The sequence below is a fragment of the Muscardinus avellanarius genome (assembly GCF_963383645.1).
Source record: "Muscardinus avellanarius genome assembly, chromosome: 3".
Classification (NCBI taxonomy): Eukaryota; Metazoa; Chordata; class Mammalia; order Rodentia; family Gliridae; genus Muscardinus; species Muscardinus avellanarius.
Genome location: NC_137788.1, coordinates 108,584,509 through 108,832,617, shown reverse-complemented (window position 1 = coordinate 108,832,617; position 248,109 = coordinate 108,584,509). Strand labels below are relative to the sequence as shown.

The window sequence follows — 248,109 nt, the reverse complement described above, 5'->3', positions numbered from 1 at the left end:
GTGTCTGGTGGTAGCTGGGACCGCGGCCCCAGTGCAGCCCACTGTGAGCGCAGGAACAACTGATAGGCCTCAGTCAGTCAGACTTGGGTGCTTAGCACTTTACGGGAAAAAAGAAGCCCCGAGAAGTCAGATGGAAGCTCTAAAACCCAAATTAGAACTTGGGAGTTTGTATCACTTCCGGCTTCCCCCTGACTCAAATCAGTGAAAAGAGCTAAAACATGGGATGGATCTTCGCTAGGTAACTGCCTTCTGAGATATTTTGCTTGACTTCTGGAGTATTCTGCAGATGAGTTGAAGAGTTTGGCAATGTTAATACAGATTTGGTTGAAGATAGGGATAACCGAATAGTGTGGACACATCACAGATATTGCTATCATGGGTCTATAATGGTGCTATAGTACTAATGATATTAAAAATTTATTAAGCCTTTGTTATGTCCAAACACACTGCCTTGTACCTTTGGTGACTTTCCAGTCCTTTGGAGCCCACAGTATATCTGTCACGTCACACACAGTGTACAGACGCACAGCTGACTGTACAGTGGCATTGATGCAGGGCAGCTGGCCTGGTCCACGGGTTCCACAGATTCAGCTCCTTCCAGCATGCTTTGCTCTCCTCCTGCATGTCTAGCCAGCCATGCAGAGGAAAGGATCTCCCCACTCTTGTCTATAGCCATGTGCCTTTTGGAGATACATCTAGCCCTTGACAACCCCCTAACCCTCAGTCCATGAAGGCAGCCACGTGATCCTGTTGGCTCCAGCCCATGGAAATGGTGTATTTTACTTTTTGTGTTTTGTTTGTTTGTTTTTGACAGAACTCCAAACTTGGCTGAAACTGGGCCCAGGAGCTTCTCTGGGGAAAAGTGACCTGCCATATCTTTTGTCTACAAACTGCCCTGCTTTGTGTTATTTTCTCTAAAGCCTTGTGATTCCAACCTTGCTTAGAATTGACAGGGGGCTACTGAGTGTCTTCGCTACCTGGTTTTGTTATTTGCTTGTTTGTTAATGATTTGTTATGCCAGCTCAAGGTAGTTTTTGCTACTGGAAATCCTAATAAATACCTTACTCAGACTGCTTATTATTATAAAAGCACAGGTAAGAGAAGGTACTGAGAGTGATTCGAGGGACTCCGTCTCAAGTAAAGTACCAGGGGGTGATTGCTAAAGGTGTAGCAAACAGCTGCAAATATCCCTCCCACCTTCCTCATCCAAACGTCAAACCAGCAACGCGTGCCGTAGTGTGAACAGATCAGTGATTCTTACTCTGTAATGAGTCTATCCATAACGCCTCAATTGATGGACTTTCTATCCAGGTTCTTGCACCTGCCTGCTCTTCTTCCACCCATTACAGACCAACATTTCTTTATGTTGCCTGTGGCTCTTTGCTTGAGTTCTCCCTGCAGCTGCAGGAAGGGCTTTGGCGGTTCCTGAGACCCTCTGGGCCAGTCCCTCCACTCAGCTGTTGCAGGCCACTCCTACTTGCTTCTTGCCTTTCTCAGTGACACAGCCACCTACCCCAGGCCTCTCCATCCTCCCGAGAAAACACACCTGATAATCCTGGCACGAGGATATAATCCCAAAGAAAACGAAGTGCCTGCCACCCCCCGCTCAGCCAGGGCCCAGCCCTTTGCTGTCCTGGGCATGACCGCGAAGCCTACAGCAGCCCCTCCACTCTGAAGGTGGCCTTCAGTCACTTGTAATCTCTCAAACTGCCTTTCCTCCTGCAGTTTCTCATGTCTGGGGACCAGCCCGGAAGCACATTGCTTTTGGAGGGCTTCACAAAGATCTATTCAGCCCTCTGAGGAGTTACCCGCATGTGGGGAGGGGAGGCGCTCTCAGCTGTGAAGGCATGGGATGTGTTTCGTATGCTCGAGCAACTCAAAAAGGACTTTGTTTCCAAACTTGGCATGTGCGAGGCCCTGGATGCAGACCAGGGCCTTTGACGAGTTTGAAGAAATGGATTTGGAAGTAACACAATGAAACAGGGGCAGCTAACCACGTCCCTGCCCCTGCCCCTGCACAGGCCGTTTTCCTAAATCTGCGAGGAGTTCTCAATAAGTCATCCCTGGCGTTGGCAGGCTCCCTTCTCGCAGAGGCACATATTGGTTAACCTTCCAAGGACACACTTCCCTTTGATCTGGGACACAGGACTTCTCTGTCTATGAACCACAGTTGCGTCCACACCATGCCTTCAGTACATATACGGAACCCTGCGAAAACCATGAGATACCACTGGCTGAGGACACATTCCAGGTCACCCCAGAAAGGCGCAGCGGCCCTGATACCTAACAAGTGGCCTGCGGCCAGGCCCCAGACAGCACTGCACTCTGGGGATGGGTTATGGCACCTGCACCTGCTACTTGAGGATTAGTTGATGTGCTACAAAGGCGTGTCCTCTCCCGCAGGATCCTGGGCCTGAGGCCCCAGCAGGCCCACAGCAGCAGAAAAAACTGTCAAACTGAAGAGACTGCTCCGTGAAAGCGAACGGAGATGAGCCGGCGGAGGGAGAGAAATTCATTAATCTAAGTGAAAGGGTATGCTCTTAAAGTTAAAAGGAAAATCTACTGAGGCACAGAGACAAGAATTTCAATTTTCAAAATCATCTCACATCTTGAAGTGGTATGCCTCACACAGTAAAAACAAAACAAAACAAAACAAAACACATAGACAAAAGTTATCGGGTTAACACAGTTATGTCTGTAGCTTCTCCCCTGAGCAGGCCATCTGCCTTGGAGATTTTTGTGTTTGTGGCTTTGGCTGTACTTCTCAGAATCAGGCCTCCTTTTAGGTATCTGAGTAAACACCAAGCCCCGGCCGCGTGGGTGTAAAGTGTGTTTGGAAGCGGGACCCAGCAGGACACATGCAGAGCGCCTACCTGACGTGCCCGGCTGGCAGTTGCACTGGTAGCCATTCACCAGGTCGATGCAGCGCCCGTCGCTCAAGCAAGGGCTGCTGTAACACTCGTCGATCTGGTCGCTGCAGATGGCGCCCATGTACCCGGGGTTGCAGATGCAGGTGTAGGAATCAATCCCATCCTGGCACTGACCGTGGTGGCAAGGATCGGGGTCACAGTTGTCAATGTTCTCTTCACAAAGCACACCAGTGAAACCTTCGGAAGGAATTGTACCAAGGACTCTTCAAAACCAAGGCAGATACTGCGCACCGCACTCAAGGGCAATTATCCACACACCCCGCATGTCCCAGATCTGACCCATTACAACTGCTGGCCAGGAGCAGTGGGAAGTGGCTGTTGGCCTTGCTTTAGAACACAAGCCTGGGGAGCTGTGCGAAAATTAAGATTCCTGACCCAACCTGCAGGAGTAATCAGGCCTGTGTGACTGAAGACTGTTTTCACTACAGTGAGAGGCTCTAACGTCAGCCTCACTTTTCTGTAACTTCTCATTGTTTTGTTTTTAATTTTTTTTGTGTGTGTGGTTGGGGGTAAACCCCGGGGCTTTTCTACCTCCGGGCTATACTCCCAGACCTATTTTTACTTTATTTGGAGACAGGGTTTCACTAAGTTGCTGAGAGCCTCACTCGGTAGCTGAGGCTGGCTTGGAACCTGTGCGGTCCTCCTGTCTCAGCCTCCCATGTGCAGGGATTACCTGCATCGCCACCATGCCCAGCTTAATTTCTCATTGTGATTTGTGTGTATGCTGTACTCGAGCTGGACCCCAGAAGCACTCTACCACTAAGCTATACTCCCAGTCTCCATGTTTATATTTGATTTATTTACTTTTGTTATGAGACAGGCTCTCCCTAAATCGCTGAGGTTAGCTTCCAACTGACCGTCCTCCTAGGCAGCCTCCCAGCACTGGGATCACAGGGGCATCCACTGCACCCAGCTTCAGTCTCACTGGTACTGAACTTCAGGGAAAACCGCTCAGCGTCTTCCATTTATACGCTTATGTCTGAATTCTTTTACTCCAGACCCAATATACACACTGGCCAATGGTTTCATGCATTTTGTCTTCCCAGTTCTGGTTTTGGAGGACACAGAACTTTATTCTGCTCCATACCTTCCAAGTGCTATGTGTACATGCTAGGTTTTTCATGGATGCTTGTGGAATGAAGTAAGGGAATCAGTTAGAGGCCTTTAAGTGAAAAAGACAATAAGAGTGCGGACGTTCAAGGCTTAACTAGACCCACATCCACCTCTTCCTGAAAGGCTCCAGGAGGCTTCGGCTCCCTTTGAAATGTGAGGTCAAGGCTGTTAGGCCTCTAGTGAGGCTTAGGCTCCACCAGAACAAGATGGCCAGGGAGGATATCATGGAAAAGCCTCCCCAATGAGAAAGAATGGGAAGTTCAGTAGAGCTGGCCTCATCTAAGTAGGTCTAACAATGCAACTATTCATAGGCTACATGAATTCTGTAACAAATTTTGCTTTTTGATTGTGATCAGAAAGAAACCACTTGTTCAATGCTGACAAATCTTACAGAATTCATTTTCTAAAACAATGTCTTTAATTAGTCGTGATTTCTTAAGAAGTCAGATAATAAAGTGGTTCATCTTTTAAAATAATTCCTAGGCATTCTCCACCTGTGAACCTATGTAGAGGAAATATGTAATGGGGACATTTGGCTTAAAGAAATGCATTCCCAGGTGAGAAGTGGACAAGGCTCACAAAGGCTGAACATGTGGGAGCAGATGCTTTGGGACTCTCAGAGGACGTCAGCAGTGAAGTCCCGCTCTCCTCGCAGTTACAAACCTGGGACGGCAACACCTGTGTCTGAGGTACAGAGGGGCCTGCGCCTGAGCACAGACTCTGCACTCACACCAGGACTCCTGGTCTCAGGAGACAAAGGCAGGCTCCCGCAGAGCAGCCCCTGTGAGCAGCAGCTTTCCCTGGATCCTTCTCAGTGAGGCCCTGTCTGTCTCAGAAGGACACGGACACCAGTGGGATGTCCAGCCGGGGATATCCAGCCAGGCCAGCAAGGAGACGGAGGAGGTACAGGCCCTAGCAGGGTACACAGAGCAGCAGAGAGTCCCCAGCCAGCACCGCTCGCCCTTCCCTGTGGCCACTGACTGTGGAGCACTAGCAGAGGACAGCGCCCCCGCCCATGCACAGGCTTCCCCAGGGGTGGAAAGCCAGCAGGCACTCACCGGTGGCACACTGGCATTCGTAGCCATTCGGGTGGTCGATGCACTTGGCCCCGTTCAGGCACGGAGTACTGGAACAGTCGTCGATGTCAATCTGGCACACTGGCCCTGTGAAACCTTGAAGAGGCACAGTGGTGACACAAGTCAGACACTCTCCGGGTCTCATTGCTGGGAGGAGAACACCCAGGGAGGGTGAGGGCATGCAGCTGCTGGTGACCAAGGAGAACGGTTCTCCCCCAGGTGACTGGGTCAGAGGTGCTTGTGGCTCCCACACCGGTCTTCAGACCAGAGCTCACTCTGGAGGAAGCTAGAGGGATTCGGAGTCCTCATGCAGGGCGCTGTCTCCAGAGCAAAGGGAAAGACCCTTGCAAGAGGAGGTGCACAGGCCGCAGCCCGGGGGACACAGCCGGCCACCTCCCACGGGACTGAGGGGAGCAGCTAGCCAGAATCCTGCACATGCCCTGTGCGTCCTGCCTGTCCACACCGAGGTGAAAGCTCTAACGTCTGTCTTCTCACACAGGAGCTCAGAGCCTGAGCCGCGGGGAAGTGCGCTCCTGAATGACCTTCAGCACAAGCTTCTGTGACACGTGGGCCGCCAAAAAACGCAGGCAGAGACAGAGGGCTCGGGGCCACGCAGGAATAGCCTCGGCCCGCTGGCCACAAGCACTTGGGAGACGGACGAGATGAAACAATCCCCCAACTCCTCACACCCCTGTGCTCCCCAAAGGGGCTTTAATGATTTCCTCCTGCTCAGCCCACACAATCCCCCTTCTTGTGGTCGGCTGGCTCTGGGCTCTGGAAGGAAACGGGCAGGTGGTCACACTCACCAGGGGGACACAGACACTGGAAGCGGTTGACCTTGTCCACACACTGCCCGTTGTTCACACAAGGGTTGCTCTGACACTCATTAATCTCCAGTTCACAATGCACACCTTTGAAACCTGCACAAAACAGACCACACACGCGGCTCAGAGAGAGAGAGAGGGGAAGAGCCACCGCCAAGGAGGCACAGTGTGCGGAACAGCTACGTTTCTATAAGTGTGGACGATTCCACAGAGACAAAGGGACTCTGCCATACTGGGAAGTAGTCCCACACCAGCAGGACAGCGCAGAGGGTGAGGGTCCTTGTCCCTGAGAAGGGGGTGGTCACCTCCAAAGACACTGTGGGACCTGGCAGGCAGACAGAGCCTGGCCCACACTTTCTGGACAGTGCGGGCCCCAGCGTCTGCAGCTCAGCTGGAGGCCCCTGCTCCCAGCTCAGGCCAAGGTCAAAGTCTAAGGCAGCACGCAGGCACCCTCCGGCCGGCAGCCTCAGTGCCACCTCCAGCTCCAGTTACTGGGCCTCTGAGCGTTCGAGAAGGGCCTCTAGAACAATTCTAGCCTGTGCCTTGCTCCGGAGCCAATGGCTAGTTTCTGTATAACTGCAGTAAAATGCAGTGCTACAGGTTGACTGGAATGGCCTTATATCACGACCCAGAAAGTGTGGTAGTGAAAGGATTCCTATGGTAAAGGGTCTCTCAAACTTCCTGCCACGTGCATCTGGCTTTGACTCAAGGAGCTGACTGCTTAGGTCTACCCTGCTCTTCCCGCGCTGCCTTCCTCTGGAGATTAAGATGTGCAGACACTGATTCGTGGGCCGCTGCTGTCCTGCACTCAGCACAGGGGATTAAATGCTCACACTGCCCTGAGGGTTCCCCTGGGAGAAGCCCGAGTCCTCAGACCCCGCCCACGGCCGCTCACCTGGCATGCACAGACAGGTGAAGCCCCCGATCTTATCCAAGCAGGTGGCGTCATTCTGGCAGGGGTCTGAGTGGCACTCGTTGATGTCCATCTCGCAGCGGGGCCCTGCGTAGCCCCTCAGACACTCACAGTGGAAGGCGCCGTCTGTGTTCACACACTTGCCTGCGTGCTCGCAGGGATTGCTGTTGGCTGCAAGACACAGGCACCAATTACGGCGCTCCAGGCTCGCGCCAGCTTCCACAAATACTGAAGACACAGGAGAGCCTGGCGGCCCAACGCCAGGCCACGCCTTCAGGAGGCTCACCCTCTATTTGCCCTTTTCTTCTTTGGCTTAGAAAGGAAATAGGACCACGGTAATCTCCATTCTTGTGCCCTGCTCTTCTTTGGCCCTAATGGTCAGAGACGCAGGGCTTTATATTGGGGATGAACCTAAGACCTTCTATCTATAATTCCCAGAATGGAAGACAGGGCTAAGCGGGCAGGTTAGCTGTAAACCATGGGCAGGTCAGTGACGCCTGAGGCCAGGCATCGCACGCTCCTGAATAGGACATGCTTCTGACGAGCTGCTGCTGTCCCTGCTCGCCCCACTCGGAAGCTCCCACTCACCCATGGCACACTCGTCCACGTCTTCTGTGCAGTCGGCCCCCTTGTAGCCCTGAGGGCAGGTGCAGATGTACTGTCCATTCAGGGGGTTGGTGTTGCACAGCGCCCCCTTGTGGCAAGGATTGCTGATGCAGGCATCGTCCAGATGGCACAGGAGACCTGGAAGAAGGGACAAAGGGACAGGGTGTCCAGCTTGCTAGAGGAAATGGCTAATGTCAGGAGAGGCTGCTCAGACCCAACGGGAGGGAAGGTTTAGAGGCGGCGTGCTGGTCGGGGTGCGCTGCAGTCAGCACAGTGGTGCTCCCAGGACCACAGTGCTCTGTCCCCCCACCCTTGGCTAGACCTCAGCTCTAGGCAGAGAGATGTAAAGGCTTGAAAATCGGAAGAGGCGCTCCAGTAACAGAGTTTCTCATAGGGTTTCCAGACATAGCAAATAAAATAGAAGATGCCCAGTTGAATCTGAAGTTCTGATGGGCATACATTTTAAAATAAATATTTATCAAATATTTTGTGTATCTCTTATTTTATCTGACATTCTTCTTTTCCAAAACTGTTTTTATACATTAAAATGGACTCTTCCCAGATCTGTCTTGTGCTCACAGCAGTCTAGGTTATCAGGGAGGAATGACTGTGATCCTTGCTAAGGGAATTTCAGGTCCCTGCCTCTACTGTGTTCTAAAATACTCTCAGTCCAGTGCTGTGACCATGTCTAAAAGCTAACTAATATTTTTTCTTTATTCTTCTAAACCTGTTTTTGTGTTGCCTTATAAGAGAATGTCAGCCCAGTGTGGTGGCTCATTCTTGTAATCCCATTATTTAGGAGGCTGAGGATTCAGCAGTTTCTTGGCCAGCCTCTCAGCTGCTTAGCGAGGCCCTTTGCAACTCAGTGAGACTCTGTTTCAAAATAAAGGATAAAAAATAGGACTGAGGGTGTAGCTTCGAGGTAGAATGCCCCTGGATTCTATCCCCAGTACCACAAGAAAAAGAAAAAAAATGTCATTTCAATTCATCCAGTTGCAGTTTGATATTTGGGGGCATCTCAACCATTTCTTCACATTCTCTTTCCAGATTCATTCTATCACAGAGTCCTATGACCTCTACCTTTCCGTTTTTTAGGAGTGGGGCGGGTGTTAGGGATTGAACCCAGGGGCATTCTCTCTCTGAAATATACCCTCAGCCATTTTTATTTTGAAAGTGTCTTGCTAAGTAGCTGAGGCTGACCTTGAACCTGCAATCCCCCAGTCTTAGCCTCCCAAGTTCTGGGATTACAGGTGTGCAACACCAAGCGCAGCTGTGACCTTTACCTAACAACCTCTTGATTACACCCATATTGCCATCACCTGTAGTCCATTATTTCACTTGTGAAGGACAGACCTTTTAAAATGGAAATTGAATTGGACCACACATAATTTTAAAGCGGGATTTTAAGTGTTGTCATTGTTATTCATATGTGTGGCTGATATATCTATAAATTGTTCTCCTGTGATTGCAAAATGAGGTTCAACTGTTTTAAAAGATTTTAAAAATTACTCAAATACCTAAAAAAGCATTTTTTTTTCTTACCTAAGACGTGATTTGGGGTATGGCAAACTAGGAGCGACTCCCACACAGGGGCAGAAATATCGGACACTGAAAAACAGGAACAGGTTAAAGGGTTACTTTATTTCCTATTAAGGGTTATGCCTAGGTCCTAACACCCATGTGGTCATAGTGCTCTCTCTAAAAGCAGAATATGTCTTGTGTGCACCTGGCTCCGTCCCAGATAGTTATTGACATCGCCTGATGAGGGTGAACTATGGTCTAGAACTGAACTTCGGAGCATCGAAGCTTTCTGAGGACAGATGGACTGTGACAAATGATGGCATAGTCTTACTGTCTTGGCTAATTCACGATGGAAAATAGCCACTACTCCTTGCCTAGGCAGAAGACATCTAGCAGATTTGAACAAAGCCCTCTGTCTCTAAACCCAGGCCAGTGAGGAAAAAGGTTTGCAGAAGGATTTCTTTTTTTTTTTTAATTTTTTTAATCGGTGCATTATACTTGTACATCATATTGGGGTAAAAAAAAAAACTTGTGTATACATACCTGTATACATCACTGATTTAACCCCTACCCAATTCCCACCCCATTCCTTCCCCGTCCGTCCTTCCCTTGCTCGGCTTAGTGGTTGACTTCGATATGTTTAAGTACATTGTGTGTTTTAGAGATTTTCCTCTTCCCCACTCCTTTCTCCTCCTTTAGGTTGCCTTGTTTAGTTTTCTATAGGATTTCCTTTTTCATCTAGAGTTCCTCCTATGACCCATTTCTCCCTAACTCTCACATATTAGGGAAAGCATCTGTTTTCTTATATTTTGTGACTGACTAATCTCACTTAGCAAAATGTCCTCCAGTTCCATCCATTTCCCTGAAAATGATGTAATTGAGTTTTTTTAATGGCTGAGTAAAATTCCATTGTGTACATATCCCACAGTTTTGTAATCCATTCATCTGTTGATGGACATCTTGGCTGGTTCCATAGTTTAGATATGGTAAATTGTGCAGCTATGAACATAGATACACATGCATTAGTTTGGTAGTTTGGTTTCCTATCTTTTGGGTAGATACCCAACAGTGGTGTTGCTGGATCAAATGGTAGATTTGTTCCCATTCTTCTGAGGATTCTCCATACTGTTTTCCAAAGTGGTTGCACTAATTTGCAATCCCACCAACAATGTCTTAGAGTTCCCATTTCTCCACATCCTCGCCAGCATCTGTTGTTGTTTGTGTTTTGAATGATTGCCATTCTAGTTGGAGTTAGGTGAAATCTCAGGGTAGTTTTGATTTGCATCTCTCTGATTGCCAGTGATGTTGAGCATTTTTTCATACAGATATTGGCCATTTGAATTTCTTCTTTTGTGAAGTGTCTATTTAGTTCGTTTGCCCATTTTGTTATTGGATGCTTTGTTTTCTTAGTGTTGAGTTTCTTGAGTTCTTTGTATATTCTAGATATTAGTCCTCTATCGGAGGGGTAGGTGGCAAAAATCTCCCATTCTGTTGGCTCTGGATTGAGGTTCTTGATAGTTTCCTTTGCTGAACAGAAGCTCTTAAGTTTCATGCAAACCCACGTATTGATTCTCCTTTTAATTTGTTGTGCCCTTGGGGTCTTGTTGAGAAAGTGTTTATCTGTGCCTGTGTGTTGCAGTGTTGGACCTATGCCCTCTTCAAGGAGCTTCAAGCTCTCTGGTTTGATTTCCAAGTCTTTGATCCATCTTGAATTGACTCCTGTACAGGATGAGAAAGTGGGATTAATTTCCAATTTTCTGCATATGGTTAACCAGTTTTGCCAGCACCATTTGTTGAAGAGGCTATCTTTTTTCCAGTGTATGTTTTTGGCCCCTTTGTCAAAAAGCAATTGGCTGAAAGTGTGTGGACTTATTTCTAGGTCTTCTATTCTGCTCCATTGGTCTATGTATCTTTTTTTTTTTTGCCAGTACCATGCTGTTTTTATTACAATGGCTTTGTAGTATAGTTAAAGTCAGGTATTATGATTTTTCCGCATGGTTTTTGTTGCTGAGAACTACCTTGGCTATTTTGGACATTTTGTTTTTCCAGATAAATTTAAGCACTGATTTTTCTAAGTCTACAAAGAATGATCTTGGTAGTTTAATGGGCATTGCGTTAAATCTGTAGATCACTTTTGGAAGGATGGACATTTTAATGATATTTATTCTGCCAATCCATGAACATGGAAGATCCTTCCATCTTCTAAGATCTTCGATTTCTTTTTTTAGTGTTTTATAATTTTCTTTGTAGAGATCTTTTATCTCTTTGGTCAAGTTTATTCCTAAGTATTTTATTTTTTGTGGGAGATCCTGAGTGGAAGCGTTTTCTGAATTTCTTTTTCAGTGGATTTATGGTTGGTGTACAGGAAAGCTTCTGATTTTTTAAGATTGATTTTGTATCCAGATACTTTGCTGAATTTGTTGATCAATTCTATATGCCTTTTGGTTGAGTTTGTTGGGTTTTCTAAATATAGTATCATGTCATCTGCAAATAGTGAAAGCTTGAGTTCATCTTTTCCTATTTGTACTCCTCTGATTTCCTTTTCTTGCCTTATTGCTCTGGCTAGAGTTTCTAGTACTATATTGAAGAGAAGTGGTGATAATGGACATCCTTGTCTCGTTCCTGTTTTTAGGGGGAATTCTTGAAGTTTTTCCCCATTTAATATGATGTTGGCAGTGGGCTTATTGTAGATTGCCTTAATAATATTGAGATATGTTCCTTCTATTCCAATTCTCTGCAGTGTTTTTATCATAAATGGATGTTGAATTTTATCAAATGCTTTTTCAGTGTCTATTGAAATGATCATGTGATGTTTGTCCTTGGTTCTGTTTATATGGTGAATTATGTGCATTGATTTTCGAATGTTGAACCAGCCTTGCATTTCTGGGATGAACCCTACCTGGTCATGGTGTATGATTTTCTTGCTGTGGTTTTGAATGCGTGTTGCTAGTGTTTTGCTTAATAGTTTTACATCCAAGTTCATCAGAGATATAGGCCTGTACTTTTCCTTCCTTGAATTGTCTTTATTCAGTTTGGCTATTAGTGTGATGCTGGCTTCATAGAATGTATTTGGGAGAGTCCCGGTTTTTTCTATTTCACGAAATAATTTGAGGAGTATTGGGGTTAGCTCTTCTATAAAGGTTTTATAGAATTCACTTGGGAAACCATCTGTTCCTGGGCTTTTCTTTGATGGTAAGCTCTTTGTTGCTTTTTCAATCTCTTTGATTGTTATTGGTTGGGTTAAGTGTTCTATATATTCTTGACTCAGTTTAGGAAGGTTGTATTTATCTAGGAAGTTGCCAATTTCCTCCAGATTTTCCATTTTGTTGGAGTATAGTTTTTCAAAGTAATTTCTGATAATCCTCTGGATTTCTACACTGTCAGTAGTAATGTCTCCTTTTTCATCCCTTATCTTCATAATTTGGGTTGATTCTCTCTTTTTTTAGTTAGGTTGGCTAGTGGCTTATCTATCTTGTTAAATTTTTCAAGAAACCAGCTTTTGGTTTTGTTGATTTTCTGTATTGCTTTTTTATTCTCTATTTCGTTAATTTCTGCTGAAATTTTAATAATTTCCTGATTCTATTGGCTTTGGGGTTCAATTGTTCCTGCTTTTCAAGGGCTTTGAGGTGTGTCATTAGGTTATTTATTTGAAGATTTTCTCTTTTTCTTATGTGAGTACTCAGTGCTATAAATTTTCCTCTTAATACTGCCTTCAAAGTGTCCCAGAGGTTTTGATATGTTGTATCTTTATTTTCATTTGTTTCTGGAAATTTCTTGATTTCACCTCTTACATCTTCTAATACCCATTCTTCATTCAGAAGTTTGGTGTTCAGTCTACACATGTTTATGTTGTTTCTCTGAGTCTTCTTATAGTTGATTTCTAGTTTCATTCCATTATGGTTTGAAATGACACAGGGAAGTATGTAACATTTTTTAAAATTGCTAGTGCTCATTTTGTGTCCCAGGATGTGATCTATTTTTAAGAAGGTTCTGTGAGAAGCTGAGAAAAATGTAAACTCTGCTGTAGTTGGGTGAAATATTCTATATGTGTCCAACAGGTCCATTTGGTTAATGGTGTTCTTTAGTTCTGAGGCATCTTTACTGACCCTTTGTCTGGAAGATCGGTCTAGTGTTGTGAGAGGTGTGTTGAAGTCTCCCACTATTATTGTATTGAGATTTATGTGTGACTTCATGTCACAAAGAGTTTGATTTATGAAAGTAGCTGCACCTATGTATTGTTATTTCCTCTTGCTGGATTATTCCTTTTACCAGTAAAATATGACCTTCTTTGTCTCTTCTAATAAGTTTGGGTTTGAAGTCTAACTTGTTTGATATCATAGTTACTACTCCTGCTTGTCCTCGAGTTCCATTAGCATTGATTACCTTGCTCCAGCCCTTTACCTTGAGTTTGTTCCTATCTTTACTTGTAAAGCATGTTTCTTATAAGCAGCAGATGGATGGATTCTGGTTTTTAATCCATTTTGCCACTTTATGTCTTTTTATTGGGGAGTTGAGGCCGTTTACATTCAGTGTGATTATAGAGAGATAATTTTTAATTCCTAACATGTTAAGATTTTATTTCTGTTTGAGATACTGTTTATTCTTCTTTGCTTAGTCGTCTGCTGGATGGAAAATCTTGTTTCTTTGGTTCTGGCGTGTATTATCTATTTCTTCTTTGCAGTTAATCTCCTTGAGTATTTTCTCTAGCGCTGGTTTTGAAGACATAAATTCCTTCAGATTCTGTTTGTCATGGAAGCTTCTTATTTCCCCATATAATTTGATAGTTTTGCTGGGTAGGAAATTTTTGGCTGGAAGTTGTTTTCTTTCAGAGTTTGGAATATGTACTCCATGCCTTTCTGGCTTTCCTGACTTGGTTTGGGAAGCCTGGAGTGATTCTAATTGGTTTGCCTCTGAATATCACTTGGCCTTTTTTTTTTTTGTTGCCTTTAAGATTCTCTGTTTGGCTTCCACATTAGTCATTTTGACAATTATGTGGCGTGGGGATCCTCTTCTCTGATCCTGTCTAAAGAGAGTTCTTTACGTTTCCTGGACCTGTGTATCGATCTCTTGCTCTATGTTTGGAAAATTTTCTTCTATTACTTCCTTGAAGAGATTGTTGATCCCTTTGGTTTCACCTTCTTTTCCCTCCTCTATTCTGATTATTCTTAGGTTAGCTCTCTTAAAATGGGCCCATATTTCTTCAATGTCAGATTCCTGCTGTCGGATTTTTTTTTTCTAAATTAGAGACTATGCATTCATTTTTGGAGTGATCATCTTCTAGGAGCAAGATTCTAGTCTCCATGTAATCTAGTCTCCATGTGGTCTAATCTGTTGTTTATACCCTGAATTGAGGCCTTTACTTCAATGATTGCATCCTTTATCTCTTTTTGACTCTCTCTGAATTCTGTTCAAAAGTCCTCTATTATTTCTACAGTTATTTTCCTGATTTGGTCTTCTAGAGCTCTCTGGATTTCTGTGTTATCAGGTTCTGATGTTGTGGGGTTGTGGGCATTCATTGCTCCATTGTTATTTCTCTTTTCATGATTTTGGAAGTTTGTGTCTTCTCTGGGTTCTTCCCTGGGTCACTACGACTTCACTTAAAGTGCTCTGGATCTCGAGTCTGTGGTATCTCAGTCCTCACTACTCCTTTACTGGGTTGTATCACAAAGTCTCAGACCCAGGGAGTCAATGGAGGCTGCTTTAGACCATGAGGGTGCCAGACTGGGTGTTCCCCCATGGGGAGCTGCACTATGGTATGATATCTCTGCCGCCACCACTCCCCCACTGGGTTGGACTGCAAAAATCTCCGACCCAGAAAGACTATCTGCACAAGTCCCTGGGAGTGCAGTACTGGGATTTCTCCTCTAGGGGCCACAATTTGACTCACATTTGTGAGTGCGCTGATGGAGCTGTAGTGGACTCGGTGAACTCGCTGCTGCCACTGCTGGCAATAATTGCCGCTACCACGCCCTCGGCCGTGAAGCTGGTGTATTTCTTCTCTGGTTTTGAGCTCTGCTCTGAGTTGCTGCAGAGTGTGCTGAGCCCGGCCCCTGGAAGCTTTAGACGCCTCTTGCGCTGAAAAAACTGCTGAAATCTGCCCGCCTGTTCTGCAGCTGCTCACCTCAGCTCATTATCCACCCCTCCTCTCTGGAACCTGGTGGTTTGTTGAGTGTGCTGATCTAGAGCCGTCCAGTGAATTCACTGCTGCCACCGGTGGTATGGCGCTGCTGCCACATCCTCAGCCGTGAAGTTGGCGTATCTCTTCTCTGGTTTTGAGCTCAGTTCTGAGTCCCCCTCCTCTCTGGAGCCTGGTGCTGCAAGGGAAGATGGCGCCGGTGCGGCTCCTTGCCGTGGCTCCTGCCGCGGCACTGTGGGCTGGTTTCTTTTCTGGTGTCTGGTTGTTCTTCTAGCCCTCTTTTTCTCTGTCCCTTGTATTTACAGTTTTTATTTCTCTGCTGATGGTGTTTTCTGGCTATGAAAGGCACTGATTTTGTGGTAATAGAGATTGATTGTTAGCAGGACTCGTAAACGCCACTTTTCTCCGTCGCCATCTTCCCGGAATTCCAAGGATTTCTTAAACAGAAACGCTGAGTTTAATTAACATCCTCAGCACAACCACATGGGTCCCTCCAGGATAAATGGAGTGAGTTTGGCATGGTCAGGGGAGAAGCGTTGCCATGGATTCGTTAGCATTCCCATTCACATAAGTAAGTGGAATTGTAATCAGGGCCCTGGGAGGTTAAGACATAAAATTTTTTTCACTGAGAACTCGAATTTGAACATTACTTTCTAACAGAAATGTAAAGGCATTTAAATTCTGAATGGTTGTTAAAAAGTCAGACTATTTAGTTCTTTTTATATGGTAGGTGATTTTTTTTAATCTGAAATCTTTTACAATCTTTAATGCTTGGTGTTCTGAAATATGAAGATAATGAGTTTAGTTGGAAAGAATTTAACTTTCTTCCAAACAGACATCCAGTTACCATGACTTCATTTATTATGTAATATATCCTTTTTCCCATTGACTTAAAATGCCAAATTTATCGTATTTTTGGTTCCCATATATTTCTATTTGATTCTAAAACATTTATGCCTTGGTAATGTTCTATTTAATATTCTTCTGTCAACAACACAGTATTTTGGATAATGTAATATACATTTAAAAACCTGATATGGCATATTCTCTGTAGTATTTTTCCATGTTTTGTAAAGATACTATTTCTTCATAATTATCACATTTTTGAACAGCACTCTAGATCCAAGAAAATTTCATTTAGAATTACATTATTTCTACTTATAGCCCGGGAAAGGGTTGATATATTATTAATATCATGTTTTCCCATAAGGAACATGACCTATCTTTCCATTTAGTTAAATATTACTTCAAGTGCATATTGTATATATTTTCTTATTATAAGCATCCGTACTTGTTGAATTTATTTTTATTACTCAATATTTTGTAAATTTTATTAATGAAAGATTTTTCATTTTTAACCATTAGTGATTGTTGCTATATACTGAGTTGCTACTCATTTATTATACTTCCTTTAATCATTATTTTATCAAGTCTCAATATTGAAGAACATATGATATTTTCTGAATTAATTAAATTAATATGAAAACAATGATTTCTCTATTTGGTGGCACTATTTATATCATATTTTGTTTTTATTATTATATTAATTAAACCTTTACAAAACAGTAAATACTTAATATGTTAAGGCACACTTTCCATTTTTTAAATTTATTTTTATGGTCTTTTAATAGTGTATGGTAAATACTCTTATTATTAAGGAGTAGTCTTATACATAATATTCTTTATCAAAATTATGAGTATTAAATTTTTAATATTTATATACACAATCATAGTATTAGTATACTGTGACAAATTATACCAAAGCATGCCTTAAAGTATAAATACCCTTAACATATTGAATAAATTTGAACTTTATAGATTTAATTTCCTATTTTTTGTGTTTGCTTAGGGAGTAACATTACTGATTAGCTGTGTAACCATGGTAGTTTCTTAACTTCACTCTACCTTGCAGAGTTATTTTCAGCAGTGAGTACGTTCATACATAAGAGGCTCTTAGGGCAAAAGAACTCTCAACCGTGCAAGCCATCACTAGTGCATAGTTGTGACTCGATGTCCTTGGTGATTTAGGACATTTTCTGGAGATTGGTGACCTTGATAAATGTTTGGAATTATGAAAATCACAAAACTCTGTTATCTTAATTTTCTCCTAAGAGCGAAATGAGTCCCCAGACAGTAGTCCAGCAGGGCCGACCTGCACTGAGCTGTCCTGCATTGATCTCAGCAGAGCCTGATGGAGAAGGAGCAGGACTGGCCATCCAGTGAGCTACAGTGCTGCCTGGGAGGCAGGGGACACGGGGCAGGGTGGGGACAGGGGTCTCAAGCTTAGAATAAGACCCAAGAGCTGGGGCTGACTCAGGGCTGGGAGGGGAGGGGCATCGCACCTTGTAAGTCCTCCTCACCTCCCAGTCAGAGCCCAGGGCAAGGGAGAGGTTTGGAGACAGAGACAGGGAGGTCCTTGGGACTGACAGGCATCCCTGGTTCTCCTCTGTGGCCCTTGGGAGTGTGGCAGTCTTAGAGCCAGGTGTCCCTCGGCACCCCTCCAAAGACCTGTTCCTCCACACAGATGCCCAAACACAGACTTGTGAGCAGTTTCTCCCCGGACTGCTCAGGGTCACCGTCATCTACAGGTTGTGCAGCAAAGCGGGTGTCAGACAGCTGGTGTGCTGACCCATCAGAGGGGACCACACTCACTGAATCAGAGCCTGAGTGACCAGAGGGACCAGACAGGGAAAATGTTTTGCGTGTCTTCTATCTATAAAAAGTGCTGTCACCATTGAGGGTACAGTGGGGGCTCTGATGCAGACATCAGCATTGATCAAGTTGAGGGCAGCAGAGGCAGAGCCCCACTGTCCCTCTGTACCCGGGATTCTAAGCCAGGGCTGCACTTTAGAAACACAGAGGGCTAAAGACACAGGTCTGTGGCAGAGCACTTGCCAGCATGCACTAGGCCCTGAGCCCATCCCCTCACTAAAAAAAAAAAAAAAGAGAACCATGGTAATCCCAAGGAACTGAACACATTGTGAGTTGTAGTATTGAGGTATACTACTAGGACACTCTTCAGCTCACCCAGAACCTGATCACAAACTGCAGGGCAAATAAATACTAGGGAAATAAAATGCACCGATTTGTTTCCAAAACAAGAGTATCATTTATTAGCTGATCAAAGGGTGCTTTTCTCTTAAGTACAAAAGTATTGGGAGAAGAATGAGGAGCTGTTTGGATAAATGATACACTTGTTAGATAACTGAGCCTAAGAATGACAGAGCATTGCCTGGTCACTTTGCTGCTTTCTTGACATTCTTTGCTTTGGTTTGTTTGATTGGATTCATATATGGTTTATTTTTCTCTTCATAACCTAAACACTTAGCTAACATTTTCCTGAAAAACACAAGAATCACTGAGATGACAAGTAAAATAACACACAATAACACAAGAGACCTAACCTGGATTGCTGCAGGTACCTTGCTTCTCCTGAGTCCCGGGGGCCCACTGTCCACGCTCCCTCCATATCCCACATCCTCACAGAGCGGAGGGGCCAGCCATACATGCAGTGGCAGTGTGTTTTATTGTTGAAAATGCCTCGACCATTGCATTTCTCGAACGAACAGCCAAACTGCAGGACTGAGCTATTGACACAGATCTGTTAAAACATACCCTGTTCAAGGCCTGGCGTGGTGGCACACGCTTGTAATCCCCGCACTTGGGAGGCAGAGACAGGAGGATCGTGCAGGTTTGAAGCCAGCCATGCTGGCTTAAGTGACCCTATTTCCAAATAAAAATTATAAAATAGGTCTGGGAGTGTAGCCTGGAGGTAGAAGGACTTCCAGGAACCCCAGTACCACAAAAAAAAATAAATAAATAAATACCCTGTTCTGGCCACAGGAGGTGCCATCATTTATCACTCCCAGGTCAGGGGTTTCATGGCTAGATGGTAGCCTCTGCCCCAGCACATGACATTCTCCTCCTTCAGATAAGTGGAGATGATGGTCATGGGGTCGGGCAGACGTTTATACATATTGAATTTGCCTTGTTGCACTTTCTGTTAAGTGCAAGACTGTTACAAGGGCCCTATTGAGCTCCCAAACTGTAACCGAGAAACGTAGCTGCGGATTCTTCTTCTGAGCTATGTGTAGAAAATAATAGCCTGAGCTTTGTAAACTTAAATAATGATTTTATTATTACAAAGTCAGAAAGATAGGACAGAGTTGATAAAGCCCAGTACCAGAGGTAGTATGGGGGGGGTGACTTGAAAAGAAGTCATTGGAGGTTTCTGGACCCAGAACATTTTATACCAAGTCTTCGGACCAGACTAGATCAGCCCTTTCCCTGTGGGGGTCCTTTGATGTGGGGATTCCTTCCTATAGACCTGCCCTGTCTCCCACACAGACCCCAAGCCTTTTGTTATACCCCAAAATTTGTCAATTGATTATTGGCATCTAGGATCTCTTGAAGGCTCATGGCACCCCCCTCCACATCCTTGGGGAAGTTTGCTTCTCTTAGAAATGTAAAAGACCTTGGGCTTCCTCTATTTTGTTGTTGTTGTTGTTGTTGTTGTTGATCACCCTTGACACTTGGAACTCTGAAGCCCTTTCCCAATACTGGCACATCAATACATTTTGAAGCCCTTTCCCAATACCAGTACATTCCTCCCTCTTTCTATGAACTTCCTGACACCTGTCAGACCAAAGGTAAGCAGGGTTTTTTTTTTTTAATTTTTACAGTTCTTATTAACAATCAATATAAGCTCAATCCCCATCAATCTCCTCCTACTTTTACTACTTGCATGCATCCATAGCAAAGGAATAAGGATGCCAAAATATCTGTCATTAACTCTTTTCTTTTTGGTGGTACTGGGGTTCCTGGAAGCCCTTCTACCTCCGGGCTACACTCCCAGACCTATTTTTTATTTTTGGAAACAGGGTCTCTTAAGCCAGCGCGTGGCTGGCTTCGAACCTGCGCGATCCTCCTGTCTCCGCCTCCCAAGCACAGGGACATGCGCCACTACGCCCCGCGTCATTAACTTCTTCCATGCTGAGAAGGGATGGAGTAGGGACCCAGCTTTAGGATGTATGTAAGCAGTTTGGCTTTGGGGGGAGTCAGATGAGTGTCTTGAGTCTCTCTGGCCATTCAAGGGGTTTTGGCAGATGTTCATCTGGGATTTTATCTGGAGCATTATCTGGAACTTGATGGATTTTGACTCTGTTGAAGACAAGCTTAACTACATAATTTAGAAACCATGGGCCAAATATAAGTATGAAGAGAATGCCCTTCGTAGGTCTTAAAAGAGGTAGGCTTAATAGAAACTTACTGTCTTTTAACTAATAAAACCTTCATCACATATGCAAACAAACATCCCACAAATGCTTTCTAATATGCGAGTAACCCAAAAACAATACCATTTTACAATGTTGTTCTTATACCAACAATTTAGAAACCTATTTAAAGGACTTAAGTGTTACTTTAAACCTTATGAAGACAAAAGCATTTTAAAGTATTACATTTTACATTTCCCAACTTAATAATTGCATTACAGATTATCATAGAAAATTATGACATTAGGTAAACATCATTAGCACCTTAGAACATTTTTTTCCAAAGAAATAAAACCAAAGGCAATGCATATTGTATTTGATCACATAATAACTGTATTATCGATTACCACAGAAAACTAAGACATCAGATAAGCATCACTAGTGTCTTAAAACATTAATCCTGCAAAAAAAAGAACTTTAAAGGCAATGCATATTGTATTTAATCACATCCCAAAGAGGTCTAAGTTTTACGATGGTCTGGACAGCTTTCTGGAAGTCGACCTTTTAGCAAGGATTGGTTGAGATTAAAAAAAAAAATCTCAAATAGCAATTTGTCTTAGTACAGCTAGAAAAAAAGAGAGAAAATAACGGCTTAAGTTTTTTTTTTTTTCTTTTGGGGCTTTTCTGGATGGATGAGATAAAACATGGTATAATTTCAAATAAGTCCAAGGGAGAGGCTTGTGCCTAAGTTAGTTGGTTTCCTGACATTATATCTCCTTTTAATAGAGAAGCTGGAGTCTCAAATATAACTAAGAATGGGAGAATTGTAGATCACCCCAGGAGCAGGCAAAATATCGAATAAAGAAATGCTTTAGGGGCTAGCCTAATATGCCCAAATATAGCCACATTTGGACTTTGGGCTAGGAGAGAAGGGTAACGCCTTGAAGCTAGCCCCGGTGTCGATGAGGAACTGGACAGTCTGAGATCCCACTGTGATTGCCTAAGGCTCTTTAGTCTTAACTCAGGTGATGGGAGCCTGAAGGAATGGCCCTGGAATTCATCACTGGGAACCTGGTCTGTGGACCCCAGGTCCCTCTGGACCTGAGGGCACTCAGACTTTTAATAGTCCCCCTTGCACTGTGGGCAGGGCCTTGGAGGGCCTTTCCAGCCTCCTGGTTGAGGGCACTCACACTGGAGATGCCCTGACTCTCCACACTTAAAACTGACTTGAGCTCTGGCTTTTGTGGAATTAGTGTTCAGCCACAATTCTTTCATGGCATTTGACCATTTTGCTTCCTTTCCAAGTCCCTATCATTATAAACTGAGCTAGTAACCTGCAGTAGTGATTTTAGATTAAATTTATTGACTATGACACCAGATTTTGGAGTTTTGTTTCTGAGGATGGCCTCCCCTTCTACCAGCTAAAGAATTGAGCAACCTTAATGCCATCGCCTATTGTTTGAGGTTAGTGGTATAAATAAATACCAACATCCCTTTTAATTTCTTTAAGCTCAGCCCGTAAAAACGGCTTACGGACAGACTGAAATCCAAACTCCCCCTTCCCACTTTGTACAGGAGGTCAGTAGGCAGAGCTGATCGGAGGCTAATCTGGCAGCAATAGGACCCTGAGGATCCCAGGAGGCTGGAGAGCAGTAGGCTAGCTGTGCCTGGGATGGCCGGGCTTTATTGTGGCCAGGTTTGAGTGCAGAAAATAATGAGAGCTTTCTTAATGGAGGTCCGGCTTCTTCCATTTGGATTGCTGGGATCCCCTCTAAGAGAAAGAGAGGGTGTGACTGGAGAGTGCGCAGAAAGTTGCCCTCCTTCCTTACACCCTGTTAACCTGAGTGTCCTAGTTGGGGGCATCCAGCTGGGTGCCTGTGCGCATGGATGTGGTGAGAGTGGCCTCACTGTCCACCAGGAGGATCTCCGTGGGCTTGAGGCTTTGCCACTCTTACCCCTGCCCCACCTCATTCCTCCCCCTGCCTGTGTGTTTTCTCTCTACCTGGATGCAGTTCTCTATAATTGGGAAAATACTGCAGTTCTCAAAAACACTCTCATTAATTTGCCTCTCTGACAATGTGCCACAACTCTGGTGGGGATTCAAATCCAAGGCTTGTACCAGTATTGAAAAAGGGCTTCAAAATGTATTTAAAAATAGCTTGGGGAGCCGGGCATGGTGATGCACGCTTATAATCCCTGCGCTTGGGAGGCTGAGACAGGAGGATCGTGCAGGTTCGAAGCCAGCCGTGCTGGCTTAAGGGACCCTGTTTCCAAATAAAAATATTTAAAAAAATAGGTCTGGGAGTGTAACCCAGAGGTAGAAGACCCCTGGGTTCCAAGCCCAATATCACACACACACACACACACACACACACACACACACACACACACACACACACCAATAGCTGGGGTATTAATGTGCCGATATTGGGAAATTGTTTCAAAATGTATTTGAAAATAACATCGGTATTTACCAAGTCTTCTGACCAGACTAGATCCACCCTGGGGAAGGTCTTTTGATGTGGGGATTCCTTCCAGTAGACCTGCCCTGTCTCTGGCACAGACCCCAAGCCTTTTGTTACACCCCAAAATTTGTTAATTGATTATCAGCATCTGGGCTCTCTTGAAGGCTCATGGCACACCACCCCACACCCTTGGAGAAGTTTACTTCTCTTAGAAATGTAAAAGACCCTGGGCTTCCTCTATTTTCTTGTTAATCACCCTTGGCCTGGAAATCTGCAGCCCTTTCCCAATACTAGCTCATTAATATATTTTGAAGCCCTTTCCCAATACTAGCTCATTAATACATTTTGAAGCCCTTTCCAAATACTGGTACTCTTTCTTTCTTTCTTTCTTTCTTTCTTTCTTTCTTTCTTTCTTTCTTTCTTTCATCTTAAGTAAATTTTATTATTACAAAATTAAAAAGGAGAAGCAGAATAATAAAGCACTGCATCAGAGGGATGCAATGGAGTACCTTGAAAATACAACACTAAAGTTTTGAACACAGAACAGCTTTTATAAGGATTTATTATTTCCCATCCTGCTTAACCAATAGTCTTTCTTCCCCTGACATGATGCAGGTGTGGGCCTACCCATTATCTCTGGTGCAAGCCTTTTGGTATGATTATTAAGATTCATCTCTCATCCTGCTTGACCAATAGATAGTCTTTCTATCTGCTCCTGACCTGATGTAGGTTTGGGCTCGCCTATTATCTCTGGTGAAAGCCATTGTTAGCACCAAAATGTGTTACTTAGTTAATAAAGTCCCTCTTCAAATCTATGATCCTCCTGTCTCAGCTTACAAAGTACTGGGATTACATGTATGCATCACCACACCTGGTTTTATTTAATTTAAATTTAAATTTAAATTTACTTAATTTAAATTTAAAATTAAATTAAATTAATTAAATTTATAAGTTAAATTTAAATTTAATTTAAAAAATTAAATTAATTTATTTAATTTAAATGTAAAATTAAATTTATTTAATTTAAATAAATTTAATATTAAATAAATTTAAAATAAATTTAAAATTAAATTTATTTAATTTAAATTTAAATTGGCACAGATACAGAATGCCCGTATTCCTATGATCTTCCCAGCACTGTATAGCTTTAATTTACATTTAATAGAAAAAAAAGATATTTTAAATTTCTTTCTCTAAGTATTAGTGAAATTGGGCACATTTAATAGCTGAAAAATCTATGTATTTTTTAAAATAAAATTTTCTGTTCATATCCTTTGTTTATTCTTTTTTTATATTACTTGCTCAGCATTATTGATTAGTTGGAACTATTTATATTTATGGCACATTAACTTTGCCAGCACATTAAATGTTACTAGCTTTTATACTATCTTTTTTTTTTTTTTTTTTGCGGGTCTGGGAATGGAACCCAGGGGCATTCAACTTCTGAGCTACTCCCCCTGCCCTATTTTTTTATTCTTTATTTTGAAACCAGGTCTCACTGAGTTGCGGAGGGCCTCACTAAGTAGCTGAGGCTGTCCGCGAACCGCGATCCTCAGGTCTCAGCCTCCCGAATGCTGGAATTATAAGCATGCGCCACCACGTCCAGCTAATATACTATATTTTATCTTACAGGACAGTTTAAGTGGCTCTGGTTTCTGACTTTAATGTCACTTTCTGGACTCCTTCATTCTAAGATATTGTAAAAATACCTGCCTAATATGTTCTTTACAATTTTCTTTTAGAATGTCTATGATTTTTAAATAAGGAATACAATTCTATTTTCTATGCTTCTGTCTTATTATTGGAGAACATATATATATATACATATATTTATATATATTTATATATTTATTTATGTATTTATACATATATTAATATATTTATGTATTTATACATATATTAATATATTATATTATTTCTTTATGTATTTATAATATATATATGTATATATATATATATATATATATATATATATATATATATATTTGCAGGTCTGGGAATGGAACCCAATGGCATTCTACCTCCAAGCTATACCTCCAAGCCCTATTTTTTAGTCTTTATTTTGAAACAGGGTCTCACTAAGTTGCAGAGGGCCTCACTAAGTAGTTGAGGCTGGCCGTGAACCATGATCTTCTGGTCTCAGCCTTCTGAATACTGCAATTACAAGTGTGCACCACCACGCCCGGCTGGATCAATATTTTGAATAATCCTATAATCAACAAAAGGTACTATAAATGAGTCTGGTAATCAATAAGAAAGCCCAGACAATCTCATACAAAAAAAAGGAATAAAAATCTCCAAAGGCAGATCACAAAAGAGAAAATCCAGATTTCCAATAAACAAATAATGAGAATGGAAACTGGTATAGCCAGTTGGCAGTTGTTTACAAAATTAAACACATTCTTACCACAGGATCTAGCAAGCGCACTCCTTGCTATTTACCCAAATGAGTTGAAAACTCAGGTCTACACAAAAACCTACACAAAGATGTTTAAAATGACTTTTTTTTTTTTGTAATTGCCCAAATTTGGAGATCACCAAATTCAACAGGTAAAGGATAAAGTGTGGTACATCCAAACAACGGAAGATTATTCAGTGATAAAAAGAAATGATCACATCATAAAAGGATATGGAAACTTAAATGTATTTTTCTTAGTGAAAGAAGTCAGTATGAAAACGCTATATACCATATAATCCCAGTGATAGGACATTGTAGAAAAGATAAAGCTATAGAGACAGTAAAAAAGGCCAGTGGTTGCCAGAGTGTAGGGGGGAGGGATAAATAGATAAAACTCAAGGGTTTTAGGACAATGAAGCTATTTTTTATGATTCTCTAATGGTGCAATAGGTCCTTTCACATTTGTCAAAACCAATATAAATGTACAACACACTAATGCAAACTACAGACTTTAGTTGATAAAAATGTATCAATACTATTTCAAGAATTTTTTTTTGTGTGTGTGGTACTGGGGTTTCTGGAAACCCTTCTACCTCCGGGCTATGCTCCCAGACTTATTTTTATACTTTTTTATTTGGAAACAGTGTCTCTTAAGCCAGCGCGGCTGACTTCGAACCTGCGCGCTCCTCCTGTCTCCGCCTCCCAAGCGCAGGGATTACAAGCGTGCGCCACCACGCCCGACTTTCGAGAATTATTTTTAGAAGGAAGAGAAACTTAACAGACCAGTAGCATTTGGTTATTAAGGTGAATATCCCAAGTAATGTATCTTTCAGCCAGAATGAGTAATATATCATACAAATAATTGCTACAACCAAATTATGTTTGTTCCAGGAATGGAAGAATATATAAATATGATATCTATTCATATACTTAAAAATTAAGAGATTGAAATAGAAATTTCTGTAAAAAGTAAGCCATGATGCTCATGTCTCCCATGGCGGATGTCTTTCCCTCCAATGGTCACAACTTCCAATTCGCAGCTGTGTGGGTCCTCGCAACCATCTGGATGCTTCAGAAAGTGTCCACTTAATAGATCTGAAGCTAGGCGTGGCATGCAAGCAAGGGAGCTAAGGAGATGCATTTGGGGGGCAGACCTCGATGGCACAAACCAGGGCAGAGATGGGTAGAGAGTGGCCCCGGGGAGGTGGGGGAGTATTGTTGAGTGTGAGAGGAGGGCATCAGCTGATCCCATCAGGAGCACTGACACCACACTGGGCAGTAGGTTCTACTCACTTCACGTGTGCTTAATGGGTTTTTTGTTTGTTTGTTTGTTTGTTTGTTTTTTGTGGTACTGGGGTTCCTGGAAGCCCTTCTACCTCCGAGATAAACTCCCACGGGCTACACTCCCAGACCTATTTTTTAACTTTTTTATGTGGAAACAGGGTCTCTTAAGCCAGCGAGGCTGGCTCCGAACCAGCGCGATCCTCCTGTCTCCGCCTCCCAAGCGCGGGGATTACAAGAGTGCGCCACCACGCCCTGCCCTGGGTTTTATCTTCATAGTAATGCTCCACTTTAGTGCTGTCAGTATCCCTGCCTCAGTGGAAAGAAACTGAAGTTAAAACTCCTCCAAACCCTGCGCTCATCTTCAGAAAACAAAATTCAGCATAAAGCTGAAAAGCAAGAGTTGAGAGGTTGGATTTTTAACTCCCATTGCAACAGATGTAAAGAGCCAGCTTGGGTCACGCACTTTGAATTTGACCCAAAATGTCAGGTGGCCCCGGAACCAGGGAAACCGTGTTCAAGTATGTATTAAATATTCAGAAACTGCTGAGTGAAGAGAAGAATCAGCAATAGATGTCCAAAGAGGTGGCTGTGTCTGCCTCAAATGTCTGCTCATTTTGACCCTTTTTCCCCACGCTGTACAAGCTGCCTCTTCATCTTTTCAACAAACTCGCTTGAATTTGAACTTCACTACAAACACAAATCTTAACTGAACAGCCTTCTAGGTTTGTGACATGGCCTGTCAGGCCCGTTCCTGTTACAGTTCCACCGTCTCCTTATAAGATGAGGAGAAGGTGCTGGGCCCACCCCCAGATTCTCCTCTGATTAGGACACTCTGTAATTCTGGTTGCTTTTCGACTATGTTGTTTTTGGAAGCACATATCCTAAAGTAACCAGTTAGACAGCCTTTGTCTGTCAAATCCAGGCATTCCCAGGGCTATTTCAGATAAGAGGCTCTTGGGTTGCCCTACTCTCAAACACTGAGCAAACTCTAAGACCATCTGTTTCCTGGCCAAATGTTTGCTCTTGTGGTATGTACATAGAGGGAGGAGACAAGACAGCAAGCTTCCATATATAAATTATGTTATCTGAAAAGGGACATGAAGGCAAGATTTTACAATAACACCATAAGATTTGTTAATTTTAAGCCTTATCCAATTAAGGATGCCCATAAAATTTTTATCTAAAGAATGTTTTAGGGGTCGTAGGGTGAGAGACAACATCATTCGAAAAGTCATGAAAAGCCAGGTCCATGGGCTAGATAACAGAGGAAAATAAACAAAGATCCCACCTCTGCCCTGGAAAAGCCAATGGCCACACCTTCCAAAAGACTCCCAGGACTTTTTCTTTCTTGTGGTATTGGGGATTGAGCTCAGGGACCCTCTACCACTGAGATACCCTCCCAGCCCCTTTTAATTTTTGTTTTGAAACAGGATCTCATTCACTTACCACACTGGCTTGGAACCCATAATCCTCCTGCCTCAGCCTCCCAAGTACTATGATCATAGGCATGCACTACCATGCCTGGCTGACTCCCTCTATTTGACTCTACATCTTGGCCTACCAGCTCAGATTTGACAACACTCTTCTGGGTTTTGGCATAAGCCCTGCATTCCCAACTATTAAGTCTTACCGAGACCTGAGTCTCTCCAGATATGATAATTATTTTATTTGACCATCTTTATCTTCAAGGGCTACCAACAAAGAACACCTGTGCCCCATGTGCACAGGGGTCCTGACTCACCAATAAGCCCCCTCCCTCTCAATGAGCCCTATGCCTTGATCATGTGAACACATGTGTGTCTTACAGCAGCTCATGCTGGTACCAAGATTCCTCACACGGCCTTCCTTCCTTCCTTCCTTCCTTCCTTCCTTCCTTCCTTCCTTCCTTCCTTCCTTCTTTTTTCTTTCTTGTGTGTGGTACTGAGGATTGAACTCAGGGGCATTCAACCTCCAAGCTACATAACCCCACCCCTATTTTTTATGTTCTTTTTTTTTTTGAAACAGGGTCACATCTAGGTTGCAGAAGGCCTCATTAAGTAGCTGAGGCTGGCTGTGAACCTGCAATCCTCCTGTCTCAGCCTCCCAAGTACTGGAATTACAAGCCTGTGCCACCACACCTGGCTGAGTCTCCTCCCTGAAGCCTGAGATCATGGTGGGGGGTAGTGAGAGGTAGCCCTGTATCCCATGTTCATCCCCTTAAATTCATCAGCTACATCCCCAACTAGGAAAAATGTACACATACATAGAGAGGCCCCTTTGGAAATAGGAAAAGCTTTTTCCTTTCTTAGTCATTTATGGTGGGAAAAAGTCAGGCAGATTCTTATAACACTAAACCACTACCTATTCTGGCAAAGTATTTATCCAAGAAAAATGAAAACATAGTCCCCCAAATGATTTATACAGAAACATTCATAACAGCTCTCTTCTTAATAGCAGAAACTGGAAACATTCTGGTACCTGTGAGTAGGAGAATAGAATAGAAAACTGATACAATCATTCCATAGAGTTAAAAGAGGCTCACTGTTGATACACAGAACTTTTTGTTTCTCATAGATGCATCTTAAACACATTCCATTGAGTGAAAACAGCCATAAGTAAAGAGTATATATTTTTAATTTCATTGATAGAAGTTCTGATCATACAAAATTAAGTTATGGTGGGAAAACTACAGAACAATATTGCTTTGGCTAGGTTAGGCGTTGCCTGGGAAGGAGCCTGAGGAACTTTTTAAGGTGAGAGCTTAGTTTACATGCATCTATGTATATGCAAACCTAGCTAATGTAAACTAGTAATTTGCACATTTTTTTTGTGGTACCGGGGTTCCTGGAAGCCCTTTTACCTCTGGGCTACACTCCCGGACCTATTTTATATTTTTAATTTGGAAACAGGGTCTCTTAAGCCAGCGCGGCTGGCTTCGAACCTGCACGATCCTCCTGTCTCTGCCTCCCAAACGTGAGGACAAGCGTGCGCCACCACGCCCGGCTAATTTGCACAATTTGCTGTGTGTAAACTTTACCTCAAAAAGAAAAAAACCCTGTAGATGTTGAAATTTAGTAAAGGATGAGAATGCTAAAGTATTATGAGGCAAGTGTACTGCTGTCTGTAACTTTCTTTGAAATGAATGCCTCAGAAAACTGAGATGGCCAGACGTGCTGGTACACACCTGTAATCCCAGTACTTGGGAGGAACAAACAAGAAGATTGTAATTTTGCAGCCAGCCTCAGCAATTTAGTGAGACCCTCCACAACTTCGTGAGACCCTGATTCAAACTAAAAAATAATAATAGGGCTAGGTGTGTATCTCAGAGGTAGGATGTCCCTGAGTTTAATCCACAGTACCTAAAGAAAACAATACAGAAAACCTGGGATGGACTGATGGGTGCACTGGGAGATGGGTGAATGTGTAGATTGTGGAAAAGCAAGATAAGCAAATGTTAATGGTAGAATCTGAGTGCTAAGTATTTCAGTTAAATAATTCTATTTCCATAAAAGTTTTTCAGTTTTGCTTTATGTTGGCAAGTGTTTGTAGTAATAAGATACTTCATCCAGGTGTGTTGGCATACACCTGTCATCTCAGTACTTGGGAGGCTGGGACAGGAGGATCACAGATTCAAGACCAGCCTCAGAAACTTAGTGAGACTCTGTTTCAAAACAAAAAGTAAAAAGGGCTGAGGTGTAGCTTGGAGGTAAAACACCCCTGGGTTCAATCCTCAGTTCCAAAAAAAATGTTTTATAAATAAGATACTTCAAGCATTTGGAGCCCCCACAAGAATTGCCATCCACATCAATTGCCAATCACATCAAGGACTGACCATGTTCGTTCGAAAGACTTCTCAGCCAGAATAAAATCATCATTTGTAATGAGTTTGAAAATGAACTGCCAAAGTCAGTGGAGAAGTAGCGAACTATATGCCAAGAGAGAGCCCTCCCTGGCGTGGCTTCTGTGGGTCAGGACGGAGCTGAGGGCCCCCTTCAGTTGCCCCATCAGTTGCCGCCCCCTTTCTGAGTGGAGCGAAGCAAAATCCTGTCTCCGAGTTTTATATGAAACTGCTCTGGCTCGTGGTGCACCAGAGAATATGGCAGCTGATTACTTCTAGCCTTGTCTTTTTGCAAAAGAATTGGATTTGTCTCCATGGCCGGGTGGGCCATTGTTGGGTCAACTATTCCTCCTAATGTCTGATGTCTCCGTAGGGGGGATCCCTATGGAGCAGACTACTCGAGCTAGCTCATAAACACACTGGTCCTCACCCCCATCCCCCATCATACTCAGCAAATGTCTATCAAGCCTTTCCCACATGCCAGGCACCGTTGGGCACAGCAGTGAGCTGCCGCCGCCGCCGAGCTCACGATGTCGGCCTTTCTGCTCCACAGCCCGTCCTGACCACCACGTCCACATGCAAGAATGTCTTAAACTTTTCCTTTCTGGCTCTGGATCTTCCAGGCAGGCTTACCAAGATGACTGCAGCAACCGGTGGGTGCTCTGGGACCTCAGGTGGCACACCACATCCCTGTCATTTGAACTCACGGACCACAAAACCTACCTGTCAGCACACAGGACTGGGTGGTGTGGAATCGAGTTCCCTGAGTTCCTAAAAGAGCACGATCCTCCCTTTCATTATCACAACCAGGGCCTCAGTTCTTACCTCAGTCAAAAACCACGCAGTCAACTCCTTTGTTGACTTTATTAGTTTTCAGAGATGTTTGAAAGCATAGGAATTAAATTTATATGACTCCATCTTTCAAAATAAGCTGTTGAGACATCCCACGTAGTGTATGCATGTATGTTTAAATCACTTTGAACCTCACTCTGGTGTATAATTACAGTGCACCAATAAAAGCATAAAAACTGCGGCTATTCACTTTTTTTTTGTGTGTGTGTGGTATTGGTGATGGAACCCAGGGGCATTCTACCTCTGAGCTACACCCCCAGCTCTATTTTTTGTTCTTTTTTTTTTTTGAAACAGGGTCTCACTGAGCTGCAAAGGGCCTCACTAAGTAGCTGAGGCTGTCCAAGAACTGGGATCCTCTGGTCTCAGCCTCCCGAATGCTGGGATGACAAGTGGGCGCCACCACACCTGGCTCACTTCTTATTTTAAGATGTGTCTATTGTTTATGCAAAAGATAAGACATCTTTTGAAATTCAAAATTGAAAAGCCTGAATACATTCGAGAATATGAATACTTTTTATTTTTTATTTTTTTTGTCGTACTGGGGGGACCTTGGAGGAAGGCTTTGTCAAGGGAGGTTGGAGGCTGACAGATTGCCTGGGCCTTGGGTTAAGCCACACCTCTGCTCTCGTGCATAAATTCTGTATATGAAACAACTTTCTGTTCCACCTAGAACCAGGGCTCTTGGCAGCACATGATATTTCACTTTTCATTCTCAGCTTCTTTATTTTGTCAAGAAAGATCGGGGCATCTTCTTTGGGTAGTTCTCCCCCAATTTTAAAGATAAACATAACGTGAAATTTACAAACGTAATCACTTTAAGCACACAATTCGGTGGTATAAATACCTGTATAGCAAACATATTGCGACCACTGCCACCATAACTCTTTTTGTTTTTTTAAAACTGAAACTCTGTACGTTTTTTTTTGTTGTTGTTTGTTTGTTTGTTTGTTTTTTGTCATACCAGGGATTGAACTCTGAGTTATATCACTCTTTTATTTATTTTTATTTTGAAACAGGGTCTCACTAGTTTGCCGAGAGGCTCACTACTTGCTGTGGCTGGTTTTGAACCTGTGAGCTCCCTGTCTCAGCCTGCCAAGTACCGGGATAACAGGCATGCGCAACCATGCCCTTTAAACAATAACTTTCCTTTCCTGCTCTTCTCAACCCTCACAAACTACTATTCTATTTTCTCCCTCTATTTTTTTTCCTGGTTCTAAAATTTAAACCCAGGAAAATCCTTTCTCAGAGCTATCTGCCCGGCCCTATTTTATTTATTTATTTTGAAACAGAGTCTAGCTAATTTGCTGAGGCTAGCCTCAAACCTGCGATCCTCCTGTCTCAGCCTCTCAAATACTAGAATTACGGGAGTGTGCCACCATGCCCAGCTCTGTCTTTATAATTTTCACTTCTTTATGAATGAGATCATATGAATGAGATCATACAGTAATTGCCTTTCTGTGACTAGTTCACTTTGCTCACCATAATGCCCTCAGGATTTATCTATTGTAAAGTATTCTATAATCACTTTCCCTTTTATGACTGAATAATATTCCACTGTATGGATATATGCTACATTTTGGTTATCCATTCATCTGTTGTTGGATACTTGGCTATGTTAGTGATTTTAGCTATTGTGAATAATGATTTGAACATGACTGTACATATATCTTTTCAAGACCCTGCTTTTATTTCTTTTGAGTATATTGCTGTTGTGGTATGGTTTGGATCTCAAGTATCCCCCAAAGTCCCACAGGCTAAAGGCTTGGCCCCAGCCCTTGGCACTATTAGGAGATGGCGGAGCCTTTAGGAGGCGGAGTCTTGTGGGGAAAAGTTAGGTCACTGGTGGTATGCCCCTGGAGGACGTTGGGCCTCTCTATTCCCTCTGTCTCCTTGCCTCTGAGAACACCATGAGGTGGACACACTCCTTCATCACGTCCTCCTGCTGCCATGATGTTCTGTGCTATCACGAACCCACAGCAATTGGGCCAAGTGAGCACAGCCTCACTGAAACTGTGAGCCAAAGTAAACCTTTTCCTCTTTTAAGTTGTTGAGCTCAGGTATTTTGTCACAGCTGGAAAGCTGACTAACACAGATGGCCATTCTATGCTTAACTTTTTAGAAACGTTTTTTATGGGTGCATTGTAATCACGCATCTGAATGAAGTTTGGGGGTACAGAGGCATGCAGGCACACAGCACTTGTTTATCCCAGCCCCTGTTCCCGCCCATCCCCCGCTCCCCTCCTTCCTGGCTCAGCACAGTGGTTGACTCTGAAAGCTTGCGTGTCCCTCCCCCTCTCCCTCCGTGAGGCCTCCGCCTCCACTCCTCTCAGCTTTCTCCTTGGTCTGGAGTCCCGCCTATGTCCTGTTTTCTCCCTAGCTCCCACATATTGCGAAGAGCACCTGCTTTTCACTTCTGTGATTGGCTAATCTCACTTGGCATAATGTTCCGTTCTGTTTTCCACAGTGGCTAGACCATTTCACATTCCCACCAGCCAAGCACAAAAGCTTATGTGGGGCCCTGGAACAAATTTCCAACAGAGAAGGCCACATTTCACTGCATGAGTATCACGTTTTCTTTATCTCTGATGGACACTTAGGTGGATTCCATCTATTGTCTGTGGTGAGTAATCCTGCAGGAATGAGGAGGTGCAGATGTTCCTTTAACACGGGCCCTTCGCTGTTTTCCTCTTGAGTTTTAAGCATTCTCTATAGTTATAGAGTCTGGAAATTACTCTTTTATCAGACACGACATACAGATATTTCTCCCATTCTGTGGGTTGACCTTTTCCTCTTTTGTAGTTGGGCAATTTCTATACCCAAACTTTGTAGTAAGTTAGCACATGAAATACGTATTTTACTTTTTGAATTATAGCAAACAGTATTAAAAGACTAAGAATACTATGTATTACCGATGATGTAAAGTATTTATAATATTCGTGCACATTTGGTGGGGGTGTAAAATGCTTAAAACACTCAGTTTTTCTGTTTCTAATAAGTTTAAATATACATGTAGCCCATGACAGAAGATCCTGGTCCTACACATGAAATGAAAACATACGGCCTTAAAAAACTTGTACAATAATGTCTACAGCTGTTCTAGTCAAAAACGGAAAGTGGCCAAAATGTCTATTAACTAAGATAATAATAAGTGACGTGTAATAGAATACTACTTAGCAATATAAAAGAGCAATGATGCCGGCAACAATGTGGATTAATCCCAGATACATTGTGTTGAGCTAAATCATTGAGACATAAAGAATAATTGTTTTATTCATATAAAATTCAAAAAATGGCAAAATTAATCTATGGTGAGAGAGACCTACATAAAGTTATAACCTATGAGGGGCTATGGCTGAGAAGAGGCAGGAGGGAACGCTCAAGGGCGATAGAAACGGTCTCTATCTTCATCTGCATTATCTTTGCACAAGTATAAAGAAATGTCAAAGCCCTTTGGGCTTAGTTCTCAAGAGGTGTGCTTTCTGTTCTATGCAAATTACACCTAATAAAGTAATGTTATAATAAAAATATGTATTTTTGCCAGGCGTGGTGGCGCACGCTGTAATCCCCGCGCTTGGGAGGCTGAGACAGGAGGATCTCACAGGTTCGAAGCCAGCCTCAGCTACTGAGTGCGGCTCTCAGCAACTTAGTGAGACCCTGTTTCCAAATAAAATATAAAATAGGTCTGGGAGTATAGCCTGGAGGTAGAAAGCCTCTGGGTTCTACCCCCAGTACCACAAATATATATTGATAACAGGGACATTCTATCTCTGAGCTACACTTCAGCCCCTTTTATTTTGTAATACATTCTTACTAAGTTGCTATAGTTCTCACTAAGTTGCAGAGACTGACCTCAAACCTGTGATCCTCCTGTCTCCACCTCCCAAGTACTGGAGTTACAGGTATGTGCTACCATATCTAAAAAAGTTTTTTTTCTTGTGTGTGTGCCGGGGATTGAACTCAAGGGCATTCTACCTCCTAGCTACAACCCAAACCTATTTTTTGTTTTTTTGTTTTTTTTTTTTTTACTTTTTAGTTTAAAACAGACTCTCGCTAATTTGTGGAGGCTGATTATGAACCTTGAATCCTCCTGTCTGAGCCTCCCAAGTACTAGGATTAAAAGTGCACCAAGCTGGACATGGTGGCACACTCTTATAATGCCAGCATTTGGGAGGCTGAGACAGGAGGGTTGCGATTTGCAGACAGCCTCAGCTATGTACTGAGGCCCTTTGCAACTCAGTGAGGCCCTGTTTCAAAATAAAAAATAAAAAATAGGGCTGGGGGTGTAGCTCGGAGGTAGAATATCCTTGGGTTCCATCCCCAGTACAGAAAAAAAAAAAAAGTCGAAGTGAAATAAAAAGAAAAATCAGAGAAAGTACCAGGTGTGATGGTGCACACCTGTAATCCCAGGACTTGGGAGGTTGGCATGGGAGGTTCACAGGTTCGAAGCCAGCCTCAGCAAATTAGCAAGACCCTGTTTCAGAATAAAAAATAAACTAGGGCTGCGGATGTAGCTCATCGCTGGAATGCCCCTGAGTTCAATCCCTAGAATCAAGGAGAAAGAAGTAACCCAAATCACAGGCTCTGTCCTCTGGTTAAGTACTTTTCTCCTGGAGAGAATAGGTATGGCAAGTTTTCAACTGATCCTCATCATTAAAGATGTTTACAGGCATCTTATGGCAAGCAAGGAAACTCAGCCAACAACAAGGACATCTGCACCCTTGGTGCTGGAGAGCAGCCCTCCCTGAACCCAGGCTGGACCATCTCCCACGGCAAAGCCCCAGGAGGAGGAGCAGGTGGACTGGAATGTGGGGGGCCGGATGATGGACAGAGACAAACCACAAAGAACACGAACCTAACAGGAAGGAAGGAACCATCTGACAGAGACATGAAGAGCCAAAATCATGGGGTAATTTGCTCAATGTCATAAATAATTCCTTATGTGCATATAGCATGTCTGAGTTCATAGGGCATTTTATAATTTTATTTATTTATTCATTTATTCATTCATTCATTCATTTACTGGGGGATTTGACTTGGGGACATTCTGCCTCCAAGCTACACCCCTGGCCCTTTTTATTTGGAATCAGGGTCTAAATTGCCAAGCCTAGCCTCAAACCTTCCTTTGATCCTCCTGTCTCAACCTCCTAAGTACTGGGATTATAGACATGCACCACCACACTGGCATTTTACAACTTAAACTGAGTTTCACAAGGCTGGGCGTGGTGGCACATGCTTGTAATCCCAGCATTCTGGAGGCTGAGATAGGAGGATCGTGATTCGGGGCCAGCCTCAGCTACTTAGTGAGGCCCTTTGCAACTCAGTGAGACCTTGTTTCAAAATAAAGAATAAAAAATAGGGCTGGGGTTGTAGCTCAGGGGTAGAATCCCTCTGGGTGCCATCCCCAGTACTGAAAAAAAAAAAGTTTCACAGAAATTATCCTGCTGGTTTCCAAGCAGCTTGGTGAGGTTAATGAGAAAGGGGTCATTTCATTTATTTGTTGGTTTGGCTGAGGACAAAAGTAAATCATGTATAAATCATATTTTGACAACATGGATTACATAAAAATGACAGTCCATCAAATAAAAAGTAAATAAAATGTACTCCCATTTTGTTCTCTAGGGAGATAATCACAGAAATATGATTTGTGTGTTTTTCTATGCACATAAATTAAGAACCACATAAAAATCCATATAGCTTATTCTTTGGCAGAAAAAACGGAAGAATAGTCTACCTTTATTACTGTAGTTTTCAATCAATATTACACCATGAAATCCTAATATAAAAATAAAATAAAAGCAAACCCAAAACGCCAGTCTCACAAGACCTTTTTGAGTATGATAGAATTCATATAACTCTTAGAGATCTGGCTGAGGTGACGCACACCTGTAGTTCCAGTACTTAAAAGGCCAAGACAGGCCGGGCGTGGTGGCGCACGCTTGTAATCCCCGCGCTTGGGAGGCAGAGACAGGAGGATTGCACAGGTTCGAAGCCAGCCGTGCGCACTGGCTTAGGAGACCCTGTTTCCAAATAAAAATGTAAAAATAGGTCTGGGAGTGTAGCCCGGAGGTAGAAGGGCTTCCAGGAACCCCAATACCACCAAAACAACAACAACAACAACAACAACAACAACAGCAACAACAACAACAACAACAACAAAAAGGCAAAGACAGAAGGATCACAAGTTCAAGGCCAGCCTCAGCAACTTATAGCAAGACCTTGTTTCAAAATTAAAAAAGAAAAAGGTTGAGGGTAAAGTAGCTTGGAAATAGAATACCCCTGGGTTCAATTCCTAGTGACAACATAAAACGTCTTAGGAAATGTAGAAAAGTTTACAAAACAGTGGGAAAAAATGAATTTTATATTAGCTGAGTGAGCGTTGAGTGCCCTTTAGCCGCACCATGCTTCGCCTTTCACTCTCCGCTCTGACACCTTGCCTTTGTGAACCCTTCCACCCCTTTCAAGTCTGTTCTTCAAAATCAGAACAGTTCAGGAAGTGGCTTACTGTTACTGTTTCACATTCTCCCAATCAATACTCATGAGGGTCTTACTTTTAACTGTAATTTCTCTATCAGGTATTTTTCTTATCAAGACAATCCCCTCAAAAAAAAAAAAAAAAACCAAAACAAAACGACAGTATCAGCTCTTGTAACAATCTTTCACACCTCAGCAGATGCAGATGTCAAGTGCATCTAAATTACCAAGATAAAAAGACCAATTTGGTCAGCAAAAAGCTTTACAGGAAACCATAGAAACTGGAAGCTAGTGTGTTTTGCAACCTTCTATGAGGCAAGCACTGCTCCAGACATTTCAAGATATCAAGGTTGATCTAACAAATAACAACTGACCATCGCCTAAGTCTTTCTTTTCTCCCGCTGGTAGATGTACAGATAAGGATGGAAAGCCGCATCCCTGGACTTGAGAAGATTTCCATAAACTCCGGGAAATGTTACTTCAAAGGAAGGGCTGGTGTAGAGCAGGGTTCATGAAAGAGCTAAAGCCTAAATTGACAGTCTTGAAGGATGAGAATTTGTCACTTTGTAGCTTGGTGGTGGATCTTAGGTTATGCTTTTTTGTTATTAGTTTTGTGGTACTGGGGATCGAACCCAGGGACATTCAACCTGCAAGTTACACACCCAACTCTTCTACACCCAACTCTTCTTTTTTTTTTTCCCTTAAATTTTGTTTTGAAACATGATCCTGCTAGGTGGTGGAGGGTCATGCTAAGTTGCTGAGGCTATCCTGGAACCTGTGATCCTCCTATCTCAGCCTACCTAGGCCTGAGATTATGGGCATTGACTTGGTTACGCTTCTTGAGCCAGTCACCGGGAAGTTTTCTAGCCGGAGAGATTTACATGAATATAAATAATTGGATTGTCTGTGAAATGAGGGAGAAGGGCGATAACCGTCTGCCACCATCTCCCACTCTGCATCTGTGGTCCTCAGTACAAGAGTTGCTTCCACCTGGTTGTAAAAGTTAATGAACACCTCCTGAGTGACTCATTTCCTCTCTCCTGCTGGTAGGATTTCTTCAGTATCAGAGGATGTTGGAGGAGTGTTTACATCATCGTCAATATCATTGTTAACTATGAGAGGGTGAAGTCCAAAGCCATGAAAATGTGTACCCTCAGGGGACAGACAGAACTCTCAACAGCTTTTTTTTTTGGGGGGGGGGAAAGTGTACTGTGAATTGAACCCAAGAGCATTTTACAACCCCAGCCCTATCTTACTTTTTACTTTGAAACAGGGTCTGGCTGCTAACGGATGGTCCTCTTGTCTAGGCCTCCCAGGTGCTGGGATTGCAGACATGCACCACCAAGACCAGCCAATGGCTTTTTGAAATAACGAGTAATCCATGATGTTTTCTTAGGGTTCAGGAATGGAAAAAAAATTAAGACTTACTTCTCCGTTATGTAGTCACTTCAGAGCCTCTACAAATCCTTCTAACATACTTCATTTTTACATATTCTTCTAAAATGTGACATTTTTCAATCTCTTTCTCACATTTACCATTCTGTCACTTTCTACATCACTGTCACTACCTCGATGAGGTTCTTCATGCTCCTCTAATATTTAGATGTAACGAATTAACACTTTATGCTTTCAAAATACTTAGGACAGGAACCCATAGTAAAAGAGAGACTGTTCTTTAGGTGAAATGGAAACCAAGTGATTGCTAACATAACCATGCTAGAGACAATTTATCCTTTACTTCAAATGAAGAAACAGTGAAAGTGCCTACTATTTGGTTCAAAATGGGGATTGTTGATCATTTAAAGAGGAAGTCAAAGGGATTGTGGCTAGCCAAGCTTTAACCGGGAAAAGTGAAGTCAGAAAAATATGGTGCAAAGGCTGAGACAGGATGATCACAGGTTCAAGACCAGACTTTGCAACACCTTGTTTCAAAATAAAAAATAAAATAGTGCTGGGGGTGTGGTTCAGAGGAAAAGGCCCCTGGGTTCAATCTCCCAAAAGAATTGTTTTTAAAATTTAAAACTTTAAAAGAAAATTCCCAAAGAGAAAATTCTTAAAAGGTTAAAATGGTGCAGGCATGACAGACAAACTCAGGACTCAGCCCATGACATCACAGGCAGTGACAAAGACTTCTCACCAAACTGTACCCATGTGCTGGCTGTATCCATCTCTGGACTGTAGGAGATATAATTAAATTTGGCTCTAATGCAAGTTCCACAGATTCTCCCCTTCCCCTTGTAAAATAAAAACAACTCCCACAGTTCCTTCAAGTCCTTCGGACTTACTAGTAGGATTTGCCTCTGTCTCTAAGCTTCCCCTGCACACAGGAACAGTTTTTCTTTTGTTCCACATCTGCTCATTTCCACAAGAAGTCTGTGTTGTCAATATGGCAGCCCCTCGCTGCTGTTAAATCTCACTAATTAGAATGAAGTGAAGTGCACAATGCACTTCCACCTTCTCACTAGTCACATTTCAAATGCTGGAGGAGCATGTGCGGTTGGTGGCTACTTGTGGCCCCCACGGGTCAGGGCTTGTCCACAAACACAGCGGTTTCTACTCGAGAATTGTACTAGTGGGCCATGAGTTGATGAGGGCTCACTGAGTATTTGTAGAGAGATCGCATTTTTATCTTTCATCAGAAAATGTACTTGGAGCTAAGCTTTTTTTTTAAGCCGCTAAGGATCAAACCCAGTGTCTTGCCCACGCTGGGTAAACTCTCTTCCACCAAGCAACATCCCTAGCCCAATCTAACCATTTTCAATCACCTGCCTCTTTTCAGGAATGCACCATCCACGGGTTGAGGCATACCAATGTGTATGTTCCCATTTGGAGGGGTTTTTCAGGAGGCCACGTGGAATGACTATGTTGATAAAGTTAAAAGGCTTCAGGTGGGCTTAGAGTAGGAGTTCTTCCAACAGAGGAAATTGGCATGGAGCCACTATCTGACATAACTGTACCACTCCCTCGGTATCTTTCCAAAGGAATTAAAGTGAGACTACTGTAGTGATACGTGCCTACCCGTGTTTATAGTAACACAACACATGATAGCCAAATTATGAAACTAACTTAGGTGTTCATCAACAGATGAATGGATAACAAAACTGTGTCTATATACAAAATGAAATTTTATTCAGCCATGAAGAAGAAAAATTAGGAAGTTATTACTATTTGCAAAATTAGGGACTTATTATTATTTTCAGGAAAGTGAATGGAACTGAGGAAATTTATGCTGAGCGAGATCAGCTCATCTCCAAAAGTTAGGCGTCAAATGTTTTCTCTCATGCGAAAGCTAGAAGGAAAACAGGAAATATGAGGGACTTTAGATAATTAAGGAGAAAGACCAGTAGAAGAAAATTAGGGGAAGGAGATGGGAAGGGGGAAAAGAAGAACTGAAGAAAGAAACAGTTCAAATAAAGCTATGTCCACATATGAAGGTATCATGGCTCATCTCACTAATACATGTGAGGAGGGGTGGGTATTGGGGTAGGACCTGAAGGGAAACACGTCAAGTGCTGTGGGCGTGTTTGGTTGTATCGCGTTGAACCTACGATGTGTAATCATAATTCACTAATAAAAGTATTTAAGATAAGCCAGGGCATGGTGTCGCACACGTGTAATCCCAGTACTTAGGAGGCTAAGACAGGATGAGCGTAGGTTCGAGGGCAGCATCAACAAGTAGTGAGACTCTCGTCAACCTAGTAAGACCCTGTTTTAAAATAAAAATTTAAAAAATAGGACTAGGGGTGTAGCTCAGAGGTAAAATGCCTCTGAGTTCCATCCCAGTAAAACACACACACACACACACACACACACACACACACGTATTTAAGAGAAATTGAGAAAAAATAAAATATTCCTCCCTGAGAAAGAAGTGAACATCTCCAAAAAATAAGTGGTGCTTTCTTCTGTGGGGAAAACAGAAAGCCACGAAGGCAGGCCTGGAAGCAACTGTCTTCCTTGTGTGCCTGCTCAGCGCAGCCACGACACTTGCTGAACACATGCATTAGAGACAAAGGACTCTGTTTCTTCACTGGGAGTAGCTTAGAGATTTATTAAGAAGACAGGTCGAATACAGAAACTAAAAATCCAAGTGCAGAGCATATTGGTAGCAGGGAAGGTGAAGAAGAATCTGCCAGAAAGAAACTGTAAGCCAGAGCGAGCTGTCAGGGCTCAAAGCTCCCACAGGACAGGAATGCAAAGTGTTCAAACGTGTCCCGCTCCCGCTGCCTCACACCTGAAAACCCACACCCTGGTGCGCCATCACGTTCAATGTCCATTGAATTTATTGAGAGAAGAATCAACATGACCAGACAGAGACAGGAGAAAGGCCTTGTGAAGACAGACAGACATGAGAAAAGGCAGAGGACTGGGCCTCATGAGGGAGAAGTCAATATGCAGTGCTGGGGGAGAGAAATTCAAGAATACGGCCAGAAGGCTGACGTCATTGTAAGGGCTTCTTCTGCTGTGCTAAAAGTCTGGGTGAGGGTGGGGAGCGCAACTGTAATTTTTCATTATAAATGCAAAAACATTAAGTTCAATTTAATAACAGTACCCTGACAGCTGGGGGTAGTGGTACACACCTGTAATCCCAATACTTGGGAGGCTGGGACAGCAAGTTTTGGGGTTTGAAGCCAGCTTCAGCAAGTTAGTGAGACTCTTAGCAATCTAGCATGATCCTGTTTCAGTGTAGAAAGGGGTAGAAGATAGAATGCCCCTGGGCTTAATGTGCAGTGCCATACAATACAGTACAATACAATACAATAGTACCCTGACAATACATATACTCAAATTAACATTTTTTCTAATAGTCTAATCAGCATCCGATTTTAGAACATTTTAACCTTCTTCCAAATTCTTTCTAACCTCAATTGTTATTGTCTGGTATTTTGGTTTCCGATTGTTCTAAAATTATGGCAGAGGTAGTGCCGCTTTTATTCTAAGCGACATCATAATTATTCATTCCAGTCAACACTTTCCTCTTCATTGTACCACATTCTTTTCTTCTAGGATCATTTTAGTTTTTTTTTTTTTTGCCAAAGGACATACTTGAGCAATAAGTTAAACAAGACAACAGATAACAGCCTTTTAAGTTCTTATGACTTAATATATCTTTTTCTGTGTGTTTGGTGCTGAGGATGGAACCCAGGGGCATTCAACCTCTGAGCTACAACCCCTGCCCTATATTTTATTCTTTATTTTGAAACAGGGTCTCACTGAGTTGCAAAGCGCCTCACGAAGTAGCTGAGGCTGTGCGCAAACCTCTCTCCTCCTGTCAAGTACTGGGATAATTATTAATTATTAAAAGTGTGCGCCACCAAGCCCGGCTGATTAAATATGTCTTTATTTCACACTCACCCTTAATGATTGGTTGACAAAGTACAGAATTCCCAACTATTTCCTGCTGCACTTTAGAGATCATGTCCTCAAGCTGTCTGGCTCCTCTGTATCTCCATATGGTGCCTGACCCACGGTACTTTGTAGGCAGCTGTTGCTGATTTGTGGCTTTTAGGGTTCTTGCATCCTAAATTTTACACACGGTGTGTCTTCGTGCAGACTTTTTAAATTTTAATTTAATTTAATTTAATTTCGGCGGTACTGGGGTTCCTGGAAACCCTTCTACCTCCGGGTTATACTCTCAGACACCTATTTTTTTATATTTTTATTTGGAAACAGGGTCTCTTAAGCCATCATGGCTGGCTTCGAACCTGCGTGATCCTCCTGTCTCCGCCTCCCAAGTGCGGGGATTACAAGCATCCGCCACCATGCCAGGCCAGACTTTTTTTTTTTTTTTAACTAATTCTACTTTGTATTCTGTGGACCTTTTTGATTCAGATATTTCTCTGGCCTGCTTTTGTCATCCCAGTACTTGAGAGGCTGAGACAGGAGAATTGCAAGTTCCATCGAGGTCAGCCTCAGCAATGGAGTGGGACTCTGAGCAGTCTAGCAAGACATCATCCCCAAAACAAAAAATTTGCCTGGTGTGGTGGTGTACACTTGTATTCCCAGCACTTGGAAAGCTGAGACAGGAGGATCACACATGTTCGAAGCCAACCTCAGCTACTTAGTGAGGCTCTCAGCAACTTAGTGAGACCCTGTTTCCAAATAAAGTATAAATTAGGTCTTGGAGTATAGCCTGGGGGTAGAAAAAGTCCCTGGGTTCCATCCCCAGTACGCAGAGACACACGCACAAAAATTAAAAGGCTTGGGGATGTAGCCTAGAGGTAGCATGCCCTTGAGTTTAATCACCATACTAAAGGGGAGGGGGGAAGGAGAAGCTTATATTAAACAGGCATAAAATAAATAATAATCATTAATGGTAAAATAAAATAAAAGAATGCTTAAAATAAAGTTTATCCAGTAATTCCATTCTGCCATATACAGATTAGGAAACTGAACTGAAAAGTTTCAGTAGCACACCCAGTGCTGAACATTGAGTGGGAAGAGCCTCCAGGGGACGCTGGACCTTGTGCTCTCCCCACAGGGCATCCTCGGATTGGGAGAGGTCCTCTAAACTGTTCTTTCTAAGCCACAGAAGCACAGCTTCCGGCAATATCATGAGTTGGCACACAGGTTGGAAAAACCCAATGGCAGAAGCTAAGTAGCCTCTTAAAGGCAAAACTAGGCTTGGGCCAGGGAGACCTTCTCTTGATGTCGGCTTCACCAACATTGGTGACGACTCACCATCCTTCTCTGAGCCTCAGTGGGTCCCCAGAACAGGTAAGGAGAGACCTGATCATTACCAGACTGAAAGGGACTTCATAGAGTGAAGTCTGTAGTTCCAGGTGAATGATCTTTGGTACTTACAACATTGTTTAACTCTTTGCCATGTATTCTAGGAAAGAAAATTTTGTTTCTCTTTCCAAATGGCTTCGTGTGTGTGTGTGTGTGTGTGTGTGTGTGTGTGTGTGTGTGTGTGTGTAATACTAAATGTTAAACCCAGGAATATATTTTATCTGAGATACACCCTCACCCCTATTTTTAAAAACATTATAACAGGGTCTTGTTAAGTTGCCGAGTCTACCCTTGAACCTGCGATCCTCCTGTCTCAACCTCCTAAGTGCTGGGTGACAGGCATGTGCCACTACACCCAGCTCAATTATTTTACAACAAGACTATGACTCTGCAGACTGAGCTATATTTGGAGTCAGAGGGCCTGGGTTCTATCTTCAGCCCTGAGCAACTTTGAGAACCTAGTCAGGCTTCCTGAGCACTCTTGATGTTGGCTTTCTTGAATATCTAATGAAGAAGCCTGTTCTACATTTTATTAGAATATTATAAGGATTTTATTAGGCTGTCATTTGATGATCTAGAAGAAAACACTTTAGTATAAACTAGTCTATTAGCCAGGCGTTGTGGTACACGCCTGTAATACCAGTACTTGAGAGGCTGAGACAGGAGGATCGCAGGTTCGCGGGTAGCCTTAGCTACTTAGTAAGGTCCTCCACAACTTAGTGAGACCCTGTTACAAAATAAAGAATAAAAAGGTAGGGCTGGGGTGGAGCTTTGGAGCTCTGAGTTCAATCCCCAGAACCATAAATAAAATAAAATAAATAAATAAATATAAACAATTTTTACATCATCGCCACACATTAGACCAAGATTTCACAGGCCTGTCCTAAAATAGTAGAAATCTGAGAAACCTGATATGGGCTGGGGACAGGGGATTGGAACTTTCAGGAGGGAAGTCTGTAAGGAGACTCCAAGTTAGACCAGGCACGTCAGCTCGGCAGCAAAGCCCTACTGTGAGGATAGGAACAGGAGTCTTCAGGGTTGAAGTAGGACTTCTCTGTAGAAAAGGAGAAATAAAGGCAACCTGAAACACAGAAATAGGGAGACCAGTTTTTTTTTTTTTTTTTTTTTTTAAATGGACTGGCATGATAGTGCAGGCCTGTAATCCCAGTATTGGGGAGACTGAAACAAGATCGCAGGTTCGAGACTAACCTTGGCAACTTAGTGAGGCCCTATTTCAAAATAAAACATAAAAAGGACTGGGGATGTGGCTCAGAGGTAGTTTCCCTCGGGCTCAGTCCCCAGTAACACACACAGAAGGAAAGAGAGAGGGAGATGGACTGCTAACAGATTACAGAGCACGAGAGGTTTTTATAAGGTGAACATAAAGGAGAAATTCTGTGTGCACACAGGGAGAGGTCCTGTGCTCTATTAAAAGCAGGACCTCCATCCGTTCTTAAACAATCACCACATGGTTCATTTTCTTTCCTTTTTTTTTGTCCATAGATAAGGGTTATTATCGGTAAATAGTATTATTGATCTACGATAAAAAAAATACAGGTTATTAAATCCTGGGGCAAGAAGATAAAAGAAGTCAGAAACATTGCCCGGGACGTCTGGAAACGCTGAAGAAGGCTGGTCCTCAGAGCCTCGGCTCCACCAGGTAATCCTCAGGCATCTGCTTTCCTCTGCCATCTCTTACTTGGACCAGAATTGAAAAGTTATAGCTCCAGTGACATTAGTGGGTTTTTTTTTTAATGCTGTTGTTGCGCAGTTTCATTTGAATTTGCTTTATTTGAATTTTGCTGTGCTGTTTGATTTGAAGCTGGCTATTTTCTCTCTTGTCTCATTGTAAAGAGCGTGGGCCTTGATAGTCAACAGTGTGGAGTCAAATCGTGACTCTGGAGTCTAGTAACCAGAAAACTTTGAGAAAATTACTTATGGGGGTTAAAAACCATGATGCAGACATTCTGTGAATATCTACAATTCTAGGAAATCAAGATGCTGGGCCCGCCTTGCCCCCAGTCAGCTTGCCAGGTCGATGCTAACAACTTGCATTTTAAAGGGTTTCTGGACATTGACATCACTCCATTACTTCTGGGTGTTCAGCAAAGGAGTGTGGGTTTGTGCAATTTTTAAAAATAAGAAGAGAGCGAGGGAAGGCACAGCAACCCCTCCATCTTTCATCCTCTGTCAACTCCACCCCAGCGCGGCCCTGTGCACCCCAGGTTAGATGTTCCAGGGAAATCTAAATTGTAGAAACAATTGCAGGTTCTGCCTTCACCCGAAACCATCTGTTACTCGAGAGTCAGACCATGTGTCCTGACTTTTTACCATAAAGTATGGATTCAATAAGAATTCAATAAATTATTGCTCATTTAAATAATTATTTGGAGCCAGGTGTGATGGTCTATGCCTATAATTCCAGTACTAAACGGAGACAGGAAGATCCCAAGTTGAAGACCAGCCTCAGCAACTTAACAATTAAACAATTAAACAAACAAAAAGGGCAGAGGATTTAGCTCAGAGGTAGGATGCCCCGGAATTCAATCCCCAGTACCAAAAAGAGAAACAAGACAAAACAAAACAAAAACAGGAGTGGTGGTATACACCTATAATTCCAGTACTTGGGAGGCTGAGATGGGAGGATCACAGATTTGAGGACAGCCTCAGCAATTTAGCTAGCCCCTCAGCAACTTAATAGGACCTTGTTTCAAAAAAAAAAAAAAAAAAAATAGCCGGGTGTGGTGGCACACGCTTGTAATCCCCACGCTTGGGAGGCTGAGACAGGAGGATCTCACAGGTTTGAAGCCAGCCTCAGCTACTTAGTGAAGCGCTCAGCAACTTAGTGATACCCTGTTTCCAAATAAAGTATAAAATAGGTCTGGAAGTATAGCCGGAAGGTAGAAATCCTCTGGGTTCCACCCCCAGTACCACCAGAAAATAAAAAAAAATAAAATAAAAATTAGCTGGGCGTGGTGGCGCACGCTTGTAATCCCCACTCTTGGGAGGCAGAGACAGGAGGACCGCACAGGTTCGAAGCCAGCTGCACGCGCTGGCTTAGGAGACCCTGTTTCCAAATAAAAATGTAAAAATAGCGCCCGGCGTAGTGGCGCATGCTTGTAATCCCCGCGCTTGGGAGGCGGAGACAGGAGGATCGCGCAGGTTCGAAGCCAGCCGTGCTGGCGTAAGAGACCCTGTTTCAAAAATATAAAATAGGTCTGGGAGTGTAGCCCAGAGGAAGAAGGGCTTCCAGGAACCCCGGTACCACCAAAAAAAAAAAAAAAAAATGTAAAAATAGGTCTGAGAGTGTAGCCCGGAGGTAAAGGGCTTCCAGGAACCCCAGTACCACCAAAAAAAAAAAAAAAAAAAAAAAAAAGAAGAAGAAAGAAAGAAAGAAAAAGAAAAAATAAAATAGGGCTGGGGGTGTAGTTCAGAGGTAAGATGCCGCTGAATTCAACCTCCAAGAGCACAAAAAAGGGGAATGGGGAGAAAATATGGAGCCCAGTCTCATGCTTACACTAAAATAAAGCCCAGACAGATGAAAACAGAAGGGAGTATGGATCGCTTTTTTAACCTTATACAACAGTGATAATAAATACCAATGCTTCTGAAAGAAATTTCAAAAATTATAAGGAAGAACATATATATGATAAGGTAATTTTTGAAAATTTCAGAATGGTAAAAATATGAACTAGAGAAAACTATGAACCCCAAACACTAAGTAACACCTGAAAAACATAGTATACAAAAAAGGTCTCATAAGGCATCATAAAAATAAACATAAAACAGAATATGTGGAAAGCTATAAATTGAAAATACACAAAAGAAATACAGAAAGCTATCTGGACGTGGTGGCACACACCTATAATCGCATTACATGGGAGGCTGAGACAGGATTGCAGGTTCAAGGCCAGCCTCTGCAATTTAGTGAGCCCCTGCTTCAAAATAAAAAATAAAATTGAGCTGAGGGTATAGCTCAAAGGTAGAATACCCCCTAGAGTAAATCCTCAGTAGCACACACAAAAGAAAAGAAATATAAGAAGCTGATCATTATAGAAAAGATGGTAAATTTTATTAGTAATTTTAAGGTAATAACAAAACACTGATGTTTTTCTTAGCAAAAAAAGAAAGAAAGGAAGGAAGGAAGGAAGAAAGAAAGAAAGAAAGAAAGAAAGAAAGAAAGAAAGAAAGAAAAAGTTAGCTGAGCATGTTGGCACAGGCTTGTAATCCCCGCGCTTGGGAGGCAGAGACAGGAGGATCGCGCAGGTTCGAAGCCAAGCCTCGCTGGCTTAAGAGACCCTGTTTCCAAATAAAAATGTAAAAATGGGTCTGGGAGGGTAGCCCGGAGGTTAGAAGGGTTTCCAGGAACTCCAGTATCACACACACACAAAAAAAGTCAACAAAGTTAGGTGTTTATTGGGGAGGTTAGAAAAAACAACATTCCTAAGGTGAAATTTTAGTGAAGTTCTTTAAAACAAAAAATGTGCATATTCTATAATGCTATAGCCCTGAACAGGTGAATTTATTCTAAAGAGAATCAAACTGCATAAAGAAATGCCAGTGCAAGGAAGTTCACTACAGTCAGTCTGTTCCTGAGAAGCAAAACCAGGTTGCAAAACTACTGTTTTGGACCCAATTTACATGAGATTGTACCAGGACAGAGACATAGAAAGATATCCATAGGCTATTCACCAAATTATCTCTGAGAAATGGGAGTAAATTTTTATTTTCTAGTTTTGTATTGACATTTCAAAAATTTATATATTTTTCAATAATGGGGAAAGATAACAAAGGTATTTTCTTTAAAAAAAAAACACAATAAAGTAATGTTAACCAAGTATAAAGAAAAAGGTGTTGAGCTGAAATCAGAAAATGATTTCATAACCACAGACCTCAGGAAAAATGTGAGTATGGGCCATATCTTGGCTTTGAACTTTAACATTAAAATAATTCAGTGTTAACCGTCTTTATAAAGTTGGTAATATTTTTTTTATCATCATGGCTCTGTATTTCCATTGCTTTATTCCCAATGAAGCTTATCTTATAGCAACATACTTTATTCCTAAATTGTCTTGTTAATTGGCAATAAGGGCACACTCATATACAACATAAAATTTGTTATTGAAAAACATTTTTAAGTTTAAAGTCTACTAGTAACCATTATTCCCTATATGCAAGTTTTTTCTTCTAGTTTATCATGACAAGTATTATTACCACAAATTAATAAAAATAAATACAAAGAAGAAAAAAAATAATTCAGTGTTGCCGGGCGTGGTGGCACACGCTTGTAATCCCCATGCTTGGGAGGCTGAGACAGGAGGATCTCACAGGTTCGAAGCCAGCCTCAGCTACTTAGTGAGACTCTCAGCAACTTAGTGAGACCCTGTTTCCAAATAAAATAATTTTTAAAAAAGGTCTGAGAGTATAGCCCGGAGGTAGAAAGCCTCTGGGTTCCATCCCCAGTACCATAATAATAATAATAATAATTATTATTATTTATTAATAATTATCGTTAATTATTATATTAATATTTATTAATTATTATATATTAATTATTATTATTCAGTGTTGAAAACATTTTATTTGATTTAATTTCTCAAAGCCTATCACCATCTCGTCTGTGCGAAGCTTGCCTTTGTCGCCCTCTTCTGGCTTTCTCAAAATAACAGGGGCAGGCTCTAGTAGTTTTCAATTTCCTTTTATTCAAACTATGTAGTTAGGCCCCTAGAGTTGGTCCAGGGGGGGTTGGGGGAAGGAAGGAAGGAAGGAAGGAAGGAAGGAAGGAAGGAAGGAAAATCGTATAAGTTAAAATTCCCAGCCGGGCGTGGTGGCACAGGCTTGTAATCCCAGCATTTTGGAGGCTGAGACTGGAGGATCGTGGTTCACGGCCAGCCTCAGCTACTTAGTGAGGCCCTTTGAAACTCAGTGAGACCCTGTTTCAAAAGAAAAAAGAAAAATAGGGCTTGGGGTGTAGCTCCTGGGTTCCAATTCCAGCACCACAATAAAATAAAAAAATAAAAATCCCTAATCTTGACATTGAACTTGATATTTGACATTGAACACTGAACTTCATTGTAAAATCTGAATTTAGCCAGAAAAATCTTCTTTCCCTTCGAATGTAGTTTGGTGTCCAATTTCCTGAGTCCTTCTCATGGGTGCAAATGTGTTCAGGTTGCAGATTCCAGGAGATTCAGAGAAAAACTGACAAGGGCTTCGTGGTCTGTGGAGTTGAAGTGTCAAGGTCCGGCGTCTCCAGGGGAGGAGAAAGATGGCATCCAGAAGTCTGCGGCTCCTTCTGCTTCTGGGCTGCGTGGCCAGTCCTGAAGCCGTAGGTGGTGAGTAGGGGTCTTAGCTGGAACTGAGCCCATGGTCCATGATCGCACAGGGCGCCTGGCATAGCCATCCAACTCCACCGCCATACCCCAGCAGAAGTGCAGGCACTGTAGAAAGACTTGCTTGTGTGTGTGTGGGGTGGGGGTAAATACAAGGGCATTCTGCCTCCTAGCTACATCGCCAACCCTTTTTATTTTTCCTGTCTCCGCCTCTCAAGTACTGGAATTACAGGCGTGGGCCACCATGCCCAGATGTAAGACTTCCTATTTATTCTTAGATTTTAGGGGAACTTTCCTTGTGACATATCTTATATATTCTTTGGGCTATCGCTTATAAGAAAAGACTAATCTTGTACTTAAAAGAAGTATAGAGACTTTAGAAATCAAATTTCTTTCTCAGCAGGACCTAGTGGTTAAGACTTTGATGGGGTGGGAGGATTTGGAATTGTACCCAGGTGTTCTGCCCCCAAGGCCTTTTTACTTAATTTTTTAAATTCTTCTTCTCCTTCTCCTTCTCTTCCTCCTCCTCCTCCTCCTCCTCCTCCTCCTCCTCCTCCTCCTCCTCCTCCTCCTCCTCCTCCTTCTTCTTTGTGGTACTGGGGATTTTCTACCTTTAGGCTATACTCCCAGACCTGTTTTATACTTTATTTGGAAACAGGGTCTCACTAAGTTGCTGAGAGCCTCACTCAGTAGCTGAGGCTGGCTTCGAACCCACGCGATCCTCCTGTCTCTCGGCCTTCTAAGCGTGGGGATTACAAGCGTGAGCCACCACACCCAACAATTTTTTTAAATTTTGAAATAAGGGCTTGCTAAGTTGCTGAGGGCCTCGCTGAGTTGCGCAGGCTGGCCTCAAACCTGTGTTCCTCCTGTCTAGGTCTCCCAGGTGTACACTGAGATTGCAGGCGTACACCACCACGCCCAGCTAAGATGACAACTTTAATTGCCTCCACAGTGATTTCTTTGTTCTGGCCCGTGTCTGCCCTTCAGCTGGAGTCGCACAAGCCATGGATTGAATGGGCGGGGAGCCACAGAGCAGAATGATTTATGAGGCTACAAAACACTTCATCTGGTTAATATTTTCAAAAATATTATACTGGCTATAGTAATAAACCCCTACGATTCTAACAGCCGCTCTTATCGAACAATTACTATACTAGTGTCTGTGCTAGCAACCCTTTACAGCCATTAACCTGGTTAATCCTCCCAGCAACCCTGGGAAGAAGGTATATAGCGATAGTCGCCAGTGCAAGGGCCAGGGCTGTTGAGCGGGTGCTGAGGGGCTCCGCATCTGGTGACAGAAGGCCGCTCCCCTTCGCCGTCCTGTCCCTTGGGAGGGTCTAGTACTGGAGACAATCTGATAAATGTGGTGAGCCCAGCTGGGTTTGTTGTTTTGTTTGTTTATTTTCATACTGGGGACTAAATCTAAGGGCTTCCTACCTCTGAGCTACACCCCCAACCCTATTTTATTTTATTTTTTGTGATACCAGGGATCGAACCCAGGGGCCTTCCACCTCGGCGCTACATCCCCAGCCCTATTTTTTTAATTCATTATTTTGAAACAGGGTCTCACTGAGTTGCAAAGGGCCTCACTAAGTAGCTAAGGCTGGCCTCCAACACTGATCCTCCTGTCTCAGCCTCCCAAACGCTGTGATTTCAAGAGTGTGCCACCGTACCTGGCTTTATTTTTTATTTTTAAACAGATCTCATTAGGTTGCTGAGAGTGTCACTAAGTTACTGGGGCTGGCTTCAAACCTGAGATCCTCCTGTCTTAGCCTCCCAAGCACTGGGACCACAGGCGTGCGCCACCACGCCGGCTCCATCCTGGGTCCTTTCTTTCTTTCTTCCTTTCTTTCTTTCTTTCTTTCTTTCTTTCTTTCTTTCTTTCTTTCTTTCTTTCTTTCTTTCTTTCTTTCTTTCTTTCTTTCTTTCTTTCTTGTGGTACTGGGACTGGAACCCAGGGGCATTCTACCCCCAAGCTCCACCTCTAGTCCTAATTTTTATTCTTTATTTTGAAACAGGGTCTCACTGAGTTGCAAAGGGCCTAAGTATCTGGGGCTGTCTGCGAACCGTGATCCTCCTGTCTCAGCCTCCCTTCATCCTAGGTTTTAAACCCTTGAGCGCGTTGTGGTTGATGGCTGGGGCTCCCACTCAGAGTCAGACTGCAGGGCCAAATCTCGGCCCTGTCACTTGTTTGCTGTGGGATCCTGGGACATGACAACTTCTTTTGCTTTTTGTTTTCTCACCTAGAACATGGAGATGACATTAGTCCCTCCTTCATAGGGTTTTTACGGGGATGGTTAGGATGTGTGTAACTGCCGGGAACAGTAAGCCCAACTGAGAAACTGCTCAAATGCGGCATTTCTAGGAGCCTCCGTGTGTCCACCAGGGGGCGCACGGCCATCGCCGCCGCCGCCGCGCGGGGCCCAGGGGTGGAGAGTGAAGACGGGAGGAAGGAAACTGGGAGAGGAAGGGCAGGAGGCCGACTCCGAATCCCAGAAAGAGAGGCGCCGAGGCGAGAGAGAGAGAGAGAGAGAGAGAGAGAGAGAGAGAGAGAGAGAGAGAGAGAGAGAGAGAGAGAGAGAGAGAGTTGATTCATAGAAAGTCACAGAGACGCACAGAAACAGCGGCGAACAGAGCGGAAGAAGGGTTAGGAAGGAGAGGCCTCAGAAGAGCAGACAGGAGACGGAGGGGGCTCTTTGTCCTCAGGCTGAGATTGAAGATGGGGGCTCCTCCGGCCACTTCTTCAGAACACTCTCAGCAGTACTCAAAAGTTCCTAAAGTCTCGCGTGGCCTCCCTTCCAGACGTCTGAGCTGTTTCCTTATCTGTCTCTTTTGGAATAGTAATCAATACTCAGCCTCCTTCTTAGATCAACTTTTGCTTAAGGAATTAAGGAAGCCAGGGAGTTGAGCATGTTGGAGGACGCCTGTAATGCCAGTCTTGAGATGCTGGGACAAGAGAATCACAGGTTCGAGACCAGCCTCAGCGACCTTGTGATTCCCTCTGAAGCTAAGTGAGCTCCAGTTTCAAATATATTTATAGGGCTGAGGGTTTAGCTTAGAGGTAGAATGCCCCTGGGTTCAACCCCCATTCTCCATAAAAAAAAAAAAAAAAAGAAGAATTAAGGAAGTCAGGCATAGTGGTGCACAGCTTTAATCCCAGTACTTGGGAAGACGAGATAGGAGGATTGCTGTTCGAGACCAGGCTCAGCAACTTAGTGAGACCCTGTTTCAAAATAGCTCAGTGATAGCCAGGCGTGGTGGTGCACGCTTGTAATCCCAGCGCTTGGGAGGCTGAGACAAGAGAATCGCGCAGGTTCAAAACCAGCCTCAGCTCCCTATTTCCAAATAAAGTATAAAAAATGGGTCTGAGAGTATAGCCCAGAGGTAAAAAAAAAAAAGCCCCTGGGTTCCACCCCAAGAAACACACACACACACACACACACACACACACACACACACACGGGAGTCAAGGATCTCCTTTATTTTCTTTTCTCCTGATAAAACAAGTGAATCATTCCAGCTCTCTGTTTTTGGGGAAGGAGGGAGAGAGAGAGAGAAGAGAGAGAGAGAGAGAGAGAGAGAGAGAGAGAGAGAGAGAGGAGGGGAGAGGAGGGGAGGGGAGGGGAAGGGAGAGGAGAGGAGAGGAGAGGAGAGGAGAGGAGAGGAGAGGAGAGGAGGGGGAAAGGGAAAAAGAAGGGATATGTATAGTTCTGGGGACTGAATCTAGGGGTGCTTGCTAAACTGCTAAGCTTTTTAAAATGTATGTATGTATGTATGTATGTATGTATGTATGTATGTGTGTATCTGTGGTACTGGGGTTCCTGGAAACCCGTCTACCTCCAGGCTACACTCCCAGACCTATTTTTTAAATTTTGGAAACAGGGTCTCTTAAGCCAGCACAGCTGGCTTCGAACCTGCATGATCCTCCTGTCTCCGCCTCCCAGCGGGGATTACAAGCGTGCGCCACCACGCCCGGCTTAAAATGTCTTTATTTTTGAAACAAGGTTTTGCTAAGTTACTGCTCACTGGTCTCCAACCTGCAAGCCTCCTGTCTCGGCCTCCCTAGTACTGGCGCTGCGGGCCTGTGCCACCCGGCCTGCTTGGGACCTCTACGCTGTAGAGCTGGCTCTCAGGGCAGTGCTTCTACTGCACAGGATGCGCTTGGGCTGGCAGCCACCTTAGGCCGGCTCCACACTTCTGTAGATTATAGATTATTATGGTAAACCAATTTGCAGAGTGTCTGACACCAAATAAGAGCTTTCTTTTTCTTTTCTTTTCTTTTCTTTTTTTTTTTGCGCAGTACTGGGGATGGAACCCAGGGGCATTATACCTCCGAGCTACACTCCCAGCCCGGTTTTTTATGCTTTATTTTGAAACAGGGTCTCACTGAGTTGCAGAAGGCCTCAGTGAGTGGCTGAGGCTGTCCAAGAATTCAGATCCTCCTGTCTTAGCCTCCCAAATGCTGGGATTACAAGCGTGCACCACTATGCCTGGATCAAATAAGAGATTTCTACAGGAAAGCTGGCAATGAAGGCTTTCTTTGTACTTAACATAGAATTATGTTCAGATCCCATGGTGTGGCCGGGAACAGGATCCTGGCCGGCTTTCAGGCAGCCACAGGGGCGGGAGTGAGCGGCCTACAGCAGAAAGCCGGCCAGGATCCTGCTGTAGGCCGCTCACTCCCGCCCCTGTGGCTGCCTGACACGTCCTCTGTGCCTACGGCAAAGCTTAGGTGCTGGCTCCTTCTGTGTGTGCCCTGCCCGTTCCTCCACGGTCCTCTGTCCAGCCCCCCTCAGGAGGCACAGCCACCTGTGCTCGCACCGGCCCGGCCAGTGTGCCCACACCAGGACTGCTTCCTCGGCCAGTGCCCTGTCCCCTCCTGTGCCGCCCTGAAAAACAGAACTTTGGCCTCACTGTTGGTATGGGATGGGACCAGCCGCAGAGCGCCCATTCCGGTTACGCACTCCAGATCTGATGACATAACCACAAGGGGACTCCCTGCGAGACAGACCCCAGCCCAAACTCCGACGGTCTCCCGACCTCCCTGACGCTGGGCCCCAGTGCCACTCTGGTCTCCTGGAAGTAGCATCAGTTCTGAGCCAGTGTCCGGTGGTCCCAGAGAGCTCGGATCATTTCCAGGGCATGGCCATGGGGTTCCTTTGAGGAAGGCTGGGAGAAATATCCATAGCATGAGTGTCTGACACCCCAACGGGTCCTTCCTGAAGGGCCCGCTCTTCATCGGAGGGGTTCTAGAGCCAGCGGCAGCATCAACTCTGGGCACTGATTGTTTCTGCGATCACAGCTCGTAATTGCTCATCTGTTCACATACAGACATCCTCATGAGACCCAGCTGTGCTACCGGGTGGTTTTACTACAAGTCCAACTGTTACGGATACTTCCGGAAGCTGAGGAACTGGTCTGATGCCGAGGTAAGAAATGTGATCACTCGGCCTCTCTAGAGCAAGGGGGCAGCCAGAGCCCCAGGTCCCGCCTGGCCCAGAATCAAGGGTCTTTCCTTGGCGCCCTGAGGTGAAGCCCCCGGCTGGTGAAATGGAGAGAAGAGGGTCATGTGTTCAGCTCCTCTGACTTCCTAAGCACCCATAAAGTGGGTGCCGTCTGCCCAGGCCTGGGTGGGCTTCAGGGACGTGAGAAGGGACAAGAAATTGCCTCTGCCTACAAGGAGCTAGAAATACACAGATCAAGGGCAAATGAAGGATGAGGAATCTGGGAGGCGTGGTGGCACGCGGCTGTAATCCCAGGACTTGGAGGCTGAGACAGGAAGATCACAGGTTCTGGAACAGCCTCAGCAACCTAGCAAGACACTGTTTCAAAACAGAAGAAACAAACATGTAAATAAAAGGCTGGGGCAATAGCTTAAAGGTAGAACATTCCTGGGTTCAGTTCTCTAGCGCGCACACACACACACACACACACACACACACACACACCCAAATAAACAAAAAAGAGGAACTCGCAGACAGAAGAATTGAGTCCCATGAGAGATTTGCCAGGATGTGTAGACAAAGAGTGAACCAGAGAGAGGCCTCCAGGCTGCCTAACAGAAGTGAAGCAAACTGAGAAAATGGGAGTTTGTTGTTTACACAATCCAGAGCATATTGGTTTTGTCTCACTGAGGCTTGTTCTAAGGACACCTAAAGAAGCAGTCCTACTAAGCAGTGTTGGGGAGGCTGAGACAGGAGGATTGCAGATTTGAGGCCAGCCTCAGCAACTTGATGAGACCCTCAGTAACTTAGCGAGACCCTGTTTTGAAATTTAAAAAAGGACTATTCAAGCCGGGAGGGGTGGTGCACGCTTGTAAGTACTGAGATTACTTGGGAAGCTGAGACAGGAAGATCACAGGTTCATGGCCAGCCTCAGCAAGCAGTGCGACTGTCACCAACCTAGCAAGATCCTGTTTCCAAATACAAATAAAATAGGGCTTGGGGTGTAGCTCAGAGGTAGAACACCCCTGGGTTCAATTCCCAGTGCCACACACACACAAAAAGGAAAGACAGAAAATTTCAGTGCAGTAGGAACATAAATAACTTTCCAGATTCTACCTAGGATGCTGAGTGGGGCGACCCCAGGGGAGTGTCCTATCAGTGCTCTCTGAGCTAGTCCTGGACGATGAGGAGGAAGAGACAGAGGAGCGTCCCCGGCCCTGTAGCACGAGCAGCTGAGCCTCAGGGAGGGGACTTGCCGTGGTCACAGACGCACTAGAGAGGACCCGGGCCCTCCTCCCTTGTCCTCCCTTGGCTGCCTTTCCCGAGGAGAAGTCTCTGTGGCTCTGAGTCTTCCCTGGCGGCGGCAGGACAGCCTGTGGGATGTAGGACGGGAGAGAGGACCGCGCTGGAGCCCCAGGGGGCCCAGAGCTTCGAAGCCTCGGGCGTCATTAACAGGACTCTCCCTGTGCGCAGCTTGAGTGTCAGTCCTACGGAAGCGGAGCCCACCTGGCGTCTATCCAGAATCCCAAGGAGGCCAGTGTCGTAGCAGAGTATATAAGAGGCTACCAGAGAAGCCGGCCCGTGTGGATTGGCTTGTACAACCCACAGAAGGTAACCGGGACTCCACCCGCGAGCGCAGCCCCGCCAAGGCCAGGATGCGGCCCCTCCCGGGACCGGCAACTGGTGGAAGCCAGGGCGACCAGTCAGAGAGCCAGACCTGGCCCTCAGCGGAGAATCCAACTTAAATAGCACTTCTGAATCTTAGAATATTAAATTAACACCTTCTCAGAGTCTTCCAAAAGAAAAAAAAAAAGTTGACACAAGCATACACATGTGTGCTTGTGTGTGTATGTATACATATATCTACATATATGCAGACCTATTATCAGATTAATTAATTCAGATTTATTCAATCAGATGGAAGCCAGGTATTGGTGGTGCACACCTGTAATCTCAGTTCTTGGGAGGCTGAGACAGAAGGAGCACAGGTTCAAGGCCAGCCTCAGCAACTTAGGGAGACTGTCTTAAAATAAAAATTAAAATAGGATTGGGGGTGTAGCTCAGAGGTAGAATGCAGTTGAGTTCAATTCTCAGTATTACACACACACACACACACACACACACACACTGTGGTTTAGTTATTAAGGCAGGTTAATTAAACCCCTTGGGTCATGGATTCAAGTTGAAAACTTTCAGCTAATCTTTTTCTTGGAGGCTGTCACTTTTCTTTTTATTACGCTTCATTTTTTACCCTCACTGAACTCTCACTGTGCTTTCCCTCAATACCTTATTTATTTATTTTTTTGTTTTTATTTACCGTCACTGGGGATTGAATTAGGGGCATTCTACCTCTCTTAATTTTATTTTGAAACAGTCCTGCTGAGTTCTGGAGGGCCTCGCTAAGTTCCTGAGGCTGGCTGCGACCCTGTGATCCTCCTGTCTCAGCCTCCTAAGTACTGAGATTTTAGGCGTGTGGCACTGTGCCCAGCTAATCCCTCTTTTAAATAATGCCGGTTGCCAGGTGTTTTGTGGAGGTTCTCTACTGAACCCCAACATAGGGAACCCAGGAGAGAACCCCAGAACTTTCTGTTTCTTGTCAGCACTGTTGAAGGTGCCGCTCCTTCATAGATCACCTGTCGTGAACCTGTGTTTATCTGCTCATAGATACCTGGAAACATCTTTATGCTTTTGCTCTTCTTGAATATTATAGAAAAATAAGTTTTTGCCATGGTTGTTACAAATACTTCATGCAGTTATTTGTGTCTTTTTTGCTACATAGCCTAGCCTTTATTTATTTATTTATTTATTTATTTATTTATTTATTTATTTATTTATTTATTTTTTGGTGGTACTGAGGTTCCTGGAAACCCTTCTACCTCTGGGCTACACTCCCATACACCTACTTTTTTATATTTTTATTTGGAAACAGGGTCTCTTAAGCCAGCAAAGATCCTCCTGTCTCCGCCTCCCAAGCGCGGGGATTACAAGCGTGCCCACCACGCCCGGCTTTTTTTTTTTTTTTTTTTAACAAACAGGGTCTCACTAAATTGCGGAGGGCCTCACTAAGTTGCCGAGGCTGGCTGCGAACCTGCGATCCTTCAGTCTCAGCCTCCTAAATACTGGAATTGTAGTCGTGTACCACCCTGCCCGTTTATGATGATTAAACCTCAAATGCTGTTTGACCATGGTAAATTTTACATCTAATCTATTTATATTACTACCAAACGTGACTCTGTCCTTCAGAAACGGGATAAATTTACATGTGTTTTTACCTGATATCCTTTGTAGTTTAATTTTTTACGTTCATAACTGAGCAAATCTGTTGTAAGTAGACATTCTAAAAATTGAGTAATGTCTCTTAATAACCCAAGACATGCAAATTATATTGCAACGTAATTTGATATAAATTCAAAGAGCAATACAATTTGACTTCTCGGATTATTAACCTTTTGCTCTGTTTCCATGAATAATATTTTTGAGAATATGGAGAAGTGCTTGCACCCAGTTGGCAGCAATATAAATTTCTAGTAGAGTAATGTTTTTGGAAAGTACTTTGGCAGGGTATATAAGTAATCTCAAAATATTTATACCCTTTGACCCATTAATTTTACTTCTAGGATTTTGTCATAAGGAAATAATTTTAGATACCAAAACAGCTTCATGAATTAAGACGTTCATAACAGTATTCTTTATAATAACCGTAATTTGAAAACAAGATGCCTATCCGTCAACAGAAAAAAAAATAAAGAAAAATTACAATACACATCTCAGAGAGCAACTTACAAAGCCGATATATATCTTAAAGATCATAACATTTAGGCAAAGGATTTTTTGGATAGGACCCCAAGCGCACAGGCAACAAAAGTAAAAATGGACAAAGGAATCATATCAAGCAAAGAAACTTCTACGCAGCAAAGGCACCTGCAGGCAGAGTGAAGAGAGGACCCACAGAATGGCAGGAAATGTTTCTAAAGCATTTGTCAGACAGAGGGTTAATCTTCACAATTTACAAGAACTCAAGAACCCTAAGAGCAAAAACCAAACAATTCAATTTTAAAAATGGGAGAAAGATCTGACTAGACCGGTCTCAAAAGAACGGCCAACGAGTACATGAAAAGATGCTCGCATCGCCAGTTGTTGGGGAAGTGCGAATCAAAGCCACAGCAAGGGCAGAGGCTGGCAAAACGACAGCAAGGAACGGGTGCTGCTAAGGCTGGGGGTCCTCGCGCTGTTGGTGGGAACATAAATCAGTGCAGTCATTACGTAGGTAGTGTGGAGATGTCTTTAAAAAGTGAAGATCTATGATAAGAAGCAGAAATCCCACAGCTGAGCCCAAGGAAAGAAAAGAAATTCTATCAAGAGATAGAATTACTTCTGCCCTCCCATGTTTATTGCGGCATGAGTCACATCAGCCAAGAGAGTGAATCAGTCAAGGTGTCGAGCAACAGACGAGCGGATACGGATAGTGTGGTATATTCACGATAGGATTTTATTCAGCCGTAAGAAAATGAAATTGTGTCCTGTGCAGCAGCATGGGTGGAACGGGAGGTCATTGTGTTACGTGACATAAACCAGGCACAGAAAGACACGTTCTGTCATGGTGTAGTTTGGTACTAAGAAAGTGGTCTCCAGAAGAGTGCAGTGGGGTAGGGGTTACTAGGGTCAGAGAAAAGCAGCCTCCTCGCCCCACCCAGGGGAGACAGAAATGAGGGAGGAGGAATTAGTTCTGGTTTTCTGCAGTACAGTAGAATATTACCTTCAGCAATCTCTGATACATTTCAAAATAACTAGAAGAGTATGAATATTCCCAACACATAGAAATGATTAGTGTATGACATGGAAGTGTTTATTACCTCGATGATCCTTATACATCCTATGCATGTATTGAATTATCATAAATATGGACAAATAAGCTGGGCGTGGTGGCACAGGCTTGTAACCCCAGTACTTGGAAGGCTGAGACAGGAGGATTGCAGGTTTAAGGGCGGCCTCTGCAAATAGTGAGACTCTCATCACCCTAATGAGACCCCGTTTCAAAATAAAAATAAAATTGGTCTGGAGATGTTGTTAGGAGGTAGAATACAATCAATCTCCAGTATCACAATAAATAAATGAATAAATAAATATCAACAAATATTATGTCCCAATAAAAAAGTATAAAACATACAAATGCAATGATCCATGAAAATGTTCACACAAAGTAAATATGCTAAAATGCAGACGAGTTGTCCTCTTAGTGTTTGAACGGAGTGACTTTCTGTTTTTCATTCTTTACACCTTTCTGCAGCTTTCTGGTTCTGGCCAGTATTCTTTATAATAACTGTAATTTGAAAACAAGATGCCTATCCGTCAACAGAAAAAAAAATAAAGAAAAATCACAATACACATCTCAGAAAGCAACTTACAAAGCCTATATATATCTTAAAGATCATAACATTTAGGCAAAGGATTTTTTGGATAGGACCCCAAGCGCACAGGCAACAAAAGTAAAAAAAAAAGAGCACTGCATCTCAGGGAGGTCTGAGTGGACTTGGGGGTCCAGCTGAAGGGCTCATCCCCTTCTCTCCGGTCATTGCAGGGGCAGCAGTGGCAGTGGCTTGATGGAGCATCGTACCCGTACAGACCCTGGAGTGGCAGGTCCCTGAGTGGGGACTCCCACTGCGCTGAGCTGAGCTACAGAAAGAGTAAGTTCTCCTGCCCGCCCTCACCTCCTCCCAGCTCCCAGCTCCCTCCCTCAACCTGCTGAGAGCCAAAAAGGACATCCTCCCCCTCCTCCTCACCTCTCCCCTCTCTTTCTCTTTTGTACTAGGGATCGAACCCAGGGGCATTTTACCTCCAAACCCTCAGCAATATTTATTTTTTTATTTATATATTTATATATTTATTTATTTATATATTTATTTATTTATTTATTTATTTATTTATTTATTTATTTACTTGGTGGTACTGGGGTTCCTGGAAGCCCTTCTACCTCCGGGCTACATTCCCAAACCCATTTCATATTTTTCTTTGGAAACAGGGTCTCTTAAGCTAGCCAGGCTGGCTTCGAACCAGCACGATCCTCCTGTCTCTGCCTCCCAAGCGTGGGGATTACAAGCGTGCGCCACTACGCCCGGTGCGATTTTTATTTTTTATTTGAAACAAAATCTTGCCAAGTTGATGAGAATGACCTCAAACCTGCAATCCTCTTGTCTCAGCCTTCCAAGTACTGGGACTATTACAGGCCTGTGCCACCATGTCCCATTCCTTCCATACCAACAACGCTGTTTTCCTACAAGACAATGGCCTCATCAGGCATGGTGGTAAGCCTTTCTGTAATCCCAGGACTTGAGAGGCTGAGGCTGGAGGGTCACAGGTTCAGCGATTTAGCGAGACCTTTACCAATCTCCATCCTCTGTGACCGCCTCTCAGTCTTTGCCTTGTCATAATGAACAGCTTTGAACAGCTGAACTAGCTGTTTAGCTATTTGCTCTCTATTTTTTAATCTACTCACTTTTTCTTAAATATGTTTGTTTTTAAATGCTATTTTAGACAGGCATGATGGCATTTGCCTGTAATCCCAGCACTTGGGAGGCTGAGACAAGAGGATCATAGGCTTGAAATCAGCCTCAGCAACTTAGTGAAACTCTCTGCAACCTAGCAAGGCCTTATTTCAAATTAAAAAGTAAATAAAATAGGACTGAGGATGTAGCTTGGAGATAGAATGTCCATGATTCAATCCCCAGCACCACAAAAAAAGGAGAAAGAAAGCATTATATCCCATGAAGGGGAACATGTGTCCTCTATGGGAAAACACAGGTCACAGGGAATAACTATATAAAATCAGATGACTTTCTCCAAGCTTCCTTGAAACCAGGGCTCCTCTTAAGCCCTGGAAACCCAGTCGTAGCCTGGGTTCTTCCTTCCTGATTATTTCCCTGAGTCCTGTCCTCAAATCACAGTGGCCAGAACCTCAGCCGTGGCTGTATGCAGTTGCTTGAGCCTGCCTGCCTGCCTGCCTCCCTCCCTCCCTTCCTTCCTTCCTGTCTTGCTAAATTGTTGAGGCTGACCTCAAATCTTTGATCCTCCTATCTCAAACTCCATAACACTGGAATGACAGGTGTGCACCGCCAGGTCCCCTCTCTGCCTGCTTTCATTCCTTGCCTTTTGTGTTGGGAACTCAGGGCCCTTGACCTCAGTGCTGATGGGAGGGGTGAGTCCTTACTGAGGGAGCAGGGGTATCCTGCAGATCGTGGGAGGTTCAGCAGCAACTCTGGTCTCTACTCAGTAGATTTCAGTATCGCCTGCTTCCCAGGATGTGACAAATATCTCCAGATATGGCCATATGTCCCCACGGGGTCAGATTCACTGGCCCTTGACAACCACACACGGCTCACGAGCTATGTGGAAGAACACAAAGTATTGAAATGTAAGGACGCTCAGTGCCGGAGGCTGTGCACTTGGTAAGAGCCCCATCTACCCGGCCACAACAGTGACACGGACCCCTCTCCCAGCCAAGAAGCCACTGGCACAGGGCCTGGCCGTGACTCCGGGACTGGGTCTGGGTAGAAGGGGACGGGCTGCTTCTGTCCACTGTTGTCTGGGGAACAAAACTCATAAGAACAGAGGGAGGAGCTAGGAGTAGTGGCCCATGCCTGTGATCCCAACTCCACGGAGGCCGAGACAGGAGGATCGCAGGTTCAAAGCCAGCCTCAGCAACTTAGCAAGATCAGGCAAACACCCAGGTAACTCTGGAAAGCTCAGCACTAAACCAGAGGGACTTCAATGTCTATCTGTTTCCTTTCAGAGTTTTTAAGTTGGGACAAAAATGACTGCAGTGAGCGCCACCACTTCCTGTGCAAATACCAGCCCTAGAGCAAGAACCAAGACTCTGTAGCCCTCACGAAAGCCCCTTCCTCTCCCTTCTCTGCCACGCTGGCCAACCCGGACTATCTGAGACAGTGAAGCTGGCGATGAGGTCTCCATCATGCTGACTCTATCGGACTTGGAGACGGAGGTCTCAGCTTTGGTGCACCTCGGTGTCCAGTGCTAACTGCTCACCCAGGATGCCCTTCCCACAGCCCTCTCCTCCGCGGGCTAGGCGTGCGCATGCCCAGTGAGCAACACCCGGGCTTGAAGCCAGGAAGCAGAAACTAAAAAACGAGCTTCTTGAGCTTTTAGCATCTTCGTCCTTTGCTCTCTCTTCATTGCCCACATCCCTTTGCTTTCTTCTTCATTCAAAGGGTCCGGGATCCATCAGTGAACCAAACAGACTCAATTCTTTGCCATCGTGATGCACGCATTTCAGCAAGGCTAGGGAGTCAAGGTAGACCAAAAATAAACAAGATCAGTAAAGAATCAAGCAAAGGAGCCGGCATGGTGGCACACACCTGCAGTCCCAGTCCTTGTGAGGCTGAGGCAGGAGGATTGCAGGTTTGAGGACAGTGTGTGGTAATTTACAAAATCCCGTTTCAAAATAAAAAATAAAAAAGGCTGGGGTATAGCTCAGTGGTAGAGCACCCCTGGGTTCAGTCCCCAGGAGCCCACAGGAACTGGAAGATGGAAAATGCTGTGGTGAAAATATAAGGCGAAGCAGGAGCACAGGGGATAGAAATGTGTTGAGGTGTGCATGGAGAGGTAGTGTCAGCCAGACTGATCTCAAACAAGAGGGAACTGATGGTTCATGATACTCAACAATCTATAGGTAGATTTGAGCTTTAGGTATAGACTAATGGCTCAGTGGAGTCACCAGCATGGGATGGGGTTTTCTCCTCAGTCTGGGGCCTTGATCATCATCATCATCATCATCATCATCATCATCATTATTATTATTATTCTTGTAAATTGGTTTCATTATTAGGCTCCATCCAGTTACAAAATGGCTGCACCAGCATACACCCACCACTCCCAAGAAGGAGGTCCACAACCTTCAAACAAAAGCCTCTAAGTGAAGTCTGATTGGCCAAGAATGAATTGTATGTTTATCCTCTAGCCAATCACAGGCCAAAGGTAGAATGTGATGTTTAACTTGGCTTAGCATGCAACACCTCTAGGGTTGCAGGGAATTACTCTGCCTCACCTGATAGCCCCTCCCAGCCCATAGGGTGCCCTGGTAGAAACTGAAGAAAGGTTGCTCTTTTTTCACAGGAAGACACAGTTGAAATGAGGTCACCTAGAAGAAATATGAATAGGTGGAAAAGAAAACAGGGAAGGAAAGAGGGACTATGGCTTTAAATCTAAAAACTTCCTGATCACCCTCCGCTCCACTCCTCAGCCCTGCTTTCCTCCAGGCCTGCACTTGTAAAAGGTCCAGTAAGTCTTAGAGTACTGTATGTCCAGGCAATTAGTGCCTATATGCCTTGTTATGTTATAGAATGTATTTTTCAGACTAATTAAAAGAAGCCTGATGGGGAGGAGGAAGAGGAGGAGGAGGAAGAGGAGGAGGAGGAAGAGGAGGAGGAGGGAGAGGAGGAGGAGGAGGGAGAGAGAGAGAGAGAGAGAGAGAGAGAGAGAGAGAGAGAGAGATTGTTACACCATGATATGAGTACAAGCCAAGTGTTATCTATTAACTAGATAGCACCAACATGAAGATTCTGAGAAGAACCAGACCACCATGTCCAGCTCTGGGCTCCATGAGCAAGAGGTGAGCTCACTAGCAAATACCACCTGCGTGCTTATCATGTGACATTTACAACATTTTCTTTAGAAGAGGAGCCCAGGACCACAAAGGTGCATTTCACCCTCGAGGGCCCGTTCTCCCTCTCCCTTTGAGGATGGATCCTTCAAATCCTTAAGGATGGACACCTTACTTTCCTGAATACATCCCTGCTTGTGCCTCTTGATGTGTCCTGAAATTCCTTTCTGCAGTATAAGTCAAGAAGCTGAGTTGAGGTCCCCCCACCCCCATCTGGGACACCAACAGGCTCACTGAACCAAAGCAGGCTGCCTTCCCACCACCATTTTCCCCCTTAGCTATTGTCGCGGCCATAGCCCCGTTTGTGCCAGGGCAGTGGGGTAGGTTGCACACAGGCACCCAGACCAAAGAATGTGCCCAGAGACAGCATGGGAGACGTATGGTTTGTTGGAGAAGGCGATTGGTGGAGGGTGCCATGGTGACGGGCTGACAGCACCTCCCTCCTTCACAGCGCTTTGCCAAGCCGTGCCTCCTCTCCCTCATGGTGTAGCCAGCGCTGGCCTCTGCACAGTGTCCTCGGTGCTGTGCCACTAGCTTTCTTGGTTTGCCTGTGTGCCCTGCACCCAAGGAGCCGCCATACTGGGGTCCATGCAGGAGACTAGCTCTCTACAGATAACACTAGCTCGCCTTCAATCCCAGTGGGCAGGGGGAAAGCCAGTGACCTCTAACATAACACATATCTGGACTTTCCCATCAGGCTTACTCTCATTCTTCTCTTTACTTGGCTAGGTTTGGGGGAACATTCGGGGGGCATCCAAGTACAAGGTGTTTTACTGTCTACCATCCCCTTAGGATGATACGGCTGTGAACTCTTGTGCGGTGCACAGACTACACAGCCCTACTTTGTGCTCCCCTGACAAGCATAGGCAGAGTGATTTTCTACCCCCAGTAAAGAGCAATCCTTTCAGAAATTCTGTTCCAAGACCCCACTCACTGGAAGACCATAGAATCAGGGGTCTAACCTGAGTCCTAGAGAAGCAGCGGTGAAAGAAAATTCAGGTAGGTGTTATTGCCTGAAGTATGCCCACTTGTGAAGACTCCAGCCATGACCTAGGGTATTTATTGCAATAGGAAGAGCAGAGGGTTCGGACTTAAGCCCCTCTGGATCTGCCTAAGCTGGCTATATGACAGTGCGCCTGTTCTCTCAACCTTTGTCTTCTCTTGGGGATTTGGAGCTTAAATTAGTTAAAATATTTGAAGCTATTTTCAACAAATGTCATTGTCCTCTATGAAAATCACACCAGCTGTCACAGTCAGCTGCTCGACAGCTCTGTCACAAATTGTAATCCAACATCCTCCTCTGGAGCCTGGGAGGACAGAAACAGGAGCAACCGTGGGCCCGGGAAGGTTCTGTGTGGGTGCCTGCCTAACACAGAGAAGGCACAGCAGATGCAAGACACTGAAGGAGGCGCTTACTCAAAATCGAGCCTGCATCCATTTGAAAAGCTGGGTGCGTTTCCATCACGCATAATATATGTGAAGTCTTTGTAGTCAAAAAAGAGTAATCTGAGTTCATGAAGACTGGTCACAGACTGTTTACTTTTAGGCTTAAATGTGGGAGGAAACCTTTGTGTCCTCGAGTTAGATTTCTTAAGACAGAGAAAGCACTGAGCCATAAAAGGAAAACATTGGTAAATTTGGCTTTGAAATTGAAACTTTGAGCCAGGCAGGCACTGTGGTGCACGCCTGTGATCCCAGTTCTTAAGAAGCTGAGACAGAAGGATTCCAGGTTTGAGGCCAGCCCCTGCAACTTAGTAAGACTCTCAGCAATCTAGGGAGACCCTGTTTCCAGATAAAAAATAAAAGGTAATAGAGGCTTGAAGGTTGAATGCTTCTGGGTTCAATCCCTAGTACCACACACACAAGAAGATGTACTGTTAAAAATCTAACAGCCATGGACATATTTGCACAACTTATGTCTGATTGACCAGGGACTTTGACCAATGAAAGAAAACTCTAACTCTGTAAAAGTCTGTCCAGTTTGTGTTGGGTACCTCTCCATCTCATTTCTTTTTTAGTGTGTGTGTGTGTGTGTGTGTGTGTGTGTGTGTGTGGTACTGGGGGTGGAAGCCAGGGGCTTTCTACCTCCGGGCTACACTCCCAGACCTATTTTATATTTTATTTGGAAACAGGGTCTCACTAAGTTGCTGAGAGCCTCACTAAGTAGCTGAGGCTGGCTTCGAACCTGTGGGATCCTCCTGTCTCAGCCTCCCAAGCGCTGGGATTACAAGCGTGCACTGCCACGCCCGGCTCTCTCTCTTTTTAATGGTAGCTATCTTCTTAACTAAAATACCAAGGCACTTTCTCCTGTGAATACTTCAAAGGATCCCAGTAAAGTAATCCCTCTCCCTCACTTTAAACACATTGGGACTTTTATGGGAACCCCTAGAACTGCTCTTGAGGGGTTCAGATGGAGTCTCCCTTCCTCTAGGCACCTGCCCGCTTCTGCTCCCAGAGTACATTGCCTAAGTTTTATTGCCATTTTAAATATCTGTGAGCCAGGCATGGTGACATATGCCTGTGATCTCAGTACTTGGGAGGCCGAGACAGAAGGATCATAGATTCAAAGCCAACCTCAGCCACTTAGTGAGGCTCGCATCAACCTAGCAAAACCCTGTTTCCAAATAAAAAATAAAAAAAAACCATGGTTGGGGGTATAGTTCAGAGGTAGAACATCTCTGGGTTCAATCCCCAGTAACACACACACACACACACACACACACACACACACACACACACACGTGATTACAAACATGTCTCTTTTCCAGATCTTGGTTTCTTTATAAAATGAGAGTATTGATCTCAACTCCAGTGCTCACAGGGTCTAGTTAGATGTAGGTATGTGAAGGGGTCTGGTGTATGGCAATAGGAACTGGAAATAAGCATTCAAATTAATTTCTTTCAATTAATTTTTTTGTTTCTATGTGTGATGGAAACAGAGCAGGCCTGCTGAATCCCTGCCCACAGGGGCAGGTTGATAACCCTGAATCAAACAATACCTTCCTGTTGGACAGCTTTTTGTACGGAACAAAAATAGCTTGTATTTTCAATCATATAGTTCCCTAAGTCAGGGACAAGTCTCTGAAGTCACTGAGAACCTGTACAAAAGAAGCCATTAAATAAAAGAATGTGCAGCCGGGCGTGGTGGCGCATGCTTGTAATCCCCGCGCTTGGGAGGCTGAGACAGGAGGATCACGCAGGTTGGAAGCCAGTCTCAGCTACTTAGTGAGGCTCTCAGTAACTTAGTGAGACCCTGTTTCCAAAATAAAATATAAATGGGTCTGGGAGTATAGCCCGGAGGTAGAAAGCCTCTGGGTTCCATCCCCAGTACCACAAAAATATAAAAATAAAAAATATATATAAAAATAAAATAAAAGCATGTGCACATTTGTGATGGATGGGTATATCCTTCTCCAGGACAGCCACACTAGACTGTGTTGCAAACAAGAGACAGACATAGTTGCGGATCAACAGATTATTAAAGCAGATGTTTGTTTATGCTCAAGACCAAGGTCCTGCCTTGCAGCCCAAGGTCCCAAGAAGGCAATGGGAAAGGAAGATTTAGACACAGAGTTCAAGTAAAAAGAAACCCGCAGCTAGGCATGGTGGTGCACTCCTGCAATCCCGGAACTCGAAAGGCTGAGACAAGAGGGGACCGCAAGTTTGAAGTCAGTCTCAGCAATTTAGAGGCCCTCAGCAGCCTAGCGAAACCCTGTTTCAAAACAAAACATAAAATAGGGCTGTAGCTTGGAAGTATGGATGCCCCTGGATTTACTCTAAGGGAGGGAGGGAAGTAGGGAGAGAGAGGGGGAGAAGAAGGAGGAGGACGAGGAGGAGGGAGACAGAGAACGAGCATCTGTGTTTGAGAGCATTACTTTTTTTGTTTTTTTGGTGGTACTGGGGCTTTCTTCCTCCGGGCTATACTTCCAAACATATTCTTTTTTATATTTTATTTGGAAACAGGGTCTCACTAAGTTGCTGAGAGCCTCACTAAGTAGCTGAAGCTGGCTTCGAACCTGTGCGATCCTCCTGTCTCAGCCTCCCAAGCGCAGGGATTACAAGAGTGTGCCACCACACCTGGCGAGAGTATTCCTTTGAATTGAAGCCTGTTTATGTTTCTAGAATATAGTACCACACCACAGTAAATACATGGTAAATACATGGTGGCATACACTTGTAATCCCACATGTGGGAGATTGAGACAAGAGGATCACAGTTTTTAGACAGGCTCAGCTACTTAGTGAGGTCCTTTGCAACACAGTGAGAACCTGTTTCAAAATAAAGAATAAAAAATAGGGCTGGGGGTGTAGCTCAGAGGTAGACTACCCCTGGATTCTATCCCCAGTGGTGAAAAAACAAAAAGATAATAACTGCCTGATTAACTGATCACATCTAATTTAAAACTATTATTGCTTAAAAAATTCTGAGGATGAAATGAAGACAATGAACAGGTCTAGAATCTCATAGCCCAGAGGGTACATTATAGGCAATGCATAGATTTTTTTAATTGAAACACAAATTATTTCTGTTCATAATTAAAATGAAGCATAACAATATTATAATATTATAATATTATAATAGATAATGCAGAAGTAAAATGGAGCTTAACATAGAAAGAAAAAGTGAATAACAATCTTGATACTTTTATTTTAAAATGCTTTATTTGATCGAATCCCATATCAGTAAAATCATTCCCATCTTCCCCCACCTGTATGTATATTGAGAGCTTTTTCAAACTGTGTTTGTATTAACTATGATTGTTTTTTGTTTTTGTTGTGGTTGAGATTGAAATGAACTTTTAACATTTACTTTCTTTGAATTTTTTAGAATTAAGTTTTTATCTAGCTGTGCATGACAGTACATCCTAGCACTTGGGTGGCTGAGACAGGAGGATCGCAGGTTTGTGGCCACTACTTAGTGAGGTCCTCCACAAATTAGTGAGACACTGTTTTGAAATTAAAAAAAAAAATTGGGCTGAGGATAGAGGTCAGAGTTAAAATGTTCCTGGATTCAATCGAGAGAGAGAGAGAGAGACAGACAGACAGACAGACAGACAGACTGACTGACTTACCAAGCTGCTGAGGCTGATCTCAGATCTGGGATCCTCCTGTCTCAGCCTTCCAAGAACTGGGATTCCAGACATGTATGCCACCATATTTGGTTTGGAAGGTTTTTTGCTTTTTGTGTGTGTGTGTGTGTGTGTGTGTGTGTGTGTGTGTGTGTGTGTTACTAGAGATGGAACCTAGGGGCATTCTATCTTCAAGCTACACCCCAGCCCTATTTTTTATTCTTTATTTTTTGAAACAGGGTCTCACTGAGTTGCAAAGGGCCTCACTAAGTAGCTGAGCCTGTCTGCAAACCACGATTCTCCCGCTTCAGCTGATGGGGAATGTGCCACTATTGGAAAATTGGTTTGGTATTAATTTCAAAATGTAAAAATTAGTCAGGGCCTGGATACTGCACAAACACTCAGGCAGGGAGGGGGAGACAGAGTTCCCAGCACCAAAAGTGATTAGCAAGTACACAAAAGAGTTGTAGCCCAGAGCCTTCATATTTTAAAGACAAGTTTACATAAATAACTTCTAGTAGATAGGCTAAATCTCTCCAAGGATGTGGGAGGAGGGTACAGGCCTTCCTCAAAAAGGGCAGATACCATGTGACTCCTGACTTTGTTAACCAAGTAATACATCTTGGTCTTAACAAAGACTTGCTCCAGAGATAGGGGTGGGCCCACACCTGCATCAGGGCAGGAAGAAGGCTTTTGGTCAAGCAGTATAAGAGATAGTAAATCCTTATAATCATATCAAAAGGCATGTAGCAGAAATAATGGGCGGGCCCACACCTAGTAGGATCAGGAAGACTATTGGTTAAGCAAGATGGAAGATAATAAATCTTTATAAAAACTATTCTATATCCAAAAATCTCAGTGTCTTACCTTCAAGGCACTCTACTACCCCCCCTCTTTCCCTCTCTCTCTCTCCCTCTCCCTCTCCCTCTCCCTCTCCCTCTCCCTCTCCCTCTCCCTCTCCCTCTCTCTGACATAGTGCTTTATAATTCTGTCCCTTCTTTCTACCTTTGTAATAATAAAATTTGCCTAAGCGTCCAGCAGTATAGTTCTGGCTATTTTTTTCTAAATTACCTAAGAACAAGAACCCACGGCTTTACCATCTCACACCATTACATCAGCCTCCCAAAGAAGGTGATTTTTAAAGATCCTAACTTCATCTAAATTTCTTAAAAGATGAATGCTCAGCCTGGCGTGATGGCACATGCTTGTAATCACAGCACTGGGAGGCTGAGACAGGAGAACCACAGTTCGCGGACAGCCTCAGCTACTTAGTGAGGCCCTTTTGTAACTCAGTGAGACCCTGTTTCAAAATAAAATAATAAAAATATTAGGACTCGGGGTGTAGCTTGGAGGTAGAATGCCCCTGGGTTCCATCCCCAGTACCCCCCCACACACACACATGAATGCTCTTCTTGGGACATGAAGGAACGCAGTAGTGGCTGGGGTTGCAAAAGCAGCCCTTTCACCCAAGCCAGGGACAAGGAACAGAGTGAAGAGTGGGCAGGCGGAGAGTCGGGGGAGGCCGCTCAGCAGGACTGGAGTGCTGGGACACAGAAGGATGCCTCCCGTCTGCCCCACGGAAGATATCTTTGTGCCTTGCTGGGGAAGAGGGCTGACATGTTAGGTACAGGAGATATCAGAGAGGAGCGAATGGGTTTCAGTCTCCACAGCTGCGGGCAGTTCTTGGAAGCCCATGAAAGAGCGTTTTGGAAACATCACAGCTACCAAACGGCACTGTTAGAATGTCTCACAGTGCAGAAAAGAGCCCAGCTTTCGGGATTTTGGAGGATTGCCTGAATTCCTGAGTTACATCTCTGCCACACGTGTTCAGGAAGAAAAGACCTTTACGAACGAGATTGCAGCCCAACAGAGTTTTCAGACGAGCTGGGAATGAGATCCTGTGAACGTTGACCCGGCCCACATTGGGAAAATCTGGGATTCACAGAGAAGCATTGTTAATGAAGCTGCCTTCACTGGGGGCTGTGGGGCCATGCACACGTTCAGTTAAGTAAAAACAAGTCAGGAGGAAAGAGGAAGGGTGGCCACACTGGCTGTCCTCGGTCAACAAAAGTCAAAGAGCAAAGCAGCAGGGACATCGTGAGGTCGGACTCTGCCAGCAAGTCTGAGGAATGAGAAGAGATAAACCGCACATTTCTCTGAGCAGAAGTGACGATTGTTTCTCCTCATTTCTAGCCCAAAGGTTTCACAGAGAACTTTTCTTTTTTCTTTCTTTCTGTTCTGGGGATTGAACCCGGAGGCATTTTATCTAGGAGCTACATCCCAACCTTTTTTCTTTATTTATTTGAAATACTGGGGATTGAACCTGGGAGGGGGTTTCTGACTCTGAGATAAACCTCCAGCCCTATTTTTATTTTATAATTTTGAAATAGGGTGTCCCAAAGCTGCTGAGAGCCTCACTAAATTGCTGGGGCTGGCCTCAAACCTGTGATTCTCCTGTCTCAGCCTCCCAAGTACTGGGGTCACAGGGCATGTGCCATAATGTTCCGCTTATTTTTTTATTTTAAATCAGGGTCTTGCTGCCGGGCGTGGTGGCGCACACTTGTAATCCCAGCATTCGGGAGGCTGAGACCGGAGGATCGCGGTTCGCGGACAGCGTCAGCTACTTAGGCCCTCCGCAACTCAGTGAGACCCTGTTTCAAAATAAAGAATAAAAAATTGGGCAGGGGGTATAGCTCGGAGGTCAAATGCCTCTGGGTTCCAGCCCCAGCCCCGCAAAAATAAATAAATAAATAAATAAATAAATAAATAAATAAATACAGGGTCTTGCTAAATTGTCGAGGACCTCACTAAATTCCTGAGGCTGGCCTCAAGCCTGCATGTGATCCTCCAGACTCAGCCTCCCCAGTACTGGGATTACAGGTGTGCACCACCTCCCCAAGCTTGTCTGGTATTTCATAGAAATGGAATCCTACGATATGTGCTTGTTTCTGTCTGGTGGCCTTCACTTTTGTTTGTAAGATCACACATACCACATTCTTGTAGAGTATTCATTCTCGTGCAGTATCACGTTCTGCAAACATCCACATTTTTTTCATTCTTTTGATGACGGGCACTGAAGTAGTTTAACAAGATTTTAGTTTGTTTGCTAGATGATATTCAATACACTTGTCTCTGCTGTCTCATAGAATATTTTTTTGTGGTACTAGAAATTAAACCCAGGGGCATTCTACCTCAAAGCTATACCTCTGGCCCTTTTCAGTTTTTTATTTTGAAACAGGATCTTGCTGAGTTGCTGAGGCTGGCCTCTAACCTGTCCTCCTGTCTTGGCCTCCCAGGTCACAGAATCTTTAATTAGTGATGTAGGATGTGGAGAATTCTGCAAGGTGAATGTAAAGAGATGCCGAGCCCAAGAGTCGGATATCTATGGGATGGTACAGAAGCCATGTGCAAACCAGCCACATCAGGCAGATATTCTGTGTCTAGTGCCTTGAGTTACTCATTAGATTTCTCTCATCAAAAGATTTTCAAGCCACCTACCTGATCAGGATGACAGGAATCTGGCAGGTTTAGAGAAATGGCTCCAGTGGACATCTCTTGTGGTTTCTCTTCTTGAGAAATTCCATACAGCCTAGAGCTGCTAATCATAAAATCCCACTCACCTATCAATGGGATGGGCCTGTGACCCCAAAAGACTAATTAAAGCTTTTTACTCAGAAATTTGAATCAAAATGTGTTGGGAACACAGTTCCAAACATACTGCCATAAGTTTTCAAATGTAGTATTCTTTTCAGAACAAAAATTTCTCAGCCCCCCCCCCCGCTGAGCCCTTCCGCTGTCCCCTTATTTGTATTCAGTGCCCCCAGTTGCACCTACTCTCACCCTCCTGGGTCATTCCAGTGTCCCCCCAGGGGCGGCACAGTCCAGCTTGGGAATCTGTGCCAGATGGCTCTTGAATTGTGCGATTACAAATTGCCAAACGGTCCTGGCTTCTATTTTTCCTAAGCCTTGAATAGCCCTGCTTTCTTGTCTAGAGTTCACTTTGCCACCAAAGAAGCTCAACGGTTAGAGCTCCTCTGAGCAAAAATCTTTCGTTAATACCCTGCTTAAAATTTTTTTGAAATTTCCATATGAGTGATTCCTTATGGGAAATCATACAATAAAAATAGATGCCAGGCCAGGCATGGTGGCACACGCTTGTAATCCCCGCGTTGGGAGGTGCAGACAGGAGGATCGCGCAGGTTCAAAGCCAGCCTCTCTGGCTTAAAAGACCCTGTTCCAAATAAAAATATAAAAAATAGGTGTCTGGGAGTGTAACCTGGAGGTAGAAGGGCTTCCAGGAACCCCAGTGCCAGCAAAAAAAAAAAAAAAAAAAAAAAAAAAAAAAAAAAAAAAAAAAGATGCTATACTATCGCTGGGGTATGAAAGCCTTGGGGAAGTCAGGCATGGTGGCACGCACCTACAATCCTAGTACTTGGGAGGCTGAGACAAGAGGACTGCGGGTTCAAAGCCAGTGAGTAGTACCTTAGTGAGACCTTGTTTCCAAATAAAAAAATAATTTAAAAATGGTTGGGGCTATAGTTCAGAGGTAGAACTCCCTTGGGTTCAATTCCCATTACCACCACCACAAGGGGAAAAAAAAAAAAAACATTGGGAAAGCAAACTCTATTACCCATTTGTCCCATTGTCTCAGATGTGGAACACATTTTAAAATGTAAATATAACACATAACATACAACATTCCGTGACAGGCCTGCTTCTGACCCTGCCAGCTAACAGATGACCTGTTCCAAAGATGCCATTTTCTTCCTCCGTCGTCCCCCTTTCCTTCACCCCTTGTTAACAATGTTCTTACCTATTTACTGACAGCATACTTGATCAGCATAAGAACTGATTCAAGGAAGAGTTAAACATGAATTGTGTCCCTTCTGATAAATGCGCCAGCATGGCCCTGGCCAGTGGCTCCGAATAAGACTTGATTCAAGGAAGCATTAGATCTAAATTACATCCCTGATAAATATATCAGCGTGACCCTGGCCTATGGTTTGGAACTGACTCAAGAAGGATTTAGACATGAATTATGTGACACCAGTATGACCCTGAAGAGCTCACTTTTTTTTTTTTTTTTTTACGTGGTCCTGGGGTTCCTGGAAGCCCTCTACCTCTGGGCTACACTCCCAGACCTATCATATATATATGGCATATAAATAAATATAATCAATAAATATAATCATATTTATATTATTAATAAATATATTTGTATTATCAATAGATATATGTTTATTAATAAATATATTTATATTATTAATAAATGTAATAATATTAATAAATGTATGATATATAAAACATATATATTTTTAAATTTTTGGAAACAGGGTCTCTTAAGCCAGTGGGGCTGGCTTCGAACCAGCGCGATTCTCCTGTCTCTTCCTCCCAAGCGTGGGGATTACAAGCTTGTGCCACCACTCCCGGAAGCCCTTCTACCTCTGGACTACACTCCCAGACCTATTTTATATTTTTTAATTTGGAAACAGGGTCTCTTAAGCCAGCAAGGCTGGTTCCGAACCAGCGTGTTCCTCCTGTCTCTGCCTCCCAAGCACGGGGATTACAAACTTGCGCCACCACGCCTGGCTTGATTATTTTTTAAGGGGAGGATTCAGGTCTTGTTCCTGAATACTTAACCTCACTAGTTTCTTCCAATTTGCTAGCAAATCAGTAAATTTCTTTTTACTTCTTCCCAAAGGCTTGTCCTAATTATTAGATTCAGCAAATTGAGGGCAACTATTCAGTAGTAGATTTGGTAACAATACACTCATATAATTTATAATATATCAATAATAGTATTAATGAAATTAATAAAATATAAAGTCGAGATTATGATTTCCAAATCTATTTTATGCACCTATGTCAATTCTATTGAAATATCTGCCCCATTAAAAGCTTGGGACTTAGTGCCGGGCGTGGTGACGCTCGCTTGTAATCCCCACACTTGGGAGGCAGAGACAGGAGGATCGCGCAGGTTCGTGGCCAGCCGCGCTGGCTTAAGAGACCCTGTTTCCAAAAATAAAAAGTAGGTCTGGGAGTGTAGCCCAGAGGTAAAAGGGCTTCCAGGAACCCCAGTACCACAAAATAAATAAATAAATAAATAAATAAATAAATAAATAAATAAATACTTGGGACATAATGGTTTAAGTTAATATGAATTGCCAAAACATTACTTGGTAAAGATTGAGTGGCTCTCATCTAGGGCCGTGAAGGAACAGAGTAGAGAAAGGATCATTTCTGCTTACCAAGAGGCACATGGCATCACTCCAGGCGGAAATCTCTGGCCAAGGGGAGAAAGTCAGGGGAGTGTTGGAAGTTGCTGATTGAGCAGAAGGAGGCCCCGAAAACAATCATTGTCAACACTGCAGCCGGTTTAGGTTGGTTTAGCTCACCTTGGGCAGTCAGGAGTGTGGCTTCTTATCCAGAATAAACGTCACAGAGAGGGTTTATGGCTTTGTTTTTGTTCCTAGTGATTCTTATGTGCAGCAAGTTTGAGAACCACAGTTACATGACTCCTTTTTTCAAATGCATTTTAACCCATTTGCTAGGCCACAATGCGTCTCTTCTGTCATGTGACATGACATTTTACCCTAGTAATTTTCTCTTGCTCAATTTATACAACATTGGTTTTTCTGAGTTTTGGGAAGGCAATATGAATCAAAGTAGCTGTTCCAATTTTACAGAGCTCACTCTTCTCGTGTTTTTCTGTCATGTTCAGATTCAGCACACAGAGCTGGGCATGGTGGTGCACATCTGTAAGCCCTGTACTCAGGAGGGTGGGACCAGAAGATCAAAGGTTGGCAGTTAGCCTCAGACACTTATAAATTTCAGAGGCTCGCTGCAACTTAGTGAGGTCTCGTTTCAAAATAAAAAATAAAATAGGGCTGGGGGTGTAACTCAGAGGTAGAATGCCCCTGACTTCAATCCTAGTGTTAGGTTCTGCGTGAAGAGGCAGAGTAAAGACACGAGAGGAGATCAGAATGTGTGGTATCAGCTTTTAATGGGATACTACTCCCAGGGATAGGGGCTCAGTCAGCAAAGGGGTCGGTCCCAGTTGATCGGTGGGACCATCCGAGGCTGGAGTAGAAAAACCCTTTCCTTTAAGGGAGAGATCTTGGGGGTGGGACTAAGCTCCTCTCAGGATACTACCTGCAGAACAGACTCTCCTTCTCCTGCAGGGTTCCATCTCCTGAGGGGAAGGGGGGAGGGACCTGACTTGTCACCTGGGTACCATAAAAAAAAAAAAAAGTAAAAGAAAGGAAGTACAATGAACTGTTCTGTGAAATTCCCTGGCCCTACCCCTTCCCCCATGAGGAGAAGGCTGCCTGCCATCTCTTCCCTTTAGTATGTTGTTCTTCTGCTGCTTAGTTTATTATTATTATTATTATTATTATTATTATTATTATTATTATTCCAAGTGGCCAGTGGGAAACCAGACGTGCAAAGGAGGGCTGGCTCTTCCCATGTTCACAGCTGCTCCCACCTGCCAAGAGTCCACTGTGTACAACTCTCCCCGACTTTCTATTCATGCTGGTGACCCGCACTCCACCATGGTGATGGTGTTTACACCATGGGCATCGGCAAGTGCTACCGAGATGGTGGGTAAGCAGTTATCAGCACGCACAGCAGTGGCTGGCTCTCATTAGCACTCTGGTGGGTAGCAGGACTCCCAGGGTGAGCCCCGGCTCCTGAATTCCTGGGCCTGCTCCAGGGGTTCTCACAGGCTGTTCAGGGTTCTCCTTTACTCCAATGCCTTGGACACTTTCTCCCTTGCAGCTGCCCCACAGGTTCTGAGACTGCTGGTTTATCCTCACTCACTTGTATTTTGGGAATTAGAGGGATGCATGTCATATTATTTTATTGCAAATGTTTGTGACAGTGTTATTTTCATAGACCTATTTTTTATAAGGATCGAGGGAATCAAAAATTACATCACTCAGTCAGGCATGGTGGTACATGCCTATAATCCCAGTACTTGGGAACCTTAAACAGAAGGATCATGTTTGAGGCCAGCCTCCACAAGAAGGTGAGAAGAATCTGTATCAAAATAAAAAGGGCTGGGAGTATAGCTTGGTGGTATAATGCTCCTGAGTTCAATCCCCAGTGAATCTGCGATTCTCCTGTCTCAGCCTCTCAGGGATTTCAGGTGTGTGCTACCACGCCCGGCTCTTCTGTTAAATTTCACAGCGGATACCTCTTCTTAGCTTCTAGCTGTTGGGGTCCTGCTCATCTCTCCTTTGAACTTGTTGAACTTTGCCTGCTATGGGAAGACTCTGATGTTCCTCTGACTTCCTGGTCACTGTTTAACTCAGCAGATACCAAAGTAAAAATAACAAAAGTTGAAAAACAGGGTGTGAAACTGTCACCTTCAAATAAACAGTCACTTTTTCCAAAATAGAACTTCCAAGGATTCGTGGTTTCAGGAAATTTCTCCTCAGATTTAATGTCATTTCTTGCTTTGATAATAAAATAATTTTCCGTTGGTTCTCAGTCTTTTAGCTAAAATCAAGTGAAATAAAATAACTTTCCATAGAATTGGATTAGACCAAAAAGTAAACATGTTTTGAATATTGCAGAAAAGAATACAAAATATAGTGTTTACTTATTTATTTATTTATTTTTTATTTATTTATTTATTTTTGCGGGTCTGGGGATGGAACCCAGGGCCATTCGACCTCCAAGCTACACCCCCTGCCCTATTTTTTATTCTTTATTTTGAAACCGGATCTCACTAAGTTGCAAAGGGCCTCACTAAGTAGCTGAGGCTGTCTGAGAACCGTGATCCTCCGGTCTCAGCCTCCTGAATGCTGGGATTACAAGCGTGGGCCACCACGCCCAGCTCAAAATATAGTTTTTAGATGATAATTTCCATTACTTTATTAGTCAGGTTTCCAGGAAAACAGAATCAGTGTGTGTGTGTGTAAAGGGAGAGCGAGAATGAGAGAGACTTATTTGAAGACACTGACTTACATCTTACGTGATGATGGAAGCGGATGAGTATCAGGATCTGCAAGCTGGAGATGCAGAGGGACCAGTGGGATGCTCTACCCGGCGGCCTGAGAACCAGGGGAGCTGATGGCATAGGTCTGGCCACAGGCCAGCGGGCTGGAGAGTTACAAAGAGCAGACTTCTCACTCTGAGTCCCCAAACAGGAAAAGGCTGAGGTCCCAGCTGACAGATGGCCCTGAGGCAGGAGGAGTCCCCCTGACTCCCTGGAGGTCAGCCCCTGTGTTCTCTTCAGGCCTTCCACTAATTGGATGAGGCTCCCCAGGGAGGGCACCTGCTTTACGTAATCTATGGATTTAAAAGTGACACTTGTGGAAAGTAGTGGTGCAGGCCTGTGATCCCAGCTACTCAGAAAGCTGAAGCAGGAAGATCACATTATAGACCGGGCTGAGCAAATTAGAGAAAGCATGTCTCAAAATAAATTTTTATACTAAGAATTGAACTGGATTTAAAATAAATTTTAAAAAGACTGGCAATTAGTGAGGCCCTTTGCAACTCAGTGAGACCCTGTTTCAAAATAAAGAATAAAGCCGGGCGTGGTGGCGCACGCTTGTAATCCCAGCATTCGGGAGGCTGAGACCGGAGGATCACGGTTCGCGGACAGCCTCAGCTACTTGGTGAGGCCCTCCACAACTCAGTGAGACCCTGTTTCAAAATAAAGAATAAAAAATGGGGCAGGGGGTATAGCTCGGAGGTCAAATGCCTCTGGGTTTCCTCCCCAGACCCTCAAAAAATTAATTAATTAGTTAATTAATTAATTTTAAAAAATAAAGAATAAAAAATAGGGTTGAGGGTGTAGCTTAGAGGAAGAATGTCCCTGAGTTTCATCCCAGGTACCACAAAAAAAAAAAAAAAAAAAAAAAAAAAAGACCGGCGATGTAGCTCTGTAACAGAGAACTTGCTCAGCATGCGAGAGACCCTGGGTTCAATCTCCAGCACTAAAAAAAATGAAATTAAATTTGTCTAAAATTACTTTCACAGAAACACCCAGAATAATGTGTAGCCATATGTCTAGGCACTTCATAGCTCTGTCGGGGGCACAAAAATTAACCACCACAATCAGTAGCATTTTCCAGGTGTGGCTGTGCACACCCATAATCCCAGCTACTCAGGAGGATAGCAGGTTCCAGGCCAGCCTGGGCAGCTTAGCCAGACCCTGTCTCAAAATAAAATGTAAAAGGGCTGGGGGTGTGGCTCATTAGTGGAATACTCGTCTCACATGCACAAGGCCCTGGGGTCAATACTCGGTACAAAAAAAATTATTGAATTTCTTCAAGTGTTAATTATGTGTAAATCATCTCATTTAATCTTCACAAGAAGCTCAAAGCATTTTACCTTATTATTCCAATTTTTTAGATTAAGAAATTAAAGGTTAAAAGGTTAAATAAACTGACTGAGGTGGGGTAGCTTTTGAAAAGGACTGAAATCAGAGAACTACAGTAATATGTGCATACTCCTGTTCGTAGCAGCACAGTTTGCAATAGCCAAACTATGGAACCCACCTAGGCCTCCATCAACAGGGAGTGGATTACAAAATTATGGAGTAGCCACACAATGGAATTCTATTCAGCAATAAAGAAGAACAAAATCATGTCACTTGCAGGAAAATGGGAAGAGTCGAAGAACATTATGTTAAGTGAGATTAGTCAGTCACAGAAAATGAAGGGTCATATATTTTCTCTAACATGCGGAAGCTAGTGAGGAATTGGGATACCAGAGGGAGTCCAGATAATGTCGTCCTCAGTGGACTGAGGAAGGTGATTTAGGGAAAGAATAGGGGAAGAGTGAGGATCAGTGAAGGAATTGCTACTACTGGCTTTGTGTACATATGTGAAAATACCACTGTCAGTCCCAGGACCGTGTGTGGGGAAGGGGGCACCAAATACTGTGTGCATGTTATGTCAATGTCAGATGATTTCCATCACGATCTGAGAGCAGAATGCACCAAGAAAAGTATATTGAAAAAGAGAAAAAATTGAGACGGTACAGAGAGTAAACAGCACAAAGCCAATTCCAGGACTTTTTATTCTCCCTCTCCTTTCCTCTCTTCCTTTCTCCTTCCTTCCTTTCTTCCCTTCATCCATCCTTCCTTAGAGCCCTTTTTCTGTGCTTTATTTTTTTTCTTCTGTCACAGACCACCGCCTGAAGAAATGAGCAGGTCTTTCTTCACTGAAAGAAATAGCTCTTTGCGTATGATTTCTACATAGCCATTGTATCTGCTGATTCAACACGGGATGAGTGAGAGTTTCCAATACCATGAGACCGCGAGCTTTCTATTAACCCGGCACCCGTGTTGTGCGCGAGGGAGGTGGCGCTGTTTGAAGGGCTGACACGGCGTCTGGGGTTGATAAATTGAGGTTTGGGGCTACTGAGAAATAGGGTTCTGCCTAGAACAATCAATTCTAGGAGTCAGGGAGAGAAAGGCCAACACCATCTGTGGCAAATCGTCTGGTAGGTGTCTAGTGAACTCTAGTGGACGGGCGACACTGCATACATAGATAAGAGCACGTCTGGGGAGTACGCCATGAACAGCTTTGGTTTAAGAAAGTGAAGAAAAAAATGGCTTTTCAGTCAGGATACAGAGCACACCGGTACCAGAGAGAGTCAATTCACAGTCCACTGTGAGCTGTACATGCCTCCAGTTTCCTGTATTGCTGGGTTTTTTTCAGTCTTACACATAGAAATATTAATCATGCTTCTGACAGGAGCAGGGTATGTTTTCTGTTTGCTTATTTGCATTTTTTAAAATGACTTTTGTCTCTGTATTGAGAAGAGATCAAGTAAGGAAACTTCTTTCTGGGGAAAACTCTGCTCTTTTTTTCTATGTTTTTATTAAGAAGTGCAAATATTTAGGACTAATTTGCAGGCGCCAGAGTGTTCACAGCAGCAGGAGTCCAAAGTCCCGGGCCCGACCAGGTAATCAGACGTGGACATGTGAGCAAAGTGTTTCATTTTTCTGAGCCTCTGGACTCTGTTCAAAGGCTTTAGTACTGACTTTTCCTCTAGATCCTGCCTCCGGATAATCAAACACAGATGGATTTCAAAAGGCAGGGGCACAATGTATTCACGTTTCAAAAGTTTTCCTATAGAGATTTGGTGTAGGTCTTGGTTAAATTAATTTAGAAATACCATACATTTTTTTGGTTATTGTTGCTCTCACTAATTGATTTTCAATCATATTTTCTAGTTGGTTAATGCTAATGGAGGGAAATTCTTCTAATTTTAAAAAATCGATGTTTTCTCTGACAACTCAGGTGAATCAATGGTACATTTACCAAAATATCTGATCACCTTTACTTTTTTCTATATCTAATATTGCATCCTCCTAAATTTGTTTCTCTTTACATTCAGTTTTCTCTCCCATTCTGGCCCTGTGATGAGCCTTTGAGTACATGGGAATGCATTCCTTATCCCCTTTAATTGAAGAACAATTTATTGTGCTATTTCCTTCATCTCTTCAAATATATTTCTTCAATGTCTAATTCAGTCCAGTGCTATTGTTGTATGGAACAGGACAACCTACCTATCTTTCCTCCCTTCTTTCCTTCCTTCCCTCTTTCCTTCTTCCCTCCCTCCCTCCCTCCCTCCCTCCCTCCCTCCCTCCCTCCCTCTTTTCTTTCTTGCTTTCTTCTGTATGATACTGGAGATTGAATCCAGGGTATTCTGCCAGACCTATTTCAATTTTTATTTTGAAACACGATCTCGCTAAGTTTCTGAGGCTGGGCTCTAACCTGCGATCCTTCTGTCTCTGCTTCCCAAGTACTGAGATTCCAAGTGTGCACCACTGCACCTGGCCTTATGTTTATTTTTGTTTGTTTGTTTGTTTAGGTGCTCTTTCTTTCTGAGTTTTTAGAATGTCTTCTTTGTCTATATGTGCTCTGGGCCCTTTGTTCTTCTTAATTCTATTATTGATATTTCTATGTCTATTATCCCAGTGTCTTAGCATTTTTAGAAAAATATCTTTCTTTTTTGTTATTGGTCTTTTTTTTGAGAGTTCTCCAGACAAATATTACTGCTTGATAATTACTTTTAGTTATAATAGTCCTCATGTAGCACATACTTATCCCAGCATTCCATCTGAGTCGTCACATCTGCGATCCTTAGCTATGATTTCTTTTAGTGCCTCACAGAATGAAAGCCCCCTTTGTCTTCTCAAGAGCTCAGACTATAACTACTCTGAACTCTTGCTCTGAGTGTCTAAGGAGCTCTGTGTCAGCTGGTGTGCACCATGCTGTCTTGGTCTCCTGGGTCTCAGGTGTGGGGTCTCATGTTTCCTGCAGGTGATGGCTTTTCTCCCCTGTGATATGTATTGGGGAGCACAAAGGCCTGCCTAACCTGTGTCCCTCAGGGAAAGTTGAAGGGAAGGGGAAGGGATAAGACCCCTTGAAGAGCCCCCAGACACTGCAGAACCACTGCCGACCGTCACTGCTGCCACCTGACCGGGAGCGAAGTGACCAGGGTTCCAGTTCAAGCTGACCAAGGTCACACTTTTTTTTGGACTGGGGATTGAACCCCTGCTTGTTCTTTCTTTGAGATACACCCTCAGCCTTTTTGTGTGTGTGTGTGTGGTACTAGGAATAGAACCCAGGGGCATTCTTCTACCTCTGAGCTATACCCCGAGCCCTATTTTTTTGTTATTGTTCTTTATTTTGTGGTTTAAAAATTTTTATTGGTACATTGTAGTCATACATCTTAATGGGATAAAAGATGGTGGAGACATACATGCACACAGCGCCCAATTAGCTCTTACCCAATGCCCTTCCAGTTCCCTCCCCCTCCATCCTTCCCGTGCTTGGCTTAGTGATTGATTTTGATATGTTTGCTTAAGTACATCATGTGCTTTAGAGAGCTTCCCTCTTCCCCTCTCCATCCCTTCAGTTAAGTTGCCTTATTTGCTCGTCTAAAGACTCTCCTTCTTCATCTAGAGTTCTTCTCATTACCCATTTCTCCCTAGCTTTTGCATACTAGGGAAAGCATTCAATTTCTTATTTTTTGTGACTCATTAATGTCACTTAGCATAATGTCCTCCAGTTCCATTCGTTTCCCTATATATGATGTATTGTGTTTTTCTTTATGGCTGAGTAAAATTCCATTGTGTACATATTCCACAGTTTTGTAATCAATTCATCCGTTGATGAACATCTTGGCAGTTTCCATAGTTTGGCTATGGTGAATTGTGCAGCTATGAACATAGATATGCACATGTTAGTTTGGTAGTTTGGTTTCCTTTCTTTGAGGTAGACACCTAGAAGTGGTATTGCTGGATCAAATGGTAAGTTCATTCTCATTCTTCTGAGGATCCTTCATACTGTTTTCCAAAGTGGTTGCACTAATTTGCAATCCCAACAACAATGTATTAGAGTTTCTACTTCTCCACATCCTTGCCAGCATTTGTTGTTGTTTGTGTTTTGAGTGATTGCCATTCTAGTTGGAGTTAGGTGAAATCTCAGGGTACTTTTGATTTGCATCTCTCTGATTGCTAATGATGTTGAGCATTTTTTCATGCATTTATTGGACATTTGAATTTCTTTCTTTGTGAAATGTCTATTTAATTCACTTGCCCATTTTTTATTGGGTTATTTGATTTCATAGCGCTGAGTTTCTTGAGTTCTCTATATATTCTAGATATTAGTCCTCTATTGGAGGAATAGTTGGCAAAAATGTTCTCCCATTCTGTTGGCTCTTGGTTAAGGTTCTTGATAGTTTCCTTTGTTGTACAGAAGCTCTTCAGTTTCATGCAGTCTCATATATTGATTCACCTTTTAGTTTCTTGTACCTATGGGGTCTTGTTGAGAAAGTGTTTATCTGTGCCTGTGTGTTGCAGTGTTGGACCGATGCCCTCTTCAAGGAGTCTCAAGGTCTCTGGTTTAATTTCCAAGTCTTTGATCCATCTTGAATTGACTCTTGTGCAGGGTGAGAAAGTGGGATTTATTTTCATTTTTCTGTATATGGTTAACCAGTTTTGCTAGCACCATTTGTTGAAGAGGCTATCTTTTTTCCAGTGTATGTTTTTGTCCCCTTTGTCAAAGATCAATTGGCTGAAAATGTGTGAACTTATTTCTGGGTCTTCTATTCAGCTTGGTCTATGTATCTGTTTTTGTGCCAGTACCATGCTGTTTTTATTACAATGGCTTTGTAGTATAGTTTAAAGTCAGGTATTGTGATTCCTCCTGCATGGTTTCTATTGCTGAGAACTACTTTGGCTATTCTGGGCTTTTTGTTGTTCCAATTTAAGATTTTTCTATGTCTGTGAGGAATGATCTTGGTAATTTAATGGGTATTGAGTTGAATCTGTAGATCACTTTTGGAAGTATGGCCATTTTGATATTATTTATGGATTTGTGTGTGACTTAATGTCACAAAGAGTTTGTTTTATGAAAGTAGCTGCACCTATGTTTGGGGCATAAATGTTGATTATTGTTATTTCCTCTTCATGTATTGTTCTTTTTACCAGTAAAAAAAAATTACCTTCTTTGTCTTTTCTAATAAGCTTGGGCTTGAAGTCTAACTTGTCTGATATAATAGTTGCTACTCCTGCTTTTCTTCGAGTTCTGTTGGCATGAATTCTTGCTCCAGCCTTTTACCTTAAGTTTGTTACTATCTTTACTTGTAAGGTGTGTTTCTTGCAAGCAGCAGATGGATGGATTCTGGTTTTTAATCCACTTTTATGCCTTTTTATTTCAGAGGTGAGGCCATTTACATTCAGTGTGATTATTGAGAGATGATTTTTAATTCCTAATATGTTGAGATTTTACTTCGGTTTGAAATACTGTTTGTTCTTTTTTTTACTTAGTTGTCTGTTATATGGAAATTCTTATTTTTCTGGTTCTGGCATGTGTTATTTTTTTTGCAGTTAATCTCTTTGAATATTTTTTCTAGTGCTGGTTTTGAAGACATAAATTCCTTCAGCTGTTTGTTGTGGAAGATTTTTATTTCCCCATCTAATTCTTTAGGGATAGTTTTGCTGGGTAGGACATTTTTGGCTGGAAATTATTTTCTTTCAGAGTTTGTAATATGTTACTCCAGGCTCTTCTAGCTTTCATGACTTGATTTGAGAAGTCTTGAGTGATTCTAATTGGTTTGCCTCTGAATATCACTTGGTCTTTCTAAATTCTTTTTGGAAGTCCTGTATTATTTCTATAGTTACATTCATGATTTGACCTTCTGGAGAGCTCTGCAATTCTGTGTTGTCAGGTTCTGTTATTGTGGGGTTGTGGGAGTTCATTGCTTCCTGGTTATTCCTCCTTCTCATGATTTCAGAAGTTTGTATCTGTTGCTTTTGATAGATTTCTCTCAGTCTCTAGGTGTCAGCTGGTATATCCAAGGACAAGTTGTGTTATATTCAACAGTGAAGGTTGAGTGAGGAGGGAAGTGAAGGAATAAATGGAACAATAGGGTAAAGCCTCAGATAGGAATGAATAGAATGAGAGTATGAGTTTCATAAGTTAGTATATACTAAAGATTACAGATAGTGAAAATATAGTAGTATTCTAGTAACCAATGTAGAGTTTCTGGTATAGTGATGTGAAGTGGATTTAATACAAGAGAGGGGGGAGAGAACAAAAGATAGAAAAGGGATAGAGAGAAGAGAGCTGGTATGTACAAGGGAAGAAGCTTGGGAGAGGGTTTGGGAAGAGGGTAAACAAAAACAGGCATACACATACCAAAAAAAAAAAAAAACTCCAACAACAAATTAATGCAACTTTACAGATAGATGGTTATTCAGCAGACTGGGCCTCTGCAGTCTCTCTCTGGGCAGATACTGAGTGCCGCTGGTACCTTTCTTGCTGTGAGTCTGGTTCTCTGAGTCTTTCTCAGTCTATGCCAATGGCCGGTATCAATGGCGCTGGATCTAGCGTTAAGCATAGGTCACAGTCCATGCCTTTCACAGATTTGGAGTCTAGGTCTCTGCCTGCCTCCTTTGGTGGCATATGCCTCTGAGACCAAACTCAATTTAAGAGTCTCTGTTCTCCACAGCTAGGGCTGGTCTGGTCTGACTTCTCCCCATTCACCATGATTGGGAGGTCTGTGGTGATCTTGGAGAACCTATTAGTTGGATCTAGTGTTAAGTGTAGGTCTCCCCTACACTTTCCATTGATCAGAGCCTGAGTCTGTCTGAGCCTCTGCTATGTCCAACAGCAGACCCCACTCCCACCTTCAGGTTGAACTGCAAAGTCTCAGATCCAGGGAGTTTATTGTAGCTGCGTGAGTCCCTGGGGGCACCGGGCTGGGCAGTTTCCAAAGGGAACCACAACTTCACTTATTATAAGTGAATATTATAAGTTTTTGAGTGCTGCTCTGGATCTCTGGAGGGTGTGGTAATCCCATCTGCCACCACTCCTTGGGGTGAAGTGCAAAGTCTCAGACCCAGAGAGTTTATCACAGCTGCACGAGTCCCTGGGGGCCCAGTTTCACTTACAATTTTGGTGTGCACTGGTCTGGATTTCTGGAGGGAATGGTGAGCTTGGCCTCTGCTGGCAAGATGGCACCACTGTGGCACCCTCAACCATGAGGCAGGAGGGTTTCTTTTCTGGTGTTGAACTCTGCTTTGTATCCCTGGAGGGCATGGTGAGCTCGTCCACTGGAAGTTGTAGCTGGTGTTTGTGTAAGAAAACTGATGAGTTACAACTCGTTGATCTGCAGCTGCTTACTTCAGGTCCTTGTTGTTCTTCTCGTCTCTGGAGTCCGGTGCTGTCAGATAAAATGGTGCTGCTGTGGATCCCTCTGCTGCAAGGCGGCCAGGTTTCTTTTCAGCTCTCTGTTCGGTCTTCTAATCTTTTCCTCTGTCCCTTGTATTTATCATTTTATTCCTCTACTGATAGTACTTTCTGGCTTTGTAGAATGCTGTTTTTGAGGCAATGGAGATTGGGTGTCAGCAGGACTGGTAAGTGCTTCTTCCCTTGGTTGCCACCTTCCCAGAAGTCCTTGTTCTTTATTTTGAAACAGGGTCTCACTGAGTTGCAAAGGGCCTCACTAAGTAGCTGAGGCTGTCCTATCTCAGCCTCCCAGATGTTGGGATTACAAGTGTGCACCACTACGCCTGGCTCACCCCTAGCCTTTTTTATTTTTAAGTAGGGCCTCATCTGGTATAATAGCACATGCCTGTAATCTCAGTACTTAGAAGGCTGATACAGGAGGATCTCAGGTACAAGGTCAGCCTCAACAACTCAGCAAGTCCCTCAGCAATTTAGTGAGACCTTAATTTAAGCCCCCAAATAAAAAGGGTTGGGAGTGTAGCTAGGAGATAGAAGGCTCCTGGGCTCAATCCTTAGTACCAAAAAACAAAAAAACAAAAAACAAAAATATTGAGTCTAAGTTGCTGAGGGCCTCGTTCAGTAGCGGAGGCTGGCCATGAACCTGCAAGCCTATCTCAGCCTATCAAGTACTGGAATTACAGGCATGTGCCACCACACCTGGCTGTGAGGCTGTACTCTGAAGCTGCTAGGCAGCAACAGCACTTGAGTAAAGTGTAGCTGGGTACCATTGGTCGGTCTGCAACTCTTTTTTTTTAATTGGTGCATTGTGGTCATACACTTTAATAAGTAAAAGATGGTAGGGAAATCATGCACACATCACTCACTTAGCCCTTCCCCAATCCCCTCCCTATTCCCTCCTCCTCCCTCCTTCTCATGTTTGGCTTAGTGACTGACTTTTACATGTTTGTGAATGTACATCATGTACATCAGGGAATTTCACTCTTCCCTCTCCCACCTCCCTCAGATAGGACTCCTTATATGCTCATCTCTTTTACTGGCCTCTTATAATGTCTTCTCCCATTGCCCCTGCCCCAGTCATCCTCCAGCTCAGATACCTCCCACCCCCAGCCCTGTCTCTACCCTGCACACACCCACCCCAGGCATCCTTCAGACTCAGAATTTCTCACAGGTTTTTAAAGTAATTGTCCTTCAAATTCAGGGCTGGAGCTGTAGCTCAGAGGTAGAATGCCCCTGGGTCCCATCCCCAGTACACACACACACACACACACACACACACACACACACACACAGTAACACTTTCTCTATCTTTTTTTTTTTTTTTTGGTGGTACTGGGGATGGAACCCTTCTATCTCCAGGCTACACTCCCAGACCATTTTTTAATATTTATTTTTACTTGAAAACAGGGTCTCTCTCTTTTTTTTTAGGTATAGATTACTACATAATTCTTTTTTTTATTCATGCACTGTATTCATACATCATAATGGTATAAAGAAAAACTTTTGTAAACATACATACACACATCACCCAGTTAGCCCCTACCTGATCCCCACCCCGTTCCCTCCCCATCCCTTCTTCCCATGCTTGGGTTAGTGTTTGACATCTAGTTTTATAGCAATTTATCTAAAATTAACAATGATAATCTCACATAACAGTTTCATTTGTCTGATACCAAGCTTTTGATGACTTAAAGATAACGTTTCAATATTTCTTTTTGCTTTCTTTCTTACCAGAGAATATTTTTTCTTTTTTTTTAGGTGAAACTATCACACATTTATTTATTTATTTTTCAGAGAAAATTTATCCTAATATGGAATATGGACGCTAGATACACAAAACGATCTCGAAAAGAAACAAAGCTAGAAGATGTATATTTTCTGATTTCAGACGTTATAAAGCTACAATAATTGAAACAGTGTAATACTGTTCTAAAGGCAGATATATAAACCATTGGAGTTAAATAAAAGCCTAGAGATAAATTCTTCCATATATTGTCAAGTTATTTTTGACAAGGTTTCCACAGACATTTGGTGGAAGAAATAATGATCTTTTAACTAAATATTGTTGAAAAATAATAATTACATGAAGAAGAATAAAGTTGGACCCTTACCTAACACCATATACAAATATTAACTCAAAATAGATAAAAGACCTAAATATAAATCTTAAGACTATAAACTTTTAGAAGAAAATCTAGGTCCTAAAATCTCATGACATTGAAATTGGCAGTGTTTTCTTGGATATGATTTCAATGGCACAGGCAACAGAAGGGTAAACAAACTCCCTAAAAAAAAAAAAAAAATTGTATATCCAAAGACAATGTAAACAGAGTTAAAAGTTACTGATTGAATGGGATCAAATATTTCCAAATGCTATATCTGAAGGTATATTAATATTCCAACTAGAAATCCTAAAAATTAGCAACAATAAAAGCAAACAATACAATTTAGAGATAGGTAAAAGACTAACATAAATAATGAATCTCCAAAGATAGCCAATCTTAGTTGTCTGCTGGATGGAAAATCTTGTTTCTCTGGTTCTGTTGTGAGTTACCTATTTCTTCTTTGTAGTTAATCTCTTTGAGTATTTTCTCTAGCGCTGGTTTTGAAGACATAAATTCCTTCAGTTTCTGTTTGTCATGGAAGTTTCTTATTTCCCCATCTAATTTGATAGAAAGTTTTGCTGGGTAGGAAATTTTTGGCTGGAAGTTGTTTTCTTTCAGAGTTTGGAATATGTTACTCCAAGCCTTTCTGGCTCTCATGACTTGGTTTGGGAAGTCTGGAGTGATTCTAATTGGTTTGCCTCTGAATGTCACTTGGCCCTTTGTTTTTGTTGCCTTTAAGATTCTCTGCTTGGCTTCCACATTGGTCATTTTGACAGTTATGTGGCATGGGGATTCTCTTCTCCGATCCTGTCTAAAGGGAGTTCTATAAGTTTCCTGGACCTGTGTATCAACCTCTTGCTTCTATGTTTGGGTAATTTTCTGCTATTATTTCCTTGAAGAGATTGTTGATCCCTTTGGTTTCACCTTCTTTTCCCTCCTCTATTCCAATTATTCTTAGGTTAGCTCTCTTAAAATGGGCCCATATTACTTCAATGTCAGATTCCTGCTGTCAGATTATTTTTTCTAAATTAGAAACTATGCGTTTATTTTTGGAGTGATCATCTTCTAGGAGTGAGATTCTATTCTCCATGTGGTCTAATCGGTTGTTTATACTTTGAATTGAGGCCTTTACTTCATTGATTACATCCTTTATCTCTTTTTGGGTCTCTCTGAACTCTTTTTGAAACACCTCTATTATTTCTACAGTTATTTTCCTGATTTGATCTTCTAGAAATCTCTGAATTTCTGTTTTATCAGGTTCTGATGTTGTGGGGTTGTGGGCATTCACTGCTCCATTGTTATTCCTCTTTCCCATGATTTTGGGAGTTTGTGCCTTCTCTGGGTTCTTCCCTGGGTCACTATGACTTCACTTAAGGTGCTCTGGATCTCAAGTCTGTGGTATCTCAGTCACCACTACTCTTTTACTGGATTGTATCACAAAGTCTCAGACCCAGGGATTCAATCGAGGCTGCTTTAGACCATGGGGGGTGCCAGGCTGGGCATTCTCCTGCATGGAGTTGTGACTACAGTGTGATATCTCTGCCACTGCCACTCCCCCACTGGGTCAAGTTCCTGAGAGTCAGTACTGTGATTTCTCCTCTAGGGGCCGCAATTTGATTCACTGTTGTTGAGTGCGCCGATGGAGCTGTAGTGGACTTGGTGAATTTGCTGCTACTGTCCCAGTGGCAATATGGCGCCGCTGCCACGCCCTCGGCAGTGAGGCTGGAGTATTTCTTCTCTGTTTTTGAGCTCCGCTCTGAGTCCCTGCAGGGTGCACTGAGCCCAGCCCCTGGGAGCTTTAGATGCTCCCTGCACCAAAAAATCTGCCGAATCCCGTCCAGCTGATCCGCAGTGGCTCACCTCAGCTCACTGTCTGCCACTCCTCTATGGAGCCTGGTGGGCTGTTGAGTTCGTTGGTCTGGTGCCGTCCGGTGAAGTCGCCGCTGCCGCTGGCAGTAAGGTGCTGCTGTCGTGTCCTCGGCCGTGAGTCCAGCGTATCTCCTCTCTGGCTCTGAGCTCCATTCTGAGTTCCCCTCCTCTCTGGAGCCTGGTGCTGGAAGGAAAGATGGCATCCGCACGTCTCCGTGCCGCGGCTCCGGTTGCAGTACTGCGGTCTGCTTTCTTTCTGGTGTCTCGTTTTTTCAGCCCTCTTTTTCTCTGTCCCCTGTATTTACCTTTTTTGTTTCTCTGCTGATGGTGTTTTCTGGCTATGAAAGGCGTTGATTTTGTGGTAATAGAGATTGGTTGTTAGCGGGGCTCATAAGCCCCGCTTTTCTCCGTCGCCATCTTCCTGGAAGTCAAAACAGGGTCTCTTAAGCCAGTGCGGCTGGCTTTGAACCTGCGCGATCCTCCTGTCTCCGCCTCCCAAGCACAGGGATTACAAGCATGCGCCACCACACCCAGCAACACTTTCTCTTTTTTCTAGTGCTTTCCAGGGCAATTTAGGAAGAAGCATTCAGTAGCTTATGACTGTCTGCCATATTGGCAAATGAAAAGTTTTGACAGGATCAGATGCTGTGCAAATATGAATTATGATAATAACTAGGACAAACACATGATAATTATCTGTGAATAAAACTCCAAGATCACGAGAGAAAGGAAAAAAGAAAGAAGAGAGAAAAAGAAAAAAAAGAAGAAAGAAGAAAGAAAGAAAGAAGAAAGGGGGGAATGAAGGAAGGAAGGAAGGAAGGAAGGAAGGAAGGAAGGAAGGAAGGAAGGAGTTGCTTGTGAGGCTGTTTATGCAAACTGGTATTTTTGTAACATGCCATTTGTTACTGACATAAAATACTGTGAATACAGAATTTTCTTCACACTGTTTAAAGGTGTGCGAAGGTGAAACTGATGACAGAGGAAAGATGGCACACAACGCCCTGTTTGCTCGCTGAGAATCACAGGTGCCTGTTCCACCTCTAACCAGGCTTCAGGAGCAAATACTGAGCCTTTCCTGTTTGCGACTCCATATCATCTTGCTAGGTCTGCCCAAGAGGATGTATAACATACACAAGGCACACTTGGAATGAGGAAATTCACATCAAAACACCAGCGCTCATTGTTTGTCTTCGGAGAGATTTCATCAGTCTCCATGCCCTTTCCCCTACTTTCCTCAGGAACTCTGCCCAGATCAGACAGGAATCTAAACACACTACCCATGAGGCTCAATACTTCTCTCGCCAACGCTGGAGGCTCTGGAAAGCAAAGGTCTGCATTTCACCCCGGCTAGTCATAAAAGGCAAGACCTGGCAATAAAAGATTGGGCTAACCAGCCACAAAATCACAAATACTGTTGACTTTCACAGTGGAATCCACATGTGACTGAAATAAAAGAGAACCAGAGAGCTGGACATCCCAGTGCTTGGGAGGCTAAGGCAGGACCAGCTTCAGCAACTTAGCAAGGCTTTCAGCAACTTTGTTGAGATTTTAGTGATTTTTCAGTGAGATTTTGTTCCATAATAAACAGGTCTGGGTGTGGCTTGGAGGTAGAATGCTCCTGGGTTCAATTCCAGGTACAAAAAGAAAAGAAGAGGGAAAGGGAAGAGAAGAGGAGAGGGAAAGCACTCTGGACTTGGAGGGGAGGCAGCCATATCCACTCCCTGCAGCTGTCATCATGCCCTGCGAGACAGAACCTTTGATCTCTAAAAGTCTTGATGTCTTTATCTTCCAAAAGGGGGCCAATAATTCATGTCAATTCCATATAGCTACTTAAGTACACGTTGTGTGTACTTGGAAACTGATAAAACACCAGATATGCTTGTACTGAATTAGAATTATTATGAAATAAACAGTTCATTTCCAAAAATAAAAAGTTTTCTCCCTAAGTCTAGACTTGCCTTCAAAGGAATTTGCCTACTCTCTCTTTCTTTCTTTCTTTCTTTCTTTCTTTCTTTCTTTCTTTCTTTCTTTCTTTCTTTCTTTCTGGAACTGGGGATTAAGCTCATTCTACCTCTGGGCTACACCCTTAACCCCATTTTATTTTTATTTTGAAACAGGGTCTCTCTTAGTTGATGAGAGTCTCAGCACTGCTAAGTCTGTCCTCAAACTTGCAACCTTCCGGTCTCCGCCTCCCAAATACTAGAATTATAAGCATGTGCCACCATGCCTGGCTGGAATTATTATGAAATAAACAGATTTATTTCCAAAATTTTTAAGACTTCTCCCTAAGTCTGGACTTGCCATAGAAGGAAATTGCCTATCCACTTTTGGATACACTGGATTCTGAAAGCTTTTTTTCCTATAGGTCAAAGTGCCAGCCTATGTGGGTGGAGATTCTTTTTATTTATTAGTCATGGGAAACTTAGATAAATGCATTTTAAAAGCACTTCTTGGAAGAAGGACTATAATTCTCTTTCTTTCTCTCTTTCTTCCTTTCTTTCTTTCTTTCTTTCTTTCTTTCTTTCTTTCTCTTTCTTTCTACTGGGATTGAGGATTAAACTCTGGGACAGTCTACCTCCGAGCTACAACCCCAACCTTTTTTATTTTTTATTTTGAGCAAGGTCTCACTAAGTTGCTGAGGCTGGCCTCAAACCTGTGATTCTCTTGTCTCAGCTTCCCAAGTACTAGGATTACAAGCATACATCAAGGCTCCCATTTTAGTACTGTGGCTTTCTGAAGTAGAAGAGATGCAGTTTTTACATAGCTAAAAGAAGAAAATCTAGATGTTCAGAAACATTGTTTGTAAGTGTGTTCTCCTAAATCAACTTTCTTGGCAAAAGTGCTTAAAAATCAAACCCTGTTGTTCTAAGACCTCATACTAGATGCCTAAATATTTAAAACCTCTAATAATTAATTTCTATGATTCCTAATGTTTATCGAATACCTAACATACATTTGGATAAATTCTACTCTTCATCATTGAAGAAGGACCCCAAAATCACAACACAGAAATAAAAATGTTTTTAGGTTTTTTTTTTTTTGGTGCTGGGAATTGAACCCAGGGTTATTCTACCTCCAAGCTACACCCTCAGCCCTATTTTTTATTCTTTATTTTGAAACAGGGTCTCACTAATTTGCAGACAGCCTCACTAAGTAGCTGAGGCTGGCTGTGAACCCGGATCCTTCTGTCCCAGCCTCCCAAGTACTGGGATAACAACTGTGTACCACGCCCGGCTCCTGTGTGCATTTAAGAAGTATCAAAGTGTGGGTTCACCTAAGTATTGAAGAAGTGGGTATTTTTAGACACCATTGTGACCCATTATTTTCTCCTTAAGTACATAGCACAGTGCCTAGTTTATTATATACACTAAAGTTTGTACTGAATTGGATGGTTTGGGTCTTCAAGATTATTATCTTGACTCATCAGGAGTCCAGCCATAATCCTACAGGAGTGTTTGTGCATACCCACTTGCATCCATCTTTCTAGTGAAGTAAGGTGTATGTGAGGACCATGTGGAGCCCTCAAAAACTCAGAGGTCAGAGAGCAGAGCAGCTGTGAAGAGTGAACAGGTATTTGGAGGAAGACTGTGGAATCATGGGGTCTTGAGGGCTAAGTGTAAAAAGGACTTTGTGAAGGAGAGAGAGAGGCCTTGCTGTCTGATTAGCATCCTCAAATTCCTCACCCATGAGACTTGGAGGAGGGTAGGTTCACTGGGGCTGCTGGGTTCAGAGTGTCAGCCCATGAGGCCAGCTCTGAAGCATGAACAGTGCAGGGGTCCTGGAGGGCCACCGCTCTCACACACACAGAGGCGGGGAGCAGAGAGCAAAGGGAAGGAACCAAGTCCACACACATAGTCCCCAAGGCCACACCCCAGTGACCCTCCTCTAGCCATGCTCTGCCTGCCCACGTCACTACCGGGTAAATCCATCAGATTATTAATTCATTGATGGATTCATCCACTGATGAGATTAAAGCCCTCAGGGTCCAAGCATTTTACCTCAGGATTTTTTTTTTTTTTTTTTTTTGCATTGCAAATACATGAGTTTTTCTAGGGGACATTCTAGATCCAAGCCTTAACACTTGCCTTTTGCTCCAGAGAGGCCTAGGAAACTGAATGTTCAGGACCAACAATCAGATTTGGCACTAAGGAATGCACGGTTCAGTCCCCAGCACCCTCCCCCGGCCCAGACCCACACAAAGACAGATGAGAGGTAAAGGATGTGAAAAACCGAGCACAGACATTTGAATGAATATCGCCACACAAGGGAGCACAAAGGTGATGTACTCAGTAAGACAGAAAGGGTCCAAAAAGAGGTGTGTGTGTGTGTGTGTGTGTGTGTGTGTGTGTGTGTGTGTGTGTGTGTTTGTTTGGTTTTTGCGGGTCTGAGGATAGAACCCAGGGTCATTCAACCTCCAAGCTACACCCCCTGCCTTATTTTTTTTTATTTTATTTTGAGACAGGGTCTCACTAAGTTGCAGAGGGCCTCACTAAGTAGCTGAGGCTGTCCGTGAACTGCGATCCTCCAGTCTCAGCCTCCCAAATGCTGGGATTACAAGTGTATGTCACCACGGCCAGCTCCAATGAGAATTTTTAATTTGCACAAGAATAATAAGATAAGAACAATCTAGTAGAAAGAGGAAATTGAACATGGGGAAGAGAAACAATAAATGCACAACAGTCTGGTATTAAAAAAAGAGGCAACTGAATCCTGCAGGAATGGGGACACTGGCCGTAAGCCAGACCAGGGCTTGATCCTCTCCGTGGTAACAGTGAGAAGGCCAAGGATGGGGGATAAAGGTTGCAGCGTGCTGGATGTGTTAGTAGAAAATAGAGCAGCCCTCTTCTGATTAGCACGATGCTCTTATTAATGAAACCAGAGTCAAAGTGATCAGCTGAGAACCAGCTGAGAGGGGCCTGAAGACAAAGGAGAAATCATTATCAACCCTCTTGGGATGGGAAAATGTAATAGAATTTCCAGGCCATGCAGAGGGTGCACTCAAGGGGTACGCTGGTAATTTTAAAAACAAGCAGTCAGTAGGACCTTGGGCTTTTCTTCACCCACGTGTAGCTGCTCAGATGCAGGCACAGAAGAGATCCAGGGCTGGGTTTAACTGCAGTTGAGGGTTTACTAGGTCAGAGAAAATAAATGGCAGAATGTGTACACAGGATTATCGCTGATGATGCACTGTGGGAAATCTGAACTGAGCAAGGAAAGAAATAGGTCAGGAGGTGGAAAAACGGTGGAAAAGCCGCGGAGTGGACGGTGGTCCCCATGGGGGGGAAGGTGGGAAATACGCCAAGTGCTGTGTGCAGGTATGTTCCTGTCTCTTATTTGTTTATCTGTTTCTACTCTTATTGGTGCAGTGAATCTCACAGTGTTAATCTCACTGTGAGATTCACTGCACCAATAAGAGTAGAATTTTTTTTTTTTAAAAAAAAGGAAACTTGGAAAAAAGAGGTTGTTAGAAATTGGGATGCATGAAATGAGACGGCTGGAGGAGGTGCTATAGATTCTGCAATACCAAGGCCAAGGTCAGGACTGTGGAGTGGGAGGCTCAAGTCACGTGGAGGGCAAGAGCGGGGACGAGTGACCTTCGGGGAGAGGCTGAGGCGGGCGAAATGCATTCCGTGGAGACTGATGCCATGGGTGGGGGGAGGCTGTGGTCCATGTGCTTAAATCTTTTAAAATAGATTTAAGGTGCAGTGTAATCATGCATCATAAGATTCAAAGTGATACAGACATACATGCCCACATTACCTGGGTACGTCTCTCCATATTACCTGCCCACGGCCCCCCTTCCTTCCTCACCATACAAGGCAGTGAGATCGCCAGCGAAGCTTATTTGAATCCTTCTCTTCCTCAATCCTTCTTTTCCCCAGCAACTCCCTCCCAACGTCCCCTGCCACAGCTCTACCGTTTTCTTTCCTCCTTTGGCTAAAGTTCCTTTTGCTTCCTATTTTCGTTTTAGCTTCCACATATGATAGAATGTATGACCCTTAACTTTCTGGGACTGGCTGATCTCAGCATAATATTCTCTAGTTCCACATTTTCCTGCAATACGTGTGCGTGGATCGAACAAAGGGGCACCGGGTGGCTCACACTGATGGCATGTGTGCTTTAAGACAATAGGACTTTTTGAGAGGATGGAGAAAAAGGAAAAAAAAAACCCTCTGAAGAATGAGTGGAGAGCTAAGAGGATTCACACCTCGTCCTAAGAGCTGAGGTGCCCTGGGGTGCTGGTGGCCAGGGGCTGGGGGTGGGGGAAGGCAGGGAGCACAACCACCAGTTGAAGGAGCTGCAGGTCATCAGAGACAAGAAGCCATGGGTGTTTCAGAGAAGAGACAGGCAAAGGAGAACTTTATTGATGACAGGACTTGCAAAAGCTCAGTGCAAGGGCCTGAGTGACAGAGAGAGGGGAGAGACTGAGTCAGAGTAGGATGCACCAAGGTGTATGGGGACAAGCATCTGAAGGTCAGAGAAGACCCAGGAAGCTCGGGCTTTGGGGGACGCCTGGAGGTTCTCTGTCTTTGTGAAATGAAGTCAATTTTGCCCCCCTAAGGCAGGAACTGTTCTGGCTGTTCTCTGTGTCCTTCATGGAACCTTGTTAGACAGAGGGGTTAGCTAAAAGAACTGAGAAGTGAATTGTGACATTCATAAAAGACCTTCACGGTACCATGAGAGGGGCGGGGGCTGAGATTCATTTCAGAAAGGGGAACCTTTGCATCTATAAGTAAAAGAACGAAGTAGAAAGGCCAGAATCTAGAGTCAAAACACATGGTGAGTCCTCAGCCAGAAATTCACTCACTGTTGGTCTTTGGGGGGAAGGAAAATCATACTTTTCTACAAATTTCTGACCTCAGTGTGTGTGTGTGTGTGTGTGTGTGTGTGTGTGTGTGTGTGTGTGTGTTACTGGGACTGAACCCAGAGGTGTTCTACCTCTGAGCTACACACCCACCCCCTATTTTATTTCTGAAACAGGGTCTCACTGAGTTGCTGAAGTCCCTGCTGAATTACTGAGGCTGGCCTTAAACCTGCAATCATCCTGTCTCAGCCTCCCAGGTGCTGGGATTACAGGTGTGCGCCACTATGTCCGACTGAAATTCTTAAAGTAAGTCTTTCCTTCTTAGAAGAACTTGAGCTTCAAATAGCAATCCCCTCTTTGGGGTTCTTGTACCTTTACTGCACACTAACTGTGCTCCAAGTAGAAATTGTGTAGAGCTAGACAAACATAATGGTGACAATAAAGGTAAGAGAAATACCTCAAACTCAGTAGATGTTAATACCCAGCCCTTTACTGCTGTGCTAAGTTACTCCCAACTACTTGGAAAACTACTATTAAAAGATTCATTCCCAGCCAGGTGTGGTGGTGCACACCTGGGACCCCAGTACTTGGAAGGCTGAGACAGGAGGCTTACAGATTCAAGCCAGTGAACAACAACTTAGTGAGATTCTGTTTCAAAATAAAAAAATAGAAAGGGCTGGGGGTGGAGCTCAGAGGTGGAACAGCCCTGAGTTCAATCCCCAGTAAAACACACACACACACACACACACACACACACACACACACACATTCTCTCTCTCTCTCTCTCTCTCTCTCTCTCTCTCTCTCTCTCATAAAGATTCATTCCCTTTGGTTTTAAAACATTTCTCCCTCCCTCCCCACCTCTGCTTTTTTGGAATGGTACTAGGGACTGAACACAGTGCTCTACCATTGAGTTTCATCCCCATCTCTTTTTCAATTTTTTGAGACAGGGTCTCATTAAGTTGTTGAGGCTGGACTCAAGCCTCAGATCCTCCTGCCTCAGCATCCTTTAATAGCCAGGGTTACAGACATGCCCCCACGGTGCCCAGCTGGAAGATTTTTCTTGTAATGCACAAAATATTAAAAAGAGTAGCAGGTGACACCACAGAGAGGAACATGGAGCAAAATGAGAGGGACTCAGATGAGGAGTCAGGGTCCAAGAGAGGCCGGTTGGGTTTCTCCTGGTGTTACCAGGAGCATCAGAACACACATCCCCCCTTATGCTGCTATGCAAAAACAAAGCTGCTACGTGAGCCAGAGAAAGGGAGAATCGGAACCAGCCATTCCCACACACACCCAGGAACAAGGCAGCTGTGTGCATTTTGAAGAGATGATGTTTTTCTTTGACCCGCCCATGTTCCGAGCAGGACCTTTGGCCCAGTTTTAGCAGCAGGCGCTGAGCCTCCATAAATGGAGGCGGGGCTTCTGAGTCAGGAGTCCCAGCACTCTATAAAGCTAGGCCGGCCACTGCTGGGCATCTCTTCCTGGGACTGTGATCTGCTCACTGAGTTCTGCCTACTCCCCAGAAATGCAGCGGCTGTTGGCTCCAGCAAGGCGGGTCCTGCAAGTGAGAAGGGCGATGCAGGAGGCTTCCCTCACCCCGGCTAGCCTGCTCCCCGCAGCCCACCAGAGGTAAGTCGCCTGGTCCCCAGGGTCTTTTAGAGGCATTATGGAACCACAGGAAAGCGCACGGCTTCAGAGACGCAGCTTCATCTTCTCAGGGTATCAGCTGCTCCATCTCTAAACAGACAGCCCCCTTTCTGCTAGAAAATTGGAGGGTCCCAAGCCTCTGACACCTGCTGCTTGGGAACTCCAGCATCCTTTACTTTGACAGCTGCAAGAAGCAGCAGGACCCACAGCTCTGGTCTCCCCTCCCTGTGTCTCATCTCTACCCAGACCCGCTCCTGACAAGACCCTGGTATCCTGCAACCGCAGCCGCACTATGACTAACACCAGTGGCTCTAAGTGACTGCAACAAAATGCGCAATGGACTGGGAATAAGACCCTGCATTTCTCTGTGCTCTGGTCTTATGCAAAGGGGGGATGAAATGTAAAGATAATGTGTGTATGTGTGTTTGCATTAATATTGTGTGTGCATGTGCTTGTGTAAGAAACACACACACACACACACACACACACACACACACATCTTTTCTTTGTCAACAGCCCACTCAGTCTGTTCCAAATGCTTGCAGTTCTCCCAGTAATGGTGATGACGACTTAGCTAGCTAGTGTCTTGGGCTCCTGGCCAGCTGTGTGTTATTATCTAGTCTCTAAACCAGGAGACCCTAGGACTAGCCCTATTTTTCCTCTGCACTCCATGAATACTGAATACTTAGAAAAACACTTAGTATCTTCTCTTGCCTTGCACCCGGGGAACCTGGCCCATAGTTGTGGTGGGGAAGGGTTAATGCTTAGTCTTCTCTTTGTTTTTTTCATGACTCAACCGCCTTCCACACGTTCCCACCCCGAGCCAAACCACTGCATGGAGATCAGACATCCAGGCACAAAATTTAGCTGTTTCCATGTTTGTGAGCAAGGGGCTGATGTGCTGTTTGCTTGTTTTGATAAGCAACAGTTGGCCACTAGTGGAGAGACAGAGGCCAGTCCTGGCCAGCAGGCTGACATCTCTGGTTCAAACTCCTGGAAATCTCACTCACATTTCCCTTTTAGCATAGTCATGTTTAATCCCGCCTTCCACCGCCAGAACTAATAAAAAAAAAATGTTCTTTATGGGATCCCTTTTCTCTAGATGTCTATCTCTTCTAATCCACCCAGCATCAGTCTCTGAATCTAAGCGAGATCCTGCCCTCCACCACCCGGGTGTCACCCACCGTACCCCCGGCCCCCTCCCTCGTAGGGTCCCTGGCTGTTCAGTCGCCCCTCTGGTGGCCTCCCAAGGCCCTTTCATCCTTCTCCAACTCTTCTGCAGCAGAAACACCCTCATCCATCAAGGCAGATCTCAATTACAGCTACTGCTCAAAACTCCTGTGGGTTTTGCCCACACCCTGGCTGTGGTGCTCATCCCAGTCGGCCTCACAGTTGGGTTATATGTGTGCCCAGCTCATTCCTCACACAGGTCAAGGACATCTCCCAGAACCTTGCCCTCCTCTTTGCACAATCTTTTCACCCCCACTGCATACTCCCCAGCAGGGTGCCTGGTCTTAATAGTCAGTTTTGAAACTCAAAAAAGGAGGCATGATGGAGTAAAGGAATAAAAGCTTGCAGTAGCCAGGTGTGTGCTGCATTCCTTTAATGCCTTTAATTCCAGGCCCTGTTTCAAAGTAAAAAATAAAAAGCCAGATGTGGTGGTACATGCTCGTAATCTCGGTACTTGGGAGGCTGAGACTGGAGGATAGCAGGTTCAAGGCCAACCTCAGCACTTAGTGAAGCCTTCCACAACTTAGTGAGACTGTGTTTCAAAATAAAAGAATAGAATAGGGCTGAGATGTAGCTCACAGGTGGAATGTCCCCAGGTTTCATCCCCAGTACAAAGAAAGAAAGAGAGAAGGAGGGAGGGAGGGAGGGAAGAGGGAGGGAGGAGGAAAAGGAGGAGGAGGGGGAGGAGGAGGAGGAGGGGGAGGAGGAGGAGGAGGAGGAGAAGGAGAGAGGGAGAGAGGGGGGGGGCATGGAAGTAGACTGTACCTGAGTTCATCCAACCAAAATTGAATCTAATTTAAATAAAGTGGGAGATTAGAAGAATACCGTTAGCTACAGTGCTGTGATGTTTCTGGAAACCTTTACATGTTAGTGTCTTCAAAGCTCTGAAATCATGAAATCCAGAAATTATCCTACCAAGACAATTACAAAGTTACCAAGTGACTGGCTCTTAGAACCTCTCTTGAATCTTAGATTTCTAAGTGGGATGGAGGGAGGGGGCCCAGGGGAGGCAGCATGAGAAGGAGGTGAGGGGGCAGTCAGGCTGGCAGCTCCCAGTGCTGGCTAACCATTAATTAGTCCCCAGTGCTGGGAAGCTCTTCCATAAATATTTGGAAGTACAAACTCCAGTTATTTGGAGGGCATCAAATACATAGAGCAGATTAAATAAACTCCACACCGCTTCTGTGTGGTATGAATGGACACGTGTCCCTCTGCCCACTATCTCGGCATCAGAGAAGCCACTCCCCCCCCCCCCCAGTAGTCTCTAAAACCAACCGTCATGATGGGACAATTGGAGATCCATTCATATGAATGGCAGCTTCTTTGGCTTTGGGACTCAAGAAAGTAAAATATCAGAATGTTTGTAATTCATGAAAAACTACCAGGTTGGCACATCACAACTTCACCATCATGTAGAAAGGGGAGAGGCCACTGCAGGGACCTGCCTGTGGGAGCGCTCGGGAGATGGCATGGTGAGCTCTCCACTAGGGGCTAGAGGAAGAACTCCAGATTTTCAATAGTGAGAGTCAGGGTTGAGCAGGCAGGCTGGCGCACGCATGTAATCTCAGTACTTGTGGAGGAAGGGTAAGTGGAGACAGAATTGCAGGTTCAAGGTCAGTCTCAGCAACTTAGGAAGACTGTTTCAAAATATAAAATGAAGCTGGGCGTGGTGGCGCTTGTGGGCGGAGACAGGAGGATCGCGCAGGTTCAAAGCCAGCCGCTCTGGGTTAAGAGACCCTGTATCCAAATTTAAAAAGTATAAAAAAAAAAAAACAGGTCTGAGAGTGTAGCCCGGAGGTAGAAGGGTTTCCAGGAACCCCTGTACCACCAAAATAAAATAAAATTAAATAAAACAGGTTAGGAGTATAGCTCGGAAATAGAATGCCTCTGATTTTAATCCCAGTCCCAAAAAGCAGAATAAAGTCAGGGTTGATGAGAAGCAGAGAGGGCCACACAGGAAACAGAATTGCTTTCCTCTTCTCCTTACCCCTCCCTCATTTTCTCTCAGCCCCCATTTAGACTTGCTCTTTCTACCTTCTGGGTCCCCACAGGACTGCCTGCTCTACTACAGCCAAACAAATGCTGCCCTGTGGCCCTAGGCTGTCTTGTTCACGCTTGTCTCTCAGCTCTGTGTTGGTGTGCTTGATGATACTGAGAAGCCCCTGCAGAAAACGCAGACAAGAAAGTAGGGAAAGGGGCTTATGTTCTTATGTGGTTATGAGAGAGAGAGAGAGAGAGAGAGAGAGAGAGAGAGAGAGAGAGAGAGAAGATAAAGAGAAGATAAAGAGAAGACTGGGCATGGTGACACATGCCCGCAATCCCAGTACTTGGAAGGCTGAGGCAGGAGAATCCCAGGTTCAAGGCCAGCCTCAGCAACTTAGTGAAGACCTCAGCAACTTAGTGATGCCCTGTTAATAAAAAAATAAAAAATAAATAAAAAATAAAAAGGATTGAGGGTGTAGTTCACAGGTAGAATGACCCTGAACTCAACCCACAGTACCAGGAGAAAAAAAAAGATATTGAGAAGATACTTTAAAAATGAATAAAATTGGCTATTTCCAACTTCTAGAAAAGGACTGTTCCAAAGCCTTTCTCTGGAATAAAACTCTTTATCACAGCCTTCTCTTAAACTGCATCCCCACTTCTCTAAATAAACCTCTTACATTCTCCTAATCGAGAAAAAAGGAATGAAATGTTAAAAATTATGTCTTATAGGGGCTTATAACATATGTAGAAGTAAGATATATAACAGTAATAGCTGAAAATGATAGAGAGGATAAATTAACTTAATGTAAGGCTTTTGCATTGCTCAGAAAGTAATATAAATATTCTTAAGTTTTTAATACACCCACAATTAATTATACTTATATATTATGTTAATTTTATTTATGGAGTACACTGTGTCATTTTAAAGTTTGTAAACAATGTGTCATGATCAGGTAATTAGTGTATCTATCACTACAGTAACATATCAAGTTTCTTGTGTTGGAACATTCAAAATCATCTCTATTGGCCAATTTTGAAATAGTCAATTAATTGTTGTTGACCATAATTATCCCACTATGTGGACATTAGGAGTTATTCCTTCTACCCAACAGAACCCTTTAACTCTCCTTTCTCCATCCCTCCTTCCCTACAAACTTCTTAGGCTCTAGTCACCACAATTCTATCCTCTACTTCTTTGAGATCAACATCTTAGCTTCCATATATAAGTGAGAACATGTAATATTTGTCTTTCTGTGCCTGAGATGTTTCATGTGTGTCACATCCTCCAGTTCCATCTACAATGACGGAATTTCATTCTTTTTTATGGCTAATATTCCACTGTGCGTATATGCCACAATTTACTTATCCATTCCTCTGTGGATAGACTCCTTGGTTAATTCTGTATCTTGGATGTTGAGAATAGTATTGTAGTAAACATACAGGTGTATCTGCCTCTTTGATTTTAATTCCTTTAGAAATATACCTGGTAGCAAGATGCCCAGATCATATGGTAGTTCTAATTTTAGTTTTTTGAGGAACCTTTATACTGAACCTCTATACTGAACTTTATGGACTGAACCACAGTCCCTAAGGGCTGTGTTAAATCTACATTTGCACCAATGGTGAAGGAAAGTTTCCTTTCCTCTGCCTCCTCACCAGCACTTGTTACTCTTTTTGATAACTGCCATTTTAACTGGGGAGGTGGGTGATATCTCATAGTGGTTTTTTGGGGGGTACTGGGGATGGACCCCAGGGGCATTCTACCTAGAAGTGACACCCCAGCCTTATTTTTTCTTCTTTATTTTAAAACAGGATCTCAGTGAGTTGCAGAGGGCCTCACTAAGTAGCTGAGGCTGTCCTCGAACCACAATCCTCCTATCTCAGCCTCCCAAATGCGGGGATTACAAGCATGTGCCGCCACGCCCAGCTCTCTCATTGTGGTTTTGACTTGCATTTTCCTGATGATTACTGATGTTGAACATTTTTTCATAGGCTTGCTGGCCATTTGTGCTTCCCATTTTGAAAAAAATGTCTATCAAGTCATTTGCCTATTTTTAAATGGAATTATTTGGGTTTGTTTGCTGTTTAATTTTTTGGGCTCATTATATACTCTAGAAATTGTTCCCTTGACAGATGAATAGTTTGCAAATACTTTCTCCTATTCTGTAGGTTGTCTCTTTACTCTAATTGTTTCTTTTTCTCTACAGAATCTTTTTAGTTTGATATAATTATATTTAATTATATTTGCCTATTTTTTGTCTTATTGCCTGAGCTCTTGGGGTTACATATAGTTTTTGTTTTGTTTTCTTTTTTTGGTACTGGGGCTTGAACCCGGGGGTGTTTTAACTCTTGAACTATACCTCCAGCCTTTTTTATTTTGAAACAGGATGTCACTGTCCTCAACTCTGTAATTCTCCTCTCTCAGCATCCCACCAAGAACTGGGATTATACACTGCACTCAGATAATTGTTGCTTTTGTATAAAGAAATAAGACAATTGCTGAGTAAAAAGTCAATAAAGCAATCTCATCCAAAATAGCTATAAAATACCTAGGAATAAATTTAACCAAGAAAGTGATAATGTCTATAATGAAAATTATAAAACACTATTTTAAAAAAAGGAAACACATGCACAAAGGGAAGGCATCCATTTTCATACATTAAAAGAATTAATATTGTTAAAATGTCCATACTATCCCCCCAAAAGAAAACTAGAGACCTATATCTTTGATGAACATAGATGCAAAAATTATCAACAAAATACTAACAAATAGAATCTAGCACACATAAAAAAATTATATAGTACAATTAATTGGGATTTAAGCCAGGAATGCAAGGCTAGTTTAATATATGCAAATTCATAAATGTAATACATCACATCTACACAGGAATAAAGCCATATGATCATCTCAATAGATGCAGAAAGCCGGGCGTGGTGGCGCACGCTTGTAATCCCTGCGCTTGGGAGGCAGAGACAGGAGGATCGCACGGGTTCGAAGCCAGCCGCGCGCGTGGGCTTAGGAGACCCTGTTTCCAAATAAAAATGTAAAAATAGGTCTGGGAGTGTAGCCCGGAGGTAGAAGGGCTTCCAGGAACCCCAGTACCACCAAAAAAAAAAAAAAAAAAAACAAATCAATAGATGCAGAAAAATATTAGATAAAACTCAACATCCCTTCATAATAAAACTTCTCAAAAGTTAGGTATAGGGGGAATTACCTCAATCCAATGAAGGCTATCTATAACAAACTCCCATCATATTAAATGGGGGGGGGGAGCTGAAATGATTTCTTTTGATAAGTGGCACAAGTAAAAGATGTCCATTTTTTCTCTCTCTCTCTCTCTCTCTCTCTCTCTCTCTCTCTCTCTCTCTCTCTTTCTCTTTTGGTGGTACTAGGGGTGGAACCCAAAGGCTTTCTACCTCCGAGCTATACTCCCAGACCTATTTTATACTTTATTTGGAAACAGTCTCACTAAGTTGCTGAGAGCCTCACTAAGTAGCTGAGGCTGGCTTCGAACCTGTATGATCCTCCTGTCTCAGCCTCCCAAGCATGGGGATTACAAGCATGAGCCACCACACCTGGAAAAGATGTCCATTTTCACCAGTAGCATTTGATATAGTATTGGAAGTCTCAGTCAGAGAGAGAAGAAAAAAGAGGGAAAAATGTGCATTCACATAGAAAAGGAGGACTTCCAATACTGCATAGAACATCTAAGAAAGCAGCTCCTGGTCCTGAGAGAGTGAGGTAGTAGTCTTCCAGCTAGCCTTCCTTCCAGCCTACAGGCTTTTAGTCAAGATGGGTGATAAGCCAGATTTGCCAGAAGTAGAGAAGTTTGACAGATGAAAACTAAGAAACACTAATACTGAAGGAAACAATATACTCTTCCCTTCAAAGAAATTATCCAACAGGAGGAAGAAAGTGTTCAAACAGCATTAAATGAGAATCTCCTCCCAAGAGCAAATTCTAACATTGCCTCAGAGTTTTGTTTTTAGGCTTGTTTCTTTTTTGTTGTTGTTGTTGTTGTTAAATAAATTTTTATTGGTACATTGTAGTCATACATCTTAATGGGATAAAAATCTTGTGGAGATATACACACACATCACCCAATCACCCCTACCCAATCCCTAATCCTTCCCTCCCTCTCCCTCCTTTCCATGGTTGGTTTCCTGATTAACTTTGATATTTTTGTTTTATTTTTCTTCCATATATGGTCAAGTTATTTTTGACAATGTTTCCAAGAACATTTGTTGAAGGAAATAATAATATTTTCACTAAATATTGTTGAAAAATAATAACTACATGAAAAAGAATAAAATTGGGCCCTTACCTAACACCATATACAAATATTAACTCAAAATAGATAAAAGACCTAAATGTAAATCTTAAGACTATAAACTTTTAGTAGAAAAACCAGGGCCATAAAACTTCACCACATTGAAATTGGCAGTGATTTCTTGGATATGATTCCAAAGGCACAGGCAACAAAAGAATAAACAAACTTTATAAAAAATAGAAAAATATTGCAAATCCAAAGACAATGTAAATAGAATTAAGAGTTACTGATAAAATGGGTTAAAATATTTCCAAATGCTATATTTGAAGGTGTATATATATACATTTTTTTGGTGGTACTGGGGTTTCTGGAAACCCTTCTACCTCTGGGCTACACTCCCAGACCTATATTTATACTTTTTTATTTGGAAACAGGTCTCTTAAGCCAGCGCGCTGGCTTCAAACCTGCGCGATCCTCCTATCTCCACCTCTCAAGCGCGGGAATTACAAGCATGCGCCACCACGCCTGGCTATCTGAGGGTATATTAATATTACAAATATAAATCCTAAAAATTAGCAACAATAAAAGCAAACAACACAATTTAGAAATAGGTAAAAGACTAAAATAGATAATGAATCTCCAAAGATTTTTATATGACCAATAAACACATGAATATCACTCATCATTATCATAATATAACTAATCATTAAGGAAATAAAAATAAAAACTATAGTGAAATACTACTTCACATTTGTTAGGATGGCTACTTAACATGAATTACCTTGCTCCAGCCCTTTACCTTGAGTTTGCTCCTATCTTTACTTGTAAAGTGTGTTTCTTGTAAGCAGCAGATGGATGGATTCTGGTTTTTAATCCATTTTGCCACTTTATGTCTTTTTATTGGGGAATTGAGGCCATTTACATTCAGTGTGATTATTGAGAGATAACTTTTAATTCCTAACATGTTAAGATTTTATTTCTGTTTGAAATACTATTTATTCTTCTTTGCTTAGTTGTCTGCTGGATGGAAAATCTTGTTTCTGGTTCTTGTGCGTATTACCTATTTCTTCTTTGTAGTTCATCTCTTTGAGTATTTTCTCTAGCACAGGTTTTGAAGACATAAATTCCTTCAGTTTCTGTTTGTCATGGAAGCTTCTTATTTCCCCATCTAATTTGATAGATAGTTTTGCTGGGTAGAAAACTTTTGGCTGGAAGTTGTTTTCTTTCAGAGTTTGGAATATGTTACTCCAAGCCCTTCTGGCTTTCCTGACTTGGTTTGGGAAGTCTGGAGTGATTCTAATTGGTTTGCCTCTGAATGTCACTTGGCCCTTTGTTTTTGTTGCCTTTAATATTCTCTGTTTGGCTTCTACATTGGTCATTTTGACAATTATGTGGCATGGGGAACCTTTTCTCTGATCCTGTCTAAATGGAGTTCTCTAAGTTTCCTGGACCTGCGTATCAACCTCTTGCTCTATGTTTGGAAATTTTTCTGCTATTACTTCCTTGAAGAGATTATTGATCCCTTTGGTTTTACTTTCTTTTCCCTCCTCTATTCTGATTATTCTTAGGTTAGCTCTCTTAAAATGGGCCCATATTTCTTCAATATCAGATTCCTGCTGTCTGATATTTTTTCTAAGTTATAAATTATGCATTCATTTTTGGAGTGATCATCTTCTAGGAGCAAGATTCTATTCTCCATGTGGTCTAACTGATTGTTTATAGTTTGAAATGATGCCTTTACTTCAATGATTGCATCCTTTATTTCTTTTAGACTCTTTCTAAATTCTTTTAGAAAGTCCTGTATTATTTCTACAGTTATATTCCTGATTTGACCTTCTGGAGATCTCTGAATTCCTGTGTTATCAGGTTGTGATAATATGGGGTTGTGGGTGTTCATTGCTCTATTGTTGTTCCTCTTTCCCATGATTTCAGAAGTTTGTGCCTTCTCTGGGTTCTTCCCCAGGTCACCACAACTTTACTTAGGATGCTCTGGATCTCGAGTTTGTTGTAATCTCAGCTGCCACTACTCCTTTACTGGATTGTATCATAAAGTCTCAGACCCAGGGAGTTAATCGAGGCTGCACGAGACCATGGGGGTGCCGGGCTGGGCGTTTTCCCACAGGGAGTTGCAACTAGGGTGTGGTATCTTTGCCACCACTACTCCTTCACGGGGTTGGACTGCAAAATCTCAGACCCAGAGAGATTATCAAAGCTTCGCAAGTCCCTGGGGGGTGTCGTGCTGGGATTTCTCCTATAGGGACTGCAATTTCACTTACAGCTATTGTGCGTGCTGATCAGGAGCTGCTGCAGGCATGGTGAACTCACTGAGGCTGCTGGCAATATGGCACCGCTGCCACACCCTCCGCCATGAGGCTGGCATATTTCTTTCCTGGTTTTGAGCCCCATTCTGCGTCCCTGGAAGGCGTGATGAGCTTGGCCACTGGAATTTTTAGACGTTCTTTGTGCCGAAAGAACTGCTGAATTATACCCAAATGATCCGCAGCTGCTCACTTCAGCTCCTTGTTTACCTTTCCTCTCTGGAGCCTGGTGCTGTGAGGCATGATGGCGCTGGTGCAGCTCTGCAATGCGGGCTGGTTTCTTATCTGGTCTCTGGTTGTTCTAGTCTTCTTTTTCTCTGTCCCTTGTGTTTACATTTTTTATTTCTCTGCTGATAGTGTTTTCTGGCCATGGAAAGCGCTGATTTTGTGGCAACAGAGATCAAGTGTTAGCAGGACTCGTAAATGCTGCTTTTCTTGGTCGCCATCTTCCTGGAAGTCCTTAGGCTTGTTTCTTTAAACCTATAGGTTTGTCAAGATTTTAGGCACCTTATGGCTTCTCACCTGTATTCTCTAAGAGGTCAACAGTAGTCATCAGTATTCAACAGTAGTCAACATCCCCCTAAACTCACCTTAAACTTCCCTTGACACACAAATAAATTAAAAAACACAAATGTTGTCAGTAATCTAAAAAGAAAAAAAAAAACAGGAAAGAGAGAAAGAAACAAAGAAAGAAAGAAACAAAGGAAGGAAGGAACAAAGAAAGAAAGAAAGAAAGAAGAAAGCAATCTCATCTAAGTTCAGTGGCACATGCCTATAATCCCAGTACTTAGGAGAATCATAGGTTTGAGGCCAGCCTCAGCAACTTAGTGAGATCTTATTTTAAAATATTACTTTTTACTTTAAAAATAAAATAGGGCTAGGTATATAGCTCAGAGGTAGAATGGCCCTGGGTTCAATATATAGTATAGCACACACACACACACACACACACACACACACACACACACAGCAATCTCATGCACAACAGCTACAAAGAAAGTATAGAAATAATTTTAAGAAAGTGAATGATCTCTATAATTAAAATGATAAAGCAACGATGAAAGAAATTATGGAGACACAAGAATGGAAAGACATCTCATGTCTCATAGATTAAAATATTAATATTTCTTATTTTCCCTTCCTTCCTTCCTTCCTTCCACTTTTCTTTTCTTGTTGTTGTAGTATCGTTGTCTCCTTTTAGCATCAGGTTATACTGTCCTCATAGACTGAATTGGGACAGGCTTCCTCCCGTCAAATATGTTGGGATAGTTTGAAATGAAGTAGTGTTTGTTCTCTTTTGAAGGTTGGTAAAATTTAACAGTGAAGCCATGAGTGGCTTTTCTTTGTTGAAAGAATTTTTGTTTCTTATTTAATTTCATTACTTGTTATTATCTTCTCAGGTTTTCTGTGTCCTCATCTTTCAATAATGGTAGATTGTATATGTCCAGAAATGTATCCATTTGATCTACATTTTCAGATTTGTTAGCATATTTGTTAATAATAATCCCTAATAATTTTTTGTATGTTTGTGGTGTCAGTTGTAATGTCTCCTTTTTCATCTCTGGTTTTATTTTTTACTTTATGTATTTATTTATTTGGTACTGGAGATCGAACCCAGGAGCATTCCACCACCAAGATACTACCCCAGATTATTTATTTTTTCTTTTTTTGGCACTGGGGATTGAACCTAGTGGCATTCTACCTCTGAGCTCCATCCCTAGTCCTATTTTATTTTTATTTTGAAACATGGTCTTGCTAGATTGATGAGAGTCACTACTTACTGAGGCTGTCCTCAAACCAGTAATCCTCTTGTCTCAGCCTCCCAAGTATTGGGATTACAGGCCTGCACCACTATTCTTGGCTTTATTTTATTTTATTTTTTATTTGAAACAGATCTCATTAAATTCCTGAGGCTGGCCTCAAGCCGGCAAGCCTCTTGTCTCAGGCTCCCAAGTGCTGGAATCACAGACGTGCAGCAGTATGCCTAGCTTCTACTAAATTTATTTGGGCATTTTTTCTTGGCTAGTCTAGCTAAAAGTTTGTCAAATTATTTTCCCCAAAAACTCGATTTTATGTATCTTTTTCACTTTTTAGTCCTTATTTCACTTTTTTTCTCTGATATTTGTTATTTCTTCCCTTCTCCTAATTTGGATTTGGTCCATTTTTGCTTTTCTAGTTCCCTGAGTTACATAATAAGATTGATTATTTGAATCTCTCTATTGTTTGAGGTAGGCATTTATTGCTATAAGCTTTCTTCTTAGTCCTACTTTTGTTTTATCTCACAGGATTTGATATGTCGTGTTCTTATTTTAATTTGTTTCAAAAAGTTTGTAAATTTCCCTTTTGATGTTTTCCAATGACCCATTTGTCAGTAGAGGCAATATTGTTTAATTTTCATGTATTTGTACAATTTCTGAAGTTACCCCTTGTTGCTGATTTCTAGTTTTATTCCATTCTGGCCAGAGCAAATATGTGGTATGATTTCAGATTTTTCAATCTGTTGAGTTTTTGTTTGTAGACTAAAATATGACCTAGCTTGGAAAATGTTCCATGCGCTGATCAGAAACATGTGAATTCTGCAGCTGTTGGGTGAAATATTTTTAAATGTCTGTTAGGGTCTCCTGGCCTCTACTCGAGCTTAATTCTGTTATCTCTGTTTACTTTTTTCTGAATGGCCTGACTTGAGGGTGAAAGTGGGGCATTGAAGTTCCTTACTGTGTTACAGTTAATTTCTCCTTTTACATTAATGTTCATTTTCTGCAATTCAGTTCTCCTGCACTGGGTGCATATGTATTTACAATTATTTCTTGTTGCTGAATCAATCCACTCATCATTATATAGAGACATTCTTTATTACTTTTTACCATTTTTAACCTAAAGTCCATTTAATCTCATATAAATATAGCTGCATTTATGTGTGTTTCTTTTTCTGTCTTTTTATTTGTAGTGTATTTACTGGTTAAGTGAGTTTCTTGCAGAAAGCATATCATTGACTTTTGGCTTTTGGTTTGTTTTTAAAACATTAAAATAGTCAATATATTTGGGGGGATGGGTACTGGAGGTTGTGCCTAAGGGCATTCTAACTCCAAGCTACACTCTCAGCCCTATTTTATTTTCTATTTTGAAATAGGGTATCACTAAGTTGCTGCAGATCTTGTTAAGTTGCTGAGCCTGGCCTCGAACCTGCAATCCTCCTGTCTCAGCCTCCCAAATACTAGGATTATAGGCATGAGCCACCATGCTTAGCTGACCAATCAATGTCTTTTACCTGGAATATCGAAACAGTTTAATTTTGTAGTTATTACTGATAAGTATAAGCATATTCCTGTTATCTGTTAATTTTTTCTGGTCATTCTATATATTCTTTATTCCCTTTTTCTTCTCTTCTTTCATCTTTCAGTTTTGGTAGTTCACGTGCTGATGGGGCTTTAGTCTCTTTGTGTGTGTGTGTGTCTGCTCTACTCTTGAGTTTTATCATTTTTGATGTTTTATAGTGGTAGTTATCATCCTTTCACCTCTAGGGTAGGGCTCCTTTAAGCATTTCTCATGGGCCACTGTGTAACCCCCTCAGACAGAGACAAGCATCCTTCTCAGGTGGTGAGAAATTCCCTCAGGTTTATCTTACCTTGGTAAGTTTTATTTCTCCCTCATTTCTGAAGCTTAGCTTTTCTGGGCATACTATTCCTGGTCCGTGATTAATTTTTTTCTTTCAGGACTTTAAATATATTATTCTATTCTCCCTTGGCCTGTCATAATTCTGCAGAGAAATATGTTGTTGGTCTAAGGGGATTTCTTTATATATCATTTGACACACTTTTCTTGGTATTATTAGAATTCTCCCTTTGTCTTACACTTTCGATTGTGTGTGTGTGTGTGTGTGTGTGTGTGTGTGTGTGTGTATGTAATGATTCAACCCAGGGGCATTCTACTTCCTAGCCCTATTTTATATTTTTTATTTTGAAACAGAGTCTCGCTAAGTTGCAGAGGTCGGTCATGAACCTGTGATCTTCCTTTCTCAGCTCCCAAGTACTGAAATTACAAGTGTGCACCACCACACCCAGCTTTAACAGATCTCTTTTAGCCAAATCTATTAGAGCCCATTTGAACTTCCTGAACCTGGATATTCACATCTTTCCAAAGATTTTGAAAGTTTTCAGCATCTATTGTATTGGATAGGTTTTCTATGACTTTCCTCTTCTCTTCCCATTCTGGAATACCCATAATGCAAAAGTTGGCCTGCTTATGCTTCACATAAGGTTCAAATTATTTCTTCCTTATTTTTTATTTTTTTAGACTGGATTATTTAAAAAGACCTGTCTTCTTGAAGCTCAAAAATTATTTCTTCAACCTGTTGTTATACTGTTGTTGATCTTGACTGTACTTTTTATGTCATTTATTGAGTTCTTTAGCTCCAAATTTTATTTTTTTATTTTTTTATTTTTTGCAGGTCTCACTAAGTTGCGGAGGACCTCACTAAGTAGCTGAAGCTGTCCATGAACCGTGATCCTCCGTCTCAGCCTCCCAAATGCTGGGATTATAAGCGTGTGCCACCACACCCATCTTCCAATGTTTTTAAATGAGCTCTCTCTGTTTGCTTTTGTAATTCATTTATTTATCTTCTTAATTTCATTAAATTGTCTGTCTATATCTTTTGCATTTCATTGATTTTCCTTAAATTACTTTTTTATTCTATTTCAGGCAATTTATTATTTATCTTTCCTTTGGGGTTTGTTGCTAGAAAATCATTGTGTTCCTTCATTGTGTCATGTTACCTTGTTTTTTTGTGCTTCTAATGTCCCTGTGTTGGTGTTTCTGCATTTAGTGGGTTGATTACCTCTACCAGTTTTATATTGGTGGCCTTCATTTTTTCCAGCTGATATGTCATGGGTATTTGTTAGACTGCAGTTGAGTTGCTTTCAGATGCGTACTTGAAGGTAGTGGCTGTCACTTCTTCAGATGCAATTAATGTTGGTGACACTTGTGGGGCTTCAGTGGCCCAGGCTATGGGAGTTGTGGGATTGCGCCACCACCTGGGATGAGGCTCTCCTAGGCAAGATAGATTCACTAGCAGCTCCATGTGTGGTGCTTTTTGGGGGGACACCTGTTAGTTTCCATGGATGATATGGGGACACAGAGGCACCTCGGATGACCAAGTGGGTGTGGCACCCCAGATGGCCATGCTTAGTAGTAAGGAGGGTGCCTGTCTCTGTTTGAGGGGTTGAACAGCAGCTGGGCCTCACTAGCTGACCCAGGCAGGGCTCTTGTAAATAGCTGAAAGCCAGGATTGACATTGTGGGACCTCCAGAGGCCAACCTGGAGGGTGGGTTGCCTGTCTGCTTTTCCAGGCCTCAGCAGCTTAAGTTTCTGGGGTGGCCATCTCAAATATATATTGGGGGCTGCAGGAGGATGGATAGGGCCATCTAGCTGCTTCCCAGGACTGTTGGAAGGCTGCTTCCTGGGCAGCAAAAAGTGTGCCTCTGTGATTAAAAGCCTCAGTGTGTCCTGTCCAGCTGCTTTCCAGGGCTATAGGAGGGTAGGCAGGACCACCTGGCTATTTCACAGGGTTGGGTTAGCCAAGCTAATGGGTAAGCAGCACCATGCCTGCTTTACAAAACTCAAGGTTGGCAGGGTATCAAGACAACACCATGTAACAGAACTCAGGATGGGAAAGGTTACAGTGTGAGCTGGGCTCTTTTTTTTGAGACAATGTTGTGGCGTGGTAGACTGGCAGCTCTTCAAATTTTGCTAAGGGCCAACAAAGGCTTCTGACTTTCCCCAAAGTAAATGCCTTTTAAGTATTTGTGGCATGAGTGGGAGCTTCTGGATGCCTCCCTCTTGCCCTTTGCCCTCTCAGAAAAGTATCATTTTGTTCACAATCGATTTTGAGAATTGAAGGGTAGATACTATGAGTTTAGTTCCCTTTTTATAAAATTATGACATATCTCTATGTTCTGCAATGTCTTTGCCACATTCCCACTTAATTCCAGGGCTCTGACTCAAACATGCCAGAGAAATAGCTACAGTTTTTCCTTGCTGTGAAGGGAAACACGGCAGGCACTTCTGGTTAGCCTTCTTGCTGATGTCCCCTCCCTAGTAGAAGTATTAAGTTAGATTATAATAAGTATGCATATTAATTTCTAGGGTCACCACTAAAAGAAAATAAAAAATAAAGTGGAATAACAAATATTTGCTTAATCAGAAATAATTCAAGAAAAGGAGAATAAAGAAACAAGGATAGTGGTGCATCCTTGTAATGGCAGTACTTGGGAGGCTGAGACAGGAGGATTGCAGGCTCATAGCCAGCCTCAGCTACTTAGTGAGGTCCTCCGCAATTTAGCAAGATTGTTTCAAAACAAAAAATAAAATAGGGCTGGAGATGTAGCTGGGGGGGGGTTCAATTCCTGGAAAACACACACACACACACACACACACACACACACACACACACACACAAGCAAAGATCACATACTCATATAAAAATATAAACAAATAAGTGATAGACTTAATTCCAGCTATATCAATATTTACAATAAATATTAAAAAATGACTAAATACTCTAATTGAAACACCCCTGTTGTCAGATTTGTTAGAAATGTGTGTGTGTGTGTGTGTGTGTGTGTGTGTGTGTGTGTGTGTGTGTTTTAATGGTACTGGGGATTAACTCAGGGACATTCTACCTCCGAGCTACATCTCTCAGTCTTATTTTTAATGTTTTGTTTTGAAACAAGGTCTTGCTGTGTTGCTGAGGCTGTCCTCAAACCCGTGATTCTCCTGTCTCAGCCTCCCAAGAACTGGGATTACAGGCATGTGCCACCACACCTGACTGTTAAATGTTTTAAGAGACTCAACTATACACAGTTTATAAGAGATACACGTTAAATATAAAAACTCCGAGATGTTGAAAGTATAAAAGGACAGAAATGTAAAGACTTTTAGTGGTTGAGAGTATACAAGTACGGGATTGCTATACAAACAGTAATCAGGAAGCTACTGTAGATACACACGCGCGCATATGCACGCACGTGGGCACGCGTGCACACACACATGTTACTGGAAATTGGACTCAGGAGCATTCTACCTCTTAGCTAGACTCCCAGCCCTTTTTAAATTTTTATTTTGAAATAGGATCTTGCTAACTTGATGAAGATCTTTTAAGTTGCTGAGGCTGGACTTGAACTTGCAACCCTGTCTCTGCCTCTCAAATTTTGGGATTCCAGGTGTGTACCACCATGCCCAGCTTCTAATGTAGCAATATTGAGAACAGGAAAAACAGACTGTGTGATAAGAGTAGAAGGGTCAATCCAATTAAATGACATAATAATACTAAATTTTTACTCATTTGCTGGCAGCTTCAAAGTATATTAAAACATGAATTAACAGATTGTCATATGACTGTTTTGGGGGGAAACTGGCTCCAGACCAGTTGCAAGATTATGATTGTTATCTGCCCCACAGGTTTTCTACAATCGCTGCTGCCCCCTTGGCCAAAACAGATACCTGGCCAAAAGATGTGGGCATCCTGGCCATGGAGGTCTACTTCCCAGCCCAGTATGTGGACCAAACAGACCTGGAGAAGTACAACAAAGTGGAGGCCGGGAAGTACACCGTGGGCTTGGGCCAGACCCACATGGGCTTCTGCTCCGTGCAGGAGGACATCAACTCCCTGTGCCTGACGGTGGTGCAGCGGCTGATGGAGCGCACGCAGCTTCCGTGGGACGCCGTGGGACGCCTGGAGGTGGGCACTGAGACCATCATCGACAAGTCCAAGGCCGTCAAAACGGTGCTCATGGAGCTCTTCCAGGACTCAGGCAACACCGACATCGAGGGCATCGATACCACCAACGCATGCTATGGCGGCACCGCCTCCCTCTTCAACGCTGCCAACTGGATGGAGTCCAGCTACTGGGACGGTAGGTGCTGCTTGTGCAGTGGGTAAGAAAGGAGCTGGGGCTGGAGGCTGAATCCTATCAGGGTTGCTTCTCAGCTTCCCCATTGCTTCTTAGATGACTTTTTTTTTGTGTGTGTGTGGTACTGGGGGTTCCTGGAAGCCCTACTACCTCCGAGCTACACTCCCAGACCTATTTTATATTTTTGAAACAGGGTCTCTTAAACCAGCGTGGCTGGCTTCGAACCTGCGCGGTCCTCCTGTCTCTGCCTCCCAAGCTCAGGGATTACAAGCGTGCGCCACCACGCCCGGTCTTAGATGACTATTATTTATTTATTTATTTATTTATTTATTTATTTATTTATTTATTTATTTATTTATTTTGCAGTACTGAGGATGGAACCCAGAGGCATTCTACCTCTGAGTCCTATTTTTTATTCTTTATTTTGAAACAGGGTCTCACTAAGCTGTGGGGGGCCTCACTAGGTAGCCGAGGCTAGCGGAGAAACTGTGATCTTCCTGTCTCATCCTCCCAAGTATGGAGATTACAAGCATAGGCCACCATGCCCAGCTAAGGGATGATTTTTTAACAAAAAGTCAGGGAGCCTGTTCTTGGGAGTGTTGTCAGCTTAAGTGTGTCATTTCAAACAAGTAGATTCAGCTGAGTGGCTGAAGATAGGGCTGCAGGGGCATCTTTCTTCCATATGATGTCTTGGTAGAAAAATAAAATATTGACATGTGGATTTTTTAGCTTTGTCTGTAAAATAAAAAGCACGTCTAAGCTTGAGCCCGAGCACACATCAGGCCTGGACTACACGTCTGAAGAGGAGACCAACCACCAGGACCAGAAGAGGCCAGTGTGGATGACCTCTGCTCTGACCTAGCCGGCCTCCACCGGGGACCCTCGGGTGGGAGGGAGGGGCTCTGGAGCTCCTCGGGGAGTTCTGATCCAAAACAGAGAAGAGACAGGGCAGGAGGGGAAGAGAGCGGGACTGGCCCAGACTTGCTGAGAGCTCACATGTTCTATTGTCTTTTTAAAAGTGTAAGTAAATGAAGCTTAGAGTTGGAGGAAAAACACACACATACACTAAAGCGTGTAAAGTAAAGAAAAAGTCCCCTTTGACTCCCATGACCACTTCTCAGAATTGAACACTAAAAGTTTCTATGTATTCTTTCAGGTTATTTTCTATGTACCTGAAAGCATATACTTAGTGATTCAGCTTTAAACACTGTACTTATTATAAAACAGAAGAGCATAATCCTAGAAGTTGAACTGCAGTATATTGATTTAAAGGTTTAATAAAATGTTCCAAATTGCCTCTAAAATGTTGCATTAAATTACACTAAATTACATTTTTACAATACATGTTACCAAGCCTTCTAATTTTTGTCAATAAGTAAAATAATAATGATTTTGTTTTGCTTTGTTTCATTGTAAGACAGTTTGAGTATTTTTTACAATGTCTATTGAGTATTTTCCCATTACATAACTTGTCTTTCTTAGGAGACTTTTATAAATGAAGGAAAATAGATTTTGTTGGCTACAAATATCGTAAATACCCAGTTACCTTTTGACTTTTTTCTTTATACGAGGTTTTGATTTTTATAGTCAAATTTACTGACCTTTCTCTAAATGACTTATAAGGGTTTTTTCTATAGATTCTAATTTTTCACAAATAAACACACACACACACACACACACACACACACACAAAAAAAAAAACACTGGGGTTATTATAATTCTTCTTTTTTTTTTTTTTTGGTGGTACTGGGGTTTCTGGAAGCCCTTCTACCTCCGGGCTACACTCCCAGACCTATTTTATATTTTTGAAACAGGGTCTCTTACGCCAGCGCGGCTGGCTTCGAACCTGCGCGATCCTCCTGTCTCCGCCTCCCAAGCGCGGGGATTACAAGCGTGCGCCACCACGCCCAGCCTGGGGTTATTATAATTCTTAAGAAAAGGTCCTTGGACTTTCATGAATTTACATTAGAATCCCGACTACATCTTTATCTTACTGCTTAGCTATGTAGTTTGGGGCAAGTGACTTGAATTCTTTGGGCCCCAGTTTCTTCCTATGTAAAAAGTTATTACTATATCCGCTATATCGGTTTATCACGAGGTTTAAATTATATGAAAATAAGGCTCCCACCAAGGCTACAGGTGAAGTCCAGGGCTTCCTCACAGGTTAGATGGGACACTAAAATCACTTGCATGTCTCACACAGATTCGAGTTTTGATAGAAGTACTTCTATCAGACTAAAGTGGAACAACTCATAGTCAAGATAATAATTACTTATTGGACAATAGTCCATCAGAGAGCTAGTTACTATGACTCACTTACATTATATGTGGCTACTCAACACTAACTCTTTTCACAACGAGAGTAGTACCAAGCAGCAGTTTGGGATCCAGCCTGAACTTGGTTAGAATTTCAAATCCTGTATTCACAAGGTATGAGACTTTAGACAAGTTACTTAATCCGTTTGGAGGGCAGTGTCTTCATCCGTAAATGTTGACATTAACTACCTCATTGAGCTGTTTTAAGAATTGTTTTATAGCCAGGTGTGGTGGCACACACTTGTGGAAGGCTGAGACAAGAGGACTGCAGGATTGAGACCAGCCTCAACAACTTAGTGATGTCCTCAGCAACTTAATGAGACCCTGTTTCAAAACAGAAAATAAAATAGGGCTGGGGGTAGCTGAGAAGTAGAGTGGGCTTGGATTCAATATCTGCTAACACGAAGGAAAAAAAAAACTGTTCAAGGATAGCTTTTATGTAGTTCCTATTTTAAATGTTGGTTTTCCTCCCTTTTTCTTGGCCTTCTATGATTTGGAAGATATTTCAGGATCATGGTGATTGTTACCAACGTGAATTGTCTATATAAGCACCAGTTAATACATTTGTCATTGATTTCAGAAATAGAATTCTGAATAACTGCATATTATATAGCTAGAATGTGAGTACACTGAGGCTTTTGTTTTTGTTTTTCAGTATTGGGGATTGAACCTAGAGAATTCTACCTCTGAGCTACACCCCCATCCCTTTGTATTTATTTATTTATTTGTATTTATTTATTTATTTATTTATTTATTTTTGCGGGTTTGGGGTTGGAACCCAAGGGCATTTGACCTCCAAGCTACAGCCCCTACCCTATTTTTTATTTTTTATTTTTTATTTTTAAAATCAGGTCTCACTGAGTTGCAGAGGGCCTCACTAAGTAGCTGAGGCTTTCTGCAAACCAAGATCTTCTGGTCTCAGCCTCCCGAATGCTGGGATTACGAGCGTGTGCCACCACGTCCAGCTTATTTTTTTATTTTGAAACAGAGTCTCACTAAGTTGCTGAGACTGTTTTTGAACCTGTGATCCTCCTTTCTCAGTCTCCCAGTTACTGGGATAACAGATTTGTACCACTGGGTTCAGCTAGCATGCTGAGTTTTGACTTTACATTTCAAATCTATCCTGAGGTGTGTTTTGGGGTGTGTGTGTGTGTGTGTGTGTGTGTGTGTGTGTGTGGTACTGGGGGTAGAACCCAGGGGCTTTTCCACCCCCCGGGCTACACTCCCAGACCTATTTTTATACTTTATTTGGAAACAGAGTCTCACTAAGTTGCTGAGAGCCTCACTAAGTAGCTGAGGCTGGCTTCGAAACTGTGCCATCCTCCTGTCTCAGTCTCCCAAGTGCTGGGATTACGAGCGTGCACCACCATACCTGGCTTATCCTGAGTTTTACTAGAGCTCAAGCTCCACAGGGCTGGGATCCCCGCCCCCCTCCATCTCCGGTACCTAACCTTGTGCCAGGCACACAGTGGGCTCTCTATCTCCTCTGGGTTTGACAGTGTTTCAGTGACATCTTGTCTGTCTTGGCAGGTCGCTATGCACTGGTGGTCTGTGGAGACATCGCGGTCTATCCCAGCGGTAACGCCCGCCCCACTGGTGGGGCTGGGGCTGTGGCGATGCTGATTGGACCCGAGGCCCCGCTAGCCCTGGAGCAAGGTTTGTGGTCGGCCAGAAAAAAGAGGCTGTGCATTGTATAGCCAGACACATAGCTGCTAATTCCTACTCAGGTCATCAGCATGGGTTTGCGGATGGTATTGCTGGGGAGGAGAGGGTAGGGCAGAGGGGAAGAGGGCGATCGGAGGCTCTTCTGCACCATCAAGGAGTGGAATAATGATGCTGATGAGGAAATCTTAGAGAACCAAACTGGCAATTGACAGTGGAAGAAGAGAATGGGCATAACGTAGCCTTCCTTGGAGAACGGGGCTGCCATCCCCGGTTTGGTAAGCCCACATAGGTGTGGGAGGAGATGCGAACCCCACTGACATCAGCCAGCCATCGGTTCAGCTCCCGTTGGTGTACCATCAAGGAGACAGAAGGAAACCTGGAGCCTCGTTCCCACACGGCCCTCCCACGTTTGCTGTGGAGGCGCCTGCATCGTGCAGTCAGTCCCTGAACCCCTCTTTCCTCTTTCCAGGACTTCGGGGAACCCACATGGAGAATGCCTATGACTTCTACAAGCCCAATTTGGCCTCGGAGTACCCGCTGGTGGACGGGAAGCTCTCCATCCAGTGCTACTTACGGGCCTTGGACCGGTGTTACGCCACGTACCGCCAGAAGATCCAGAAACAGTGGAAGCAAGGTACGGGGCGCACACGGCGGGGAGGGACTGTGTTGGCACAGCCTGTGGCGAGGGCTACCCCTAAACCAAAGACAGGTCTTCTCTCCTTCCCTGAGAATTGCTGTGTGTCCCCTCCTGAGACACTTGCCTGGGTCTATGCCAAAGTCCATTCAAAAGGCGTCCAAATGCAGGTATAATGTTACCTGTAACACGCTAACAATGACAGCAACAAATCCAGGGCCAAAGCCACCAATATGAAAGTAGCAAGTGTCCCCACCTGGGGAGACAGAGTGTGTGAGGCAGGGTGATCACATCCTACTGCAGCCGGGGCTTGCTTCCAAGTCGTCAGGGTTTGACCCTTAGTTTGTGGTTTGCCATCTTTTAAAGTCTGATTGAAGGCAGGTGCTGAAGGTGACACACACTTGTAATTCTCGTACTTGGGAGGCGGAGACAGGAGGATCGTAGGGTCAAGGACAGCCTCAGCAAGTAGTGAAACTCTTATCAGCCTAGGGAGACCCTGTTTCTAAATAAAAAAATAAAATAAAATAGGGCTGGAGGTGTAGCCTGAAGGTAGAATGCCTCTGTGTTCCATCCCTAGTGCTACACACACACACACACGCGCACGCACACTAAATTAAGACTTACTGATGTTGAGAAATCTCACCTATAATTTCTGAATACTGAATGGTACTAAGTGATTTTTCTCCGGATGACAATATTTTATGTTTGACTTTAGTTTCTAAATTTCTCTGCTTAATAGCAACAATAACAATAGCAGCAGCTAAAACTAAAACTACATACGGCTTTCATAATCAGAAAAGAAGAAAATAAATTTTATTTTTAAAATAAAGAGGAACCCAATATATATACATGTATTTATATATACTGAGAATTGAACCCAGGGGTATTCTATCTTCTATCTCTGAGTTAGACTCCCCAGTCCTTTTTTCTTTCTTTTTTTTTTTTTTTGGTACTGGGGGTGAAACCCAGGGGCATTCTACCTCTGAGCTACACCCCCAAACTATTTTTTAAATTTTTATTTTGAAACAGTCTTGCTAAGTTGATGATCATCTCACTACTTGCTGAGGCTGCCCTCATACCTGTGATCCTCCTGTTTCAGCCTTCCCAGTACTGATACTACAGGCATAAACCATCATGCTGGGCTCCCCCAGTCCTTTTTTATTTTGAAACAGGGTCTCATCTCACTAAGTTGCTGAGGTTGGCCCTTGAACTTGAAGAGGGCTTCAGAACCCCCTTTCTGAGCCTCCCCATGACTAGGATAACAGATGTGTGCCACTGTACCTGGCAAGAAATCCACTTTTAAAAAAAAAAGGCCACCAGGTGTGATGATGCACACCTGTAAGCCTAGTACATGGGAGGTTAAGACCGGAGGATCACAAGCTTGAGGTCAACCTCTACACCGTAGCAAGACCTTGTTTCAAAAAAGAAAAGTGTTCCTACCGCCTGAGCGCATCTGGATGGGCATCAGCAAAAGGCAGGTGTCAGAGTCAGTGCCAGGGCACGGATGCTTTCGGGGTGGCCTTGGAGAACCACCTCCTGCCCCTTCACCCTGGCCTGCAGGGGGTACCTCCTGCCAGAGGTGACCCCGTGGTGGAGTCCGCTCCCTCGCTCTGCCTTCCTCTGTGCAATGGCTATTGGCTAGTTGCTCTGGTTTCCTCTCAATTCTTACATCATTTTAATTTTGCTCCTTGTTCTCATATGAAGTGCAGATGACTGCTGCTTTGAATCGCAGCACTAAGTCCTCAACTCTCCTGAGGCAAAAGTGGAATTTTCTTCCTCTTCAGCAGAAGAGACACTGTCTGTAGGGTATAGGTAAATTCAGAGCTGTCTTTTTTGAGTCGGGTGGCCTTGGACACATAATAATCTGGAGACTCTGTTTCCTCTTCTAGAAAATGGTAGAGCATAAAATTGATTTGCAGACAGCAGAAGCTGGCAAACAATGATGCCTCATTCCCTTTCCCTGATCATAGAGGACACTTAGTAAATGCATGTAAGATGAATGGACAAACTTCAGGTGTTGGTTGGAGGTTGGAGCGAGTTTGCGGGAAGGCCCGGGGTCCTCTGGCGCAGCTAGATCTCAGAGAGCCCACGTACTCAGCACATCACCACGCCACCTTCTTGTCCTTCCCAGCTGGCGTCGACCGGCCCTTCACCCTCGACGATATACAGTACATGATCTTTCACACACCCTTCTGCAAGATGGTCCAGAAATCTCTGGCTCGCCTGATGTTCAATGACTTCCTGTCATCCAGCAACGATACGCAGACCAACCTGTACAAGGGACTGGAGGCCTTCAGGTAAGTCCTCTCTATGGGAGCCTCGAGCCTAGGGAGGAGTGTGCCAGGAGGAGCCTGGACAGCGGATGGTCCTGTGCAGAGCAAAGGGCCATCCTCCCATATGACGGAAGGGATGCTGAGTCCTTATATGGAGGCAGGACGGGCTAAGTCTTTGTGGTCCTTCCTTGTGTCACCTGGCAGAGCCTGCTGAGTTCACCTGTACCTCTGGATTAAGTGGTTATAGAGAATAAGGAAAAGGGGCAGTGAGGACACATGAGTTAGTTAGTGAACATTTTCTGAACATCCGCTACATGCCAGGCATCATGCTAAACTCTCTGGATATTGAAATGAACATGAGTCTGTGATCCCTGCACTGGAAGGCCTCACAGCATACACAGACACAGACACAGAGCCTGGCAACCTGGGAGCACAGGTCCCCTCCTCACTTGCCTTCTTAATGTCTTCTCCCATCTCTAAAAGGAGCATAATTCAGCTGGGCGTGGTGGCGCACCCTGTATCCAGCGCTTGGGAGGCTGACACTGGAGGATTGTAGGTTTGAGGATAACCTGGCAAGCAGCGAGAATCTCATCCACCTAATGAGACCCTGTTTCAAAATAAAAATAATAGGTCTGGGGGTGTAGCTGGGCAGTAGAATGCCCCTGGGCTCAATCCTTAGCTACATACACACACACACACACACACACACACACACACTACTATTATAGGAGACTAGCGACATAGCTCAGTGGAGAGCATTTGCCTAGCATGTGCAAAGTCCTGAGTTTGATACCCAGCACTGTAATAAATACTACTATTAATAATAATAATAATAATAATAATAATAATGTAATAGGGGCTGGGGATATAGTTAGTGTACTTAATATGCACAAAGTTCTGGGTTTAATCCCCAGTTACAAATAATAATAATAATTTCATATGATGGTTTAACACCACAAATATATCTACACACATACATAATGCATGTGTGTGTGTGTGTGTGTGTGTGTGTGTGTGTGTGTCCACGCACAGGTGCACCTACAACTTTTCTCTGGAAATAGGGAAAATGATACAACACAAGTTGATTTGGAGAGGACATCTGTCATAGAGCTTGGCATTAGTGCAAAGATGTTTTTCCCCTCTTTTCCTTGTATGTAGAGGATACTAATAAATGCACATAAAATTAACAAACCAACCTCATGTTTGCTGAATATGTAGGTGCTGAGTTAAGAAGGCATGCCACGCAGAAGTTATAGTTTGATTTTATTTCTGATTTTCTAGTAGACTGTTTAAAATTAGGGACGGAGCTGGGCGTGGTGGTGCAGGCTTGTAATCCCAGCATTTGGAGACTGAGACTGGAGGATCACGATTGGTGGACAGCCTCAGCTACTTAGTGAGGCCCTCTGTAACTTAGTGAGAACCTGTTTCAAAATAAAGAAGAAAAATAGAGCAGGGGGTGCAGCTCGGAGGTCGAATGTCCTTGGGTTCCATCCCCAGACCTGCAAAAAAATAAATAAAGTATGAACGGAGTCTACCAGGAAAACCTGCTCCAGATGGTCTGCCTGGTAGCCCTGTTGCCGCCAGGTTTGCCTTTTCCAGAGTACTGTGATGGAAACATGGGCCCAAAGGCTTCTCTCCAGAAGGCGTTGCTCCCCCTTGCCGGTCCCCTTCCCCTCGCTCGCTCCCATGGCCCCTCACCTGCCCATCTTTGGCCGCTTCCCAGGGGGCTAAAGCTGGAAGAAACCTACACCAACAAGGACGTGGATAAAGCACTTCTCAAGGCCTCTCTGGACATGTTCAATGAGAAAACCAAGGCCTCCCTCTACCTCTCCACGCACAACGGGAACATGTACACCTCGTCCCTGTACGGCTGCCTGGCCTCCCTTCTGTCCCAGTGAGTACCGTCTCCGGCCCAGCTCCTCCCCGGCCCCAGTGTCTAAGAGGCTGACTTCACTTCAGTTCTTCTTCTGTTCACACTTTTAAAAGAAAGGAAGGGAGCCAGGTGTGGTGTCGCACGGAGGCGGGGACAGGAGGATCGTGCTGGTTCGAAGCCAGCCGCGCTGGCTTAAGAGACCCTGTTTCCAAATAAAAATATAAAATAGGTCTGGGAGTGTAGCCCAGAGAAACCCAGTACCACCAAAAAAAAAAAAAAAAAAAAAAAAAAAAAAAAAAAAAAGGAAGGGAGAAGCTACGGCAGGAGAATTCCTAAGTTAGAGGCCAGCCTGGGAATCTTAGTGAAACTCTGTCTCAAAATTTAAAAAAAGCCAGGCATGGTGACGCACACTTGTAATCCCCACGCTTGGGAGGCAGAGACAGGAGGATCGCGCAGGTTCAAAGCTAGCCACGCGCGCTGGCTTAGGAGACCCTGTTTCCAAATAAAAATGTAAAGATAGGTCTGGGAGTGTAGCCCGGAGGTAGAAGGGCTTCCAGGAACCTCAGTACCACCAAAAAAATAAAAAAATAAAAAAATAAAAAAATAAAAAAAATACATTTCAAAAGGGCTGGGGATATAGCTCAGTGTTAGCGAAAGAAAGTTGTTTCAAAGCGCACAGCTGTAATCCCAAAATTTGGCTTGGGAGGCTGAGACAGAAGGATCGAAGGTTTAAAGAGAACTTCAGCAAGTAGTAAGATTCTCATCAACCTACTGAGACCTATTTCAAAGTAAAAATAATATAGGGTTGGGAGTGTGGCTTGGAGGTAGAATGTCTCTGGTTTCAATCCCTAGTATTAAAAAAAAAAAAAGGAAGAAAATAGAGGGTGTATGTATAGGCAAAGTTACTGTCTGTATTAAACAGTGGTCTTCAAGTCAGGAACATGCTTGTTGGGGGCCGTGCAAGACCTACTTGGTACGGCACAAAAATAGTAGAACTTTTGAGCATATTTTTGTTTCATTTATTTTAAACCTCTGTACTTAGTACAGCATGGTGGTTATGCAAGTCTTGCTTCAGAGTTCACAACCTGGAATCAAATCTCTTTACCACTTATTAGCTTTGACCTTGGAAAAATACTTCCTCTGGGTCAGGTGTGGTGGTGAAAGCCTGTGATCCCAGTTGCTGAAGAGGCAGAGGCAAGAGGATCCCTCGAGCCCAGGAGCTCGAGGCCAGCATGAGCAACAGAGACCCTGTCTCAAAGAAACAGACCAAAATAAAAAACTGTATTGTCTGGCTTTTCATACCTGTAAAATATGTGTAATAACAATACCTACTTTCCAAAGTTTTAATGAGGATTACATATGTAAAAACAAGCAGTACTCTCCTGGTGTTCAAATGTTAGCTGTTACTTTTACTGACTTTCTATTTTGTGGGGTTTATAAGGAAATATTACATATAATTTAGGAAAAATATTTAGGGAGAAACTTGATCAAATTATTACTGATAAGGGTTAACTAAAAAGATGAATCACACTGATCGTGGTAGCGCATGCCTGCATCCCAATACTTGGGAGGCTGAGACAGGGGATCACAGGTTCGAAGTCAGCCTCAGCAACTTAGCAAGACCCTCTTTCAAAACAAAAAAATAAAAGGGCTGGGGTGTAGCTCAGAGGTAGAGTGCACCTAGGTTCCATCCCCAGTGAAGCTGAATCCTCCTGGTCACCTGGGGCCTCGGGTGAGTCCAGAGGTCTGGCCTCCTCCTGGACGTGCTCTCAGCCTATTCTTGTGAGCAGTGAGAAGTTCCCGTCACACCATACAATTCCAATGTGCTCCCTGAGCCTTATATATTTTGGGCTTTGTGTGCTCTCCTGTTGGCAAGGTTTCCTACTCCTAGGCCTGTCCCAGCTCTACCCCAAATATCTCTTCATGCAGCGTGCTCAGAGAGAACTTATATTGCATGAGGTGGACAGGACGGCGCTGGGCTGAAGCGTGGAGCATAACACCCGTGTGGTTTTGCTTCTCAATTCTTTCCCTGCAGTCACTCTGCCCAGGAATTGGCTGGCTCCAGGATCGGCGCCTTCTCCTACGGCTCTGGCCTAGCAGCAAGTTTATTTTCATTTCGAGTGTCCCAGGATGCTTCTCCAGGTGAGTTTTAATTGTCTATCAGGTAGGTACAACTGACAAGACTCGTCTGCAAGCAGCTATTTTCTGCCTCGCAACTGCTGAGGTTGTGCTGTTGTAATTAAGAGCAAAGAAAATCACCAGAGATGTTTAGGAAATGAAGTGAATTTTTCTTTCTTTTTCTTCCTTCCCTTTCTTTCTTTCTTTCTTTCTTTCTTTCTTTCTTTCTTTCTTTCTTTTTTTCCTTTCTTTCTTCCTTTCTTTCTCTCTCTCTTTCTTCCTTTCTCTCTTTCTCTCTTTCTCTCTTTCTTTCTTTCTTTCTTTCTTTCTTTCTTTCTTTCTTTCTTTCTTTCTTTCTTTCTCTCTTTCTTTCTTTGTACTAGGATATTGAACCTAGGGTCATTCTACCTCTGAGCTCTATCCCCAGATTCTTGCTAAGTTGCTGAGGCTCTCACTAAATTGCTAAGGCTGTCCGTGAACCTGTGATCTTCCTGCCTCAAACTCCTAAGTGCTGGGATTGCAGGCCTGAGTCACTGCACTGGGCTACCTAACATATTTTAAGCACTTCTCTATCTACTACTTACAAACTAGCCTGAAAAGGAACAAGTTGGGGTTGGGGAGATCAGTTAGATTGTTTCCACAAATAGTCTAGGCAAAAGATAATAATGGTTTGGTGGCAACTAGTTAAAGAGAAGTTGATGGATTTGAGATATTTGAGTATTTGAGTATTTGTTGATTATTTTATGACTGGCTTGATCAAGGAAATACATCTAAGCACTATGTGAAATATACTTTAACTAAATGAGTGTGTCTGGTGTGGTGATGCACACCTTTAACCCCAGGAATTAGAAGACTGAGACAGGAAGATCACAGGTCTGAGGGCAGCCTTAGCAAGGTCTTCAGCAACTCATTGAGACCCTGTTTCAAAATAAAAACTAAAATAGGGATGGGGGTGTGACTCAGGGATAGAATGTCCCTGGGTTCAGTCCCAGCACTAAAATAAACAAAATGAGTGTGTCTGCCTGTAGGTTTTGCTAACATTTATGTTTGCTTATCATTTCTTGGCAGCCTAAGGCACACAGGGAGTACTTTTTCCTGGGGTGGAAGCTCCCACAGAACCCGGCTCTCTGTTGGCAAGAGTGATAATGACCTTGAAGAAAGTTTAACCATTTTGCTTTGGCCTCCCAGGCTCCCCCCTGGAGAAGCTGGTGTCCAGTATTTCAGACCTGCCCAAACGCCTTGCCTCCCGGAAGCGCATGTCTCCTGAGGAATTCACGGAAGTAATGAACCAAAGAGAGCAATTCTACCACAAGGGTAAGAAGTGGTGTAGGAAAAGAGGAGGAGAAGGCAGCTCCTCTCACCTTCCAGACCAGTAGTGACGAGCCAGGGGTTCATCAGAAAGCTATCCAGCATTGGGCCAGGGTCAAGACTTTTGAGAAAGCTGGACATGGTAGTGCACACCTATAATTCCCATACTGGGGAGGCTGAGACAGGAGGATCACAGGTTCAAAACCAGCCTCAGCAAATTATAAAGACTCTCAGCAGCCTAGTGAGACCCTGCTTCCAAACAAAAAAATAAAATAGGGATTGGGGTGTGGCTCAGAGATAGAATTCCCTTGGGTTCAATCCCAGCGCTAAAAGAAAAAAATAATAATAAAGACCATGACATATGACTGGGAGAAGATCTGTTGTCAAAAGGACAAGAGCTGGGCAGGGAGCAAAAGGCAGAGATGGAAAGAGGCGGGAGGCAGCGTAGAGCTTCCCAGCAGAGATGGTAGCTAACCACCCAGCATCAACCGGAGTTGACCTGTGACCGCTGGAAGTACAGTCCTTGAACTATGCTGTTTGTTCAGATTTTGCAAGAACCTAGACGTTAGAGCCAGAGACCCAAATCTAAATGTGAGCCGTGTCGTCTACTGGCTGTTTGGGGGAAATTATTGAACCTACCTCAGTCGTTTCATTTCTAAAATCAAACCAACTTTATAGCATTTCCAAAGATATCAAATGAATTGTGAGGCCCTCTGCAACTCATGAGACCCGGTTTCAAAATAAAGAATAAAAAAAATAGGGCAGGGGGTGTAGCTCAGAGGTCAACTGTCCCTAGGTTCCATCCCCAGACCTGAAAAAAAAAAAAATTACCAGCAGATATTGCCATCTCCTCACAATTACTCCCTTTCTCCACCAAACATTAAAACGAAAGATCATACCCCTTCTAAACAAATAAGAAACAAATGAAAAGAAAACAAAAGCCAAAGTTAGCACCAGAAAAAAGAGACCATTTGTTGGTTGTTGTTGTTGTTTTTTTGTTTGTTTGTTTGTTTGTTTTTTCCAGTAGTGGGGGTGGAACCCAAGGGCATTCCACCTCTGGGCTACACCCCTAGCCCTATTTTTGTATTCATTTTGAAACAAGGTCTCACTGAGTTGCAGAGGTCCTCACTAAGTAATTGAGGCTGTCCTGCAAACCGTGATCCTCCTGTCTCACCCTCCCAAATGCTGGGATTACAAGCGTGTGCTACCACGCTCTGCTCCAGAGACCATTTTTCAAACCACAGTTAACTGTTTATTCTCACAAAAAAACTGGAAGTGGCACATGGTTAGTGATTTGCAGAGTGGTCTGAAAAGAAGAAAGGACATAGGGGATTGGACTGTCCCAGAGGACGGAGAGCTGGTGGTCACTGACCTCAAGTTAGAGCAAAGATAGTAGCTAACTAAATCAATCCAGCACCTGAGATGCACATTAATGAACAGAGTGCTGAAGTGGTGTAATGTATTAGAGATATTCCCGCTCAGAAGGAAGTGTTGATGAGGGAGCAGGATGTTCTGAGACACACCTCCTCCTAGGCACCACTGCAAAGGGGGATGGTGAAGATTTCAGTGAGTGAAGAACGTGTTCACTGTAGAAAAATGTTGAACTTATATGATAAAATGGTTAATAGCCTTAAGCATCAGACCCAGGAGGTCTGCTTCCCTGGTTCCTCTGCTGGTCCAGTGTTCTATTTGGCATATTCATAGTGGCTGGGGATCAGGGGCATTTCATGATAAACCTGTAGGCATTTCTAGTGGTTTTTTTTTTCCTCTTCTTCGATCTCATGTAGCCTTTTGTAAGTATGGTCCCTTTTCCTCCCTCCACAGTGAATTTCTCACCACCTGGTGACACAAACAACCTTTTCCCGGGTACTTGGTACCTGGAGCGGGTGGACGAGATGCATCGCCGGAAGTACGCCCGGCGTCCCATCTAAGGGCGGTGAGTGACACCTGCAGGGTTGGTGAAACCCTGATGCCTTCCCCTGGGTGACAGGTGACCTTCTGATGCCGTCATCAAGTTCTGTCATCAGGCCCATAGCTTGTTAAATGATCAGGGTTTGGGGGATCTATGCCGTGAGGACCAGTGGAAACTCGAGGGGCTCTTTGCCTTGGAAAGGCATAAGCTAGAGTGGGACATGTTCTGAAATCTTCAAATGTGAAAAACAGACTTGCTGCCTGATTTGTAAAGATAAGGAAACCCTTTAGAGGCTTGCCAGAAACAAAATTAGCATCAATAGGGGAAGCAAGCAGTGACCCCAAACTTATGGATCTCACTATTCTAAAGGGTTAATCAGTGACAGAGGTGAATAGCTTCAGAAAAGGTATGCACCACTGTTTTGGGGACAGAGTCAAGAAGTAGTGGTATTAGAGACAGGAGCCAGGCTGCTGGGGGCTGTATGACAATTCTCATGTTGCAAGATTCCTTCTGGGGAAACAGGCTTGGAAATGGTGGGAATGAATGTAGGGAGAGAGAAGAGAGTTGAATAGAAGAGTGAGAGAAGAAATGGAAGGCTTCTTTATTTCAGGACAATCAAAAATTCAGAACTGTAATCCTGTAGTCTATGAATCCAAGTATCTGCTTGGATTCTACCAAATAGACAAGCAGAGGGAATGGCAGGGTGTCTTAAAGCACTGGCTTTTACAACTCCAGAATCTCAGTTAAGACAGTATTCATGCCCAAGGTTTGAAATTAATTCATGCCCAAGTTTTAAAATTAATTTTTCCACTCCTTTGCTAAATAAAGGGAGGAGATTAGAAAGTGTACCCAGGGCAGGGCTTGGGGAAGAAGGGAATGGGAAGGAAGGAGTCCATAAAGGAGATGCACGAATAGCACGAAAGAAAACAGGAAAAGGCAGGACAGGTGTCCTCAGTTTGTCCCTCAACACGGGACATTCAGGTGCTTAGCCTCCTCCGCTGACCCGCTGAGGGGCTCTGCAAGGGGGACACAAGAGTGCACACCAGGCTGCAGGGTGAGGTCGTGGGGAGAGCTTGGCACTGCCAGCAGTGGATCCGTGGCAGAGGCGGCTCCCCGGTGTCTTGGCAGCTTGAGTTCAGTCCTGAGAAGCCCAGAGACAGGAGAGACAGAGAGAATGCTTTTTGCACTTCAACATTCTGTGTATCTACTGGGGTCTTCAAAGGTGACCACCTAAATCGGGCTCCTTTCCTCCCAAGTACTTGTGCAGAGACAGCTAGGGCTTTGGCTGATTATTCTCATGAGCAATGAATTCACAGAAAGGATTTAGCTGAGGGGGAGGTTTGATGAAAATACAAGAGCCGGAGCTGCCCGCCTGCGATCCTATCCTGGGAATCCACCCAGGCCCCCATGGGTCCTGTAGCATCAGGTGCCAGTTTCTCAGGCACAGGCTTGTTGCCGGGCAGGCAGCTGATCACGCCAGACCTCAGGCTGCAGCCCAGGGAGCCCCTCTGTACAGCTTGCCTCAGGCAAGGAGCAGCGCTGGGGGTCCGGGGCCCCGGATGACACTCATGATTGAATCTTCTTCTTTACGTTCTGTAGATTCATGGACCGGTTCCTGGAGAAAGCATGCCAGCAGAGCTCCTATCCACAAATCATATGTTTCAAAATCCATCCTTAGCTGGTAAATAAATTAGAATCCACGCAGTAGCCCTGTGAGCATCGGCCCTGTAGCCAGGCCCCTCCTTGGCAGGTCCTTCCTGCCCTTCCCAGCTTCACTCACTGTTTTGGGCTCAGGGTGCTATGGGTCAGGTCCCCTTTATGAAAGAGGGAGATGGAAGAAAGGAGAGGAGGCCTCTTCCTGAATCGCTGTCCTCCAGAAACCTGGCAGATTGTCTCCCTCAAGATCTGGACAAACCTTCCTGCCATTTGTTACGGCTTTGTTATTATTGTTATTATTAAGCTTCTGTGCTGTGATGTATTTGCTCTTTTCTTAAGGTTCCCTGTGAATTTCTAAATTTTATACTTTGGTCTAACCGACTAGTGACAATTAAAAGGAAAGAAGGAGGAAACGACTTGTATTTCCTGAAACCTAAGACACAAAAAGCAAATGAGCACTTAAGTCCATCAGTATAGACTTGGCCCCTCCCTCTCCCCTGCCAATTCATGTGTGTGTGTGTGTGTGTGTGTGTGTGTGTGTGTGTGTGTGACCGGGGATTGAAATTCGGGGCATTCTACCTCTAAGCCACACACACCCAGACCTATTTTATTTTTATTTTGAAACAGGGTTTTGCTAGGTTAATGAAAGTCTCACTTCTTGCTGAGGCTGTCCTAGAACCTGCAATCCTCCTGTCTCAGCCTCCCAAGTATTGGGATCATAGTCACCATGCTCAGCTCTTCCCTGCCAGTTCTAATCTAATTCTGCCACATGCCAAGCACTATGGTAGAAACAACATAAATGTGGTGAAACATGCCTCCCCAAGTGCTTTCTCTGCTCTGTAGCCTTCATCCAGCAGGAGCCGTAAGTTCAATCTCCTCATCATACCTCGCCAGTGTTAGTGGGATACACATACATGGAGGAGGTTAATAGGTAAAGTTTGAGGCTCCTCCAACCACAAAATGTTTTGACGTAATCCTTTGGAGGCTGAGCTAGGAGGTCAGATTTGAGGTCAGCCTCAGCAGCTTGGGAGATTTTCAGCAACCTTATTGAGACCTTGTTTCAAAATAGAATATAAAAAGGGTTGGGAGTGTAGCTCAGAGGTAGAACATCCTGGGTTCAACCCCCACTACAAAACAAACAAAACAAAATAAAAAAAAAAAAAGAAAAATATTTTGGCACCCAGCAGAAAATGCTCCATTAGAGGATCTTCCCCCACCACCTTTGGATGAGGGCTCTGCTTTCTCCAGGGTTTTCTTATAAAATAACATTGTTCAGGGAGGCAGGGGTGCAGCTGAGAAGGGGAGGGGGAGGAGGGAGAAGAAGAAAAGGGAGCACAGGGTGTTGTTCATTTCCTTTTGGGGAAGCTGTGGAGGAGAGCGTCTATTGGTGGGGAGCCAGCTGGCTGGGGAGCCATAGGGTTATGCGCGCAAATGAGATGCAGGCCCGGCACTATTTCGCTCAAGACTGTCAGGCAGCTGTAAGCAAATGCGAGATAAACTCCAGTCTGAGCAGCTGAGCCAGAACCAGCTGACTCCACCCGGTCCTACAAAGGCGCCTCTGAGATCCTATTCTGCTCAGCTGCAGCCCTTCGGCAGCTCCTCCAGGCTCCCCGCTTCTCCTGTTCCTGCTCAGCATGCTGCTGCTCAGGGGCCTCCAACTGGGGGGCATCCTCAGCAGGAAACCAGCACCCCTCCTAAGATCTGGAGTAGCGTGTCGCTTTGGGGGAGAAAAGCCCCATCCATGGCTCCACAGGCCTTAGTGTTCAGGAGCTTCTCCATCACCCAGTGCCAGGCCTCCACCAGGGGTCATAGGTGCACAACCAGGTGTGTGTGTGTGTGTGTGTGTGTGTGTGTGTGTGTTTTGCTGTGGATTGAACCCAGGGGCGTCCTACCTCTGAGCTATACCCCCAGCCCAATTTTTATTTTATATGTTGAAACATTGTCTCACTAAGTTGCCATGGCTACCCTTGAGCCTGCAATCTGCCTGTCTCAGCCTCCCAAGTACTGAGATTACAAGCGTGCACTACCATGCCCATCTAGGGATGATCTTAAGACTATTCGACAATTGGGCATCAGGCCTCTGGCCAACTGAATGGACACTGCCCAGTATCCCAGACGAATGTCAGCCTTGGGTCCCACTGTGCTGGTCATCACTGTTGACCATCGTGACTATACTTCTACATCCCTTCTATACTCTGCTTTTATACAGAGTCTTAGGTTTACCTCTGGCAGTTCTGGGATCCACTTCATTTAAACTGATGCTTGGCTGGGTGAGGTAGTGCACGTCTATAATCCTTGTATTTGGGATGCTGAGACAGGAGGATCACAGGTTTGAGGACAGCCTCAGCAAGCAGTGAGACTCTCATCAACCTAGCAAGACCCTGTTTCCAAATAAGACATAAAATTAGGCTGGGGGCATAGCTCAAAGGTAATGCCTCTGGGTTAAATCCCCAGTAACACACACACACACACACACACACACACACACACACACACACAAATATATATGATGCTTGCCAGGTGTGATCTCAGCTACTCGGGAGACTGAGGCAGGAGGATCACAGGTTCCAGCCTGGGCAATCTAGTAGACCCTGTCTCAAAATAAAAGGTTGGGAATATAGCTCACTGGTAGATATCTTGCTTAGCATGGAGAAGGCCCTGGAATTAATCCCCAGTTACACACAAAAGAATACACACACACACACACACACACACACACACACACACACACTCAAAATGATGCCTGCCTGCCCTGTACAAGGCTTTTTCCCTGGGACGGTCAGCCCAAGAGAAAATGAGTTTCCAGTCGCCTGCCACCATGTTCACCCCAGGCAGACACAGAACTTCCCTGTGTGGACAAAACATTGCCCAGGGTGACCCACAGCAAGATGGGTGGGTATCAGGCCACTGTGCTCCTCTTAGGGAAGCCTCAGCATGCTTTATTTACTTATTGTGCTGGGGATGGAACCCAGGGGCATTCTACCACTGGGCTACCCCAGACCTTTTCACTCTTCATTTTGAAGCAGTCTCACTAAATTGTTGAGGCTGCTGACCTTGAACCTGTGATCCTGTCTTGGCCTCCCAAATACTGACTACAGGCGTGCCCCACCATGACAGCTAACATGTTATATTTAGACAGATGAGAATAGGCCAGCCAACTGATCAAGAGGCAGCTTGTGGTTTCTAGCGACACACACACACACACACACACACACACACACACACACACACACTTTTTCTAAATCTGAGGGCTCTGGGAGTCAGCACTGAGGCCATCCAGCATTTGTCCCATTCCTCTTCACTGGGCTTTTAAAGAGCATTCTGCTCCCAGTCAACACACACAAGTGAGACTCCAAAGGTAGGTGATACAGAGATGCCAGTTAATGGTCTTCTCCTTGTAGCACTAGCTGGATTTAAAATCTAATCCTGGGGCACTCGGTACGAGTAGCCTTGCATTCATGAGGCCCTGACTTCTATCTCCAGCTCTGCAAAAACAAATCAGGCCACCTTTTAAATTTGGGAGAGGTTATATGAACAGCTGTGGGCCAGGTGATACGGTGAAACACATGTAGGAAGATGTGTGAAGATACTCAAGCCATTTGGGTTTTTGGAACTCTCCTGACCACCCTAGCGTGGGGACTGTGGCTTATCAAGATTTTTTTTTTTTTTTTTTTTTTTGGCAGTACTGGGGATGGAACCAAGGGGCATTCTATCTCAGAGCTACACCCCCGGCCCTATTTTTTTATCCTTTATTTTGTAACGGTCTCACTGAGTTGCAAAGGGCTTCACAAAGTAGTAGCTGAGGCTGTCCACGAACCGTGACCCTCCTGTCTCAGCCTCCCAAATGCTGGGATTACATGCGTGCACCACACCCAGCTTTCCAGCCTATTTTTTAATCTTCATTTTAAAACAGGGTCTCACTAAGTTGCAGAGGGCCTCACAAATTGCTGAGGCTGGCCTTGAACCTGTGACCTTCCTGTCTCGGCCTCTCAAGTACTGGGATTACAGGTGTGCGCAACCATTCTTGGCTCTTATCATGGGATTTTGAGCATGGAGGCTGAGGAGCTATATATTGAGCTCCATTGTTTTCTTTTTCTTTTTTCTTTTTTTGTTTGTTTTTTTTTTTGGTGCTGGGAATTGAACAGAGACTTTCCACCTCTGAGCTACACCCCCAGCCCATCTTTTTTGTTGTTGTTATTTTTGTTTTCTGTTGAAACAGGATCTCGCTAGATTGCTAAATCTCACTAAATTGCCGAGTCTGGTCTTGAACCTGCAATCCTCCCGTCTCAGCCTCCCAAGTACAAGCATGTGCCACCAACCTGGCTTGAGCCACCCCCCCTCAAGCAAAATAGTTTTAAATTAGATGTGATCAGTTAATCAGGTAGTTACTATTATTATTATTATTTTTTTTTTTTCAGTACTAGGGCTGGAACCCAGGGGCATTCTACCTCCGAGCAACACTCCCAGCCCTATTTTTTTATTCTTTATTTTGAAACAGGGTCTCACTGAGTTGCAAAGAACCTCGCTAAGTAGCTGTAGCTGAGGCTGTCTGCAAACTGTGATCCTCCTATCTCAGCCTCCCAAATGCTGGGCTTACAAGCATGACCCACCATGCCTGGCTTGACCCCATTTTTAACTGAATGTTTTAACTTCTCAGACCATAGCTTCTTTTTCCAGCTCTCAGTGAGAGCACATGACCTCAGCACAGTTCCCTCACCCCCTATTAGGAGGAAATGAGTCTAGTCTGGGTTAGTGCCATTGCAGTGGGGGGATGGGAGAATTTTTGGGTCCACAGGGTTCTACTTGAGATTGGGGCTTGCTTGTCCACTCTGAGAAACCTGTAATCCCAGTACTTGGGAGGCTGAGACAGGAGGGATCGCAGGTTCAAGGCTAGCCTCAGCAACAGGGTGAGACCCCCCCCCAAAAAAAAATAAATAAATAAAAAAGGGCTGTGGGTATAGCGTAGAGGTAGAATTCTCCTGGATTCAATCCCTCGAATTACCACAAAAAGGGGGAAAAAGGCACAGAAATAAGCCAGTGCCCACCACATGCCCCAGGCACTCCCCATATGTCACGTTTTAGTCCACTAAACTCTCCCTGCAGCTGAGAGGCATCATTGTCCCTCCCGCAGATGAAGAAATAGGCTCAGAGCCAGGAGCGGTGGGTGGTACATGCCTTAATCCCAGTACTTGGGAGGCTGAAACAAAAGGTTTGCGGGTTTTAGGACAGCCTCAGCAACAGCGAGACTCAGCAACCTAGGGAAACCCTGTTTTTAAACTAAAAATTAAAAAAAAAAAGTGCTGGAGATGTAGCTCAGAGGTAGGATTGCCCCGGATTCAATTCCTGGTGTAACGGAAAAAGAAACAGGGGCTTAGAATTCACTGTGTTCCAGGTTTGGGACACACGGAGCTGCCCATTTGACCTCCTGTTCTCGCCTGGGTCCATCCCCTCCAAGGCCACGGGGCACTCTCCGAGCTCGCTGCCATGCCAGCAGCCTCTGCAGCTGGGGTTCTGTCCTTGCCCATCTAAGGAAGCCAAGAGTGGGCTGACCCCCTTGGAGCCAGGCCAGGAGTGGACTCTCCCCTACAACTGGGAGGAAACGCTCAGAAGGCAAATCTTCTGCAGGAAGGAGTGCTGACCCATTGCTCATGAAAATCTTTTCTAAAAAAAAGTAATTTATTGTCCAACTCAGAGTTTGCTTTGTGAACCTGCCAAATATCCTCCCGCTCACACCCCACACTTTTCTCCCCTCCCTCGTGAAATCCTTCCAAGCTTCTCCTGAGACACCAACATCCCCAGCTCAAATCGCTTCCTTCTTGGGACTTGAGAATCTCTCCACCTCTGCTGTCTCTGGCGCCTGCGTCCAGGGACCTCCGTGTGCTCTGCTCCACCCACCATGAGACTTCAGCTAGAGTGGGCTCGGGTTTCAATTCTTACAGCAAAGCCCCAGCCCAGAGCCCGCACGCACTGCTGTGCACGTGTACTGCCAGGCAGAAGGGATCTGAAATACCCTGAGCTTTGTTCCTGTGAAAATACCTCAGAATAATCTTAGAGAGGAGAGGGTTCATCTTCATAGCTCTTGACACACCCTTTGCCCACCCCAACCTCATGAATCCCTATTCTCTGGCAGCCAAGGTGGCCCCAAGGCTGCCTGCGGATGCCCTCTGGTGGTCCTTTGGGATAACGACAACATGAAGCAGCAGACTGCAGGGGGAGGCTGTTTTTATTGGATGGTTATTGCTCTGCCGCAGGGTCACCACAGCAGCAGCCGGTCTCCGTTCAGCCCCAGGCATCCAGGATCTCCTCTCCTCGTTGACCACAGTCCGTAGGTTTTTTTTTTTTTTTTTTGAGAAGCCCCAGAGGCTGGAACCGGTGAGCCTCCAGGTTAGAAATAGATTTGGAAAGCCTCGGACACATGCTGCTTCCACGTTTCCAGGTTGGGCAGCAGAGAGGAGATGCCCATGACATGCCAGGTCTCCCCGTCAGACACCATCGAGGTCTGGTAGGAGAGCAGCTGCACACCCGCCTCTGCCAGGAGGCCTGGAAGGAAAAAGGAGCCTGGTCGGCCTAGGGTGGAGGAGGAGCAGGGGCTGGAGCAGTCACGGTCTAGCTTCTGTGAGCCCTGCTGCCATGGGGCGGGCTGTTAGCTGGTCTCCACACCCAGGAGGTGGGCTAGAGAAAATGGGGGCCTGCCCAGCACCCCTCAATCCACAGACTCTTCAGGTATATCCTGACATTGCACAGGGAGCTCTTGATTTGCTGAGTGTTGGGCCAACAGCCAGGGAGAAAAGCAGCTTGCGAGGATGGGGAAGTGAGTCCCCTTGCAGTTGGGGACACAATCTCTGCCAAACCCGACAGGCTCCTGAAGCACTGGTAATCCAGGCCCCTGGAGGCTGGGGCAGGCCCAACACGCCACAGCCCAGGGAGGGATGTCCCGACAGGGCCCACAGGCAGGGAGGAAGCCTGTACAGATGGCTTTCCAGGGATACGGCTCTGAGGGAGTGTCTTAGTGCAGACACACTGGTCCACCCCTGCCAGTTGCCCTGGACCTAAGTGCTTTCCCTCTCTGAACCAGGTATGGACCCAGCATTCTGTATCCTGGTACAGCAGACCCTTCTGTATGGGACAGGTCCAGATGCCCTGAGGGATGGAGAGGGGCTGAAGGACGCAGGTCTGGTAGATCCCACCTCTGCCTCAAGGGCCCCCCACCCCACCCCCCGCGCTCCTCACCAATCATGGTAGGCAGCATGGCAGGGTTGGAGGGCTGTGCCCGGAACATGAGCAGGGGCAGGCCGCGGCGCAGGGGCACTTCAGGCTTGAAGATGGCTCCGTTGAGCATCTGCAGCACGGGCATGGTGCCCTGCACCGAGCCCACCGCCTGGTACGGGGCACCTGCCAGGGACACAGTCAGGAGGCATTCGCAGCCGCCCTGCTCAGGTGCGGCAGGGCTGTGAGAGGTGGTGACCTGCGGAGAGGAGGAAGGCGGTCACTCTTCCTGGATGCACAACCACCTGCTCCTCATCCTGACCTGTAACAGGCCCAGCAACTCAAGGCTGAGGCAAAGGGGGAAATCCTGTGCCCCTGAGCTCCAGCTTCCTGGGACAGACAATTCCCTGCTTAGAGAAGGGACAACAAAGATTTAGCAGGTACAGGCTTGGAGGGGAGGCTTGGGAACGGGGAGAGGAGAGACTGGGATAGGAGGAGGACCCAGCCTGGCCCCAACAGCTACAGCTTCCCCCACAGTGCTCTCAGTGGGGAGGGAAGAGGCAGGGACGGGGAGCTCCAGTCCTAGTGATTCTGCCAATTCCCACTGGCTGAAACAAAAGGGGACAAGACGCCAAAGGGAAGCCATGAGAGGCAGCAGAGGGGCTGCTCCTAGGGTTTGCAAGCTCATCAGAAAACTGGATGCTAAGCCACATGCAGTGGCCCACATCTGTGATCCTAGTAACTTGGAAGACTAAGACAAGAGGATCACAGGTTCAACGCCAGCCTCGGTAACTTAACAAGACCCGCAGTTAACTTAGTGAGACCCTGTTTCAAAATTAAAAAAGAGGGCCTAGAGGTATAGCTCAGACTCAAGCTGGGCCTGTTCATGCACACCTGTGATTCCAGTACTTGGGAGGCTGAGACAGGAGGATTACAAGTTCAAGGACAGCCTCAGCAAACAGACACATCAACCTAGAGATACCTTGTTTCAAAACAAAAATAAAATAGGGCTCGGGTTGTAGGTTCAAAGACAGATTGCCTCTGGGTTCTGATGATCCCCAGTACCAGAAACACAAAAAACAAAAACCTCTATAGTTTTTGGTACTGGGTTCTAATTCCCAGTACTGAAAAAAAAATTTTTTTTAAGGGCTAGAAGTGTGGCTTGAAGGTAGAATGTTCCTAGGTTCCATCTCAAGTTCCAAAACAATACCCAAACCAACTGGGCACTACTGGTGGTCAGTACAAGGAGCTCTGGATGGAGTGAGACCAGACGCACTGGGCTTTCTCTAAGCTTCCATGAGGATGCAACCTCGCTTATTCTCCCCAGCTGTGAGATGGGGGTACGGAGCCGCCTCCTGATCACGGAGCACGTATTTATCTATCCATAAGCACTTTCAGGAGCAGCAGTTTGCTCAAGGTACAGATGGAGAAGTTACGGCCTCCTCTCCCAGGTAGACAGGGTGGTGGCGGCCCTTGTGCCAATGAGCGGGCTCTGGGGATGGGACACGTACGTTGAGGCCAGCCTCTTTCACCAGCAGCTTGGCATTCACCAAGTTCACATCCTCGTGCATGGAAGCTTCCTTCAGGAGGCCGACGATGACCGCGGGGCTCAGGCAGCTCCCAGCATTCTTCAGAGATGCTCCTGGGGGCAGAGGAGCCGCCATAAGTCACTGCTCATTGAGAGCTGCAGGAGGGGCAGGAGGTCACAAACAGCTGCAACCCTGAGCTAAACAGAAAAGAGCAACCGAGACAATCGATCCGGCTCCTCGCCTGGTTTTCTCCAGGTCTGGGCACCCTGGCCGGTGGGGGCTCCCTGCCTGTCCTTCCCCAGTACTGCCAATGCTTGGAGTCTAACTGCACCCGCCCCATGACCTCTCCCCAAGTGTCAGGTACCCCAGTCAAGGGGGGAGGACAGCCCCTGCAGGGTTACAGAAAATAAATGCGAGTCCTCCCCCGATCACTCAGACACATCCACACAGTGCTGTGGCTGTTATGAAGGCACCCGAGTCGGCTCCACGCCAGGGACGAAGAGAGAATGAATGCCTCTCCCGTTCTCACTTCTTGGTGGAACAGACACCACAAACTGACTAAGAGCCTGCCTTGGCACAGCACAGCATTCAGACATCCCCCGCCTCACTAGACACGTCCACAACGACTCATTTTTTTTTTTTTTTTGGTGGTGCTGGGGTGCTGGAAATTGAACCCAGAAATGTTCTGCCCTATTTTTTTTATTTTTTATTGAAAAACAGTCTTGCTAAGTTGATAGGATCCTCACTGAGTTGCTGAGACTGGCTTCAAACCTGTGATCCTCCTGTTCTAGTTTCCCAAGAACTGGGATTACAGTATGCTGCCATGCCCAGCTGTATTCTCACTTTAAATTTTACTCAGCCAGTGCACACCTGTAACCCTAGTATTTAGGAGGCCGTTACAGGATGATTGCAGGTTTGAGGTCAGGCTCAACAACTCAGCAAGCCCCTCAGCAACTTAGTGAGAGCTTGTTTCTAGATAAATAAATAGGCAAATAAATAGAGCTGGGGATGTAGTTCAGAGGTAGAATGCCCCTTGGTTCAATCACAACCATAAAAAATAAAAATAAATAAATCGCAAGAACCCAGGCTCACTGGGCGTGGTGGCGCACGCTTGTCATCCCAGCATTCGGGAGGCTGAGACCGGAGGCTCACGGTTCACAGACAGCCTCAGCTACTCAGTGAGGCCCTCCGCAACTCAGTGAGACCCTGTCTCAAAAATAAAGAATAAAAAATAGGGCAGGGGGTGTAGCTCAGAGGTCAAATGCCCCTGGGTTCTATCCCCAGACCCTCAAAAACAAAACAAAACAAAACAAAACAAAAACCCAGGGCTCAGAGGAGGAAAAGTTATCTAGCAGGTACACAACAGCATCGAAGCCAGAACCAAATGGTGCCACTGCTTTATATGATTCCTTCCACCAATCCTGCCACCTCATGCATGAGGAGCCTCTGTGCAGGTTGCCCTGGCACCCCAAAAATGTCTATCCTAAAAATGCAGCATGAATATGGCTTATAAAACCCTTTCCCCACAAATTTTTGAAATACCTACCCTTTGCCCTGACACCCGGTATATGTGAGCTGTACTCCGAGCGAAGCCCAAGTCACGGGGTCTTGCCCAGTGCCAGGGGCCACATGACCTCTTTCCCAGTCGCTCCCCAGACCATGCAAGCGATGAGCCCCAACTCACCCTGTGTCGCCACGTGGATGGTCCCTTTGGGGGAGCCGGCCCAGGCTTGGATCAGTGTCCCCAGAGCTTCTGCCAGGCCGATCCAAGGCTTGGTGTGAGGAGAAAAGGCACTGGTGAGGGCCTGTGCGTTCACCTGCAGAGAATGGGGAGCAAAGACGCGGCGGTCGGGTCGGGTCAGAGCTGGGATCTCAGCCAGCCGGAGGTCTGCTTGCTGAGAGCTGGCTCTGCATAGAGGGAAGGCACAGGGCCAAACATGCTCTGGGAGTGTGCCGGGCGGCAACTTCCATCATCACTGAAAGGAAGACTTAACCCTACAGGTGAGAAGAGCCACAGAGCCAAAACTGGTGGAGACCCCGAAAAACAAAACAGCCAGCGCAGGGCCTAGAGGCCTCTCTGGCTTCACTGAGTACAGCTGGCCTGGCTTCTCCCAGACACGTGCTGCTTCTGTGCTGGGAAAGGGTTTGGACAGCACAGAAAAGGTGGGTCTTTAGCCCAACATGGTGGTACATGCCTATAATCTTTGGGAGGCTGAGACAGGAGGAGTGCAGATTTGAGACCAGCCTCAGCAAATTAATGAGGATCTCAGCAACTCAGTGAGACTCTGTTTCAAAATAAAAAATAAAAACAAGCCGGGCGTGGTAGCGCACGCTTGTAATCCCCGTGCTTGAGAGGCGGACACAGGAGGATTGCACAGGTTCGAAACCAACCTTGCTGGTTTAAGAGACCCTGTTTCCAAATTAAAAAAATATAAAAAGGGTTCCACCCCCCCCCAAAAAAAAAACATGGGCCTTTGATGTAAAATCCTCCAGGGGGAGACACAGATGACTTGGAGGCAGAGTGCTAGCTCCCTCCGGGGTGGTGTTCTTAATTTATCATTATTATTATTATTATTATTATTATTATTATTATTATCATTTTGGTGGTACTGGGGTTCCTGGAAGCCCTTCTACCTCCGGGCTACACTCCCAGACCTATTTTTACATTTTTATTTGGAAATAGGGTATCCTAAGTCAGCACACACGGCTGGCTTCAAACCCGCGCGATCCTCCTGTCTCCGCCTCCCAAGCGCGGGGATTGCAAGTGTGTGCCACCACACCCGGCTTATTTTTTATTTTGATGAGTATTCACCTTATCATTGAACACAATGATAATTATGACAACTTATAAAGCTGGATCCATCCGATTCTTTGCTGTTGTTTTATAGTACTGGGGCTGGAACCTAGAGTGCTTTATCACTGAGCTACACCCCAAGCACTTTTTTATTTTGAAAGAGTCTGCTAAGTTGCTCAGGTTGGCCTCAAACTTGCGGTCCTCCTGCCTCAGTTTCCCGATGGGTGCCCAGCTGGATTCATACAGTTCTTTATTTTGTTACTGGGGATTGGACGGGGGGCGGGGGGTCTCTACCTTTGAGTTATGCCCCTGACCTCTTTTATGTTATATTTTTGAAATAAAGTCTTGAGTTGCCGAGGTTCTCATTAAATTGTTGAGGCTGGCCTTAAACCTTCGATCCTCCTGTCAGCCTCCCAAGTACTGGGATTACAGGTGTGCACCACTATGCTCAGCCTGGATTTCATAGAGTCTGCCGATCCTATCATCAGTGCTTCAAGCGTCGACACACGGCCAGGACGCAATAAGGGCGCCGGCCACAGAACTCCGAGTCTAGAGTCAGCTCAGCTGGGTCCTCCAAACAGGGGCCGGTAACAAAGCTAACCTGTCCCAGGCTGAAATGTCCCCTGTGCCTTGTGGCTCCAGAGGCTGTAGCTCCAAGTTACGTACAGGCCATATTTATTGGGCAACTTGTAAGGAGAACCATCTAGGAGGGATTTTATTAGAAATCTGGAGTTTGATGCAAATTAAACAGGCAGCTATAGGATGAGATGAAAGAAAACATGACGTTTCAATTCTATTCTCATAGCTATCATGGGAGGAGTGTCTTTAAACAGAGACACTGCTAGGCACGTGGCGCATGCCTAGAATTCCAGTATTTAGGAGGCTGAGACAAGAGGATCAAAGCTAAGCCTCAACAACTTAGTGAAACACTCAGCAACCGAGCAAGACTTGGCTTCAAAATAAATAAGCCAGAAGGGTCAGCCGGGAGCCAGCAGGGAGCCAGGGCCCTTTCACATGCACACTGCCTCATTCACTGATTTTTTTTCCAAGTACTGATTCCGTGCTCTGAACCTACCCACATAAGCTGCAGAGTAGGAACTTAAGTTGCTGTTTTTGTCCTTGGAAAACTTTGAATTTAATAAGAAAGAAAGATAAAGCCTGGTGCAGCGACCCATGCCTGTAACCCAGGAATTAGGAAGGCTGAGGCAGGAGGACCGAAAGTTTGAAGTCAGCCTGGGCAACTTAGCATGACTTTGTCTCAAAATAAGAAATAAAAAGTGCTGGGAGCCTAGCTCAGAGGTAGACCACCCCAGAGACCCAGCTCCACCACCCCAGGGGTCGAGCTCCAGCACAACCCAAAAAATAAGAATGGGGAAGAAAGAACTAACAAGCTCATGGAGCCTTAGTAATGAAAGGATGTGGTTAACTAACTACAACAACAAAAAACTGAGATGGAGATGAAGTAGGCATGGTGGTACCTGGCTGTAATCCCAGTACTTGAGAGGCTGAGACAGGAGGACGGCGGGTTCAAGCCCAATCTCAGCAACTCAGTGAGCCTGTTTCAAAACAAAAACTAAAAAGAGCTAGCTAGGGGTGTAGCTCGGAAGCAGGATATCCCTGGGTTCCATCCCTGGTAGTATAAATAAATAAATAAATAAATAAATAAATAAATAAATAAATGTAAAAAGAACTGAGATGGAGCTGCAAAGTCCCCGCAAGTCTCTGTGGAGGAGGTTCACCAGGGAGCTCTGCCTGTCCTTTTCCTCTGAGTCCCCCAGACAATGGCGGTACCTGCCACTCACTAAACTTAAGGAAGAGCCAGGGTTATACTTGACAAGAGAGTCAGGTTAAGCTCTTAAGGGAAACACGTGCCAGGAAGGGCCCATGTGAGCAAGACGAGAGGTAAGATGTCCCTGCACAAGCGAGGGCACAGAGGGCTCACGTAATGGGTGAGGCCTGCCTTGGACAGCGTAGTGCTCCGTGGAACTGACAAGGTGCCAGCACCCCGCTCCTCCCCGCCATCGGGTACAGCTATGTAGCCCCAGCAACACTCCTCCTTCCCCCAAGCATGCGGAGAACAAAGGCCCTTTCTCTAGAGGCCGGAACTGGGCAGGCCAGCGTCTCTGCAGCAAGGCCACGGCGTAATAGCACTGAGGGCTCCCTGTCCCCAGCCTCAGCTACTCCCGTGGACTCCTTCGTCTCGAGTTCCCAGGGCTCCTCCTGCTCCCCCACGCTGTCACGTGGGGGTCCCCCATTAATCTCCCACCCAGCCCCATGCAGCGATACTCACAACCCCCGCTAGAGACTTGCCCTTCACCATGTCCACGAACTGGATGGCGATCTCCTCCCCGCAGCGGCTCTGGGCCTCCCTGGTGCTGGCGCCCAGGTGCGGGCAGCTGATGACGTTCTCATGGTCCACCAAGGCTCGGTTCTGTGGTGGCTCCTGCCCAGAAAGACACCCCCAGCTTGGCTGCTGTGGAATGACCGCATCCCCCAGGCCGGTCCAGGCAAACAGGAGCCACGCGGGAGATACACTCTTATCAGTGGTCTCCGGGCTCAGAAACCATCTTCCTTAGGAATGTTCCGTTGAGCAGTGGATGGAGCAGGAAGTGTGGCTGGATTCCAACCTCACTTCCACCCCTTCCCACACTGGTGCCTTCAGAAGAAACTCTATCTCTCCAAGCCTCTGTGGGTTAATACTATCTACCTTGTAATATTATTGTGAGAATTACGCACCTGTAACCCAGGAGGTTCCCAGGTTCCCGGCAGCGGGAGCTACTGTCGCTACTGGCTTTATCCTGGACACTCACCCCCAGTACATTCTCCTGGTACCTCCCATTGGTATACCATGGTGCCTTTGGGCACCGTGTCCTGCTCTTCACGTCACCTCCCAAGGCACCTGCATCCTGGTTCTCTCTAGGACAGGCTGCCCTCTGGTGGACTCCCGCCCTCCAGTGTCCCTCCCACTCCTCCTCATTGAGCTGAATACTGTCCTTGGGATTGCATCGTAGGCTGCCTTTTTAGCCACTCTCCTGGGGCTCTGTGGGTCCCACTGAAATTTGACCCTGGAACCATGGGAGTCCGAGCCACCCAGTAACAGCGAGCAAAGACAGCAGGCTGTGCTGTGCTAGCCAGAGGATGGTCACACCGGGTGATGTGCCCTGCCTTCACGGAGCTTCTGACTGAGTTGAGAATGACCAGCAAGGGGTGCCAGAGTGCACCTTGCAGTGGGGAGGAGAGGGGCAAAGACAGTAAACGCTACCCCAGCTCAAAAGGCCGAGTCAGCTGAAGAGCCCCCCAACAACAGGATTCAAGGGGAAATGCACTTCTCTTCTCTTTCAGTCTGCAGGAGGACTGCCTGAGGCTTCTGCCCCTCCCGGGAAGACCAAAAAGGAGTGCTGGATAAAGGGTGAACTGTCTTGTTGACCACAGGCTTGCTTACACTTAAACCAGAGACCTGAGCCAATACACTAAGCTCCTCCCTCTCCTGCCCCAAATCCTCAACCTCATCCGTTTGCAGCCTTGTCTTCCCTGAGTTTCCAAGACCAGAGAAGTCTGAAAAGCCCAAGAACAGGAAGGGCATGGGTGCTAGTTGAAACGCGAGATTTGCAAAAGCAAAGCAGGCAAGTGTATTCTTGACGACAGTTTCCTCCACTACCATTAATGCCAGAGACAGTAAGCTGAAGGCCTCCTGCAAAAAGCTGTGCCGCCCCTGCCAGCCACCGGACACCCACGCACTTACTTCTGCAAACACGTCCAGGGCGGCGCCTGCGCACTGACCAGACTGCAGGGCCCGGAGCAGGGCGCCCTCGTCCACAATTCCGCCTCGCGCACAGTTCACCACACGCACACCCTTCTTGCACCGGGCAAAGGTGGTGTCGTTCAGCAAGCCTAGAAGGCAAGATGGGGCTGTGGTAGGGCTGGACCGCAAGGTTCACGTGGCCGGCTCCTGCAGGCCGAAGCTTCCTGCCAGCTCTCTCTTCCCCAGAGGCCTCTCCACCTGCTGGACAGCTGTTGCTGTCGCAGAGGCCGCCGCCGTGTAACCAAGCTCCATGCTCCGCGGGACCTAGACAGGCCCCTTCTCTCACCGATCACCAGTGTCTGCAGAAGGCCCAGACGGCCCCACTCCCCAGCTGCTCTGTGGCCTCACCACGCTACCTGTTGTGGAGGGCAGCAGGGGCACGTGAACTGTGATGAAATCGCAGAGAGGCCAGAGCTCCTCCAGGGACACCTGCTGCACACCAAAGGAGGCGGAGACTTCTGGAAGAACGATGGGGTCGTACCCTATAGTCTGGACAGAAGAAAAAGAGGGAAGAAATGTCATTAATAATGATAAACATTGCCTTTTTTTTTTTTTTTTTTGCAGTACTGGGAATTGAACCCAAGGGCATTTTACCTCTGAGCTACACCCCCAGCCCTATTTTTTATTCTTTATTTTTGAAAAACAGGGCCTTGCTGAATTGCAGAAGGCCTCACTTAGTAGCTGAGGCTGGCTGCGAACCTGTAATCCTCCTGTCTTAGTTTCCCCAGTACTTGGACTACAGGAATGTGCCACCACAGTTGACTGAGTACTGTCATTATTAATAAGAGCAGCTGCTGGGCATGGTGGCACATGCTTATAAGCCCTAGTACTTGGGAAGCTGAGACAGGAGGATCTCGATTCACAGACGGCCTCAGCTACTTAGTGAGGCCTTCTGCAATTTATTGAGACCCTGTTTCAAAACAAAGAATTAAAAATAGGGCTGAGGAGCTGGACGTGGTGGTGAGATTACATGTACACACTTGTAATCTCAGCATTTGGGAGGCTGAGACAGGAGGATCCAGTTCACTGACGGCCTCAGCTACTTAGTGAGGCCCTTTGCAACTCAGTGAGATCCTGTTTCAAAATAAAGAATTAAAAAAAATAGGGCTGGGGGTGTAGCTCGGAGGTAGAATGCCCCTGGGTTCCATCCCCAATGCCACACAAAAAAAGAGCACCCATTTATCAAGCACTTATAACACACCAAGCACCATGCTAAGCCCAATTTAACCCTCCAGTTTTACTCCCATGGCAACTGAACAGGGTTCGTGTTGCTCTTCTGCCTGCTTTAGAGCCAGTGGAAGCAGGGCTTCACGACTAGGAGGGGGCAGAGCCAGGGCGAAGCCTCTACCACACAGATGTGCATGCGGCTGGACAGGGAAAAGCTTGGATGCCCTGAGACAGGAACCCTCGGTCCTGCGGGGATCAATGACACCATGGTAGGAGGCTACCAGGCAACGGAGGAGAGGGCGGCTGCTGCTGGAGGGCTCACAGGTCCAGGAAATCGAGTGAGGGAGGACGGCGTTGGTGGTACGGACAGGATCAGGAACAAAGCCAACACACACCATCAGGGACGTAGGTGAAACACCAGGGCTGACACACTAACAGGAAAAAATGTGTTTTCTTTCTTTGACATTTCTTCTAGTAGATGCTTTGACATTTTAGTAGATGCTTGAACCGAATCTTGGCTTGGAATAACGTGCATTTACCATACAGCTTGTGTAACGTGGTGCTTTATTTACCACACGTCAGGCCCTTCCATCTGGCCCGTACCTAACAGGCACCATTTTATTTCCCCATTTTACAGAGAGCAAACTGAGGCAGAGAGCTCCCGTAGCACAGAATACAGGCCAGGTACTATGACTCCGTAGCTGGCCCTCCCAGCGCCCAGCCTTCAAGAGTGGTGGGAAACACTAGAGGAGGGATGAGGGCAAAGGTTGTGCATGGGCCTGGGGAGTGGTGACAGGGCCCTCCGTCAGCACAGGGCACCCGGTAAGCCACCAGGCATGGAGCATGGAGGCCACAGCCCTGCGTGGGAAGGCAGAGGCACAGCCAGCTGCACACCTCCTACACCGGGCGGCCCTAGGTGCCAGCCAGGCACAGGTCCGCCTCCCACAACAGCAAAGACCTATGTATTTTCTGCCTGGTCTGCCCAAGAGGTGACCATAATTCCAGTACTTGGGAAGCTGAGGACAGAAGGATTAGGTTCAGAGCCAACCTCAGCAACTTGGGAAGACTCTGTCCTAAAAATAAAAAATAAAAAGGGCTGGGAGTGTAGCTCAGGGGGAGAATTCCCTGGGTTAAATCCTCAGTATCAAATAAATACAAACATATATACAGACAGACAGACAGAAAGGAAACACAGCACAGCAGTTGATGTGATGTCTGCAGCAGAGAGATTATGTATCCACCCCCCACCCCATGCTTTCTTTTCCACTTTCACCCCAACCTTTCTTTTACTTGAATTCCCTACTATCCTGTTGTGAATTGCCTTTGAAATCGGGGGAATACCAAAGTTATTTTAGAATATAATAGAAAAGAAGATTTCATTTCCAGTAAAGAACCTCGATGAAAGAAAATGTAAAATCGGGCAGGGAGTATAGCTCAGAGATAGAACACCCCTGGGCTCAATCCCAGGCACCAAAAATAAATAAATATATACAGGCAGGCTCCAGACCACCTTTTTCGTCATTAACCTTGGAATAAGCAGAGCCAAGTGACCCTCTGTCAACTGCTGTTTAGGAAAGACGCTGCCTCCTGGGCCCTATAAGGGCCCCTGCCCAGAGTACCGCTGCCTGTAGGGTCAGGGGCCTTTTTCAGACATTGTCATTGCATGGAGCCTCGTGGTGGTTTTTTTTCCTGGAGGGGGTGGGGAGGATGCCCTGTCTTCACAGCCCTCTTTGTCCACTGCTGCTGGGGCTGGCTGGAACAATGGCCCCATTCATGTCTAATCCAGATGTGTTTTCTTCTCTTGTGGGGCGAAGAGAGGAAGAGGACACCAGCTGAAATGACAAGGTCAAGCCTGACCGAGCAGCGTGGGTCACCTGCTCCACTCGCAGGAGCCAGGACACAGCGGGGGCTGAGGCAGGCTCCCCAGCCCGTGGGGAGCGGCTTGGAGGGTCACAGGAGCCATCTTCCACGGCTGCCAGCGGGCTCGGACTCTCACGAGCCTCTCACAGACCTACAGACAACTGCAAGGGGCAAATTGGCGAGAAAAGCCCCGTTCTCATTTCTCACTCGAGATAACCCAGACAGAGGGAGCTAACTCAGCTGATGGTTAAGGTTTCTACATCAGTAGCATCGCCTGGCAGAGGTTTGGAGAGGGGAAAGAATGACGTCAGGCGCGGAAGCTACCTGCCTGCCCAGTGTTCTCTAGATCCTGAAAAGGGCCAGATGTCCTTCCATGCAGGCACCTGCCAGAGACACGTTGAGAAGAGGGAGCCATGCCGATGTGGCACAGGCTCATCTCCCAGCTCCCAGGCCCTGCTGGCCAGCTGCAGATGGAGGAGAGCAGAGGTCTTCCAGGGCTCCAGCGGGGAACTAGACAGCCACAATCTCCATCCCACAGCCAGATTTGTTAGCTGAGCACTAGAACTCTTCCTACTGCTATACTGCAATCTTTTGCTTGTCTCTTTCTATACTGGGAATTGAGCCCATGGGCATTCTATCTCTGAGCTACACTGCCCAGCCATATGTGTGTGTGTGTGTGTGTGTGTGTGTGTGTGTGTGTGTGTGTGTGTGTGTATAAACAGGGTCTTGCTAAATTGCTGAGGCTAGCCCTGAACCTGAGATCCTCCTGTCTTGGCCTCCCAAGTACCGGGATGACAGGCATGGGCCACCTTGCCCAGTTGCAATAAAATTTTAAACAGGAAGTCTCATCACCCAAAGTCCAAAGATACCTACTGTCTCCCTGGGCCCCCCCTCCTATGTCGCTGTACCACCTTCCAAAACCCGAGGCTCTGGAAAGTTTGAAAATTGCTTCTCTAAGGCAGTAAGAAATCCAGGTACCAGACCTGAAACAAGAACTCCTCTGCTTCCCAGTCATATTATCTGGAGCTTATATGACCTGGCTGGGCTTCAGTTTTCTCATCTGCAAACCTAGGTTATACTTACGATGACCCTACAGACCAGGTCACTGTGAACATAGGAATCGACACAACCAGCAGACCTCAGTAAACATTTGCCGGGGCGGAAGGATCAGTGACAACTGGTACCTCAGGTTCAAAGTCCATCCCTCTGGGCTAAAGTCGGTTCATCACAACACAGGACACAAAGAAACTGAAGAGACATTGATGTCCCAGGAGGTAGGGGATGACGGTACCTGCTGGTAATGCCAGTACTTGGGAGGAAGCTGAGACAGGAAGATGGAGGTTCAGAGCCAGCTTCAGCTACTTAGTGAGGACCTCTGCAACTTAGTGAGACCTTGTTTCAAAATGAATAAAAAATAGGGCTGGGGAAAGCTCAGAGGTAGAATACCCCTGGGTTCCATCCGCAAAAAAAGAAAATAAAGAAGAAAAAGGAAAAGACACAGCTCAGCTCCAAAGTGGCTTAGGCCTTAACACATTTTAGCAGACATGCCGGTCCAAAGGAGTTAGGTTTCTACAGCTATTATTTGACAACAACGCCGAGAAAAAGTTCCACGCAGAAAGAATAGGATGGAGTGTAGGGCCCATAGGACGCAGCTCGGCAGCAGCCTGACAAGTATGAAATGTAAGGAATGTCCCCTCCCTTCCTCTGGATCTGTACTTCTCTTAATCCTGCCAAAAAAGTCACATTATCTTTCGTCCTGGCCATGCCCCTGTTAACCACCACATTGCTCTTTTGTCAAACAAAGCTCTTTTCTCACAGAAAAGCTTTTGACACGTGCACTAGCTCTAAAATTGGTCCAGTTGCTTTTTGGATCCACGTGGAGAGTGCTGAAATGCACTCTGGCTAAATTTCCTGTTACGATGCCCAGTTATTCTAGTCTTCTTATGTTATTTAGGACCTTAGCCTGCATCTTTCTTTTTTTTTTTTTTTTTGTGAGGGGATGGTAGGTACTGGGGATGGAACCCAGGGGCATTCTACCTCCGAACTATGCCCCCAGCCCTATTTTTTATTCTTTACTTTGAAACAGGGTCTCACTGAGTTGCAAAGGGCCTCACTAAGTAGTAGCTGAGGCTGGCTGTGAACCGTGATCCTCCTGTCTCAGCCTCCGGAATGCTGGGATTTCAAGCATGGGCCATCACCCCTGGCTCAACCCCCAGAATTTTTATTTTGAAACAGGGTCTTACTAAGTTGCTGAGTGTCTTGCTAAATTGCTGAAGCTGGCCTCAAACCTGCAATACTCTGGTCTCAGCCTCCCAAATACTGGGATTTCAGGCAAGTGCCACCACGCCCTCGTATTAATACTAACTTTATCTTTGCTTCCTGACACCCATAAATGACACATGGTCCAGACTGTTGTTAATAACAGGAGACAAGGCAGAGCCTTACACTATCATGGGCAATCTTCCCCCACACTGAGACAGTCCATTCCTCAACCTATAATTAATCCCTTTAACAGTGCTAGCATCAAGCTCAGGACTAAGTGCTAGCATCTTAACCCCAAGGGATCATGAGAGAGGGCTTGTTAAAGTCTACATTTGCAAATAATCTAAATGCTCATCCGTGGGAAAAGGACCAAATAAAAAACAATGCACCCACACCATGGCATCCCACACAAAGGTTTAAAATAAACTGGGCACAGTGGCACACGCCTGTAATCCTGGTTCTTGGGAGGCTGAGGACAGGAGGGCAGGAGGAGACTCAAGGCCATCCTTAACAACTTCAGAAGACCCTGTTTCAAAATGAAAAAGTAAAGCAGGGCCTGGGGGGGGGGGGGCAGGGAGTGGTAGCACATGGCTGTAATCCCAGTATTTGGGAAGTTGAGACAAGAAGATCACAGGTTTGAAGCCAACCTCAGTGATTCCGTGAAAGCCTGTTTCAAAATAAAAAATAAAATGAAGCTGGGGGTGTGGCTCGGAGGTGGAGTGCCCGTGGATTCCATCCCTAGTATAGCAAAAAAGGAAGAATACCCATGTGTTCAAAACCCATATTACAAATAAATAAATAAATAAAAGCTTAAAAATATTGTAGATGTAGTTATTCCTAGATATACATTTTTACCTTAATGCCACACACAATACTGTATTTCCCTTGGACCATCCATTGGCGCAGAACTCTGTGCGCTCTGGTAAGGCACAGAACAGTCTGAGGCAAACACACTGTGCCACTGTGAAGAGACAGGACTGGGAAACTAGACAAGGGTTTGCTTATCTATATTTCAGTTCTGATGAGAATGTATTCATGTATTACACGGTTAAAATATCATTTTAACCCATTATATCCCACAGTCCTATATATAGGATACCCATAAAAAAATTAAATTGAGTGACAATATGTCTCTATGATCATCTTGAAATAGTATTTTAGACGGGTGTGGTAGCTCACACCTATAATCCTACTAGCTGACAGGCTGAAACAGGAGGATCACAGGTTCAAAGACAGCCTCAGCAAGGTAGTGAGACTCTCAGCAAAATAGTGAGATAGTTTCAAAGCAAACAAAAAATAAATTTAAAAGGGCTGAGGTGTAGCTCAGAGGTAGAATGTCCCTGTGCTCAATCCCCTCACACATACACACACACACACACACACACACACACACACACACACACACATGGCAAATGATCAGAGCATATGAATATATGGAAATATACATAGTTTTGAAAATATATGTATATTTCCATATATATTTGAAATACTAAGGTTGTTAATAATTTTCAAACACTACTATTTATATTAGCTCTATATTATGATTTCCAAAACATTTTAATGCACCTATGTCAATTTTGTTGAAATATTTACAGAATTGACAACTTGGGACTTAATGGGTTGAACAGTCCAGAAAAAAATGGTATTCTACAAGCAGAGTTCCACGCTCTACCAATTTACTAATAGTTTCCAAAGAAAACAAGGCCAGTTTGCAACAACCCCAGTTTTTAATAAATACGGATCATCGCTTCCTGTCTAGATACTTATAAACACTTTTACAACTTGTTCAAGAATCTTCCCCCCCTTTCGCTTTAGAAAATCTTGCTCTCCAGGTCTGCAGACAACGGAAAGAAGTTGGGATGACATAGGTCAGCATCTTTGTTATTAGACAAAACTCACTGGGCCCCAGAACCGTGTTAGGGAGCATGGTGGAGAAAGCAGCTGAGCACAGAAGCCACTTGGCCCCTGCGGGAGTGACCAGGCCAGGCGCGCAGGAAGTGCCCAGGTGGGAAGGGGACACTGCTAGCCACGTTTCAGAGGTTTACAAAGTGCATGTTTCAAATCAAGACAGCTAAGAGAGGCCCTCCCGAGGCATCCAGACAGGAGAAAGCCCAAGTGAAGAATCTACCCGCAAGGCCACGGCGGGACAACACTGAAATGTGCGGGTTCTAGACATCTGTCAGAATCAAACACATGCCTGAGCGATAGCTGTCGTTTCCTGACCTTGACACTCAAGGCCCCGCACCCCCTGGGCCCCAGAAGCAGCCCAGGGTAGCAGCTAAGAGTTGAATGAGGGCGAACAGACCAGCTTCCCCACTCAGGACACACGCGGGGCTTCGTGGCTGCCGTCAGTCTCGGCCCAGGTCTCCTGGACAAGGGCTGTTCTCGGCTGGAGGATGCTGGCAGGTGATGGCACCCGGGGCACTGGGAATGGGAGTCAAGAAATGGCTGCAAGTCACAGCTTCATCCACTGAATGCTCATCTGGTTGGCTTCCTGCACTTAGTGATACTTAACTCTGGGCCTCTGGACATCAGAATTCCTGGGCTAAAGCTTGACCTTGAACCTCACAGAGGGGGAGGAGGAAGTGCTCTTTTATGATCAAAGCATCCTGGGGGCCATGCCCACCTGTTCTTCCCAGGGCTGAGGTTTAAATAAACATGGAGAGGAGCAGAGGCAGCAGGAGGAGCAAGACACCCATCCCGGTGCAAAGGGACGCCCATACTGGCTCTAGCCTGCATCCATTTGCTTGAGTCCTCAGGCACAAACTTAAAATTCTGGATAACAAATTTAAGGGAAAACCCATAATGAACTTTTTTTCTTTTTTTGTACTACTGGTTATTGAACCCAGGATGGCCTGCCACTGAGCCACATACAACCACGGCTCTTTTTATATTTTTTATTTTGAAACAAGGTCTTGCTAAATTGCTGAGGCTGGCCTCCCAAGTACCGGATTCCAGCATACGCCACCACGCCCAGCTCTGTGACATCCCTTCTAACCCTAATAAGACAAGAGGGATTGGGATGGGGGGATGGGAAAGTTCCACATCAATGCTACGTAAAATCTTCTAGACTCTGATAACCTTGATAATTGTCAAAACACTTTTCCTTAATGTCTAACTTAAGGAAACATATTCTGGCTGCAACTTGACCCACACAACCCCTGTAATTCCCTCAACAGCCATAGTAAACATGTCGGTGTCTGTGAGCACTCAGCTGCCTCCATCTCTGCCTGCCCGACAGCCCTGCAGACCCTCAGCTGCCTTGGCCTCTCGAATAAAGCTCTCTGGGACGGGCCAAGCGAGTGGTACTGACACTGATCACAACCGTCCCTCGGCCAGAAACCTCTTGAGCTCCCAAAGGAGGAAACATTTGGGTCAGGAATGATGTCTGAGTCCAGTCTTCTAAGCACGATAGGCTCTATTCCCAGCGACTCTGGAGGCTGAAGTATAAGGATTGCGAGTTTGAGGCCAGCCTCGGCAACTTACTGAGACCTTGTCTCAAAATTAAAAATAAAAGACTATAGGTCAACACCTATGGGTTCAATCACCAGTACTGCAAGAAAAAAATCTCATTACCATATGCATAACAGCACTTTTAAATCTTTTCTGAAATAGGGAGGGAAACCAGAAGGACAGAAGGACAATTTATACCTCTACTGTAAGCTGCAAATTTGCTGCTGTTTCTTAAGGCATCGCAGGAGAGAAGATACAGCAAACCAGGAGGCCATTGTAGCAGGATAATAAAGGATGGGCAAGACCGAGAACCCTTTCCAGCCTCTGGGACTACGGGCTGATGACTCTCATAGGTCACCACGGAATCCCTGCTTTTGGCCAGGTGTAGTAGTGCACTTAATTCCAGTACTTGGGAGGCAGAGACAGGAGGATCACAGGTTTACAGCTGGCCTCAGTTACTTGAAGAGGAGACCCTTTGCAACTTAGTGAAACTCTGTTTCAAAATAAAGAATTAAAAAAAATAGGGTTGGGGGTGTTGTTCAGAGGTAGAATGGCTTTGAGTTCAATCCCCAGTACCAGGACAAAAATAAAGTATTCTTAGTTTTTTTTCTTTGTTTTTTGTTTAGGACTGGGGATTGAACTCAGGGGTGTTCTTCCTCCAAGCCACACCCCCTCCCCCCGTCCTTCCTTTTCATTTTGAAACAGGGTCTTCCTAAATTGCTGAGACTGGCCTCATTCAAACCCGCAAATTTCCTGTCACAGCCTCTCAAGTACAGGGATTACAGGGTTGAGACACGACATCTTACAAGTGTCCCTATCAGCAAATCTTTGTTCGCTCCCAATCTGGCTTTACCACTTAGTCAAAGGCTCCAAAGACCCACTAGGGTCTTGGCTTCCAAAATCGCCACAGAAAGCACACGTCCGAGGGGTCTGGCCACTTCTTACCTTCATCCCAAAGGACTGCATCCGGGTGGCCACCTCTCTCCCAATCCTGCCCAGGCCAAGAATCCCCAGGGTCTTCCCGTTCAGCTCTAGTCCCATGAACTGCAAAAGGCAAAAGGCAAGATGCAGAAGTCAGCATGAAGCGAGCAAGCCAGGGGAAGAGCAGGGATGCTGAGCCCAGGCAGGGCAGGCGCGGCTCACCTTCTTCCGCTCCCACTTCCCGTTCTTCATGGAAGCTGTTGCCTGGGGAATCTGCCTGCGAGGACAGAAACAGGTTCAGCTGGCGGCCAGCCTCCCCGAGCCCAGGAAGGTGTAGAGGCAGGTCTGCACCCAGCACAAGGTCCTCCCGGCACAAGCTCCGATGAGCCTGGGGGGCCAAGGTTCAGAGATGCGAGGGGGGGTAGGGAGGTGTTGGCAATTCCTGGCTTGGGAACCCTAAGGCTTCAGCCTCCAGCCAGGAATCTGGGAAGAGGTTCAGATCCACCTGTCACTGAGGTATCACTGAGGGACTCCGGGTGAGTTTTTTCCTCTAAGCAATAGCCAGTCCTTACCAGGCATGGTGGCCCATGCCTGTAATCCTAGTACTTGGGAGACTGAGACAGGAGGTTCACAGGTTCAAGGTCAGCCTTAGCAATTCAGCAACTTAGTGAGTCCCTATTTCAAAATAAACAACAAAAATAATAATAATGAGGCTGGTGTAGCTCAGAGGTTGAATGCTGGGTTCAATCCTCACTCAAAAAAAAAAAAAAAGAGAGAGATAATACAATGGCCAATCCTCCAGCATTTGTAGGGATAAATTAAGTACTGGAGGATTCCAGAAGTTCAAGGAATTATCATCTTTGCATCCCATCCCATCAGGACTACAACCCCCTCCCATCTCTTCTACTGTGATCAAGAGCATATCTGCTATTTTATTCTTCCAGGAGTTTCTTAAGCCCAAGGGCCTTAGGCAGGTCCGGGGGTGGTAGGAAACCACGGTCCAGACCCTTCCATTCTGAATGCCTGGTCACAATGCTCCCAGCATCCACACTGCCTCCTACCCCAGCATCACCACCTTAATACATCACAGCCTAGCTCCTGATATTTGTTCATAGGGCGGTCTGGGTCCCCCTGTTTACTGGAGGGGACAGAGGAAGTGGTAATTAGGGCAAAGTTAGAGGTCAAAGAGTAAGGTGAGTTATGTGGGACATAGATCATCAAGGCATCTCTGGAGGCAAAAAGGGGATGAGAAATGCTGGGCATGGAGGTGTACCTGCAATCCCAGCACCTGGGAGGCTGAGACAGGAGGACTGCAGATACATGACCAGCCACAGCAACTTAGGCCCTCACCAACTTAGCAAGACCCTGTCTCAAAATGAAAAATAAGGGCTGGTTGGTATAGCATGAAGGTAGAGTGGTCCTGGGTTCAATCCCCAGTACCAAAAATAAAAAGCTGAGAGAAAGAAGAAAGGCTGTGTAAGGAGCACCTTCTGTTTGGACTCCCTGTGAGAAATGCTTAGACACTTTGGCTCATTGCAAGTTGGCAGCACCTGTGTGGAAGGAGGCCTGGGACTGAACAGCTCACCCAGCAATACCTGGCTGAAAGGTGGTCAGGAGACTCGAGAGCAGCAAGTTGAGAGCCAGGTTTCGCACCTCTTAGATTTGATGCATCTTACTTATTATCTTTCCATTTTTGGTACCTCCAAACTGTACCCTCATTTTTACTTTTTACTTTTTTGGAACCCAGGGATATTCTACCTCTGAGCTATACCCCTAGGTCTATCAGGGTTTCTCTAAACTTCGAAGAGCTTCACTAAATTAATGAGACTGTCCTCAAACCTACGATCCTCCTGTCTCAGCCTCCCAAGTCCTGGAATTACAAGCATGCACCACCATGCCCAGCTTACTTTTTATTTTGAAATAAGGTCTCTTATGTTTCTGAGGCTGGTCTTGAAACTACAATCTCCAAAGTACTGAGATTATGGGCACACAACACTGGGCCCAGCTCTTGATGCATCTTTGATGAAAGGGGTGGTTATGGTTTGGATGTAAAATGCCCCCAAAATTCACGTGCTAGGCAATATGGACCACTAGGGGTGTAGCCTTGAAGGTGGTATCTGACCCTGGTCCCCTCTGCTCTCTTTCTGTGCTTCCTGGCCACCACAAGATGAGAGCGGCTTTTCTTCCACCATACTCTGCTACTGGGCTGTTTGTGCCTTAGAGCTGGGCTTGGAGCCAGCCATCAGGGACTGAAGCCTGAAACCGTGACCTCAAATCAACCTTTCTTCCTCTGTTATGCTTGTCAGGTATTTTAGTCCCAGCACCAAAAAAAGGCTGACTAAAACAAAAATCACATTTGAGGTTTGGGAAGGAGAAGGGACCTTCCCTACAAGCCACAGTACTTTGCCTGCTTTTTAAAATAAAGCTGACCCTAAAATGGGAAAGAAATGATCCTACCTCCTAATTCTTTCCTTCCGCTTCCAGAAAAAAATGTGGAGCAATAATTATTTAGGTACAAATTAATGTGAGAGTCCTCCCTGACGGAAGGAAGGTAGGAACGATGGAAGGAAAAGAAAGAAGTAGCAAATGAATTTAATAGCACAAGCAAAGCCAGAGCTGCAGGCTTCTACACTTCCCCACAGCACTCAGATGCTCTGGGCCAGCGCAGGAACCTTCTGCCGAGCCAACTGCTCCTGCTCCTTCCTCTGTCCATTTTCCCTTCACCAGCTAGTAAATACCTGAGGTCCCAGGTAGGACTCATGGGGAGGAGTTAGAGTAAAGCTTAAATCTCCAGATCTTCCCCCAGAAGAAGGGAAAACAGGTGGAAAAGGGGTAATTTTTAGCAGATTTTAGGCTTGAGTACAGAGTCCTGGCTGCCTACATCTAGGAATCAACAAAGGATCCCGGAATAGCTTCCTGCCCCGTTCACCTTGTTCTTCCCGTGAACCACAGGATTCTTGAAGTACGTGTTCAACAGAAGCACACCGCTTTTATCAAACGACTACCTGCACAACGGGACCCACGCTCAGCTAATTGGGTCAATGGAATGTCCCTGGACTCCAAGGCCCGGTGGCACACATCTGTCACCCCAGGACTCAGGAGGCTGAGACAGAAGGATCACAGGTTTGCAGCCAGCCTTGGCAACTTAGCAAGACCCTGTTTCAAAATAAAATAAAATAAAATTGGTCTAAGGATGTAGCTCAGAGGGAAAATGCCTCTGGATTCAATCCCCAGTACGGGGGGGTGGGGGGAGCCTCTCCAGGACCCTGCTAGGAGAACAAGAGACTGGACCATTGAGTCCATTGCACGAATCCACAGGCAGGCACAGGAATCTGGAGTTAAGTTTATTCCATGTTAGTACAATACACAGTTAGTTATAAGGTCAGTGACAGGGTAATCAGCAAGGGACATGGCTGGTACTAGAAAAACCGAAGTCTCTTGAATGAATTCACGTTTGAGCTAAATCTTGAGTTTATTTTTATTTTATTTTAATATATTTTATTTGTGCTACTGGGGGATGGACTTTCTACCTCTGGGCTGCACTCCCAGACCTATTTTGTATTTTATTTGGAAACAGGGTCTCACTAAATTGCTGAGAACTTAAGCAGCTGAGACTGGCCCCAAACCTGTGCGATCCTCCTGTCTCAGCCTCCCAAGCGCTGGGATTACAAGCCTGCACCATCACGCCTGGCTAAATCTTGAGTTTAAATGCTTAAAACAAGCAGATGTGCTGGATGTGGTGGTGCAGGCCTGTAATCCCAGTACTTGGGAGGCTGCAACAATAAGAGCACAGGTTCGATGCCAGCCTTAAGAATTTAGCAAGCCCCTTTTTTATTTTTAAAAATAACTTTTATTTAGCCGGGCGTGGTGGCGCATGCTTGTAATCCCCGCGCTTGGGAGGCAGAGACAGGAGGATCGCGCAGGTTCGAAGCCAGCCGCGTGCGCTGGCTTAGGAGACCCTGTTTCCAAAATGAAAATGTAAAAATAGGTCTGGGAGTGTAGCTCAGAGGTAGAAGGGCTTCCAGTTACCCCAGTACCACCAAAAAAAAAAAAAAAAAAAAAAAAAAAACCTTTTATTTAAAAAAAAAAAAAAAACGAACTGGAGATAGAATGCCCCTGGATTCAATCCTCAGTACCAAGGGGGGGAAAAAAAGGCCCAGATACATGTGGACAAAGATGGTGGCAGAGGATGCTCCTAGGGGTGCGTAAAGGCAAGTGTGTAAGGAACAGAAGATCCCATTGTGCACACTCTGGATGAGACTGCTCCTAGGTCATGTGCTCACTGCCCCGTGTCCAGCCCTCCCGTGTGCGCTCACTCGTGCCCTGAGATGCCTCCTGACCTGTGTGTGCTGGGACCCAGGAGAATGAATGCTGAGTGGAAGCCGGCTGGCCTTAGAGGGTCTCAGCGGTCTGAGGGCACCAAGCTCAAAGGTTTCTCAGTTTCCTAGGGTCAGCATGCTTGGAAGTCACAGTAACCGACAGGTCAGAGCGTGGCTCCACAGCGAAGTCACATACCTGGCCAGGCACAAGATCATCCCACAGGTGAGCTCCGCCGCGCTGAGGCTGTTCCCGTTAGGGGTGCTGAGACCAAAGAAAAGAGAAAAGTCAGTGCGCGCCGACCCAGTTCCACTGTCCTCCTAGGCCCTGCCTTGAGTTCTCTGAGGCATTCCTGTCTGAAGCCCAGGGCGGGGAGTCCCGTGCAGAAGTAGCTTCATCAGAGAAATGCACCTGGCCTCTGGCAGGCCTCTTGCCTCTCCCAGGCAGAGGAGCGTCTCCAAGGCTGGCACGTGGTCAGCCCTTTCCTCAGTCAGACCTCCCTGTCCACAGAGAGCACAAGTTCCCCGCCCTGCCATCCATATCAGCCCACTGTCCAGAAACCTGTAACAAATCATGTAGCTAGAAGGGCGAGGAGGCACATGCCTGGAAGCTCAGTACTTGGGAGGCTGAGACAGGATGATCACAGGTTCAAGGCTAGTCTCAGCAACTTAGTGAGACCCGGTTTCAAAAGAAAAAAAAGAAAAATAGGGCTGAGGGTGTAACTCAGAGGTAGAGTGGCGCTGGGTTGAATAAGAAAAGGGAAGGTAGGCAGGGAGGGAGGTAGAAAGAAAGAGAAAAAGAAAGAAGGCTTTTATTAGTAACAAAGTATTATTGTGTGTGTGGTACTGGGGATGCAACCCAGGGGCACTCTACCTCCAAGCTATACCCCCAGCCCTATTTTATTTTGAAACAGTCTTACTAGGTTCATGAGAGTCACACTACTTGCTGAGTTGCTGAGGCTGTCCTAGAACCTGCGATCCTCCCATTTCACAATAAAAAGTAAAATAAAAAGTTGGAAGTGTAGCTCAGAGGCAGAATGTCCCTGGATTCAATCCTCAGTACCCAAAGAAGGAAAAACCGAGATCCGTGAACCAAGAGAAGAACAGATGTGGGAACTCGCAAAGCCATTTTTCTTTTCTCAAAAGCTTCTGGGTTTTCAAGTAATTTAACACACATGTTCACCTTTCCTTTTCTTCTTTCCCCCCTACTGGGTCTTTTCTCCCTGGGAAAGCAGGTTGCAGAGAGGAAGTCAAGAGATTCTGTAAAAGATCTGTCTTTGCACAAGACCAGACACCTCCGGCTCCCCTCCAGGCTGTCCAGGGGAGCGCTGGGCGGGCAGCCTCTGGCTCCAGGGCAAGCATGTAGGATGAGTTACACGTTAACATTCCTACCCCTGGATATTGACCTCAGTCAGTGGCCTGGTAAATTAATCCCTACCCTCGGGGGAGGGGGGAGGGGAGGAGAAAGGTCTTAAAAGTCCCCGAGGAAAGAGAAAGGGCTAGGGGTCAGGGAAGAGGACTACTATCTGATCAGTATCTAAGTGCCTCAACAGGTGTAGTCCAGGTGTAGTATCTTTGCCCGTGGGCTTCTGCCAAAACCTCTCTAAAGGGAACCCTTCTCCTCTTGGTTATGGAGTGCTGAAGATAAATCAGGGTCTTAGTTCCAGAAAAGTCCAGGAAAGGGAGAAAGGGAAAGCACATAGAGTCTTTTCACTAGGAAAGTCTGTGCACCTGTCAATGTCCAGCGAGCAGGGGGTGGGGGCAAACTGGGGCAGAGCAGGCGATAGACTCACTGACAGTCTTCTGGTTCCCAAACCAGGCTGCAGCCACGCAAGGGGGGATGTGGAGCGTTCTGAGACTACAGAGCCTCAAGCTCACGAACCCTAAGCTGTAAGTGGGGGTCACTGGCAGCAAGTGCATGCCTGGACCAGTGATCCTTCCAGAAGCCCTCTGACTCAACTTAGCCTCTTCAGCAGACGTTTTCCTCCCTCCCCTTGTCAGACTCCACAGCCAACCCTTAGCCCCCAGGGCTTACTTCATGACCAGGATGCCCTTCCTGGTCGCAGCCTCCAGATCCACGTTATCCACGCCTGTGCCAGCCCTGCCCACCACCTGCAGCTTCCCCGCTGCATTGATGACTTCCGCGGTGACCTTGGTGGCCGATCGGACGATGAGGCCTTCACAGTCCTAAAGAGAAGAAACACTGGAGTTCACAAAGTGGTTCTGCAAGCCCTCCTGGAGCCCCAGAGAAAGACCCCTGAGTGGGGGACAGGCTCTGGAACTCCACTTGGTTACTGGCGAGGACTAGCCTGCTGGTTTTCCTCTAGAATTGAGGAGATTGAACCTCTACTGCACCAGGGGCTTTGCCCTGCTCGCGCCACAAAAGCCATCAGCCTGCAGACTCTGACGCCTGGTTCTCCAGACAGCACCAGTGAACACCTGCGGTCCAGAGAGCGCCCAGGTGAGCCCACCCTGGGCGTGCCCTCAGCGTGCCCAGACACAGGCCGACAAAGACCATTTCCCCGTCAGCTGTGTAACCCCATCATTACTGCACCCTGCTTTGCTCAAAGTGGGAGTCCTAAAGTAGCTCAAAGTCCATGTTACATGGCTTTGCCTAGTCACAGTGAGAAAGGCAATGTCTTTTGCATACACATCTGGAAGGCTCCTCCATCTGTACCGCCTGGGTTCAAATCCAAGCTCTTTCCCTCACGTGTGTGAGAAGGAAATGGGATAGGACAGGTATAGCACCCGGGTCTTCTCAGCGAACATTGCTTCCTTCATTGCACGCTGAATGGCTGAAGGGCAGAGGTGGGATCTAATTCCACTTTGTAAGCCCCTACACCAACCCAGGAAGGACCTCCATCAAGGCTAGTTGGCCGACAGAGTGAATGAAATGAATGAAAAAAAAAAAAAATACAACAGCTGAAAAAAAAACCTTTCCTAAAACAGAGACCAGCGAAAGGGGAACGGGAGTCAGTAGTGGGCATGAATGCACCTGTCATTGCTCAGAAGCCCCAGCAATATTGGACTAAAAATATACATAGTGAAAAATAAGACTCTGAATTCATCATGGCCACTCTCCTAGGGCCGAGTACCCCAAGACACTCTCCCTTAGGCTCATCCAGAATCCTGTGGTATCTGGTGCCTTTCCAGATTGTAGGCATCTCTGCCCAAACACTGAGAATCTTCAAGAGATGGAACAAGTGAGCCAGGTGTGGTGGTGCAGGCCTGTAATCCCAGTACCTGGGAGGGTGAGACAGGAGGATCGCAGATTCAAGGACTGCCTCAGCAAGTAGTTGAGATTCTCATCAACACAGCAAGACCCTGTTTCAAAAGAAAAATAAAAAATAGGGCTGGGGGTGTAGCTCAGAGGTTAAATGTTACTGGGTTCAATCCCCAGTACCACAATAAAAGAAAAAAAAAAAAGAGATGGAACAAGTGGACAAGTCCACTCTCTGTTTCAAACTGGAGGTCCCAGGTTGGTAAAGCAGCAGCAAGCGTCCTCGCAAAAGCACCAAGTCAGGAATCGAGAGGGCGGCCAGGGTTCCAGTGCTGGGACTGCCAGCAACCCAGGTCACCTGGGCAGGTCACGTGACTCCTCACGCCTGGTCCTGAACTGGCATGAGAGTGGGAGCAAAGGCTCCCCGGATCCTTCTCCCCAGAAGAGCTCTCAGCTGGATCCCATGGAAGCCTCTCTTCCCTCCCCATTGCAAGGATTCTGGGGATAGAAAAGCCATGGGAATCCAGCTCCCACACTGTACTGTTCACGAGCCTGGGGCCTTGGAACAGGTCTGGACAAGTGAAATGCAGACAGAACAGAGCTATTTTATCTCCACAGAGGAAAGAGGAAGGAAGCTAAGGGAGAAGAGGAAGAAGCTGAAGCCGCAGCAGAGAATATCCAGGTCTTGAGGGTGTCTTGATGCTTGCAATGACTGTTCAAGAGTGGTTATAGTTTCTCTCGGGTGTTGGTGCTTCGTGGCTCCCCACCGGCTGGACCCTGCCTGCCAGCAGAGAGCTCAGTGCGCAGGCTTGAGAGGCGCTCCACGCCCTTGATGATTGTGGTTCTGAAACAGCCTCGAGGGAGCAGATTCTGGAAAAATATTCGTGAGCATCAGGCCCAGGCCTATTTTTGCAGATGAGAGACTGAAGCACAACAACCAAGGCTGCCTCCTCCCTCCCCCTCCCCGCCTCCTCCAGTTGTTTGGATCCCTGGTCTGCATGAATTGGCCTGGGTCCTGACGGTGCTCAGCGACAGACACACCAAAAGTTGCCAGCCGTGGATTTGCCAACACCTGTCACCTGTGTGACCAATACCAGGTGGCACCTGGTTTCCCCCAGAGCACCCTACTTGACTATTAGCCAATGTCCAGGCTACTGGCTGCAAGGGTGAGGAACTCCCCTGCCTGGCTAATCTCCTAATTTGTTCCCTGACCCCTGCCATTTTAGCTCTAATCACTAGTAATAAAAAATTTCTTATTTATTTTGTGGTACTGAGAATTGAACCAAAGATATTCTACCTCCAAGCTACATCGCCGGCCCTATTTTATTTAAGTGTTAAACCCAGGGGAATTCTATCTCTAAGCTATACCCCCACCCCTACTAGATAGTTAGTTAGTTGTGTGATACTGAGGATTGAATCTAGGGACATTCTACCTCTGATCTACACCCCACCCCAATTTGATTTTTTATTTAGAAACAGGGTCTCTCTATGAGCCGGGCATGGTGGCAACACGCGTGTAATCTCTCAGCATTCGGGAGGCTGAGACTGGAGGATCGCGGTTTGCAGACAGCCTCAGCTACTTAGTGAGGCCCTCTGCAACTCAGTGAGACCCGGTTTCAAAATAAAGAATAAAAAATAGGGCAGGGGGTGTAGCTCAGAGGTAAAATGCCCCTGGGTTCCATCCCCAGACCAGCAAAACAAACAAACAAACAAACAAACAAACAAACAAACAAAAAAGGGTCTCACTAAGTTGCTGACAGCCTAAGTTGCTGAGGCTGGTTTCAAACCTGTGATCCTCTGGTCTCAACCTCCCAAGTGCAGGGATTACAAGAATGTGCCACCATGCCCAGCTTACTTTACTTTTGAAACAGGGTCTCTACCTTGATGAGAATCTCACTATTTGCTGAGAATGTCCTCAAACCTGTGATCCTCCTGCCTCAGCCTCACAAGTACTAGAATCACAGGCATGTGCCACCATGCCCAGCTTTTATTTTTCATTTTGAAACAGGGCCTCACTATAAGTTGCTGAGGCTGGCCTCAAACCTATGATCCTCCTGTCTCGGCTTCCCAATACTGGCAGGTGCCACCACACTCTTGAGGTTTTCTATTTAGATGTCTTCTCCACCTGCACTTAGATCTCCCCAGCAATATTTACATTCCTAAAGCAAGGATTTTGCATAAAAAAATTCTCTTGTAGCTGTACTCTTTATCTTCATAGTATCAGTTTCACCATCCTTAGGGCTGTGCAAATTAGCTGTTTATTGAACACTTACTGGACAGCGAGCATTACACTGGGTGCTTCATTTTCCAGGTGAAAAGGGCTTAGAGAGGTAACCAACCCAAGGTCGCTTATTTTTTATTTTTTAGGCGGTACTGACAATTGAATCCAGAAACACTCTTAACCACTGGGCTATATTCCTAGCCCTTTTTGTTTCTTATTTTATTTTCAGACAGGGTCTCACTAAATTCTCTTGAGCTTGGGATGCTCTTGCCTCAGCCTCCTGTCCCTGGGATGACGGAGTGTGCCGCCCTGCTCCTACATCATTCAGATCGAAAACCAGCCCTAAAAACTGGACAGTCATGGCCCAGAGACTGAGGAGGAGTCTGTGAAGATGTCCAAACTAACTGCTTTTGGCTAAGATCAAGCACCTGTTCTCATCAGTTTAATAGCTGATAGGTCTTCTCTCTGAGGACGACATATTAATGGATTTTTAGAGCAGAGAATGGAATAGGACGTCGGACTATCCTCTCCATGCACCCACCTGCTGTTGCAGTACCTCCGGGAATGGCGCACCCCCCAGGGGACGTTATAAAAAAGAGACATCAACATGGTCAACATGATAAAGTTGAGTCAGGACCCTGGCCAGTTAGGTGCAAAAAGCAAATTGTAAAACTACCTTAGGGTATGGGGTTACCAGAGGTAACAGCTTACATTTTTTGAGAAAATGCATCAGGGACTGTGCTTCACAGCTTCACAACAGTCCTGAGGTGGCTATTATAATGATCCTCAGGTAAGCCGGGCGTGGTGGCGCACGCTTGTCATCCCAGCATTCGGGAGGCTGAGACCTGGAGGATCACGGTTCGCGGACAGCCTCAGCTACTTAGTGAGGCCCTCTGCAACTCAGTGAGACCCGGTTTCAAAATAAACAATAAAAAATAGGGCAGGGGGTGTTGCTCAGAGGTCGAATGCCCCTGGGTTCCATCCCCAGACCTGCAAAAAAAAAAATAATAATAATAATAATAATGATGATGATGATCCTCAGGTGACAGAGACTTGAAGAATTTAGAAAAAAAGATGGGCATGGTGGCGCACATTTGTAATCTTAGTACTTGGGAGGCTGAAAAAGGAGGATCACAGGTGCGAGGACAGCCTCAACAAGTAGTGAGACTTTCATCAACCCTGTGAGAACTAGTTTCAAAATAAAAATAAAACAGGACTGAGGGTTTAACTCAGAGGTTGTATGCCCTGGGTTTCTATCCCTAGTACCCAAAAATAAAAATAAAAATAAGGAATTTAAGTAACTCACCGAAATCACAGAGCTAGGATGTAGTAGGAAAAAAAATCAAGCTCACTGGGCATGTAATCCCAGTACTTGAGAGGTGGATCCAGGTTTCCGGCAGCCAGCCTCAGCTACTTAGTAAGGGTCTCCGCAACTTAGTGAGAACTTGTTTCAAAATAAAGAATAAAAATAGGGCTCGGGGTGCAGCTCGGAGGTAGAATGCCCCTGGGCTCTACCCCAGCACCACACACAGACACACAAAAAATCAAGCTCAAGTGTTTTCAGGGCCTAAGTCTAAATAAATCCTCAGCTACCCCCCAAACGTAGCATTTAAGAACACCTGAAAGAGCCAGGCGCGGTGGCGCGTTTGGGAGGCCGAGACCTGAGGACCGCAGTTCGCGGACAGCCTCAGGTACTTAGCCCTCCGCAACTTAGTGAGACCCTGTTTCAAAATAACAAAAAATAGGGCAGGGGCTATAGCTCAGAGGTGGAATGTCCCTGGGTTCCATCCCCAGACCCACAAACAAAAAAGAACACCTGAAGCTGGCGTGGTGGCACACACTCGTAATCTCAGTACTTGGGAGACTGAGACAGGAGGAACACAGGTTCATGGTCAGCCTCAGCTACTTAGTGAGACCCTGTTTCAAAATAAAGAATAAGAAATAGGGCTGAGGGTGTAGTGTGGCGGTAAAATGCCTCTGGGTTCAATTCCCAGTACTAAAAAAAAAAAAAAAGGAAAAAAAAAAAGATTCACCACCAAAAATTAATGACCTCCTACAAATCAACTTTCTTTTATTTTTATTTTTTCGGAGTTTGGGACTGACCCCAGGCCTTCTGCATGATAGGTAGGCAAGCACTCTACCACAGACCTACATCCCCAGCTCTCAACTCAACTTTTATGCGTGTGTATGGGAACTGAGAATTGAACCCAAGGGTATTCTATCCCTGAGCTGCACCTCTAGCTTGATTTTATTTTTTTCTATTTTGAAACAGGGTCTCCCTAAGATTCTGAAGCTGGCCTCCAACCAATGATCCTTCTTTCTTAGCCTCTCAAGTACTAGGACTACCCTATTAAAAAAAAAATTATATATATATATATATATATATGCAATGATACAAATGGGCAATGCATAGAACTACAAAGCAGCCACCAATTTAGAGACTCTTCAGCGGGTGTGCTGGTGCATGCCTGTGACGCCAGTTCTCAGGAAGCTGAGACAGGAGGATCCCAAGTTCAGGACAATCTCAGCAAGTACTGAGATTCTCATCAACCTAGCAAGGTCCCATTTCAAAGTAAAAATAAAAATAGGGTTAGAGCAATAGGTTAGGGGTAAAATGCCTTTGGGCTCAATCCCCAATATCAAAAATAAATAAGACTCTTCAACACTCAAATATCAAGAAAATGTAAATTTTCCTCTGTTTTTTGAAATGTAAATTTCAAAATATGTTTTTTTTGTTTTGTTTTTTGTTTTGTTTTGTTTTGTTTTGCGGTACTGGGAATGAAACCCAGGGGGCATTCTACCTCCGAGCTACACCCCCAGCCCTATTTTTCATTATTTGCTTTGAAACAGGGTCTCACTGAGTTGTGATGGGCCTCACTAAGCAGCTGAGGCTGTCCATGAACTGCGATCCTCCTTTCTCCACCTCCCAAGTGCTGGGATTACAAGCGTGCACTACCACACCTGGCTTTCAAAATATGTTCTAAAAGCCAGGGATGATACTACACACTTGGAAGGCTGAAGCAGGAGGGTTGCAAGTTCGAGGCCTGCCTCAGCAATTTAGGAAGATTTTGTTTCAAAATTTTTAAAAAAAGTTCAAAATTTTGTTTTCTGTATCATATTGACAAAACAAATCGATAATATTCTACGTGGGTGAGCATGTAAAGATTGACTGTGTGCCTTGTATATAACCTGTGTGAAGAGCGAGTGGGGGGTGTAAGAGCACATTTTTGGTGTGTTTCTTCCAGGCCAGCAGTGACCCTTAGGTAACTGATAACACTGAGGGATTAGACGGCCTATGGAAGTGCTCGTGATCAGCTGAGGACCAAGGGTTAAAGTTCAACTGACAAGCAGGGGCAGGGACCACCCTTTACTAAGCTCCAGGGTCCACAACTTGAGCCCAGCCCTGCACCTTCCCAGCCATTCCCTCTGGCCTCTGGCTCTCCCCAAATTCATCCCCACACTCCCCTAACCTTGAGAACCTGCTTCCCCTAGGAAAAATGAGCTGTCGAGGAAGCAGATTCCCTAGGGAGTCTTCCTGCCCTCGCAGGCCCCGAGGACCAGCATGGAAACACCCTTGTGTTTTCTTTAACAAGCACCTCTCTGATTGGACCCCCATAAGAAAATACTTCTCCCCAGTACTAGGTTTCTTTGACCCTCAAGGGCCTGAAGCATCTCCAATCACGTGGAGACAGGTGTGCATTCAGAGCCAGCCTTTCCCAAGGGCTGATCTGCCTTTGAGACTCCCTTCCCTGGCCTCCTACAACCTCACCTACCACCCTCAACTCTGAGCCTGCAAACCAAGCAACCTCCAGCTCACCAGCAGGACAGATCTCAGCCTTCAAAGACAGCTCCATCCAAGCCTACTCCTCCCCACTACTCAGGCAAACCACAGCCCCATCCAAAGATCCAGAAGGCCTTTGTTCTCCAGTGCCCCAGTCCTCCCTTCTCTGGGATACTCAGATCTGAATGCACCCCACTGCATTCAGCTCGCAGGTGTGGTTTCTGTGTTGGAGTTGCAGCTGCAGCTGAACTGGCATGCCCAGGGCTTCTCTCCTTAGCACTGGAAAACAGCAAGCCTCTGGTCGGCTTGATTTATGGATGCTGCAGACAAAGGATGCTAGCTCAGCAGTGGAAGTCCACATTCCTGTTCCTCAGGTTCCCAGGCTCCCAAGAGGACATGGCTGGCCTTGCAGGTAAAAAGCCAGCGTTGCTCCTGCCTCAGACTTAAATCACAGAGCGAATCTCCATGAAGCTTTCCTGGTCTCATTCCCCAGCAAGACGAAACAATGGTATACCTTGTTTTGTACTACATGTGGGATCCAGATGAACTAGGTGGTTATTTAACATATGTAAAGGCTGGGACTAACTTTTGTATGTGTGTGGGGGTGGGGTACTGAGGATTGAATCCAGGGGGCAGTATTCTACCTCTCACCTACTCCCCCAGCCCTTTATTTTTATGTACTGGAATTACAGACATTCGCCACCTTGCCCAGCTGAGCTTGCTATTTTAAGAATCTTTGAAATGGTGGGCACTTGTCTGAAAAGATCTATCCCTCTCCTTTTTTTTTTTTTTCTAGTGATCGAGATTGAACTCAGAGGTGTTCAAGCTACAGCTCTAGCCCTCTTTTATTTTTTATTTGTAAGCATTTCTAAGTTGCTGAGAGCCTTGCAAAATTGCCAAGAAACTGGCTGCAAACCTGCGATCCTGCTGTCTCAGCATCCCAAGTACTGGTACAGGTGTGTGCCACCCACCATACCCAGCTCATTCCATTCTTAATCTTTCTGAAATCCTGAGATAAAGAGATAACTGAGCCAGGCACAGTGGAGCACACCTGTACCTGGGAGGCTGAGACAGAAGGATTCCAAGTGTGAGGCTAAGCCTCAGCAACTTAAGTGGGCCTTGTTCTCAAAATTAAGGGTTGATGAGGTAGTTCAGAGGTAGAATACCCCTGGATTCAATCCCCAGTAGAAAAAAAAAAAAAAGTAACTCTCATTAGATTAAGGGCATTAGCAGTGTTCAGTTTAGTCACCCTGATCAACATTGTTTTTTAATGATACAGAAGAAAATCCATCATAACTTGTATAGGAATGGGTGAACACATATGTATAGGAAAGTACTGAGTTATGATATAAATTAATTTTTTGTGGTACTGAGGATGAAACCCAGGGGAATTCTACTTTCAAGCTACACCCTCAGCCCTATTTTTTATTCTTTATTTTGAAACAGGGTCTCACTGAGTTGCAAAGGGCCTCACTGAGTAGCTGAGGCTGGCTGTGAACCATGATCTTCCTGTCTCAGCCTCCCAAACGCTGGGATTACAAGCATGTGCCAACATGCCAGGCTGTCAATTAATTTCTTGTTGTGGGACATGGTCAAAAAAGGTTTGAAAACCAACTGATACGTGCCAAGTTTAAAGATTTCCTTACACATTTAGTTTAAGATGTGAGTTGCAGACAAGATGCTTTATTAATCTAAGCCAATATTTTCTAAACTTGTCATGCTGAGGGTTGAACCCAGGGGTCTCACACATGCAAGCACTAAGAACTTATGAAGCTATACGCCCAGCTCTTTCCACATCGTGTGTGTGTGTGTGTGTGTGTGTGTGTGTGTGTGTGTTATTCTGGGGATGGAACCCTGGGGTATTCTGCCTCTGAGCTACACCCTTAGCCCAATTTTGTTCTTTTATTTTGAGACAGGATTTCACTAAATTGAAGTGGACCTCACTAAACTCCTGAAGCCCCATCCTACTGTCTCAGCCTCTCAAGTACTGGGATTACAATCATGCACCATGCCTTTAAATTGTGATCTTTTTTTAAGAAGAATTTTATTTTGGTACTGGAAATTGAACCCAGGGGCATTCTACCTCTGAGCTACACCCCACAGCCCTTTTTATTTATTTTTATTTTGAAACAGGGTCTCACTAAGTTGTTGAGATTGGCCCCAAACCTGTGATCCTCCTGTCTCAGCCTCCCAAGTACTGGGATTACAAATTTGTGCCACTATGCAGTCTCCTAAATTGTTATTTTATAACTCACATGCCACATATACACAACCCTACACATATAATTCATACTACATGCATGAAATAATAATCAGCCTCAAGATCTGCATTGCTGTCTACTTTTTTTTAATGCTGATCATGACCCATTAAACTGACTTCATTGCCTGGTAACGAGCCAGGGACCTGGTTCAAGTCTGAAATGCTGGGAGGTGGGCGGGGGGAATGCTTTCTCATGGTTAAAGATGCAAACAGTACCTCTCCCCAGAATGCAAAGTACTGAAGCCAAAGCAGCAAGACCAGTTCCATCGCTAGGGCTAAAGTTTTAGCACTGAAAGGATTTTTACAGAGAGGGCAGAAGACACCAATGCCCTAGCCCTCTGCGCGTGGAACAGGAGGAGCGGGGATCTAAGGGGCCTTCGGCGGCTGCCCAAGGAGATTAACTGGCCTTGTAAACTGTTTTACCAAGGCCGGCAGGAAGACAGCGCACTCACACAGCCTGACAATTCCCACAGACACCGAGCCAACAGCCACCCCTCGGCTCCGCCAATTATTTTTGGAGCCTCGGAGGCCACCTCCCGTAGCGGCAGCAGCCCCCCACCCCCACCCGGCCACTTCCGGAACTCCAGGAAGCCCTCCGTGTCAGAAGAGGCTTCCCCAGCCCACCCAGCCCTCACCCCGCCCGCCCCCTCAGCGCCCCGCCACTGCTGCAGAGCCCTGCTCTGGCCCGGGGTGCGCGGGCAGAGGTGAGGGCCCCGGCCCCGCGAGGCCGCAGACCCCATTCAGAGAAGAAAGGAGGCGGTGACGTGTGGGAGGAGCCTGCAGCCCATTCAATCCCACCTGAGCTGCAGGGTCAAGTCCCGGGAGCACCCCTCTCCAGTTCAGGGCTGCCCATCGCCCCTCTCTCAGTTTCCCAGCAGGGAGGTGGGCACCGGCCGGGCGGGCTGCCCCGCGTTCTCACTTAGCACTAGAGTACTAGGTCACCTGATCCACGGTCTCACGTGTGTCCCTGCGCTGCGAGCTTCAAGGCCAGGACCACAGGGACTTAGAGAACTGATGGGCTGGGCGCTGGGGTTCGGCGCCAGGGGAGCTGGGGGTGGAGGAAGGACCGGGAGAGCGCACTGGGCGAGGGCAGGTGGGACGCGCGGCTTACGGGGCCTCGCAGGAGGGATGGCGGGCGGAGGGATCTAGCTGAGGCTGGTGGGAGGCGGCGCCGCGCGGGCTGGGATTTGGGGGATGGGAGAGAACAGCTCGGAAGGGGTGAGGTGGAGATCGGGCCGCTGGGTGGATTAGAGAGGTAGGCAGTGCAGGAATTGGGAGTGATGCGTGCACAACACAAACGTCCTGAAATCGGACAAAATTCATCAAACTCGATCGGATGTTTTCCAACAAGGTAAAGATTTGAAGTAGCCTGGTGCTCTATAACAATCGGGGATGCGCTCCGAAGATTCGGAGGAATGGAATTTCCCGAGGGCGTTTGGGACCGGATTCTAGGCTACTCGGGTCACTCCGGACCGGAGAGGGAGCCGAGGGAGGAGGGCTAGCCCGGGGACCTCGCCGCGCCCCCCGCCCGCCCCCTTCCCCGCGCGCTCCCCGGAGGCGGAGGGGCGGTGAAAGCTCCGAGCAGTCTTGCATCAGACGAAAAGGCGTGCGCGGCTGCGGCCCCACGAGGGCCGCCTTCCCCCGCAGCCACGAGACGGCTGGGACTCCGCCAGCGCCCCCCACCAAAGGCCGGGCTCGGCGGGGCGCGCCTGCTCTCCAGCCCCGGGCTCCCCGCGTGGAGGCCGCTGTGGCGCCCCTCCCCGATGCCCCCGCGCGGGGGAGCGGAAGGGGAGATGGCGCCTGGCAGCCAGGGCCACTAGGCGCGAAGGCACCCGAGCCGCGTTGGCGCCTGGCCGGCAGCCTGCAGGACCAGTTGGAGAAGCCTGCACTTTGCAATGCCCACCTGAGGCCGGCCAACCTGAAACACGAGGTTGCAAACTGGACGGAAAGTTTGCATATTTGCATCCTGCAGCTCGCAGCCATTGGTTCCTCCTCTTTTTCCCTCTCCCCAATTTCAGGAGGCCCAGGACTGACGGACACACGGGGAAGGGGTGCGCTGGCCCGGACGCAGCCAGCCGGTCTTGGCGGAGGATGCCCGGAAACCTCGCTTTCCTCCGCTCGCCTTACCTGCAGCTCCGCTATCAGCTCCTCTTGGCTCAGGTTCTGCTTCTCCACCACCTGCAGCCCTCCATCTTGCAGGATCTTCCGGCAGCAAGGGTCCAGGCTGTCACTGATGAGCACTTTGCGCAGACTTGCGAAGGCCATTGCTGGAGTAGGCCTCGGAACCGGCCGCTCTCGGTGGGCAGACGCTCTCAAAGCCAGAAAGCAGCGATCGGGACAGGCTGGCTCGCGTGTAACTGGGCAGGATTCTCCGGCTCCCGCTCCCCTTTATCTCCCCCTCTGGCTCCTACCGGCTCCTTCTGATTGGACAGAAATGCTCAAACTCTGTGACTCCACCTCCTCGCGGTTCAGAGCCTCCCAGGTCCCCGCCCCGTGTACTATCTGTTATCCTGCCGTAGTGGATTTCTCAAGCGCAAGCCCAAGCTCTCTCCCGCACCTGGAGAGCATTTAAAACCCGACTTATGCTGACTAGCAGATACATATCTGAAACCAACGGGAAAATACACGTTCTCACAGTGAGAAAAATGTCTCCACTTCTTTCCTCTTTAGGACTCCTTCAATAATTAATTTTTTTGAGGTTATAAAGGGAAGGCATGTGTTAGAGAAAGAAGCGGAGACATCAGAAAGATTAAGTATGCAAGCACACAGATCTGGAGAGCTAATTAAAAGCCATATGAAACTATTTCTGAAAGCGTCCTTAATGAGTTCCAAATGAAAAATAAAATACGAACTTTATTTATTTATTTATTTATTTATTTATTTATTTATTTGCAGGTCTAAGGATGGAACCCAGGGGCATTCGAACCCCTGCCCTATTTTTTTTTTTTTTTTTTTTTTGTGGGTCTGGGAGGAAAACCCAGGGGCATTCGACCTCCAAGTTACACCCCCTGCCCTATTTTTTTATTCTTTATTTTGAAACCGGGTCTCGCTGAGTTGCAGAGGGCCTCACTAAGTAGCTGAGGCTGTCTGCGAACCGCAGTCCTCCAGTCTCAGCCTCCCGAATGCTGGGATTACAAGTGTGTGCCAACAAGCCGGGCTCAAACTACGAGTTTTAAAGAGAGCCGGGACCCCATACATTAAGAGGAGATAGACTGTTGATATTCAAGTTCTTTTTGAACTTGAACAGATTTTTTTTTTTGTTTTAGTCTCCTCTTCCCCTCAAATTATGAAAAAAAGAAAAATGAGATGTTTGCCTGGCCTAATTTATATATTGACCAGAGAGGTATTTCCTAACTTTTAATTTATTTATTTATTTATTTATTTATTTATTTAGTACTGGGAATGGAACCCAGGGGCATTCTTCCTCCAAGCTACACTCCCAGCCCTATTTTTTATTCTTTATTTTGAAACAAGATCTCACTAAATTGCAGAAGGCCTCACTAAGTAGCTGAAGCTGTCCTTGAACCACTATCCCCCTGTCTCAGCCTCCCAAATGCTGGGATTACAAGCGAGCGCCACCACGCCCTGCGCTGGAGGACTTTCTGTTCCTGCCTTCCAGCATGCTTGAGCATTCCATGTCTCTGTTGTTCAGAGGTGCCCAGCATCTCCAGGAGTCTTGGGAAAAGACAGTAGGCATAGCCTGGGGGAGCTAATGGAGGGAAATGGGAAGCATCTATTTCTGTTACCACTTGCCTTCAAACCTCCTACCCCAATAGTAACTGCTTGCTTTCATTGTAGAATCTAAATGGTTTGCGGGTTTGTTGTTTTGATGGCGCTGGGTATAGAATGCATTGGGGTTTTCAGGCATGATGGCACACTTCTATACTCCCACTATTGGGAGGCTGAGACAAGAGAATGGGAAGTTCAAGGACAGCCACGGAAACCTACTGAGACCTTATTTCAAAACGCTGCTGGCCGGGCGTGGTGGCACACGCTTGTAATCCCCGCACTTGGGAGGTGGAGACAGGAGGATGGCGCAGGTTTGAAGCCAGCCGCGCTGGCTTAAGAAACCCTGTTTCCAAATTTTAAAAAGTATAAAATAGGTCTGGGAGTGTAGCCCGGAGGTAGAAGGGCTTCCAGGAACCCCAATACCACCACCAAAAAGGGGCGGGGGGGGGCTGGAGGTATAGCTTGGAGGTAAAATGCTTCTGGCTTCCATCCCCCAACCCATACCTTTTTTTTTTTTTTTTTTTTGCCGCACTGGCATTCTACCTCTGAGCTACACCCCCAGCTCTATCTTGTATTCTTTATTTTGAAAAAGGATATCTGAGTTGCTGAGGACCTCACTAAGTAGCTGAGGCTGGCTGTGAACCTCAATCCTCCTGTCTCAGCCTCCCAAATGCTGGGATTACAAATGTGCACCACCACGCCTGGCCTTTTTTTTTTTTTTTTTTTTTCATTTTGAAAGAGGGTTTTACTAAGTATCATGCACTAGCTTTGAGCCTGCAATTGATCCTCCTGCCTCAGCCTTCCAAGTCCTGAGATTGCAGGCATTTGCCTTTGTGCCCTGCTTAAGACCTGTTAGTAACCTCACCCCCTCCCCTTTTTGGCGTGGGGATGGAACCCAGGGGCATTCTACCTCTGAGCTACACCCACAGCCCCCCCCCCCCTTTTTAATTTTGAAACAGGATCTTACTAAGTTGCAGAGGGCCTCGCTAAGTAGCTGAGGCAGGCTGTAAACCTATGATCCCACTATCTCAGCCTCCCAAGTACTGGGATTACAAGTGTGTGCCACTATGCCTGGCTTCGCCTCACCTCTGTACCAAGTCAAGGCAACCTTGCTTGGAAGTCCCAGAAGGTGGTTCTCCTCTTCACTCTCAAAGCACTCCAACACATCTGGTTTTTTGTTTGTTTTTATTAATTTTCAGTACTGGGGCTTGAACCCAGGGCCTTATACATGCCAAGCAAGTGCTCTGCCACTAAGATACAACCAACCCCTGTTTATAATTCTTAAGCTATACTTTAAACATCCTTCTTTCTGAGGGAAGAGGCTATCTTTATGCATCACCAATATTCCCAGGGTCAAGCTATAAGATCCAGCTCACAGTAGGTGCTCAGCAAATTAGTTTTTGAATGAAATCTCTTCTGAACAGCTACAATATAGAAAGCCCAGTGCTGGTCACTATTAGAAGGACAGTAAGTCATGTCTCTGGCCTTAATGAAAGCCCAGAGAAGAGCAAGACATGAAATGATGTACATATATATATATACAAGGCTCTGAGATAACATGAAGACAACTGATGGCATAGACATTTAAAAGCTGAGCTGGAGGCCAGGTGTGGTGGTGCACGTTTGTAATCCCCGTGCTTGGGAGGCTCAGACAGGAGGATCGCACATGTTCGAAGCCAGCCTCAGCTATTCAGTGAGGCTCTCAGCAATTGAGTGAGTGAGACCCTGTTTCCAAATAAAGTATACAATAGCTCTGGGAGGATAGCCCAGAGGTAGAAAAGCCTCTGGGTTCCAGCCCCATTACCACCAAAAAAAAAAAAAAAGAAAGAAAGAAAGCCGAGCTGGATATCATGGCACACGCCTGTAATCACAGTATTTGGTATGCCGATGATCGCAGATTGGAGGCCAGCTTCAGCAGCTTAGACCCTCAGCATTTTAGTGAGACCTTACTTTCAAATAAAAAAATAAAATAGGAGCCTGGTGAGGTAGTGCATGTTCGTAATCCCACTACTTGAGAGCTGAGAGCTGAGAAAGGAGGATTGCAGGTTCAAGGACAGCCTCCACAGATAGAGAGACTCATTAACCTAGAGAGATCCAGCCTCAGCTACTTAGTGAGGCCCTGGGCAACTTAGTGAGACCTTATTTCAAAATAAAGAATTAAAAATGGGCTGGGTTGTAGCTTGAAGTCCCCAGCACTGCAAATATAAATAAATAAATAAATAAATAAATAAATAAATAAATAAATAAATAAGGCTAGGGGCATAGTTCAGAGGGAATGTCCCTAGACTCAGTTCCCAATACAAAAAAAAAAAAAAAGAAAAGAAAGCTCAAAATGTTAGAATGTTAGAATGTCCTGGGTCCAATCCCCAGTATCACACAAAAAAGAAAAAAAAAAAAAAAGAGAAGAAAATTCACTCAAAGCAGCCACTCTGAGAGGCCTAAGGATACAAAGATAAGCAAGGCAGCCTACCTCAAACCTGCACATAGCTAACGACTTCGTCCTGACACTGACAGTAAGTAGCCAGCTAGAGAAGAAATGACACTTTCAAAAACTGGAAGATAAGCTGGGGCGTGGTGGCACACGCTTGTAATCCCCGCGCTTGGGAGGCTGAGACAGGAGGATCGCATAGGTTCGAAGCCAGCCTCAGCTACTTAGTGAGGCTCTCAGCAACTTAATGAGACCCTGTTTCCAAATAAAATATAAAATTGGTCTGGGAGCATAGCCCAGAGGTAGAAAGCCTCTGGGTTCCATCCCCAGTACCCCTCCCCCCCAAAAAAAAACACCTGGAAGATAAAAGAAACTGCAAGTCTCATAGTTTTTCTGCCACAGCTGTGGAAGATCCAGGAGGCCAGGAAGAAGAGGCTACTGGGGGCCAGGAGTGGCTCCTGCAGACCTTGCCCTAAAGGAGTTTAAGCTGAAGACTCCAAAGGCATTACAGACCTGGGGCCGGAAGGAGGCGCACACCTGTAGTTCCAGATACTGGGAGGATGGGGCAGGAGTTTGAGACCAGCCTGAGCAACACAGGAAGACATTTTCTCAAAATAAATATGTTAAGTAAGTAAATAAATAAATGTAGTACATAGTCACTGAGTGATTGTATCTGTGTGTGTGTGTGTGTGTGTGTGTGAGAGAGAGAGAGAGAGAGAGAGAGAGAGAGAGAGAGAGAGAGAGTCAGTCTGGGGATTGAACCTAGGGACATTCTACCTCTGAGCTATACCCCCAGACCTATTTTATTTTTTATTTTGAAACAGGATCTGTCTAGATTAATGAGTCTTACTATCTGTGGAGGCTGTCCTTGAACCCACAATCCTCCACTCTCAGCCTGCCAAGAACTGGGATTACAAGTGTGCACCACCACGCCTGGCTTATGATATTTTTAATTATTTTTAGAAGTCATTGAATTAGCTGAGCAGGATGGTACATTCCTGTAATTCCAGTGACTGAGGCAGGAAGATTTCAAGTTTCAGGCCAGCCGGGGCAACCTAGTGAGACTTATCTCAAAATAAAACGCAAGCCAGGTGTGGTGGTACAGACCTATGATCCTAGTACTTGGGAGGCTTGAGACAGAAGGATCATAGGTTCTAGGACAGCCTCAGCAAATATGAGACTCTTATTAACCTAACAATCTGAAAGGTTTTGGGTGGGGATGCTGTGTAAAAAACATGAGAGGAGACCAGAATGTGTGGTACCAGCTTTTTATCGGGGACAGAATTCTCCTCTCGGGGATGGAGCCAGCCCAGTCAACCAGCGAGACCATCCGAGGCCAGAGTGGAAAAGCCTTTCCTTTAAGGGAGAGATCTCGGGGGTGGGACTAAGCATGGGAACGCTGCTTCTCTCCTGATACTGCCTGCAGAACAAGACTCCCCTCCTCCTCTTCCAGGATTCCGCCTCTTATACTCCCAGAGGTCATGTGGGAAGGGGGAGGCACCGGACTTGTCACAATCCCGAGGACAACAATAAATAAAAAAATAAATAGCAATCAAAAGATCTGGAGATGTAGTTCAGTGGTAGAGTGCCCCTTTGTTCTCAACTGCCATTAAAAAAGTGATATGATTAAATTGTTTAAGTTAGCTGAGCCCTGATATTGCTAATATAGATTTTATCTCTTACCACCTACCACATAGTCTCCAACATCAAAAGCAAGTTAAGGGGTTGTAATTAATTAATTAATTTATTTATTTATACTGGGGGTTGAACTCAGGCATTCTATTTTTGAGTCACACCCCCCCCCCCGTCTTATTTTATATTTTGTTTTGACACAGGGTCTTACCAAGCTGCTGGAGGCTCATTGAGTTGCTGAGGCTGGCCTTAAACCTTTGTTCCTACAGTCTCAGCCTCCCCAGTGCTGGGATTACAGACATGCGTCTCCACGCCAGCTAGGATGTGCCTTTATAATTCAGGATTGGTGGTGGAGAAATTTCTCCCTCTGTTATTGTCTTCATTCATAAGACAGGAACTCTGGCCTTCTTGGAAATATTAGAAAAATAGTTCTGCCCTTTTCTCCAGACCCCTCATTCCCTCCCCTCCCCTGGCCCCAGCCCCTCGGGACAGGGACAAGAGAAACTCTCCTGATTAGTGAAGTTCGGAGAAAGTTTCTAGTGCACGCCCAGGCCAGCCCAGGCCAGCCCCTTCTTGGCTCTGTCCTCCGGAGCTGGAAGCCCAGGAATACTGTGCTTCCTACGGCTTCCTTGCGCTGAGGAGCCCCACCCTCAGAGCAGGCGCTGAGGAGCCCCACCCTCAGAGCAGGCCCTAGCTCGCTGCTGGGGTTGCAGGAAGTAGAGCTGGCCAGCCAGCTCTGAGGACAAGGACAATGGGTCAGTGGGCCAGAGGGTTGTAGCAACCTCATTTTTCATTTTCGAGCCGAGCTATGATCTCCAAACTCAAATTACCAAAAATAAAGCAGATATTTTGAGAGGCAGAAAATGAATGTCCTGTGAATGTGAATTCCAGCTTCTCAGATTACTAATCAATGTGACTTTGGGGAAATTGCCTCTGGAAGACTTAGTTTTCTATGTAATGTGAAATTATAGTATGGTCGTGCTTACTGGATTAGGTTGTTGTAAGGACTAGATAAAGTAAAGCAAACAGATGTGTATAATCTGTACTGCCTGGCTTTCATCCATTTGTTCAGCTAATCAATCAATACATACAAATACATACATAATCATAGAGACCCTGCAATGTGCCGGGCACTACTGAGGGTAGGAAAATGAAGCTTCGAACGAGGAAATCTCTGTTTTAGTGGAGCTTACCTTCCGCTGGGAGGCAGAAAATAAATAAAATAAAATAAATAAGTGAACAATTGAACATGATGATTTGGGGACATAAGTACATAAAGAATATAAAACTCAATGCTGTGCCAGGTATAGTGGTGCAGGCCCACACTCCCAGGGACTCAGGGGGCTGAGGCGGGAGGATCAAAAGTTTGAGGCCAGCCTTGACAATCTATCTCAAAGAAAATCTAAGAGAAAGGCTGGGAATGCAGCTTAGTAGCACAGTACTTGCCCAGCATGTATACAAGGCGCTGGGCTCAATCCCCAATACCTCAAAAAACAAAACAAAAACACCCAGAAGAACTGTTCCCCTCAATGAGGTGTGCTGGGGTGATGGGAAACGGGTGTTTCTTTTAGTCTTTATGATTAAGGAAAGCCTTCCTGAGAAGATGCTATCTGGGTTAAGCCTGAACCCAGAAGCCTGCTATGTAAAGAACTGAGGAAAGAGAGATCTAGGCAGAGGGGAGGCAGAACAGGTGCGGCACAGGCAAGGAACCGACTGGCAAGTATTTCTGTGCTGCTTAGTACATGCCAGGCACAAAGCTAGGCACCGGACTTACATGCTTCCTGAGTCTCATGTGGTCTCTGCCTGCAAGGAACTTGCAGTGTGACTTGTGGGCTGTGCACAGTTGGCTTGGGATAGTCAGGAAAGCCTGAGAAGAAGGCACCAAGAGCCAGACACAGCAAAGCACGCCTGTACTCCTGATACTTGGGAGGCTAAGATAGGAGGATCACAGGTTCGAGATCAGCCTCAACTAGTAGTGAGACTCTGATCAAGCTAGCCGAAACCCTGTTTCAAAAACATAAAAATAAAATAGGGCTGGGGTAGAACTTGGAAGTAGAATGTTCCTGGGTTCAATCCCCAGTGTCAACAAAAAGGAAAAAAAAAAAAAAGAAAGAAAAAAAAAAGGAAGAAGAAGACTTGGAGGAAAGAAAACAGGAAGAACCAAATCTCGGGTTTCAAGGTGAGGAGTGTAGCTCAGTGATAGAACACTTGTCCCTAGTAGATGTAAGGTTAAAGAAAAAATCCTTAAGTAGGAAAAAGAATTGTTTTCTTTCTTCCTTTCTCTCTCTCTTTCTTTCTTTCTTTCTTTCTTCTTTCTTTCTTTCTTCTTCCTTCCTTCCTTCTTTCTTCTTTCTTTCTTTCTTTCTTCTTTCTTCTTTTTTCTTCTTTCTTTCTCTCTTCCTCTCTTTCTTTCTTCTTTCTTTCTCTTTTGTGGTTCTGGGGATTGAATTCCGTGGTATTCTACCTTCGAGCTACATCCCCAGCCCGATTTTATTTCTTATCTGGAAACAGGGTCTCGCTAGGTTGATGAGAGAGTGTTACTACTTGCTAAGGCTGTCCTTGAACCTGTGATTCTCCTGCCTCAGCCTCCCAGGTGAGCCACCATGCCCAGCAAGTCTGGATTTTTCTATGCATTGAAGGAGGGGTGGAGCGCTTGTAATGCAGAGAGCAGAGCGGGTAGCGGGGAGCACACAGGAGGTGGGAGAGGTCCAGAGGAGCCGGCAGAGCTATTCAGGTCCTGTGAATAGCGGGTGGAGCTCAGTGATAGAGCCGGTGTTGAGCTTGTGTGAGGCCCTGGGTTCTACCCCCCACCCCCATACAAACACACAAATAGTCTATGGAGAGAGGAGACTGCATCAGAAACCTCGTGCCAGCTGAAGCGCACGCAAACGCTGCTCCTGGCAGTCTGTGCCTCTATTTCCCTTGAGGTTTGGGTCCCTCCCAGAAAGACAAAATGAGGCAAGAGTGTCACACGTTAGCAAAGGGTACAAGAGTCACCACAGATCCTGGCAGTTCGGCAAGCCTAGAGGATTGCGTTCCAGTTCTAAGAATTGCCACAAACTAAAGCCGGGCGTGGTGGCACACACGCAATCCAAATACTTGGGGGGCCCTTGGCAACTTAGTGAGCCCCTGTTTCAAAATAAAAAATAAAGTCAGGCGTGGTGGCGCACGCTTGTAATCCCCGCGCTTGGGAGGCAGAAACAGAAGGATCGCTCAGGTTCAAAGCCAGCCGCGCGCACTGGCTTAGGAGACCCTGTTTCCAAATAAAAATGTAAAATAGGTCTGGGAGTGTAGCCCGGAGGTTGAAGGGCTTCCAGGAACCCCAGTACCACCAAATAAACAAACAAATAAATAAATAAATAAATAATAAAAAATAGAGCCAGGGGTGTAGCTAGGAGGTAGAATGCCCCTGGCTTCCATCCTCAGTACTGAAGGGGAAAAAAAGCCACAAACTGTCCTCATTGGACCGACCTGGGTCCTGTGTCTGTCCAGATAACGATTGCTCTGGCCAGGGGAGGTATAAGCTGGTTATCTGTCCTGAGTAAAGTACCCACTTCAGATCTGAGAAGAGAAATTGTTCCTCAGCGGGGTGTGGTAGTACATGACTGTAATCCCAGTACTTGGGATGCTGAGACAGTAGAATCGTAGGTTCTAGGCCAGCCTCAGTAATTTAGTGAGACCTTCAGCAACTTAGCAAGACCCTGTCTCAAAATGAAAAGGGCTGGAGGTCTAACTCAAAGGTAGAATGCCCCTGGGTACAATCCCCAGGACAAAATGAGTAAATAAAATAAAAATGAAAAGGCTGGGGGTACAACTTAGAGGAAGAATGCCCCTGTGTTTAATTCCTAGTACAGAAAATAAAAACAAAAACAAAAGAGAATTATTTCCACTTGAAGCATACTCTAAGGTATGAGAACAGTGGGTATTCAAAGGAAAAATCAGGACGCTAATACAAAAGAAAGTAAATGGGGCTCAGAAGACAAGCTAGGGGCATCAGTAGTTGGACATTCCACCATGGTGAGGAGGAAGATAGAGTTTATTCTAAGAAGGACAGGACAAAATTGAAAGGTTAATTTATTTTGATTTATTTATTTTTGTGGTACTGGGGGCTACCTCTTGTCCTATTTTTATTGCTGTTGGAAATGGGGTCTCATTAAGTTGCAGAGGGCCTCACTAGTTGCTGAGGCTGGCCATGAACCTGCAATCCTTCTGTCTCAACTTCCTAAATACTGGGATTACGAGTGTGTACCATTATGCCTGGTTGAATGGTTAATTATAAGAAGGAGACTAATTTTATTTGTTTCAAAAAAATCACTCTAGGCCGGTATAGTGGTGCATGCCTGTAATCTCAGTACTTGGGAGTCTGAGATGGGAGGATCACAGATTTATAGTCAGTCTCAGGAACTTACTGAGGGCCTCAAAAACTTACCATTGAGACCCTGTTTCAAAATAAAAAATAAGCCAGGCATGGTGGCACATGTTTGTAATCTCAGTACTTGGGAAACTGAGACAGGAAGATCACAGGTTTGTGGCAAACCTCAGCTAGTGAGGCACTCTACAACTTAGTAAGGCCCTGTTTAAAAATGAAGAAAAAAAAAGCCGGTGTGGTGGCACAGGGTTGTAATCCCAGCATTCAGGAGGCTGAGACCGGAGGATCGCTATTTGCAGACAGTCTCAGCTACTTAGTGAGACCATCCTCTACTTAGTGAGACCCTGTTTCAAAATAAAGAATAAATAATAGGGCAAGGGGTGTAGCTCGGAGGTCTAATGTCCCTGAGTTCCATCTTCAGTACCGCAAAAAAAAAAAAAAAGAAAAAAGAAAAAAGAAAGAAAAAGAAAAAGGAAAGATAGAAAAGAAAAGAAAAATAGGGCTATGGGTGTAGTTTGGAGGTAGACTGCCCCTGGATTCAGCCAGGCATGGTGACCCACACTTGTAATCACAGTACTTGGAGGCTGAGACTGGAAGATTGTAGTTTGCAGACAGCCTCAGTTACTTAGTGAGACCCTTTGCAACTCAGTGAGACCTTATTTCAAAATAAAGAATAATAAACCGGGCATGGTGACGCACGCTTGTAATCCCTGTGCTTGGGAAGCAGAGACACGAGGATCCTGCAGGTTTAGAGCCAGCCTCCCTGGTTTAAGAGACCCTGTTTCCAAATAAAAATATAAAATAGGTCTGGGAGTGTAGCCCAGAGGTAGAAGGGTTTCCAGGAACCCCAGTACCACTACCACCAAAAAAAAAAAAAAAAGAATAATAAAAAAAAATAGGGCTGTAGCTCGGAGATATAATGTCCCTGGGTTCCAACCCCAGTAACACTAAATAAATAAATAAATAAATAGAAAGAAAGATAGGGCTGGGATGTAGTTTGGAGGTAGAATGCCCCTGAGTTCCATCCCCAATACCATACCGCAAATATAAACAATAAATAAGTAAATAAATAAATAAAAAAAATAGATCTGAGGGTGTCGCTCAGAGGTAAAATGCCTCTGGGTTCAATCTCAGAACACACACACACACACACACACACACACACACACACACATTCTACATATTAACACATCAAAAAACAAAACTGTACTAGGCATGGTGGTGCACGCTTGTAATCCCCGCACTTGGGAGGCGGAGACAGGAGGATCGCACAGGTTCGTAGTCAGCCGCGCTGGCTTAAGAGACACTGTCTCCAAATTTAAAAAACAAACAAACAAACAAACAAACAAACAAACAAACAAAAGGTCTAGGAGTGTAGCCCAGAGGTAGAAGGGCTTCTAGGAAGCCCAGTACCACTAAAAAAACCAAAACTGCTCCACTTTACTGTTTTCTTTTAAATTATGGCTGGGACACAAAGTGACCAGGGAAGGTGCACCCAGAAGTTGAAACAGCAACTCTCAGACAGAGAACACTGAGGACTATGTGAATTATAGATGAAGGTACCGTCTGAGAAAGTAACCCATCCTGAGAGAGGGCAAATGCCCAGAAGGGTGTTTTGGGAGACACGGGATCAAATTCAGGGAAGAATGCTGTTTCACTTTTACTAACATAGAATTGAATGTTAAAAAGGAACAACAACAAAAAAAGTCCTGTTACATAATAAGTTGGATTATCATTTTTCTTTTTCTGTCGCGCACGCGCGCATGTGTGTGTGTGTGTGTGTGTGTGTGTGTGTGTGTGTGTGTGTTACTGGTTACTGGAGATTGAATCCAGAGGCACTCTATAACAGATTATCCTCCCTCTCTCTCTCCCTCTCCCTCTCCCTCTCCCTCTCTCCCTCCCCCTCCCCCTCCCCCCCTCTCTGTTATTGGGGATTAAATCCAGAGGCATTTTACTTCTGAGCTCCACCCCCAGCCCCAGCCCCAGCCCTATCTTATTTCTTATTTGGAAAACGGTCATGCTAGGCTGCTGAGAGCCTTGCTAAATTGCTGAGGCTGGCCTCAAACCTGCAAACATCCGGTCCCAACCTCCCAAATACTGGGATTACAGGCATGTGCCACCACGCCCGGCTGAATTATCTAGAAAGTGCACGTCCAAAACGATGAGCCAGGTGAGTCCTGGCTTTCCCACATTACTGTTTCAAGCAATAGCGAGGGGCTACTTGTGACAGACAGGAGTGTCGTGGTCATTAATGAGGCCCCTTGATGAGGTATAAGGCAGCTCATTACATTTATCACAGTCTGAATACAAACATTCCTTCTAATTGTGCAGCTCCTCTTCCTCCTCTTTAACCGCTCTTCTAAGTATTTTATTTTTCAGATGCCTTGATGCCAGCAAGAAACTGCCAAATAGCCCCGTTTCCTATCAGTTGACAGGAGAATGGTGCAAGGCACCCCACCAAGCAACCAAGGACAAGGGTGACAGGTATTGCAGTCTCAAGACAGCCACGCCCCTCTTCATCCACCTGCTGGTATTCTGGTTTAAACACTGATCTCTTATGACTTAGGCTGGTGGTTAGCAGTACGGGCTCTTTTTTTTTTTATCTTTTGGCATTGGGGAACCAGTGGCATTCTACCTCTGAGCTACATCCCCAGCTCTTTTTATTTTGAAACAGGGTCTTTGTAAATTGCTGAGAGCCTCACTTAGTTGCCGAGGCTGTTCCTGAACCTGTGGTCCTCCTGTTTTAGCCTCCCAAGTATTGGGATTAGAGGCATGAAACTCCTGTGCCTGACTCAGTAGGGGCTCTGATAAAATCACTTGTGTGTGTGTGTGTGTGTGTGTGTGTGTGTGTGTGTGTGTGTGTTACCAAAGACGGAATCTAGGGGTACTCTACCACTGAGCTATATTCCAGCCCTTTTGTAAAACTTTGAGACAAAGTCTCTTTAAATTCCTCGCTGGCTTTGGACCCTCAGCTCGCTAATCTCAGTCTCCCGAGTAGCTGGAATTACAAGTGTGCATCACACACCTAGCTTAAAATCACAGTTTTAAGCTTATTGACCTGAAACTAGAGCCTGAGCTGCTAATTTGGAAGACTTAGAGACTTAAAACTTATTCTGGCTGGGCGTGTTGGCGCACGCTTGTAATCCCCGCGCTTGGGAGGCTGAGACAAGAGGATCGCACAGGTTCGAAGCCAGCCTCAGCTACTTAGTGAGGCGCTCAGCAACTTAGTGGGACCCTGTTTCCAAATAAAGTATAAAATAGGTCTGGGAGTATAGCCTGGAGGTAGAAAGCCCCTGGGTTCCACCCCAAGTACCACACACATACACACACACACACACACACACACATAAAAAAAAAAAAACAAAAAAAAACAAAAACAACTTACTCTGATTTCTCACTGTGAAGTTCTTACTTCTAGCTACAGAGTCCCGAAACCATTTAGGTCACTGAACTTGGTAAAAATCTGATAAAACCTGCCAACTCTTACCTTCTAAATTGCACACTTAATTTTGAAAATTCATGCACCACCTGAAACTTTCTCACTGGCCTCTTAGGATCCCAGGGCCCTCTTTTAGGAAATTTGTATTTTTACATGAATTAAGCATGACAATAAAATGCAAAATAGCCGAGCCAGGTAGTGTACGCCTGTAATCCTAGTACTTGGGAGACTGAGACAGGAGAATCGCAGGTTCCAGGACAGCTTCAGCAAATAGTGAGACTCTCATCAATCTAGCAAAAACCTATTTCAAAATAAAAATAAAATAGGGCTGAGGGTGTAGCTCAGAGGTAGAATGCTCCTGAGTTCAATCCCCAGTACCAAAAAATAAATAAAAATAAAAAAGGGATGAGAATGTAGCTTGGAAGTAAAATGCTTCTGGGACAGAGAAAGAAAGAAAGAAAGAAAGAAAGAAAGAAAGAAAGAAAGAAAGAAAGAAAGAAAGGGGGGCAAAAGGGCCATAATAATAATATACATTCATTAATAAACTTAATGAATTTATTTATTTATTTATTTATTTATTTATTTATTTATTTATTGCGGTACTGAGGACAGAACCCAAGGGCATTCTACTGCCGAGCTACACGTCCAGCCCTATTTTTTATTCTTTTTTTTTTTTTTTTGTGGTACTGGGGTTCCTGGAAGCCCGTCTCTCTCTGGGTTACACTCCCAGACCCATTTTATTTTTGGAAACAGGGTCTCTCCTAAGCTAGCGCAGCTGGCTTCGAACCTGCGCGATCCTCCTGTCTCTGCCTCCCAAGCGCGGGGATTACAAGCGTGCGCCACCACGCCCGGCCTATTTTTTATTCTTTATTTTGAAACAAGGTCTCACTGAGTTGCAAAGAGCTGAGGCTGTTTGCGAACCACTATCCTCCTGTCTCAGCCTTCCGAATTCTGGGGTTACAAGTGTGCACCACCACGTGTGGCATCTTTTTTTATTTATTGTGCTGGGGGTTGAACCCAGGGCCTCCCCACATGCTGGGTATGCCCTCTAACACTGAGCTACACTGCTGGCCCTTTTTATCTTATTTTGAGACAGGGTCTTATGAAGTTGTCCAAGCTGGCCTCAAACTTTTGATCCTTCTGCCTCAGCAGCTTCCCAGTAACTGGAATTACAGGCCTGCAACGCCATACCCCATTTATAGCACTTTTAATTTTGCTGTCTTTTGAAACTTTCTGGTTTTTTGGTAGTGGTGAATGAATCCAGGGACCCAGGGACATTCTACCTCAGAGCCATACCCCTAGTTCTTTTTAGTTTTAAATTTTATTTTTTATTATTTTATTTATGTATTTAATTTGGACTGAGGATTGAACCCAGGGGCATTCTACCCCCGAGCTACACCCCTAGTTCAATTTTATTTCAGTAAGTTGCTGAGGCTAGCCTTGAATCTACAATATTTCTGTCTCAGTCTTTTAAGAACTAGGATTACAGGTGTGTGCTACCATGCCTGGCTTATTGTTTTTACTTTGAAACAGGGTCTTGCTAAGTTGCTGAGGGGTCTTGCTTAGCTGCTGAGGTTGACCTCGACCCTATGATCCTCCTGTCTCAGCTTCCCAGGCAAGTATTGGGATTATAGGTGTACACCATCACAGTGGAATCCTTGAGCCTTTCAATGAAATATAAAGTCCTCTAATCTCTTAAAATATCATAATCAACTTAGAAACAATACAAAAGTCTTGAGTGTTAAAACTACTGAAGACAGTTAGGAACCAGGGATCCATACCCCCCTGGAAAATTGTCCAAGACATTGGTATTTATTGATCAATGTGAGTCTTGGTGTGGTTGGAAGAATATGCCCCTCCAGAGATTTGCACCCCCCCCATGCCTAGAGTCTGTGAAGGGTGCTTTATAATGCAAAAGGAATCTTGTAGATCTGATTATGTTAAGAATTTTGAAATGGGGAGATTATCCTGAGTGAGGGAAGATAGGAATTTTTTTTTTTTTTTTTTTGGTACTGGGGATTGAATTCACGGGCAGTCTACCTCTGAGCTACACCCTTCAGCCTTTTGATTTTTTGTTCTGAAACAAGGTCTACTAGGTTGCTGAGAGGTCTCACTAGGTTGCTGAGAGTCTCTTTACATTGCTGAGGCTGGTCTCGAATCTGTGATCCTCCTGTTTTAGCCTCCCAAGTACTAGGATTACAGGTGTGTGCCATCACGCCCGGCAGTCATTTCTAAAAATAGGTCGCAGTGCTCTGGCTGCTCAGCTGAGCTTCCTTTTACCTTCTGAGACTTGGACATCGCTCTCTGCTTAACTCCACAGCTCCCAGCCTTTCAGGTCCTGCTCCGTAGTAGGGCCTCTGACAACTAGTTTAAATAAATGAGATGCTCCAAGTAAACAAACAAACAAACAAACAAAGCCAGAGAGGAGCCATAGGGCAGGCCCAGGACACACAGTTTGAATCTGAGCCTCTGCCTAATTTTCCAGGCCTGTCAAGCCCCAAACCAGTCTCTCTCTCTCTCTCTCTCTCAGGCCCGTCTCACCCAAATTTTTGGGAAATTTGTGAATCTAAAAGTTACTGTGAATCTATCCCCTTATGAAATTATCTTATGAACTGTTAATTGGCCCACCGCTTAAAAAGACATTCCAGAGTTGTGTACTGAATCAGATATGGAAGACCAAGTCAGCCTAAGGGTTAGAAATAAATTTCCATGGTGTCGTAAGAAAAGACATATATTCGAAAGCAGCTTGACAAGGCGAGTTTTACTTTTTGCAAAAAAGGAATCCTGCCACTAGTAAAGTCAGGCGTGCTCCAGGAACAACATAGCAGAAAAACGCTGGGTAATTTCTTTCTGGAGAGGGGCTTCTGTGCTGTGTTCCTATTGGGGGGAGCGAAAGCGTGCCTCACAATCTTCATGCCTTTGGTTGAACAGAGTGCAGGGTAGGGGTTGGCACTCACAATTTCCAGGAAATGGTACCTTTACAAAAACAAAGGCTCACACAAGGTTACACAATGGCAGTTCTACAAAATGGAGCCCAAGTCAAGCTATTTCTTTGATAGAAAAGCTCGAATTATATCCTCACAAAAGGACACTGAATAACCAGGCTAGCATCCTCATATACATTCCCATGCCCATCCCTCACCAAGTTTCCTTTACTTTTGTTGTTGTTGTTGATGCTGGGATTGAACCCAAGGGCATTTTACCTCTGATCTTTATCCCTAACCCTTTAAAAAATGTTAAGGGTCCTAATTGTAATGTTGAAATGAGTCAGGGGTGGCAAGGGAGGCAAAAATCCAGCAAAGGAGTCTAAGACCAGGCACCTTTAATTAATTGGCACCTTCGGGCAAGGTCTGCCAATGATGGGGGGAAGGATTTATCGGCCAGCAGAGTCATGCCCAAGAGAGGCCATGAGGATATTTAGGTAGCCAGGGTCTTGGGGTGCGGGCTAGTGAGACAGGAGACAGGAGACAGGAGAATGCAAGTCCTCTTGGGACATCTGACGTCTGCCCTACATCTGCTTCTGGCTTCCAGGGCCTCCTGTCCCAGCTGCAGGGTCCCGTGAGGGGCGGGGGTAGGGACCCAACCTATCACCAATAAGTCACCGAGGCTGGCCTCCAACCTGCAATCTTCCTGTCTCAGCCTCCTGATTGCTGGGGTTACTTATTTACTTCTTTTAGCCTCCCGATTTCTTCCACGCTTGCACCACCACACCTGGCTACTATGAGAAGAGCCTATAACCCCTCAGAGTTCTTCACTGTGGCGTTAGACTGCATTCTTCCCTGAATGGATAGTTCTTATTTTCTTGTATAAATCTCTGCATCTTTACAGACATATGCTAAAATTCTTTTGGCTCACATAAGTCAGGGATCCCATGGAGGATCCTGCTGGCCCTGAGTCATGCCCTCCTCCTTCTGGGAACTACTGAGGACCCTCTTTCACCAAGACATCTCTTCTCCATGATGTAAATGGGCCTAAAATGATCACAAAGATCCTTATAAAGGGGTGCAGGAAGAACAAGTCAGAGAAAAGGCCTAGGCTCTATGCTAATGGAAGCAGCTAGTGATGAGGAGTGTGCTGGTATTGGAAAATTGCTTTGGTATCAATTTCAAAATGTAAAAAGTAGTCAAGGCCTAAGTGCTGGGCAGACACTCAGGCAGGGAGGGAGACAGCTGTTACCAAAAACGATTAGCAAGTACACAAAAGAGTTGTAGCCCAGGGCCTTCATATTTAAAGGCAAGTTTACATAAAAAATAACTTCTAGCAGATAGGCTAAAACTCCCCAAGGATGTGGGAGGATGGTACAGGCCTTCCTCAAAGAGGGCAGATACCATGTGACCCTTGACTCTGTTAACCAAGTAATACATCTTGGTCTTAACAAAGACTTGCAACAGAGATGAGGAGCTGGCTAACACCTGCATCAGGACAGGGAAAAGGCTTTGGGTCAAGCAGGATGGGAGAAAAAGCCTAGGCCTTTTCTCCAACTTACTCTTCCTGCACCCCTTTATAAGGATCTTTGTGATCATTTTAGGCCCATTTACATCATGGAGAAGAGATGTCTTGGTGAAAGAGGGTCCTCAGGATCATATCAAAAGGCTTGCACCAGAGATAATGGGTGAGGCCACATCTAGTTGGGTCAGGAGCAGATAGAAAGACTATTGGTTAAGCAAGATGGGAGATAATGAATCTGTAAAAACCGTTCTATGTTCAGAAAAAAACTTCAGTATCTTATCTTCAAGGTACTTCACTATATCCCCCTGATGTAGTGTTTTAATAATTCTGTCCCTTCTTTCTGTCTTTGTGATAATAAAAATTGCTTAAGCTTACAGCAGTATAGTTTGGCTATTTTTTCTAAACTAGCTAAGAACAAGAACCCATGTCACCATCTGGCTCCATTACAGCTAGCAGAGTAAAGTGCATTAAGAAGGAGGAAAGAAGCCAGGTGTGGTGGTCCCTACCTGTAATCCTAGTATTTGAGAGGCTGAGACAGGAGAATCACAGGTTGGGTTCAAGGACAGCCTCAACAGTTCAGTGAGACTCTGAGACTCATCAACCTAGTGAGATCCTGTTTCCAATAAGAAATAAAATCAGTCTGGCCTGATGTAGTGGTGCACGCTTGTAATCCCTATGTCTGGTCTGCAGGTGAAAACAGGAAAAAGGTATCCTCAATTATCCTGATCAACATCAGGGAATGAGGGCCAACGACAGGACGGGAAGGATGTCTCCACTCCTTTCTCAGGGCTGAAGAAACCAAGATAACAGGAGGGATTTCTCTACTCCCTTCTCAAGGCCGGAGGATGATCTTGTCGTCCAGAGGCAACTCCGACACAGCCACACATTTGGACAAACAGAAGCCAGAGGCAAGAAGCCAGGACCACTGACCAGAGGAAAGGAAGGAACTTACCCTGTCCAAAAGCGAGAGCGGTTGGTTGGAGAGTCCAGGTTCCTGGGAGTAAAGAGGTGCACCACTACGCCAGCATTTGGGAGGCTGATACTGGAGGATCGTGGTTCACAGACAGCCTCAGCTACTGAGTGAGGCCCTTTGAAACTCGGTGAGACCTTGTTTCAAAATAAAGAATAAAAAATAGGGCTGGGGTGTAGCTTTGAGGCAGAATGCCCCTGGGTTCCATCCCCATTACCCCCCAAAAAAGAATAACATCAGTCTGGGGGGGTATAGCTTGGAGGTAGAATGCTTCTGAGTTTTTTTCCCAGTATCACAAAAAAAGAAAAAAAAAAAAAAGAAAAAAAAAAAAAAGGAGATGGGGCCACAGCCTTGGGCAAACAGATGACCTACAGAAACTGGAAATGGCATAGAAAATAATTGTTTCTCACAGGTCAGGTCCTTCCACCTCCCCTCAAGGGACAGGAGGTGGAACCCCAGAAGCCAGAAGCAGAGATATTGTGAGACTCCAGAGGTCATGAGACTCCAGAAATCGCAAGACTCCAGACATAGTGGGGGCAGACTCACTCCTGATGCCACGATACTCCAGATGTAATAAAAGAACCAGCATTCCCTTGCTACTAACCCCACCCCAAGACCCCGGCTACATAAATACCCTCCCTTCCTCTCTGCGGTGTGACTCTGCTGACCAGTCATCGGTCCCTTCACCCACAGTTGGTAGACCTCGCCCAAAGGTGCTAACTAAAGAGTCTTGGTCTCACACAAAAACTTGGCTGGTTTTGCTTTCTTTGAAAACCCCAATTCAATTTCAGTGTTACATCTGATGCCAAAAACAGCCGAACATGAGTGGATTTATTTATTTTTAATTTTTTTTTCTCTTTTTAAAATTCCTCCCTGAGCCTCTGCGACTCCTCTCGGGAGCTCTCCTCTTTACTCCCAGGAACCTGGACTCTCCAACCAACCGCTCTCGCTTTTGGACAGGGTAAGTTCCTTCCTTTCCTCTGGTCAGTGGTCCCGGCTTCTTGCCTCCGGCTTCTGTTTGTCCAAATGTGTGGCTGTGTCGGAGTTGCCTCTGGACGACAAGATCATCCTCCGGCCTTGAGAAGTGAGTAGAGAAATCCCTCCTGTTATCTTGGTTTCTTCAGCCCTGAGAAAGGAGTGGAGACATCCTTCCTGTCCTGTCGTTGGCCCTCATTCCCTGATGTTGATCAGGATAATTGGGGATACCTGTTTTCTGTTTTCACCTGCAGACCAGACATAGGAAGCCAAAATTAAAAAAAAAAAAAAAAAAAGGGTCATGGTGGCCCAAAATCAAAACTTTGAATTCCTTTTTTTTTTTTTTTTTTGGTGGTATTGGGGCTTTTCTACCTCTGGGCTATATTCCCAGACCTATTTTATGCTTTATTTGGGAGCAGGGTCTCACTAAGTAGCTGAGAGCCTCACTCAGTAGCTGAGGCTGGCTTCGAACCTGTGCGATCCTCCTGTCTCAGCCTCCTAAGCACTGGGATTACAAGAGTGCGCCGCCACGCCCAGCTCAGCCATTTTCTAACTCTGCTAGGTCACAGTCGCGACATTGTGGCATTACAGTCGCTCTTTTGGTCCCCCATTGTGAAGGCCTGCAGTCACTGTCCTGTAGCCTTGTCAGGTTACAAGATCAGGACCCTGGTCCCCAGGATCTCTCCTCACCACCTCGACCATCAACCTACCCTAACCCATTTCTCCCCCCTCCCCCGTCCTCACTTAAGGGACCCTAAGACTCCTATCTGAGATTTGGTGAACATGGTATTTTTTTTAATGGTTAGTAACTTTATGCCTACCGTCATTATTTATTTTTTTAAATTTTTATTAGTGCATTGTAGTCATGCATCTTGATGCAGTACAAAATACTAGAGGCAGACATGCACGTATCTCTCATTTAGCCCTTACCCAGTTCCCACCCCACTCCCTCCCTCCGCCCTCCTCCCCATGTTTGGCTTAGTGAATAACTTTGATATGTTTGTGAATGTACACCATGTACATTAAGGAATCCCCCCCCCCCCCGTGCCCCTTAGTTAGGTTGTCTTATTTGTTCATTTATAGTTTCTCCTTCTTCATCTAGAATTCCTCCCAGGACCTATTTTCTCCCTTGCTTCTGTACAATAGGAAGAGCATCTGAATTCTTTTTGTGACTAACTAATTTCACTTAGCATATTTTCCAGTTCCTCACATTTCCCTGTAAATGACATAATTTTGTTCTCCTTTATGGCTGGGTAAAGTTCCATCGTGTACATACCCCACAGTTTTGTAATCCACTCATCTGTTGATGGACATCTTGGATGGTTCCATAGTTTGGCAATGATGAATTGTGCAGCTATGAATATAGATACTCATGCTTTCGTTTGGTAGTTGTTGTTGTTTTTTTTATTCTTTTGGGTAGATACTCAGAAGTGATATTCCTGGATCATATGGTAAGTTCGTATTCATTCTTCTGAGGATCCTCAATACTGTTTTCCAAAGTGATTGCACTAAGTTGCAATCCCGCCAACAATGTAGTAGAGTTTCCACTTCTCCACATCTGATCACTTACAATTTCTTTCTGACTTAAAAGTCATTCTTTTATTTTAAGCACTGATTCCTACTTTCTATAATTCTGAAAGCCAGAAGGTGAGTAATTTTAATTAGATGATCCACTCACCACCTATTTTTTAAAAAATTTTTTATTTTTTATAAGTGGAACATATTGAGAGTGGTGTGCATTTACATTGTGCTTCATGCCCTTCCCCCTCCTCCCCCATAGAGAGTGTTCAGGTTAATCATGTTGTATTTATGCTATTACACATATTCGTATGTAGCTCCTCCATTGAACAACCTCAGCTTTCTTCCTCTCCTATCCTTCCATTCTAGCTTTGCTGAGATTTCCCCTCCATCATCTGGAGTCCCTCTGGTATTACCACTACTCCCTAGCTTGGGCATATTAAAGAAAACATTATGTCCCTTCTCTTTCTGTGCGACTATTTTTTTTTTTTTTTTAATAGAGGCCACTTGGACCTGGGAATCTGCTGAGAAATGAGGTGAAGCGGCGGTAGCTTCAAATGGTTCCTGATCGCACGGTTGCAGGGACCCATTGACCCTTTGCTGTGGAGCGGGCCCCAGTCCTGGCCGTGGAGTGGGCCCCAGTCCCAGCCTCATGAACATGGCATTTAAAGTCTTTAATTCCTGAGAGGAACAGGCTGAAATGGAGCGTACAATCCAACTCCTCCAAAAGGCAGAATTGCAAGCCAGCGCCTTGGCAGCCCTGTGGTCCATGGTGGTGGCTCAGCCGTCTGGATGATGAGCGCCACCCAGAGGTGGAGAACATCAATGACAGCTATTTCCAGGAGCCTGCTTCAAGTGCGACAAGGCCGTGCCCACCAACCAGATCATCCCCAGCATGCAGCCAGGAGGGCCACTGGAATAGTGCCCTTGGAAAAGTGGTGAGACCCAGGTGTGTCAGCAGCCCTGCTCGCCCTGGCCAAAGACTGACGGCTCCCAGACTCCTCAATCTTGATCACCCTTGCCAAGCCCAGGGTAGCTCTCAAGGTAGTGGGTAATCCAGTCTTGCACTCTCACAAAAAAACTAAAATATCCTTTTACCATTGTTGATACCCTAAGAGGTTGGATAGAGGCTTTCCCCTCAAAGGACAAGACAGCCAGCATCGTGGTCAATGCTCTATGCTCAGACATCATCCCTCGGTTTGGATCCCCCAATTCCTTACAGTCTGATAATGTACCAGCTTTTATTTCTAAGGTGTCTCAACAGGTGGCACAAGCCCTTGGGATTTCTTGGGAGCTATACATCCCATACCAATTGCGGCCATCAGGGAATGCACCTCTTTAGGGAACATGCTGACCGATATCTTCCCCAACCTGGGACAGAAAAAGCGGCTTCACACCTGGCAGCCAAGGGCCTTAAGCCAGGAGACCAAGTCCTTCTCAAGTCTATTCAATCAAAACACTTCCAACTACGGTGGACTGGGCCTTTTACAGTGATCCTCACCACATTTACTGTGGCCAAACTGCTGGGTAACCCCCAACTGCCATCACCTTCCTTGGTTGAAAAGAGTTCCATCACACCAGCCCCATGACAAATTCTCCTTTACAATGTTGGGGCCCACAAAGCTTTGTTTTTCTTGGTATAATTCTCTAATATTTTTATTTCAGCAAGCCCACCTGTTTATGTCTGGAAATTCACCATATTTGCCCCCCTCCATAAAATGTTGGATCAACCACAAGGTAGGATCAGTGCAGTTCTCTCCCTCTCTGGATGCCAGATAGCCATAAGCATTAAACCCTCTAAAATCTGTTAATGATGCTCATAAGCCAATAGCTTATGTTTTCCATTTGACCAGAATGATCCATACCTACTGCTGAAAAGGGTGGTGTGTGTCTCTTTCTCAGGGAAAAATGCTATTATATTTTTTTTATTTATTTTTTTATATTTATATTATTTTGCCAGGGGTGTAGCTCAGAGGTAGAATACCCCCGAGTTTAATCCCCTGTACCCACTCCCCACAATATACATTAAGCATTTTATTTATTTATTTTGGGTACTGGGGATGGAACCCAGGGGCATTCTACCTCCATGCCACACCCCCAGCCCTATTTTTTTTTAATTCTTTATTTTTATTTTTATTTTTATTTTATTTTATTTTATTTTATTTTGGTGGTACTGGGGTTCCTGGAAACCCTTCTATGTCTGGGCTACACTCCCAGTCCTATTTTATATTTTTTTTAAAATTTGGAAACAGGGTCTTTTAAGCCAGCAAGGCTGGCTCCGAACCAGCGTGATCCTCCTGTCTCTGCCTCCCAAGCGCGGGGATTACAAGCGTGCGCCACCACGCCCAGCTAATTCTTTATTTTTATTTTTATTTTATTTTTTTTTTTAATTTTATTTTATTGGTGCACTGTATTCATACATCATAGTGGGATACAAACTTTTGTAGACATACATGCACACTTTTCCCAGTCAGCCCCCACCCGATCCCCACCCCATTCTCTCCCCATCCCTCCCTCCCATGCTTGGCTTAGTGGTTGACATCTAGTATTATAGCAATTTATCCAAAATTAAAAATGATAATCTCACATAACAGTTTCATTTGTCTGATACCAAGCTTTTGATGACTTAAAGATAACATTTCAATATTTCTTTTTGCTTTCTTTCTTACCAGAGAATATTTTTTTCTTTTTTTTAGGTGAAACTATCATATATTTATTTTTCAGAAAAAAATCTATCCTGATATGGAATATGGACTCTAGATACCCAAAACAATCTCGAAGCAAAAACAAAGCTAGAAGATGTATATTTTCTGATTTCAAACCATATAAAGCTACAACAATTGAAACAGTGTAGTACTGTTCTAAAGGCAGATATATAGACCATTGGAGTTAAATACAAGCCTAGAGCTAACTTCTTCCCTATATTGTCAAGTTATTTTTGACAAGGTTTCCACGAAGATTTGGTGGTGGAAATAATAATCTTTTAACTAAATATTGTTGAAAAATAATAATTACATGGAAAAGAATAAAATTGGACCCTTACCTAATCCCACATACAAGTATTAACTCAAACTAGATAAAAGACCTAAATATAAATCTTACGACTATAAACTTTTAGGAGAAAATCTGGGTCATAAAACCTCACAACATTGAAATTGGCAGTGATTTCTTGGATATGATTTCAATGGCACAGGCAACAGAAGAATATACAAACTCCCTAAAAAATAAAAGAAAATATTGTATATCCAAAGACAATGTAAACAGAGTTAAAAGTTACTAATAGAATTGGATAAAATATTTCCAAATGCTATATCTGAAGGTATATTAATATTCCAACTAGAAATCCTAAAAATTAACAACAATAAAGGCAAACAATACAATTTAGAGATAGGTAAAAGACTAACATAAATAATGAATCTCCACAGATAACCAATCTTAGTTGTCTGTTGGATGGAAACTCTTGTTTCTCTGGTTCTGGTGTGTGTTACCTATTTCTTCTTTGTAGTTAATCTCTTTGAGTATTTTCTCTAGCGCTGGTTTTGAAGACATAAATTCCTTCAGTTTCTGTTTGTCATGGAAGCTTCTTATTTCTCCATCTAATTTGATAGAAAGTTTTGCTGGATAGGAAATTTTTGGCTGGAAGTTGTTTTCTTTCAGAGTTTGGAATATGTTACTCCAAGCCCTTCTGGCTCTCATGACTTGGTTTGGGAAGTCTGGAGTGATTCTAATTGGTTTACCTCTGAATGTCACTTGGCCCTTTGTTTTTGTTGCCTTTAAGATTCTCTGCTTGGCTTCCACATTGGTCATTTTGACAATTATATGGCGTGGGGATCCTCTTCTCGGATCCTGTCTAAAGGGAGTTCTATAAGTTTCCTGGATCTGTGTATCAACCTCTTGCTCTATATTTGGAAAATTTTCTGCTATTACTTCCTTGAAGAGATTGTTGATCCCTTTGGTATCACTTTCTTTTCCCTCCTCTATTCCAATTATTCTTAGGTTAGCTCTCTTAAGATGGGCCCATATTTCTTCAATGTCAGATTCCTGCTGTTGGATATCTTTTTCTAGATTAGAAACTATGCATTCATTTTTGGATTGCTCATCTTCTAAGAGCGAGATTCTGTTCTCCATGTGGTCTAATCGGTTGTTTGTGCTTTGAATTGAGGCCTTTACTTCATTAATTGCATCCTTTATCTCTTTTTGGCTCTCTCTGAGTTCTTTTCGAAGCACCTCTATTATTTCTACAGTTATTTTCCTGATTTGATCTTCTAGAAATCTCTGATTTTCTGTTTTATCAGGTTCTGATGTTGTGGGGTTGTGCACATTCATTACTTCAGTGTTATTCCTCTTTCCCATGATTTCGGAGGTTTGTGCCTTCTCTGGGTTCTTCCCTTGGGTCACTATGGCTTCACTTAAGGTGCTCTGGATCTCGAGTCTGTATTATCTCAGACCCTACTACTCCTTTACTGGGTTGTATCACAGAGTCTCCGACCCAGGGAGTCGATAGAGGCTGCTTTAAACTATGAGGGGTGCCAGGTTGCACGCTCTCCTATGGTGTGATATCTCTGCCACCACCACTCCCTCACTGGGTCAAGTCCCAGGAGGCACAATATTGGGATTTCTCCTCTGTGGCCCGCAATTTGACTCACTGTTCTTGAGTACGTAGATGTAGCTGTACTGGACTCGGTGAATTCACTGCTGCTGCTGCCGCCGGTGGCAATATGGCGCCTCTGTCACGCCCTCGGCCATGAGGCTGGCGTATTTTTTCTTCTCTGGTTTTGATTTCCACTCTGAATCCCTGCAGCGTGTGCTTAGCTCAGCCACTGGGAGCTTTAAATGCTGTCTGCGCCGAAAGATCCCGCCTGGCTGTTCCGCATCGGCTCACCTCGGCTTGCTGTAGCCGTCCGCTGAGTTCGCCGGTGCCTCCGGCAGTATGGCGCTGCTGCCGCGTCCTCGGGCGCGTGTGTCTCCTCTGTGGCCCTGAGCTCTGTTCTCAGTCCGCTTTCTCTTTGGAGCCTGGTGGTTTTTTTGTTTTTCTGTTGATGGTGTTTTCTGGCTATGAAAGGCGCTCTTTTTGTGGTAATGGAGATTGTTTGTTAGTGGGACTCTTAAGCCCCGCTTTTCTCGGTCGCCATCTTCCTGGAAGTTCATGCTATTATATTAATGTTATAATAATGGTCTAATGGAGGAAAATGTCTAAACTCTGACCAGGTTAAGCAAGATTCTAAAAACATGATATCAACAGTCTATCTCATATCTGAAAGGTTTCCAAGGGCCAGTAGCTACTGGATTCCTTCCCCTCCTGGCAAGGGCCAGTAGCTGCTGGGCTCCTTTTTTTCCTGGGACCCATTCTCATGATTTGCCTTTTATTTTTAATAACCTCTTGTCAGCTAAAGTTCATTCAAATGTGCATTACCAAGCTGTCCAGGGTAATCTTCAATCAACTCCTGCTGTAGCCATACTCCCACCTGCCTACTTCTGAATGGCCCGACATTTCCTGGCCAAGGGGCCCCCGATAACGATGTCCCCTCTGACAGCAGGAAGCAGTTATTGACTCGATTGTCGCTCAGTATCACCAAAAGGCTGGGATGATAGGTTGGGTTCCTGCCCCTCCCCTCACAGGACAGGAGGCGGAACCCCAGAAACCAGAAGCAGAGATGTTGAGAGACTCCAGAGGTGGTGAGACTCCAGACATTGTGGGGCAGATTCCTGATGCTGCGAGACTCCAGGTGTCACGAGAGGACCAGCATTCCCATGCCGCTAGCCCCACCCCAAGACCCCAGCTACATAAATACCCTCACTTCCTTTCTGCGGCATGACTCTTCTGAACATGACTCTGCTGACCAGTCATTGGTCCCTTCCCCCACAGCTGGCAGACCTCGCCCAAAGGTGCCAATTAAAGAGGCTTGGTCTCACACAAAAATTTGGCTGGTTTTTGCCTTCTTTGTGACTCTCAACCCAATTTCAATGTTACAGTTTCCTGTAGCTTCTATAAGTGGCCAGCCCTGCTAACACAAGGCTAATTTTACTTATTTTTTTGGTACTGGGGATTGAACCCAGGGGCATTCTACTTCCAAGCTACATTCTCTGCTCTTCTTTATTTTTATTTTGAAACAGGGCCTAGCTAGACTTATGAGACCCTCACTACTTGCTGAGGCTGTCCTCAAACTTCTGATCATCTTGTCTCAGCCTCCCAAATATTGAGATTACAAGTGTGTACCACCATTACCAGTTTTATGTGTCATTTTAAACCACCAGACTTGTGATTAACCTGTTGCTGCAGCAGTAGGAAATTAATATACCAGGAAAAATGAAGAAAGCGAGCGGGGCTTGGTGGTGCATGCTTGTAATCCAGCATTTGGGAGGCTGAGACAGGAGGATCAGGGTTTGTGGCCAGCTTCAGCTACTTAGTGAGGTAATTGTCAACTCAGTAATATCCCGTTTCAAAATAAATAATAAAGCCGGGCGTGGTGGCGCACGCTTGTAATCCCCGCGCTTGGGAGGCAGAGACAGGAGGATCGCGCAGGTTCGAAGCCAGCCGCGCGCGCTGGCTTAGGAGACCCTGTTTCCAAATAAAAATGTAAAAATAGGTCTGGGAGTGTAGCCCAGAGGTAGAAGGGCTTCCAGGAACCCCAGTACCACCCCCCAAAAATAATAAATAATAAAAAAATAGGGCTGAGGGTGTAGCTCAGAGGGAGAATGCCCCTGGGTTCCATCCCCAGTTCCACAAAAAAAAAAAAAAAAAAGAAAAATTTATCACAGAGGGATTAAGCAATAATAAAAAAAAGCAAGTTTAGAAAATAGGAAAGGCAAGGATTGGAGCCAGCCTCTGCCAGTCAGTGAGAACCTCAGCTACTTGGCAGGATCTTGTTTCAAAATAAAAGAAGAACTGGAGGCGTAGCTCAGAGGTTCTATACCGCTGGGTTCAATCCCAGTGCCAATAGTAATAGTAACAATAACAGTGATGATGAGGAGAGCAGTGCCCCAGGCAGAGGAGAGAGAGTGCAGACCCTTTGGTGGGAGGGGTGGGCAGTGAGCATGTGCAGGAAACTAAGAGGAGGCCCTGTGGCCAGAGCCCAAAGAGCAGGCATGCCAGAGCACGCTTGCACCATCACACGAGCGTGCACAGAGGCTAACTTGCGCAGTATGCAAGCCAGTGGGACTAGAGCCAGTGCCACTGCTTGGATCTGGAATGCCCCCAAAGGCTCATACTTTGAAGGCTGGGTCCCCAGGGCAGTGGTATTTGGAGATGGGCCTTTCAGAATGTGACTGGGTCATGGGGCTTATACCTCAGAGAGGGAGTAGTCCATGCAGGGATTCACAGCCCAATGGGCTATTGGGAGCTGTGGGACCTTGTTGAGGAGGTGGGTGCTCAGAGGCATGCACTTGGGAACTATATCTTGTCCCGCTCAGGCCCCATACTCTCTCCCCCCACTGTTCCTGGCCACTATGGAGTAATGAGCTCTGCTCCACCACGCCCTGGCCGCCAGGAGGCTGAGCCTGATCACAGGCTCAGAGCAAGGCTGCAGCAGACCACACACAGACACTTCTAAAAGTGAATACTGAAATAAATCCTTTCTCCTTTTAAGTTGTTTTCCTGGGTATTTGTCACAGTCTCAAAAAGCTGACTAATGCAATCAGAAAATTTGGACTCACCTTGTTAATGCCATGTGAGAACAGAAGTGCATCTCAACGGAAAGATCTGCGGCTTGAGGTCCTGTGTCATGCCTAGAAGGCTCTGCCGCGGTGGCCAGGCCTAGAGGAGGCAGAGCTGGAGCCCTTGAGGCCGTCAGGATCTGAGGCAGCAAGATGACCCTGGCACAGCCCTTCATTAAGGACTGCCTTGTGCACACCCACTGGGACAGGAGATGAAAGAGCCTAAGAGGACGCCATTGTGAGAATATATATATATATATATATATATATATATATATATATATATATATATAGTGTGTGTGTGTGTGGTATTGGGGATGGAACCCAGGGGCATTCTACCTCTGAATCCAGGGGTATTCTACCTCTGAGCTATACCCCCAGCCCTATTTTTTATTCTTTTTACTTTGAAACAGGGTCTCAATGGGTTGCAAATGGCCTCACTAAGTAACTGAGGCTGTCTGAGAACTGTGATCCTCTGGTCTCAGCCTCCCAAATGCTGAGATTACAAGCTTTCACCCCCATGCTTTTCACCCCAGACCTGCTTTTTAATTTTTATTTTGAAACATGGTCTCACCAGGTTGAAGAGAGTCACACTACTTGCTGAGACTGTCCTTGAGCCGACAATCTTCCTGTCTCAGCCTTCCAAACACTGGGATTACAGGTGTGTGCCACCAAGCCCAGGTTGGGCACTTGTATTTTTGTAAAGATAGCATTTCCTGGAAATTAAGAGTGTCACCCCAACCCTCCAGTGTCTACTTCAGCAATGAAATGATTGCGAGCTAGGCTTTCACCAACAAAAGCACAGCACAGAATACCAAGCAGTTTTCTTTCTTTTTTTTCTTTTCTTTTTTTTTTTTTTTTTTGGTGGTACTGGGGGTGGAACCCAGAGGCTTCCTACCTCTGGGCTATGCTCCCAGACCTATTTTTTTAATATTTTATTTGGAAACAGGGTCTCACTAAGTTGCTGAGCACCTCACTAAGTAGCTGAGGCTGGCTTCGAACCTGTGCGATCCTCCTGTCTCAGCCTCCTAAGTGTGGGGATTACAAGCATGCACCACCACACCCGGCTTACCAAGCAGTTTTCTACCACGTTGTTTTTGCCTACATAATTCTACTGGTGGCGGGATCCCTTTTGCAAAAAGTAAAATTCGCCTTGCCAGCCACTTTCATATATGTGTCTTTTCTTATGACGCCATGGAAATTTATATCTAACACCAGAGAGAAAGAATCTTCCATTTCATCTTTAGTCCTTTCCCACAAAGAATCAGAAAGACCTGTGAAGGTCAGAAATACTTTCTTTCAAAAACCTTTCAAGCCAAGCATGGTGGCGCACACTTGTAATCCCAGTACTTGGGAGGCAAAGGCAGGAGGATTGCAGGTTTGTGGCCAGCCTCAACTACTTAGTGGGGCCCTCTGCAGCTTAGTGAGACCTTTTATCAAAATAAATAAATATAGGGCTGGGGATGGAGCTCAGAGGTAGAATGACCCTGGGTTCAATAACCATACCGCAAAAAAAACCCACCTTTTTTTTTTCTTATTTTGAAACAGGGTTTCTCTAGGTTGCTAAGAGTCCCCTTAAGAGTGATCTTGAACATACGGTCCTTCTTTCTCAGCTTCACAAGTATTGGGATTGCAGGCCTGTGCCACCCTGCAGGCCTGTATTGAATTTCTTTGTGTGTGTGAGTGTTTATGTGTGTGTTATTAGGGGTTGAGCCCAGGGGTTTTCTTTTCTTCCTTCCTTCCTTCCTTCCTTCCTTTCTTTCTTTTCTTTTCTTTTCTTTTCTTTTCTTTTCTTTTCTTTTCTTTTCTTTTCTTTTTCTTTTTCTTTTTTGTGGTACTGGCGGTGGAACCCAGCAGCTTTTCTATCTCTGGGCTATACTCCCAGACTTGTTTTATATTTTATTTGGAAACAGGGTTTCTCTTAGTTGCTGAGAGCCTAAGTAGCTGAGGTTGGCTTCGAACCTGTGTGATCCTCCTGTCTCAGCTTCCCAAGCACTGGGATTATAAGCATGTGCCCCCATGCCTGGCTCTAAACCCAGGAGCTTTCTATCTCCAAGCTACACCCCCAGCCTTATTTTATTTCTTTCTTCTCACTGCTTGCTGAGGCTGTCCTCCAATCTATGATCTTCCTGTTTTAGCCTTCAAGTATTGGGATTACAGGTATGTACCACCATGCTCGGCTCTGTGTTAGACTTTTATTTTCCCCAGTACTGGGCATGGAACCCAGGGGGCATTCTATCTCTGAGCTATAACCCCACCCTGTTTAATATTCTTCAATTTGAAACAGGGTCTCACTGAGTTGCAAAAGGGCCTCACTAAGTATCTGAGGCTGTGCATAAACCCAGATCAGCCTCCCAAATACTGGGATTACAAGCGTCCGCCACCACGCCCGGCTCTGTGTTTTAATTTCTATCTTGTAGCATAGGGAGGAGAAGAACTGTGGATCCGTTCTGGTGAAAGCTCTCTGGTTAACTCATTCTCACTGAAGTATAAATGTCTGATACGGTCGGTGTGTGTGTGTGTGGTTCTGGGGATTGAACCCAGGACTTCACCAATGGTGAGCAAGGGTTCTGCTACTTACCTACATTCAGCCCCCAAGTGGCTGATACAATCTCAATATAACAGGTGCAGTGACACACACCTGTAATGCCAGTATTTGTGAGGCAGAGACAGAGAGATTGCAAGTTCAAGGCCAGCCTTGGCAACTCAGTGAACCCTATTTCAAAATAAAAAATAAAAAGAAATGGGGGTGTATCTTAGGGGTAGAACACCCCTGGGTTCAACTCCAAGTACCACACACACACACACACACACACACACACACACACACATAAAACAAAACCTTCTCTCATAGTTACTTGTACGCACATTTTATCTATTCAGATAAGATCTATGTTGATGTAGGAATTGTGTATTTCACAAATTAGCAATGACCCAGCAATGGAGAACAGACTGACATCATCATCACCATCATCATCATCATAATTATTATTATTATTATTATTATTATTATTTTTCAGTACTTGGGATGGAATCTCATGGCATTCTACCTTCAAGCTACACCCTCAGCCCTATTTTTTATTCTTCATTTTGAAACAGAGTCTCACTCTGTTTGAAAAGGGTCTCACTAAGTAGCTGAGGTTGGCCATGAACTGCGGTTCTCCTGTCTCAGCCTCCAAAATGCTGGGATTACAAGCATGTGTCACCACACCTAGCTGTGTTATTAATATTATTGTTATTATTATTATTATTATTATTATTATTATTATTATTGTGTGTGGTGCTGGGGGATTGAACTCAGAACCGTTCTAACCTCAGACATAATAAGTTTATTTCTAGATCCCCTCCACAATAAATAATCATGATATACTTACTGGGTGCCAAACACTGGGCTTTAACAACTAAGGTTTATTTATTTGTTTATTTTGTGGTACTGGGGATGGAACCCAGGGGCATTCTACTTCCGAGTAACAGCCCTAACCCTATTTTTTATTCTTTATTTTGAAACAGGGTCTCACTAAGTTGCAAAGGGCCTCACTAAGTAGCTGAGGCTGTCTGTGAACTGCAATCCTCCTATTTCAGCCTCCCAAATGCTGGGGTTACATTATTTTTATTTTGAAACAGGGTCTTATTAAGTTGCAGAGGGCCTCGCTAAATTGCTAAGGCTGGCATCAAACCTGTGATCCTCCTGTCTCAGACTCCCAAACACTAAGATTATAGGTATACGCCACCACACCTGGCTCAGACTAACATTATTATTATTAATTTTTTTTTTTTGCAGTACTGGGGATGGAATCCAGGGGCATTCTATCTCTGAGCTACATCCTCAGCCCTATATTTTATTCTTTATTTTGAAACAGGGTCTCACTGAGTTTTGGAGATCCTCACTAAGTAGCTGAGGCTGGCTACAAACCATGATCCTCCTGTCTCAGTATTCCAAATGCTGGGATTACAAGCATGCGCCACCATGCTTCAGACTGACATTATTAACACTATTTCAAATTAAAAAAAAATTGAGGCTAAAAGGGGCTATATAGGATGTTTTGTGTGTGTATGTGTGTGGCACTGAGGATTGATGCCGGGGTCCAGCCCTAGCAAGAGTCGAGGTTCTTGTGCAGATGAGAGGAGAGTCAAGGTCGTGAGAAAGAAGACACTGACACACGAGACTTTATTCTGATGGAAGCTTCTCCAGCCTCTCTCTTACTTCTTTCTTACTACTACCTTCAGGATTTGTTACAATCTTTATAATCACGCAAACAGTAACTTCAAGGACAGAAAAAGTCTTTAATGGACTTCAGGGCAGGGTGCCAGATATTTAAATAATCATAGAAAGTATGCTTTGTTTCATCACAAGACCAGCTTGAACTTAATCTTATATATTGGCCCAAACTAAGGTCAGTTTGAACTTAATCTTTGGCCCAAACTTTATCCTTGGGAAAAAAAAAATCTTTGCTGCCTGAATCTCTCACAAGGCGCTGCCCATCAATTTTAGTTATAATGCTTATACATAAAATTCCAATTACACATATTAATTCAAATAATTCTAAAATAATTTTTTGAAGAAGGAAATGCTAGACATACTTCATGGGGGATTTACGCCCTGAGCTTTCTCAAGGTCTGCAAGAGATGCTGTAGCAGATTTAACCAGTGGCATTTTACTTCTGAGCTACACTCCTATCCCTATTTCATTATTATTTATTTTGAAACAGTATCTCTAAGTAGCTGAGTTCCTCGCAAATTGCTGAGGCTGCCTTGAAATCTGTGATCTTCCAGTCCTAGCCTCCCAAGTACTGGGATTACAGGCATGGGCCACCACACACAGTTAATAAAGGACTTCTACTTCTGGCCAGGAGAGAGTATGGAAATTCAGGTTTATCCTTGTACCCCAGATGATCGAAACAACAAACAAACTGCATGAAACAATGGTTTTCAAGACACTGCCTATCAGGCAATAAAAGACAGAGACTTCTGAGAGGGCATACAAAATAGTCACGTGCAGGGAAACGGTTTGCAACGGTGCCCAACAAGTGCTAGCCATTTCTGGTGGTGGTGCACACTTGTAATCCCAGTACTTGGGAGGCTGAGACGGGAGGATCACAGGTTCGAGACCAACCTCAGCTAACTAGAGAGGCCCTCCACAACTTAGTGAGACCTTGTTTCAAAATGGAGAATAAAACAAACATAGGGCTTTGGGTATAGCTCAGAGGTAGAATGCCCCTAGATTAAATTCCCAGTACTGAAAGAAAAAAAATCGGACTGAGGGTATAGCTGAGAGGTAGAGTGCCCCTGGGTTTAATCTTCAGCACCACATACAAAGAAAAAAAGAGCTATTACAAATAAATCTGGGTGTGCACGTAGAGAGGCAGGAAATTCAGTACAAGATCAGAGACTGTGGTCTGTGAACAGCACTGGAAGAGGACGCTGTGACTAGTCCTAAATTTGTTGCGGAGAACAAGAGGAGAGCTTGTGAACTGAAATCTATGCAGGGCCCCGAGGGTCAACAGGAGCTAACAGTAATTATCAGTGGGTGGAAAAACTGGCTGGTTAAAGTTTGGGAATATTAATAATGCTCTGTTTCTCCAGTGATCCTTCCCCTGGGGTAACTGGAGAACTTGGCAAGCAGCCTCCTTGTTCACCACGGAAGGGGGGCGGGCTGCAGCACACAGCAGTGTGGGCGTGCTTCCTGGCTGCTACAAGATACTGGGTCTATTCAATAGTCAAGAGGTGCTGGGCGTGGAGCAGGCTTGTAATCCCTGCATTCAGGGCTGAGACAGGAGGATCCAGGTTCAGGGATAGCCTTAGCTACTTAGTGAGGCCCTTTGCAACTCAGTGAAACCCTGTTTCAAAATAAAGTATAAAAAATAGGGCTGGGGGTGTAGCTCGGAGGTAGTAGAATGCCCCTGGGTTCCATCCCCAGTATCACACACACAAAAAAAAAAAAAAGAAAGAAAGAGAGAGAGGGAGGGAGGGAGGGAGGGAGGGAGAGAGAGAGAGAGAGAGAGAGAGAGAGAGAGAGAGAGAGAGAGAGAGAGAGAGAGAAAGGAAAAGAAAGAAATGTTTATAATATCAGGAGTTGTGGGTGCATTCCTGTAATTTCACTTCTAGGGAGGCTGAGATAGGAGGCTCATAGGTCAAGGTCAGCCTGATGTAGGATAGAAGAAATAAGTAGGTAGAAATGAGACAGGAAGGAAGAGTAAAATAGAACTTTAATATAAGAACCTGGAGCTGAAGTGCTTCAGCCTCTAGTCCACAAACCAGTTCTCTTTCCCAGGCCTGACTCTACCATAAAAATTCCTGGGAAACCTGTAGATCCTAGAGTTAACAATATTTCCGAGAAAACCTATAATTTAGGATATTACAGCTTATCTATCAATCAGTTAATGAGGACCCCAATCAACACGGGATCATTCAACCTAAAGCTAACTAGACCACCAGACCATCAGGAAGCACCTCGGGGCTACTGGACTGAGCTCATCCACCCTCAGGTTGACCAGACCACCTGCCCACCATAAACCGCCTCGAGACTATTGGACTGAGCTCATCCTCACAGACCGTCTCTAGCCCACCCCTCACCAAAGTCCCCTATAAGAAGAGAACCCTGAACTTCCCAAAATGCCTTCCTCATGTTGAGGGGCCCGCATTCTCTCTTGAATGTGTATTTCCTTCTCTTTTCCCCAACTAAACCTCTGTCTTTGTCTCTAGCTGGCGCGTGCTCAAATTCTTTTCTGTCACGTTAGCCAAGGACCCTGCAGATCCTGAGTTCCTGAGCTGAGAGCTCACCCTAACAAGCCTTCTCAATGTAGCCAGACCCCGTTTAAAATAAAAAGTAAAATAGGGCCGGGGGTGTAGCTCAGAGGTGAAATATCTCTGGGTTCAATCCCAGTACCACAAAAAAGAGGAGGAGGAGGAAGAGGAGGAGGAAGAGCTTATAAAGCCAGTGATCTCAGTACTTGAAAAGCTGAGATAGAGGAATGCAGGTTCAAGACCTCCTCAGCACCTTAGTGAAATGCTCAAAGGTAGAACATCCCTGGGTACAATCCCCAGTACCACAAAATAAATAAATAAATAAATAAATAAATAAATAAATAAATAAATAAATAAACAAATAAATAAGTAAATAAATAAGAAAATAGAAGGAAGAAGTGTTCATGGAGTCTATATCTGCCTGGCATATAGTAGGTGCTCTGTAAATGACGGCCTCAGTTATCATAGCCCAGTCATGTCTGGCACACAGTAGGTATATCACAGTTATGTATTGTGGAAGGGATCTAGAAATAGACTTATCATGTCTATGGATCAGAAATTCTGCAGCTGCTGGGTATGGTGGTGCACACTTGTAATCCCAGCATTAGGGAGGCTGAGACAGGAGGATCGCAGTTCTCAGACAGCCCCAGCTGCTTAGTGAGGCCCTTTGCAACTCAGTGAGACCCTGTTTCAAAATAAAGTATAAAAAATAGGGCTGGGAGTATAGCTCAGAGGTAGAATACCCCTGGTTTCCATCCCCAGTACAATAAAAAAAAGGAAGGAAGGAAGGAAGGAAGGAAGGAAGGAAGGAAGAAAGAAAGAAAGAAAGAAAGAAAGAAAGAAAGAAAGAAAGAGAAGTTCTACAGTTGCATTCTCCTTCCAGGCTCCCATGCAAATTCTGCTAGCTCATCAGGGATCCCGTTCTTCAGGGTGCACTACCTCGTGAGCCCAGATAAACCATATTCCCCAGGCCTCTTTGGCGTTAGATGGCATCACATGTTTGACTCTAGCCAACTTAATGTAAGTAGAATTGATAGAGCCAATTCCAGTCCTGCTTCTTAAAGTCTTCAGAGTTCCCATGTTTCATATGGACCTATAGGATCAACTCCTTCAAAGAAAACAATGATAGCTGGGCGTGGTGGCGCACGCTTGTAATCCCCGCGCTTGGGAGGCAGAGACAGGAGGATCGCGCAGGTTCGAAGCCAGCCGTGCGCGCTGGCTTAGGAGACCCTGTTTTCAAATAAAAATGTAAAAATAGGTCTGGGAGTGTAGCCCGGAAGTAGAAGGGCTTCCAGGAACCCCAGTACCACCAAAAAAAACAAAAAAGAAAACAATGATAAAAATTGGACATAGCCAGGTGAAGTAGTGCACACCTGTAATCTCAGTACTTGGGAGGATGAAATAGGATCACAAGTTCAAAGACAGCCTCAGCAAAATAGTGAGGGTTTTAGCAATTTTGTTTCCAAACCAAAAATATATAAATAAATAAATAAATAAACAAACAAATAACTAGGAGTGTAGCTTAGAGATAGAATGCCCCTAGGTTCAATGCCTACAACCCAAAACAAAACAACACATGATTGACTCCAGCCAACCGAATGTAAACAGAATTGATAGAGCCAATTCCAGCCCTGCTTCTTAAAGCCTTCATAGTTCCCATCTTTCATATGGACAACAACAAGAACAAAACTGGGCATACTGGGCAAGGTGGTGCATACCTATTTTCCTAGTACTTGGGAGTCTGACACAGGAGGATCGTAGGTTTGAGGTCAGCCTCAGCATCTTAGCAAGACTCAGCATCTTAGTGAGATCCTGTTTCAAAAGTAAAAATAAAAAAGGCTGGAAGTATAGCTCGGAGGTAGAATGGCCCCTGGGTTCAGCTTCCAGTATGCACCCCCCCCCCCACTCACACACACACACACAACTTAATGCAAAGAGCAAAAACTTAAAGGTTCTGGAAAGCACTGGAGAGGACTGCACTCTTTGCTGTCTCCAGAATATAAAGAACTCTTAGGTCTGAGGATGTAGCCCAGCGGCAGAGCACTTACCTAGTATGCAGGAAGCAGAGGGTTTGATCCTTAGCTCTGCAAATAAAAACCAAACCAAAGCTCTCTATTGCTGGGTGTGGTGGTGCATTCCTGTAATCCCAGTACCTGGGAGGCTGAGATTGGAGGAACAGAGGCTCTAGGTCAGCCTCTGCAGCTTAGCCAGACCCCATTTCAAAATAAAAACTAATAACAATAAAATAGGGCTGGAGATACAGCTCAGAGGCACAATGTCCCTGGGTTCAGTTCCCAGTACCAAAAATGAAAAAAAATATTATAAATATATGGCAACCGAATTTTAAAAAATGGGCAAAATATTTGAAGAGGCACTTCACTGAAGAAAATATGTGAATAACCAATAAACATATGAAAAGATGCCAACCTCTCTAGTCATTAGAATCATGCAAATGAAAAACAAGATTCTATTATATGCTCACTAAAATGGCTAAAATGTTTTGTATGGATGCATAAATCCTGTTGAGAATTTTATAAGTGCCAGAAACTTTTTTTGGTCTCACAATATTTAGACTTGTCCACATTGTGTGTGTGTGTGTGTGTGTGTGTGTGTGTGTGTGTGTGTGTTACTGGGGATTGAATTCAGGGGCATTCTACCTCCTATCTATACCTCCAGCTCCTTTTTTTTCTTTTTTTTTGTCTTGAAACAGGGTCTTGCTAGGTTTCTGAGAGTCTCCCTACATTGCTAAGTGTGTCCTTGAAACTTCAATCCTTCTGTCTCAGTCTCCCAAGTACTGAGATTACAAGGGTGTACCACCAGACTCGGCTTTGTCCACATTTTATAGCCAATATAAATTTATATAGGCTGCACAGCTGGTTCCACGTCTGTTCTTTTGATCAATAAAATAAAATACTTAAATTACAAGGAACAAACTAACGCTCTGTTTTTGTTTGTAGTACTGGGGATTGAACCCAGGGGTTCTCTACCACTGAGCTACACTCACAGGGCTTTTTATTTTTTATTTTGAGACGGTCTCACTAAGATCTCGAACATGTGATGCCTCTACCTTGGCCTCTGAAGTAGCTAGGATTACAGGTGTGCACCACTGTCAAGGCCAGCATAAGGTATTGATTGATTGATTGGTTGATTGATTGAATTACTACTTATTTATTTATTTGTTTTGTGATACTGGGAATTGAACCCAGGGGCATTCTAACTCTGAGCAAAATCCCAGCCCTTTTTATTTTTATCTTTTCCTTTTCTTTCCCCTTCTTCTCTTTCTTCTTTCTTTCTTTTTTTCTTTCTTTTTTGTGGAACTGGAGATGGAACTCAGGGCCTTTCTCCCTTCAGGCTACACTCCCAGACCTATTTTATATTTTATTTGGAAACAGGGTCTCACTAAGTTGCTGAGAGCCTCACTAAGTAGCTGAAGCTGGCTTCGTACCTGTGCGATCCTCCTGTCTCAGCCTCCCAAGTACTGGGATTACAAGTATGCACCACCACACCCAGCCTTTCTTTCTTTCTTTCTTTCTTTCTTATACTGGGGATTGAACCCAGAGACAGTCTACCCCCAAGCTACACCTCCAGCCCTATTTTATTTTTATTTTGAAACAGAGTCTTGCTAGGTTTATGAAGTCTCACTACTTGCTGAGGCTGTCCAGGAACCTGTGATCCTCCTGTGTTAGCCTCCCAAATACTGGAATTACAAGCATGCACCATCATACCTGGTTTCTTTATTTTTTTTAAACAGGGTCTCACTAGGTTGCTGAGGTTCTAAGTTTCTGAGATGGTCTTGAACCTGTGTTTCTCCTGTCTCAGCCTTTCAGGAACTAGGATTACAGATGTGTGTCACCATGCCCAGTGAGAAGTTATAACCTGAGCCTGTAATGAAGGGGGAACAGGAGATGATGCCTCAGTTGGGTCACACACACACACACACACACACACACACACACACACACACACAAATTTAAGAATTTAGCCAGAGGAAGGTGTGGGGGAAACATTCAAGGAGGGGGGCTGATGCAAACGAAAGTGTAGGCAGGGGGAACACCATGGGTGTTCAGGAAACTGCAAGCATTTGGTATTAGTTTATGAAATATGGCACAGGTGGTGATTTGGGGGCAAGTTTCAGATCTAACTCTAAATAGATAGTGACTTAAATTTCAATCAATACTGATTGAGGACCCCACATGCATGTGTCAGGAAGAAACTCAAGAAGAGTAAGAGACAGGACCCCATGCTGGGCATGGCGGTGGGGGGGGGGGCATGCCTGTTATCCTAGCTACTTGGGAGGTTGGTGCTGGAAGATCCTGAATTTGAGGCTGGGTGGGTAGTTTAGCCAGACACTCTCTCAAAATAAAAATAATGAAAGGGCTGGGGGTGTAGTTCAGAGGTAGAGCATCTCTGGCTTCGACCCCCAGTACTGCAAGGAAAAAGACAAAGACAAAAACAAATATGAGCCCATTCCAGAAATCTAGTCAATTAATCTAGTCAGAGAGATGAGCTATCTCTGTTATTATAAAACAATGTGAAATATAGCCAGGCACGGTGGCACACACTTGTAATTTCAATCCTTGGGAGGCTGAAATGGAAGGATTCCAAGTTAGAGGACAGTCTCAGCAAGTAGTGAGACTCTCATCAACCTAGTGAGACGTTGTTTTAAAATAAAAATAAAATAGGGCTGGGGATATAGCTCAGAGGTAGAATGTCTCTGGGTTCAGTACTACAAAAATAAAATAAAGAGGGCTGAGGGTGTAGTTTGGAGGTAGAATCTTCCTGGGTTCAACCCCGAGTACCACAAATAAAAAATATGTAAATAAGTAAATATATAAAATATAAAGCAGTTAAAAATAATAATATGGACAAGCCCATGTATTAATGATGATGTAGAATTACTAGAACTCTTAGACGTTACTGATGACATTGCCAGATCGTACAGCAATTTTGGTAGGGAGTATGGATAAGTATCTTATAATAGTAAACATTCACCCACCATGTGATCTACTAATCCTACTTCTAGATATTTACACAAAAAATGAGTATGCATGTATGCATAAAGACATATGTGCAAATCATAGCAATATTGTTCATCATATCTAAAACTTCAGTTCATAACCTGTTGAATGGATGAACATATCATGGCTTATCCATGCAATGAAATACTACACAGCAATACAAAGCAATGAATTTAGCTGGGTGTGGTGGAGCATGCTTGTAGTCCCAGCATTTGAGAGGCTGAGATAGGAGGATCAAAGTTTGTGGACAACCTCAGCTGTTACTTTTTTTTTTTTTGCAGTATAGGGGATTGAACCCAGAGGCATTCTACTTCTGATCTACGACCCCAGCCCTATTTCATTTTTTACTTTGAAACAGAATCAGCTGGGCAATTTCAGTACTTGGGAGGCTGAGACAGGAGGACTGCAATTTAAGACCAGATTCCACAATTTAGTGAGTTCCTCTGCAGCTTAGTGAGGCCTTGTTTCAAAATAATAATAATAATAATAATAATAATAATAATAATAATAATAATAATACAGGGCTGTGGGCTTGAGGGTGTAGCTCAGAGGTAGAATGCCCCTGAGTTCAATCTCTAGTACCACAAAAGAAGGGAAGAAAAAAAGAAAGAGAAAGAAAAAAGAAAGAAAAGAAAGGAAGGAAGGAGGAAGGAAAGAGGGAGGGAGGAAGGAAGGAAGAAAGTTTTATTAAAATGCAGAAGGCCTCACTAAGTTGTTGACTGCAATTGTGATTCTCCTGTCTCAGCTTCCAAAGAAGTGGAATTACAAGTGTGTGCACCACACTTGGCTCAATTCACATTTTGTGTGTGTGTGTGTGTGTGTGTGTGTGTGTGTGTCACCGAGGTTCCTGGAAACCCTTCTACCTCCAGGCTACACTCCCAGACCTATTTTATATTTTTTATTTTGAAACAGGGTCTCTTAAGTCAGTGAGGCTGGCTTCAAACCAGCGTGATCCTCCTGTCTCCGCCTCCCAAGCACGGGGATTACAAGCGTGCGCCACCACGCCCGGCTCAATTCACATAATTTAACTAAAGAAAACTCAGTGATAGAGCTGGGTATGGTGGCACATACTTGTAATTCCATTATTTGGGAGGCTGAGACAGGAGGATCACAGGTTCGTGGCCAGCCTCAGCAACTTAGTGACACCCTGTTTCAAAATAAAGAATAAAAAATAAGGCTGGAAGTATAGCTCAGAGGTAGAATGCCTCTAGATTCCATTCCCATTACCAAAAAAAATTTTTTTTTCAGGGATAATGTCCAAATAAAAGGATGTCTAAAAAAAGACCAGTTAGGTAAATTATGGTATATCCATCATATATAATATTTACAATTTAGCCTCTTATATACGAATTATGAGAACAATGTAGGAATCTGGAAGCATACTCAAAGTGTAAGATGAAAATGGTGAAATACAGAATTCAGTCTGCACTATTGAATTAGAAGGCCTAGACTCCCTACACTGTGCTTCTCTAAGACTTTTAACATATTTAGACCCAGCGTATATTTACTCGTAGAATTGGAAAACGTAGTGGGTAAAACTTTATTATACAGAAAAGAGGATAAAGCCAGGTAAGGTGCTGCACACCTGTAATCTCAGTATTTGAAGGCTAAGATAGGAGAATCTCAGGTTTGAGGACAGCCTCGGGAATTTGCCTGGGCCCTCGGCAACTCAGTAAGACCCTGTTATAAAAAAATAAAGCTCATGCCTGTAGTTCTAGTACTCAGGAGGTTGAGGCAGGAGGATCACAGTTTCAAGGCCAGCTATAGCAACTTAGTACTCTGCAACTTAGTGAGAACCTGTTTTTTTTTAAAAAAAAAATAGGGCTGGGGTGGAGCTCTGAGGTTAATGCCCCTGAGTTCAATTCCGGGTACCCTCCCTCAACACACATACAAAGAAAAAGAAAAAGAAAAAAGATAAGAGAATCAAGCTGACATCGTGGAATATACCTATAATCCTGGTACTTGGGAGGCTGAGACAAGAGGATTGCAAGTTTGAGGCCAGTCTCAGCAAACTTAGTGAGACACTTAACAACTTAGCAAAACCCTGTTTTAAAAATAATGTACAAGCTGGGAATGGTGACGCAGGCTTGTAATCCCAGCATTTGGGAGGCTGAGACAGGAGGATTGTGATTTGCGGCCAGCCTTAGTATTTAGCAAGGCCCTTTGCAACTCAGGGAGACCCTGTTTCAAAATAAAGAATAAAAAATAGGGCTGGGGTTGTGTCTTGGAAGTAAAATGCCCCTGAGTTTCATCTCCAGTCCTGCAAAAAAAAAAAAAAAAAAAAAGTACATATATATATTGTACATATATATGTGGCTGGGGGGGTAGTTTGGAGGTAGAATGCCCTGGGTTCAATTTCCAATGCTAAAAAAAAAAAAATCAAATATGAGCACAGTCCAGGAACTGTGAGCAGAAAACAAAAAGACTGCTGGCAGCTTAGTTTTCCTTCCCCCAAACTATGGACCTAGCGATGTTCCAGGAATTATGAACTGCAGTAAAACTCAACACACTCACTCTCTCTCTCCCTCTCTCTCTCTCTCTCTCTCTCTTTCACACACACACACACACACACACACACACACACACACACACACACACACAGATGAATTTTCACTAAAATCCCCACTACCTGGCCACCCACATCCTGGATTCTGGCCCAGTGGATTTGCTGATGGAGCACAAGCAAGGAAACAAGGAGCTGGCCCAAACTCACCTGGTAGGGAAAGGAAGGAAGAGGAGGAGCTGGGAGATTTGGGGCTTCTAGGGCAGCATCAGCAACAGGAGACATTTCGGAGGAGAGAAAAAGTGGAGGTGTCCCATGATAGCTGGAGGACTCATTTTTTTTGAAACTTAGGCAAAAATAGGGTCTCATTAAATTGTGGAGAGCCTCATTAAGTTACTGAGGCTGGCTGTGAGCCTGAGATCCTCCTGTCTTAGTCTCCCAAGTAGAGGGATTACAAGTGTGCTCTCCCATACCTGGCTAAATCTTAACCTTTATACAGCAGAACTGGCAAAGTGATTCATTAACTCTGGTGTCTGTTTTTTTTTTTTTTTTTTTAATTGGGCTCAGTTTAGCATCATAGACTTCTAAGTAAAGGAAAACTGCAGTAAACTAGAAAGAAGATTGTATTGTGGTGAAACTCTGAGAATGCAGAGGCTTGGTGGTGTTCAGATGCATGAAACACAGTGGCCGCAGTGATCCAGAGCAGAGAGAAGCACAGGAGACAGTGGCATTTGGGTGGGCGAGGATGAGGTACTGATCTAGAAATAGTTTCCCTAAAGAGGAACATCTTGGTCTCTACCCTAAAGAGAAGCAGATTGTCCTGAAACTTGAAAGAAAGACAGTTTTGCCCTCTGGTCCTAATCTCCGATGATTATCAGTCACCCTCATGTATAAATTAACCATGCATGGATGTGGGCAGAGGTTGGTCTCTGTGCTTCCAAAGAGACCAATGATGCTTAGAGGTCCTCTTGCTGACCTCAAACAAAAGTGTGTATGTGTGTATGTGTTTTGGTGGTACTGGGGGTGGAACACAGAGGATTTCTACCTCCAGGTTATACTCCCAGACCTATTTTTTATATATTATTTGGAAACAGGGTCTCACTAAGTTGTTGAGAGCCTCACTAAGTAGCTGTTGCTGGCTTCGAACCTGTGCGAACCTCCTGTCTCAGCCTCCCAAGCGCTGGGATTACAAGCGTGCCTGGACAAACACAAGTGTTTTGTTTTTGTTTTTCCTAAGTAATTGGAAGCCAGATGGTGGCACACACTTGTAATCCCAGCCAGTCTCAACAACTTGTGAAGTCCTCAGCAACTTAGTAAGATCGTGTTTCAAAAATAAAAATAATCTGTGCGTGGTGGCACAGGCTTATAATCTCAGAGTTTGGGAGGCTGATACAGGAGGATCACACAGGTTCGAAGCCAGCCTCAGCTACTTAATGAGGCTCTCAGCAACTTAGTGACACCCTGTTTTCAAATAAAATATAAAATTGGTCTGGAAGTATAGCCCAGATGTAGAAAAGCCCCCCTGGGTTCCACTCCCAGTACCACAATAAAATAAAATAAAAATAAATAAATGAAAATAAAACAGGGCTGGGAGCCAAGCGTGGTGGTACATGCTTATAATCCCAGGACTTGAGAGGCTGAGACAGGAGGATCACAGGTTCACAGCCAGCCTCAGCTACTTAGTGAGGTCGTCTGCAACTTAGTGAGACCCTGGTCCAAAATAAAGAATAAAAAATAGGGCAGGGGGTGGCTTGGATGTAGAATACCTTTGAGCTTCATCCCCAGTATTGCCAAAAAAATATATGTGTGTGTGTGTGTGTGTGTGTGTGTGTGTGTGTGTGTGTGTGTCTGGGGTGTAACTCAGAGGTAGAATGCCCCTGGGTTTAATCCTTGATACCATACAAATAAATAAATAAATAAATAAATAAATAAATAAATAAATTGGACTATCGGACTACGGTGTAGTCCAATCTCTAGTATCTAAAAAAAAAAAAAAAGTAATTGGAGCCAACATTGGAAAATTAAGGCATTTCACGGGATAATAAAACATTTCATTTCTAAAAGTTTGAAAACACTTCAGCCCTGGCCTCCTGCAGCCGCTGCCCTCCTCAGGAACAGCTATCCTTGTCAGAAGGGGAAGCACTTGCTGGTTTCCTGGGGCCTTTGGAGGCCGGGTCCTGGCTCCTTGGGGGACTGAGAGGGGCAGACGTGAAGAGACAGGAAGATGTGGGGTGACGCGCTAGTTTTCTGTGCACCATGTAGTGGTCTTATTGGGAAAAGGCCTGAGTTTTACTCCAGGAGTGGACTTATGATGAGGCTCCGGGACAATTCTTTCAGGCTCCCCGTGTGTCCTCATGGAGGCTGTTCAGAATCTTAAATGCTCATAGGCCTGGAGTTGGCTTTGCTCCTCCTTGACACCAAGAGAGCCTATTTCTGATTTTCAGCTCCTAATCCCTACCTAGGAGTCCACACCCGACTATAATATTCACTCCCAGCTCATGTTGGATCAGTGTTTACTCTTCCAACAGAATGTATGGCTGTGAACTGCACAAAGCACTGGAGCACCAAGGACAAGCTATGGTGCTGCAGGAGAGGAATTTAAGACTAGACAGGGGCAAAATGGGATTAAAATGCTGGCTGGGAAGGTAAACTCCTGAGCATGTATTGGCAATCTGTCCACCAGAGGGCGCACAAGAGACTCCAGTGTTGAATTTATGTACGTATGTATGTATGTATGTATGTTTGTATGTTTGTATGTATGTATGTATGTATGTATGTATGTATGTAGGTACTGGAGAGGAAATTGAACCCAGGGGCATTCATTTTACCTCTGAGCTATACCTAGCACTTTTAATTTATTTTTTTGCAGCTTTTATTTTTAAACATGATCTTGTTAAGTTGCTGAGGCTGGCTTCAAACTTATTCTCCGGTCTCAGCCTCCCAAGTACTGGGATTGCAAGTGTGTGCCATCACGCATGGCTCCAGTCTTGCTCTTATATTTTTTCCCGGTACTGGGGATGGGACCCAGGGGCATTCTACCTTCCCTACACCCCCAGCCCTATTTTGTATTCTTTATTTTGAAATAGGGTATCACTGAGTTGCAAAGGGCCTCATTGAGTAACTGAGGCTGGCTGTGAACCATGATCCTCCTGTCTCAGCCTCCTAAATGCTGGGATTGCAAGCATGCCCCTCCATGCCTGGCTAGTCTTGCTCTATCGTTCCCTCCACTTGGCTACGTTTTGGGGAACAGAAAGGGATATTCAGGGACATGCAGTTTTACCATCCCCTTTCTTTAGTGGTGTTACAGTACATTATAATTACACAAAATACTGGCATTCAATGTTCTATATTCACATATGTACCTAACATAATTTGGCCAATTGCACTGTGCAATCCTTCCCTTCCCCTCCTTCTGATCCCCATCTTCTCCTCTCATCTCCTCCATTTTTTTTTTTTTTTGCAGTATTGGGGATGGAACCCAGGGGCATTCTACCTCCGGACAACACCCCATGCTCTATTTGTATTCTTTATTTTGAAACAAGGTCTCACTGAGTTGCGAAGGCCTCACTAAGTAGCTGAGGCTGGCCTCGAACCACGATCTTCCTGTCTCAGCCTCCCGAATGCTTCATTTCCCCTTTTTCTGTCCGGCTTCTACCGGCAAAAGAAAATGTGTGACTCTCAACTTTCTGAGACTGGTTTGTTTCACTTAACATAATATTCTCCAATTCCATCCATTTTCCTGCACATAATAGCATTTTGTTCTTCTTTATGAGTGAGTGAATTTCCATTGAGTGTAAATAACCACATTTTAAAAATCCACTGATCTGTTGATGAACACCTAAGTTGGTTCTTATTGTTCCCTCCACTTGGCTACATTTTGGGGAACAGAGAGGGGGCATTGTGCTGCTATAAAGACATATCTCTACAACACACTGAGCTTATTGATTTTGGATAAGTACCAGGAAGTAGTATAGCTGGGTCATAGGGTGTTTTATTCCTAGTCTTTTTTTTTTTTTAATACTAGAGATGGAACCCAGGGGCATTCTACCTTTGAGCTATACCCCAGTCTTTTAAATTTGTGTGTGTGTGTGGGGGGGGGTACTGAAGAATGTACCCAGGGGCATTCTACTTTCTAGCTACATTCTGAGCCTCTTTTATTTATTTACTTTATTTTGAAACAAAGTCCCACTAGATTGTGAATGCGTGCCATGATGCCTGGCTCAACACAATCCCCTTTAAAAATGTTTTTCTAGCCGGGTGTGGTAGCACATGCTTGTAATTCCAGTACACGGGAGGCTGAGACAGGAGGATCACAGGCTCACAGCTACTTAGTGAGGTCCTCCACAACTTAGTGAGACCCTGTTTCAAAAAATCAATAATAAATAAAGCTGGGGTATAGCCCTAGCCCTATTTGTTATTGTTTTTTATTGTTTTTTATTTTAAATATTTTTCTAATTTTAGAAACAGTCTCTCTCTAAATTGCCAAGGCTAGCTTCAAACCTGTGATTCTCCTGTCTCAGCCTTCCAGGTACTGGGATTTTAGGTGTGTGCCACCACACCTGGCTGACCCTCTTTTTTTTTTTTTTATAGAATCTGTGGAGTTTCTGGTCTAAGTCCTAGGCCTTTGATTCACTTTGAGTCAAGTTTTGTGCAGAGTAAGACTTAAGGATCTAGTTTCATTCTTCTATGTATGGACCCCCATCTTCCTAGCATCGTCTGTTAAAAAGGCCGGGGACCGAGTATGCTCTTGTCACCTTTGTTAAGGATCAGGTGACTATATCCTTGTGGGATTATCTCTGCGTCTTCTATTCTGTTCCATTGATCTAGCTGTCAATTTTGGTGCCAGTTCCATGCTATTTTTATTACTCTATCTCTGTAGTATAGTATGAAATTAGGCCTTGTGAATAGATTCACTATTGTTGTATGTAAAAGCTATCAATGTTTGCGTGTTGATTCTCTATCTTTCTACTTTGCTCAATTTGTCGATCAGTTCTAGAAGTCTGGTAAAGTTTCTTGAATCTCCTTCTTCTTTTTTTTTTTTTTTGGCGGTACTGGGGTTCCTGGAAGCCCTTCTATCTCCGGGATACACTCCCAGACCTATTTTATATTTTTAAATTTGGAAACAGGGTCTCCTAAGCCAGCGAGGCTGGCTCCGAACCAGCGCGATTCTCCTGTCTCTGCCTCCCAAGCGCGGGGATTACAAGCGTGCGCCACCACGCCCGGGGAACAGTGGTGATTTAATTCTTCCTTTCCTATTTGTGTCCCTTTAATGTCTTTCTCTTGCCTAATTTCTCTGGCTAAAATTTCAAGGTTCACAGTGACTAGGAGAGGTGAGAATGGACATCCTTGTCTTATTCCTAATTTTACAGGTAACGTTTTCATTTTTCTGCATTATGTATAACGTTGATTTTGGATTTATCACACACTGCCTTTATGCATCGGGTTAAGTTCTTCTATTCCCAATTCTTCAGTATTTGTAGCATGAATGGGGGCCAAATTTTGTCAAAGACCCTTTTTGCATCTATGAACATGATCCTGTTATTTTTATTTTTGTTAATTCTTTTTATGTTATGAATTACATTTAGTGATTTGCATATATTGAACCATACCCCTTGAATAAAATCAACTTGATTATGATGTATAATCTTCTTAATGTGTTTTTGAATACAAATTGCTAATATTCTGTGAAGGATTTTTGCATCTATCTTCATCAGGAATAGTGCCTGTAGTTTTCTTTCCTTCATGTGCCCTTCTCCAGTTTTATATCAGGGTGACGCTGGCTTTATGGAATGAAATTGGGAGTGTCCCCACCATTTTTATTTTATGGAATAATTTGAGGAGCAGCTTTTGATCCATTTAGTTCTGGGCTTTTCTTTCTGTTTTTTTTTTTCTTTTCTTTTTTTGAGTGGGGATTGAGCCCATGGGCATTCTGCCTCTGAGCTACACACCTCCACCCGGCCCTATTTTTATTTTTTTAACTTGTGTATGTGTGTTTGAACTCAGGGGCATTCTACCTCTGAGCTACATCCCTAGCCCTATTTTACTTTTTATTTTGACACAGGGACTTATGCTGTGGAGGGCCTCACAAAGTAGCTGAGGCTGGCCACAAACATGTCTCAGCCTCCCAAGTACTGGGATTACAAGCAGGCACCACCACTCCTTATTTTTATTTTGAAACAGCATCTCCCTAGGTTGCTGAGAATCTCACTACTTGCTGAGGCTGTTCTCAAATCTGTGGGCCTCCTATCTCAGCCTCACAAATACTGGGATTATAGGTGTAAGCCACCATGCTCAGCTCTAGGTTTTTCTTGGTTAGAAAACTTTTGTTGTTTTGTTTTGTTTTGTACTGAGGATGGAACCCGGGGTGTTCTATCTTCACGCTACACCTCCAGATCTATTTTTATCTCTTTATTTTGAAACAGGGTCTCACTGAGTTGCAAAGGGCCTCACTAAGTAGCTGAGGCTGTCCGAGACTGCGATCCTCCTGTCTCAGCCTCCCGAATGCTGGGATTACAGGCGTGCGCCACCACGCCCAGCTAGAAGACTTCTTATTAGTGTTTCACTCTCATCGGTTGGTATTGGTCTGTTTATGTTTTCTATACTCTTTTGGTGAAATTTAGTTAGGTCATACGTTTCTAGAAATGTGCCCATTTCCTCTAGAGCTTCAAATTTATTGAAATATAAATTGTCAAAATAGTTGCTAATGATTCTCTGTATTTCAAAGATGTTAGTGGTGACCCTTCCTTTATCAGCTTTTATTTTACTTATTTATTTATTAAATTTTTTGTGGTACTGGGGATTTAAAATACTAAGGAACACTGAACCTTTTTTATTTTTTGGTTTAAAACCGAATCTTTCTAGGTTTCTGAGAGTCCTGCTAATTTGCTGAGGATGATCTTGACCCTTCTATCTTTTGTCTGAGCCTCCCAAGTACTAGGTTTACAGACATGTGTCTCTATACCCACCTCCCTTACTTATTTATTAAAAGAACAAACTGTTTCATTGGTTCTTTGAACTTTTTATTTTTTATTTAATTAATCTCACCTTTGATCTTAATTATTTTCCCTTTGATTTGTTTTGGAATTGATATATTCTTATTTTTCCAGGATCTTGTGATACATTAATAAGTTTTATTTTACTTACTTATTTTTTGAGACTAGAAGTTGAATGCAGAGACATTCTACCTCCAAGTTATACCCTTAGCTTAATGGGTTGGTTTGTTGATTTGTTGCGGTACTGGGGTGTGAACCCAGAGGCATTCTACCTCCAAACTACACCTCCAGCCTTATTTTTTATTCTTTATTTGAAACAGAGTCTCAGTAAGTTGTAGAGGGCCTCACTAAGTAGCTGAGGCTGGCCGTGAACCTGTGATCCTCCTGTCTGAGCCTCCCAAATGCTGGGATGACAAGCATGCGCTACCACACCCAGCTTCTAGCTTTATGTTTTTTATTTTGAAATAGGGTCTCACTAAGTTGCTGAGGGAACCTTGCTAAGTTGCTGAGGCTGGCTTTGAACCTGCGATCCTCTTCAGCTTCCCAAGCACTGGGATTACAGGCATCAGTCAGTGTGCCTGGTTTATTATTAGGCTTTTTTAAAATGTAGGATCTTCTGACGTTTTAATGTAGGAACTCATAGCTATAAACTTTCCTCTTAGAACTGACTTAATAGTTTCCCAGAGATTCTGGGTTGTTCTATCTCCATTCTCATTTTATTCTAGGAATTTTGAAATTTCTTTCCTAATTTCATCTATGATCCATTCATTGCTCAAAGTTGTACTGTTCAATCTCTAGAGACCTATGTAGTTTTTATAGTAATATATGTAACTGTTGTTTAATTTTCATCTGATATAATCTGATATATCTGGTATAATCTGATAAAATGGAAGGGGTAATATCAATAATTTTATATTTGCTAAGATTTTCTTTATGACCTAAAATTTAGTCTCTATTGAAGAATTTCCATGAACAGCTGAAAAGAAAAAAGTAAATTCTGCTCTTTGTGTGTGTGTGTGTGTGTGCTTGAGTGGGAAGGGGGATTACTGGGGATGTAACCCAGGGGAATTCTATCTCCAAGCCACACCCCTAGCCCTATTTTATTTTTTATTTGGAAACAGGGTCTCACTAAGTTGCAGAGAGCCTCATTAAGTTAATGAGGCTGGCCTCAAACCTGCAATCCTCCTGTCAACCTCACAAGTACTGGGATTACAGGCATGTGCCACCATGTCCAGTAAATTTGGCTTTTGTTGGATAGGATATTTTAGAGATATCTGTTAGGTATATCTGTTCTATAGTATTTTTTAGGTTTGAAGAGTCTTTACTGATTTTATGTTTGGATGGCCTATCCATTGGTGAGAGAGGTGTGTTAAAAACACTCAGTTTTACTGTATCAGCATCTATCTGAGCTTTAGGGTGAGTAGTGTTTGTTTTATGTAATTAGGTGCACTGGGGTACTCACTGTCATTTACTGGTTGGATTGTACCCTTTACCAATATTAAGTGACCTTCTTTGTCACTTTTGATTAGTTGGGCGTGAAGTCTGCTTTATGGGATTTGAGAGCACATACTTCTGCTTGCTTTCAGGCTCCATTCACATGAAGTATCATTTTCCACCTTTCGTTTTCAACCTGTATATGTCTTTGCCTGTAAGATGAGGGGTTGTTTTGTTTTGTTTTGTTTGCATACAACATATAGTTGGGCAATGCTTTATTATTTTCTGCTATTTTGATTTCTCATGTTAAATTAGGTCCTCATACTCATTGGTTTAGCTTCTCTTCTAATTAGATGAATCAATTCAGAATTTATTATTAATTTATTTATTTGTAGTGCTGGGGATTGAACCCAGGGGGCATTCTACCTCTAAGATACACCCCCAAATTTATTTTATTTGTTTAAAATAGGGTCTCACTAGGTTGCTGGCAGTCTTATTATATTGCTGAGGGTGGTCTTGAACTTGCTACCTTCCTATCTCAGCCTCCCAAGTACTGAGATTACAGGCATGTGATGCCACGCTTGGCTCCCTCATCCCTATTTTATCTTTTATTTGGAAACACAGGTTCACTAAGTTGCTGAGAGCCTTGCTAAGTTGCTGAGGTTGGCTTTGAACCTGTGATCCTTCTGTCTCAGCTTCTCAAGTACTGGGATTACAAGTGTGCCACAGGTCTGACTAGAGTTTATTTTTTACCTTCCTTTTTTTTTGTGTGTGGCACTGGGGTTGGAGCCCAGGGGCATTCTACCTCCGAGCTACACCCCCAGTTCTATTTTTTTATTTTTTATTTGAAGTAGGGTCTCACTGAGTTGCAGAGGGCCTCACTAAGTAGCTGAGGCTGTCCAGGAACCATGATCCTCTGGTCTCAGCCTCCCAAATGCTGGGATTACAAGTGTGCGCCTCCACACCTGGCTTACTTTTTACCTTCTTCTGTGTGTAGTATTTCTTTAAGTATTTTCTCTAAAGCTGGTAGTCATGAATTCTTTAGGTATTTTCTGTAAAGTTAGCAGTCAGGAATTCTTTTACTTTATACTTATCTTTCAAGATTTTTATTTCTCCTTCAGGATAGCTTTACTGGATATAGCAATCTTGGTCGGCAGTTATTTACTTTCAGGGATTGAAATACATCATTTCAAGCCCGCCTGAATTTTAGAGTTTCTGCTGAGAGATCAGAAGTAATTCTCTTTGTTTTTAGCTCTAAATGTTACCTGCGTTTTTTATTTTCATACTCTTAAAAGTCCATCTTTGGTCTGTATGCTAGACATTTTATTTTTATTTATTTATTTATTTGTGGTACGGGATGGAACCCAGGGGATTCTACCTCCAAGCTACACCCCCAGTCCTATTTTTTATTCTTTATTTTGAAACAGGCTCTCACTAAGTTGCAAAGGGCCTCACTAAGTAGCTGAGGCTGTCATTGAACCACAATCCTCCTGTCTCAGTCTCCCAAATGCTGGGATTACAAGTATGTGCCACCACTCCCAGTTTATGTTAGACATTTAAATTATGTTAGGCAATTTAATGTGTCATTGAAGGGTTCTTTTTTCTGTTTGGTACTGGAGACAGAACCCAGGGGCATTATACCCCCGAGCTACACCCCTGGCCCTAATTTTTTCTTTCTTTATTTTGAAACCGGGTCTCACTGAGTTGCAAAGGGCCTAAGTAGCCGAGGCTGTCCACGGACTGCGAACTGCAGTCCTCGGTCTCAGCTTCCAAAATGCTGGGATTACAAGCATGTACCACCAGGCTCAGCTAAGGGTCCTTTTTTAATCCTTTATATTTGGATTTTTGAATGTATACTGGATATGGATGTTCATTTCATTTTAATTGAAAAGCCCATCAATGTCATTAGCCAGTATCTCAGATACCTCTTTGATTCCAATGATTCTTCAGTTTTGTCTCTTAATGCTATGCCAGGGTTCTTGTACAATCTCACAATAGTGTTTTCCTTTTTTAAAAATTTTTTATTGGTGCCGGGTGTGGTGGCGCACGCTTGTAATCCCAGCGCTTGGGAGGCTGAGACAGGAGAATCGCACAGGTTCGAAGACAGCTTCAGCTACTTAGTGAGGCTCTCAGCAACTTAGTGAGATTCTATTTCCAAATAAAGTATAAAAGTAGGTCTGGGAGTATAGCCCGGAGGTAGAAGAGCCCCTGGGTTCCACCTGCAGTACCACACACACACAGAAAAAAAACTTTAATGGTAACTGAGTGTTGAAATTCATCTAACTTGTTCTCAAGGCCTGAAGCTCTGTCTACTTTATGACTGGATCTATTATGAATTTCCTTTTCTCTCTCTTTCCTTCCTTCCTTCCAACTTCCTTTGTACAAGGGCTCTAACCCAAAGGTATTCTACCTCCCAGCTAGACTCCAGCCAAATTTTACTTTTATTTTGAAACAGGGTCTCACTAGGTTGCTGAGAGTTTACTTGGGGAGGTTGTTCTTGAACCTGCAATCCTCCTGTCTCAGCCTTCCAAGTACTGGGATTACAGGCATGTGCCACCACACCCAGTAACTGAATTTCTTATTTGTTTATTGAGTCTTTCATTTCCATAATTTATCTTTGGCTCTTTTTGAGAATATCTCTCTATTGAATTGTTCTTTCGCCTCCTGTATTTTCTCTCTCAGTTTATTCTTTATTTCTTTTCTTGTTCACTGATTAATTCCTTGTCTGGGACTTCACCCATTTTGATATCTGTAGATTCAGTGATTTGGAAGGTTATGAAATTTTGGGGAAATTTTGTTCAGTGCTTTTCAGGTATTTGTTCTCTTAAGCTATTTTCTGTCACAGTCTGAATTTACCTTGCAAATCATGTTAGTTTCATAGTTCAGAGGGGGAATCAGTGTCTAGATGATTGAGGTTTTACTCTACGGAACAAAAGTGGGTCTCTCTCTTTTTTTTTTTTTTTTTTTTTAACATGGTCTGGCTTATTTTTTACCCTTATGTTTTCAGTCTTCCCAGGGTGACTACCAAAGGGCTCCAGGATGGCTATGTATATGCTCTGCAAAGTAGATCCCAGAGGTTTGGTCCCGTAACCAAAAAAACACTCCTCAACTATAAAAGTGGCTAATGGGTGGAGGGGGGTCAGTGAAGAAAAGCCGGTTGCAAGTGAGTGCACTGCGACCCCAAAAGGCAGCTTTGGTGAAGAACCAGTAAGTCATCCCTGCTGGCTAGTTTGACCTTGTCCACAGAATATCAAGGACAGTTAGCACTTTCTAGCTTTTTGCAATGGGAGAGTTTGTGTGTGTGTGTGTGTGTGTGTGTGTGTGTGTGTGTGTGTGTGGTGCTGGAGGTGGAACCCAGAGGCTTTCTACCTCCGGGCTATACTCCCAGACCTACTTTATATTTATTTGAAAACAGGGTCTCACTAAGTTGCTGAGAGCCTCACTAAGTAGCTGAGGCTGGCTTCGAACCTGTGCGATCCTCCTGTCTCCGCCTCCCAAACGCAGGGATTACAAGTGTGCGCCACCACGCCTTGCTGCAATGGGAGAGGTTCTAGTGAGACAGAATAATGAGTTCTTGTTGTAGTTCGTCCTGCTATGTTGCATATATAGTTCTCTCTCTCTCTCTCTATATATATATATATATAGATATATAGATATATAGATATATATATACATACATACACACACATACACACACACACACACACACACACACACACACATATATATATATATATATATATATATATATATATATATATATATATTTCCAGGTGCTTTGTGAGGTGGGCAAGGTCCCCACTGCTGGCCGCGCTGAGTCTTTCCACTGAGTACCCCGACACCTACTTGGCTCCCTCTATTGCTTCACCCCATGAAGGTCAACCTTGATTCAGTCCTTAGCAATGTCTTTTTCAATTTCAAGACCAAAACCATCTCCCAAAACAATTGTTGATCAGTTAAGGTAACGCATGAGAAGGTTTGTAAAGCTTAAACTGCCTTCAAGACCCAGTCCTCTGGAGTAGTGAAACAGAATTCGATTGAGTTCTGTAAATGTCCGGTAGGTGGCGCCCGTTCTTCCACATTTCCAGTACAAGTGTTCGTGTTCGCAGGCGGAGCTCCAGCGCTGTGTGCTTAGCCTTAAGTGCCTAGAAAGGAGGGGCTGCCTCATGCCCAGAAAAATGGACATGGTTTTCATTTATTAGGAACCTCCACGACTCTGTTGGTTTTGAAGTCCCTGGGACAATATATATTACGGCCATCACAACAGAAAAACAGGTGGTAAAGAATGTATGTATAACTATCAAACACAACAGAGTATAGTAATGAGGACACAATCCAGTTTGAGGAGTAAAGTTGGAAGTGGTAGCTGGGAGTGGTGGCGCACGCTTATAATCTCAGGACTTGGGAGGCTGAGACAGGAGGATGGTGCAGGTTCAAAGCCAGCCTCAGCTACTTAGTGAGGCTCTCAGCAACTTAGTGAAGCCCTGTTTCCAAATAAAATAGAAAAAATAGGTCTGGGAGTGTAGCCTGGAGGTAGAGGGACCCTGGGATCCATCCCCAATACCACAAAAAAAAAAAAAAAAAAAAGTTGGAGTGGTAACTTAAATTTTATTTTGTACTAGGTCTTTTAATTTAATTTATAATAGAGATTGATAAATTATAGCCCAAAGGCCAAATTTGGCTGGCCTGCTGTTTGGTGTGTGTGTGAATACCAAGTACCACCAAAAAAAAAAAAAAAAAAAGGAAGGAAGAAAGCAAGAAAGCCAGGCGCGGTGGTGCATGCTTGATGCTTGTGATCTCAGCATCTGGGAGGCTGAGACAGGAGGATTGTGGTGTAGCTTGGAGGGAGAATGCCCATGTTTCATCCCCAGTACTGCAAAAAAAGAAAGACAGACAGACAGACAGACAGACAGAAAGAAAGAAAGTTTGTTGACCCTGCTCTATGAACATGTGAGATGTGTACCAGTATTGGGAATGGCCTTGGAAGATTTGAGAAAGCTATGATTATTAATATATTTCAAAAATTGGACGAGGGGCAAATCTGTGCAAGGACTTGGTTTCTGCCTAAAAGCAGGCAACTATTCCAATGTAAATTAACCTAGCTAAAGGTGATTAACAAGTCAGTAGGAGAGGAGAACTAGGCCTTTCTCTGTCTAAAGACAGATCTACATGATTGGATAAACTAGCTAAGATGGTAGGAGGGGTCGACCTTCATGAAAGGAGACACCCTGCCACACCTTGTTGGGGGAGGTACCTTACAGGGTAAGGGGAGGTACCTTACAGGGATATTCACTATGTCAGAATTACATAAACAAGATGGAGGTCATGGGTATAAAAAGTCCGGTCCACGTGTAATCCCTTTGGTGTATTCATTTCGAGTCACCCCTCTATGCCAGTCTGGTATGGAGCTGTATTTCTATTTTCTGTATTCTATCTTTCTAATAAACTTCTTTAAATCTTCAGCAACTGTCCAAGCTATGCATATTTATTCATAGCTTAGGACAAGAACCTGCATTTTTTTTTTTTTTCTGTTTTTGGTTGTTTGGGGTTTTGTTATGGGTTAGGGGAAAGTGTGTCTGGGACCCTAGCAGGGGTCCCCGGGAGCAGTTTCCCCAAACCATATTCTCCCAATCCTTAACAAGATGGAAATTATTCAAATTTTACTGATGAGTAAACTGAAGCACAGAGGAATTAAGGAAGTAAACCAAGGCCACACTGCTAATAAATGCAAAGTTAGAGTCCAACTGGAGGTCACCCTTCTTTCAGAAGCCCCAGCTCTCTGTTAATATTTCACGACAGCCCCCACAGATTGCCAAGCGCTGGTATAGGCCTGGAGGTTTACACTGTGAATCTCATTTATTGCAATGAATTCAAACCAGTATCTCTGCATTGTTTCCAGAGACCCACGTAATCCAGGGTCAGCTTGCTTTTCTCGAAAGCCTCTTTTGACACCTCTCCCAATGCCCAGCTGGAGTAACCTAGTGCCCTCACTGCTCCAAACACACTTTCATGTCCTCTCCGTTTCCTGATTCTACTGCCTCCAAATAACTCCTTTTTGGGGGGGGGGTTCCTTTTTGGGGGGGTTCCTTTTTGGGGGGGGGTGCCAGAGGTTGAACCCAGAGGCATTTGGCTTCTGAGCTACACCACCGGCTTATTTTAATTTTTATTTTGAAACAAGGTCTCGCTAAATTACCACATGTTGGGCTCAAACCTGCAGTCCTCCTGTCTCAGCCTCCCAAGTATTGGGATTACAGGTATGTCCCACCATGCCTGGCTCCTTCTTCCATCTTCAGAACCTGCCCACTCCAGGAATCTTGCACATCCGTGCTCTATCCCTCCTGGAGTGTGGAGCGCAGGTAGCCTTCCTGGTGATGGAGTGCTTATCTCTGCTGCCTTGAGTCATCTTTTTCAGAGGTCTTATCAAGAGGCAGTTGTAAATTTTTGGCCAGATTGTACACACCCACACCACGCCCTGACTAGAGAGTAACATCACAGTGGGGCTATGTGAGAGCCCGTCTCCTTGATGGCTACGTATGCACTGCCACAGAACTCAGCATGACAGTGCAGTGGGGATGGGGTGTGAAGCATAAGAGGAGGAGAACTGGAGACAAAGGTGTAAGGAAATAACAAGTGCCTGACCTCTCCTTTTAGCTCTTCAGCCTGTAGGGGCAAACAAAGGCAGCACTGGCTCTCCCTTCCCGCAGGTGAGGCAATGTGCCCTTGCTAGCACCCAGCAGATCTGGAGGCAGACAGGGCTTTGAAACCTCTCTCTGCTAATTACCAGCTCTGTGACCTTGGCCAAGTTACGCAGCCTCTTTGGGCATGACTATGCTCTTAGTTATAAGAAGGGAAGTAGTAGCTGGGCACAGTGGCTCAGGCCTGTAATCCCCATACTTGGGAGGCTCACGCCTGCAATTCCTGTACTGGATGGAAGATCATGGATTCAAGGTCAGCCACAGAAGCTTGAAGAAACAGTAACTTAGTGAGACTCTGTTTCAAAATAAAAAATTAAAAAAGAGTTGGGGGTGTAGCTTCCTCAGAATAATAATAATAAGCCGGGTGTGGTGGTGCACGCTTGTAATCCCAGCATTTGGGAGGCTGAGACCAGAGTATCACAGTTCGCAGACAGCCTCAGCTACTTAGTGAGGCCCTCTGCAACTTAGTGAGACCCTGTTTCAAAATAAAGAATACAAAATAGGGCAGGGGGTGTAGTTTAGAGGTTGAATGCCCCTGGGTTCCATCCCCAGACCCACAAAAATAAAAATATAATAATAATGATGATGATGGAAATAATAACTGCCCAACTGGACTATTTTAAGGAGTAAATTAGGACACTTAAAACTTCTAGCCCAAACTCTGGAACATATTAAGCATTTTTAGGAGGTAGAAAGGAAATAGGCAGATAGGGAAGAGGCCTCGATAGAAAAAACTTAATTTCCTGAGGGGCGACGAATACTAATTAACTTCCAAGGCTCCTAAAAGAGACCAGCTCTTCCAAGGTTCAGAGATAAGAAGGACCAAACCTTCACAAAACCATCTGTTTACTAATCAACAAACCCAGGAGACATCACTGGAGCAAGTCTGACACTCCTACTGAAAGGAAACCCTTCAAAGGACATGCAAATACCCTATGCAAATTTAAGAACTTCCTCCCAAACTCCAAGCAATAGAAGACATGCAGACATATATAAACCCCTAGACCAGTCACCAGGATGGTTACCCACTCTGGGAACCCCTCCCCTTTGGGGAGCTTTTCTCTCTCTCACAGGTCGCATTAGCCTTGAGAGAAAGTGGAGTGCAACTGAAGGCACTTGGCCTGGGTTACACTCCAGTAGTGACCTGAAGGCCTCTGCTGGACATCAAGGCCGACCAGGGCCCCTAGGGGTGACCTGCACTTCTTTTCTGGCAGATCGCGTGGACTTTGGGAGAAAGCAGCTTGCAACTGAAGACACTTGGCCCGGGATACACTTGGGTAGTGACCTGAAGGCAGCTGCTGAACACCAGAGCCCCGATAGCCATTAGAGGTGTTCTGCCACTTTCCTTATTCCTTTCTGGCAGATCGTGTGGACTTTGGGAGAAAGCAGCTTGCAACTGAAGGCACTTGGCCTGGGATACACTCAGGTAGTGACCTGAAGGCAGCTGCTGGACATCAAAAGTTCCAACAGCCCTTAGGGGTGTTTGGCCACTTTTCCCTATTCCCTGCTAGTTCCAATAAACCTTTTACTCTCCTTCCTGTGGTCTGTGGGTGTCATTCTTTGCTCACCGTAGACAAGAACCTGGTAAGGAAACGCCGAGTTTCTTCTCAAGAAACTGTTTCATCTTAAGGAAACACCAGGTTTCTTCTCAAGAAACCCCGTTTCAATTTCATAGTTACTACCCATTGATGAGGAGTGTGCTGGTATTGGAAAATTGCTTTGGTATTAATTTCAAAATGTAAAAAGTAGTAAGGGCCTAGGTGCTGGGCAGACACTCAGGCAGGCAGGGAGGCAGCTGTTAACCAAAAGTGATTACCAAGTACACAAAAGAGTTGTAACCCAGGGCCTTCATATTTTAAAGACAAGTTTACATAAAAATAACTTCTAGCAGATAGGCTAAAACTCCCCAAGGATATGGGAGGATGGTACAGGCCTTCCTCAAAGAGGGCAGATACCATGTGACCCCTACTTTGTTAACCAAGTAACATATCTTGGTCTTAACAAAGACTTGCAACAGAGATGAGGAGCTGGCTAACACCTGCATCAGGGTAGATAAAAAGGCTTTTGGTCAAGCAGGATGGGAGATAGTGAATCCTCAGAATCATATCAAAAGGCTTGCACCAGAGATAATGGGTGGGCCCACACCTACATGTCAGGAGCAAATAGAAACACAATTGGCTGAAAGGTTGAAAATCGAGTCAGGGAATTTAGGAGGGAGGTAAAAACACCAACCGGGTTACCAGAAACCGCTGCTTTATTCAGACCCAACCTGGCACCCTCCAGGGAGTCAGCTGGCCGTGGGGGAAGGGACTGATGGGCCATGGTCTGGAGAGTTGCACATAGTCCTGATCGGCCTGCTGAATCACATGGTGGATCAGAGGCACCGATGTTTTATAGGCATGCCGATTCTTTTGCTACATTTGTAGTCTCACGATCTCAAGTATGTTTTGCGGCACCTGTAGTCTCGCGATATCTGGAGTCTATCTTATGATATTTGGAGTCTCGAGGCACCTGGAATCTCAAGAGCTTTCTGCTTCCAGGGTTCCACCTCCTGGGGTCTGCCTCCTGCTCCCACTGTGAGATCACATGGGGGAGGGGAAGGACCTGACTTATCATTGGTTAAGCAGGATGAGAGGTAATGAATCCTTATAAAAACTGTTCCATGTTCAAAAACTTCAGTGTCTTCTTTTCTTTCTTTTTTTTTGTGGGGGGGTGCTACTGGGGTTCCTGGAAGCCCTTCTAACTCCAGGCTACACTCACAGACCTATTTTATATTTTTTTATTTGGAAACAGGGTCTCTTAAGCCAGCGTGGCTGGCTTCAAACCTGCGTGATCCTCCTGTCTCTGCCTCCCAAGCACGGGGATTACAAGCGTGAGCCATTATGCCCGGCTCAGTGTCTTATTTTCAAGGCATTTCACTGCACCCCTCTGATGCAGTGCTTTATTATACTGTCCCTTCTTTCTACCTTTATAATAATAAAATTTGCTTAAGCTTGTAGCAGTATAGTTCTGGCTATTTTTTCTAAACTAGCTAGGAATAAGAACCTATGTCGACATTTCACACCTTTAATGTTTCAGTGCCCAAAGGCAGGGCACCATTGCAGTTTTGGTGTCCAGCAGCGGGGCTCCATTACACCCATTATTTTTCCAAAGCTCTGTTCCTACATGGACACCAGATCTAAATAGTTAAGACCAATTGGACATGGTGATGCATGCCTGTAATACTCAATACTTGGGAGGCTGAGACAGGATTGCAGGTTCAAGACTAGTCTCAGCAATTTAACAAGACCATCTAGCAACTTAGCAGACCCTGTTTCAAATTAAACATTAAAAAGGACTCAAGGAGCCGGGCGTCGTAGCGCATGCTTGTAATCCCAGCTTTTGGGACACAGACACCAGAGCATCGAGGTTCACAGACAGCCTCAGCTACTTAGTGAGGCCCTTTACAACTCAGTGAGACCCTGTTTCAAAATAAAGAATAAAAAATAGGGCTGGGAGTGTCGCTTGGAAGTAGAATGCTTCTGAGTTCCATCCCTGGTACCACAAAAAAAAAAAAAAAAAAAAAAAAAGACTCAAGACATAGCTCAGAGGTAGAATGCCTGTGTTTAATCAACCCAGTACAAAATAATAATAATTAAGACCATCTGAACCCCATTTACCTGCAGCTGTGCATTAACTATTCTTCCTGACCACTTGTTTCATGAAAAATACACTAATATAAAGTGACCCTCTGCAAGCTGAAGGTTACCAAGAAAGTCCATGAGGAATACCCTGCTAAAGTTGGGCGTGGTGGCGCACGCTTGCAATCCCTGTGCTTGGGAGGCCAAGACAGGAGGATCATGCAGGCTTGAAGCCAGCCTCGCTGGCTTAAGAGACGCTGTTTCCAAATAAAAATATAAAAAATAAGTGTCTGGGAGTGTAGCCCGGAGGTAGAAGGGTTTCCAAGAACCCCAGTACCACCCCCTCAAAAAAATACCCTGCTCACAGCACCATATTTTAATAGACACACGAGAAAGCAGAAAAACAGACACTTCTCTCCAAATACCATTTACAGCAACCATGTGATTCCAAGCTGGAGGTGAGTTAAGAAAGAGTCATGTGTCTTGGTCTGCTAATTCTATGCCTCAGGGTGCCTTGGGAAAGTGCCCTTTGGTAACAATAGATTCCTTCATTTGTTTTGCTCCACAGTTACCTTGAGGTTACAAGTTAAGTCTTGCTTCTTTCTTCCCTGTACTCTCTCAGCCAGTGATCAGCCTAGAACGTGCTTGAATTTTCTGATTTAAAAACTGAGTGTACTATAGGATGAGGGGTTGAAGTGGATATAACAGGGCCCCCGAGGAGCTACTGGTTTTAACCCTGGCTACCCAGTCCAGACTGACCAGCTGAACTCCTCATTTACAGCTAGCTTTTTCTTTTTCTTTTTTTTTTGCCAGGAGGGGATGGTTACTGGGGATGGAACCCAAGGGCATTCTACCTCTGAGCTACACCCCCAGCCCTATTTTTTGTTTTTTATTTTGAAACAAGGTCTCACTAAGTTGCGGAAGCCTCACTAAATAGTCGAGGCTGGCTGTAAACCTGTGATCCTCCTGTCCCAGTCTCCAAGTACTGGGATTACAAATGTGTGCTATCATGCCCAGTTTATAGCTAGCTTCTGTCTTTTCCTTGGTCAGCCAATTTTCAAGATAGTTCTGGGCAATTTTTGGAAGTGGTCTGAACTCAGAAAAGTTGTGGCCCTGGACATTGTGTCTACAAAGACCCTATTCTGGAATAAACTCTTGTTTTGATTTTCTAGCCCCTTCAAATATCACAACAGATAAAACTAAATAAATAATCCAAATTAACCACCCACTGATTCTACATTTCTACATTTCAAAACAAAAACCTAAAAGTCTTTATAGATATAATAACTCTCAGCCGGGTATGGTGATGCACACCTGTAATCCCAGTATGTGGGAGCTTGAACCAGGAGGATTGCAGGACTGCAGGATTGAAGCCTTGGTAAAATCTCCTGGGTTCAACCCCTAGTATCAAGAAGAAAAACCTCTTTCATTTATTTTTAATGAGCACTTAGCTTGATCAGCTTCCTTTTCACTTGACCTTTTGAAGCTGTTTAACTAGTTTCTTTATATCAGCAGCTGAAGGTCATGACCATGAATAAAATCTCACAGGAAAAAAGAAATCTACCTGGAAAACCTGTTCAGTCAATTAATCTAGCACAGGAGCACATCTGTCCTTGGCAGAAGTTACCATTGTGTGGACCTAGCTAGAGCTAAGCATGTCATGGACTGGCCTCAGCAGCCTCTATAAATAACTCTGTGTTAATCATGAAGGTAACTATTAGGGAGCCTGTTGGTAACGGATGAAGTACCTCTGGAAACAGCCCACAGAAACAAATTCTCATAGTGAACCCTGGAGAAGTGGAGGGAAACAAAGTTTGAGAAACGAGAGAGTTAAGCCAGGTGTGAAGGTGCACGCCTGTAATCCCAGAACTTGGGAGGCTGGGACAGGAGAATCACAAGTCCATGGCAACTTAATGAGACCCTGTTTCAATAAAAAAAAAAAAGAAAGAAAGAGAAAAAGAAAAAAGAAAGGAAGGAAAGGAAGAAAACAAGAAAAGAAAGAAAGGAGAGAGTTAATATTGAAGTCATGGACAAGAAAGGATAAAGGATATCTGGATGGGAATAGTCATAAATTAAGCTGGGAGCTTAGTACAGCTGAGGTGTGAATTAAAGGACCAGATAAGGATGGTTGTGGGGAAACAGGGCCAAGGAGAGGCTGAATGGGGTGCAGAGGAGTCTCACAGAGCCCAGGTACCAAGGGCTGGCTCTATATGGGGAAAATACCAACTTTGTGTCTTTCTTGGGCTGTGGCCCATTTCTGAAGAGTTTCTACAGACTGAGAGCTACTGAGTAGTTACTCTGAGTTTGACAGGAGGGAAAGGGGAGGCCCAGCTTCTCAGGATGCACAACTTATTCTGTGCTGAGCACTGGGAGAGGGGAGGGCAGAAGCACCCACAGAGCGCCATGCACAGAGCACCATGCTGAGCCACGCACTCACATGTGGAATCCGAAACAATTGATTTCACAGAAGAAGAGAGCAGGTGGTGGTCACTAGAGGCTGGGAAGAGCAGAAGGAGGTGGGATAACAGGAACCAAAACACAGTTCCACAGGAGGAACACGGTGTGCTGCTCTACAGGACAGCAGGGCCCCTGTTGTTTACAATCACTTACTACAGATGGGTTATTTTGGTTTTGTTTTTGTTTGGTACTGGAGATTGAACCCAGGGACATTCTATATTCAAGCTTCACCCCCTAGCCATTTTTATTTTTATTTTGCAACAAGAGTTTCACTAAATTGCTGAGAATGACTTTGAACCTGTGATCCTCTTGTCTTGGGTCTCCTGAGTACTGAGATTATAAGCGAGCTTCACCATGCCTGACCTTTATCAGATTTTTGTGAACAATCTGAACAGTCAGGAGTGGTGTCACATGCCTGTAATCCCAGTAGTTGGGAAGCTGAGATAGGAGGATTGCAGGTTTGAGGCCAGCCTCAGCAATGTAGTGAGACTCTCGGCAACCTAGTGAGACCCTAACGTGAAATTATACAAATAAAATTTGTATAAACCCAACTCCACATTGAGTCATAACACAGATAGCAAAGGACAAAGTAAAAACAGAAAACTAAATGGCCGCTCCATACAGTTGGATAGTTGTCTCGTACACTAGAAAGTCTTTTACAAAATAATCGTCTTAGATCAACAGAAGACCAGTCTTCAGCGCCGTCCTGAGGATGTTTTCCTTAGCATCTCCTGTCTTCTCCCATGTCCTCCCTTAGTGTGGCTGGTACTTACTGTGGTGATTGCCGCCCCTCGAGAGGCCTCGCCATCAGTGCTTTGCTGACCACTGTGGCCTGCATATCCTCGTCCATTCCACAGTTCCCCCAGTTATACCCAGCATCGTCATACCTGCCATAGCCCACCACCATGGCCGCTACTGTAATTTCCGTACCCTTCATCATAACAGTTGTTAAATCCTTGGGCCAGTTTCGGCCCTGACCTCGGCCTCGACGCCGAGCACCACCTCTTCCCACAGCTGCAGCACCTCTTCCTCCTTTCTGTCGTTGCTGCCATCGCCTACACACCTCTTTGGGTTGCACAACTTTGATTTCACACTTCCCACAACCAATTTGATGGTATCTGCTTTCTAACAATTTCTTTACTGGCTCTTCGTCTGTATATGTGATAAAGCAAAAATCCTCTTCTTTCATTTGTTTTTGTACCCATGGGAAGTTCAATATTTTCTTTCTTTTTTTTTTTTTTTTTTGTGGGTTTGGGATGGAACCGAGGGGCATTCAGCCTCCGAGCTATACACCCTGTCCTATTTTTTATTTTATTTAAAATTTTTTTTGGTGGTACTGGGGCTATATTCCCAGACCTATTTTATACTTTATTTGGAAACGGGGTCTCACTAAGTTGCTGAGAGCCAAGTAGCTGAGGCTGCTTCGAACCTGTGCAATCCTCCTGTCTCAGCCTCTCAAGCTCTGGGATTACAAGTGTGCCCCACCACGCCCGGCTTTTATTCTTTATTTTGAAACAGGGTCCCACTAAGTTGCAGAGGGCCTCACTAAGTAGTAGCTGAGGCTGTCTGCAAACCGCAATCCTCCTGTCTCAGCCTCTGGGATGCTGGGATTACAAGCATGCACCATCTCGCCCGGCTTAAGTTCAATACTTTCAATTTTCCCAAAGACTCCAAAATATTCCTTAATTTGCTCTTCAGATGTATCTGGGCTCAATCCACCCTTTTAAAACCCCCTTTTAAAGAGTTTATTCCCCTTTTAAAGCTTTGGCCCTTTGGGAGTCTATCAATTTGCCATCCAGTTTATGTTCTTTCAGTTCCAAAACCTTATCAACACTAACAAAATCTTTGAAAAGCACAGAACCAAATCCTCTTGCTCTTCCAGTGACTGGGTCTGTCTGAACTGTGCCATCTGCAGCTGTCGTCCTGCTGGTTCTTGCTCGTGTTGATCCTGGATCCCTCTGAGAACCGCTCCACGTTGCTGTACCCCTTTCCATCCTCCTGGGTGGTGGAGCTGTCAGGGGAGTGCTGACACGCAGTTGGGGTCCCCACAGGAGTAGCAGAGCGTTGTATGGAGCTGGATTTTACATAGTGGTGGAAGCCATGCGTGGTGGCACACGCTTGTAATCCCCGCGCTTGGGAGCTGAGACAGGAGGATTGCACGGGTTCGAAGCCAGCCTCAGCTACTTAGTGAGGCTCTCAGCAACTTAGTGAGACCCTGTTTCCAAATAAAGTATAAAATAGGTCTGAGAGTATAGCCCGGAGGTAGAAAAGCCCCTGGGTTCCACCCCCAGTACCACAAATAAAATACAAATAAAAAAAGAAGAATCTCTAAAGTACCTCTTATTCACATAGATACATTCACATAGGCGCATAACAGTATTTGGCTGGTTTCCTTTCCTGAATCTCAGCGCCCACCTCCATCACTCTGCTGGTCTCCTAATTTTCTCAAGGTCCCTTTCTTTCTATTTTTCTCTCTAGCTTCCAGATACAAGAGGGGGAAAAAAAATGAGGCCTTTGTTTTTTCTGAGTCTGGCTGATCTCAGCACAGAGTTTCATCCACTCCCCACATCTTTCTCCTGCACAGGGAGGGGAGAAGGGAGGGAAAGGAAAACTATGGGGAGTGAACCAGGTCAAATATGAATGTATCACGCATGTATCAAGCATGGTGGTGCACGCTTGTAATCCCTGTGCTTGGGAGACGGAGACAGGAGGATTGCGCAGGTTTGAAGCCAGCCTTGCTGGCTTAAGAGACCCTGTTTCCAAATAAAAATATAAAAATAGGTCTGGGAGTGTAGCTCGGAGGTAGAAGGGCTCCCAGGAACCCTAGTACCACCAAAAAAAAAAAAAAAAAAAAAACCCAGAATGTATCATAGTGAATCTCACTATCACGCACAAGTGCAATACCCCAATAAAAATTATTTAAAAATATAAATCCAAAGCAGAACTGCAAAAATCAAACAAATAATAAATTTTAAAAAAACACCCGTCTTTGTCCTGGTGCCATGCAATGGTTGCTCAGTGTCAGAATTCAGCTGTCAGCTTTGGGTCTTCATAGGACAGGAAGAGGGATTTAATTAGACCTAGAAATGTGCGTGTATGAAATGTCACAGAAAATCTCAGCAAAGACAGTTCTGAAGCCCTAAGAGTCTCCTGACATTCCTTTTCAAGGACACTTCCCTCTCCAGCTCCAGCGGAAGTGGAATGCATTTACATTTCATCCTGTGTTGTGAATGTTGGTAGGAGCCCCAGCCAAGCAGCCCTACAGCGCTGAGGAATTCCAGCAATGCTCTGGTGCTTTTGTGGATTGAGACTTGGGCAACTGAGCCTGCTGTTAGTGTGCTTCTTTGCAACCATCTCATGCCACAGAAACTATTTAACACTCAGCTTCCTCATTTATCAAGTGGGGTGTCAATATCGGCAGGCCATTTCTGCAGGTGTCATGGGGCAACTGGAAGCTCAGTGTCATAAAGAATGGGAAAATACTTTTGGAACCTAGATGATGGTGAACTAGAAGTGGGTAGGCTGTTACTTTCTTTTTTTTATTTATTTATTTTTTTTGGTGGTACTTGGGTTCCTGGAAGCCCTTCTACCTCCGGGGTACACTCCCAGACCTATTTTTACATTTTTATTTGGAAACAGGGTCTCTTAAGCCAGTGAGCGCGGCTGGCTTCGAACCTGCGCGATCCTCCTGTCTCTGCCTCCCAAGCGCGGGGATTACAAGCGTGCGCCACCACGCCCGGCCAAGGCTGTTACTTTCTAAGAAAGGGAGAATGTTAGATTTTTAAATCAGTGTTCCAACGAGAATCCTGACTTCCAGTCCTCCTTGATTTCTTGCCCAGCACCTCTCTCTTTCTCTCTTTTCTCAGTCTCTCTCTCTCTCTCTCTCTCTCTTTTTCTTTCTCTTCCAAACCCCAGCTTTGGTGACACTTAGGATTGAACCCAGGGATATTATACTTCTGAGCAATAGCCCCAGTTCTGTTTTATTTTTTTTAATTGTGAAAGGGGTTTGCTATGTGTTGAGGGTCTCATTTAACTGCTGAGCTTGTCCTCAAACCTGTGATCCTCCTATCTCAGCCCCGCAAATACTGGGATTACAGGCATGTGCCACCGTGCCTGGCTTCAAACAGTTCCCTTGAACCTATGGTTCATATCACATGAGCATGGGCTGTCCTGGAAAGAGCAATGGCTGCCAAGTGTGAGACACTGGGTCAAGTCCCAGCACCACACGGAACAGCGTGTGATCTACTTGGGTACATCACTTAGCCTTTTTAGTTCCTTCATGTGTAAAATTAGATGCTTGAAGCAAAGCCCTTATTGAAAGGTACATTGGCCTGTCCCCCTGGCGCACAGAGACACGCGGAGATCCATAATCTGATACAGATGGCTTTATTTGTGGGAGGTCGGCCTCCAGCGGGGGCTGGTGGGGGAGAGTGCGTCCCTGTCTCTCTGTCGGGCTCCCCTCTGAACTCTGAACTCGTTTCTTCCTGACCGGGAGGCTTGGTCCCCCCTCGGAATCACCAGGCTCCACCTCCTAGCTTCCCGCCCTGCCCCTTTGTGGGGCTGGGGCAGCTCTAACCTTTCACTTATATATCCTACAAGTCTTAAAACTATGCCTTTTAGATTAGGACACTCAGGATTTGCTGAGATATTAACAGCTCAAGAACCTGTCTTCTTAACTGAAGTGTCTTCCCATGGGTACACCACCAGATAGGAGATGTTCCACAAGAATATATGTTGAATATAAGGATGATAGTCCAATCATATATTAACCTGGTGTATTTTTTTTTCTTTTTTAATGTGTATGTTTACTGGAGATTGAACTCAGGGTCTTGCAAAGGTGAGGCAAGCTCTCTACTGAGCTACATCTCCACCCCTTTTTTTGTGTGGGTGTGTGTGGTACTGGAGGCAGAACCCAGAGAATTTCTACCTCTGGACTATACTCCCAGACCTATTTTATATTTTATTTGAAAACAGCGTCTCACTAAGCTGCGGAGAGCCTCACTAAGTAGCTGAGTCTGGCTTCAAACCTGTGCGAGCCTCCTGTCTCAGCCTCCCAGGCTCTGAGATTATAAGCCTGTGCCACCACACCCGGCTTATCCAGCCCTTTTCAATCTCATTTTATGTTGGGACACAGTCTTGTTAGGGCTGACCTTGAACCTGTCATCCTCCTGCTTCAAGATCCAGAACAGCTAGGATTACAGGCATGCAACACAGTGCCCTGTTTATGAGGTCGTTTTATATTCTTTCTAATGCAATTTTATTCCTCTCAACAAAGGTAAGCAGTTAAATATATAATTCCACATAATAAGAAACATTTTTGAGACTTATTTAGGTAAATTCACAAGTCCAATTTGGTTTGAAGACAAAAGGCCGTCATGTCATGAAAAGGATGTAATTTTTGAATTCAGAATTTCCTGGAGCTTCGCTTCATCGCTCCGTCTCTGTGATTTCTCTCAGCACTAACATGTTAAGATCCACAACCGCCACCTTTGCCTCAACTCCTCCTCACCCCGTCTCGCACCCTTCCCCTGGCCTCGGTTTAGCTTTCCCGACGCTCCGCGGTCTTTGTGCGCCATGCTGCTGCGAGGCTTAGGGTCTTGGCACATAAGACTCCTTGGACCCAGACTTACTTCTCTCCCTTCCTCTGACCCTGACTAAACTCCTCCTTGTCTTCCTTCCAGACTCAGCTTAGCTTTCTCAGAACATCTCCTGACCCTGAAGACTCTGTGAGGTGCCAGGAGCACCCTGGGCACTTTCCTAATGCGCTCTCCTGTCTGCGGGGTCATTCGCCTCATTGCACAGTGATCAGGAAGCTAAGACCAAGGCGGGTCTGAGTTCAGGCATTGAGCCACACTGCTGGGGCACGCCAGCGCGAAGGTGAGCTGGGTGAAGATGGCAGCGGTGGTGCCTGTGCCGCAGGCTGGTACAGAGTACTAAGAGTAGAGCACGGCTAGGCACAGAGTAAGCAATATTTGTTGACTCTGGCTTTAAACATTATTATTACTACTGCCTGTTTAGTCAACTCAAGCCCAGAGCTCTCCGAGGGTAGGAGCCATATTATATTCACTGAGTATTCATGTTCCATAAATATTTACTGGACAGTAGGTTTCTCTTTTTTTCATTGCTGAAGCCATATCCTCTCACCTGATAAGCATGGTGATGAAGCTGCAAGGTTCACAGAGAAGCCATGATGGAGGGGAGGGGG

General features: G+C 44.6%; 2 protein-coding genes and 1 pseudogene across 3 annotated transcripts; 1 reads left to right on the top strand and 2 right to left on the bottom strand.

Moving 5' to 3' along the window:
* Positions 1-100,898: 100,898 nt before the first annotated feature.
* HMGCS2 (3-hydroxy-3-methylglutaryl-CoA synthase 2) lies at positions 100,899-132,850 on the top strand (the record flags this gene model as incomplete). Its single annotated transcript, XM_080692070.1, has 9 exons — positions 100,899-101,002; positions 118,281-118,735; positions 122,579-122,704; positions 123,183-123,347; positions 125,479-125,644; positions 127,344-127,514; positions 129,529-129,635; positions 130,800-130,925; positions 132,744-132,850. 9 exons carry the CDS (start codon positions 100,899-100,901, stop codon positions 132,848-132,850), a joined length of 1,527 nt encoding a protein of 508 aa, XP_080548196.1.
* An 8,022-nt stretch (positions 132,851-140,872) lies between these two features.
* PHGDH (phosphoglycerate dehydrogenase) lies at positions 140,873-177,544 on the bottom strand (the record flags this gene model as incomplete). Its single annotated transcript, XM_080691161.1, has 12 exons — positions 140,873-141,027; positions 141,718-141,952; positions 143,205-143,335; positions 144,907-145,039; positions 148,307-148,459; positions 149,759-149,907; positions 150,175-150,307; positions 159,506-159,604; positions 159,704-159,758; positions 163,997-164,062; positions 165,833-165,984; positions 177,407-177,544. The coding sequence occupies 12 exons, from the start codon at positions 177,542-177,544 to the stop codon at positions 140,873-140,875; spliced, it is 1,599 nt and encodes a 532-aa protein (XP_080547287.1).
* Positions 177,545-181,479: 3,935 nt separating this feature from the next.
* Positions 181,480-247,480, bottom strand: LOC308260203 (heterogeneous nuclear ribonucleoprotein D-like; annotated as a pseudogene). Its single transcript has 9 exons — positions 247,414-247,480; positions 243,555-244,021; positions 242,678-243,126; positions 238,924-238,988; positions 206,442-206,641; positions 204,262-204,315; positions 193,783-193,852; positions 183,691-183,804; positions 181,480-181,533 (listed from the first exon to the last, which is right to left on the bottom strand). The product of its transcript is annotated as a heterogeneous nuclear ribonucleoprotein D-like (transcript).
* Between the last annotated feature and the right edge of the window lie 629 nt (positions 247,481-248,109).